At 39.9% G+C, this 268,999-nt stretch overlaps 4 protein-coding genes and 1 long non-coding RNA gene across 5 annotated transcripts; 3 read left to right on the plus strand and 2 right to left on the minus strand.

Annotated features, from left to right (window-relative positions):
- Window positions 1-42,409: 42,409 nt before the first annotated feature.
- Window positions 42,410-113,688, plus strand: SLC1A1 (solute carrier family 1 member 1). Its single transcript, XM_004440661.3, has 12 exons — window positions 42,410-42,912; window positions 74,998-75,138; window positions 91,195-91,287; window positions 92,981-93,095; window positions 94,240-94,282; window positions 95,679-95,777; window positions 98,490-98,674; window positions 99,862-99,969; window positions 101,931-102,053; window positions 102,441-102,635; window positions 109,068-109,202; window positions 111,488-113,688. Exons 1-12 carry the CDS (start codon window positions 42,822-42,824, stop codon window positions 111,732-111,734), a joined length of 1,575 nt encoding a protein of 524 aa, XP_004440718.1. The 5' UTR covers window positions 42,410-42,821; the 3' UTR covers window positions 111,735-113,688.
- A 12,583-nt stretch (window positions 113,689-126,271) lies between these two features.
- Window positions 126,272-183,728, minus strand: SPATA6L (spermatogenesis associated 6 like). The gene is made up of 13 exons (XM_087444545.1): window positions 179,875-183,728; window positions 179,240-179,377; window positions 176,631-176,679; window positions 173,543-173,584; window positions 157,526-157,650; window positions 144,750-144,827; window positions 142,008-142,247; window positions 139,721-139,823; window positions 136,912-136,946; window positions 135,959-136,155; window positions 133,499-133,592; window positions 132,411-132,513; window positions 126,272-128,265 (listed from the first exon to the last, which is right to left on the minus strand). The coding sequence occupies exons 1-12, from the start codon at window positions 180,142-180,144 to the stop codon at window positions 132,424-132,426; spliced, it is 1,461 nt and encodes a 486-aa protein (XP_087300671.1). The 5' UTR covers window positions 180,145-183,728; the 3' UTR covers window positions 126,272-128,265; window positions 132,411-132,423.
- On the plus strand, window positions 155,143-191,585 carry LOC147914383 (uncharacterized). Its single transcript, XR_015555432.1, has 2 exons — window positions 155,143-155,316; window positions 191,383-191,585. It is a non-coding gene; the product is annotated as an uncharacterized LOC147914383 (long non-coding RNA).
- A 2,582-nt stretch (window positions 191,586-194,167) lies between these two features.
- On the plus strand, window positions 194,168-212,199 carry CDC37L1 (cell division cycle 37 like 1, HSP90 cochaperone). Its single transcript, XM_004440664.2, has 7 exons — window positions 194,168-194,444; window positions 198,488-198,769; window positions 201,442-201,535; window positions 203,269-203,384; window positions 203,750-203,872; window positions 207,399-207,563; window positions 211,614-212,199. Exons 1-7 carry the CDS (start codon window positions 194,313-194,315, stop codon window positions 211,713-211,715), a joined length of 1,014 nt encoding a protein of 337 aa, XP_004440721.1. The 5' UTR covers window positions 194,168-194,312; the 3' UTR covers window positions 211,716-212,199.
- A 3,418-nt stretch (window positions 212,200-215,617) lies between these two features.
- AK3 (adenylate kinase 3) lies at window positions 215,618-231,941 on the minus strand. The gene is made up of 5 exons (XM_004440665.3): window positions 231,677-231,941; window positions 224,020-224,139; window positions 222,892-223,064; window positions 222,173-222,291; window positions 215,618-218,599 (listed from the first exon to the last, which is right to left on the minus strand). The coding sequence occupies exons 1-5, from the start codon at window positions 231,825-231,827 to the stop codon at window positions 218,479-218,481; spliced, it is 684 nt and encodes a 227-aa protein (XP_004440722.1). The 5' UTR covers window positions 231,828-231,941; the 3' UTR covers window positions 215,618-218,478.
- Window positions 231,942-268,999: the final 37,058 nt, after the last annotated feature.

Below are 268,999 nucleotides of genomic sequence, written 5' to 3' on the forward strand. Positions count from 1 at the left end.
AACTACAGCAAAGTGGCAGGGTACAAAATCAACTTACAAAAATTAGTTGCTTTTCTATACACTAAAAATGAATTAGCAGAAAGAGAAGTCAAGAATACAATCCCATTTACAATCGCGGCAAAAAGAATAAAATATCTAGGAATAAATTTAACCAAGGAGGTGAAAGACCTCTACACTGAAGACAAAAGACATTGAAAGAAATCAAAGATGACATAAAGAAATGGAAAGATATGCCATGCTCATGGATTGGAAGAATAAACATAATTAAAATGTCTATATTACCTAAAGCAATCTACAGATTTAATGCAATCCCAATCAGAATCCCAATGACATTCTTCATGGAAATAGAACAAAGAATCCTAAAATTTATATGGAACAACAGAAGACCCTGAATAGCAAAGGCAATCCTGAGAAAAAAGAACAAACCTGGAGGCATCACAATCCCTGGCTTCAAAACATACTACAAAGCTATAGTAATCAAAACAGAATGGTACTGGCACAAAAACAGACACACAGATCAATGGAACAGAACTGAAAGCCCAGAAATAAAACCACACATCTATGGACAGCTAATCTTCAACAAAGGAGCCAAGAACATACAATAGAGAAGGGAAAGTCTCTTCAATAAATGATGCTGGGAAAACTGGACAGCTACATGCAAAAGAATGAAAGTAGATCATTATCTTACACCATACACAAAAATTAACTCAAAATGGATTAAAGACTTGAAGATAAGACCTGATACCATAAAACACCTAGAGGAAAATATGGGCAGTACACTCTTTGACATCAGTCTTAGAAGCTTTTTTTTTTGTGAGGAAGATTAGCCCTGAGCTAACATCTGTTGCCAATCCTCCTCTTTTTGCTGAGGAAGCTTGGCCCTGGGCTAACATCCGTGCCCATCTTCCTCTACTTTATGTGGGATGCCACCATAGCCATGGCTTGACAAGCGGTGTGTCAGTCCGCGCCCGGGATCCGAACCTGCGAACCCTGGGCCGCTGAAGCAGAGTGCACCAACTTAACTGCTACCCCACGGGGCCAGCCCCTTAGCAGCATCTTTTTGAATAACATATCCACTCAGGCATGGGAAACAAAAAATAAACAAATGGGACTACACCAGATTAAAGAGCTTCTGCAAGGCAAAGGAAACCATGGACAAAATAAAAAGACAACCCACCAACTGGGAGAAAATATTTGCAAATCATATATCCAACAAGGGGTTAATCTCCAGAATATATAAACAACTCGTACAACTCAACAACAACAAAAACAAACAACCAGATCAAAAAATGAGCAGAGGATATGAACAGACATTTTTCCAAAGAAGATATACAGATGGCCAACAGGCACATGAAAAGATGTTCAACATCACTAATTATTAGGGAAATGCAAATCAAAACTACAATGAGATATCCCCTCATACGTGTCAGAATGGCTATAATTACCAAGACGAAAAACAACAAATGTTGGAGAGGATGTGGAGAAAAGGAAACCCTCATACATTGCTGGTGGGAATGCAAACTGGTGCAGCCACTATGGAAAACAGTATAGAGATTTCTCAAAAAACTGAAAATAGAAATACCATATGATCCAGCTATCCCACTACTGGGTATTTATCCAAAGAACTTAAAATCAACAATTCAAAGAGACTTAAGCACCCCTATGTTCATTGCAGCATTATTCACAATAGCCAAGACGTGGTAGCAACCCAAGTGCCCATGAACTAATGAATGGATAAAGAAGATGTGGTATATATATACAATGGAATACCACTCAGCCATAAAAAAGATAAAATCATCCCATGTGCAACAATATGGATGGACCTCGAGGGTATTATGTTAAGCAAAATAAGCCAGACAGAGAAAGACAAACACCGCATGATTTCACTCATATATGGAAGATAAACAAACACATGGACAAAGAGAACAGATTTGTGGTTACCAGAGGGGAAGGAGGTTGAGGGGTGGGCAAAAGGGGTAAAGGGGCACATATATATGGTGACAGATAAAAATTAGACGATTGGTGGTGAGCACAATGCAATCTATACAGAATACTCTAAATAATAATGTACACATTATGAACTCAAAAAAAAAAGTCTTGCCTTTGATCCCCAGAGCAGATTTAAAAACTTCTGAAGTCATCTAATTTCCCCTTTGAGATAGATTCCCCCACTACTGCTCCTAAACAGAGTAGACCAAGTGGATTCTAGAGCCTTCAATTGTTCACAGGCTTTACTGTTATTTATGACCACCAGAGAGAGAAATGCCACACACTCTCTCCCCACGTCCTGCTCCAAAGGTCCTTTATCTGAAATTTAAGACCCAACTAACTCTCCTTTCCTGCCTATCTCACACACATGACCCACACTCAGCCACGCTGGACTGTTTATTGGCAGTTTCTCAAACATGCCATGGTGCCTTCTGCCCTCTGCCTTTGCTCAGACAATTTCCTACCCCTAGACACCTCTTCACTCATCACTGTCAAAATACCATTCCTTCTTCAAGACTCTGGAAAAATAGACTTCTTAATGAAGCTTTTCCTGAACCTTTCCTTTTTGCTCTCAACCTGAGCTTGAACATCTATTATGGAACATATCACCTTCCATTGTGGATTACTTGGGCCTCCATAGAGCAGAATATTTGAACCCTCAAGGTCTGGAATCAGAATGACTGGGTTTCTCTCCTGGCTCTGTCTCTTTCTTGCTGTGTGACCTTGTGTGTGTTTCTTAACCTTTCCATGCTTCAGTTCCCTCATTGATAAAGTGGAGATAATAACAGTTCCCATGTCATAGCGTTATGAGTTAATCCATGTAAAATTCTTAGCACAGTGCCTGGCACATTGAAAGCATTTGATAAGGGGTAGTCATTTTTGTTTTAGTTAATTGTATACTTTTGCCCCCACCCCCTACCATTAAGCTATAAAGTAGTTGAGGGTAGAGCCTGGGTCTTAGTCATCACTTTATGCTTCATAGAACCTAGCAAAAAAAACTTTGCGCATAGTAAATAATCAGTATATGATATTTGAATGAAAATGAATCATCCGTAAAAATTTTATCTAAGAACTTCAGACGGCATTGTTGTTATCTATATTTTATGAACAGATGAGAGGCCGTGAAACAGTAAGATGGATGCTGTATGAGACTACAAATCATTCTGGGTCTTGACAAAACATCCTGATTGCAATTCTGTCCTAATCCCAGGATTTTTATTCCACCATGAAAGACAAGCCAAGAATTCCCATCTTCTCCAGTTTTTTTCAATTCCTGGTCTGTTAAATAGACGTTTATTTAGCAACTATTGGGTGCCAAACACTACAGTAAGGGGTGGGGATCAGAGCTGTCCTTCTTGGGCTTCTGCAAACCACCTGCCGTCTGGCATGGGAATTCAAGCTCAGGACCCAGGTCATATACACATTTTTATATTCCATGCACTTAAGCCCAATGCCAGATGTCAACTGATCTGTAGGATTTTCCTCTCTTGTGCCAAGAGTTGTATATTTATGTCAAATGGCAGAACAGTATGTCATAATTCATTATAAAATAATTCTAATAATATGTACAGAAAATTTACTAGACTGCTTCTGAACACCCAGCTCACTGAACTGACCCAAATAGGCCCCTTGCCACATAGAAATGCTAGATACAATGTAACAAAAATATTTTCCACATAACCAAGTTTGATAAGAAAAAAGGAATCCTCAGGGGCAAAGAATGGCATGAAATCAAGTCAGAGGAATAAATATGAGCTGAAACCAGGAGGAGGCCACAGGAGTTTCAGGTGGAGTTATGGAACCCCCTAGGGCAAGGGAGCTAGGTTTCTAATGCCTACAGAAATTAAAAAAAGAGAAAATGCAAGTTCAGGCCTGAAGGAGGGCAAGAATGGAACTGAGCTCCCTGCATAAACATACTATCTGCCTGGGGTTTTGAGATGGGTAAAAATGTCGCCTATAAAAATCAAAACTCTGAACCTACACCACACACAGGTTTGGGGCCTTAATTTATAAAACTTCCATTATGTGGACCCTCTAGCTGGTAATTTAACATAGGGTCATTCAACCCCAACTCCAGGAATCCAGCTAAAGCCAAGGCAAGATATTCTGTAGAATCATTTTCAAAGCCCATTTCCACTTGGTTGTTGCAAAGGCACTTCGGATTCAATGTGGAATCATCCCTGCTTACCAAACCTGGTCATCTGCCATTGCCCCTACTCATGTATGGCACCACTTCCCATTAAGGCACACAGGTCTAGGAATTGTCCTTGACACCCCACACCAATCCATCTCTAAGGCTCATTGATTTTACCTTCTAAATAGCTATCAGATCTGTCGATTTCTTTCCATTTCCAATACCCCATCCTAGTCTAAATCATTATCATCTCTCACCAGTCTCCCAACTGGTTTACCCTGCATCCATTCTATCAGGTAGAACCCTGTGGAATTGCCATCTTATAGGACAAAAACAGTCTGAAGTGGCAATTTCATAGGGTTCAACCTGATATTTCTTCCCATCCGATTTCCACGCTACAGCAAGAGTTACCTTTTCATAAAGCAAATTTGATAATGTTGCACCTGCCCCCTGCTTAAACCTTCCATGGCTTTCCCACTGCTATTAAGATAAAGATAAAGCTCCTAAGCATGGCCTATAATGCCATTTGATCCCTACCTTCCTCACCAGCTGCATAGTCCCCACTCTTCCTTTATCCGTCTGCACTGACCCACTGGATTTCTTCTAGTGCTTCACCCTTTCCATGTTTCCTCTCCCCACAGAGCTTTTTACACATGCTGTTCCCACTGCCTAGAATATTCCTCTAACCCCTCTTAAATTGTACAACTCCCTGCACTTCAGATCTTGAGAGCCTTGTGTGACATTTCTGGCCTCATCAAAGGCCTCATCACACATTCTTTTAATGCCAAGGTCATCTCCTTCATAGCAGTCGTCCTGATGACAATTTTACATTTATCTGTGTGCTTATTTGATTTATGTCTGCCACCCCCACTAGAACTGTAAGTTTCATGAGGCTAGGGACTAAGTCTGTTTTCACTGACCATTGAATCCCCAGCCCAATGCCAGGCACACTGTACGTGCTCAGCATGTTTTTGAGTAAATGAAACGCTAAAAACTATGGAATGGAGGAGTAAAGAGACTGGATGCAGAGTGATCAAGGTGGAGACTGATGCAATGGTCCTGCAGGAGAAGGTGAGGGCCTGAAACTAAGGCCTATTTTTCATGCATTACCTTGGCTAATCTTCAGAACAGTCCATCTTTTGCTTTAGGCATTTTATAACCAAGAAAACTAGAGATAGTTTTGCCCAGAGCCACATAATGGTAGATCTAAGATGCCTATCCAAGTTATCTGACTCCAAATCCAGTCCTCTTTCTATTAAAAAAAAGTGAGACAAGCAGAGGAAACAGCAAGGAGCCCTGGAGTGGGAGCCAGGAACTCCAACGCCTATAGGTGCTGGGTAGGTAATGTAAAGACTGAGGCAGGCTAGGGCTACGATAAGAGGAAGTGTTGGGAGCCACATCTAGCTGGAAGGTGCATGCCCATCTAATTCTAGCTCTAAATTATTGTTGTTACATGGGAACGGAGGACCAGTATTTTTAGGCTGTCCTATTTTTTAAGAGAAGTTCAAACCAGGACTTTTGTGTGAAATCATTCTGATTTTAAAAAACGATGCAGATCAAACAAAACATGTCTGCAGGAGGAATGTGGGCTGTGGGTACCAATTCGCAATCCCCAATGTAGATGAATGGGAGAGTAGCAGGAAAGATGCACTGTTGTCAGTATGCACTTTTTATACCTTGCAAGGAAAATACTTGGGTAGGGCCCTCATAAATAATCTTAGCAATAGTTATCCAACTTGAACTTTGATGGTTCCATGAAATTCAGAAGTTAGGATCAGTTAATCTATAACCGGCTTTATTGTTCCAAGGTCACTATGTTCTGTTAAAGCCAAGAAACGAAAACTGCAGAAGGATAAACATCTTCATTCCGTGATCCCCAAGTGAAGGCAATGAGCAAGGAACCTAAATAGCCACTGTTGGAGAATGTGTAGATTACTGACTAGGCTGTTCTCCTTCCAAAGAAAATATAGTCCAAAGATAAGCTGATAATGGCACTTAACTTAATTCAAAATCCAATTAGACATTGTAGTCACTTTCAATATGCCAGAGTACATGGGAAAGTTCATCTTTATCTCATTCTGGGTTCCTTTCCCTAGTGTTTTTCATTAAAGGAATAAAAGGATGTCACAAATTGCTCTTCCAAGAGAGAAGCTGTGATCAAATAAATATCTGCTTTTCAGTTTCAGTTCCTTTAACTCTGGAGACGCCTGGCATGTAGAAGAGCTTCACAGATTTTCTCAATTTGACCTTCTCCACCCAAAGACCAACTAAATACATGCCTCAGAAATCATTGGGATCTTTTTTCCTATAGTGTTTATTTACTCAGTTAAATCACTAGCAACTCAGTCGCCATGGTCTTCATGAAAGTTATGTTGTGAAGCATATTCTTGATTTAAAGTCCTAGAATTTCTCTTATACTCATCTGTAATTTGTGTGTGTGTGTGTGTGTGTGTGTGTGAGGAGGATCGGCCCTGAGCTAACATCTGCCAAACCTCCTCTTTTTTGCTGAGGAAGACTGGCCCTGGGCTAACATCCATGCCCATCTTCCTCCACTTTATATGGGACGCCGCCACAGCATGGCTTTTTGACAAGCGGTGCATTGGTGCGCGCCCAGGATCTGAACCGGCGAACCCTGGGCCGCCACAGCAGAGCGCGGGCAGTTAACCACTTGTGCCACCGGGCCAGCCCCTACTCATCTGTAATTTTTAAAAGCCATCAGAAGCCAACAGGAAAACTCAGCAACAACCTTCACTTATTCCTGGATCATGGAAAGAGGAATTATTTAATTGCTGTTCTGGATAGTTAGCATGTTTACATCACTCTTGCATTAGTGAGGCTAGGCTAACTACCAGAAGAAAGAGAACCCAGAAGTTATGGTGTATTAACAGAATAAAAATTTGTTTCTTATTTCCATCAGAGTTCAGTGCAGGTTGGGGGGGTAGGGGTATAAAGAATTCTGTTCCACGGAGTTAATCAGGGACTCAGGATCCTTCCATCATGTGGTTCCACCATCCTCTTAGTCCGAGGTTGGCAGACTTTCCATAAAGGGCCATACAGTAAACATTTTAGGCTTTGTGGACCATATGGTCTCTGTCACAACTATTCAACTCTGCTACTGTAGCACAAAAGCAGCCAGAGACAATATGTAAATGAATGGGCATGGCTGTATTCCAATAAAACTTTATTTACAAAAACAGGCAGTGGGCTATAGTTTGTTGACCTCTGCTCTAGGACTTTGTCCCTCTCTGCATTTAGACAGTGGATAGAGAAAAAGGAAGCACCATGGAAGAGGTAGAAGTAAAATTAATGCCTATCCCCAGATAACTGTCATAGGATTATATTAAACAATATTTGTAAAGTGCTTAGTGCAAAGGTCAGTATATGGGAGTTGCTCAATAAATGGCATTATCATCATTTTTAAAATACAAGAATAAAGTACCTTTGGCATTTGTAGGGTTAAGTGGTCCTATTTAACTGAGGGAAATCAGGAAAGGTTACAGTTGATTCTCAAAGGTAGGATAGGATTTTAACAACAGAAGTCGGGGAACAGCTTGAGCAAATGTGTAGCAGCTGGAAAGCACTGTAGGTTTAGTAAGTGCATGTAGTTCAGTTTTGCTGTAACACAGGGTCATATAGAGGAATTGTGGGACATAAGTCTGGAAAGGTAAGAAGGCTTTGAATACCAGGTTTAAAGTTCAAACGTTCAGTGCCAATAGGGAGCCACTGAAAGTTGCTGAGAAGTATACACACAAGTCATGTGTTCTGAAAATCTGTTTGTAAATTTGTTGTTTGAAACACAGACTATGTTTTCTAACATAGTATAAGCAATAGGAGTTAGAGTCCCAGATTGGTCTACAGAAGCTTGTTTCTGAGGTGTTTATAACCTGTAACTATCTGTGGAGGAGAATTGTTTTACCCAACCAACATGCTCAGAAAATTATTCGGCTATAGAGCTATATAAATGTTGCTCTAATTGTCTTAATCTAAAATAAGCTTTCCTAGGAAAAGTTCCTCAGTTAACATGTACAGCGATTTATAGCCAGCTATTGAAATTCCTGGAGGGGTATGCCATGATATAATACAGATTCAATTTTTTGCCAATTCATTTGGATACTGAGAAATGATTTGCATAAAGGTGGAACCATGAAGTCAGAAGTATGTTTAGCTGGGCCTTCATTTCTAGACCCCTAAAAAGAACTTACCTCTACTTGATGTAAACCCATTGGGCTTGTTTGTCAGAACCCATCTGTGTTGAAAGCATTGACTTTAGCTGCCTTCTGTGCAAGAATCCCTGCTTCTACCTGCTCTTGGAGAAATCTGTTTTGATATTCATGTAAGGTCTGCCTAAATTGCAATTGAGTGGAAGACCTCAAAATTGAGAGGACCCAAGACCAGTGCCTCATTTGGACATTTAATGTTAATAGTCATTTATTTCACTTATTCCACAAATATTTATGAGTATCTGCTATGTGCCAGATACTGCACTGGTGCTACAGGTAGTGGAGATAGTCCATGAGAGTCACACCTGAACCACTGTTTACATTACAATATTGTAATTTATTTTATGTGGTTATGTCTGGGTCAATGTGGTACATAGGAAAAGAGGCATCTAAAACTGTCTATGGAGTCAGAAAAAGCTTTTCAAAGAGATAATATCTGAGCTGAGATGTTAAAGATAAATAGAAGCCTTGGGGAATGTGAGGATAGCATCTCAGCTAGAGAAATCAGCAAATACCAAAAGCATTTGATTAAAGAGCATTGTGCATATTTAATGAATATTTGCTAAGGAGATGGATAGATGGATGTATGGATGAGTGGATGGACGGGTACATGGATGTGAAGAAGCCTTCCTACCCAGAGGTAAGACAGTCCTTCTTCCTTACAGATCTCCAGAGTGGCTTGAAATTTTATTCCAACTCCACCTCCGGCTCCCCAGAAGACATTCTAGCTTTTCTCTTAAGTTAAAAATTAAAAATCTTGCCAATGAGAGGTTTTCATCCTAATACAAAGTTTAAGCAAATGTGTTGCTGAATACAACACTCTCCCTACTGTGAGCCCAGTGCTGAGCTGTGTTGAGGTGAGAAGCCAAAGGAGATGTGATCCAGGCCACCAATAAATTATATTCTCACTAGAGAATCAAGATTTATATTCAAGAAATAAATCAGAACAAAGCCAGCAAGTACCAAATTGTTTGATTTGGACTAAAAGTTATGCAAGAATCTGAGTTGTTCACGATCAATACAGCTGAAGTTCAGAGTTTTGTCTCTCACAGACAATTCTCTAAAACACTTTGTGGAGATAAGTTTCTTTGCGCTGGTTGAGAGGGTTTGAATGTGGCCAACCTGAAGAATTTCTTGTTTCCTCCTTTCCATGATGGTATGCCTGGCCTGGCAGACACTTTCTTTGCTTGCTTATTTCCTTCTTCCTCTTTCCCCACCCCCTTCATTTTCCCTTCTCCCTACTATGTGTTTCATACTCGAATTACTACTGGTAGTGTAAATTAAATGAGATTATGAAACTCAATGGCAAGAGACAGACGGAAGAGAGGCTAGATAAAATTTCAGAATGACAAATGAAAAGGTACGAGTTTTCAGGAGCTGACTAGATTCTCATTTCTTCACTTGGAAGTGGAGAGGATGCCTCGGACTGCCAGACAAGTGTCCCTTTGCCTTCTCTGGGTTTCCTGACCCTTGTCACAAGACCCTCAAAAGTCATCCTCTTTCAAAAGTCCTTTGATATTAATTGTATATGATCCTGGATCTGCCTTAAGTATTTAAAGACAGATTTGCCATGCCACTGAAAAGCCTCCTATATTTAAATCTCTGCCAAGAAAGCTGAGACAATATCCTATAATGAAAATCTCCCCCCAAAAATTTTCTGTAGATTATAGTTATCTTAAGGATATTTGGTGTACATGTGAATACTTGAAAAAAGTTCATTTGTGACTCACAACACTGGTGCTGAATTTTTTTTACTATAGAAAAAGCCTTAGATATTTTGTATATCCTTGACCCAACAATGCATCTTATAAGAATTTAGGTATAAACATAGATATATTTATGAGGAGGCTCATCAAAGCTTTGTTTATAGTAATAAAAACTTGGAAACAACCATTGAAAAATGTTTAATCTATATTATGGGATACTATGCAAGGAAAATTATGTTATAGAAAAATATTAAAGACACGGGAAATATTCATAATATGTTAAGTTAAAAAGTTGGTTTCAAAATAATATAAACAGTATGATCTCATGTTAATAGGAAATATGATAAAAATTGTAACATCCTAATATTCACATTCTTCCTTCCTCTACCTCCAAAGCAAATTTAGTCTTCCTCCCGGGTTCACAGTACTGCTGCTGCCATAATCCCCAAACTACCTTCACCATCCCCATTAGTGACACTTTACCTTAAGAAGAGTTCTGTTTTTCTCAGACAAATTCTTTGAATTTTGTAATGTGTAATCAGAATAATGGAGAGAGAGATGGAACTAAAGAGGAAGAAAGAAAGAGGACTTCCATCTAAAGGGCAACTGAATCTATATAATAATTTGCTACGATAGAGAAAAGATGTCTTGAGCTAGGAAAGAGGAAGAGTTTTCTAGGGGATGTGGAATAGCATCAGGGTGTAGAACAGCATCAGAGTATAAGGAGATGGGATAGAAGAGGAAAGAGAGTAGTGAAAACTTTCTGTAGAAATCTATTTGAACCTCTTCATGGTTTTTAAAACTGGCAATAAAGAATTTGAGTTCTTTAAATATTAATTTTGCTGGCTGGACCCAAAACTGCATGAGGTGCTTGCATTTATTAGGGTTATATTTATATGCATATTCACAAGGTAAAAAAGACTGCAGGTATAGCCACCAAGATATTGATATGATTTGGATGAGATTGTTTTATTCTTTTTACATATCTATATTTTCCAAATTTTCTAGCTCTGTGTGTGTATGTATATGTAATTTTTTCCTTTAATCCTCAAACATCTCCATGAAGTAGGCACCATGATGACACCTAGATGAGGAAACTGAGGCATGGAGAGAGAGGTTTGGCAATTTACGCAAAGTCACACAGCCAGTAGTTGAGGAGTTAGGAAATGACCCTAAGCAATCTGACTCAGAACCAGTGCCCCAAACACTGACACTAACCATGGCTTCTTATTCTTTTTTACTTTATAAATTTATTTTCAAATGAAACATTTCCATTCCACAACAAAGTGAAATAATGAGACTGAAATCACAAACACTCAGATACCCATTGTGCCACCCTAATAAATCTGAACGTTTTGCCATATTTTCTTTAGATGTATAATGTTTTGAGAAAAATATTACAGATACAGCTACAATGTTTGTTTTAGTAATGAAGATTATATTAATTAAAAGCAATGAAGGGCCGGCCCTGTGGCTTAGCGGTTAAGTGCGCGCGCTCCGCTGCTGGCGGCCCGGGTTCGGATCCCGGGCGCGCACTGACGCACCGCTTCTCCGGCCATGCTGAGGCCGCGTCCCACATATAGCAACTAGAAGGTTGTGCAGCTATGACATACAACTATCTGCTGGGGCTTTGGGGGGAAAAATAAATAAATAAAATCTTTAAAAGCAATGAAAGGCCAGATAACAGACTGCATTTGTCCATGTCCCAGTGAAGTCCCCCCTCCCCATAATCAACAACAGGAAGCTCTGAGGGTACAGAGACCAATGCTCACATTCCTAAGGAGGGTAAAACGAGCCGAAGAAATTGTGAGATGGTGGCAGTGTGAAGTATTTTTTACCCTGATCCCAGTCCTATTTGAGAAGCAACTGGAATTTGGTGTTTATCATTTCCCTGCATGTTTTTTATAATCCTAATACATATGTACAATTTCATTAAATATAGCACTGGCTGGCCTGCTTTTAAGAATTATATACATAGGGTCATAATATTCAGTCAAAGTGTACACAATGGTCAATGTCACTCCCTCTCAACCTCAGCCTGTTGTCTCTTCAACATGCCTTAATTTTTTATCCCTTTGTCTCTCTGTGCGGCATTCTGAGTGAATTCTTCAGTACTACCTTCCAATTAATTAATTCTCCCTACAAGTATGAGAGTCTGTATTTCAAAGACTGTAATTTTTTCTGTTTTCCAAGATTTCTAATTCATCTTTTTTCATTTTAGATTTCATTTCTGTTACTTTTGTTCTACAATTTCTTATTTTCAATGAATTTTATGCCTTCCTTTTTCTCCTTAAATACCTTAAACATATATAGTTTAAAGTCTTTGTCAGATAAATTAGTAAAACTAAATTAATTAATAAATTAATCTCATCTATAATGAATTCATGTCTTTCTTACCAATAGATTCCTTTATATGTTTACAGTTATTAATTTGCAGGTTTATTTTAAATTGAATGGATTTTGATTTCATTTTCTTTTCTTTTTTTTTTTTTTGCTGAGGGAGATTTGCCCTGAGCAAACATCTGTTGCCAATCTTCCTCTTTTTGTATGTGGGGCGCCGCCATGGCATGGCCACTCAGAGACAAGTGGTGTAGGTCCGTGCCCGGGAACCAAACCTGAGCTGCTGAAGTGGAGCATGCCGCACTTAACCACTAGGCCACCAGGGCTGGCCTTCATTTTCTCTTTCTCCCTCTTTGCTGTCCCCATTCCAGAAGTTTTGAAGCTGCCTCCACCTGGTGCCCCAGACCCCAATCCATAATGCAACCTCATAAGGACAGTTTAGAGATGCCCTGGGGTGATAATTGGGATAATGCCAATCAAGTCACTGACTCAGCAGGCAGTTTGGTTCAGTTGCTGGGCAAACTGTTGAGCCTGTGTCCACCTTCCTCCCAAATCATGCATTTACCAGGATGCAGAGGCTGCAGGCAATTGTTCATAGCAGTTCCCCATCCCCCACACAATCTTCTTTAATGAGACATTGAGTCCCATTCCAGTACCTGGTTTCAAATAGCAATCTTGTGTCCAGTCCTCTAATTCCCATGGAACATTTTCAAGTCCCTGTTACCTGAAAGAGCCAAGCTCCCTACTGCGACTGTCTACTTCCAGATCCAGAGCCCAGCAAGCCTGTAACTCCAGCCCCACTCACCACTTAGATTGTTTGTTCATTTCTGATATACAGGGATACTTATCTTATGTTTTTAGTCCATTTATATTTTAAGGTGAACCATATAAAATATCTAAAATTTGACAGTTTTAACCTATGAGAACTGTAATCACAGAAGGTTCAATTTAATGTCTTTTTGTTTTCTTTTTTCATATTTTATCTGTCATATCTGCATTTTGCAGCAGAGGGGGTGTAACAAATATGAATTTACTTTCCCAGTGTGACCAGAAGCCTCTTCTCTCCTGTAAAAGGAAATTCTTATTCATAATGAGTTAGAAATTGACTACCAGAAAAATAAACAATGAAGATGCAGCGTTCTTAAAGTCAGAGAGAAGGATCAAAGGAAAGAACTGTCATCCAATTAAAGAGACTGAAATGGGAGGGAGCAATGATGGAGAAGAAAATAACCAGTGTTGAAAAGGAGGTAAGATGGGATTAAAGGACTCACTTTAATGTGATTCCTAAGTGTTTCTAGAACATAACCTCATAAGCACACTTGTGAAATATGTTTAGAGAAAATGCTTGTGAAATATGTTTCTAGAGGCCAGTTCAAGAAGTGAGTTTGAGGTCCAGGAAAAGGAATACTAAGCTTATATGGCAAGTGATTGCAGAGAAAGCAGATTTGACCTAAACTCTGGATTGCCCTGGGAACTCATTGGAAAGGTCCTTGTTTTTCCCAAGTGCAACAAGAAATAGCTTAGCTGGCCTAGGTTCAAAGAAGCCAAAATTATGTTAATCCGTCTCAGGTTGACACTCTATCATTCTGCTGTGTGTGTCCCTGTCTACTGTCTGGTGGTGGAGAGGTTTTATCCCAAGCTTCTCTACAATAGAATCAAGGGCACTTGACTCTCTAAAGCTGTGTGAGGTGCTGGTGATTCACCACAGAGGAGAAGCCCTGCAAAGGATTAAGGGGTATGACCATGGTCAAAAGAAGAGAAATCTCTTGTTCTGGTGGTTGATCATTGCAGTGATGACCAGGAAAAAGTCATGGGAGCCAATTGTTTGAAATGTGATCTTAGGTTTTTTCATTCAGTTCAGGATGTCCTTCCACCAATCAGCATGTCAAACATACAAAAGCTCTTCTTCAAAATAACATATACCACTTAGGTTAATTCACAAGAGCATCATAATAATTACTCTGCTTCACATACATAACAATCAAGACAGCTAAGCAACACCCTTTTCTTTCCCCATCAGAGGTGATATATAATGACATGCTAAGCTTTCCCTTAGACTTATTATTACCTTAATTATCTTCCAGTTTATACACTTTTCTTGAATGAACAGGAATGATGAGCTCTTGGCTGTGGTCTGTCATATGTGAATTATTAAGTCAGACTCCTCTAATTTCACTGTATATCTGTCTCTTCTTTCCAGCAACTTCAGATTCACCTGTATGAAACAAAACATCTGGTGGCTGGACATGACCTCACAAGTCTGGTATTCTGATTACCTTGTCAGTTATCATGAAGAAAGCAAGTCATTCCATCATTGGAAGTATGGCTTCCTCTCCCTTCAGATGAACACATAAGAAGAGCCAAAGCCCCTGGTGTATATGGAACCAGTGACATTTGCATTCCCTGCAGACACACACTCTCACTCTAACTAATCCAGGCTTTACGGCATCTGAGGATTGAAAAATTGTTTTCAGACTTGATTACAAAATTGCTTTAAAGATGTTATGCTTGGATAAGTTGTCTGAAAAGAACTGAGTGAAAATCTTCTTATGGGTTCAGTTTTAGCTCCTTCTTCCCCAACATGCCAAAACATCTTACAAGAAAGACGAGGGTTAAAAAATATATATAAGGCTATTTTTTGTTTATCCTATAGAATCTGTCCAATTGCCTTGGAGTTGCATCTCATGCATTTTATTTCATACATGCTAGTTGGTTGCATTTTGTTATTTTAATCATTATTCACCAACCCTGGGAAATACTAGAAAGAGGGAAATTCAAGTACAGTATTATGGTATAGTGTGGTGTGGGAGAAAGGGCACAGGGTTTGTTTCTTAGCCTCTCTGGACCTTAATTTACTCATCTGTTCAATCAGGAATGTAGTATTTATCTCACAAGAGCTGTGACAAAAGTATACAAAATCTTTGAGCTGTAAAGTACCAGAGCATTTTTCATCACTGTTTTAATTATAATAGAATCAGAGAGTGATGGAGCAGGAAGGGACCTTGGAAATAAACTAGTCTGGATTTAAGAGATGAGGAAACTGAGGACCAGAGGGACTAAATGACCCACTATGGATATAAACATGTTGGGGGCAACTCAAACTGAATGCAGGTATTTGAATCCTTTTAAGGTACTCTCCCTACTACAAGGGCCAAACAAATAAAAAGAGAGACAGGCTTGCTGCCAGTTAAGGAATCAGTGGAGAGTACTGGAGACTGGCGGGAATTGGAAGTGCATGTGCCCCATCCGGAGAGGACAGCTAATATTTGTTTCCGGTTAACTTTTACCACATCAGCATGTAGGCCCAGGACTGCCAGATCTTCTAATTTTTTCTAGAAAGACCAGAAATCTAGATTTTTTGATATGTGAAACCTCCTAATTTTAAAATGATATTTCAGTTTTTAAAATCGTGTTGTGTAGACCAAACAAAATATCTGAAGGTCAAAATTAGTCCATGGTTTACCAATTTGTAACCTCTGATCTACAGGGAAATGTCCAAATTCTTTCTCATAGTTTCAAAGGTGTTTCATGATCTGGTCCCTGCTTCCTTCTCCAACTCACTTCCTACCTGTCCTTGCCTTGTGCTTAGGCTCCAGCTGCACTGAACAGCTCGTGATTCGACAAACGCACCCACTGATTCTTGCAAACGTGCCCAGTGATGTCACTCTGCTACCCTTGCTCCTTGCTCATGTTGTACCTTATGCCTGCAGTGAACCTCTCTCCCATAACTCTTATATTTCTTTTAAGAGGGCTCATATCTTTTTTCCACGAGGAAACTGTCCCTTAACAGTCTGCTCCACCACCACAACACCACCCAGTGTGTTTATCTATTATATCCTTACAATATATTGCACACATTATTGCATTTTCCTCATAGTACTGCAAGTACTTGTTTTATATCTGTTGTTCCAACCAGAATCTCAGCTAATGTTGAATTGAAATTAAACTCTTAATTCTTACTCACATGTCACATTGATCTCCCTTTCTGAACCTCACTGTGCTTCTAGACTGGTCTTCAACTTTAAGTACTCCTGATCTGCTGGAAGAGATGCTGAAATTTTCTCTCCAATGGATGACTTCATGGAGGACACACTCCCCAGGGACCCAGGTGACTTTACCTCTTCTTTTGATGGGTGATTGTGGAAAGTAGTCAACCTCCTGAGCACAGCCCTCTGTTCAGCATGTGAGACCAGTCTATTCCATGTTCAGCTCCTGCTTTTCCTGGCTCCCTTTTACATTATTTTTCACTGTTTCTGTCATATTTGTTCTCCAAAGAAGCTAAACTTTCCCTAATTAGTATTGGTCACTAAAGCCAACTCCTTAGAGCTCTCATCTGATTCAGTCCAGTTTGGGATCTTGTACAGAACTACGATCGCTCACTGTGACAACGAGGGGTAAATGGAAGGGTGAAGTGGAGGGTGAATCAACTCTACCTGAATCATATGGATTAATGGGGGATGACTGATTGACCAAAGGAAAATCATGGTGCTATTAACTGAAGAAGGGTAAATGAATGCCAGACAGACAAAAGCACAGATGAGCATTGCATTACATCTCTTAATTACCAGTCTGAGATTTCTTCTACAGCTCCCTATCACCCCAGAGTGGCTACCTGAGTCCCTGCCTTGAGAATCTTGATGTTTAACCAGAATAAACTCTAATTTTGGATTATTTAACATAATAAAGCCTTTGAAGTACAGTTATAAAAATTTCTCTTTAAATTGGCAGAACCATGGACAGCGCCCAAGTTTGTGTCATAAATTCTTATCATTTGAAGCAGGAAGAAATCTTTGTAACATGTTAAAGCCCTCTGATTTTACAGATGAAAAAACTAAGCCCCCGAAAGTTTATATATGACTTTTCCAAGATTATAGAGAGCTGAAGGTCAAATCCAAGTCTTAAAATTCAATTCCAGATCCCCTTGCCCTATATACTCTGCTGTTTCCCAACACATTATGAGAACATGCGGAAAAGGGCAAAGGGACAAATTTAGGGAACAGTAGTGGACAGCTGCTATTTCTCCCTTTCCAGTGCATCTCCTCTTATTTTGGTAAATATATCTCCATTTCTATTTTGGTGCACTACCCTTTCCCTATCGCAGGGAATATATCTTGCTCTCCTGTGGTCAGTGGGTATGATGTGTCCTAGACTTCTCACTCCCATGATTTCAATATGAGTGAGGTTGCTCAAGAAAGAAAATATAGTTGGAGGTGATACATTCCACATTCCTTTGCTGGCATCCTGAAGTGGATCTTCCAAATTTGAAGAAACTTTGATTCCACATAACCTAGAATTGTGCATGTGTGAAGATATATATGTTTTATTTTATCCTCCTTAATATTTGTTATAGCTCTTCCTTATTCAACACCACTCACTTCTCCAAAACTATCAAGAATTAAGAAGTGTTTAGTGTTTTTCCACTTCACTAGGTAATTTATAACTTTTTCCAGAGTCCTGGACAGATAGTGTAAAGTAGAATTTAGCTCCAAGATAATAATCAATTTCTCATTCAAAAATAGAAATATAAAAAAGTATACTCATAATGAGCCTTAAACCTGCCTTTGTGACATATTCTAAAGTTATTCTTTCACATGGGTGAGCCCATAAATTGCTGAGTTTGGATTGACTTATGTTTCATTCACAGCTTGTGTGAGATTGCCTTCCATCTTATAGTCTTCAGTTACCCTGAGTTCATTTAAAATTTGTCACCACACACTTTGTAGACAACTAAATAGCATTATCCACAATTTATTGATGGAGAGATTACTAATAGAGTTTACAGAGCTTTATGTAACCTCAGAGAACAGAATGGGAGTGAAAGGACAAAGAAGGAAGGAAGCGTGAGGCATCTTGTGTGGTAAAAAGAGCATGGGTTGAGGGGGGCTGACCCAGTGGCATAGCGGTTAAGTGCGCACACTCTGCTTCGGCAGGCGGGGTCCGCGGGTTCGGATCCCAGGTGCGCACTGAAACACCGCTTGTTAAGCCATGCTGTGGTGGCATCCCATATAAAGGAGAGGAAGATGGGCACGGATGTTAGCCCAGGGCCAATCTTCCTCAGCAAAAAGAGGAGGATTGGCATCGGATGTTAGCTCAAGGCTGATCTTCCTCAAAAAAAAAAAAAAGAAAGAAAAAGAGCATGGGTTGAGGGTCAAACAGAATTGGGATACTAGGGTTCTAGTTCTAGCTCTGTCACTAACCAAGTTATCTCGGGTCGATCATATCATTTCCCTGGGTGGATGAAGTTGCCTCTAACTTCTAAGTTTCTTCCAACTTAACATTGTAAGATTTATTCAGTCATTTATGCAATTAAATTTTTTAAAGTCTATTCTTAATATCATCATAAAGGGATTAATAATAGGGCACTCAAAGATGATGTGTTGCTTGTTCCTTTCCAGATCCTGAAAAATATATATTTATAAGGAAATTGCACCCTCTGGTAGGAGGAAAGCAGATATTTAGCATTTAGCAGGACATAATTCACCTTTGACACCCTCTGTGACCTTGTTTCAAGTGGATTTGGGCACATACATCTTTGGGTCCTGTAATCACATAAGGGCTTTGAAATACAGAAACATCTAGTATAATTCTGGATTAAAAATCTAAGACCTGAGTTATGGCCCTGACTATAGCTCCTTCTGTATATATGACTTTGGTGTACTTGTTAGGACCCTGATAGACACAGAAACCCAACTGAAGGTCACTTAAACACAAAAGTCCTAGACCCCGTGGGAAGATTGAACCACCAAGCTGCAGGAGATCAGAAATGTACCTGAGCACCAGGAACAATCAAGGACTCAAGCTCAGCCAGGACTCATTTTTCACCTGGTCTCTGCTCCTCCCAGCTTGCTGGCTTTGTTCTCTTTTATTTCAGACTGCCTTTCTCTACTTGATAGGAAATACAGCCTCCCACAACTCTAGACTGTTATGTTTATTTATGCACTTAATCAGCTGTTGCTTTTGAGCGTGACTACATGGCAGGCGTTGTTCTAGGCACTAGAGACATAGTAGTGACAAGGAAAACATCTGCCCTCAGGGAGCTCATGTTCTCGTGGAGTGGGGAAAGTCACACAATAAACAAATGTACAAATAATATACCCGGTAGTGGTAACTGCTATGGAGAAAAGTAACCAGCATAAGGGGTTAGGGAGTGCTGAGTGATGGTAGCAGTGGTGGTGGTGTTTGTTATTTTATAAAAGTTGCCAGGGAAAGTCTTCTTATATTTGGTGATATTTGAACAAACGAAGAAGTTAGGGAGAAAGTAATAAGAATATCTGGTGAAACAGCAAATACAAAGATTCCTAAGTGGGAACATACTTGTGACATGTTCACAGACAAGCAAGGGACCAGTATGCTAGAGTAGACGTGGGGGAGAGGAAGAGTGCTAAGAGACAAGATCAGAAAACTAGCAATGGCCAGACCATATAGATCCAAGATCATTGTAAGAATGTGGGCATTTACTCTGGGAAGGAAAGTCATTGGAAGATATTGAGCTGAGAAGTGACAAGATCTGACTTATGTTTTAGTAGAACCACTCTGGCTGCTGCATGGAGATTAAAGTGTAAGAGGGCAAAGTGGAGGCAGGGAGACTATTTAGGAGGCTACTTCAATAATCTAGGTAAGAGATTATGTGGTAGAGGTGGTGGGAAGTGGTCATATACTGAATATATTTTGAAAGTAGCCAACATAATATGCTGAAGTATTAGATATGGAGGTAAAAGAGAAGGAGAGAACCAAAAACGGCCCAAAGTGGAGAAGAGAAGAAGTCTGAAGACTAAGCCCCAGAGCTCTCCAGCCTGTAGAGATTAGGAGCTGGGAACAGAGAACGCTGAGAAAGAATAGCCAGCAAAGTAGGAGAAGCAAAAGAGAGTGGTACCCCAGAAGCCACCTGGAGAAAATGGAGTAGGAGGAAGTGATTAACTGATTAAGTGATTAAGTGATGCTAAATGTTGCTGAATGGTAGAGAGAGATGAGACCTGAAAATTGACCACTGGATATGACCACAGGGAGGTCATAGGTGACCTTGACAAGAGCTGTTTTCAGTGGAATGATGGAGACAAACACTCTAAAAGCTTGTGCCACTGAAGAGATATTGAAGTCTCAGTCCCTGTTTTTAAAATCCTGAAGATAGACACTGATTAACCTGGTTCAGATCAAGTACTCATCTTTAGACCAATAAACTGTGACAGTGGGGAAAGGTAATTTGATGGATCAATGGTGGACTGATTAACAGTGGGGGATCTCAGGCTGTCATGTAAGAACATGAGTACCCTGGGATATACATGCAGATGGAGAAAGGAGGCAGAAAAGAGGAGGACTCAGAGGAAGAGGTCACCATGGATCTCCCCAACATTGGGTCTGTAACTTAATCTTCAATTATCAAATTAGGCTGAAAGTCCTAGTTTCACAGAATTGATGTCAAAATCAGATCAAATAAGAGAATGTGGTGAATGAACTCTGCACACACTGTAACTTCTATACAAGCATGATGAGTTACCATCATGTTGCCAAAATGGAGGTGCACACTCCTGTGGCACTTCTTCAGCCATCATGCCCTGGCCACACTGTGCCCCATGAAGAAGCTGTAGGCATATGTTTTTAAAACCAGTGTAGCTGTATATCCTGGCTATACCAACACAATTCTTTTTCCCAAGTTTAAACATTGGGAGCTCTTAGGAAAACATACTCTTAATATCTCTCAAAAGAGAAAGTAGAAAAAGCCATCCCAAGAGGAGCTTAAAGGAGCAGCAGTAAGGCTCAAAAGAAAAATAAGAACTCATTGGCAAGGAGGGAAAGGATAGAGGCAGATAAAGAAGTTTCCTTTTTTTTTTTAATCCCTCTACATATCTGCATACAGTGGGGATTTGTCCTTGTTCGTTCTTTCTAGTTCTGACAAGGCTTTTCAAATATGAAGTGTTTTAAAAATAAAAGAGATCTTGAAGAGCCCTAACCCCAAATGAGCCTCGTTACTCCACTGCTGTATGTTAGGTGCTTAAGGAGGCTTATTAATTCTTTGATATGAAATGAGCCCTATTTGAAGAAGGGTTTGAGGAAATTTCGTTCCTATCCTCAGAGAATTAAGAATTTTTAAGAACTGCTAAGACCTGTCTGACTTCTCTGGGAATTGTAGATGTCCTATCTTATTTTACCAGGTCAGGAATTCTCTGACAAGTCTTAGAACATGAATATGTTACTCTTTGTCTGTGATATCCTCATCTTCTAAAATGAACCACCAAATCAAGATAAAAGTCATTGGAGTTTTGAAACCTCAGACATGAGTTAGTATCAGATTGGGCTTTATTCTCTTTTGTGTTTACTTCATAATCATGCTTGTTTATATGTCATTCTTATATACTCCAGAGAGATGGATAAATTCCCATGATGTTTCTCTTTTTAATATAAATCATCTTTAACTCTTACATAGGGGATAGATTTCCACTTATAGACACTCAAAGAACTAATGTCACAGAGCCTTGAAGACAGAGTAAAATGAAGAATTAATATTGTTAAAATGTCCATACTACCCAAAGCCATCTATAGATTCAGTGCAATCCCTATCAAGATTCCAATGGAAATTTTTACAGATATAGAAAAAACAGTTATAAATTAATATAGAACCACAAAAGACCCTGAATAGTCAAAGTGGTCCTGAGAAAGAAGAACAATGCTGTAGGCATTGTACTTCCCAATTTCAAACTATATTACAAAAGTATAGTAATCAAAACAGTATGGTATTAGCATAAAACAGAGACATAGATCAATGGAACAGAATCTAGAGCCTAGAAATAAACCCACACATATATGGTCATCTAATATTTGACAAGGGAGTCAAGAATACTCAATGGAGAAAAGAGTCTCTTTAATAAATGGTGTTGGAAAAAGTGGATATTCACACGCAAAAGGATGCAAGTGGACCGCTATCTTATACCACTCACAAAAGTTAACTCTAAATGGATTAAAGATTTAAATATAAGACCTGAAACCATAGAACTTCTAGAAGAAAACATAGGGGAAAAGCTCCTTAACATTGGTCTTGGCAATGATTTTTTAGATATGACATCAAAGCATAAGCAACGAAAACAAAAATAAGCAAGTAGGACTACATCAAATTAAAATCTTCTGCACAGCAAAAGAAACAATCAACAAAATGAAAAGGCAGCCGACATAATGAGAGAAAATATGTGCAAACCACACATCTGATAAGGGGTTAATATCCAAAATAAGGAACTCATACAATTCAATAGCAAAAAAACAAATAATCTGATTTAAAATGGGCAGAGGTCCTGAATAGACATTTTTCCAAAGAAAATATTTAAGTGGGCAACAGGTACATGAAAAGGTGCTCAGCATTACTAACCACCAGGGAAATGCAAATCAAAACCACAATGAGATATCACCTCACACTTGTTAGAATGGCTATTATCCAAAAGACAAAAGATAACAAATGCTGGTGAGGATGTGAGAAAAGGGAACTCTTGTGCTCTATTGGTGGGAATGTAAATTGGTGCAGCCATTATGGAAAACAGTATAGAAGTTCATCAAAAAATTAAAAATAGAACTACCATACAATCCAGCAATCCCACTTTGGGACATATATCCGAAGGAAATGAAATCACTATCTGGAAGAGATATGTGTACCCCCAGGTTCGTTGCAGCATTATTTGTAACAGCCAAAACATAGAAACAACCTAAATGTCCACTGACGAATGATCCATGGATGAACAGATAAAGAAAATTTGGGGTATATACATATATGTGTGTGTATATAAATATATATATACACACACACACACACACACACAATGGGATCGTCAGCCATGAGAAAGAAGGAAATCCTGCCATTTGTGACAACACGGATGAACTTTGAGGGCATTATGCTAAGGGAAATAAGTCAGAGAAAGACAATTGCTGTATGATCTCACTTATATGTGGAATCTAAGAAAAACTGAACTCACAGAAACAGAGTAGACTGGTGGTTGCCAGGGGCTTTGGGGTTGGGGAGAAAGGGGTGAAGGTGGTCAAAGGGTACAAACTTCCAGTTTTAAGATGAATAAGTTCTGGGATGTAATGTACAGCATGGTGATTATAGTTAACAATACTATACTGTATATTTGAAAGTTGCTCAGGGAGTATATCTTAAAAGTTCTCACCACACACACACAAAATTATAACTATATGAGGCAATGGATGTGTTAACTAATCTTATTGTGGTAATCATTTTGCAACATATGCATATATCAAATCATTACATTGTACACCTTAAACTTACACAATGTCATATGTAAATTATATCTCAATAAAGCTGGGAAAAAAAACAGAGTAAAATGTTCTCCAGTTGGTATTGAAATTAGTAATTTTGTCTTTCTTGGCTATGGAATGTATTCCTCACACTTTGAAATGCCTCTCTCCTGTTTCCCCAACTCTCTCTCAGATTTTAACAGTGAATGTCATAGATGTTATTAGTATTTGAATTGTTTGTTGCCCCTCCTTCCAGGCCCCTCCTTCTGGGAGGTTATACGTCCCTGACTCACTGACTTCAGGCTTGGTCATGTGACTTGTCTTGGCCATTGAAATATGAGACAAAGTAATGTGTACACTTTTGGGTAAAGCTTTAAGAGCCATCACATGGCCGCCATCTTCTCTTTTCCCTGACCACAAGACCAGCACTGTCCCAACTAAAACTACTCTCTCAGCATGGGTCTTAAAATGAAGATGAATTGGAGCTGAGCTGAAACAGACCCACGATGGACATAAAACATGAACAATAAATAAATATTTGTTGTTATAAAGCTCTGAGATTTCAGGGCTCATTTGTTACTGCAGCATAACTTAACCTGATAAAGTGCTTTATAAATTATTTTACCTATTATGTTTATATAATATAAATATAATAATAATTGGTAAAAAAAGTATAATAAGGTCTCCAAATTTTATAGTCTCCTAATTTTCTGGTAGAGTTCAAAAGAATGAGAATAGCCACAAGAATCTGCCAAGCGAGTTGGTAAATTCATGTTACAAACCAAAATTCTCAGATTATTTTTGTCCATGGACCACACCGTTAGAATACATTTATTTTAGATCAATAAAAGGACTCCCCAGGGTTGGAGGAGTCTTGTCATTTTATAAGAGGAACTCTCAGAACACACCTACTAGACCAATCTACTCAAAGTGTGGTCTGTGAACATTTTTTTACCAGTCTTCAATGAGATAAGCCCAGAAATTAGGATTATGTGTTTACAAGCTCTTACATACTCTGGTTTCTCTTCAGAGCATATAAATCTTTCGCCTTTTACAAGCTCTTACAGCAATTTGACATTGCCAGAACATCCAAGCTCAAGACTGATTGAACTGTCTTGTTGGGTGAGATAATTGAACAGTGTGAGTATTTTTAGACTAGCATTGTGAGTCACATGTGGCACAAGCTACAAACAAGGATTGGTCTGCCACAGACCAGAGATAAAAGAAAATCTTGGTCTTCAATACAGATAGTTTGAAAACTACTGACCTAAAACCTGCTTGGAAGTCATCAGAAGAACCATTACACTTAGCATGATGGGAAATCTAATACAGGACATAAAACACACAGGAACACTATATGCAAAATTGAACTGCTCTCGGGAGAATCCATGTCCATACTAACAAGCTTCCTGATATTTTCTGTCCCACTGGAGATTTACAAAGACAAACGGAAGTAATAACATTTCTTAATTACCCATGGCGTGTGGAGCACTGTACAGTTCTCGGGTTACGAAATACTGTGTCACAGAACACAGAGTACATTTTCCCTTAGGAGCAATTTTACTAATGGTGAGAGAATCCTAGGCTACAAAAATTGACTTAATCTAAGAAGTAGCTGAACTGTATAATTTTCTATACTCAACTGACTTCTGGGTCTCTAAAACAAAAATTAAAATGATACTGTATCCATTTATGACAAAAACTCTGAATAAGATGGGTATAGAAGTTTTGAAAATACCTCAACATAATGAAGGCCATGTATGACAAACCCACAGCTAATATCATCCTTGATGGTGAAAAACTGAAAGCTGTACCTCTAAGAAAAGAGAACCAGACAAGGATGCCCACTTTCACCACTCCTATTTACATAGTATTGGAAGTCCTAGCCAGAGCAATCAGGCAATAAAAAGAAAGAAAAGGGATCCAAATTGGAAAGGAAGAAGTGAAACTGTCACTGTTTGCAGATGACATGATTTTACATATAGAAAACCCTAAAGAATCCACCAAAAAACTTAGAAATAATAAGTGAATACAGTAAAGCTGCAGGATACAAAATCAACATACCAAAATCAGCTGTGTTCCTATACACTAACAACAAAATAGCAGAAAGAGAAGTCCCATTTACGATTGCAACAAAAAGAATAAAATATCTAGGAATAAACTTAACCAAAGAGCTTAAAGACTTGTACACTGAAAACTATAAAACATTGTTGAAAGAAATTGAAGAAGACACAAAGAAATGGAAGGATATTCCATGCTCTTGGATTGGCAGAATTAACATAATTAAAATGTCCATACTTCCTAAAGCAATCTATAGATTCAATGCGATCCCTATCAAAGTTCCAACAACGTTTTTCACAGAAACAGAACAAAGAATCCTAAAATTTATATGGAACAACAAAACACCCCAAATAGCCAAAGGAATCCCAAGAAAAAAGAACAAAGCTGGAGGTATCACACTCCCTGATTTCAAAATATACTACAAAGCTGTAGTAACCAAAACAGCATGGTACTGGCACAAAAACAGACATACAGATCAGTGGAACAGAATCGAGAGCCCAGAAATAAGCCCCCACATCTATGAACAGCTAATTTTCAGCAAGGGAGCCAAGAACATACAATGGAGAAAGGAAAGTCTCTTCAATAAATGGTGTTGGGAAAACTGGACAGCCACATGCAAAAGAATAAAAGTAGACCATTATCTCACACCATACATAAAAATTAACTCAAAATGGATTGAATGTAAGACCTGAAACCATAAAACTCCTAGAAGATAACATAGGCAGTATGCTCTTTGACATTGGTCTTAGCAGTATCTTTTTGAATACCATGTGTCCTCAGGCAAAGGTGACAAAAGAAAAAATAAACAAGTGGGACTACATCAAACTAAAAAGCTTCTGCATGGCAAAGGAAACCATCAACAAAACAAAAAGACAACCTACCAGTTGGGAGAAGATATTTTCAAATCATATACCCCAACAAGGAGTTAATATCCAAAATATATAAAGAACTCATACAACTCAACAACAAAAAACCAAAGAACCCAATTAGAAAATGGGCAGAGGATCTGAACAGACATTTCCACAAAGAAGATGTACAGATGGCCAACAGGCACATGAAAAGATGTTCAACATCACTAATTATTAGGGAAATGCAAATCAAAACCACAATGAGGTATCACCTCATACCCATCAGAATGGCTATTATTAAAAAGACAAGAAATAACAAGTGTTGGAGAAGATGTCGAGAAAAGGGAAGCCTCATACACTGCTAGTGGGAATATAAACTAGTGCAGCCACTATGGAAAACAGTGTGGAGATTCCTCAAAAAATTAAGGATAGAACTACCATATGATCCAGCTATTCCACTTCTGAGTATTTATCCAAAGAACACAAAAACACTTAATTCGAAAATATATATGCACCCCTATGTTCACTGCAGCATTATTCACAATAGCCAAGACTTGGAAACAACCTAAATGCCCATCAACAAATGAATGGATAAAGAAGATGTAGTATATATACATACAATATAATACTACTCAGCCATAAAAAAGATGAAATCTTGCCATTTGTGACAACATGGATGGACCTTGAGGGTATTATGCCAAGTGAAATAAGTCAGACAGAGAAAGCCAAATACTGTATGATTTCACTTATATGTGGAAGATAAAACAACAACAACAACAAACAAACATATAAACACAGAGAAGAGATTGGTGGTTACCAGAGGGGAAGGGGGGTTGGGGATGGGCAGAAGGGGTAAGAGGGCACATTTATATGGTGATGGATGGCAACTAGACTTTTAGTGGTGAACATGAAGTAGTCGATAACGGAAGTCGAAATATAATGATGTACACCTGAAATTTATATAATGTTATAAATCAATGTTACCTCAATAAAAAATTAATTGAAAATAAATAGTATAAATTTAAAAAAATGAATGTAGTAATCTCCAGTGTAACCACTAAAGGAATAGTTAAAGAATGCATAACCAAGAAGTCAATTGGAATGATAAAAAGTACTTGATTAAGCCAAAAAGAAGCAAGTAATAAGAGAAAAAAAGGAGCATAAAACAGGTGGGACAAATATTAGTTTGATAAAACCCAAATATATTAGTAATTGCATTAAGTATAAATGAATTAAATACTCAATATAAAAACTAAGATTTTCAGACTGAAAATAAAATCAAAGCCAACTCCTGCTTTCAAGAGACACATTTTAAATAATAAGGACACAGAAATTTTTAGAAGTATAAAAAATTGTATATCAAGAAAACACTAATTAAAATAAAGATGGTATAACTATACTAATATTAGAAAAGAAAACTTTTAGATAGGAAGCATTACTAAAGATTGAGTGATATTTCATAAAAATAAAAGTGTCCTCTTGACCTTTCTGTAAGAGTCCATAAGGCTGAGTATATTTAATGATTCTTTATCTAGCCTGGCATCCTCTAAAGATGTCTCAATCTCTGCATATTCCTTTTTAACAGTGCTTAACTTCTCAACTAATATTCCTAAATCTGTGCAGCCAGTTTTTCTGTGAGCTGCTTTTCATGTCTTATATAGAGTTGACTTCTAACAGATTGAACAAGTCTGAATATAAATAAAAAAACTCACCAATAATCAGATGGCATGTGGACACACCACTGTCTTCCACTGGAGGCTGTGGAAAGTGAGTTGTGGACTCAGGTCATTGGGCAGCAGCTCCACCAGCATTTCACCCAGTGTCCCAAGGATCAGCACAAAGCCAAGCTCCACAGAGGACCACTGCCCCTGCATGGTACTAATCCACCACAGAGGTCTGCCCAGTAACCATGAATTACCAGAACCCCGGGAAACACCCCAACATTCCGCCGGAACCCAACCAGCAATAGGCAGTCTGGATTGGTCAGTTATATTGTTGGGGGAGGGAGGAGATTTGTAAATAAAATCAGCTTCTCTCCCCCCCCGCAAAAATATAGAAAATTATATATCATGAAAACTTTAATTAAAATAAACGTGGTATAACTATGCTAATATTAGAAAAGAAGACTTACATAGGAAGTATTACTAAGTAAGCGTGATATTTCATAAAAATAAGTGTCAATATATCACAAAATTATCTATTCTAAAGTTGTATGAACCTAACACTACAGCTTTGAAATACATATAGCAAAAATTGACAGCACTAAAAGAAGAAATAGACAAATTCATAGTTACAGAAGGACATTTTAACTTATATCTCTTAGTAACTTAAAGAATAAACAAGGAAAAAGATCAGTAAATATATAGAAGATCTGGATAACCTGATTAACAAACTTGATATAATTAACATATATAAAACACAGAATCAAACAATGGCAGAATACTATTTTCAGGGTATAGGGAACATTTACCAAAATTGACTATATGCTAGGCCATAAAACAAGTATCAACAAATTTCAAATATTAAAATCATTCAGAATATGTTTTATGAATCCAGCAGACCTGAGCTAGAAAATAACAAAACAGATATCTAGTGAATTCTTCCATTTAAGGGGGAAAAAAGGAACAAATCTTACACAAATTCTTCCAAAGAGAAAAAAAGAATGCATACTTCTTAGCCAAGTCCTGAAGCCTACAAAACTTTTATACCAAAATCTGACAAGGCATTACAAGAGAGTAAAAGAATATGCTAGCATGGCTCATGAACACAGAAGCAAAATTTATTTTTAAAATTAGCAAATTTAATCCAGAAAAACACATAAAAAGAATAATACACCATGACCAAGTTGGGCTTATACCAGGAATGCAAGAATTTAACATTCAAAATCTAATCACCGTAATTCACACTGACAAAAAAAGAGGGGAAAATCATATAATTATCTCTATAGATGCAAAAAGAAAAAACATTTGATATAATTCAACACTCATTTATTAAGAAAACTCTTAGCTAACTAGAAGGAACTCTCATAAGCTGATTAAAGAATAGCTCCACATCTTATTTAAGGTGCAATATTGAAAGCTTCCTCCTAATACTGGGAAGAACACATGGATGTCTGTTATCACTGCGTCTATTCAATAGTCTACCCAGGACAAGAAAGGGAAGGGAAGGAATGGAAAGGAAAGTACTAAAACTGTCATTATTTACAGATAACATATTTGTATGTATAGAAAATAAAAAATAATATGCAATTATTAGAGTTAAATGAATTTAGTAAGACTGCTAGAAAGAAGAGTAATATAACAAAGTAATATAACAAAATCCATTGTATTTTTAGATACCACTAACAATTGGAAAATTAAACATTTTTTAAAGATATCATTTACACTAGTAAAAACCTAGTGAAAGATGCATAAGACCTCTGCACAGAAAACTACAAAATATTATTTAGAAAAACTAAGGAAGATCTAAATAAATGAAGGAATATACCAGGTTCATGTATGAAAAGACTCAAAATCCATTAACCTGGTATATTGTAAAGGTGCCGTTTCTCCCCAGAATTGATCTATAGACACACAAAATCCCAGAAAGTTTTTCTGTGTACTCTCACAAACTGTCTAAACTTTATATGGAAATCCAAAGGATCATTAATAGGCAAAACAATCTTAAAAGAGGAAAAAGTTAGAGGACTTATAATATCAAATATCCGAGCTCATAAAGCCACAATAAGGGGCCGCCCCGTGGCTTAGCAGTTAAGTGCGCCCGCTCTGCTACTGGCGGCCCGGGTTCAGATCCGGAAGTGCACCGACGCACCGCTTGTCCAGCCATGCTGAGGTGGCGTCCCACATACAGTAACTAGAAGGATGTGCAACTATGACATACAACTATCTACTGGGGCTTTGGGGGAGAAAAAGGCGGGGGGGGGGAGGAGGAGGATTGGGAATAGATGTTAGCTCAGGGCTGATCTTCCTCACACAAAAAAATAAATAAATAAAGCTACAATAATTAAAACAGACTGGAGACTGGTGAAAAGATAGACAAATAGATCAATGGAAGAAAATAGAGTGTCCAGAAACAGATCCACACGTTTACATACACAAAAGTGACACTGTAGTGCAGTGGAGAAAGGATGATCTTTTCAATAAATGCTGTTGAATTAATTGGATATCCATATAGAAGAAAATGGATCTTGACCTCTGCCCCACACCCTTCAAAGTAATGAGTTCCAGATGGATTTTAGATCAAATGAGAGAAGAAAACAATAAAGCTTCAAGAATAAAACATATCTTCATGCACTTGGGGTACGCAAGTATTTCTTAAACAAAACCCTAAATGCACCAAACTTAACAGAAAAATTTTGATAAATTAGACTATGTTAAAATTCTAAAATTCAGGAAATCAGAAGAAATCATTAAAAGAGTAAAAAGGCAAGCCATAATCAGAAAAGATATTTGAAATGCATCTGTCCAGCAAAGGGCTCATATCAAGAAAAGAATAAAATTGAAAACCTAATAGAAAAGTGAGCAAAGACTTGAACAGACACTTCACAAAAGAGGAGATATCCAAATACTCATTAAATATATGAAAAGGTGCTCATTCTCATTAGTCATTTGGGAAATAGAAATTAAAGCCACAGTGAAATACCATTACATGCCGACCAGATTTGCCAAAATTAATTTTTTTTAAAATCTGACAATACTGTCATAGGTCAGGTTCCCAGGGAAATATACTCCGGCACTTTCAAATTTGCATGCAGGAGGTTTACTGAGGAATATTCGTGGAAACATCTATGAGGTGTGAGGGAAGCAAGATTGGGTAGAGAGGAAAATCCTATAATAAAGCTCTCAGTTATTCTTGCAAGGAACTCTCAAGTTGGGATGGCCCTTGGAAATTGCCTCTACCCCACCATTACCACCATTACTACCTCCACCACCACCAGTACCATCACCACCACCACAGATCAGTCATTGTATGTGGCTACTTTCAGGGGAAGACATGTGACCTTGGATGTGAAATCACTCTTTGCCTAAGGGAAATTCCCAGAGAGGGCTTCAGTAGACAGCTGTCATCCACCAACACTACCAGCAGCTAAGTGAGTGAGCCCTTTGGTCCCAAAGAAGGATCTAGGTAGAGCATCACAGAATACCCTACAAATATCAATTATTGTTAAGGATGGGGAACAACTGAACTCTCATACACTGCTGATGGGAGTGTAGTTTGGTACAGCCACTTTGGAAAACTATCTGGAAGTATCTAATAAAGCTTAACATATGTATACCCTATGACCCAGCATTTCCATACCTAGATATGTACCCAATACAAACATATGTGTACCCAAAGACAGGTACAAGAATGTTCATAGCAGGACTACAGTCATGAGTCACTTAACAATGGGGATATGATCTGAGAAATGCATTGTTAGGTAATTTTGTCGTTGTGAGAACATCGTAGAGTGTACTCACACAAACCTAGATGTTATAGCCTACTACACACCTAGGCGATATGGTACTTATCTTATGAGACCACCATTGTATACACTCTTCATCATTGACAAAAACGTCATTATGCGGCACATGACTGTATTTATAATAGTCAAAAACTAGAAACAACCCAAACGTCTGTCGACAATATAATGGATAAATAATTGTGGCATAGTCATACAATGAAAACTATTGCTGTACAAAACAGCATGGATGAATTTCACAAATGTAATGTGGAGTGAAAGAAGCTAGACCCAATAAAGTCTGGTGTCTGATTTTATATTTACCAAGTTCAAAGACAGGGAAAATTAATATATGTTAATAATAAGTAGCATAATAAGTCTGTACTTAAAGAGTCACTCTTGTGATGTGCCCAGAACAGAATAAATCGGACCCAATAGAAGTCCACATCTCCACCTCTAGCTCCTGAAAACTACCAGTAATTTGTACATGGAATTCCCCCAGCCAAGATAAAATATTTACATTCCATCTTCCCTAGGTTCCCCTTTACATTTAACTGGAGGAAGGAAGAAATAGAAGGAAGGGAGGGACATGCATATAACGCTCTTTTTTTTTTTTTTTTTGCTGAGGAAGGTTCGCCCTGAGCTAACATCTGTTGCCAAACTTGCTCTTTTTGCCTGAGGAAGATTCACCCTGAGCTAACATCTGTGCCAGTCCTCCTCTATTTTATATGTGGGTCACTGCCACAGCATGGCTGATGAGTGGTATAGGTACACACCCAGGATCCGAACCTGCGAACCCGGGCCATCGAAGTGGAGCATGCCAAACTTAACCACTAGGCCATGGGGCCGGCCCCAATGTGCTGTATCTTTTAGTCTTTCATATGTATTGTTTCTTTGCTTCTTCCAATAAAACTATAGATATTAATAACTTCATTTTACACCTTAAAAATCTTTTGTAAGCTGTAAGAGAAACAAAAAAGAAATGTTAAATACAGACTTTGCCCATATGAACTTATAATTGTTTATAAGCGTAAGTGGATTAGGAAGTGGGAGCCTGAGATACACATAAAACATCAAAATAATGGTATAAGAAAGTATGTGAAATTGTACCCAAATGATCACTGGAGCATAAACACTGGAGTTTAGAGAAGGAGATAGAGAGAGGATGTAGTCAGAGGCAGCTTTTTGGAGGGGATGAGCTTGAAAGATTTAGTTAGACAGAGCAGGTAAAGGCTGCTAGTTGCCTACCCTATATTCATTTTCCATTTCTTACTTAGCAAGTTTGAAAAAAACAACCAGATTTTATTTGAGGCAGCAATCTGCATAGTTGTCTCCATTTTCCAGCTTCTCTTACAGCTAGGTGTGACCAAGTAGCTAAGTGCTAGATGGCAAATCATAAGCAGAAGTGGTATATGGGACCTCCAGAAATATCCTAAAAAGTAACTGACTCAACTGAGCAGTGACCATTCTGTCTCTCCCCACTTCCTTCTTCCTGCACTCCGGCATATAAACATGATACCTGGCACTCCATCAGCCACTTTGGACCATGAGGCTGTTCACTAAGATAGCAGAGAGGAAGGAGCCTGGGACACTGAGGACCATAGAGCTTCCACACAAACACTAGGCTGCCTACCCTTGAACTTGTTTTCATAGATCCTGTGCATATCATAATATGTAGGTGATCCTAGTGCTAGCTAGCTTAGGCAGATAGAACTTTCTATTCACGTACTAAAAATAAGGTGTAGATTCAATGGTGTGCTGCTTATACTGGCTCAGAAGAGCTGATTGTTTAATTTTCAGGAATATCTGTGAGCTGGTTGTTAAACACTTCCATTTTTAAAAATAAAATTACATAAATGTAAAACTAAATAAATTATATCAAAAACAAAGGTAATAAATACTCAAAAACTCACTATTTCCTAATTATTTTTATGGCCTTTTACTATTATCTATGCCCTTAAGGTTATTTATATCTGTTCTATCTGTATGGTAGACATCCTTCACTATGGTGTGTTACTATACATCTCTTTCTAACTCCACATTCTGTGATTTCACACTGGTAGCTTGAAATTGGCCAGGTGGAAGTATTTCACCAGGAAATTCAGCAAATGTTAAAAATCAGGGCTTTTTTTTTTCTGGAGTGCTTGTTGGTAAACATTTATCAGCACACTACTGAGTGAGGTCAATGCTATTTCTTGTGGTATTATTTGTAACAGCAAAATATTGTTAACAAACCAAATGTCCATCAGGAGGGAGCTTGTTAAACAAACTATGGGTATATCCACACAGTGTAGTATTCTGTGGCAGTTCAAAGGAATAAGGAAGATTTCTTTATAATAATAGCTACACAAAGGAGTACTGAACAGAAAAAGAAAATGAGGAAGATCTCTGTATCATGGTATTGCGTGAGCACCAGGATAAATGAAAAAAATGAGGCACGGAACAGGGCTTGTAAAATGTTGCCTTTGTGTAATAAACGGGAGGAGAATATGAATATAAATATTTGTTTATATTTTCTAAAAAGAAGCAACTGAAGGATAAACCGAACACTAATAGATATCTACTAATTGTTATGTATGGTAGGAGGGAGAGGAGTAAAGGAAAAAAGGAGATGGAGATTAAAATGAGAATTCTCTGATTGTGCTGTTTCATAGTTTTGACTGAACTATGTAAACGTTTACATACTTTAAAAATTATTAAAGTTGTAAAAACCAATTTCTAAAATTAGAAAACAAATAGAAACCTATGATCCTAACTGTGTATCAAATTAATGGCATAACCACACAGGGAAAAGGATTATTTAAAGTGACTTTTAAACACAGTAATTTGACTATATATCCCTCATGGGATATATCCTGGGGACAAAAGAACCACAAAGAAATCTTAAGCTGCATTCAGTGGTCTTCTTATTAGAAGTAATATTGATACTAGTTTTTAAAAAACATTATATGTACATTATAGGATTAGGAAATAAATACTTGAATTAATACCTTTAAGAAGCAAGATTTTCAAAGTAAAGAGAAAAGCAAAATAAGAATAAAATCAAAGTTTAATCAAAACTCTATAATCTTAAATTGGAATTGGTTCACACCCATTAGGGTGGCTACTATTTAAATAAAGAAAATAACAAATGTTGATGAGGATGTGGAAGAATTGGAACCCTTGTGCCTTGCTGGTGAGAATGTAAAATGGTACAGCTGATGTGGAAAATGGCAGTATGGCAGTTTTTCAAAATATTAAACATAGAATTACCATATGATCCAGGAATTCCTCTTCCAGGTATATACATAAAAGAATTGAAAGCAGGAACTCAAACAGATATTTATACACTCATTTTCATACCAGCATTATTCACAATAGCCAAAAGATAGAAACAACCCAAGTGTTCATCAATCGATGACTGAATAAACAAAATGTGGTATATACATACAATGGAATATTATTCAGCTTTAAAAAGGAAGGAATTCAGACACATGCCACAACATGAATGACCGTTGAGGACGTTATGCTAAGTGAAGTAAACCAGTCACAAAAGGACAAATACAGAAAGTAGAATGGTGGTTGCCAGGAGCTAGAGGAAAAAGGGAGCAGGGAATTAGCATTTAATAGGTACAGAGTTTTAGTTTAAGAAGATGAAAAAGTCCTGGAGATGGATGGTGGTGATGGTTGCAGAACAATGTGAATGTACTTAATGCCACAAAACCATACACTAAAAAATTGTTAAAATGGTAAAATTTATTATATTTTACCATAATAAAAAAATTTGAATAAGAAGCATCAGTATGAACTCATTATTTATTTGTCTCTTACTATGAAATATATATTTCTGAATGCTGTCCACTAAAAAGGCCTAGAAACATTGACAACTTAGTAGCAACAAGCCGTCCCATTATCAAAATTGTAGTTTCTAAATACTGTTCTCCACTAAAAGGAACCCAGACCCTTTGGAGAAATGGTTGATTCCAATTCCAGGGCAAGAAATATACGATATGGTCAGGGGACATCTTGCTGAGCCAGAAAATAAGGACAATATTGAAGACAAACGGTCCTGTCAAAAAGACAGAGGAGATAAAATAAAAGGCCTCTCATTGGCCAAAGATGGGACAGTTTGAGCAAGGAAAAGAATCATGATTGTAACTGATTGAAACACATAAATCCATCCAAAACACATATAAATCCATGTGTTCATAATAATACTAATAAAAAACAAGAAAACAAAACCTCATTTGTCACCATTGGAGGTTGCTAGTGTACCGATTCATTATTGAGAAAACCAATAAAGGGGAAAAATTAAGCATGGATCCTGCCTTTTCTGTACAAACTCTATTTCAGGGTAACCAAATATAGTTGGTGAGGTGAGAATTCTTTTTATAGAAGAATTCCAGCAAATGTGTTCAGAAGGAATGACAGAATTAGAATGAATTAAGTAAAATGGTCTTAAGCACCCATCACTAACAGATGCCAAAACCATATCCAAAAGGTTGATGGTGAATTTATTACGGATGAATCAGGCTGACAATATCAGAATCCACTGTTTGATCTTAGCATTGCTAAATATAAAACCTCTTGCTCTAACCACCAGCTTAGAGAAAACAGTAGGAGTAAAGAAACAAATTAATTGCCACCGTGAAGAAGCAATCAGCCAAATCCAGAATGTGGGGAATTTTGTAGGACAAATGACCTAGTCCCTTCAACAAACAAATGAGATGAGGGGGATCTGTTGTAGAACAGAAGAGACTTTAAAAAATTAACAAACCAATGTAATGCATGGACTCACTTGGATCCTGGTGTCCAGAGCATTGCCCTCTGTGTCCCTGGTTGCAAGTTGCTCTGTGGGCCTTTATGGTTGAAATCTGCAGCTGTGAAGATGTATTTTGTCCTTTCTCTTGGCTTCATTAGAGACAAGGGGCATTTATCCACAGCCTCAGTCTCACCTCAGCTACTGCTAGTAACAAATAAGTGAGTGTCTGCATTGGGCTAGTTCACGTGGGTTCTACAGTCTGGGTTCCCCAGACTCTAAAGAGCATCATTTCATCCTGCCATGACCATCCCGTGGCTCTCAGCTCAGCATCCCTGGCACCAGGAACCGAGGGTGTTTGGAAAGTGAAATCTCAGAGCCTCTCTCTGCCTGACCACACTGCCCTGCCACATTCACATTGATGTGGCTGCATCCCAGGCTGGTAAGGGATAGCCTGGGAGGCAGCCTCCTAATGGGGAGTAGGGGACAGAGCTGCAAGCTTCTTTTCTCTAACATACACACCCTTCCTGGATGAAGCCTGAAGAGAGAAAACAGAACCAACTTCTCTCCTCCTCTCCCTTTCTTCTTCCCACCATTCCCTTCAGCAGAAAGTGGTGAGTTTTTCTTCTCATTCCTCTATGTCTTAACCTCCTGCTGCAACAGAGTGACAGCTGCTATAGGTAGAGGAGTGCCTTTCCTACACTGCAAAAGAATTCTGTGAGATGGGTCTTCCATGCTGGAATTTTGATATTCTAATGGAGAGAAGAAGGACTATGGAACATTCTTTCTCACGATAATAGTCTTTCCTGCTACATAATCCTATATATTGTGCAGAAGTGGAATGTTAATACATTTTTTTCTTTAAATTCCTTCTGTAACAAATCCTAATCTCCCAAGACAATGAACACCTTGGCCTAGTAGGGGAAAGAACATGTACTCAGAAAGGCAAAGGATACAAGCACATTAATAACTTTCATATTACTACCCTTATACGCACGCACATGAACACACATACACACAGACTTAATCAGAATTATAAAATGCATATTTTAAGTTTTAAATTTTTAGGTATACAAATAATAAATGACTACATCCTCATTGTTTAAAACAACCTACCCACTGTTTTATAACTTACTCTTGCCATTTCAGAACATAGTTGTGTGTATGTTTACCATTTTCCCATGTAATTCAAGATTCTGCTAAAATAGAATAGCTTTTAAATGCCTGAATGGTGTTCCATTGTCAAGTGCATTTTTACACAACCAATCTTTAGCCAATCCACTTTACTAGACAGTTAAGCTGTTTCCAACTGAGCTTGGATGAACCAGCCCTTTGGTATTTTTTTGGTATAAATTTCTAGAGGTAGAATGGTTGAGTTAAAGAACACAAACACTTTTGATTGAAGATATTACAAACTGCCTAATTATCCTCAGAAAGTCATAGCATTTTCTAGGTCCACCAGCAGTGTGTGACACAGCCCATTTCTCCATACCTTATCTCAGTTTACAATTTATAATGTTAAAGTTATACATTTTATAATTGTGAATTTTAAAATATTTTGTTTAAATTGTTCAGCTGGTAAACAAATTTTGATTTAAAATTTCATTTCTTTGAGTACTAGTGAGATTGAAAACTTTTTCATGTTTCAAATATGTATTGACTATTTTTATTTATTACTTTAAATGGTATCTTCAGATGAGGAGATTGAGATTCAGAGAGGTTAAATGACTTGTTCAAGGACACACAGCTTCTATGAGGCAGATAACTTTTTTTTTTCATATGGAAATGAAATGGAATTGTTCTTCAGTTTGTCAGAGTGAGCAATAAAGACCATGGGGTAAAGTTCTGTTGAGTCCAAGAGTTTTAGGACAGGACAGCTAGCTAATATATAAGTCTCTTCAGGCCGAATCATTACTTGGAGAATTATTGTGAAGATTTAAAGAATTACAGTTCTTTTACTCTTTAATTCATAATTCTGAAATAAATCAAATCGAGATCAAGATTGGAAGATAAAGAAGAGATTGCTAAAATGGGTGTCTGAATATGCTGACAGCATCCTTCTTACCATCCATCGGTCATGAATGGCTACACAGCTATAGAAGCTGGAGGAGACTCGTACCCCATGACCTCCTTCTTCCCATTAACAAAGCAACCAACAGTATATGTTTTAAGATGGTAAAATGCAACCAGCATACTATTTCTAGAGACGTTCAGAAGCTCATGCCTTACTTTTTGTTTCTGAATGCCTTTTTTCATTTCTATCCCAATTAATATATAAGGCCAGGCTGTCACCTAATAGGTTAACCTTGTGTGGCAAAGTCAAAGTCTGCTTTCTTTAATAACTAACAAGACAGTCCATGAGTCAACAATAAAAAAAAAAAAAAAAGAAAGAAAGAAAGAAACAATAACAATAAAGGAAACACCAGAGTTACTGAAATGTAATCTAGTAAGAATTGGCCAAAGGTTTATTTCAGCAGGATGAAGGCATTTGAGGGGGAAGAGAAAAGAGAAACGTTAACATCTATTGGAGGGGAAAAAATCCTAACAACTCTTTCTACTGGCCTTAAGGTCTTATCTCAGGCGAGTGAAGTTTTGTTCCAGAAACTAAGTGGTTAAGTTCCCCTCAGGTAGAACTTACAAGGGAAAGGCCTCTTAACTCTTGTCCAATTTGAGATCATTTGTGTCCACAACTTTCATAGGCCAAGAAAGCAAAAAAGAATAGACCTTAAGCACTAGGGGTCTCCAACCCCCCCCTCCCCAAAGTGATGCTTCCTATACCATTTCTTGTCTTACGCAGAGAAATTACATAGAATTAGGTGCCGGTAGCAGCAATGGAGAGAGAATTTGAGAATTCAACCACTGCCCCATAAAATGTATGCAGTTTCTACTTGAGCACAGCACTTTAGGACATCACAGACGCTCCTGGATATGGATGGATGGATTCTTGAAGCTCTTGCATGAAGTAAAATTCATGTAACTCAAGAGTAATTTTCCCATAACAATTCTGTATTTGTTCCTCATATAAGAGGTGGTGGTTTAATGCACAGAGTTTGTGCGTTTCGCTTGAGCACTAGTTCAATCCTTAATCCTCCTCTTACAAACGGAGGGAACTTAAGCAAGTTACTTAACCTCTTTTTGCCTCAGATTCCTCAGCTATAAAAGGAAGATGATGATAATATACAATATCTCATTTGATTCTTCCAAAAGCCCCATGAGGTAACAATAGTCCCTACCTCATTAAGTTGTTGTGAGGACCAAAGAAGTTAACATGTGTAAAGCGGTTAGAAAGGTGCCTGGCACATGATAAGTGCATTATAAGTGCTTGCTTGTTAATTATTTTTTATTACCAGCTAAAGTGGAATTGCCATGTAGCAACAACATAAACATAAACATAAGTTTATAATTCACTTGGCTCTGCTTTGAACTTTTGAGATTCTTGACTTTTATTTTAATTTAGGAGATTGTCATTATTTAAAAATGAGTGTATATATTTAGACTTTATTCATCTTTCTATATTGCACTATTTAAAACTTGCTTAATTTAAATAATCATAAAATGAGTATGCACTATATGGGCTTTACATATAAAAGTGCAATAGATTTAGGGTCCATTGCAATTCTAAAGGGCAATTACTTATTGATCAATATGCAAGGGTTTTTATGGGTCTGAAGTGGTTCAGAGTGTGTTCACAATAGGCAGGCAACAAGCGAGAGGGAGTTAGAAGGTGTCTTCCCAGGCTGACTTCAAGTAAAATGATGAGTGATGATACTTGTTGTGTGCCAGGCACTGTTCTAAGTCTTTTACACACATTGTATTCAATTCTGACAACACCCCATGAGATAAATACTATTAATGCCCCCATTTTACAGACGTAGAAACTGAGACACAAAAAATTTAAGCAACTTGCCCCAGGTCACCCAGGTGGTAAGTAGTGGTGCTAGGATTTAAACCTAAATATCTTGCCCCCAAAAGCCAGGTTAATTGTCTCACTATACCTCAAAAAGTTGTGATGTACAAAGTTCATCTTAGGTTCTTCTACTTTTTTCTCTCTTCAGGGCCTGTTTATTTCTTAAATAAAGCCCTACCTGCAACTGTAATGGGCATGGGTATGCATATGGTAAACACTTTGGAAAATACAGAAAGATAGAAAGCAAAAAGATTCAAACATGATATTATCACCCAAAGATGACCATTGTTAAAATTTTGGTGTACCTCCTTCTAGACTTTTTTCTAAGTACATGGTTTTGTTTTATATGTTTCTTTTACATAATTGTGATCAAATTGTATATACAATTTTAATCTTCTTTTTTCCCTCATAATATTATAACATGCTATCCCATTCTATTAGAAATTTCACAACCTTCTTTATATATGCTGCATAATGTACCGTTGCATAACACTTCCATAATATATTTACCATTTCCTTCACGTTGGACATCCGAGTATTTCTGGCTTTTTTACTGTGAGATGAATATCTTTGTCCCCTCTTTCTTGATAGTTTCCCTTCTTCTGACATTTCTTCAGATCTTCCTCAGGCACACAATGACTTAATATCCCTCTATCCTTTCTTATCTCAAAATTTACTTTCTGGAAAGGAGATGTTAAACTCTCTTCATACTAAAGTGTACATGATTCATAAAGCTTAATTTATTATCTCTTCAAGGATACTTATCAACCTTAAGCCAAAGGAATGAAGCTCTAATTTTCTGATGTTTAGTAATCAGAAAATCTTGTTGGGGAGATCCCCCGCCCTCCCCAATCTGAGAGTAGACTCCACAATAGCAAAAAGATTCAGGGCTTACTTAATGTTAGGAAAGCTGATGAGAAGGAAGTCTAGAGCTGCGGAGGTGGCGATGTGGTAAAGGCAAGGAAAGAGTTTGTATTAAGCGAGGGTGAAAAAACTGGGTAGAAGAATGGAAGAGAATTGACAAATTCACTTAGCAGTGCAGAGTATTTTTGGCACCACTTACCTAGTTTCTCCAACTCTCCTGCGTTTGCCTTTCCAATGCATTTGGCCTTATGGATGGGTCCGCCCACCTTCTCCTCAAAGCAGCTTGGTGGGTGGGGTTCTCAGTCCTAATTACTTTGCCAGATCTCACAGCTTTGGGGCCTTCAACGGCCACAGAGCCAGTGGCAAGGAGCGAAAGTAAAGTTCTAAGAGGGCCCATTCCAAGCCCTGTGTCCACAGACAATCCTACTGGAGCTTCACCTCCCGCGACTCAAAAGAGGAGAGTTAATAATGCCTATGTGTGTTGGGGAGGGGTGGGTTATTAGAGGCCTCGAGTGAAAGTTCACCAAAGTCCTGTTCTGGCCCCCAGCATTCTTTCTTTCCCTCCTAGAGGCTTCAGGCTTTCTAGACTGCTAGCAAATCCGAGGCTGCGATGAGGTGCAAAGGGGACTCAAGACAGAACTCAGTTTCCCCCAACTCTTCCCACTGGAAAGGGCACGCGTTCTCCGGTGCTGCACTGGGAATGGCTGGTATGGAGAAAGGGGAAGGGATGAGGTGTGCAGGATGAAGTCCAAGCCAAAGGGGCCAGTGGCTCCGCCCCTCTGGATTACGGAGTGGAGGAAACCTTAAATCGGGAAACGTAGCCTAACCAAAAAAAAAAAAAAAGAAAAACCCTAGAGACTGCAGCTGAAGGCCGGGGCGGGACGCAGGGTTCCCGGAGTAGCTGCCCCAGCTCCAGCCGCAGCGCTGGGCGCCCTCCCACGCCTGCTCCAAGGGGACTCCGGGCGCACCACGCACGCACCCACCCGCCTCTCTGGACCCGCTGCTCCTCCCTCCTTTCTTGCTGGTTGGCCCGGGCGCCGCAGAGCGCGGCGGCGGCAGGAGGAGCCGGGCGCGCCCGCCACGCACAGCCATCGAGCTAGCACGGGTGGCAAGCGCGGCACGCGATCTCAGGTGGCGGCGGCGGTGACAGCGGCAGCGGTAGTGACAGTGGGTGCTGCCGCAGCAAGCGCACACCATCTCCGTGGCGCGCCCGCATCCCGCCTCCACCGTGCCGCGGAGCCTCCGGCTGTCTCCAGGTCTCCTGACCCCCGCGCGCACAGCCGAGCTCCGCGCACAATAGCGGCCGCCGCAGCGGCAGCTCCAAACTCGGGCGCCCGCCATGGGGAAGCCAGCGAGGAAGGGATACGACTACAGGCGCTTCCTGAAGAATAACTGGCTGCTGCTCTCCACGGTGGCCGCCGTGGTGCTAGGTGAGCTGCGTGGTGGGCGGGCGACGCGCGCACCCTCACGCGTTCCCAGCGCCCAGGCCGCGTGTGTGGCGGGCGCGTGCGATTGTGGGCGAGGCGCTGGCGCACCCGGTGGCCGGGTCCCTCGGCACATCCTTGGCCTCAGAACCCATGCGGGGGCTTCCCCCCAAGGGTGTTGATTTCTGCGTGCGAAGAACAAAGGTCGGGGAGTCCCATTTGGATGCTCCAGGAGCTGCAGGTTGCTGCCTTACCCAAAATGATCAAACGGGCTTGAAAGGGGGAAAGGGAAGCAGGTAGCTCTAGGTTCTGGCCGTTTAGAAGTAAACATGGTTTAATTCTTTTTTTAATCCTGTCTGCTCCCACTACCCCTTTTTTTCCTGAACCACGCTGCCCGGACAGAGATTGAGTGTGGATTGTGGTTCTCGGATGGACTGGAAGATGCACCTTAGCCTCAGGGAGAGCCAGGCCCCCGGGGGGAGAGAGGGTGGACGTATTGCTGTCACTCACCCTGGGCAGTGCCTGGAAAGGTGCCTTCCCTTGCGGCGAGCGCCAACTGCCTGCGCTCGGGCTCTGAAAATCTGCTGGAGTCGTGCCTGAATTCAGGAGTGTGCAATTATGGCCCGCAGGAGGAAGAGAGCCAAGAGAAGTCAGATTTCTCGCTTTCCCATTCTGCTAGTCTGCAGAGATAGCTTCCCTGAGCTTCCTTGTTTCCATTATTTTTCTATTGAAAATCATTTTTGTCACATTTGCTCGTTTTTAAACAAGGGTGTATTTAAGTGATTCACTTAAATCACTGGACTTGACAGATCACTGGACTAGGTGGATATCTGAGCGCAGAGGTATGAGTTGTTCCTATTCAGATTCTGAATTTCTGTCCGGTTGTCTGTTTTACAGCTTGGGCTCCGGGATGCTCCTCTTTGGAGTTGGAGCCATGTCTGTCTCCTTTCGTCTATGAGCTTCCACAGGTGGGGACACCCAGCAGGTGAGCCTGCTGGAAGTCCCCACGTTCTGTTTGGAAACAGGAGCTGGGTGTGCTGCAAAGGGGAGAGGGGCAGCCTGTTCCTCTCCCAACCTCATGCACCTTCTTCTCCAGCTGCTGCTTCTGAATCTCAGAATATTTGATGTTGCCTGCTCCCCCTCTTGAGGCCTCCCCCATCAAAAAGAGCTTGTGGAAGTTGATGGGATCTTCAGGGTCAGATTTACTCCTCCAAAACCTTGTGCAAAGTAAAGTCAGGTTTCTAGTAAATAAATAACATCCTGGAATTGCCTTAACACGCCATTTGTGGGAGGAAAGAAGTGGAGAAGCAGGTGTTGACTGCTTAACTGTATTTCCCCCAAGAAGGGCCAGTTGGCTTAGGGTGTTTTCAAGGAAGGTTTATCCTAGCCTACTTCATTTAAATAACAGATGCCTCAAAGAGAGTGATTTGATTTCCTTGCAGCCAAATGATGAGATGGCCTTGTTTGTTTTCCTAGTGATAAGAGTCCAGAATTAATTATTAAATCCCCTTTTTAAGGACAGTTGCAGGGGTAACCCTAGGCTGGCATTTCCCTCCCACTTCCCTGTGGAAGTGGAATAATCCTGCCTTTTTGGCCGTGGGGTTCTCCAGAGATACTCACCTGTTAACCAAGTGTTGCACCCCAGTGTTGAGTGTACCGCTCCACTGGAGGCTGGTTTGGAAAGGATTTTGATCAGTTGTTCCCTGGCCTTTGGAACCTGTTGCATGAGTTACATGCCCATTTTGCAGACGTGGCCTTTGGGGTTAGATAAGCACTTTCCTCTGGTTTTCATGTGGTGAGCCCCAGGAGCTTGATTCAGATACTTTTCTCCAGAAAGGAAAACCACCATATAAAAATTGTAAGTGCCCAGCTGAAGTCTTCGTGGACATTTCCTCCTCCAGGAACAACACAGGGCAGTCCCCCAGTGTTTCAGCCCCTGGGCTGAGAAGTGTCAAGCCTAGGCCACCCCCATTGTGCCCATACAGGCATGTCCCAGGATCCTCCTCTTTTCCTTTTTCTCTGGTGCCCTGGGCCTGAGTGGAAATCATATCTCTGTTTGTGTAGTCTGTGCTGGCGCATTTGTTTAACCAGAAGTGAAATTCCAGCCAACTCTTAACAGTGTCGGATTCCATCCGTAGGCCTTACTAGGTCATGATAGTAAGTTTATTTTTATAACAATCTTAATTGATACAGAAAATCACAAGTGCTTTCATGTAGCCTCCTTTCTGGACCTTCCAGCATGTGGATCTGAAAGAAGAAAAAACTGTTAAATTTGTTAACTACCCTGACAGAATGTCATCTTCTGATCACAGCCATCGAAATGTTTGGACCTTGCTATAATTCAGCAGCCCTGACACTAAAATGTTTTGATTATTGAAATAAGGAGCAAGGGTTTTTATGAACCAGCTTAAAGCCTCTGATTTTTCAATACATAGCATGTGAGGGGAAGTGCAATTAAAAGTCATGGTTATTAGGTGTGCAAGTTAATTCTTTGCATGGACAAAGAGATGCTAAGAGCTAAACATTTTTGCAAATTCTTATTCATGAGATAAAGGGATTGAATAGTTAAGTGACCATGTTCATTAATTTCTGTGAGGCCCTACAAAGTCCTGGAAATAATATCTTGGATTTTCAGACGAGAAACCTTTGCTAAAATACCGTTAAGATCAATTTTCGTTGCTTTCATTACAGTTGTTATAGGCTTTATCCCTGCTTCTGTAGTATAGTAGAATGAGCACAGAACCTGGAGTCAAGAATCCTGGATTTGAATTCTGCCACTACCATTTAGACAAATCTCTTATTCTCTGGGATCCTCAAATCCCTCATCCGGGAAAGAGGGATATTAGTCATTACCTCATGTGTTATTAGGGTTGATTAAGATACTATGAAAATACCCAGTTGTGTGGCTGGCATGTAATAGGCACTCAATAAATGTTATTTTAAGGTAAATCTGAATAATTTGATTCTGTGGAAATTAATATTTTCTTGTGAATGTGTCATGGTCTTTCTCTGTTCTGCTTAGTGTCTGGCCTATGATTTAGAGTCCAAGGGGATTCAAGTGTTTTTGATGACATGTTCTGTATAGGTGAATACCAGCCTCCAGAGCATTATTCATTTTTTTAAAAGGATATGGAAAGGATTAATCATTTTGTTTTGTGCCCCATAGCCTGATTCTCCATTCGTTTAACAGACAGAAATTCTGAGGGAAGGATTTTTGTGCTGCAAGTGAGAATTCTCTCCAAGCAGAATCACTGCGTGTGAGAATTCTGTGTCAGAGCATTCTGATTCAAGTCACCCAGTAATGATCATATCGTGTATAGTGTTGGTAAAGCACTCGTGGAATCCTCACCCTGTTCACAGCATAAAGCTTGATCTTTCTGTCTGGACAGGTTGTGCCTTATTTTTCAGTGATCTGAAAAGTCTGATTTCCAGCTTACAGATTTTCAGGAAAGGAAATAGATGTTATTTACACGACGGAGCTGGCAAGCTTATTCATTCTGAATAATTTTCTTTGGAGCGCTGAGGAAGCGCTCCTTTATAGATTCAGAGTCCATTGTCTAAAATCGAAAAAAATTCTTTCAGGTTCTTAGTAGTACCCTTTCCCCAGCCTCGTATCTCCTGTGCTGGAGCTCTTGTAGTGTGTATCTGGCAGTGCTAATTTGAGTCGTGGCTTATGCTCTCTTGCTCTGTCTGTTTTTATGTGAAGCCCCTGAGGATGGGGGCCGGCCGCAGCTCAGGCTGGTTCCAGGCCCAGCACCTCACCTGCACGGAGCCTTGTACACAGCAATGTTCAGAATGTATTTTGTTATCGATGAAGCTCATTTGCTCTGGCAGGTCCCAGACCTGGTACTGCTGGGCCTCTAATCATTAGCTCAGCCTTGGAGTACACCTGCAGTAGCCAACACTTAAATCATTCCTTCACTCAACAAATATATATTAGGGACCTACTGTGTGCCAGGGACTATTCTAGAGGCAGGGCACACACAGCAGTGAACAAAACAATCAAAACCCCTGTCCTCATGGAATTTACATTCAAGTGGAGAGAGGTGGACAGTAAACAGAATAAATAGGTAAAATGCAATATAGAGTATATTAGATGGTGAGAGTGCTCTAGAGTAACATAAAGCAGGGAAGGGGCTAGGGGGTTGCAGTTTTAAATAGGGTAATAGGGAAGGCCCTGCTGAGAAGGTGACAACTGAATCAAGACAGGAAAGAGGTAAAGGAACATGTGCACAGATATCTGGGGAGTATCCTGGCTTGTTTGAGAAAGAGCATGGGGTGGAGTGAGGGAGGGGGTGATGAGGCAGGAGGCTAGGAGGGGGACAGAGCAGTAGGATGGTATAAGCTCTTATAAGGACTTGGACTTTTACTGGGCGATGAGAAACCATTAAAAGATTTTGAGCAGAGCAGTGACATGGTCTGGTTGTGTTTTAATCAGCTCTCCTGGCTGCTGTTTTGACCTAAGGCTGCGGAGGCAAGGATTGAAGCAGAGAGACCAGTTTAGGAGGCTAGTGCAGTTAATCTGCTGTGTATTTTACTTAATATACTTTCCTAACCTCATTTACATCATAGTGAAATCTTAGGAAATGCTTGTGAAAAATCAGTGAAATTTCTTTTTTCAACTATAAAATAGGCATTATTTATTTTGCCATTATATGGATGAGGAAACTGAGACTCAGAACAGTGGAGGATTTGCACAGGATCACTGAGATAATAACTGGCAACACCAGATCTTCCATTCCCTCCCTTCCTCTCCTTTGGGCTGCTTCTCCTCCTCTGTGTTGCTCCCCATCTCCCTGTCATATTTGGTCCTTGCTGACCCTCCTGGGAACCATGGCAGTCTGGTTGTGTGCCATGTTGCGGTGGGGAATGAGGATTCTATACCGAGCACTCTGGTCCATAGTTGCCCCTTTCTCCCCTGAAACTGAGAAGGGGCAGAAACGTGCCTCCACAGGACTCTCAGAATTGCTGTGGGTGCTGTTGAAGAAATACTGCTCCAGTGGGAGCCAGACTGATCAGCCAGGCTGGTCCCCAATCTGGGCTCAGACCCACCCTACACCTCTGACCAGGAGGCTGCCCTGCTATTCTTTCCACCTTCAAAGTCAGCCCTTTCTACCTTCTAACAGAGTGGCTTGGCATGACTGGAACAGAGGGTGTGATTGAGGGACATGGAAAAACAAAAAAAGCAAGGCTGCTGAAGAGGTCAGGGCCAGATCCTAGAAGGCCTGGAATGCCATGCTGATGAGTTCAGACGTGGTTCTGAGAATTAGGTTGGGCAATGATGCAGTCAGAGCTGCGCTCAGAAAAGATCGTTGAGGCGGATGTGGAAAATGGATCCGAGTAGGGTGATCTTGCAGGTAGGCAGACCACAAAGGGGATTACTGTCACGGTTTAGGTAGGGAGAGATGGGGCTTTGTCTGGGCAGCAGCAGTGGGAGTGGAAAAGAAAAAGAAGCTGCAAGGTGTTCAGCAGGTTAACCTGAGGGGGCGTGGCTGGATTTGGTCCAAGGGAGAAGGATGTGGCAATCTCCCTCAGGAGGGGGAGTCCTGGAAGGGGCACTGGCTCGGAAAAGAACTATTATGCTCTCCTACTGTACAGAACCAATAGCTACTTGATATTTATTACTCTATAAGTAGAATATATTCTAATTTTTCTGCCTCTCCCACCAACCCACGAGCTCTTGAGGGACAGAATTCCGTGCTGCCCCCGTCTCTCCACCCACAGCACCTGTCACAATGCCTGTTAGGCTTAATACTTTTGTTAATTTGTTGAGTCATTTATGACCCAGAGAGTTAGTAAGTCATTGTCCTTGTTTATTGAATGAATAAATGAGCCCAAAGCTTAGCTTAGGAATTCCATTTCCTTTGCCTACTTCAGCCTCCTCTGATCTGCATCAGTAACACAGTTTAAAAGTCTACATATATATCAAGCATGTTAATCTTTTCTTCCTCAAAACTAGATTATAGACCCCTTGAGAGCAAAGCACTCCCGTTACCCCTAGCAGGCAGTGGAAAAGGAAATGAGACCGTAAAGTAATGAGACTAACTCTTAAAAGCTATGTAGGGCCAGCCCTGGTGGAGTAGTGGTTATGTTTGGCACCCTCCGCTTTGGTGGCCTGGGTTCCGTTCCCGGCCCGGACCTATACCACTCGTGGCCATTCTGGGGCACCAACCCACTCACAGAATAGAGGAAGATTGGCAACAGATGTTAGCTCAGGGCGAATCTTGGTCAGCACACACACACACACAAAGCTATGTAAGAAAGTGTATCTGAGGGCTGGCCCTGTGGCTTGGTGGTTAAGTGCGCGCGCTGCAATGCTGGTGGCCCGGGTTCGGATCCCGGGTGCGTATCGAGGCACCACTTCTCCGTCCATCCTGAGGCCGAGTCCCACATGCAGCAACTAGAAGGATGTGCAGCTATGACATACAGCTATCTACTGGGGCTTTGGGGGGAAAAAATAAAATAAATAAAAATTTAAAAAAAAAAAAAAAAAAAAGAAAGTGTATCTGATACTTAAACTCTCTGGGCCTTTGTTTCTTAGAAAGAAAGAAAGAATAGGGGTTTGGATTAGCTGGAAGAGCAAAGACGGTTCCATTCATGTGCCAACTCCCATTTATAGGTGGTGGACTTTCTGGTGTGATGTGTTTGTTGACAAAATTGGAAACAAAAGTTCTGAAATTGATTATGGATGTCTGCCAAGGGCTCAGGATCAGGAAGTAGTGGCATGTGTGCTGCATATTTGTTGACTCTGGGTTAGGAATCTCTGAGTTTCCTTCTAGCTTTAATATCCTTTAACTCTATGATTGTAGTCATTCCTCGGGTCATTGGTAGTAGCCAGAGGAGCTCTTCCATAAGGGAGAGTTAAAGGTCATTACAGGAGGATGATCCAACCTTGACGTTGAGTTAATTGTTCTACCTTTGAACTGCTGGTCAGTGACTTGGGTATAATAATGTTAATTGTGTACGGGGCTATTACCCGAGTAACGTTCAATGACAGTATTAGATTATTCAGTACAGCATTAATATGAGGTCTAATAAATTTATGTTGTTTCTATATATGTATATATGTTTTGCACATATCTGCTTAGTTAAATACCTTAGCGAAGAGGTCCTTTAGCTAGCTTGGTGCAAGTTCTACGTATTGAAGAATTAGGAAAAGAATTTTGGGCTTTGAATGCCTAAGCCTGGTGCTTTCATTTTTGAAACCAAATCAGAATCCACCAGATTTGGGAAATCACTAAAAAGATTCTGATTTTTGGTTGTTCTATGTATGGTATGTACCTTGAGTTCATCAAACTAAAACCCCATACAAATTTATCCAAACACAAAATTATAAGATGAATCTTAAAAAAAAAGATTTTGTGTTAGACTCTGCACATCAATGTTGATATACACATTCTTAATGCCGTCTGTTGGGAGGACTTGGAATGTAAATTGCTAAAGTACAGAGAAGAGGGAAGGGGTGTGTGTGTACACGTGTCTATGTGTCTGTCTATTCAATTTTAGTACTCAGAAAAGAGAAAATCATTGACAGATATTCAATATCTTGTTGGATGTTGCTTAATCTGAAATTTTATTTGGTACTGTTTACTTAGTACTATTTTATTTAGTAAATAAAACTACAGAATGAAACTTACTCATCTGTCAAAAATTTGAGTTGCAGTCATAAGAAGTAAAGGAAGCTTCAAATGAAGACACATAGTATAGAAAATTGTGTGCTAAGTCAGAACGTGGTAGAGCTCATATGGTAGCTCAGATCGGTAAAAACCCTGGGTTAATCAGACAAGGTATAAATAAATGGGATTAGGAATTAGCTATTGGAGAGCATATGCATTGCTCATGTGAGCACTTGCTTGTAAAGAGAGAAAGCTTTCCACATTAATTACTTGTGAGAAATTGTGATTACCTTTAGCAGAGCTGAGACTGAAAATAACTGTTCTACAGGGAGTAAGTGACATGCTGGCCTAGTGCCAGGGAAGCTCTTCACCTGAGGAGCTGCACATCTCCCCAGTGTCAGTGTGTTGGAGATCTGGGGTCATGTATGCCGTGGGGACTTGAGCACTCTTGAAGAAAATGAACTCATTTTAGATGACATCTAGTGGCCCATTTAAACTCGCCTATAGCAGCGTCTATTAAAGTAGCAAGTGTTTTCAATGGCCTTTCCTATTTTGAATGTTAAACATACATCTAATAGAAGACAATATTGGAAACAGTTATTATTAAGCCAATAATTCACTTCTGAGCTATAGTTTAGCAGATCAATTTAGAAGGAGCTTATTCATTATACTTGCTGAGGAAACAGCCCCAAATGGCAACAAAGAGTCCTCTGTTGTAATTAGTAAGCTCCACAGTAACACCTCTGTTAATGGAAAGGAAGTGTTTCGGTGACTCACTCATTGCCAGAAATGTTACTACCCTGTATTTGAGAAATATCTGCCAACTGCCTGTTCCATTACCAGAGGTAGAATATTTTCTTTCCAGCAAATACTCCTGCACTTTCCGGATGAACCAACCTTGTCCCAGCTCAGAGACACTTCATGCTGTGTGTCCTGGGTGGTTCCTCTCCCAGGCCCAGCCTCACCTGTGTGAGCTCTGGACAGGGCTCCCCGCTCAGCCAGGATGGGGAGGACACTGTGCCTTGTTCTCCACCACAAGACTCAGAACCAGTACTGAGGAGATAAGACCCTCCTACTAATCCCTCCCCGGTCAGGCTGAGGTCTTTGTTCCCAGGGCCCTTCTTGGTCCCAGACTCCCTTGCTGTGTCCACATACTGGACACTTGTCACAGCAGATCTTCATGTGTCCAGGAAGGGTCCTGATACGAGCAGTTTGCAGAACTAGCACATGAACTAGCACATGATGCTAGTTCTGCATGTTGAAGCAAACTGGGGGCCTTTGGGACTGGAACTTTGATTCAGAAACCACCTCAGAGAGGGTCTGCACCGTTTATTCTTATAACTATACTGAGACAACTGTTTGGGTTCAGTGCTCTCAGGTGGTTAAAACTACATTTACTTACTCAACTAAGGAGGAAACCCTTAGAGGAAAGAGCTTAAGTGAGATTATGTAATTAAATTATTTTTCTAACACTGTTCTGTTGCTTGAGAGTTATCTGGTTAGTACTTATAATTCATTGATGGGTTAAGTCCACAAAATTGCACATCACCAGAAATACCTAACCACAGAACACCTAATTTCCAAGTCTCTTCCCATTACTGGAAAACAAACTGATTTTGCTCAATTTCTGTATGTCATATACTTAATTGTTTTCTGAGCCGCTTAACCACTTTACAGGTTTCATATAAGATTCCCCAAATTATGAGACAATGAGGGAGACACATTTTTCTCCTTTGACAAGTTCTTTTTCTTGTGGTTAACCAAGCCTAATAGCTAATATTTATTGAGGGCTTACTATGAGTTTTATGCACATTTATTTTCCATTTGACCCTCAGCACAATGAGGTAGGAAGTTTACCCATTTTACAGATAAAGATACTGAAACTTAACAAGGCTTAAATCACATGGCTGAGGTCACAGTCAGAGCTGGGATTTGTATCCAGGACTGTCTCACTGCAAAACTGACATTACCAACCATTAAGCAAGGCTACTTCCTTCCTAGCAAACCTTGGTACACCTAACTGACAGTTCAAATCATTGTTGCAGACTTCACTCTTGTATAGTAGCTGAATAAAGCCTGTGGAGCTCTATAGGCTCTATCAATAGAGCCTCCCGCTTGCTCCATCCCTTGGCCTTCTGTATCCTGTCCCTTAACTTGTGGCATTCCACAGTGTTTAGTCCTTTCTCCCGTTTTTCTATATAAACCTTCTATTTGAACTTGTATTCTAATTGAAGTTGTCTAATAGTTGCTTTCCCGGGAAGTGTTGTACTTTCCTGCCCTAATACTTTTGCTCATGTATTTCACCCACTATTATCCTACCCATCCTTGAAGATGGATCTAATTCCCACTTTGATCATATAGACATATCATATAGACAGTCGGAGAGAATCTCCCTTCTCTGTGCTCTTATAACCCTTAATTTATATTCCCAAATTATATTTCATTTGCACCACCACTCCCAATCCTGCCCTGTGGCAGACATCACTAATTGATTATAGCACTCTTTACCATGGACTTTTGTTATGCCTCAGAATCCCCAGAACTGTCGTCCAGGCAACTACTGTTAATCAAAGGGAATTGGCTTGTAAGATGGAAAGTATTGTCTGTTGCTGGCAAAATCTATTCATTTAGCACTCAATTAGAAACTCAACTTAAATTGAACAAGTATTGATATTACTGGTGAGAGATGCAGAGTTGAAGTCTGTGTTTCATCTTAGTCTGTTAGAGGCAGTACATGCACAAATATGACTGACGAGCCTAAATATGGTAAATACTGCAAGGAAGCTACAACATGCCTTGGGCCTTCAAAGAAGAGAGGTGGAATTGGGAAGGAGTTCCTGGAGGAGGCCAGGAATGGCCATGAGAAGGTGTGATAGGATTCCTGGGCTTGAAGATTGGAAAGATTACAAGTCCAGGTAGAGATAATAATGAGTACAGAGGCTTTTATCCTATTTTATGTCCAATTTCAGTATTGTCTGAAACTACTATTCAATATATGTGGTATGTTTCACAACTTCTCTTTCTCACCTCAGTTTCCTAAGGATAAAAACTGCTGTCTCATATGGGTCTGTCACACTCATAGCATCTAGCATTGCAGCTACTTCATAGGACATGCCCGAAAATATTTTTGACTGATTACAAAAGCTTCTTCATTGAAGAAGAGGTAAATCCTTGATGAGCCTATCCCATTGGTCCCCTAGTTACCCACTCAGTTGTATGGGTTTTTGCGTGAAGACCCTGGGGAACTCTTATCCAAGCCCAGGTCATCCCACATATACTTTACTCCTAGTTTGGGGGTCCCAGAAGAAGAGCAAGCCTCGTCACTAACAGTTCTGAAGCCGTTTTAGTGTGAGCTCAGCATGGCCCAGAAGCTCCCAGACTGGAGGGTGTCTCTCTACCCTGAGGAGGATCTGATCTTCTCAAAAAACCAGCACCAGAACCAGCCTGATTTCTGAAGAATTCTTTGGACTAATTAGAGAGAATGGAAGATCCATCTGGTTTCCCAAAGTTGGGCCACGGCATGGAGCTGGATCAGCCTTGGATGGTAGAGCCTTTTTGAATGTGGTATTTAGCAACTCCGCTGTCTTTTAGTGAATTTACTTCTAGGTTTTCACCCTCCATGCATCTTTTCACATCCTTGTCCAAATTCTGCCCATTTCTCTCCCTGTCTGGAGATTATTTCTATGATAAGAAATTAATTAGCCTGTCTGTGCTGCCTGTTCCAGTAGACCTTGAGCTTGAACTGCTTGGATAAACACTAGACGTGGTCATTAAAGAGTCTGAAGATGGGTTTTACTTTTTTATTAGCAAAAATTGTCAACCAGGAGATTTTACAGGTTTGCTTCATTTCTGGTTCCTCTTCACGGATTCCTTCCTTCACCTGGAGAATTCTCGGAGGTTTCCTAACATGGAGGAGATTCTGAGTTCCACAGAGTAATGGAAATTGAGATCTTGTTGCCAGTTCAGAAGCCACAAACCCTGAGCAACATGCCAAGATCTCCTCTGTAACTGATTTGCTACCTGCGTTGAATATTAGTATTTTCCAATAATCTCCTACTAGCTTGTTTATTTTGAAAAAAAATTGGAAATTAACATCTACGATTGCTTAAGTAGAAATGTCTGAGTAAAGTTTGGTTGCTTTTTTAACCTCAAGTGGGTAACCATAGAAGACTGGATTTATTGAATCTAAGATCTAGAACCCTGAGGTTACAGGAAGTGGTGCTCATCACTAAACTTTTATAGGCTTTGTGAATCCTGCTCAGTGCTCTGTGCTCCAGGGAAAAAGGTTGGCTGATCACAGTGGATGGGGTTTGCAGCTGTGACTTTTTGCTTTGATTCTCTCTCTTTCTTTCTCCCCTTTTACAGCCCCCTCCCTTGCCCCAGGGAACATCTGTTGTCCCTGAGGACAACACTGAGAAAGGGGGCTGAAGAGCCTCACAAACATAAAACATTCTGAGATTCCAAGAGTAAACAAAATCCTCAAGTGTTACTGTGAAAAGATTATAATCACCATGTTTGATTTTTTTGGTCTCTGGTGGTCACCTTAAATGCATTTATAGTCATTTCTAGACCTTCAATCTAATCCGTCGTTGTTCTCAAACGAGCCAATACATGTAGAGGTACTTTTTTAAAACTGTAAAGTGCCTGATAAATGTTTGTTATTTTTTCCCAGAAACAAAAAAAAAAAAAAAAGAGGGGGTGCAAATAGTAAAACTTGGTAAAATGTTATTCCTTGAAGACACTAGCATACAATGTCATCTTTGTGTCTTTTATAGGGCCTTCCTCTCATCCTGTGTGAAAAGGCGTCTGGGCCCCTTTTAGTGGCTATATGGCATGTTTAACAATCTACACATGAGTGTTCTTTCCTTTCACAAATAATAATCGTACAAGCTGGCCTGTCTTTGCCTTTTTTCTTCCAGTAAGGATTAAGAGAAGCATCCAAGGTATTTACAGACAGAGATACCTGACCCAACCTTTCAACACTTGGGACTACTTTCATTTAATTTAAGAAATGTCATAAAATTCTTCAAATACATCTTAACTCACTTGAAGATAAAAGTAAAATTTCTGCGTTCATTCTGAGAGTGGGAAGGAGAGGTCACAGAGTTACCACTGCACAGAAGTTAGAAGAGAAAGGTAAACAGTTGGCAGTCAGGCAGCGTGGTTAGGAATTATGGAGAATAGAGATCAAGGTGACACAAATTTTTGAAGCAGAGGTAAGGAACAGGCTGAGGAAAGTTGGGGAGTCCCAGTTACTTAGACTTAGCATTCTGGGTGCAGAGTTCACCAAACTGGGAATTCCAGGCTTGTGACAGGTCTAGAAAATCCAGGATGACTGGCCGCCTTCTTTCTCCCAGGGGTCGATCTCTTTCTTTGCTCTCAAATTGCTCCTGACTAAAACCCACTGTGAGAGAGATGATCTGATTTTGTTGACACATGGGAAGAAGACTTCCTAAGACTGTGTAATGAGCCAAGAAGGTGTTTACGGGAGTTATAAAACTGGTTATTATAAAGAGGTGTTGTTTCCAGACTTCTGGTGTTAAATCTGAGGAAAAGGTGTGTCCTTCAAGCAAAGGATTCCACGGCCTCTCCAAACTGTACAAGTCTGGATGAGGGGACTTGTAATTCCTTCAGTGACTTGGAGGCCAAATATTTGCCCAGGTACCAAGGAAGGGAGAGAGTGGAGTGTGACCACAAGATAGATAAGTGTTTCACAGGAACGCATAAAACAAGCTGATAGGTAGAATCATCAATGAGATTATCAGTTATGAACCATTTTAAGAGGAAAAAAAGAACTAGAATAAAGAGAGTTGACCACAGGTAGAAAAACAAGAGATTTTAGAATCCATGAGCCAAGTCATAGATATGTATCTCAGGAAATAACCCAACCACACATGTGTGGGACTGACACAACTGTGTGGGGGAGGGAGAGTCTGGTTGTTCCTAGATTGAAAGGTTCACTCACAGCTGGGCCTCTAAGCCAGTTGGATGTTCGCTGTAGAGACTGGATTCCTGTGGGCTGGTCCTACAACCAATCTTATCCTCACTTGAGCCCAACGGGCCCCAGAAGCCTGGAAAAAGTCCCAAGGTGTAGGAACCAGGCACACACTCTCATGGGTGTGCGACCATAGTCATTGTCAAAGGAAGACAATCTCATTAGTCAAGAGTTACTGGAGAGGCCATATTTATGATGCCCCTCTGGGTTTGATGGCCTTGGGACAATGTGGCAGAATTTGTATCCACATTCCGGTAGTCCAGTTTTCACACTGCTAATGGCATCCTCTCTAAGCTATTTCCTCCTGCCTTTTGTAATCAGGTTTGATGAGTAAAGAGTAGAAACTGCAGTGGCTTCCTGGGCACATGCGTTAAATAGGAATTATAATGCATTCCTGGTTCAGTTCAATGCAGCAGGTACTGGTCAAACAGTGGAGTGTCAGGCTCATTGTCTCATTGCCTGAGACAATGGGGGATCCAGAAGTGAGCATACAATGTTTATGCCTCAGGAGCTTGAGATGGAGGAGAGGGGCAGAGACAGAGGTCTGTTAGAGGGGATAATAGATGCAGATGAAGCTCAGCAGGGCCCAGAGAAGAGACTCATTCCACCTGGGGAAAGAGCCTGGGAAAGGCTTTCTGGAGGAGGTGACATTTTAACTATGTTTTGAGGGGTGAGTAGGAGTTCACTAGGCAAAGATAGTGACAGGGGGTTTTCCTCGGAGGGGGATCTGTGTGAACAAGGCACAAAAGCAAGGAGCATCTTTAAGAACTAGCAAGGAGTTCCTTGTGACTAGATATGTTGAAATTGCGGGTGGTGAGGGTGTGCAGGCCTATATCAGTTAGGGACCTGGCAGGAAACAGATGATCCACTTGCTCAAAAGTGTTTAACTGAACAGAATTTAATCACAGGATGATTTATAGAGTTAGGTAAGGTTAAGGGAACCGACAAGAGATGGTGAGGCACCCAGGGCTAATAACTATGGGAAGCCATTAGCTCCCCTATGCCTAAACGGGCAAGGGGAGGGGGACAGTGTTACCACAGTCCAGTGAGGGCTGTGGCTGTGGCAGAAGGGCCACATGAGAGGACCTGTATGGCCACAGAGGAACACAGCAACTGCAAGAACCATGGAAAGGCAGGGAGGGAGTGAGGGCAACAAATACCCCAACTTCTCTCTTTCCATCTTTAAGATCTACAGCTAGTACCTGTCCTTGGCTAAATCCAGCCAAAGCCAGAGGGCAAGGAACTCTGGGTTATATGCTTTGTAGAGATCAGCCTCCTGGGACACAAAGCAGGGCAAAGAAGGACAGAACATAAGTCTGAAGGGCAAATGGAGAATAACCATCACAGAGCCATATGGCATTGAGTGCCGTGCTAAATGGTTTTCTTGGAACACCATTGTCAAAAAAAAGTGTTGAAAAGACACAAGGCCTATGAATGATGGCAGAGAAGTTAGTGTGATGATATCTGGTGATATTGGTGGCTGCTGCTTATGGGCATTATGGGAAACAAGCAGTATAGTAGCTCCCGCAGCCTCTGTAACCACGTACCAGCATGACCATTCTCCTGCCTCACCCTGTCCCACAAGCCCATCCCCTTGGCCTCTATGTCAAGAAGGCCTTGCCCCCGCATCAACCAGCCTTTCTTCCATGCAAAGAGGGTAGGTGTGGTTGATGGAGGAGGCACCAGAATGTCAATGACACCTTCTCTATCCCCAGTTATAATTTAGGACTCTTCTAATTAGAAGTGACAGAAAATCGAGGTCAAAAAGGCTTAAGACAGAAGGATAGGGGGTGAGGCATAGAATTTATTGCTCAGATAGCTTAGGGGCTCAGAAATAGTAACTGGCTTCAGGTATAGCTGGATTCAGGGGTTCAAACAATATCATCCTAACCTGTTCTCTCTTTACATATAGTCTCTGCACTCCTGTGTTGTTTTCACTCTCAGGTAAAACTCCTGTTGGTGGCAAGATAGCTGCCAGCACAGCTGAAGGTTTCCTTTCCCTGTTCCACACCCAGCAGAAAAGAGAAAAGTTCAAATAAGACTCCTGGGCCCTAGACTGAGCCTCACTCAACCCTAATTGGGTCATATGGCCATTCTTCAATCACTGTTAGGACTAAGGGAATGCAATTATCTGATGGGCCAGAACAAAGTCACTCCCTCATCCCACCCTGTTCCCCCAACTTCTGAACTAGTTACAGGTTCAGCTTCACTTGAGACAGACTGAGAGTGGAGAGATATGCTGTTAACAGCACGGACAATGGATATTGGGTGCCAGTTGCAACAGATGTCCTGTCTTTTATCTGTTGTGTTCCTGAGCTATTTCCAGAATGCAATCAGTACATACTCATAGGTTAAATCTTATTGAATTCATTGTGTTACAGAAACATTTGAAGTTGTTTAGATATTCACCATATACTTTGAAATTGAATAAATTTAGACAGAAACCACATTAAAACCTTAGAAAGGGGAAGAAAAATTAAGCAAAGACCACACTTGAGTTTTTGCTTTAAACTCTTAAGAATTCTACAAAAAACAAAAATGATAATAACCTACAGCTAATATCATATTTAGTGGTGAAAGTCTGAATGCTTTCCCCTAAACTCAGGAATAAGGCAAGGATGTCCACTCTCACCACTCCTGTTCAATATCTCACTGGACACTGAACCAGTGCAATAAGGCAAGACAAAGAAATAAAATGCATAGATTGGAAAGAAAGAAATAAAACTGTTCCTATTTACAGATGACATGATTTTCTACCTAAGAAATCCCAAGGAATCTATGAAATAACTCCTAAAACTAACAAGTGACTTGGCAAGGTTGCAAGATACGAGATTAACATACTAAAATAATTTATTTCTATATGCTAACAATGTGCAATTGGAAAATATTATTTATAAAATCTCCAAAAAGTAAAAGATTAGGTATATATCTAACAAAATATATATAGAATCTTTAGGCTGAAAATTATAAAACACTGATGAAAGAAATTATAGACCTAAATAAATGGAGAGACATACCTGTTCATGGATTGGAAGATTCATCATAGTTATGATGTCACTTCTCCCCAAATTGATATATAGACTTAATGCAATTCTGATCAATATCCAAGCAGTATTTTGTGTAGATACATCAGACAAGATGGTTCTAAAATTTATATGCAAAGGCAGAGCAACTAGAATAACTAAAACAATTTTGAAAAAGAAGAAGAAAGTTGAAGGAATCCCACTGTCTTATTTTAAGAAGGTAATCACAACACTGTAGTATTGCTGAAGGGATATACGCATAGATCAATGAAACAGAACAGAGATTCCAGAAATAGACTCACACGAGTATTCTCAATTGATTTTGACACAGGTGCAAAAGCTATTCAAAGAAGAAAGGATAGTCTTTTCAGCAAATGATATTAGAACAACTGGACATCCATATGCAAAAAAAAAAAAGTGAACCTCCACCTAAACATCACATTTTATACAAAAATTAACTCAAAATGGATCATAGATCTAAAAGAAAAGTTAATACAAATTTTAGAAGAAAACGTGAGAGAAAAAAATCTTCATGACTTAGAATTAGGCAAAGACTTCTTAGACATAACACCAAAGCACAATTCATAAAAGAAAACATTGATAAATTGGACTTTATAAAAAATAAAAATTTTTCCTTTATGAAAGATATTGTTAAGAGAATGAACACATATCAAATCATCAAATTGTACATCTCAAATATATGTAATTTTAAATTGTCAGTTATATCTCAATAAAGCTAGAAAATAAAAGATAATGAACAGTCTACAGATTAGGAGAAAATAATTGCAGATCACCCATCCAGCATATCTGGACTTGTATTCAGAATATAGAAAGAACTTTCAAAAGTCAAAATAGTAAGAAAACAGCCCAGCTTTAAAAATGGGCAAAAGACTTGAACAGACATTTCACCAAAGAGGATATACCAATGGCAGATAAACACACAAAAAGATGTTCAGAATTATTAGCCGTTAGACAAATCCATATTAAAACCATGATGAGATGCCACTACATACCTATTAGAATGGCTAAAATAAAAAATACAATACCAAGTGCTGATGAAGATGTGGAGCAAGTAGTACTCTTATACATTGCTGGTGGGAATGGAAAATGGTACAGCCAGTCTGAAAAACAGTTTGGCGGTCTCTTATAAAGTTAGATATACCCTTGCCGTATACCCCAGCAATCCCACTCCTGGGTATATCTCCTATAAAAAGAAAAACTTACACAAAACTTGTACACAAATGTTTATAGCAGCTCTAATCATAATCACCCAAAACAGGAAACAAATCAAATATCCTTCAATGAGTGAATGAATAAACAAACTCCAGTCCATCTATAAAATGTCCATTCAGCAAGAAAAAGGAACATAGGAACATACTCTTGATATGCACAAAACTTGGGAAGAATCTCAAAGGCATTATAGTCAGTGAAAGAAGCCAGTCTCAAAAGGCTACATAAGTATGATTCTATTTACATGACGTTCTCAGAAAGACAAAACCATAATGATGGAGAACAAATTGGTGGTTGCCAGAGGTTAGGGGCAGGGTGTGTGTGTGTGTGTGTGTGTGTGTGTGTGTGTGTATGACTATAAAGGTATATAGCCTGAGGGACTTCTTTGGGGTGATGGAACTGTTCTATATCCATATCCTAATTTTGATAGTGATTGTAAGAACTTTAACACATGTTAAAAATCATAGGGCTATACATTAAAAAAGTCAATTTTACTTATGATAAATACACTTACACACACACCTACCTCAAGAGTCAGATTGGTGCAGACAAGTCCAGTGTTTGCAGGAAGAAGTCTATGTTTAATGATGCAGAATTCTTGCTTTCTGGTGTGTTCTCATTCCTGTGAAGAGCAGAGCCTCCAGGGGCCTGATGCTGCCCTAATTCCCACCGAGGATATCTGATCTAATTGTTTTGTGTACTGTTGGGTATGGAAAGTAAGGGAACTTCTTAACCCCACATCTGCAGGCCAGCCAGGGCCTACCTGGTTTTTTGGCCCATGGACACACAAGTCATATGGATCATGGAGGAGATTGAAAACACTTTCCAAACACTCTTGAGCTGAGTTTTCAAGTTGCTGAGATGGTATGCTCAGATAAAGTGGGAAAGCAGAGGCAGCAATACGCAAAGGCTCAGAGACTTGGGCACTGGGCAGAATTAAAACAGTGGGGCGAGGTGGGGCGGGGCTGGACCAAGGAGCTTGGATGCCACTCTGTGATGGGAAACATTGAAAGGGCTTTAAGCAGCAGAATGACTCAGCCAGATTTGCTTCTTGGAAAGATCACTCTGGCTTTGGTTTGGAGGATACATTGGAGGAGACAAGATCAGAAGCAGGGAGAGTGTTAGGAAGTTGATGAAATAGTCTTGGTGAGAAATGAGGTGGACCTGAACCAGGGCAGTGTCAATAAAGACAGAAAAGAGAGAGACAGATCTGAGAGTTGTTTAGCCAGTAGAATCAGCAGAACTTGGTGACTATTCAATGTTGTGAGCCTGGGACAGGGCACAAAGTCATCTAGAACGTCCCCAAAGTGTACCACTTTGGACCCAGACTGCTTTGGTATCTCAGCTGTATCACTTATTTCCTCTGGTGCTTTGGGCAAGTTACTTCACTTCCTTATACCTCAGTTTCTCACCTGAAAATGAAGTTCCCTCACAGAGTTGTCGTGAAGATCAGTTAGAGTTAATTATGCTTGGACCAGTACCTGATTATAGGCTACATAGCCCTTCACAGATGTTTGCATCGACAACACAAATTAGGGAGATAGGAAACTCTTTCAGGTATCTATTTCTGTGTAACTAATCATTCCCAAACTTAGTGGCTTAAAATAACAATCGTATTACTATCCCTCATGGTTCTGAGAGTTGACTGGGCTCAGCTAAGTAATTCTCACTTGCGGTCTCTTTTGTGATTGCACGGAGATAGTGGCTGGGGCTGAAATCAGCTAAAAGCCCATCACTCACTTGTCTGCTGCCTGGAAGAATCAAACAGCTGGGCCTCCCTCTCTCTCTCTCTCTCTCGCCCCCCCCCCCCATGTGGTCTCTCCAACATGACAGCTTCAGGGTAGCTAGACTCTTAAGTGGTGCCTCAGGGCTTCAATGTGAGTGTCCCAAGAAGAAAAAGCATCAGAAGCTGGCCCTCTCTAACCCAGCCTCTGACTCCACACAGCCTCACTTCTGCATTCTCTTTTATCAAGCCCATCACAAATGCCCACCCAGGTTCAAGGGAAGAGGACAGAGACTCCATCTCCTGACGGGAGAAATGTCAAATAATTCGTGAGCCGATTTTAAAACCACCAGAGTAACCCAGGAGGAAAAGTCAGAGGTCTTCTGGGAGAAGGAAGGATAAGTTTATTTTTCCCCTGTTGGGTCCCATGTTGAGGTATATATCCAGGTAGAGATTCCCTGAAGGCCATTGTATCTTAAGTCTGGCACTTGGGAGACGGAATAAGGCAGGAGATAGAGGTAGAAATTGAAGCTGTAAAACCAGATAGGATCACCCTGGGCGTGTGTGCAGCCCAAGAAGAGGGTGGAAGACAAACTCGGTGGGAAACACCAACATCAATATAGAGGGGAATGTCCAGAGGTGGGGAGATGGGGAGCTTACTCAGCCTGGCTGGGTTCCCCCAGATGTCCATCTGATTTTACGCTTTGGATGTTGCAGTTTGAGAATTCTTTCTCTAAATTCCAGCATCCTCTTGGCAAAAGAGTTATTTTTCCAGCGAGCCTGGACCCTTGGTTGCCCATTTCCAGCATCCTCTCCCATTATGCTGCTGATTGTTAGAATCCCCTGCCCTCCCCTCAAGGCCAGGCAGTCCATGCAGGGAGCACAGGGTTCTGATTGCTTCTGTCCTGTATGTTTCCAGTATGGGACAAGGAATTAGATCCTCCACCCTCCTCTCAGTCAAATGTTTTCCCTGAAGTAAGAGAGTACTTGAACAAGTTGTTAGGAAAGTTCCTTCTCTCCAGCCACCTCAAAATGTCCTTCTGAATTCAAGCCTCATCCCTGTAAGTGGCCTTCAGTTCCAGATCCTTTTAGAGAACCACATTGGTACAGCGGTTAACCTGGTTCCTCTTTTGTGAGTTGCCACAATGAAAGAGGAAATGACCTGCAATTCTATGAAAGACCCAGGTTCCAAATCAGGTGTGTCTGACTTCAGAGCTGAGCCCTTCACCCCAACTATCCCTCCAGAAGACACCAGTGTAGACTTACCCTGAACGGGCTGAACATTTGGACAGTTGAATACAATGCACACTAGCTGGTTCCTGACAGATTGAGCTCAAGTCTGGTGGGTTTAGTTTGAGCAAGCAGGTGAAATAAGACAGGGCTCGCAGTGGGGACATGGCAGAGTCAGAATGGCTTCACTTGACCTCCTCTTCTCTCTGGGAAACAAATGAATTAAAGAACTGGTTCATTCTCCTTTCAACCCAGCCTCTGAAATGAACCACACTTATCTTCTCTCCAAACCTTTCCCCACCCAAATCATGAATCTGGGATTCTCATTCTTTTCCTGCCTTCACTCTCTCCCGCTCTTTGATGATGCTCCTTTTCTGTCTTCCAGTGCTGTGTGGCTTCACTTTCCTGCAGGTGAACAGTCTCCTGACTGCTTTATCTCCTGTTCTAATCCATCCTACACACCTCAGCCAGGTTTATCTCCAATCTAGGCCCACCTTTATGCAAACATGTTCAATGGCTACTCATTATCTCTACAAATAGCCAGTCTTTGTATGTATTACTTTATAGTTTACATGGTTTATCTAGTTTAATCCTCGCAATTACCTGGTTTTACTGAAAGGACCTAAGGGTAGGGAAGTATAAATTCTCTTCCCTGGCATTCTGGGCCTTTCATGGAATATCCTGATTTTTGTTTCTGGTCTTAGTTCCCTAATTACACCTCAAACACCAGTGAAACTGTTGACTGAATACATTCTTGTTACCTCTTCATGAAGGAGCAGCACTTTGGATTCAGATAGACTTGGGTCTCGAGGCTGGCCATGTGACCTTGGGGAAGTTTCCTAGCCTTTCTTGTATTACTTTGTTTATCTGTAAATTAAAGGCTTGTTAGATTAGACAATTAAATAAAATAATGGATTATGAAAGTGCTTAGGACAGAGGCACTTGATGAATGTTAGTTTCTTCTTCCCCCAACCCCTTTGTTTTTGGGTGTTTCCCCCACTCTCCTTCCTCCTCAGTAGTCCCTGCCTGTTGAATTCCTGTTCTCACATCAAAGGCGCATCTGAACTTCTGCCATTCTTAATCCAGCCTAATGGAAATTTCAAGGTAGCCATGAACTCCTACAACTTTGGGGTGGCCTCTCCTGTAGACTAGCAATAAGTTCTCTTGCCTATTATCGTTGTGTATGTCCCATCCTGCCTACTAGAATGTAAGTTCTGGTGTCAGGAGCAACATCCTCTCTTTGGCCTCACCCCATAGCACTGCCTGTGGTGCTGTGCAAAGAAGTCACTCAGATAACACTTACAGGATTCACTCAAGACCACAGGATTCATGAGGTCATTGTGATCATTTCCTGATCACTGTGGTATTTGCTTTCCTCTGAACACGGCAGCTTTCCCTCTCGTGATTTATCGTGTTCCTATAGCATCTTCAGTGGGAAAACCAAAAAGAAAAATGACAGCTCAGGAAGAAATTGGCTTGCAGAGGTATTTGATGTGACCTCACAGCGTTTAACAATTGTTTTTAAGTTTAACATGTGAAAATTGAGTGGTTTCAAAGACCTAATTCTTAGTTTCTTTTTAAAAAATTCATAAGATGAGGCCACCCTGGACCCTCATTTCCATGTGACAGTGCTTGGCTGGAGCTGTTAGGACCACCACAGACCCCACAGGCCTGGTTCTCTCACTACTGCCCTGATCCCCTAGCCTTGGACATTTACAGTCTTTGATGTAAACTGTGAAAAATCACCAAAATGTGTTTAAGCTCTATATTTAGGAACAGTGGTTCCTCATTTTGATTTTAGGACAAGTGACCAAGTTGGTGTTATTTCCCAGAGTGGTGAAAAGGTTATTCTTCTATTAGATGTGTTTTTTAAATGTTGGTGCTCTCCATCTGCAGACATGTTTCATTTGTTTAGCATTTATGGTGATGGAGGCCCCCAAGCCCTGTTCCAACTCCGACCGCCTGTTGATGCAGTGTCTGGCTTCTTTGAGATGGAGGAGCCATCAGTCTCATTCTGTCCATCAGGGAAGAGTGAAAACGTCAGATCACTCTGCTTCCACAGTCGCCTTTCAGCACTGGTCCCTCTGTTCCCCAAGGGAGAAAGGCAGAAGCAACAAGGAAGGCCCACCTTCCCTGAAGGGAGAAGGAGGAAGAGGAAGAAAATTTCCTTACTTGACACTTAATCACATTTAATCCTTACCCAAAGTCTCTGAGTCAAGTACCATTCCTTCTTGACTGGTAACAAAAGGAAGGCACCAAAAGGCTATTGTCTACCCTCTGTCCCACACCTAGGAAATAAATGGTGAGCAGAGTTTGGGCCCAGTTGTAACTAACTTATGTCATGTTCTCCCTATTCTGTCCACGTTGGGATCTTCAGCCACTTCCCACCATGTTTCTAAGACTGGTGTTTGTATAAGTGTTTATTAGTTTGAAGACAATTAAGAGCTGAGCTGAAATAAACAAAACTTGAGCTTCTGCCTACTTAAATAAAAGTTTCTATTCAGCCCTCCACTGGGAGTGTGTCTTTAGGCCTACAAATTTTCTACCATAAATATTTATAATTTGAATGGTGTTTAAGGAAATAGGAACAAATAAGAATAATAAGATAAATATATTATAAAATAAGAATAATACACGACATTAGTTTGAATCAAAGTGCTTCTTATGTACATTTTTTTCATTTGATTGTCACAATATTCCTGAGGTACCTTCTTTGAAGTTTTTAGATGAAAGAACCAAAAAGCAAAGGCATTCAGTGATAGCTAAGTATGTAGTAGAAGTGGAATTAGAATCCAGATTCCTGACTCCTCTTTCCATTGTATGATCCTGCTTGGTTTTTACTTACACGAGGGTACAAGTTAATTTTGAAAGCTCGGTTCTTTCCACTTTTGCTGCTGCTGTCATCTGTTGTTGATTCAATCACAGATAACACTTACTGAGCCTTCCTACAGGTCAGGGACTCGGCTAAATCCCCCGCGTTCATTATTTCACTTAAGACTCACAACTAGCCATGTGACGTAGCTACTACTGTTACTCCTCTTTGATGAGGATACCGCACCTTAACAGAGTTAAGTAGTTTACTCAGGGTCACACAGCTAGTCACTGCTAGAGCAGACTCAACTCCAGATCTGGGTGACACATGGAAATTTCTGATGACTTGTATCTCACCTAGACTGTAAACCACATGAGGGCCAGGATGATGAGCATATCCTCTACAGAGCTTAGCAAAATGGTTGTATGCAGCAGGGACACAAGTCATTAATTAATGATAGCTGATTTTTTCTGGGCCACTAGTTTGATATTTTCTTTTCCTACAAGGATTTTCAGGTCATATTGTTCTCAGAATAATCCTACTTTTTTGTTGGTTATTTTGATTGATTTTTATACCCTGTAATTGGTAATTAGGCTCTCAGACATCTCCTTTGTGGGCTATGAACTACAATCTGTAATCACAACTTTTCTTTAAATTGATCATCTTCTCTTTGAACTATTAATAAACATGTCTGGCTTCACTTGGGTTTTCAAGTTGTTATTTCCAGATGGTGAGGCCTTCAGATCTGATAAGCTCATACATATCCTACTAAGTGGAAGTTTGAACAAAATGCCACATCTTTGGCAATCTTTATACTGTTAGTATGATAACTAATAGAAATGAAGTTTCCCTATGTTTTTGTCTTCACTCCCACCCCATGAAAAAGCTTTCAAATTGTTAACCAACCAAAATGGAAATGAATCACATTTTTTTGTGTGTGTGAGGAAGATCGGCCCTGAGCTAACATCTGCCAATCCTCCTGTTTTTTGCTGAGGATGACTGGCCCTGGGCTAACATCCATGCCCATCTTCCTCCACTTTACATGGGACGCCACCACAGCATGGCTTGACAAGCGATTCGTCGGTGTGTGCCCAGAGTGGAGCGCGAGCACTTAACAGCTTGTGCCACTGGCTGGCCCCCACATTTTTTTTTTTTTTTGTATTGTTACTTTACTTTATTTTTTTATAGTGGTAACATTGGTTTATAACATTGTATACATTTCAGGTGTACATCATTATACTTCTGTTTCTGCATAGATTACATCATGTTCACCACCCAAATACTAATTACAGTCCATCACCACACACATGTGCCTAATTATCCCTTTCACCCTCCTCCCTCCCCATTCCCCTGTGGTAACCACCAATCCAATCTCTGTCTCTATGTGTGTGTTTGTTGTTGTTTTTATCTACTGCTTAATGAGTGAGATCGTATGGTATTTGACCTTCTCCCTTTGACTTATTTCACTTAGCATAATACCCTCAATGTCCATCCATGTTCTCATAAATGGCTGGATTTTATCGTTTCTTATGGCTGAGTAGTATTCCATTGTGTATTATTATCATTTGCCTTTTTTTCTGTTTTTAAATCAATTTAGTTTATTTGATAGTATGTGTATGCTTTTTTTAAATTGAGATATAACTCACATAACATAAAATTTACCATTTTAAGGTGTTCAATGTAGTGGTTTTTAGTATATTCACTTTGTTGCGCAACCATTACCACTATCTAATTTCAGAACGTTTCCAATCACACTCCAAAAAGAAACCCTATACCATTAGCAGTCAGTCCCAATCTCTTACCCCCATTCTATGGCAACCACTACTCTACTTTCTGTCTCTATGAATTTGCTTATTGTGGACATTCATATAAATAGAATCATGTAATATGTGGCCTTTTTGTGCCTGGCTTCTTTAACTGAGCATAAAGTTTTCAAGGTTCATCCATGCTGTAGCATGTATCAGTGCTTCATTCTTTTTTGTAGCTGAATATAATGTTCCATTATACGGATATATCATATTTTGTTTATCCAATAAGTTGATAGATGTTTATTGTTTTTCACTTTTTGGCTATTATGAATAATATGGCTATGAACATTTTGTGTACAAGTTTTTATGTGAAGATATGTTTTCATTTCCCTTGAGTATATATACCTAGGAGTGGAATTGTTGGATCATATGATAATTCTGTGTTTAACCTTGAGGACTGACAAACAGTTTTCCACAGAGGCTGCACCATTTTACATTCCCACCAACAATGTAGAAGGGTTCCAGTTTCTCCACATCCTTGCCAACACACGTTATTTTCTGGCTTTTTTTTTTTTTTTTGAATAGCTATCCTAATAGTGTGAAGTGGTACCTCTTTGTGGTTTTGATTTACATTTCTCTAATGATTAATGATGTTGAACATCCTTTCATGTGCTTATCATCCATTGTATATCTTCTTTGGAGAAATGTCTATTCAGGTCCTTGCCCAATTTTAAAAATTGTGTTGTTTGTCCTTTTATTGTTGATGTATGATTTGCATATCTGCCTTTCTTGAGTCGATTGCAAAGCAAAATTTTTCAAGAAAATTTATATTTTGCTGCCATATTGTGAAGATTGGTGGTCTCTACCAGGCCCTATCTCATATTTACCTGTTAGTATTTGGAAGGTCACCAGAATTTATACTCAAAAATGAGGATTGGGGTGAGAAGGAAGCACTTTGTTTGCCAAGGGTTTTGCTATTGAGGTCATGCATTAATCATCCTGCCACCTTGAGGAAAGCCAGGGTCACCATCTACTGTAGTAAAAGGTGCTTTGGCGGCTGAGGGTGCGTGTGGTGGCAGAAGCTTGAGGGTTTATGGCATTTTTGTCCATGGTGGGATGGAAACATTGTTTTTGCTTGAGAATTAGGTTTTTTGTCTTTTGCTCATAAAGAAAAATTCTGGGGCAGATGAGCCCCCTCCCCCTCCCCATCCATCATTACAGCCTATTTCTTCTAGTCAAGATGAGTTTGCCTGTTTGCGGTGGCTTGGTCGGAAGCTTTATAATGGCTCCCTGAAGTCCGTTTTTCCTCATTCAGGCTCAGCTGTGACTTTATCACTGCACACCGTGTAGAAGTTCTGGACCCCAAAACCGAGGCAGAGTGGGGAAGGGGGAACTGCAGTTGAAGAAGATGGCTAAGTGAGAGACTAAGAGTTGGCAAGGGCAGTTATGTGTTCAGGGCCTTTACAAAGGGAGCAGCTCTACTTGCTCACATGTTGACTGAGGCCTTCCTCCATGTGCTGGGGCTTGAGTCTGGCAGCAGAGTCTTTCTGCTCTTCGAGATAGATATCACCATTGCTGGCATGGTCTTATGGATGCCCTTACCAGGCTTATTTACCTTTTTGCTACTCAAAGCATGGTCCCACTGACTGAATCTGCCTTTTAACAAAAACCCTGGGTGATCCATATGCACATCAAAGTTTAAGAAGCATATATTCAGGTTGTAGTCTCCCTGTTGCTGCACACCTCACATGGTTATTCAGTCTGTGTCTGTCTGAACAATCTTCCCCTTTCTTTTCACGGCTTCTCTGGGTTTGGCCTGATGTGATGTTGATGCCATCCTAGTTCTGGCTGCAGCTTCCTTTCATTGCTAGATGAAGAGAAACAACTGGCGCTTCCTTGAAGTGATCTCAGGCTTATAAACAGTTTCATGAAATCCTGAAATAGTTATCTGTTTGTGTTTACTCTTGAGTCTTCCTCAGCCTTCTCCCCTTCCTTCTCCACCTAGCTATCTTCCCACAGCTGCCACTTCCACTTTTCCTTGTTAGTCCTTACCCCACTCGGACTCCCCACTGTGCTGAGCTGCATCTGTGATTGGCCTTCTTTAGACCCCCTCTCCCCCCCAAAAAACAAAATAAATAATTCTGGAAATCAAAATAAAAGGAAAAAGTCACATATAATTAATTATACCAATGTATCCACTCCTTTTTCCCCCATTTTCCAGGTCCTACCCAGTCTTTGTTCTTATGCATGTGTGTTTTTTATAGTTATAAAAATTAATCCGGAGACAGTAGTTGAATTGCATTTGATTCAGATTTATGAAAACAGCATTGTTCCTGTTTTAGGGTATTTGTAGAAAAGAGATTAAAATCTTCTGTGGTTTTTAATCAAAGCCCCAGAATAGTTCTCTGGTACACAGATTGATTTTGGCTTGATGAAATAAGAATTATTGGGCCGGCCCCGTGGCTTAGCGGTTGAGTGCATGCGCTCCGCTGCTGGCAGCCCGGGTTCAGATCCCGGGCATGCACTGACGCACCGCTTCTCCGGCCATGCTGAGGTCGTGTCCCATGTACAGCAACTAGAAGGATGTGCAGCTATGACATACAACTATCTACTGGGGCTTTGGGGGGAAAAATAAATAAATAAAATTATTTTAAAAAATTATTGGCAAAGAAAAATAATTTTAATTATCACTGAAATAGTTATCTAACCATGCCATCATGCTGGGCGCTATGTTAAGCAAATTAACAATATGCCTTTTTGCTCTTCAGGAGCTAATTTAAGATGAATGTTGATAACCAGAAAATAAAAAGCATAGAATGAACAGAGTTATTAACAAATGACTATGTGCATACACTGAATAGATGGGAGGATGGTTTCTCTATCCTGTCCTTCCACTGAAATATATCTGTCCTCTTTTGTCATCTTTTTCTTTAGAGCTGATTAGCGCCAGCAATGCTCTTTACATGAACTTTGGTTCAAAAACAGATGCATCTGAGTCTGTAAAGCTTTTATTTTTAAACTCTTAAAAAGTGTATTTACTGTGCAAGCAATATTATCACAGCTCTACTGGAAATAGTAAGTGCAAAAATTCATCCACAATCTCACCAACTCAAATATATGCAAAGTGAAATTGTTTTCATTTTTCCATATTCTACTGCAGTTAATCATAATATAATGGGTAACAATTATTGAGTACATACTATATGTCAAATTCCATGCTAAACACTTCAAATGAATTGTCTTTTGTATATTATCTCTTGTAATTTTTAATGACTATATCATTATAGAGTTTTTTGGCAAATTTTTTTTTGTGTGTGTGAGGAAGATTAGCCCTGAGCTAACATCTGTTCCCAATCCTCCTCTTGTTGCTAAGGAAGATTGGCCCTGGGCTAACATCCGTGCCCATCTTCCTCTACTTTATATGGGACGCCACCACAGCATGGCTTGACAAGTGGTGCGTTGGTCCATGCCTGGGATCTGAACCTGTGAACCCTGGGCCGCCAAAGTGGAGCACGAGAACTTAATCGCTGTGCCACCGGGCCGGCCACCGGGATTATTTCTTGAACAATAATTTTTTATAAACTTAGTGGGGAAAAAATCACCTCATTACCTCCAAGATAGGGCTACTGGACTGGCAGTTGTTGTTTGAGACAACATGGCTCATGAAGAGGTGACATTTTGTGCATCTCTTCTTTTAAGCTTAAATTTTGAACATGAACTAGAAGAAGAAATCTCTAGCTGAGGTCTTAATTGTTTTCCTCCCTAGTTTCTCCCTTCCCTGTTTTACCAGTATACTTAACATTTAGCATAAAAACTGGAGAAAGCACAGCCAGCTCTCTAGGAGCTAATGAGCTCATCATATGATCTCATTTTAAAGTTGAGGACACCAAGGCTCAGAGATGATCATAGCATCTTGGGCATAAGAAGGGACCTTTGAAGGCAACTAATCCAACCTTTTTGCCCCATACCCCTGATCCCACCACTTGACAATGGGAGAGATTAAAGTTATGGCCCAAGTTACACACCTGATAAGTGGTGGAGCCACAACTGGAGCCTGCTTTTCTAACACCATGTTCTTCCCAAGCTACCTCAGTACTTGCTTGGGATCTTCTTGCCTGTGTGGGGGAAGGCAGTGGGAGAATGAGTTCCTGGTAATTTCTGGAGCTACAGAGGTCTAGGTAACAATTTTACCTTTGGGCTTCCTTGCTGGCCCTGCCGAAGCCTCCGTAGAGCTGTACCATTCTGGGAGGTTCTTGATCTTCATCTTCCCTGCTTCTGGGAGTGGACCTGACCTATGCACCCCGAGGTGGGCACTTATTCCCAGCAGCCTTTGGCTTTGGAGAACTCTCCATGCTCCTTAATCCAGTCCAAGGTTCTGACTCTGGAAAAGGGTAGGGAAGGATTGTGCCCTGTGAAATCCTGACCTCATCTTGGAACCTGGAAAATCTTCCAGTGATTTTTCTTATCCCGCATCTAATTTTTCCAAACTTGTTTGAGATCAAGATAAAGCACACCCATTTACAAGGTGTGACTCCTGGCTGACGTCATTCACCAGCCACTTCTTGTACTTGAGGGTCCTAAGATGACATCTCTAGCCCAGGCTGAATCTCCCAACTGCTTTTCCAGGTCTTAGTTGGTATTTATATTCTTCTTTTCCAAAAAAAAAGAAATATTGGAGTACAATTTGTGATAGTCCGAGAACAAGCTTGATAAAAAGCTTTCATTACTAAATACAGTAACCTTTTCATGGTGCTTGTCACCTTTGATTGCTTTCAAAGACTCCTTGTGGTGACTCTTTTATCTCTCCCATAAAAACCCATATCTGGCTAAAGGCTGAAAAATAGCAAGTACGTTTCTTTCTAACCACCCTGCATTCATTTGGGGTGGAGATGATTAGAGGCACAGTTAATCGCTAGTAATATAAACCCTAAGATCGGAGCACATGGGGTTCTTTTGCTCCTCAACAGAGTGCTTTTGTAGCTAGTTTTTGAGCACAGACACATCTCCTTTATTTTTACATACAGAGCTTTCTTTGACATACAAGCCAAAAATTTACTTGAAGCAACCTAAACAGTATGAGAGAGAATGTCTGTCTGTTTTTTAAACACTGAGCATTACAGAGTATACTTACGGCATAATATAGGTATGTTCCATATAGAACAGCTGAACGTAGGCAATTTATTAAGTAGGAAGTGAACACAACATGCTTTTTAAATTCACTTACAGTATTTTGGATCCTTGATGTTCTTACCATCCAAGAGTCTCTAATGCTAGGTTTTGACATATGAATCAAATAGGATTGATAATAGAGTTTTCTTTTGTCTTAGCTACGATTTAAGAAATTTTATGTGTATATGTTTGTTCCAAAAATAATTTAAAATGGCTGATCAGAAATACATTCAGTAATGTATGCACAAAATAAAGAATTAAGGCAAACGTAGAATATGTAAGAAAATAAAATTAAGCTAATGATAAAGTTACTACAGAAATGTATCTTGTGAGGTTCACCTATTTGGTCTACTACTATACATGAGAAGTACACATGAATTTAAATGAAAACTCTAGTATTAATTATCATTCACATCTCTTTTCATTGCCCTAGAGTTCTTAACTGTGCCCAAACAACACTAACTTTTCACCAACTGTTTATTTGAGTTTATGAATTAGCAAGTCCAGTGATATCTTCCTTGACTCTTCCTGACCTTTAGTCATTTCACTTCCAATTAGCGTGTCATCCATCAGAGGTTGATGAAGGCAAAAAGATGTGTGAGTCATGCCGGCTCATTTTATTTCTTGGTTAAAAAATAGAGGCTTGGAAAGGGGTGGGGGTAGGGGGTTGGAGTAGGGCAGTTAGATGTTATTAGGACAATTTGGAAGAGAATAAAGAAGAAATATTTAAAATTTGTGATTTTTAATTATCAAAATCATCACAAGTGAAGGAATTTATATAGACATCTTGTTAAGGCAAGCTTTCAGAGAATGTCTAACATTTCTTGATATTGAAGATTCCCTACACTTACAAAATTATAAGCCTCAATGTCCAAGGTACTCAGGATCAGAAACTTCATAGAAAGCCTCTTGATCAGACAAACTTGAACACATCATTATCTAGAAATAAATGAAAAGAATGCAAAGCATTAAAGAACACAGTTGTTCAACAATATGGCAAATATATCAAACCAATAGCTTCTATGTTGCTATTAAAACTATAAAAGTTGCATAAACAGAGAAAAGTATTTATCATAAAAAATTATCATGAATAGAATATTTATGATAAAAATATGAGAAAAATGAAAACTGGTATGTAAACTATAAAATATGTAAAATATCTAAGGTAGACAAAGAATAAAGGTGGTGCATAAAAACAGTATAGTTATAGTGGGTTGACTAAGATGATGAATTTCTTTTCTTTCTCACAGTATTTTTTGATGTTTTGTCATTATCAATATAATTGAGGAGAAGAAAAGAAATGAAAACAAAAGCTTTCACATGAAGAATATTTTTTACAGATTTTACTGAATAATGTTTACTTTCGACTCGTTAAAATGTGATTTATTTTTTAAGTGTAAAATTTACAGACTCATGGCAGATCATCTAAACTGTTCTTCTTGCCATTAAAATGTGCGTTTGGGGGGTATTTCTGTGTACAGAAATGTATACAGGCAAACTCAATGATCTTCTTCTCTTCTTCATTCAAATTCTTGTTTTTCTTAGGGATTGCCATGGGAGTCTTGATTCGAGAATACAGCAAACTCTCTAATCTGGAGAAATTCTACTTTGCTTTTCCTGGAGAAATTCTAATGAGGATGCTGAAACTCATCATTTTGCCGTTAATTATATCCAGCATGATTACAGGTACCTTGAGAAAACTGATGTTCTTTGTGATTATTTAAGGAGCCGTCACTTAAGTTGTTTTCTTCTAATTATGGAAAAAATCGAAATGCATTTGATGCATCACACGCATATAGACACTCCCTCCTCACTTGTAAAGTATATGTTTGCTTGAGTGGAAATATTTCATCATTCACAAAATGGCGTTGCTTTGTGGCATTGCTCTGCCTCTGGCACTGTCCACCACAGCTCGGATCTTCATTTGACCAGCCATATGCTGTCTGGTAAGGAAGACGCCATTTTCAAATATATTATAAATAAAACTCTATCCAGGACACAGAAGGGGAAAAAAAGGCATATTTGGTCACTGAAATGTCAGCCAGTGTCCTCAGGCGAAATGTAGTTGTCAGTTTGGATCATGTTTTCAGTAGTACACTCATTTGTTTCCCAACTGCAGCCATCCTGCCCTCTACCCTCTCAGCAGCTCCTTCAGGGTCCCTCTGTCCCCTTGCCTCACCCCTTTCCATTCCTCCACAGAACTCAGAACTTGCTACATACCTGCCCTGGAAATTTGCCCAGGAGACCAAGAGCCATATACTGTGGGAAAGGTTTAGTTATAGATTTGCACCATATTTTAAATGCCTACTATTTTAAAATCTGAACTTGTGACAGTTATATTTGGAAATGATTTTCCCCTTATTGATCATTATATTACAGGGTCCCTTTAAAAAGCAAGCTCCCTTATGTAGATAGAGATTAATTTGGTTTACAAAAATGTCATTTGTCTGGGTATGGTAAGCTTCCCGGTGCATTCCACAGTTTCCTGTATTAAGTTTCTTATCTTAATTCTGGCAGTAGGTAAAAATGTGGCATGACAATCACTGGTGTTGTTGGCTTGAAAATCAGGGTTGTATGTAACTGTGTAATTAGGAGTCTTGACTTGTGCTCTTCTAGAACATTTTTCTCCACTACCACTGAGGTGACCTGGGACTCATCTCTATAGAGTACTGGACCTTGGCTGGGTAAAGGGAGGGTGGGTGTCAGGATCTGCTCAATTCAGCATCTGCATTGCTTGAAGAGCTGTAGATGTGGCTATTGAACTTTTCAAGTGTCAAACTCCAATCAGACTAGAATCCCTTGGGAGCCTTGTTCTTAACTGGTGTTGGTGTTCTTGGCTTATTAGAAACCTAAAGAGAGCATTTAATTATTTTTATTTATGCATTTAATTATGTTTAGAAATGCCTGGCTTCTTTTAGGCTCTGCAGCCTGAGGGCCAAACCAGCAGACCAGTTGTTTCTACCGTATAATGTTTGTTTATTTGTTTAACTTTAAATTATTATCAACATTTAAAATTTGGAAGATTTCATGTAAGCATCCAGATTTCTGGCTTCCTCTGAAAAATATTAAGATCAGGAAACACTGGATCCATGTGCCCACACACCAGTAGTGGTCTGGAGCTGAAAGACAGCTACTCTGTTTAGTTGGAGCAAATGCATTTGAGGATACCACAGTCCCCACCACTCCCTATTGCCTAATACCTTATCCACTTAAGTCATTTACATTACCTGCTGGCCTCTGTAGGCATTGCCATTACAACCCCTTAGAATTTTCTCAAAGTCAAAAATTCTTAATCTTTTCTTACGGTCCTTTGAGAACGTGATGAAAGCTTTGGGCTCTCTCCCAAGAAAAATATTCACAATTGTACATATATACTGTATTTTGCATGCAAGTGCACAAAGTTCATAAACCAAGTGATGAGCGATACTATTTAAATCTTTGTCTATGGAGGAAGGTATGGAAGGGTGATCCAAATTAGGCAGCAAATCCAGAACTCATGCAGTAAACCAGGTTTTAGAGGAAAAGGTAAAAATACAGGAATGAATATACTAGTTGTATAATATTGGATGTTTGAAAATATGTACTGCACTTGGCAGTCAATAACTAGTGAGGTTTTTGTAGTCTGGCTGTTTTAGATGCTAGCTCAGCCTTGCAAATCATCTAGGGAAATAATTTGCAACCCTCAGCATTCCACTCACATAGCCCAGCTGCTTTTTGAAGCTATAGCACAGGTCTGGAAATTTCTACATTTTTCCTTTACCAACCCCCAGCAGTTAAACAGGAATTAGAGAGAGCAGAACCACTACCCATTCTTTTGACATGGAGCAATAAAATGGTCAAAGATTCAGGGGACATGAACAAAGCAGGATGGGAACAATGGAGCCATATTCGTGTTTTAAATTGTCAGATTAAAAGGCAATAAGTAATGAAACTGGTGTTGGCAATGTTGTGGGTAAATGGGCTCATTCATACATTTTGGTTACTGTATTAATTGGAACAAACTTTATGAGGGGGCAGTTTGGGACATGTTCTGATCTTTCCACTTAGTAATTCTACTTCCCCAAATTTATCATAAAGAAATAATCAGAGATATGTTCAAATATTTAGGTACAAGGATGTTCATGGTACCTTTTTTTATAATGGTGATAAATTACAAGCAATCTAAATGTAAGTTAGGATTCTATGCAACTATTAAAAACTTTGGTTTGGAAACATACATATTGACATGTGGAAATGTTCCTAATACAGTCTGCAGTAGGAGGATGAAACAAAGTACACAACAGGATGTTGTGTACTACCCAAATTTTATTAAAATTTATATACATTTTTAAAAGTTGGGATCAAAATCAAATGTTAACAGTGGTTAGATCTGGATGGTAAGAACACACGATTCATTGCACTTTCTTTACCTTTACAAGGGGAGCACATGTTATTTTTGTTTGATTGTTTGTTTTGTTTTTTCTTTTCTTTTTTAAGAATGGATTTTGATTTTAAGGGATAGATTCTGCTCTGTGCTCCTCTGACCTTGCCTCTGGTAGTTTCCCTGCTCCTCTCCTCCCCAGCTATGCTCCCTGTCCCTGCAGCTCAGCGCCACCTTTACCCTGCTGTGTGGTCCTTCCCCCAAACCCTGCAGTAGTTCTCAGCCTCCCCACCCAGCTCAGAGCCAAGAGGGTAAAGTGGAGGATGGCCATGGAAAATACACAGGAAGAGCAGTTTTCACGTTTCAAAAGCCTTAATAATCCGGTGTATCTATAGCTTATTTTATACATTTATTAGACCAAAGGGTGAAGCATATTGGAAGCTGAGAAAGTTGAATGAGTCCCCTAAGGATACACAAATTAGAGGTAGAGACAGCGAAATTTGAGTCCCCAGACTAATAATTTATGCTTCTGCGTAAAAGAAACTCTCTTGCAAAATTAGCAGGTAGGAAAAAAAAACGTCTGCCATCAAAGCCTCTGCTGACATAAAAATACTTACTTTATAGTTATTCTTTTTTAATGGGAAGAATCCCTCTTCATGTGATGATGAGGGTAAGATGTCGTGTTAGGGAAATTTGAATATAGACTGGCTGTTAGATGGTATCAAGAAATTGTTGATAATATTTTTAGAAGTGATAATGACATATAGTTATATAAGAAAATATCCTTTTTTTTTTAAGATGCGTATGGAATTATGTAGGAATGAAATGACATGATGTCTGGAATTTGCTTTCAAACAGGAAAAAAGAGAGAAGGCACAGTAGATATAATCTCAAGGCATTTCCAGAGACAGGCGATGTAGGCACTAACAGACAGAATCCCACCTGTAATTTATCTCCTGAGGGACACACTCATGCCATGCCGTGGAATATCTGTGCTTGGGCCCTGTGACATTTAGGTTTGTAAGCTGTATTTATATCAGAACACTAGGGAACTAGCAGGAGGAATGACTTACCAAACATGCCTGAGAATTGTGGCTGTGGAAAATCCTGGTCCAGGTATCACCAGCCAGTGAGTTTAAATTCAGGTCACATTTTCTTTAATACCCAAGTTTTGATGACTTGAGCCTCCTATGACCAGCACAGGAATGGAACAGCACCGCCACTCCTGCTCCCAGAGGTTCCCTGAGCATCTTTTGAGGATACTATCTTAGTTGTGCTCAGGATGAGGCCCCATCTCTTCCACTCCAGCCTCTTTGCCACCATTGCCTGGGCCAGAAGTGCTCCACCGGGCATAGTTGCCTCCCCTCGTGTCTCCTTTGGCTACGGACACCCATCTGATCCTGAGGAGCTCCCCACTTTGCTGCTGCATCCTAAAGTAAGAGCAAGAACTTAATTCTCCATAGCACAGCCAAGACTAGGCTGCTACTTAGGACAAACCTTTATGAAAGGCCAGGGGATGAGAGCAGGTGAAGCATCAACGGTGACATCCAGCTGCTCCCCAAAGGAGTTCTTCCAAGAGCCCCAGGGTCCCTTAAGAAGAGTGCACCTCTGCTTAGCTGTCGGCCCACCTCCAGGAGGCTAGGGTCAACTTATGCATCCATAGGAAGATGTTCCAAGCATTGTCGCACCCCATATGCCACCAACCAATACTAGGTTCTAAAAAGGAAAACTTTCGCCATCACACAGGTCTTCCTGTCCTGGCCCAGAAGCAACCTCTTCCTGGGATGATCACCATTGTGGAATATCCGCTTCAGAGGAAACCCCCCTCACAGCCACAAGGGGATGGTCTTGCCTTTGTGGGCCCCATCAGGAGACTCACAGTAGAACGGATACCATTATGCTGGTTTGTGGCATACCCACCCAACTTGAAGGACTTAGGGTCTGTCTAGGTTGGGCTGTGCCAAGTCGATGCCAGTTCCTGTGCACAGTTCCTTCTCCAGAGCAAGGTGGTCATCTTATTCCAGTCCTGTAGCATCTTATTTTGGATTTCCTATAAATACTGGCTCCTCAAGAAGCAACACCATTTTACAGCTCAGTGCATTCCAAGTTTATACCAAGGCAAGAAAGCTCCCTCCTTTCCCTCCACCCGAAGCCACTGAGTCCCTGGGTCCTAGTACTGATTCCACCTCCTGGACAAGTCATGTTACTAAACATAAGACTTTGGTAGAAAACACTTATATTCTGTTTATCAGTGACTTTCCAGTGTCCACAAAGCACAGATTGGGTATTGGATTTACATTTGTGGGAAGCTTCTCTAAAGATGAATTTAAGACTCCACCCTTACAAGATTAAAAAATAATTGCTCCAGACTTTTAAATAGTTGTCGCTCTAGCTGCTACATCAAGATTTCAAAATTTTCAGGGCTTGATCTCAACTCTGAGGAGAGAAGCTTTCCACTACTTTTTAACCAAGAAAAAGAATTTAAAGCTTTATAAAGGCTTAGCTATAAACGGTATTTATTAAACAACAGCCAGATGTAAAATACATATGTGAGTTGGTTTCCTTTCAAGCAGGGGTCTGCAAGCTATTCTTGTAAAGGACCGGATAGTGAATATTTTAGGCTTTTTGAGCCATGTGGTCTCTGTCCAACTACCCAACTGGTTGTCACAGAAGTGCAGCCATAGATAATATGTCTTGGGTGTGGCTGTGTGCCAATAAAACATGTATTTACAAAAGTCAGGAGGCCATCTGGCAACTGACCCCTGCCAAGGTGAAAGACAAGACTAGATTCGAACTCTCAAGATACAATCTAATTGAGGTGGAATCTCTGTGACAAAAGAAACCAACATACCAAGCAAATACTACTCACACCAAGCAATGAATATAAATGCCCTGAAGAGACACTGAAGAATGGAGGATGGGGCAGGATAAGTGAAGTCAGTCAGAGTTTTTGGAGACCCCTATTGTTAAATTCAGGCTTTGCAAGGATGACACACTTAGATCCTTTGGGCTGGGAAAGGCAGTTTTTTAAGACTATGTATTCATTTACTCATAAGCAGCTGTGTACCTGGATACCATCCCACATCCTCCAGTAGAAAAGACTGTGCCATGTGCCTCCCTGAAACAGGGTTCAGTTTAATTCAACAAACATTAATTAACCCCAGTTGTGTAAAAACAGACAAACAGAAAACCACCTATGAGAGGGTGAGGTTCCTGCCACCCACCTGGTCATGGATCCCAGGTCTTCTGCTAGCCAGATCCATGAGTCCTCGTGTTTGCAAGAAGGTAGAAGAGTTGAAGATGCATATATTACTTGGTTGTACAGCTTGCTATTAGGTCACTAAGAGCATTAATGTCAACTTCAGCTATGGGGGAAAGTATGCATGCTTTTGCTGAAACATTGATAGGTTTTGATACAGTTCCCTCTCTGTGAAAATTGCCATTTCAAGGTGGATTATAAACTTAAAACTCCACTCTGGGAAAGATAAGTTTGTAGCCTAAGACTATACAGACTGACAATGAAATTCTTGCTTCATTTGCAACATCTGGAACCACTGGGCTCTTCCTGCATTTTAAGTGCCTCCTGTCCTTTCCCCAGCCTTGTTGGGGAACCAAGAAAATAAGATGGCCTAAGCAACTTTGTACATGTGAATTAAACATTTCCCTAAGATAATCAAGAAATTTTGTGTTGAGTTAGAACATAGCTATTGCAGCCAGAGGACTTATTAATATTAACTTGATGTCTACAATGCCTTTTCTCCTAAGAAGGAAGGGACACATAGTGTATAAGGAATGGAGTTCCCACAGTGAACTTACCACTTGCCACCATAATAAGATGAAAAGCGGCAAGAGATAAATATGCCTGCTTCCATCTCTCTGATGCCCAGAGGATCAACCATGCATAAGCTTTCCTTCTGCCTACACCAGTGCTAGACTGGTTCACAGCTCTGTTCAACTATCAGTTAACCTGATTTTGTTTCTGAAAAAAAGGAGTGAGAAACCATGTAGGGATTCTAAGGAACCTCCTATGTGTTGAATGCATGGACCTGGGAGACCATTCATTCATTCCATCATTGATGTCCCAGGCTCCATGCTAGGCACACAAGATATAAAGATAAGTTCTATTCCAGCAAGAAAGAGAGAGTACGTTACAGTGCTGTGTGATAAGTGGGAATAAGGACAGCAGAGGGGACATTGGGGTGGAGTGTTGAAGAAAAGAATCAGATGAAGGGGGCAGGCATTCCAGGCAGAAGAAAATAGCAGATGGCATGGCAGCTTGTGAGGACATTGACTGGAATGCTGGAAACATGGGGAGAAGGGATGGGAATGGAGGGGTGAGCATGTGACTTCATGGGTTTGTGTGCCTTCCTAAGGGGTCTGGACTTGGGCCTGTAGGCATGGGGAAGCAAGTTACAGTGGTGGCTCCCACCTGTGCCATTCTCTACACAAGGACGGCCTGAGCAAGCTTCAGGTGGGGAAGTATTGTTAAAGAAAAAAAAAATTCAATGATAGTTATAAGGACAGTAAGGCAAACTTTCTTCAGGACCGTCACAATAGGTGTAGGGACACTGCAATGGATTTTGCAGTGGGGGAGAGAGATTGGGCTCCACTCTGAAGGAATACAGCATGAGTAAGTGGGAACTGATAGCCAAAAAGCAGGGTAGTGGGATCAGTGGATGGAAAATGACTAAGAGGAAAACATCAGGGGGAAGGGGGAATTCTGGCTAAAACGAGCTAACAGGATTCTTGCTGAAGACAGACCAGGGTGGTCAGACATCACCTGGGAGACGGTGGAGGATGAGAAACCTGATTAGATATCAAGAGTGATCAGATGTCAAAGGTTGGGAGTTCTGGTTCAACTGACTTAGCAGAGTTCTTGCTAAAACTATATTTTACCAGGAACTGCATAGATGGGCCTAGGAGAAGGTTCAGGAGCCTGACTAAAGTGTGGTCAAGCAAAAAAGCTTGGCAGTATCAATTATGGAGGGGCAGGAGAGTCTAGTGGCTAAGCGTGCAGACTAAGGAACCAGACTGCCCAGGTTGGAATCTTGGCTCTGCCATTTACTAGCTGTGAAAACTTGAACAAGTTACTTAAGTTGTCACCAACTGTAAAATAGGGAAGTATTAGTACTATGTCATGGTGCATTTAAAGTGTTATATAATTTTTTTATTTACTTTTTTTTGTCTGATAGTGTCAGAAGTTTCTAGCAAGTCCCTGAATTGGCATCAGAAACTACAGGGCCAGTATTAGAATTGAGCCATACATTTGCGAGTGCACACCATGCATTCATTCTGGAAATGAAAACAATATAAAAAGACTTACTCTGCCACTAGTTGATAAAGTTCACCAGCATACAAGTAGCTTCTACCCAGAAGCCTAAGCTACTAATTTTACAGGATAAGGAGAAGCAAAGAAAGAGCTCAATAATAATTAGGTCGTGGTAGAAAACCAGGGAAGTTTCACTGAGCTGTTAGCTATCCTGATGTCACAGCACGGACTTTGAAGAGAATGGCGGAGTTCCTCAGATCCTCTGAGGTGTGTTGAATGCTCTTATTGAACAATAAGCCTCCTATGAAAGCTCCTGGGGTCTTCTGAAAAATTGGTCCAAACTACAAATACCACCACAATCCATGGTATTAAAAAAAAAAAAAAAATAGAAAAAACCCAGCTCCCGGACTGCTGAAGAACTAGGAGACCAGCCCACTGCTTCTTGACACGTGTTTTGAACATCAAATGTGGACCGGCTGACAGAGGCTACAAAGTGAGAGCCTTCGGTTGGTTCTGTCTGAGGACCAGTTTATTTTGTTAACTTCACAGAATAGTCTGGGGAGTGATATAACCTATTTTAAGGAAATTCTTTGTATTAATGTCTCTAAGAAAAACAGATGTCATAGGTGAAGTGTGCACAGAAATATGTTTTGCATACTCCCTCTGCCTTTTCTCTTCCCTTTTAATATCCCAGGGGTATTTATCCAGACTGCAGAGATTTCCCTGTGCCCTGGATTAACAAAGTGAGATCCTATCCAGCCTTGTCTTCCTGGGAAATGATCTTGTTTATTTAATCTTCATAGCAACCCAATGAAGTTGTAAAGTGGGTGGGACCTTATCTTCATCTTTAGAGATGAGAAAACAGGAGGTTGAAGAGAGATTAGCTGCTTTCCCAAGATCACACAGATCAGAAGGGTAGCACCTGGACTGATGCAGAGTCTCGAGTTCCATTCTGGAACATTCTACTGCCTGGGGACCAGAGCCTGGGAAGAAGGGTCTGGAGCAGGCAGCCATACATAAGTAGGTTATTCATTCAGTCAACACATGTTTATCAAGCTCCTCCTATGCGCTCGGCACTGGGTGTATGTTGGTGAACAGGCAGATATCTAGGTCTCCTGCCCTTGAGCTTACAATCTAGAGATAAAGATTAAATGCTGAGCCCATTGATAAAAATTGTGAAACCTGTTATGAACAGAATGCCAAGTGAGGAAACCAGGGGAGCCTGATTCAGCCTGGAGACTTAGGGAAGGACTCTGAGGAAAGGACTTAAAAGTAGCCAAATGAAAGGTAGGGAAAATCAGTCCAGCAGAGGGAAGAGCCTGTGCAAAAGCCTTGAAGTGGGAGGAATTTCCGTCTGTTCTGGAAGAGCAGCAGGAGGAGGGCGACACCACGGGGAGGTGGCGCAGTTGGGGCTGGAAACAGGCAGGCACCCTCCCTGCAGGGTCTCGTTAGCCCAGGTAAGGACGGGGTAAGGACTGTCTGTTTTATCCTCAGTGTTTTATACCCTCATGCGAAATGGCCTGATTTAAGTTTTCAAAAGATCTCTGTAGTGACAATGTGATGAAGGAATACAGGATTATGGAAGGAGTGAGGGAATGAATGAGTTAACACTTGTTAAGTGTCTTCCATTTGCTCAGTACCACTTCCTATTGATCATTTCATTCAATAATAATGGAGGCTATAGTACAAATTAAGTTCTGGGCACTGTACTAGGCGTGTTACAGATATTATTTCTAATCCTCACAACAACCGTACACTCTGTTGTTCACTTTGCTCCTCACAATTACCCTTTAGGAGATAGAGACATTAAAACCTCCATTTTAGGGCCAGCCCTGGTAGCGTAGTGGTTAAGTTCGGCGTGCTCCACTTCGGCAGCCTGGGTTTGGTTCCCAGGCACAGACCCACACCACTCATCTGTCAGTGGCCACAAAAAAGGAAAAGCAAAGAGGAAGATTGGCAACAGATGTTAGCTCAGGGCAAATCTTCCTCAGCAAAAACAAACAAAGAAAACCCTACCATTTTATAGATGGGGAAACTGAGTCTGGGAGGAGAAGGCTGGGATTTGAGCCCAGTGTGTCCCCTTCAAAGGCCATGTTTGTTTCTCTCCATGCTGACAGAGAGACAGGATTCATCGAATAAGAGGGTTTTAACTCCTTTGCAACAGTGAGTTTCTTGGATGTTGTGTCCATTCACAGTTGTGAAGCACCATCAGATGCCAGACCAAAAAAACTTCCAATAACGGAGTTAATTCTGACACGTTAATGGCAAGGTAGAGAGAGATTGTCGCGAAAACTTTGTTCTCCAGTGGGTGGTAGCTTAATCGTAGAGCTCTCAGAGGAGTCTTTTGCCCTCGGTGTTTATTTTTAAAACATGCTATTGTTTAGCGCATGGCAACTGCTTCCTTTGTAGTGTTTTTATAAAAAGTTCTAATAGACTATTACTGCTTTGGCCAGGAGCCAGTACCCCAGCTCATCAGAGCCGCCTCCCGTGGTGAAAAAGCAAGCGTGGTTTCTTAAAATAAAGAGCTAGCAGGTGCCCCAACTTCTGAGGACAACCTTGGATTGTATCCTTGTTTCTAGGCCACACCCCAGCCCCAAATTGTGCCTGGTTTTAAAGGACAATTCTGGGCTCACTGGTAACTGGACGTGCAAAAGGAAAATCAACAATCAATGGCAGTGGTAAAAGATGGTAAAGCAGACTTTATTCGGGATCATTGAGATACCTGTAGGGACCACTGCAATGGGATTTTGCAGTGGAGAAGAGACATTGGGCTCAACTCTGAATACAGCATGGGCAAGTAGGAATTGATAGCCAAGGAGCAGGGTGTGGGTCAGAGGATGGAAAATGACTAAGAGGAAACATCAGGAGGAAGGGGGATTCTGGCTAAACCAAGCTAACAGTATTCTGGCTGAAGGCAGGCAAGGGTGATCAGACATCACCTGGGGGATTGTGGAAGATGAGGAACCTGATCAGATATCTGGGGTGATCAGATATCAAGGGTAGGGGGTTCTGGTTAAACTCCCTTAGCAGGGTTCTTACTAAAACTGGATTTTGCAGGAAGTGCACAGATGGGCCTAGGAGAAGGTTCAGGAGCCTGACTAAAGTGTGGTCAAGCAAAGAATCTTTGTCAGAATCCTGCTCATCTTGTCCTGGCCAATTCAGGTGCTACCTGCTGCAAGTTACTTCTGGTCACCTCAGCCTGGTGACAATTCTGGCTCCTCTGCAAGCCCATGGTACCTGTCCTCTGCACCAGTGCTTTGCAAAGCATCCAGTTTTTAAACTGGTTGGGAAAGATCCAGTTTTTAAAATTTCCAATCACAGATCAATAATCTTTGTAAGCTATAATAAAAATGAATTACTAAAAAAAGATATAAAGAACGAAGACATACAAAATGCCTGCCCTACTTTTTATTACATTTAACAGATGTAAAATTACTGTCCAATTGCTATAAACACTTTTAAACACTTATCTTTGATTTCTATGCAGATCCTGTTGCACCTGCTTTGTAATGCACAGTCCCCTCTCATTTGTCAGTTCCCAGAGGACAGGTATCAGCTCCCAGAAGAAATGAGTTCTGGGGGTGGGACTGTAAAGAGAGGCAGTCGTCTGGACCTTGCCAGACATGAGGCATGGCCTGAAAGCAGAGAATCCAGGTGGCTATTGAGAATAAAACCCCAGTACAAGCAAGATGATGTTTCACCTGTTTGGGACTAAGGTGGGTGTGCCATCTGACCTCCCCCCAGTAAGGGATGGGGGCCGTATTCTTTTTTTTTTTTTTTTGTGAGGAAGATCAGCCCAGAGCTAACATCTGTGCAAATCCTCCTCTTTTTGCTGAGGAAGACCAGCTCTGAGCTAACATCCATTGCCAATCCTCCTCCTTCTTTTTTTCTTCCCCAAAGCCCCCCAGTAGATAGTTGCACGTCATAGTTGCACATCCTTCTAGTTGCTGTATGTGGGACGCAGCCTCAGCATGGCCAGAGAAGCAGTGCGTCGGTGCGCACCCGGGATCTGAACCTGGGCCGCCAGTAGCGGAGCGTGCACACTTAACCGCTAAGCCACCAGGCCGGCCCCGTATTCTTAACCACTATGTCGTTCTGCCTCTATCCATGTGCTACAAAATCCTAGACCAGCACTGCCCAATAGAGTTTCCTGTGATGATTGAGATGTTCTCTGTTTGTGCTGGCCATTGCAGTAGCCACAAGCTACATGTAGCTATGTATCCCAGCTCCATCACTCACCAGTGTAGGGTCTCGGCATACTACTTTGCCTTTCTGAGCTACAGCTTTCTCCTCTGTAAAATGGGGATAATAGTGCCTACCTCATAGGGTCATAGTGAGAAGTCAGGGAGATGATGCACTTAACATGCAGTCGTTGCTCAATACACAGTGTCTATTGTCATCATTATCATAATTTTTATTATAATTATCATCCTCATTATTATTGGCAAGTGGATGTTTAGACCATCCAGACAGGCATTTTATATTTATATTAAGTTCAGTAATGTTCCTACGTTAGAGGTTTCCAAAGATGAGGCTATTTCCCTGCATAAGTTCCCTCCCTCTACAGTGGTCCCCACCCCATCCTCAACAACTTATTATAAATCAGCCAAGAGCCTGGATTTGAGGACCAGCCCTCCCCCTGATCAGTGATGACTGGAGAGGTAGAGGGGTAATTCTGGAGATGTAGAGAAGTACACTTGTGGATTTGAATACATTTCTGATATATCCAGAATTGTAGGATTGAGGTAGATTTGAGGAATGGGGAAGAAAGCTCTTTCTAAAAGTACAGTAATTCCCGCGTTATCCATGGTTTCACTTTCTGCAGTTTCAGTTACCCGAGGGCCAAAAATATTAAACGGAAAATTCCAGAAATAAACAATTTATAAGTTTTAAATTGCACGCCATTCTGAGTAGCGTGATGAAATCTCGCGCCATTCGGCCTGGGATGTGAATCATCCCTTTGTCCAGCATATCCACACTGTGTACACTACCCGCCCATTAGTCACTTAGTAGCCATCTTGGTTATCAGATCGACTGTCGTAGTATTGCAGCACTTGTGTTCAAGTAACCCTTATTTTACTTGATAGTGGCCCAAAGCATGAGAGTAGTGATGCTGGCAATTTGGATATGCCAAAGAGAAGCTGCAAAGTGCTTCCATTAAGTAAAAATGTGAAAGTTCATGACAATAAGGAAAGAAAAGAATCGTATGCTGAGGTTGCTAAGATCTACAGTAACTTTTATTACAGTACATTGTTATAATTGTTCTATTTTATTATTAGTTATTGTTGTGTCTCTTACTGTGCCTAATTTATAAATTAAACTTTATCATATGTATGTATGTAGAGGAAAAAAGATAGTATATATAGGGTTTGTTACTATCTGCGGTTTCAGGCATCCACTGGGGGTCTTGGAAGGTATTTCCTGTGGATAAGGGGGCATGACTTTAACTATAAGATAGTTGCTTTACTCCAGGAGAGAGTAGCTGGCTGACTGCTTTGGGGATGTATTTGTTTAAGATATTTCCACCAAGAATCTCATTATTATGAAGCCTTTAATTGCCAGCTGGGTCCTGGAATAGAAGCAGAGGCACCAGCCCATGGCCAAATCATTAAGACAAATTAAGACATATTAACATGTGCTGGAAACAATTACCCACATAGATTTAATTTGTTTCACTGCTGGAAGAAAATCCTGAGAGGGCATAAAACACATACCAGAGAACAGTTCTGCAGCCACCCTGTGAACCTGTCACTTGTCAGCACCTTAGGGGCTGGGAGCTGCTTAAATTGAACGTCTACCGAAGAACAACATATCTGAAAATACATCCTCTATTGAGTCAGAGTTACAAGTGCTTATACAGATTACTTGGAGTTCTGTTAAATTGGTGATTTTCTTGGTTCTTTTTTTTAACCTACCATTATTGTTATAAATAATTATTTTAATTGTTCATCAAAATAATGTACAGAGCTCTAAAATGGAATAGATACATTTTATAATCATATAATATACGTAGCAAACTTACATATTTGCATTGTTGTTTGCTCTTTTTTTTAAGAAACTGAACTAAATATGACATAGTTCATTCGTTTCTGATTTGTGGCCTTCAGTGTCTCTTGATTTTATTGTTGTTGTTACCACTGTTTCTTGCAGACTTATTATTTTTAATTGTCTTACCATCAGGAAAAGAAAGTCTTCTCAGCACACCAAACTGCATTTTTCTAAAAGAAAGAGAAGAGATTCTATCATCAAGGTTATTCTAAGATGTGACTGTTGCAGTATGCCCATCATGTGGTAATTGCACAGTCTTGCCCCAGAGGTTGGTGAATGGGCCCTTAACAACATCCTGGAGTGGCTGCTAAAGAGGCCAGAGCCCCTTCTCTCAAAATATTAACTTCCACAGGAGCAATCAACAGTCGGAGGAATGACGTGTTTAGAGTGAGAAATGACTGTTTCTGTCATCATAATGATGATAGCTTCCTTACAGACTTTTCCTGTACATCAGATATATACAATTATATCTGAGGAGCATAATCCCCCAGTCACTTAAAAAAAATGGATAGGCCTTTTATAGTGTGAGGAGTGAATATAAAAGCTACTTGTGCTTGCTGATAGCCTACCAGTTTACTACCTTTTCCTTGGTGTTGCCTCATGACGACCTCTTTATTTTCCCTGCTACCTTGTACTTTAGGCTTTGCAAATGGCACGTGTGTTGAAGACTCAAAAAGTTGTTTTCTGTAAGGATCATTTGACTCTCAATGTGATTCTCCTTTTGGAAACTGGGCAGGGTAGAGTCTGAAACCGCCTCATGACGGCTTGCTGAAAATGTTTTGGTTGCCTCTCAACTTGCCCCATGTCCCACAAAGAAGCAGTCCAGTTAGAGAGCCGGATCATTTGACTCCATTTATACAAGCAAGGGTTTCTAGCAAGGAGGGGTATATGACTTCTACCCCTACAGCTATCCTTAGCATTCTAGACAACCTTTCATGCCCAGGCAACATTCAATCATTTTATCGGCAGCGAAAGACCATTTGAAACTAGATCTAACAATGTGGCCATAAGTCTCCTAAATTGTAAATTTAAAAATTGGGAATTTTATTTATATCCTACCTAAAACAAAAATTTTAAGATGCCTCACAATCAAAGCCATACACAATAAGGCTGTTAACATAGAAGCAATTTGAAAATCATGAAAAGAAGAAGGAAATATGCTAGCCAGGATGGATAATGAAATTACTGTGATTTATTATTGAATTTGGCCCTGAGATTATCTAAAGATCCAGCAATAAGTAGATGATTAAGTACATTATGGTACAGCCACATGACAGAAGATTATTGTAGCCATTAAAATTATCCTCAGAGTGAATTCGTAACAATAAGAAAAAATGTTTATAATACAATATTAAGAAGAGAGAGGATTAAAAACTATAAAATTACCTCAGCTATGTTTACAAAAAATTGAGAAAAAAATATTGGAAGAAAATTCACCAGAATATTAGCTATGGCTGATGAAATAAAGTGATATTTGTTTTCATCTTCATATTTTTTCTCTGTTTCAGATAACTATAATGAACATATATTACTTTTATAATCACATGTAAAAGTTATCTTTTTAGTTGAGACTGACCTTCCTGCCAGAAAAGGCAGAAAGGGAAACAATCATGATTTATACGATGTTCATTATGTGATGAAAGAACTATCTCAATTCTTCAAAATAGACTTTTCCCTGATACTGAATTCCAAGAGGGGTTATCAGCTGTTGAGGGATGTAACATACAAATTTTTATAAAGTTTTTAGAGTAAATGCAGAAGAGGAACTCATCCTGACTGTGTCTCATGACCACCCCCAAGAAGCCAAAGGCATGGCACCCACTGGCCATGCGGGTTAGCTAGGGGAACTTGTGCCTCACTAGGCTTCCATCTCTTAATTCTGTGTTTGGAATTTTGAAGTGCTTCTTTTGTCCATTGCATCTCATCCAAACAAAATGTGGGAGACAAGGCCAGCAGATGCAGAGAACAGCTCTCAGCTCTTTATTTCACACCTTAAGAACTGAATCACCACCGGTCCTGGAAATCAGTCTTTTAAAAATAATGTAATTTGACTTCTCCCTCTCAGGTGTTGCTGCACTGGATTCCAATTTATCTGGAAAAATTGGTCTGCGTGCCATCGTCTATTATTTCTGTACCACTGTCCTTGCTGCAATTCTAGGTAAAATTTATTTCGGAATCCTTATTCCTCTGTTTAATTGTGACTTTTTGTTTAAAAGTAGTTGGGCTTTTTCAAATGCACATTTTTTTTTTTAATCTGAAAGTAGTATTGTCAAACTACCATGAAGGTTTTTGGCTTAAAGTCTACATAGTACCTTTTATTTGAAGAAAATATGGTACTGACTGAATTTTAGCCATGGTACTACTTATTAATGTCTCCAGTAAGAAACAGAAAAGAGTGACAGTTCTATGCCTTATCAGGATCATTGGGTAGAAGGAAGTGAAGCCAAGAGCTTATATAATCCTTAAACTGAATAATTAGTCTATAATAGTGGAGTTGAGTATAATTACAAAGTATTTCCAGAAAGATAGCATTTCAGTGCATTTCAAATTTCACATAGTACCAAGAGCTATCAGCTAATAGAGTCTTGCCAAGTATAAATCCCATTTGAAAAAGGAAGAAAGTTCTAATTAGGGAATATAGCTGCTTTTGTACTTTGGGCATTCTTTTCTGAAGAAAGTGTGGTCCATCCTTTGTGACCTAGCCTGACATTTTAAGAAGGACTCCCAGAGTAGGAAGAGAGGAAGAGAATGTACTTAGATATTGCAGCCAGCGTGACCCTTGCAGCTTTGCTTTAATGAATTGATAAGAGGTGGTGAGGATGTGGTGAGGTTTTAGTGGTATTATACCAGGGAATCTAGGAGGGCCTGAACCCTGCCCTAAACCAAAGCCACATCTCCTCACGAGTGTCCTGAGGGAGGCAGACACAAAGAAAAAAGCTGGGCCTGTATCTCTTCTGCAACCCTGAGAGGGAAGAGTGGACCACTCCCACTCATGGCCCTTCTGTTGCCCAGTGACTTCTCCCACTAGCAAAACCAACCCATTCAGCATCCTGAAGTCCTGCCCCCCGTGGATCGACATTTCTCCTTGAGAGAAGCCATAAAGGGCATTTTTTCTTCTTAACTCCCCTCCAGTCAAACAACCTTCAATGCCTTGGTCTCTTCTACAGCCTCTCACCTCTGCTTGGACACCTCAAGGGAAAGGAACCCATTACCTCCAGAGGCCAGAATGGCGCTTTCAGACGCTCTTCCTTTAGATGAACTTCCCTTCCTTTAGAAGAACTATCTCCCCGTAACTCCTGTCTATTTGTCCTCATTCTATCCTCTGAGAGTCACACAGAAAAAGACTTTTCCCAACCCTAACCCTTTTTTGGGTTACACAACAGCTTTCCAGATATTTGAATGTTTATGGTATGGAAAAAAGATAAAGCTTGTTCTGTATGACCTCGGGAAAGTAACCTGCATCTGTGGGTAAAAGTTACAGAAAGATATTCAACAAGTGTCCTGAGTTAGAAAATGAATCACCCTCACCCCAACCCCTGCCTAGGCTGATCTCATAAGCTAAAGAAAAGGAAAAAGAATATTCTTATCAGCAGGTGTTTCCAGAAGCAATACTGGAATGCAGCCTCTTCATTTTTTAAAAAAACACAGGAAGAGTTCCTTCTGCTTCATTTAAGTGGAAAAGTAATTAAAGCAGTGCTGAGGTCCCAGCTGAGGCTCAGCATTTTGGCTGGACCTTGGGATCCCCTCCCAGTATTGCCTGGAACCACCACGCCTGCTGGTTCTAAGAAGGATGCACCAGGGGTGCCAGGTGCCCTATCTTAATGCTCTGTGGGTGCTATTGTTGGCTACAGGTCTTGTGCTGGCGGTGAGCATCAAGCCTGGTGTCACCCAGAACATGGATGAAATTGACAGGACAGGCAGCAGCTCTGATGTCAGTACAGTAGATACCATGTTAGACCTGATCAGGTGAGTGTCTTGCCAGCAGGGTGGCTTCATAGGCTTGCAACCGATGTTGTTTCACAGAATGCCATTCTTAGTTTAATGCTCCGCTGTCACTATCTTGAAATTTTTAATAATTTTTTAATTATTGTGCATTTTCATTTTGCCTTGGACCCCACAAATTACATAGCCAGTCCTGCTTGCCAAGTCATGGTTCCAAGAGAGAATGGAAGGACCAGGCTCATCTGTCAGCATTTAGGATAGACAGAGATGCAAAAACTATTCGTGTTGCATTAACATCCTAGGCTGGGTTGGGTAGTCAGTTCTGAAGCGCACTTGAAGAAATACATTTTTTAATTCTACAGGAGAAACCCTCTTATCTGAAGCAATCAGGGTCAGAAATTGGTCAGTTAGTGAAAAATAACAATTAAAGTGGAGAATCATAAAAAATGATACAGATATGCATTCTATATTTTGTTTACACTTAACACTTAAATGCATTTATTTGCCAGTATTTTGATGTAGGGCCAAGATCTTTTCTTTAAGCGTGTCAGTTGATTATAATTTTATATCATTAGTTGCATATGCTGCCCTTATAAATGCATCATCTACAATTTCCAGATTCAGTTTCCACGAAGTGGAGCAACAAAACCCTTAGAAATTGCAAAGAAAGCTGAGGGCTGAATCCTTCCATTTTTTATTTCAGTTGTCTTCTAATACCTAATTTAACCATAAAAATTTTAGTCATTTGCCTTGATTACGTTTCCAGGCATTCAGCTTAGTTTTTATAGAAACCACACCTTCCTTCTCACACTCATATTTAATTTACATAATTTTAATTCAATGATTATAGTGATATTTGCAATTGGCTCAAAGATTTTGGGAACAAATGCAATGGACTCTTAGTAAGCATACATTCTTATAAGGAAAACAGAAATGTGCAGAATAGTAAAGTCTCTTAACTGTGAGTGTCCACATGCCAGTACAGTTTCCCCAAGGACAGCAAGCATATCGGTTGCTCAGTGGAGCAAGGAAGTATTATGTGAAGGAGAGACAAGAAGAGAAACCAGAGTACTAATTCTATATTATCCTCATTTCCACTAATGTATTGGGTATAACCAAAAACAACACTTTTGCCTTAACATAATACTGCTTTTCATGTCTCCAACAGGAATATGTTCCCTGAGAACCTTGTTCAAGCCTGTTTTCAGCAGGTAATAATTATGCTCCCCTCTCCCCATTACCAATTAAGATTTTTTTCCTGGTGTGACACAAGAAATGAAATTAGCCCATCAAAAATAGCAGGAAATGTACCTGTGAATGGAGGAATTTTAGGTGACTGCTCTGTTATGTATTTTTCTGGCCACAGTGAATTGCATATCTTAGCTTACACTGCTTTTCCATTATGCTTTTTTGTCCCCCAGAAGGGCTCAAATAGAGCGAGTCAGGAACTTCTCAAACAATGGGTGTTTTAAAATGTGACCTCTAGTATCTATTTTTGGAGAACCACATTATATTTGTGAAGAAACTGAGACTGCCTGCAGCTGCAATGCGATGAAAAAAGTAGCCCTCCATCTCCTCTCCTTTCCCTCTCATGTTGGGAAATCAGTGTCTAACCCACATGAGTGGTTAGTGCTCCTGGTATTTGGTCTTTTCCTTAATCATTACATCCCCATTGCTGGCACTCTACAGAGCAATGTAACCAAGCTGTGATTTTTTCTCTAGGAAAGTTTAACAATCTCTTCACTCCATTTCCTTCAAGTCTTTTCTCTCGTTTATCTATGCACTTTAAGACAGCTGAGTCTATCACAAACTGCTGAATTCATTTACATAAATTACATAAACAGAGACCTCTGTGTATACCAACAAAAATGGCAATTAAATTGCTCCCTGCCGATCTCCAAGAGGCACAGAACCACCTCTATTTCAGGGGTGCCTTTGCGGCTCAGCCACAGTGATCATTTGTAAGTGTCTTGGTGTGTGCGGCGCCTTGTTGGAGTGACATTTATGCCTGGTGTAATGGTATACTAGCTCTTTCTTAAACCTCTCTGCTGAAGCTCTGCAGAATCAAACAGGGCTGAAGGAAGGACAATCAACAGAAATCTCACTCACGGAATAGCCCTAAAGGGACGGCTGATTTTGGAACAACAATATAGTTCTTGATGTTTATTAAAGTCATGGTGACTACATTTATCAAAGTAATGAGGTGTTTCTTCCAGGTTAAAAATAATAGATGAATAAATAAATAAATAGAAAAAAAATAATTGATTGGATCCATATAGAGTCTGTCTGTTAAAGCACCTACAATAAAACCTATACTTTCTTTCACATTATTGCTCCATTAATTTGTCCCTTATTATGAAAGTGAGGGAACATTTTGACATCATTGAATGGTGTCTGTGGGAGTCACGGGTTTGGATTTCTTGATCCCACTTTTGGTTCCAAAGTTCATGGGAGGTACTGTCAAAACCTGGAGTCAACAGAGGCGTCAGAGGTAGAACCCTTCAGTGGCACTTGTGCCAAAGTAACGTACTTCTGTGATTCAGCCTCAGACACTTAAAAAACTTTCCTTTGTTTGTTTCTTTGTCCTTTCTGTCCTCTAACGTGCAGTATAAAACCACGCGTGAAGAAGTGAGTTCTTCCAGTGAACCAGGGATGAACGTGACGGAAGCATCTGTCACAGTCGTCATGACAACTGCTATTTCCAAGGTACCGTTTCCATCCTTGTTGCCTGTGCCCCTTCCCCAGTTGGCAGAGGCTGAGTCTTGAGCAAGCAGGTGATGGAAATACAGCTGATCCTTATTATTCGCTCATCCTGCATGTGTGAATTTCACCTACTCACCAAAATGTGTTTGTAACCCCAAAATCAACACTCATGACACTTTCATGTCATTTGCAGACACGCAAAAACCAGAGAAAAATTTAGGTCACCCAATAATACACACATTCCCAGCTGAAGCTGAACAACGATATGCTTTGCCTTCCTGTTTCAGCTTTCATATTGTAAAGAAGTATCCTTTTTGCAGTGTGTTTATGCCACATTTTTCACATTTTTGTGCTTTTTCTTGGTGATTTCACTGTTTAAAATGTCTCCCAAGCATAGCGCTGAAGTGCTATCTAATGCTTCTAAGCACAAGAAGGCTGTAATGTGCCTTGAGGAGAATATATGTGTGTTAGATAAGCTTCGTTCAGGCATGAGTTATAGTGTGTTAGTTGTGAGTTCAACATTAATGACTCAACAATATATATTAAATAAGGTGTCTTTGAACAGAAACACACATAAAGCAAGGTTATATATTGATTATTTGACAAAAATATTGTGACCATTGGTTCCCAGGAGCTTAATCCTATATTTCCCCTAGGAACAGTGATTAAATATTCACTAATTCAGTGTTGGCAGCCACTTTATAGAACATAACTACCGAGAATAATGAGAATCAACTGTATCGCATAGAGAAAAGAATGAGCCCTGTTGCCTCTACATCTCTGCCACTCCTTAGAGTTGAGTTGGGCACTTCTGGGAACCACTTTAGATTTGCAAGGCTACGTAAACACGGCATGCAGGCCCACAGGTCCTTATCCGAAACTCTCTGCCAGGATATGATTCAGAATCCAGAGTCTTTCAGACTTCAGAAGGGTCATGTGGTGTATACTGTATGTTATGCAACGTCCTTAAATGGGATTGGCAGCAACACTGTAGAATCAAGCACATCAATACTTCTGCAACAAAGTCATGAATATTCTGCCAAGTAAGAGAAATAGACTGTACGTAGCCTCATCTCAGTTCAGGATAGGTTTTGCCACCAAGAGTTTGCCATAAACTTATCAATAAAATCATTGGGCTTTGAGAGCTTTGGGGATTTCAGCATTGGAGATTAGAATGTGTGGGTCTGAAGTACTATATTTGTCGTCCTGTAGATTTCTCCTGAATGTTCTCTGCCTTCACATAAGAAGGAAAGATTTAAGGAAAAAAGAAATATTTAGTAGACTTAAGAACTGAAATTAAAATAGACCACAAGTGGCTCCCTGTTTGCTACTGCAGAAAGCCTTAACTCCCCTGAGTTCAGTGGCCCTCCAAGACCTGGCTCTTCCCCAGTTTCCCAGCTTACTTCTCAGTAGGCCCCTCTATTCTATCCAGATCCGCCTCCTCAATTCCTTCTCATTCCTGTCTTTCAGCGTGGTTCCACAAAGATTTTCTGTGCACCTTCCATGTGCCAGGCCCTGCTGGGCATTGGGATTACAATAGTGAAAATTGCCCACACATACAATAGTGGCATCTGCCCTTATGTGAAGAGTGATAAATATCACAATAGGGAAGAACAGGGTCCTCTGGGGCATTTGACAAGGAGGTTTAAATTAGTTTGGGGGCCACAAAGGATGAGTAGGAAATAACAGAGGCCGGGTGCATGATGACTTTTGCCTTTGCTTACCATTTTTCTGCAGTATGCTTTCAGCTCCTGGCTGCCTACTGCTCAGGCCTAGCTTTAACCTCACAGTCTTCATTCATGTCCCCAGTCTCCATAGGCCGCCTGTGACTCAGCCTGGCTGTGCAGTTAATTACACACCATCTTGCCTATCATTGGCTCGTGTTTCTCATGGTTAGTCTTCTCTCTCCAGCTGCACTTTAAGACCTTGTGTTGTAGCCAATGCTGTTAGCACATTCTAGGTGCTCGATAAATATGTGTTTGATCATATCAGGTCATAAGTAAGAAATGACTGATAACCCAGTGGCTTGTCAACATAATTCTTTATAAACCTGGTTTGCACCACTCAGATTACATTATCTCCCTATGAAATGCTGCACCACTCAGATGAAGTTTTCTCTCCATAAATCTCATGCTATTCTTACCCAGGATAAAGCAAAGAAATGGTTCGTAGTAATAGGTATCTGGTTAACTTTTATATCTCTAAAATCCTGTTGGTCATCCAGATTAGAGGCAGTAAAGAATATTCCTGTGCTTCATTATCAGGATAAAAAAGATAGGAAAATGTCCTAAAAAATGTTCGTACTGGTAAATATTTTGTGCTTCCTGCATTATTAATTCTTATCTTGTTTATGCAGACTCCAAATGTAGCTAGTAGTTAAAATAACACTGTAAAGTGCCTTGATTCTAAAGTTCTTATTAAAAATGTAAAACATCTCAGAATAGGACATCTTCAAAAGAAATATTCAAATATGGATTTGTTGAGAGAAAGAGGGGAGAAAAAAGCACTTTAAACTTCAGTGGCAGAGGGTAGGGCAGTAAAAGTTGATACGTACATAGGTGTTTTGGTTTTTTTTTAAATTATATTTCCCAGAGTATTGACTGGTAGATCACTAGTTTATTATATTTGGCTAGTGTACCTTCTCATGTCAGGACCTATACATTCTAACAGGATTATAATCATGCATCAATGTATTTTCTTGATTTTGATCCACAGAACAAAACAAAGGAATACGAAATCGTAGGCTCATATTCAGACAGCACAAATATCCTGGGCCTGATTGTCTTTTGCCTCGTCTTTGGACTTGTCATTGGGAAAATGGGAGAAAAGGGACAGATTCTGGTGGATTTCTTCAATGCTCTGAATGATGCAACCATGAAAATCGTTCATATCATTATGTGGTGAGCAAACGCTGGTTAATGCCATCTTGCTTCCTCTGACGACTGTCCCCTCAAAATTAGAATGAAGAGGCTTATGTTTCTCAGCTAACCTCACCCTAGAGCGGATGAACACTGAATCAAGACACTAGAGTGTTAAATAATTCCACATATTACGTAGGAGTTAGTTCACTAACAAAAGTCTAGACATCAGCTATGATTTTTGTACCAAAGCCCTTGATCATCTTGTACTCATCCAGCATTCTTGTAAGAAGTAGCTCTTAAAGGAGTGATTTGAAGGAGTTCCTTGCACATCAAAACACAAAGGGCTTTCCTTATTAGACCCCATGCAGAAATGATATTCAAAATATTTACAACTGGTACAGCCTGGGCACTAACCCATCCAAATGGAAGCTACCATTGGGTGAGCATACCAGTGGCACCACTTGAGTATCTGCCCTGTCCCTAAGATGCCAAAAAGTCCACCTTTCCTAGGAGACATTTACCTCAACTTATCTCCTATTGAGTTGGTTCAACATTATTTACTCCAAAGTGTAGACATTGACAGTGATGTAAAAGGTTCAGTTATTTCAGTCACTTAATCCCACTGAACCTCAGCTTCATCATCTGCAAAACAATGATAATAAAGTCTCCCCCTAGAGTTGGGAGAAGTACATTAAGTGAAATAATGCATGTAAACTACTTAACCAAATGCAAGGCATGCAATGAGAGCTCCATAAACAGAGCTATTACAACCACTTCCACTGCTAATTCTATTGCTCTGCTGCTGATACTATTACCTGGGAAACAAGATGACCAAAGCTAGAAAGAGCCAAGTGGCCATATTTGAGGGTCAAGCTAAAGTGAGATCTGCAGATTTGACAGTTGGCAGGATGTAAGTGTACTGGGAGCAAGGCGTGGGATTTGCATCAGTTTAACCACTCATTCTTGCCAAGTTTGTTCCATTTTGGTAGCTCAGGTGGGTAGAGGTGCTGAGAGCTCAGGTGCACACAGGTGCTGAAACCTGGAGCCAGTGTGGTTCACCAGGGCCTCAACCTGAGACCTTAGCTTCATTGTTTACTCTGTGCTCCTTCCAGCTGAGTGCACGTGCCAAGCCGAGGTGCATGCCCCAGCTTGTGTCTTCCCCAACAATCCCACCCTGAGAAAACTCCAGCTGATGAAAGCACATCTTTGTTGTGCTTACTTTCTAGTTACATGCCGCTTGGTATTTTGTTCCTGATTGCTGGGAAAATCATAGAAGTTGAAGACTGGGAAGTATTCCGCAAGCTGGGCCTTTACATGGTCACCGTCCTGAGTGGGTATGTCAGACTCAAGAGAAGAAAAAGAAACCTCATTTGAGCCAATGGATTGCTGCTGAGAGGCTGAGTTCCATTTGGTTAAAATCGGCTTCTCTCCCCTGTGCAGAGAAAGATGGGGTTCAGAGATAAGAGAGCAGGGGTAGGAGGGCTGCCCTTTAACAGCTGTACTGGAGGTGGATCACACTGTGCTAATTGCCACTTCTTGGCAGAACAGCCTGGACCAGGCTTTGTCACTGCCTTTATTAGTTGTGTTAAAATAATTTTTTAAAACAAGAGCAAAACCCACTGGTAGCCTCTCTTGGCTCTCTCCTGGCCTTCACTTCCTCAAGAATATTAACTAACCAAGCAAGTAAGATTAGCCCCCATTTACCCTGAGCATGAAAGAAATTAGGCAGAGCCTGAATGAAATCAGACTCAAGCAAGTAGGAGCTGATTGGTTCCAACCCTGTTGGTGGGGCTGATAACCATCGTCATGCCCTGCATCATGAGAGTGTCAGAGAGACCTGGGAAAATCTTCAGGCTAGTAGGAATTGTGTAACACAGGAAGGCAGTAGGAGACAAATTATTTGCATATTTATTACAGCTCAGTTATTGGTTCCTTGAGGGGAGATGTGGTGGGATAGGTTATGAATGGTGCCCCTGGATATCTATGGATATCCCCTGGATGGCCCCCCCCCACTCCTGTGGGCAGGATACATCACATGTTCTAAGAACTGTGAACTAAGGGAATGAGTAAACATCATCAATTTGACTCCCACATGTCAATGCCCCAAATACCCAACTTGAATAGTCAGCTCACCTATTGAAACTTGATTGCATTGGGGAGTTTCCACTGCACAGCATTTGGTTCTCAATCTTTGTTTACCAAAAGCACAGCACTGACGGCCGATGGGGAAGCCTGTCTCCTGCAGTGTGAGGGCCAGAGTCAAATCCTGGGGTCCCAGTGGTAAGGGAGGAAGGACCATCTACTTTACTAGAGGTCAGGGGCTGTGTCCAGGCAGTGATGTGGCTGAGGTTTATTATGCTGAGCCATTTCATAATGGGGTTCTGCTGGTTTCTGTTCTCTCACCCTATCTAGGAAAACTAGATAACTAAAAGACAGAAAACTGAAAGTCTGTTCCTCATAGTTCTTAGCCACAAGCTCTCTATCCAGAAGACCTTCTTTCCAGACCGTCAGGATCTGTATTTTCAATGACCATTTCTTATTATTTCAGCTTCACATAACTGATCTGTAAACTCTAAGTTGCTACTTACATGGCATCTGCTGAATCAGTCTCATTTCTTAAGCCCTCTGTTTTGTGTAATCTGTATATTTGCATGTGAAATAAGGAATAGTTTTGGAAAGCAGGAATAACAAAGAAAAGAGGGTCAGTCCTGAAGTATGACTGTGGAAGAGCAGGGACTTCTTCCTCCTTACTGCACCCTGACTCCCCTCTTAGGCAGTGGGCACCGTCCAGCAAGACAGCAGCATGGTCCAAGGAACAGAGGGGCTGAGTGTTGTGAGAAGGGCTATAATAGAGATTTGTATGAGGCCACAGAGTCACCAAGGAGGGAAGGGTCAGCTCAGTCTAGGAAGGCTGCCCAGAGGAAGGGGAAGTTTTGCTGAGTCTTAGAGGAGGAGTATGAATTCAGCAGTAGAAGGAAGTGAAAGCATTTCAGCATGTATAGCAGGAATAGCATGTACAGGGCTTGGCAGCATAACACAACTGTCCTGTGAGGTCTGAAATGTGGATTCAGCTACTGGCTTTGCCACTAACTTTGACAAGACACTTCATTTGCTGAGTGAGTCTCCTTATCCTCATATGTGGAATGGAGACATATTCCTGCTCTACTTCTCGTTGTCTCATTGAGTCATTATGAAAAGTGAATGATAACATCATGAATAAAAAAGCTATTTGAAAAAAAGATTAATATGAATAGGTGGTATCAGTTATGAACTTGTTTCTTTCTCTCGTTTACAGGCTTGCAATCCACTCCATTGTAGTCCTCCCATTGATATATTTCATAGTCGTACGAAAGAACCCTTTCCGATTCATCATGGGAATGGCTCAGGCTCTCCTGACAGCTCTCATGATCTCTTCCAGGTAAATAGAAGAGGGGTGTCTGGAAGAAGTCTGGGCCAGGCCTTATCACCTCTCACCTCACTTGATAAAGTGCTGCCTACAGCTTGTGGTTTTTGTAGCTGCCTTTAATTGGAGAACTGACCTCCATATTCTATGCCCATGTCCTTGAACATATTTCTTCACCCTATTGGATATTCCCTGCCTTCTTGGCATGGCCTGCAGCCCAGGAAGGGGCCGTGGTGTAACTCGGAACAGTGGCAAGCACAGTACCTCTGATTCCTGGACCTCCCAAAAGTGCCAGCATGCTTTGGGCTCTGGCCTTAGTTTTTGGAACAGAGGTGTCTCTTCAGGCAAGGATTGAGGACCAGCATTCCTAGACATAAGTTCCTTTCTCTTCTTATCACACAGTTCAGCAACACTGCCTGTCACTATCCAATGTGCTGAAGAAAATAACCATATAGACAAGAGGATCACTAGATTTGTGTTACCTGTTGGGGCTACAATCAACATGGATGGGGGCGCACTCTACGAAGCAGTGGCAGCTGTGTTTATTGCACAGTTGAATGACTTGGACTTGAACATGGGGAAGATCATCACTATCAGGTGGGGCATGGTGTCACATTCATTTTCATCTCTGTTACTGGAATTGCCTCAAGTAAAAACCATCTGTGAAGGGAGATCAAGCATGTCCAGCAATGGATTGATTTTCTAGGTCTACAAAGTCCCTTTCCAAGATTAAAGACAACTATATTACAAGTAGTGGGATTGTGGTATGCAAGATTTCTGCTTCAGGGTCTGGATAGCCACAGGCATTACTCTGTTCTCAGTTCAGTTTACCTAGGCACAGAGTAGATACCAAGGATTCAAGGTTGAATAAGGGCTGGTCCCTGCTTTCAGGGGGTTCCCAATAGGTAGGAGATACAAGGGCTATAATAGAGGTTTGAATGGGGGCCACAGAGGGCACCAAAGAAGGAAGGGTTGGCTCTACTTACAAGGTGAGGAAAGGCTTCCTGGAGGAGGGGAAAGTTTAGCTAAGTCTTAGAAGAGGAATAAGAATTCAGTAGGAGAAGAAGGAAGCTAAGAGCATTTTGGATAAAAGGAATAGCATGTACAGGGGCTTGTGATGTAACCATGGCCTAGTTACAGAGCACAGATTATTTGGTATGGCTGGCATAAAGAGTACAATGTGGAGAACATAAAGTAATGAGGGGCCGGCCTGGTGGTGTAGTGGTTAAGTTTGTGTGCTCCGCTTCAGCAGCCCGGGGTTCACAGGTTTGGATCCCAGGCGTGGAGGGACGCACCGCTTGTCAAGCCATCCTGTGGCAGTGTCCCATATAATGCAGAGGAAGATGGGCACGTATGTTAGCCTAGGGCCAATCTTCCTCAGCAAAAAGAGGAGGATTGGCATCGGATGTTAGCTCACGGCTAATCTTCCTCACAAAAAAAAGACAAAGAAATGAGGGGCAGGGATCATATCATGAAAGGCTTTGTGTGAGGAGTTCATGAAAAGGTCTTAGACAATCTTTCATATTATGGACAGATTTTCATTTTAGAAAGGTAACTGGCAATATGGTGGATGGACTGGATGGGAGCAGGAACCAAAAGCTAGAAGACCAAGTAAGGGCACTGGCAAAGAGATATCCCATAATTGTTTATTCATATCCTTTTTTTTTTTTTTGTGAGGCGATCAGCCCTGTGCTAACATCTGCCAATCCTCCTCTTTTTTTTTTTGCTGAGGAAGACTGGCCCTGGGCTAACATCCGTGCCCATCTTCCTCCACCTTATATGGGATGCTGCCACAGCATGGCTTGCCAAACAGTGTGTCGGTGCACGCCCGGGATCCGAACTGGCGAACCCCGGGCTGCCGCAGTGGAGAGCGTGCACCCAACCACTTGCACCACCGAGCTGGCCCCTATTCATATCCTTTTTTTGGCAAATGTTGCAATAAAACTTTATATTACTGATGGCAGTGTAAACTGATTCAACCCTTTTGGAAATTAATTTGGAAACTCGTTAAAAGTGACACACAATTTTTCAAATGCAATGATCCTTCCTCTGGGATTTTATACTTCAAATTTATACTAAATAAGACAAATGCTTTTATGTAAAAAACATCTTCAATATAGTAGTAAGTATAGTAGTGAAAAAATTGAAGCAATTTGTATGTTCATCAACCAAGAACTTACTGATTAAAAGCTAGTATATTCAATCACTTGAATATTTTATAGACCATTTAAAAGATATGTATGCAGGTCTTATATCAAAATAGAGGATATATTTCATTTAGTTCTGATTTGATTTATCCTAGTAGCACCTTTAAGAGTGTATTGTGTTTTATCTTATTTTTTTATTAGAAAAATAGAGAAAATGCCAAATAAGGAAGTAAACATAACCCATAATCCACTAATTTCTAAAATTATCATAGAAAGTATAAAGTGAATTGTGACGTTCTTCCTGACGTTAGGGAGGATCACATGATATACATTGGTTAAAATCATCAGGGTACAAAATTGCATATGTTCCAATTATATGACAATAGATAAAGCTTTATGTGTGTAGATATAGGCATATGAAAAAAATGAGTAAAATATCTACAGTGGGTACTGAGATGATGTTGATTTCCAAACTTTCTTCAATGTGATTATAATGACTGTATGAAATTGAATACATTCAATGAAACAACTGCCTCCAGTAGACAGCTAAAGATTGACATAAGAATTAAAGCAATATTACTCAACTAAAAAAAAAAAAAACCCAGAAGACCAATAAGGAGACTACTGCAGAAGTCCAGGTAAGGTATGAAAAGGCCTACATCAAGTCACTGACACAAGATATGGAGAAGAGGTAATGAATTCAAGAGGCATCAGTTGGATTCAGAGTGAGTGACAAGGAACGGCTAGGATAACCCCCAGGATTGGTGGATGGTTCTGGATTGGTGAATGGTGCTTACTAGAACAGAGACTAGTGTAACAGAAGCAAGTATAGGTGGGAAGATAAAGCATTTATACTTTTTGACACTTTGAATTTGAAATGCCTTTAAGATACCCAGGTGGAAATACGCAGTGAGAAATGTAGATACAGAAGTCAGGATCATTAGCTTGATGGTGGTCATCAAGCACTTGTGTCATGAGTCAGTTATGTGTGTTTGAATCTGAGCTTCACCATGATTAGCTGTGATCTTGGCCAAGTTACTTGAATTCTCTAAGCTTCTGTTTTCTCACCTGTAAAATGAGGATAATAATACTACCTACATTTTATGCAAGTAGTGATAATTAAGTCAGATGATGTATATAAAATGCTTAGAACATACTGAGGCATACTGAATGCCTACATACTGAGCCCTCAGCAAATGTTGCGAATGGATGATATTACGTAGGGAGAGTTTATAGAAAAGAGAAAATGACTAAGGACTGAGCCCTAAAAAATCCTAATATTAGAGGCAGGCAGAGAGGGGGGAACCCAAGAAGAAAAATGAGAAGGAACAGAAAGGTGGGAAGAGAGCCATGAAACCATGGTGTCATGGAAACCCAGAGAAGAGAGATTTTCAAGGGTGAAATGGTCAACGGAGTCAAATACTAGAGATTTCTAGTCAAATGAAGACTGAAATTGTCTGCTCAAGTATATGGTGAAAACGTCATTAGTGAATTTTGGCACAGTTGTTTATCTGGAACAGCACTGTTCATTATGGTAGCCACTAGCCACATGTGATATCTACCAAATTGGACAGAGCAGACAGAAGGTTCTATCATTGTAGAGATAGGTTCTGTCATTGCAGAAAGTTCCACTGGGCAGCGCTGCTTTGAAATGATGGATTGGGATTAGAGTTAACCTGGAGACTTTAGTTCAGTTTAGAGTGGAAGTTTAAAACTAAACTGGGTCCCTAGACCTAAACAAGGTTGAATCTGAACCTTTCAGAGTTAATTCACTCTTGGATCCCTAGCACTTGGCATAGGCATAAATCCAGGCATCAAGTAGGTTCATTAACTAACTGTTCTAATGCAGTACATTTTTAAATCTTCCCCAACTCTAAATCATAAAGTACTTATTGCAGTTTGCTTAAAATTAACTGAAGACGAGAACAAACTAGACAATTTGGCACATCAGCTGGGAAACTGTACTGATGCCGCGTGATCTGGGAAGTGCCAGTGGCTGAAGAAGCCCATGCCGACAGAGCTTGAGTCAAGTCCTGCAGCTTGCACAGCAGCGAGTATGTTAAAATTGAAACCTTGAGTCATACCTGAGAAAGTTCCACAACCACCCGTGGTTCAGAAGTTGTTACTTTTATACTTCCAAGTGCTTTTTCCCCGCTCCCTCACCCCAGCCTCTGGAACCCAGTCTGCACGGAACTGACTTCCAAGGAGTGGTTGTAGGAGGTGCCACTTCTTTCGGGTATTTGCCACTCTGTGAGGAATTCCCTCCCTCTGCCCCAGCCATAAGTTTCCTATATCTTTCTAACCTTTAAAAAAAAAAAAAAAAAACCTGACTGCTAGAGGAATAAGCTTTGGGCCTAGTGGCTAAATAATCAATTCACATAAAAACCTCTCCCCCTGCTCTGGTGTATTCTTAAATCAGACTTGCTGATAAGTACTGGCCCAGAACCAATAACAACAACTGTGAGGCCCAGAGTAATCATTGACTTAAAATAAAAAATCCTCTCTGGCTCTACCTGGGAGAGAGTGAAATAATAAACATCATTTTTAACTTTACGAGTTACAGTTGTGGCTCATGTGGTTTGTAGTTAAAGAGGTTTTTGGACCCATAGTTTCTCTCTTTCTGTGGTTCTTTTGAACTGGACATCAAAGAAACATAGGCACCATCCACCCAAAACAGACCCTTTTGTGGTTTTGTCATACTTTCACTTATCAAAGGTTACAAATGATTGAAAATGGGATAAATTTTCTTAAGACAAAAGATAATTACAGGATTTGGGGCCTAGAAAGAGCTTAGAGGAAAAAAGTAGCAGTAATAGTGATAGTTGTTATTGTTTTTGTAGAGGAGAATACTAGCAGCAGTCATAGCAGTAGTAGCGCTAGTAGCAGCTGCTGAAGTAGCAGAAATGGCATCAGATTTTAAGCATCTACTATATCCAGGTGCTGTACCGGATGCCTTACATGTATTACCTCATTTAATCTGCCCAGCAGTCCTGCAAAGTAGTCTACTATCCCCATTTCATGGGTGAGAAATTGAAATTCAGGGAGGTAACTTGCATAAGAACGTGCTGTTAGTAAAACAGCAGAGCCAGGTCTGTCTGACTCTAAAATCTGTGCTCACTCTAGTTCATAGCCCAGTCCCCAACCTGTCTAGAGAGCTGAGCTACACCAGATCTCAGTGCTAGGGAAGAACTTTCTAGCAATTATTATTGTTTTCTTCTGTGAAAACCCTCTAAAGTCAAAGTAGAATATATTTAAGCAAAAGGAATAGGTTTTTATATTTTTCTCCCCCATCTGAAGATTTATAGTTCTGAGTTTCAGACCAAAGCCACTCAGATGGCTGAAGTTTAGTAAGCAAGGTTGAGGGTCAAAGACAGAGTTTTCTTTGGCTAAATGGATTCTGAGTTTCAAGCCCCGTCTCAGGCTATGTTAACCATGACCTGTGGGGGCTTCCAAGCGAGATCAGTGGGTATGGGCACAAATCACTTCTGACAAAGAAAGCCCACTGATGCTTGCAGTTTAAACTTTTTCAACCAGCATTGAAATAAACTTAGATTTTTTCAAAGAGTACTTAAATCAGAACAGATCTAAAGGATTATGGAGGCTTGAAACTTTTAGAGGAATTGGGACGGCTCAGAAATCTCTAATTTACTGTAAATTGGTGGCCACAACCACTGAAGGAAAACACACTTGTCATAGAACTCTGGCCTGTGTTTGACCATCACCCCTCAAATGCCATCTGTAACACATTACTAGACAGATGAATGAGTAGTGGAATCAGCTTAGTAAGAACTCTGAGGCATTTTGAGCCCACAAGAATATGGATTTGTGGATAGAATCAGGGATTCTTCTAGTTTAAATTCACAGTTTCTACATCTTCACCTTTCAACCCAGTGGCATCCTTGGCCCAAGGATAAAAACACGTGTCTAAAAAGTATGGTGGATATCCCCTCAACTTCATTCAAATCCAGGGACTTTTTGGGGCCTATTAAACCTTTGTTTCCTCTAAAATGACCAGATTTAAATAAGGAAGATGTTGCTGATGAAAAACTGCACATTTCCAAACAGAAAAATCTCTAGTGCCACATTTTTCCTGCCCAAGAGGGATCTTTTTAAATACATAGTAATGAAGTTCATTTGGCTGCCTCTCCTGCATTCCAGATCTCTCTTCCTTTTGCACAAAGTGCATCCACTGGCAAAAAAAAAAAAAAAAAGTCAGGATTAAACGCTTGTACCTTGGACAGGAGTAATAGCTATTTCTCAATTCAGTGCCCTAAAGCACAGATACCCGAGAGGTCGAGTCTTGTCATGTCAAGAAAGTGTGTAAAACCTGCTTGACTATTGCCTCATTCCTTTGCCTTCACCTGAAATACCCTTGCCCGTTCACCCCTCCCGCTGTCCCCCTACCATCCTTCAAGGCAATATAAATTCCTGGCACATTTTAGATAGTCAATAAATGATTGGGTGGGTGAGTAGATGGAAGAAGGGAGGAAGGAAGTAGGTAGAGAGGCACTTGGCACTTGTTTAGGATGGGTGGATGCATAGATGGGCAGATAAAGCCTTCCATAAATACCCCAGTTGGTAAACTGTTGCCTCCCTCTTGAATATCTCTTGCTCGTTTTTTGTGTACCCCTCATTCAGTTCTTCTCCACTTCCCTGCGTTAGAATGATTGGCCATATCTCCCCCTAGAAGGAGATCATACTCCCTCAGGCTCCCACTGCTCTCTAATGAGGCAGAGCTAGTGCTCAGCAGACAACAGATTGTGATTGGCCAATGTGGGGACACAGCAATAACAGGCATCAGGATTAACTGTTTTGGGCCAGGGGCCTTGAAGAGAGTAATGGGTGTTTTAACTCCTTTTGTGCTGGTTTGTTTTGACTACAGTATCATGGCCACAGCTGCCAGCATCGGAGCTGCTGGTGTGCCCCAGGCTGGCCTGGTGACCATGGTGATGGTGCTGAGTGCCGTGGGCCTGCCTGCTGAGGATGTCACCCTGATCGTCGCCGTCGACTGGCTCCTGTGAGTTGGAATAAAACCACTGCCACAGCCGGATGGGAGGGCAGGCTTCCCAGCCAGGCAGAATCTGTGGTCTGTCATCTTTCTCTCCTCAGATTGCCTAATGAGCCATCTGTTGCTGCTTTAATTTCCCTCTGACCAGGCCATCTGATAACGTGCTTAAAAATTAACTTCTCATAACTTTGAGCAGTGATTTTAAAAAGCCAGTCATCTCCATTAGCTCATTACACCTGGTAATGCTCAAGGTTAGAAGCTGGGTGTGGGACAAGATAAACATAAAATAATAAGGTGAAGAAGCTGGGCAAGGTCTCAGACATTCCAAACCCCAGAGGCCACCCTAGCCTCTCCCAGCCCTGGATCAGCATCATAGCTTCAGAACCACCTGGTTCAAAATCAGCCCATCTTCCCAAGATCTTCATTACCATCAGGGGCAGTGGCACAAGCAAAGGCCTTGGGGTAAGACTAACTTGGGGCTGAATCCCTGTTCAGTGTCTTACTGGCTGCTTGACCTTGAGCAAATTCCTTAACATGTCTGAGTTCCAGTTGCATTAGCTGTGAGATGAGAAAGATTCCGTCTACTTCATTGGGTCGCTGTAAGGACTGAGTGGGCTAATGTGAGAGGAGTGTCTACAACAGTGTCTCGCAGGCAGTATGTGCTCAATAGATGGCAAGTTTTATTGCTATGGTTAGAATGAGTTGGACCATTCAGGCCTCAACCAACAACTCACTCTCTCTCTCTCTCTCTCACACACACACACGCGCGCGTGCACAGCTAAGGAACACACCAAACATCTGGGTAAGAACGTGCCTTTTGTGACCCTCAGGGTTAAAGTTAGAATAAGCCTGGTTCCCAGCTTTATCCTTGATACCCATTTTGTGCGTTGGTCTTCCAGCGTCTAGGTCTGGCTCTGTCCTCTGGCCGTCAGGGGTAAGTGGAGCTCCATATTGAGCCTTCACTCAGAACCTGCCTGGGCTTACTGGGGAGTACAGGGCTATGTAGTTTGCAAGCAGCAGCTGAGCTGGTGGAAAGGGAAGCAGAAACACCCCGTGTGGGTTTGAAGATATAGTCACGCCCCACAAGGCAGAAGCTCCTGCACCTGGAAAGCTGTGCCATGTGGGGCCCCCTCAGCAGCTAGCTGGTTCTACAGGGCCCAGCTAAGGTGGCACCTTTCTTGCCAAGATACCGTACTATTGAGGCAAGTGCTTTGACTTTTCTTTCTAGGGGAGATGGTGGATTTGCACTTCTCTCTGTTCCCTGGTTCTTCCTGGAACCAGTAACCTTCACTTCCAATGTACCAGAGAAGTCAAAGGTCCATTCTGATCCATGGGATAGAAAGACACTAGATGGTCCATACCAGGGTATCCATGGCCTTGTCATAAATAACAGAAGGGCGTCTAGAATGGACATGTATAAGCACTGTTGGCCTTTTCTGCCCTGCAGGTGTGGATTCACAAGAATATTCATGTACACAGTTCCTACCAACAATGCTCCAGTATCGAAAAGGATACTCCCCTCCCCGGTATGCCTTCTCTGCACATCTTCCTGCTGCCAGTCTCTTCTCCAGCCTGTCTGGGAGTTAAGACTGGCTGAGGGTGCCTCAAGGAGAAAGCCATGCCTAGGTTGACCTGTGTTTTCTGACCCTGTGCTCTGCGGCATCCCTGCTGGCTTGCTCATAGAGGGGCCAGGTGTGGTAAAGAAACAAGGACACCAGACACCCACACAGAACACTTGGACACACGTGCTCATGCATACACACGTACACACACTCTCTCTCTCCCCTCCTCTCTCTCTCTCTCTCTCTCCCCCCCCCCTCCCCCCTCTCCCCCTCTCCCTCTCCCCCCGACTTGGCACATACTCTACCCACAAAACATCCAGGTTCTCTCACCTCAGCCAAAAGAGAGCCCAGAAATGCCCACAAGACAGGTTAGGGGTGAAAGACTTACTGAATTTTGACCCTCAGCTCCTCAAAAATATCTGTGAAGACTCTTCACATTTCTTTGGGAGGAGAGGAAGGGATTTAGGGAGATTGGCACTGGATTTAGGGGAGTCTTTGTGACTTATTAGCAGCATAGACCCAGAGGAGCCCATTTGCTCATTCTGTACCTTTATAAACAACCTTCTGTGCCAGGCCTATGAGGAGAGGAGCCTCTGGTGGGCCAGCCATGAGGAGAACACTTTCTGCATTTGCTTAATTTGTAACTGAATGTTTCAGGTCCTTTCCTCTCTCTAGTGGTGAAGGAGAATGAAATCTAGGCCTCATGTCTGGCTCACCCTCTCTCTTCCCCAGGGACAGGTTCAGGACCGTGGTGAATGTCCTCGGTGATGCATTCGGGACAGGCGTCGTGGAGAAGCTCTCTAAGAAGGAGCTGGAGCAGATGGATGTTTCATCTGAAGTCAATATCATGAACCCCTTTGCCTTGGAATCTACAATACTCGATAATGAAGACTCAGACACCAAAAAGTCTTATGTCAATGGAGGCTTTGCCGTGGACAAGTCTGACACCATCTCATTCACCCAGACCTCACAGTTCTAGAGCCCCTGGCTTCAGATGACTGGGAATGAGGAAGGACATCTCCATGAGTCATCTCTTAGCAACTTCAAACATTAAATAAGGAAAAGTAAAACATTAATGGCCACTGATTTGCTATACAGATCTCCAGATTATTTCTATATTTGGATTCACAGCTTTTGCTCTCCGGGTTCTGGGATTTGGGGATGGGATAAGATGAAAGAAAATTGATTAAAAGGAAAGCTGTATTATCTAGAATTTTAAATTTCTATGAGAGACAAAGTTTGGAAGTATATAAAGTAGTAACTGTTGGAATTAGGTAATGGATGTGGAAGAGAAATATTGCTTTCTCATGCACAGACCAGTGTTTTGGGTTTTTTAAAAAATATTCTGTCAGTCAATACAAATTTTTACTCAGGCTTTCTATTGGCATGGATTTCCTTTGACCTCTCACATTTTTATAGATTATAATGCATCTAAACAGCCCACCCCACCAGTTAATGTGCCAAGTTGTCCATTTTGAACTCATCTCTAGCCAATTTCAAAGAAACTGCGTTGAAAGAAAACAGACCAGCACGGTTCTGCAATAACAGTTTTAAGATGGGTGTGGGGTTTTGGGGGAAGGGAGGAGGGTTCGTTTTTCAATGTACTGTATAGGGACACTGTTAACTATTAATCTAGTGTTCAGTATAGAGCTAGGTATATATATATATGTATATATTTATTATTTTCATATAATTTTCCAGACAGAGATCAGAATTGAACTGTCAATGTGAGATAAAGAACTCTCCTTCTACTTGAATAATAACTATAATTTTGATCCAGATCTGCTTTGGGGCTTGTCAGAACTCCTCTCTCAGGAGCACTAGAGTGAGAAATCATGTTGTTCAATCTTTTCACATCTGTATATCAACCCCAAAGCAGAGACATACTATGGTGATACGCCAAGGTGGCACAGCCATTCATTTACAACTTCCAGATTCTACTGCTGGAAGGGAATACATATCAGCTCTATATAAGATTTTATGTACAAAGTGTCACTCACTCACATAAGGCTGGATGTGTTTTTATCCAACTGGAAGGCTTCATTCTTCCAAGGTTATTTATACGCACTTACAAATGACAGTACTTTGGTCTTTTGCACCCATCAGGGCCCAAACAACAGTGGCAAGCTACCAGCTAAGTTGTATTTTAATATGGGTTTGATGGGTTGAACAAGCCACTTTGGCCAGAAAGCACTATCCCTACCCTGGACTCTTGCAGAGTAAATCCCACGACATGAGACATTGGTATCAGTGGTTCAGGGAAATTCTTCCATTGTATGAAACTTGTTTCCTCCTCCAGGGAGGATAGTTCTAACTAGTAGTCTAGTACTCTTGGCCCTGCTCATTAAAATCCATTGCCTGTCATTCTGCTTATTTATGAAGATAGATAGCTTATTAAAGTCTATGCTTTGGCTCTCATCTTGTAAATAATCCTTAACATAAACTTGTATTTACACTGAGATCCAAAATAGTTGTGTTTCTGCAGTATTGAGTAGCCAATTTAAGCCTGTGCTTTTATATTTAAGAAACCAGAGATTGTGCCAAAGATCATGGAAAGTAAATAAATGCCCAATATTGACCACCTGCACCTGAGATCTACAAGAGAATCATACTGAATTGTCATGTAAACATCATAAATATGGACCAGTGATTCAATGTGAGGTTTAAAATGCAAATATTGGTGTTGTTTATGGGACGGAAATATAAATATAAATTCAAGTGAATCAGTAATTTATCTTGGGCTGAATGGTTCTACCCCCTTAGCCAGTTGCTCTGATATGAGGCACGAGAGTTGGCAGAGCTGTTCATGAACTGCAGGTCATCCTTATTTTGGCGTGAGTTTGTAACCACCTGTTAACACACTGTGCTATTAACTCATAAAAGAGAACAATGTTCCTGCATTGCAGTCTCAATAAACATTTCCGGCATTCTTTCTTCCCCGCCTTCTTCTTCCTTTATCTCTTCTTTTATCTCACTTGGATGGGTGTGGGAAGGTGGAGACGTGGTCAGTGGATTCAGATTGTACATGGATTATCATTTTGAAAACTGTGTTTACACCCAAGAATGAAAAAGCAGAGCTTGAAGAAAACTAATCTGATTTGTCATGTTAATCAGTGGGGATTATAAGGCTGAAATACAGTACCATTATGAACAGTTTGCCCATATTTTATGACTGAGATGAAAGGGAAGGTAGAATTTGGTTAGACATTACAATAATGGGAGATAGTCTTATCTCAATATGATGGTGACTTGGTTTCAGTGAAGGACCAATCCTACCCTCTGAAATGTGACTACAAACTTGAATGGCTGTAGTCAGCTCTTGAAAGGGATGGCACAGTCCTGCCTGGAACCTGAGTCATGATGGAGTTCTGCTGGTGGACTCATACTCTGTGATAGACAACAAAGGAATGGACAGCTCCCTATGCCCCCCTGAGAGAGGATAGTATCTCATAAAAATGCTTATCACCACCTGGCCATACTAATTCAGGATAGTTTCCTCTTTTGGCAACATGATAGACTACCCCACCTCACACCTTAGAAAGAGAGATTTGTTTGGAAGAGTTAGTGCATCTGAGTAGGGCCTCCATATGATTTTGATCTTGCCCCAAGTATACTCATGTACAGAGGAATAGTGTTTTCAGCTCTAGTGAATGACTTTATTTTTCAACAAATCTTTGTGACCCCACTGGGTACAACGCCATTGATTAAAAACACATCCCATTCTTAGAATAGCATGAGAAGACTGTGTTTGGTTTATAATCATGCAGTGGGCCAGCAACAGTGTTGGCTTTGCAGGTGTTTAAGAATCTTCCTTCCTGGAACAGAAAGAAGAAACGGTCATGCAGAGCCTTGGAAGAATGCTAGAAAGTTCTGTGCAACAGGATTGATATTCTCTATTCCCTAAATGCCCAGCAAGGGACCACAGAGCACAGTGAGTGGGCATACATCTCTGATCTCTATCAGATTTGTGACTCTTGCCATTAATCTAAGCCTTGGTTTCCCCTTCTATGAAATAGGAATAACAAATCTTGCCTTGTGAGGCTGCTTTAAGTATTAAATGAGAAAGTATATGTGATGCATTTAGCAGAGACCTTGCCATATAATATGTTTAATAAAAAATGCTAATGCCTCTCCTCCTCCCAAAAAACCCTGCACCCTCACCTCCCATTTACATGGGTGCTCCATAGAGATGCAACTGCAATCACTATTTGAGTGTTTTAGGACCCTTGTAACTGACATAATTAAGGATTGTAAGCTCTCATCACTTGGTGTTAGCTGGGTTATTAGAGCAAATGGTAAATCCAACCTAGTGAGACTTCATAAACAACTCCCATTCTATAAAGGAGAAACCCCTGTCTGAAAATGGGACACTTTCATTTAAATAGTATAAGACTTAGAATGTTTTCTCCTGAAAAGTATCATGTGGGAACTAAGCAAAAACAAGTGTGCACAATCTTTTTTCTGTGGTCCGAGCCATGAGAGCGGTTTCAGAAGCTCGGGCTGTGTGAGTGAGGCTGAGATGCACATTCATGTAGCCCCTCTTCATATGTCCTGAAATTAGAGGATAACATGAAGTTCACTTTTGCTATCTTGGCCCATAAATGTCATATAACTGTCCCTACCTGCTGGAAGTAGACTTTGTTCTGGGCCCTACATGGGGCCCTACATACCTCCTATGCTAGGAAATGTGCCTCCCTCCCCTGCAATCTTATACTTTTTAAGTGAAAGCTATATAATATAAACAACTAGAAGTAGGCCTGTTAAATTAGCTTTGGGAAAAATATATTCATCTGTATATATTGAATTAGGTGACTGCACCTAAGGGTATAGCCAGCCCTGGTGGTCTAGAGGTTAAGATTCAGTGCTCTCACCACCAAGGCCTCGGTTCATTTCCTGGTTAGAGAACCACACCACCTGTCTGTCGGTTGTCATACAGTGGTGGCTGCGTGTTGCTGTGATGCTGAAAGCTATGCCACCGGCATTTCAAGTAACAGCAGGGTCACCCATGGTAGACAGGTTTCAGTGGAGCTTCCAGATCAAGACAGATTAGGAAGGAGGACCTGGCCACCCACTTCTGAAAAAATTGGTCATGAAAACCCTACGAATAGCAGCAGAGCATTATCTGATACAGCCCCAGAAGGTGAGAGGATGGCGCAAAAAGACCTGGCAGGGTTCCGCCCTGCAGTACACACAGTCGCTAGGAGTTGGAATCCACTCGATGGCACTAACAACCACAAAAAAACCTAAGTCTGAAATTATTGACCATGGATGGAGATGGTCAATGTCCTATCAAATGTGCCCAGATGACTGGGGACATTTCTCAATTGCCTTGGCTAGATAATGCCACAAAACTCCTAAGCAAGCAATAGTGTCTAACCACACAATTGATGTCCCATTTCTTCTCTCACTAGGAAAAAGCAGTGCCATGCGTGATTTGGAAGATGTCTCTCCAGGATTATGGAGACAATTGAGGTGTCATCTACAAATCTCACCTTATCTGCCAATTTTAAGATATCACAAAGTTCAGAAGAGTTATTAGTAAACCTCCAAAGCCAAGATAAAATCAATATCCCTTTTGATATTCTGGTTGGAGAAAAGGAGAAAGCAGTGGCCTCGTCTAGAGAAGTTCCACTGATTTCTAGAAGGCGTCGCCAGCCTGGCTGGGGATCTCTGGCCTCATGAGAGCAGAACCGGGATATTACCTAGAGAGACGCTTACTCCATAAAAGTGCTGTTTATTCGAAAGATGGAGGCAAAGGAAACCCGAAACTAAATGCAGAATCAACTAAACTCCTAAGCAGCAGTGTTTGGATCCCAGCCCCACTCCCACCCACCCTACGCCATTTTCCCTCAGAGAAGCTGCCTTTGCCTGACAGACTGGAGGCGCTGGTAGCTGCAGTTCCCCTATGACTCAGGAAAGCTATCAGCAGGGTTGCGAGGATGTCACATTCTCTTTCCTCACTTGAGGGCATTTGAGGGAATGCAAAGCAGGGTTGCATCATCTGGGTATTTCAGAGTCAAAGGGTAGGCTGCCAGGGGAAGAAATAAGGAGTTTGGAGATCTGGTACTAGCCAGGCTCTGCTTTATCTTGTCCAGGCCCTGTAGAAAGGTCTGTTTCCCAAGGTGAGGATAAGACTGACTGAAATGAATAGACTGGTCCCAGGAGGGTAGTAGCAGGAGAAAACTCCATCATCGCACAGGTGCTTCCTTTTATGGACACACCTTCACAAAGTGGTGAAGGCAGGCACATTTTAAAGATGACTTTGAGCTTCTTCCAAGCACTCAAATGTAACTTTCATTTAAGGAGTCCTCATGTTGAGTTTCCAAGGTAATCAGTTTAGATGGCAATAATAATAAGAGTCCAGCAGAAAGGTCTGTCTGAGCTGAAGACTTGGGACAGAAAAAAAAAAAAGTTTCTCCAAACTGAATCCGAGGATAATGAAATGTCCAGGTCTTTAGGAAACTGGGTGAGTCTGACAAGTGTCAGAGAAGCGCTACTGTGTAACTCATAGTTATGTTATGAATAAAAGCAATACCATTAGCAACAGCAGAACCCTTACTGATCCTTCCCCAACACTTGCTCTTGTCTTCCCAGCATGCCAAACTGGCTTTAATTTCCAGGGTTTACAAACTAATCCTCCATTTCCTAATTTAGCCAGAAAGGTTAAGACAAGAATGTGTCAACTTCACATTAAGCACACACAAACTCAATGCTCCTTGCTCAGTCAGGAGGGGCCAGTTAAGTTAGAAAAACAAGCCACCTGCAGTTGATGAGAAAATTAGAAGTACAAACAACAAGGCAGACTCAGGCTGCAAGGACATTGAATCTGCTTCCCTGGAACTAAGGAAAAGTTTGCTCCTATATGATTCCAGGCAGGCAGCCACCTACCCTATTCTCTGGCATCATCACCTTTCATAGAGATGCTGCTTTAAGGCAAATAAAGATTCAGTTTCATTTAAGATATTGATCTAACCCTTAACTGCTGCAGACCCTGAGGAGTTTGCTCCCTGCCAGAACCAGTGCAGGAGAGGATAGGATATCATGACTCCAGAAGAAAATCAACAACAACGCAGAAGAAACTCATTTTTATTTGCTTGACAAATGTTTGCATAGCAGCTACTATGTAGCCAGCACTGTTCTTAACACTTAGCAGATATTATCTTGTTAATCTCAACAACATCATGAAGTAGGTACTATTATTATCCCCTTTCTACAGATGAGGAAACTGGTACAAAAGGTTAAATCACTTGCCCAAGATCACATGATAGGTGGCACAGCAATCTGGCTTCAGTGTCAATGTTCTTTACCAGGTGTTGAAAGCCAGAGAAGGCCAGGAGTGCTAAAATATTAATTCTAACAAGTCTGGAGTGGCCTGAAATTTTCAAGACAAATAACAACCATTGTTAACACTTACCAAGTGTTAACTACATGCCTGGCACTGTACTAAATATTTTACATGCTTAATCTCATTTATTCTTCTCAAAACTCCTTTCAGGCAGATATTATTACCCTCAATTTCCCAGATGAGGAAACCGTGGCTTAGAGAGGTTAAGTAACTTGCCCAAGTTCACACAGCTGGGACTCAAACCTTCAAAATGCCTAAAAATTCCATGCAAATGCAAACCAAAAGAAAGCAGGAGTAATCAAAAACCTCCCAACAAAGAAAAGTCGAGGTCCAGATGGCTTCACTGGTGAATTCTACCAAATATTAAAGAAGAATTAATAGCAATCCTTCTCCAACTCTTCCAAAAAATAGAAGAGGAGGAAACACTTTCATACTCATTTTACAAGGCCAGCATCACCCTGAAACCAAAGCCAGACAAGGACATTACAAGAAAAGAAAACTGTTTACAAGCCAATATCCCTGATGAGCACAGTTGCAAAAATCCTCAACAAAATATTAGCAAACCAAATTCAACAACACATTAAAAGGATCATACAGGATTTATTCCATGATCAAGCAGGATTTATTCCTAATGCCCACTCCCACCACTTTTATTCAACATAGTACTGGAAGTCGTAGTCAGAGCAATTAGGCAAGAAAAGGAAATAAAAAGCATCCAAATCAGAAAGGAAGAAGTAAAATTGTCTCTGTTTGCAGAAGACAGGATATTACATATAGAAAATCCTAAAGACTCCACCAAAAAACTGTTAGAACTAATAAACGAATTCAATAAAGTTGCAGAACACAAAATCAATATACAAAAATAAGTTGTGTTTCTATACACTAACAACAAACTATTGAAAAAAGAAATTAAGAAACAAACCCATTTACAATAGCATCAAAAAGAATAAAATACTTAGGAATAAATTTAACCAAGGAAGTAAAAGTTTTGTACACTGAAAACTATAAAACATTGATGAAAGAAACTGAAGAAGATATAAATAAATGGAAAGATATCCCATGTTCACAGATTGGAAGAATTAATATCGTTAAAATGTCCATATAACCCAAAGCTATCTACATATCCAATGCAATTTCTATAAAAATTCCAATGGCATTTTCCATAGAAATAGAAATAACAATCTTAAAATTTGTATGGAAACACAAAAGACCCCAAATAAGTCAAAGCAATCTTGAAAAAGAAGACCAAGCTGGAGGCATCACACTTCCTGATTTCAAACTATATTACAAAGCTATAGTAAACAAAACAGTATAGTATTGGCATAAAAACAGACACATAGATCAATGGAACAGAATAGGGAGCCCCAAAATACATCCATGCACATATGGTCAATTAATTTCCAACAAAGGAGTCTAGAATATACAACGGGGAAAGAATAGTCTCTTCAATAAATGGTGTGGGGAAAACTAGACATTCACATGCAAAAGAATGAAACTGGACCCCTATCTTACACCATACATAAAAATCAACTCAAAATGGATTAGAGTCTTGAATATAAGACTTGAAACCGTAAAACTCCTAGAAGAAAACATAGGGGCAAAGCTCCTTGACATAGGTCTTGGCAATGATTTTTTTGGATGTGACACCAAAGCAAAAGTTACAAAAGCAAAAATAAACAAATGGGACTACATCAAATTAAAAAGCTTCTGCTCGGCAAAGGAAACCATCAACAAAACGAAAAGGCAACCTAAAGAATAGGAGAAAATATTTGCAAACCATCTATCTGTAAGGAGTTAATATTCAAAATGTATAAGTAACTCATACAACTCAATAGCAAGAAAACAAATAACCCAATTTTAAAATGGGAAAAAGACCTGAATAGACATATTTCCAAAGAAGATATTCAAATGACCAACAGGCACATGAAAAGATGCTCAACATCACTAATCATCAGAGAAATGCAAATCAAAACCACAATGAGATATCACCTCACATGTGTTAGTATGTCTATTATCAAAAAGACAAGACATAAGAAATGCTGGTGAGGATGTGGAGAAAAGGGAATCCTTGTACACTGTTGGTGGGAATGTAAACTGGTACAGCAACTATGGGGAAAACAGTATCGAGGTTTCTCAAGAAATTAAAAACAGAACTACCATGTGATCCAGCAATCCCCCTTCTGGATATACATCCAAAGGAAACGAAATCACCATCATGAAGAGATATCTGTACTCCCATGTTCATTGCAGCATTATTCACAATAGCCAGATGCAGAAACCATCTAAATGTCCATTAATGGATGAATGAATAAAATAAATGTGGCATATACATACAATGGAATATCATTCAGTCTTAAAAAAAAGAAGGAAATCCTGCCGCTTGTGACAACATGGATGAACTTGGAGGACATTGGAGGACATTATGCTAAGTGAAATAAGCCAGACAAAGAAAGACAAATACTGCATGGTATCACTTATATGTAGAATCTAAAAAAGTGTCAAACTCATAGAAACAGAGAGTAGGATGGTGGTTGCCAGGGACCAGGCAGGGTGAGAGAAATAAAAAAAGGCTGGTAAAAGGGTACAAACTTTCATCCATAAGATGAATAAGGTCTGAGGATTTAATGTAAAACATGGTGACTATAGTTGATAATAATTGAAATTTGTATTGTATAATTGAATTTTCTAAGAGAGTAGAACTTAAGAGTTCTCACCAAAAAAAGGGTAAATATGTGAGGTGGTGGATGTGTTAATTAACTCGATGGTGGGAACCCTTGCACAATGTACACCTATCTCAAATTATCACGTTGTACACTTTAAATATATCACAATTTTCTTTGTCTATTATACCTCAATAAAGCTGAAAAAATGCCTAAAAAAGTAAAAGACAATGCATGATAGTATCTGATAATCACCTCTTTAAAAGTTGTTCATCTTTTCTAATCATCTGTCATTTCATTTGTTATAATCAAATTTTTTGCCTGTCCTCATTTTCCCATTCCAGCAAAGATTAGTTTAAAATGTATCTGTTATTATCTCCCACATCATCTAGTTGCCCACCCTCACTTCCTTTATAGTTGATACAATATCATCGTATCCTTCCCTCATATCACTTTTGAATTTTTAATTCAAAACTTAGTTCTTCCAAGAAGCCTTTCTATTCCAAAACCAGGGATAGGAAGGTGTCAGAATAAAAATTGGAACCTTATTTCTCTTTTCCTTTCTTGCTAACTTTTGGGGGCTTATTATTAGTCTTCATGCTCTGCCTCCCTTTCCTCCCCACTCACTAACACCTTAATCTCCTGCAGTCCGGCTTCTAACCCCACCACTCTCCTGAAACGCCAACATAAACCAATGCCCTGCTTGTAAAATCCAACAGGCATTTTCTCAGTCGTCAATTTTTACTCTTTTGCAATATTTGTCACTGTCAATTAGCTTGTTTTCCACTAAGTTCCCTTCCCTTGGCTTCTAAACCATTGCAGAGTTCTGCCCCCACCCTCTTCCCCATTCTTCAGTTACCTTTGTAACCTTCTCCTCTTGCTGCTCCCTTTCTGTGGGCCTCATCTCTGCCCAATGCTCAGCCTGTGCCAAACACACAGGGGCCCCTCAAATATTTGTGGAATGAGTGAAAAAATTCCATTTCCTTCTGGTCCCTCTCTCTACACTCTCTCCACCAGAAATTCATCCATTATTATGGCTTCAAGTACCACACTATGCAGATGATTACCAAAATGTGTATCCACAAAACCTATAGCTGCTCTTGGTTTCTCCTGCCCTGACCTCCCAACCAAACTTCACACTCACATTTCCGACTTCTATTAGACATTTCCCATTGGCCATTCCAGCATTTTTCTAAACAGAACTTATCCAAAATCCACCCTGTAAATTTTTTCTGTAGTCTCTCTTTCCTAAATTGGGTATTGTGTTTTCAAAACCATTATTTCCACTGCAAGCTAGGATCATAACAATTTCATCCCTCTTTGGCTCCAAAAGGTTTGAGGTTACAAGGCAGGTCTGCAGAGGTTCATTCATTTATTCGAATCCCTCCACTTTGGTGGGAGCTTCAGTGGGAGCCCTGAGTGACAGTGCTGCCTCTTTGTGAAGTGGTGGCCCAAGACTTAGCCTCTGTTCAGACATGAATAACTGGACATGATGCATCCCTGCCTTTTCTCTTCCTATGTCATTTTTGAATAAACAACATGTATTTTGATAATTCTCTAAATTCTATTCACAACAATGTGACCTTCACAATAGGAACTAGATTCAGAAGGAAAAACCAGAAAAAACACCAACTAAAACCAAGAGAAGGCCCTCATTTCCTCTGAGCACCCACCCAGCCTCCCAGCACCCCACCCCCAGTAATTCTGAGTGTTCCCTAGTCTGGCCTTACTGCCAAAAGGACACCATGAAAAAAAATCCCTCCCCAAAAGGTTTCACTTGGCCTCCTATTTTGTTCTCTTAGTCCTGAGTTCATCTTGCCTCATGTCATGAAGAATGTAAATCTACAAAATGAAGGACACTGTGTCCTTGTAACTGCAGGGTAATTATTCTCTCAATCCATGCTTCATTCCTGATGATTAAATAGTTCACCTTCACTTTGCAACTCAGCCCAGGCCAGCTGACTTAACTGTTTCTTCCTTAAAGGAGCCAGACTCCCTCGCACCACTCCCCCGCCCCCACCATCAAAGCACCATTAAAATAAGTTGCCTGGTGATTTCATCCTACCCTCGATGTTTAATGAGCCCCTTTCTTCTCTATGACACTCCCACTCTGTCCAGGCCCTATTACCCTATTACCCTATCAACAGCTTTGTCATAGTCTCCCTGCAGCCAGCCTCTAGCCACTACCAAACCACCCTGAACAAGATCATCACATTAATAGTCTGCTTTCCCATCCCCCAAATTGAATGGCTTCTTATCATCTACAGCACAAAGTCTAAAAGGCCAGGCCTAATATGTAAGACACTTCAGAAGATATCTCTAGAAGATATTCCCTTCTTCTCCATACAGATATCCTTTATTAGACTCTAATTTCCTCAATTCTCCCAAACCTCTTCTCCACCTAGTCTTCCTATACCTTAATGTCAAAAATCAATTCTTGGCCCTCAGCCCCAAGACCACATATTTCTTACCTCATGGAACCTAGAGAAGTAATAGTACCTTGGTAATTAATCATATGTTGCCTTACATTATTAAGTTAATCAATATGAGACTTGATTATAACACAATGAAATTGAGTTCCACAAACTTCACTCTAAATCAATATCATTTCATACCATTAAATAAGAGTCAAAACTGGTGGCTGTGGATAAGATTCAGCTTCAGCTTTATGTGGCCATAGAGCCTTTGTTATTTTAGATTTGAATTTGAAGAATCTGAACATCTTGTGGCAGGGGAGGGGGTAGAATTACACTCTCCATTTCATCTCAGTGCCCATCCCTCACCATTATTTCAAACCCCACTGCTTCTGACAGTCACAGATCCTGCCTGGTCCTGAAGGCATTTGAGTTTGCAACAACTTTTGATAGGCACGCTTGAAACATCTCCTTGCCCTAGTAAGTCTGGAAACTCCAGGAGGGCACAGGTTGTATCTTACACTCCTTAGCATGACTTGTCCCTTACCCCACAGGGCCCAGCACAATACTGAGCACATAGTAGAAGCTTAAGAAATACAAGTTGAATGAATCCATTCAAGGCTGTGGAATCAATTTAGTTAATTGTCAGGGCTGAGAGACTGGATGTCTCAATGAACAAAGGATGTCAACATTCACCTGCGTTGAACTTCCCTTATGCAATGACAAATGAGCCTTCATGAGGATGAGTTCTCACCACGAATCCAGCGCTGCCAGCAATGACACCTATTACATATAGTCTTGTTCCTGGAAATCATCCCACTAAAACAGGTGTGATCAGTTCAAGATACCAATTTAAATGAGTGTCAGTTCCTAGAAGAAAAGGAACAGGGATATTTATTTTGGGGTGGGGGTGAACAGCTTCTGAAAAATGTTATTTACAAACATGATATTCCAATGATAGGAAATAAGAACAGAAAGCATCTCTCGTTGGCCTACACAAGAAGTGGTTAACCTGGTTCCAACTTCTGTCAAGAGAACTTAGTTGCCCTGTCACTCTACTGAAATGCTCTGAGTTCATTTTTTTCAAACTCCTTAGGTTGAATTATCCAACATGCACCAGCCTCAGGGATAATCAGGTGACAACCAAGTGGCAGAAAGTGGAAGACAGAACATGAGGTTTGGAGACAAGACCAGGGTTTGGAAATTGGCTCTGACACTCAACTTTTTTGAGCCTCAGTGTCCTTAGAGAAAAAGTACTTCCCTCAAATAATTGAGTGAGATGAGAATAATAACAGCTGACACTTACTAAGTGGTTATTTTATGCCAGGCACTGACTTAATGTGCTTTAAATGTGTTAACTCATCTACTCACAGCAACATTATGAAGTTGATACTATTATTGCCTCCATTTTACACAGAAGGACACTAAGGCACAAAGAGGTTGTTATTTGCTCAAGTCACTCAGCCAGGAAATGGCAGAACCAGGACTCAAATCTAGGTGCTCTCACTCCAGAACCCTCAGTCCTAACACCTACACTCTCATGCCCTTGTGAAGCGCTTGATACAGTTGCCTGGCAAACTGAGGCACTAAACACGGTGAAATGAAAAAATGAGAGAAAGAGAGGGAGCAAGAAGAAGGAAAAAACCTTTACTCCACTTCTTGACTTGGATTTCAGGTCTCCCAAAGTTATACAGTGAGGTTTTTAAAAGACTGTAGCTCTCCCAAGCCCCTCAACGTTGCCCTGTCCTGGCCTCCTCTGTGGAAGAACCTGGAATAAATCACTCCCCACACTCACTCAGGCTAAGCAGGATGTGCAGTAACATACCTTGGCTGGTTCAAAAGCATCCTCAGACGATCACAAACGAAAGGCCCAAGATCCACAATGGATATTTCAACTCTCTTACCTTAGAGCAAATTCTTCGCCTGGCCAGAGGTCTTCCTTCTCCCTCTTCATTTTAAAATCCTAATCCTGGTGACTCAGCAGCCTAGCAGCCCCCAAATCCCTTCGCCATTTCTGGGGCAGGCCATGATGGCCCTCAGTGCTGCCATCTCAGAGTTCCTGGTGCCAAGATAAAGATTAGCCACCCCTGCCATGTGACCCTCCCATACATACAGAGCAAACCCAGCCATACATTATATTGTATTCTGTCTGTCCTGTTGGCCCATGTGTCTGTCCTACTGGAGAGGAGGCAAAGCTATGCTACCACAGAGCCACAGAGAGCAAATGAGCCCCAGCAGGTGATTCTTATGGGTAGATGAGGAGGGTTGATATTACACTATGGGCTACATGGTACTTTTAAAACAAAGATAAAAAGGAAAGAAAAATATATACTTACAAGAGTGCTGGAGGATCACTCTAAAAAATACATTATCCTGAAGGGAAAATTTCAGAGGGGGAGCTCCTCTGCTGAAGAAGTTCTGACAACCCCGCCATCCTGAGAAGGACCCATTTGCACCAGGGAAAAGCTCTAGTCCTAGGCATGACCCTATTTGTCGAATTTTCTAGTTCTGTTCATCAGAGGGAAGCACAAGCTCTTTCCTCTGATGAACAAAGCAACTATTGCTGTCCCTAGACCCGTGCGGAGGAGCCAAGGGAGCAGACCCAAAGAGCCAGAGGACTGCAGCTCTTATTGTCAGCAGGGTTCCCGTTACATGGGAAGAGGAGGGGCTTCTCTCCAAGATTTGCACATTCCCAAGGAGTGCTGGGATGGGTCCCCTATTCAGAGAAGGAAAGTAGTCCCATCAGGCAGTGCTAGTAGATTCATTGGTCACACATGGACTAGGGGGCATGTCCTTTCCTCAGCTCCCTCAGAGAGGCCAGAAGACTCCTTTAATGGAACTCATCCAGTAGAGCCATGGCTATTATTAAGAGTGGCCAAGCATTCAGGGGCTAGGCTGAACTTGCACACATAACCCATCCATCCTCTCCAATTATACATTTAAAACCAACCACCTTCTTTTATGTTAAACATATCACGTACACTCTCATTTTTTTAAATCTTATTTATATTCAGGGTCTATAGGCTTCAGCTAACTTTGGGTCAGTCAGGTGACCACAGAGAAATGGTCTCATTGTATGGTGGCTTTTGCTTGGAGGGCCCAGGCTCCACAAAGGAGATTTTCCCAGGAGCCACCGCAAACTCAGACCCTGCAAAACATGCGTGTAAAATAGGGTCCAGGCTTTCGCAGATCTGCAGCTGTGAAAGTCCAGAAAGGAATAATAAACTGACACAAGACAGGTGGGAATTTTTATTGTTTAATGACACAGATCTTCTCAAAGTAATCCAAACCACAATACATCATAAAATTATTCACGTTATTATATAATCCCAAAGCAAAATACCTCATCTGCAATCCCGGCCCCAATATAATTCCTCAAAACTGAAATAATTCCTTGCGAAATAATAAGGTAAAATAGGAATAATTTAAACAATAGAGTTAGCAGATCAGAAAGGGAGAAAAAGGCAGATCTGTGAAAAAAACTAAAAAGACTTTAAATAAGAACGAGCATTTAAGATCTTATCCCTAAACTGAATTAAGATCAACCATGCCAAAAAAAACTGAATAGTGAATGTTACAGTGTGTATTTGAACTATAACTGACGTGGAATACCAACTCATTAGAACGGATTTCCTTCAGCTGCTTATATCCTTCTTTGTAAGGGGCCCTTTTCTGAGAATTGTACCATAGTCTTAATGTAATACAGTATTTTTTATTTTTGATGACTACTTAGATGTCAACATAACAAATTAACAACTATAGTTTCAGACACACTGAGAACATATAAGCAGGTGTAACTTAACCATGTTGTCTGTTTTCCAAAAGTGGAAGGCTTATTGCAATATATACCTTTACTTGGCTGAAATTCTGAGAAAAGGATAAATGAGTTTTGTTTTACTGCTTTTGTTTTTGGAGGGTTTTTTCTGCTTTAACTTTTAATTTTGTTTTTCTAATATACCTAATGAACCAATTCCTGTGGTCATAATGAGAAAAGAAAACTTGACTCTCACTGAATCTTGTAAAAACCAAAAGGGTTTTAGGGTGTGTAGAGGAAAGCACTCAGGTTATAGTATGAAGGAAAGATGAAGGTTTCCATTCTCAGGCCCCTCTTCTCTGGTCTCTGAAGACAAAGGTGCCTCCAGTCCCCCTCATCCCATCCCCATGCTCTTCACCCTCCCTGAAGCCATGTGAACATTTCATAAATGCACCCTTCTAACTAACTTTAAATCTGGTTTTGGCAGTCATATTTGCAGAGCCTATTTACTTAAAGTAGTTCTTTCAGAGAAATATTTGAGGAAGGTTTTGTTCCTCATATAAATTTATTAAGAACTGCTGGGAAAAAGGAGGGGTAGGTGACACAAGGAGTAGTTGAAACTACAGTGCAAAGAAATGAGCCTCCTCCTACAAATGTATAATAGAAATGGAACCTTGAAAGCAAGATCTGAATTCTCCAGATGTAATTACTCTCTCTTCCTAGGTTTTCAGTGGATTTCATGTAAATCAAGCCTAACACTAAAGAACAAACAAACAAATAACAGACAAAACTCAGATTTACCAAAAAGAGAAAATCAGGTTGACAGTCTTTTCCTGGAGGATTTATCAGGTTATTCATCTAAATAGCAGCTTCCTTTAGCTCATGAAAGATGTAAGTTGATTTAGAAAGACAGACAGTTGGGGCGGAGTGGGATTGAGGCATGGGGGATGGGAAAGAACTTGTCAAGAACACATCCACTGCCCAAAATGAGGAACACCTGACATTTTCGTTGGCATTCTAAGTGCTCTTCAAATGAAAAAGCACCTACCACTCAACTATTGTTATTTTCTATTCCAAGCTCAAAACAAACACACAAGCAAACTAAAACACAAATTTTCCAGCTTGACAAGAAAATATGAGCCCCAAACACCAAACTCTTTAATCAATGACTCTTACCTGGGTACAAAAGACTGAGTACAGGGTTTGATTTAAAGGGGATTAGATACTGGTAACTCGACACACATAACAAAAATTGTTGTCCATTTCTCTAAGGATGTGTCAGATGATTCGATGAGGGATTTCTTCCTGATGCTCCTCCAGCTTTCATTCCCTTTCCCCTGTGAAATGTGAAACTTCACATACTACACGTGGTACTGAGAAAAAGAGCATTAATCAACACAACCAAGGAGAAGATTTCACTCTGTCCTCATCCTGGCATGTAGCTCTACCTTGTGCTCACTGGATTTCTGAGCCCCTTCTGCATTCCCAGAGCAGAATGAGGCAACCTTAGGTTAGCATGACAATGCAGCTGTGTAACCTTGGACAAGTTACCTGACCTCTTTGTATAATACCAGGATGATAATAAGCAAAGGATCCGCCTCTGAGTGTTACTGTGAGGAGTTAGTACAGTCCTTGGCACACAGTAAATGTGTAGAAACTTCTAGGTGTCCTTGAGCTGAACTGTTAAAAACATCCAAATCAATTCTATTCTACGGAAAAATTTTTTTTGAGCATGGAGGGAGTCAGTATGGGATTGGGGGGTGTTCCAAGCCCCCCATCCTCAAGGCACTCGAAGCCTACTGCAGAGATTCTCAATCGTAAATGCGCATTAGAATCTCCTGAAGAACTTTTATAAAATTACTGATGCCAGGCACCACCCGCAGAGATTCCAATTAAATTAGTCTAGAGTGGGGCCTGGGCATCAGTGTTTTTCACCGCCCACCCCAGGTGATTCTAATGCTTACTGAGGACTGCTGACCCAGGAATGCGCCTTGTGATTTGGGTGCATGGTCACTGCTTGTGTGGTCTGTTGGACTCTGAAAGGACCAGGAGCTCCTGGGATGAAGGGAATGCGTCATTATCCATCGCATCAATCCCCACAGGCCACCAAATGCCAAATCCCTCAGAAGCTGGTGACCAAATCAGAGAGGGAGAGCCCTCAAGGTTAGAGCTTGGAATCTGTAGGCTGGTGTGCTTTTTGCTTTGGTTGTAACAGAAACGAAGGGGCCCTTGCGGGAAGAAGTAAAATGGCTCCTGCCTGCCTAGCAGAGACAGGTGAGGTTGGAAGCCATACCAGCCACTACCTCCCCAGCTGGAGGCCTAATGAGCTATGACAGAATCAGAAACTAGCACTTCAATTAATTTCTGTCCTGTATTTTTTTCTTTTCCTGGTTTATTTCCTTTTTGCTAGTCTTTAATTTTAGAGAAGTTTTGTGCTACAATTCTTGTCTGTGTCTAAGGAAATCCAGGCCTGAGTGTCTTGTCCACTCTCCAGCTGGGAACATTACAAGTGGACTAGCTCCCACTGAAGACCAGCCACAGTGGTAGAAGCTGTGATCACAGGGAGCTGCCCACAGGGATGGAGAAATCAGTGGGCCAGAGTTGGTGCCATTTGGTCAGTGTCCCCTCCCTTCACAGAGACTTCCCTTCCAGTCCTCTGTCCCCTTCTTGGGAGGGTTTTCATAAGGAAAACCAACTACAATACAAGGCTGAAGGAAAGGAGTAGTAAGTGGAGGCAAGAGGAGAAACAGAAAGCAGAGGGCCTGACTCTACCTGAGGGACCAGGAGCTTTCACAGAAGAGGGCCTTGTAAGCCCATCTGTGAACATGGAATCTCAGTGAGTCCATACCAGACATGGGCAGTCAGCTCACACACTTAGGAAGGGCCACAACACAGCGGCAATCACGCCTTCCAGGAGAACTAGGGATAATCTCGGGGGGGGGGGGGGTGTTTATGGGAGTTTTTTGTAGTAAAATTCACATAACATAATTCACCATCTTCAAGTGTACAAGGGATAATCTATTTTATACCAAAATTACCAAATCCCAAACCATCCTGAATAAAGAGAAATCGATGTATTCTAACTTCTTCTACCCATTTCTTCCACCCACTCCCTGGTCAGACAACTGAACTCACTGTTTTTGGTCCAAGAATCCCTGACCTTTTTGTGTTAAGAATCTACTTTTTCATTTCCCCCGAATCTTCAGATCACTACAAATCAGGAGAGGAAAGCGGATGGACAGTGAAAGAGCAGAAGTGGAAAAGAGAAGAGACAAGAACTGGTGCTGAAAGCAGGAGCAAGTCCTTGAGAAAAGGGGACAGGGAAGGGGACATGTGGTGGAGACCCACTGGGTCCTCTGCCCAGTGCTCCTCTCTGGGCCTATCTTCCCGACCACAGGGGTGATTCAGCTGTCTTGCTTTAGCTGCCTGACCTTGCTTGTTTGGATATTCCCTGGATTCACTGAGACATTCAGCATCTTTCTAATAAATGCCCTGTTTGCTTAAGATGAGCCAAAATCACCTGGGTTTTTTTAGTGCCATAAAAACCTTCATTAACACAGCCCTCCAGGCCCTGGCCTCACCAGGACTCCAGGACTCAAGAAGGGGAGGTAGGAGGAGGATGGTATGGAGAGCTTCCAGACAAGGCCTACGAGTAGATTCCAAACCATTGGATGGGACTCGTGTTATGTAGGAAACCCATTTTCTAAGACAGAATTTACTAATTTTTTTTTCTTACCTCTCTATCCTCTCACACCAGTGTCCACATATCAGCTGGTTTAGGGCTTTACGTAACTTGATGTTACCCATGTTGAAATTCAGTGCAATTGGCATTTGGTAATTATGTGGGCCCTGTTCCCTAAGTGGTAATTATGTGGGCTATGTTCCGTATAACCACGTAATAATGCGTAGATGACTGTTTTGGCAACTGGAGATTAAGCGGCCCGGAATCCATCCTTTAATCTACCAAGCAGAACATTCTAAGGTAGAAGCCTGCAAAATGGGCAATTACTGAGCTGTCCTCCACATTCCTGTGTGCTGAAGGTGGGAGTCCTGGCCAGCCCTGGGGCAAGGCGATTTATGCCCCAAAGCATGAATGACCCTCAAACCAGACTTTCAAGAGCCTGACTACAGTGGAAACCTAGTATGTCATTCCACATTCTTTCATTGTTTAAAAAGACTCATAATTATTTTGATGTTGCTAGAATGAGGGACTACACAACACAACACCATAGGATCCTTGTGGCAGACATTCAAGGACAATGTCTACAAACTCTGTGTGGGTTCCAACGGGCTCTGCTCTGTCTTTCTCCTCAGGGCTCTCCTATCACATGCTCCAGGTTTGAAGAAGCAACAGAATGTAATGGTTAAAAGCACGGTCATTGAACCTAGACTACTCATGTTCATATTCCTACTGTGCCATCACATTCCTAGCCATGTCACCTTGAGCAAGACCCCTAGCATCCCTTTGCCTCAGTTTCCCTATCTGTAAAATGAACTAATGATAGTACTTACTTCATAGCGTTGTGAGAATTAAATATTAACTCATTTAATACAAGTGAATTATCTGGACCAGTTTCTGACACTCAGGAAGTACTTAGTAAGGAACAGCTATTATTATTCTGGGCTTGAGTTAGGAAGGAAAAAGAAGAGAATACCTGGGAAATTATGATACGCCACAATATAGCCAAATACTTGCCACATATCTGAATTCTAGAGTTGCCTCATGACCTCATTCAACATTCACTCATAAACAACATTTACTGAGCACCAACCACAGTGGCGAGTCATCTGATGGAAGGACAGCAGGAGGGTGCTGGGGGGCAGTTAGATTCTGGTTCAGGGCCCACACCTAGTATGTGTGGTCGAATTCACCTGAGTTAAATGCAATTCCATGGTAGTGCACTAACTGCTGGCTGGAAAATAGGGAGCAGGACAGCCAGAGTTCCTGACCTCGTGAAGGTTTCATTCAAGTAGAGGGGGCAGCCTTTAAACAATCAACCCATACAAAAATATAACAACAAACTGTGTCATACTTTACAAGAGAAAAGTGCAGGGTGCTAAAAAGTATACCTCAGAGTGGGAGGGAGGGTCATGGAAAGTCATGAGACCTGAAGGATAAACAGAAGTGACTGAACAGGGTCAGGAGGAAGTATTCCAGACAGAGAGCAACACAGGCAAAGTCCCCAAGGCAGGAAAGAGATTGTGTTCAAGGAACTGAAAGAGGGGCCATTAGATTAGGAGTGAGAGAGAGAGAGAAAGAGAGAGAGAGAGAGAGAGAGAGAGAGAGTTGTACAAGATGAGACAGGATTCCTGGCAGATACACGTATGTGCTGTCGTTATTATACCACATGAAGGAAGAACGTGGTTCTTAGATCTCCTCCACGTCTCCTGTGCACCACATTTTCTAGTTACTTCATATTGACAGTAGGAAATTGAAATTGTTTTAGTAAATCAAAAAGAAGGACTTAAGCTGCTTACTTACATAAGACAGCAGCTCAAAAATATCTCTGTTCATGCACTGGGTATTTCTTCAGATGGTAGCTGGGTCTTTCAAGGATATAATTTACTTCAGAGATAGAATCTTTCTATAACAAAAATAAATCCAGCAATTACATTACTCATAATGTAATATATATCAACGATATCCAGATGTGTAGTTTTGCATGTAAAAGGTCTGTGAATCCCATATATGCTGTATATGTGGGGTTCACCATATATGCGTGTACATACATTCACCTCCCTCCTTCTTTCTCTTTTTCTTCATTTTAAAGAGATTCCCTTACTTGAAAAGACTAGGAATTAAAAAGCACAGCCAATGACTTTGCTGAGAGGAAGTAAAGTAATTCACTGCCCCCATGGTCAGGGAAATCAATATTTATTTATAAGTGTCATCGTATAAATCTAGGATACGTCAGCATTTAAATAAGTCAAGATGACCAATTCAACTACATAGTATGGTTAAATCCAACCACTGTGGGCATGTTAACCTTTCATTTAAATTCTTTTGAAATGGTAACAGGTCACTTAGCTAACGGCTGTACACTGCAGTAGAAAAAGTCCTGGGTCAATCTGTCTATAGGTCAGAAACACTCCCCACCCCCTTAAAAGTCAAACAGCCAAAAACACCTTATTAACTTTTAGTAAAAACATAATTCCATGTTATGGCCTTACATGGACCACACACACTTTGCTGGATTCTTCTCTGCATTGGGACTCCTGTGCACAGTGGAAGGGAATGTGCTACAGGCCAGTTAGACTGTCTTCTCTCAGTCCTTTGAAAGGACCACACTCCCTTCTGCTGCAGGACCTCCACTTGATCATGCTGTGCTCCCAATTAGCTGCTACTCATCACTCATGGTCAAGCTCCATTGTCTCTTCTTCAGGGAAGCTTGCCCTGACTCCCAAGCACGTCAATACTCCCTTCCATACACTCTCAGGACACCATGTACCCCACAATTTTACATTTCTTTCTGTGGTTACTTGATTAATGTCTGTCACCCCCACAGACTGGAAGTCCCAGTTCCCATATTATTTTGTCAGCAAAGACATAGTTTTATCAGAAGCCCTAACCTCGTCTGGGTGCTGCTGAGCTCTGTGGGATGTCAGAAGACTGCATACCCTTTCATGGATCTTCTTCCATGTAGACTGAGAATTAGGATGGAACCTGCACAACAGATTAAACAGGGTGGAGTATTATGCGGCTACTAAAATGGATACTTAGAGTACCTAACAGTAGGGGTTGATATATATAACTGAATAGTAAGAGAAAACCAGCAACACGCAAAATGGTATATGTAGTGTGGTTTCAGTGTCTTTACTGAACCTACCCATAGCAAAAACATTGAGGAATAAAAACAACCAAGCTGTTCAGAACGGTTTGTGTTTGGGTGTGTGGCTGTGAGTGATTCTTTCCTTCTATGTACTTTACTGTGTATTTCAGACATTTCTCCAAAGAATAAATCCTGCTTTAACATTTAAAAATTTAATCCCAAAAGTTTTAATTCAAAATTTAATCCTAATTATTTTCCACCACAAGGATTTCATTTTATATCTCATTTACCTTAGGCCATCCAGACCCAAACTTAACCACAGGTCTTACAGTGTCTTTCAGTTCCTCAACATAAAGTGTTTTCTCCCTTCCACTGGCATCTGCAACAATGCTCCCTCTGCCTAGAATGCTGGACACCCCCATCTTCATCCCCACTTGTGTTAACTCCTACCCACCCGTCAGAGCTCAGTTCAATTACTGATCTCTCAGGAAAGTCCTCCCTGAACCCCCTCCCGTCGAGGAATTCGGCTTCCCTGTTATGTGCACTTAGAGTCCATTTACCCCTCATTCATAGCACTTCCCCCAGTAGACATTCTGTCACACTTTCATTAACGTCTGTGTCTAGTCCTAAACTGAAATTGGGACTGAGACTCTGGTTAATAGCTCATCCCTGGGCCCAGCAAGTATTGAATACCACAGCAGGCATTTAATAAATACTTCTTGAATGACTGAATTCATCCATTCCTTCATTCATTAATTTTGGGGAGCGGAGTGAGTACCAAATCCTAAATTCTGAGGCAGAATTAGCAATTCGATCATGAAAAGCACAAATATTGAAAATGCCTAATGAATTTGAGCAATTTGGATAAAACTGTTCTCTTTAGTGTACAATAAACATTGGAAATGACAGGAACATTTGGGAGTCAATCCAGTTGTTATTCTGGCCACCACACTAGTGAACCCGTGTGGCTGCCCCTCTGTTTGGTTTGGGACCCACATCCAGGCCACCTATGCCAACTCTCTCTGTAACAAGCACATCTCACTGGTTTCCAGGGAGACAAGACCACAACTCTGACTGGATCTACACAAATCCATTACCAACCCAGGAAAACAACGCACAGCAAATGAAAGCACCACCTAAAGCACGGCCCATGTTTAAGAAAAGACAGGCGTGTCATTTCTATACTCCTCTAAGAATTTTTAAGAGGAAGGAATAGAAATATTTTGAAGCTACAAATAGCATTTAAAAATAGCCATCAGCTAGACACTGTAAGTGCTTTTTCATAGGTCTTGAGTAGCCAGCGGCAAAACGATTCCTACATTTGTTACCAATATTATTATATACTGTCAATATCACATTTGAAGCTCTTTGAGAACGATGAGTCAACACATCGGAGCAGACTGTGCCTTTATTACAGCTTTCACCATCTCCAGATGGTGGAGACGGGGAACAGGCTCGAGAGAGTTCCTCCCTCCTTTGGGACTATCATTTCTCACCCTTTTAAAAGGATTCTCCACTTCCTCTATTAAAACCCTGGGCTGATTCACTCCAAAATTTGTCTCCCAACTCATCCCTGCAACCTCGGCCCTCACTGATTTCAGTACTAAGCTAGCAGAAACTCAAAAGGTGTTTCTCATGCGCCCCTGTGATCTGGGCACAGGGAGACTGGTCCCAATGGCTGATGTAAAAAGAACAGTTAGTGACGTGGGGGCAAAGTGCTGGTGGCACCTAGTGTTCCAGGGGCCACCTCTGTTCTCATGCTGAAGTTGACAAAGAATGGATTCATCCCCCAAGGATACAAAGGGATATCCTTCATTCAAAGCATCTTAAAAATATTATCTTCAGTGCTGCTTCCCTGGAGTTAAGGTGACCAACTGTCCTGGTTTGCCTGGGAATAACGGGTTCCCCAGAATGCAGGATTGTCAGGGTTAAAATCAGGCACAGGCACTTTTATACCTGTGAAATCAAAAGCTTGAGTTTTTAAATTTATGACACATAAAAATGGATAGATAAATAGTATTGATGTCAAGTTAGCCATCTGTCCCATTTCCAACAAACATCCTGAGATATGCTTTCTAGAAGCAAGAGAAAATGCTCAACTCTTACTTTTGGGAATATTTTTAAAGGAATGATAATTTTTCATATCAAAGGGTCACCAGCTGAATATTTCTAAAGAAGCAAACTGATGAAGTGACCTGGCTTTACTCCTGCCAGACGACAATACACCCTTGAAGCAAAGAGATGGGCACTTGCCACTGACCTTTCTCGGAGGAGGGGCTGATCCCGAAGAGGGCTGGGAGATCTGGAGTGCTGGGAGGTAGCAAATGAAGTTTCCCGGTGGAAATCGGCATCCCCTTGGTTACTGTAACTGGGTGAGGGCTTTCCAAACTTACTTGAACCTAAAGGTGATGGTGATTCATTCCTTAAAACAATCCGTTCATCTGGCTCTTTGATAACCTGGGTGACAATGTGCGTTATTCTTTAGTTGTCATTTTGTTTCTATTTGCTTAATTTAGAACTGGGGGTGAGGTAGGATGAGGAATAAGACTGGGGACAAAATGACAAGACTACCTGCCCCAGGGATCTCCTGCAATGCACAAGGGGTGGGAGTAGAGAAGACCAGAGACAAGGTCAAGGAAAGATACCCAAAATTCTGTACGTTGGGCATGTATTAACAAGCCCAAAAAACGTATGCTCTTAACTTTGAATTGTGAGGACTGGGGTATTGAGTTTGGGAGAGAGAGAATTTTTAAACAAAATATTTAAATGCTATGGCATAAGAAGCACAGTATACTCGTTTTTTTTGGCACACATCTATTCTCAAGTTGAAACATAAAAGTTTGCACCTTTACCTTGACAAACCAATCAAACTTCAAGAACAAGTGATTTACCACCTCTATGTATAAAGGTATTCGATTAGAGAAAAAGCAAAAAAAACTCCCTACTGATACGGTAGGTATTGGGCCTACATGCACCCTCATTGGTGATTCATCCTACAAACGAAAAGAGCTTATATGAGGGAAACAAACCAATCAAAGCAAAGCAAAGTACACAATGGAGCCTGGGAACCTCTTAAACTCTAGTTAAACTAAAGCAATTCCATAAGCAGCACTAGCTGGAAATACACTTTCCACCTCTCATTGGACAAAGCACAATAATTGACATTAGATAGCTGGAAATAAATCATTTTATAAATGCTACTTCTAAAATTACCTTTACGTTAGCTGCAAGGCTGTCAAGAGAAGAAGCTAGAAGAAAGAGGAACAGGTGTTTCAATGACTCATTATTACCAGTTATCCCTAAAACTGCTGTTAACATTTATTCTACAGCAGTACAAAAATATTACACAATGAATGAATTATTAAAGAACTTAAATGCTCCTTTGTAAATTACACTATCACTTTTAAGTCTTCCTTGAGTCACAGCAATTCTATCTATGAGTTTTTCTGTCCTCTTGAAGTCAACAATGAGGTTATATTATTGATGACAGCACATATCGATATGAGAAGGGTAAAAGAGAATCTAAAGTGAAGCAGTAAGTTCAGAAACCCTTAAGTAGCCTGGAAAACTCATATATGCCCAGGTGTCCAGAGCCTAAAAGAAAGCCATGTGGCTCTAATATAAAATTCATATACTCTGCCTCTTCTACCATTTCCTTAATGTTTGGTTTTCATGGAATCTGATTTATGTAGGAACTCTTAAATTCTTGTATACTTGCCCAAGGTAGACACAAATGTTAAGTTGAGACAATGAATATATAAGAGCTTAGAGAAACACAATACAGCAAAAATGTAAATCATCATGATTACTCTAATCATAATAAGTAAGTAGACCTAATGCCAGAGAATGGTAAGAATGACTAGGAAGTGAAGTAGTAAATACACATAGACAAAACCAAGACTACATTGGATTTTTCCAGGTTGAGAAAAAAATGCGTTTGAAATGAGTATTTGCAAGGCTATGCTAAGGCCACCATGGCTTCCCCCAGTGTGACCCGGGCTTAAGCAGTGACAAAGGGCTTTTCCCAGACTGCTGATTCCCCTGTGCCACTGGCAGTAAGAAGGAAGATATGAAAAGAGATTTGTACAGCCTGGTAATTGTCATATCCTCTGGGCGTGCACGGATGTGTGTATCCATCTTGTCCCAGATGCTCTCTTCTCCCAGCTGAGCAGAGAATGAGCGATGCTAATGCTCTTTTCAGCCATGGCCACAAATCTGCCTCATGGCCTCGTAACCCCCTGGCCACTGGTTTTGGGCACTTCTTTTCACAGGGGGCTTGCCTTTGTTCCCTTGCTTCTCAAAGTGCAGTCTGTGGACCAGCAGCATCAGTATCACCTGGAAGCTTGTTAGAGAAGAAGGAGCCCAGGCCCCACCCCAGCCCTACTGATTCCGAATCTGCACCTTAACAAGATCCCCAGGTGATTCAAATGCACATTCAAATTGGAGAAGCACTGCTTTATTCTACCTTAGGCCTGGATGAATGAGCTGACAGGTGACCTAAGCAAAGGTCTGGCTTGGAAGCTACAGGGATTCCAAGGATCTGAGCCCAGAGGTCTGAACGTCTTCTCTAAATGTAGGTATGCCCAAAACTCGGTGTGTGACCTGGACATACTCTGTAACCTCTCTGGAACCTTAATTCTCCACCTGCCAGGATTAAAAAAGACAAAGGCCGAGACCCATGTGATGTATCAGTCCCATCATAACTGAGCCAGCGTTAAACCCAACTTGTTCTCCCCAGGAAAGGACATGTGCTGTCTTGATTTCACAGTAATAGGGAAGACAGTGCTGCTTTTATAGGTTACACGGGTGATTTTCAAGCCAAAAGACTTAAATTAAATGTCAGAGGTGATAAAGCACTTTCTACTTCAAACCCTGTACTCTGCCCTTAGTTGGCTGCTGTCGAACAGTCACCACAATCTGAGAACACTGGCTTGAGTTACCATAAGAGACCGTGCAGCCCCTTAAAAGTATAAACTTTTAAGCCTAAGACAACCCTGTTGTCAGGAATGGTAAGGTCCAGTCCCACCAGGAGTCAAGAGAATGGGCCACCACCATCCCTTTCTAGCCTAAGAAATTTTATTAAGTTCAGGAATGGCTGAACTTCACTGCCATGACCTTCAGCATTGACATGGTTCATGTATTTTAATCATAAGGTAAAGGCCTCCAAGGGATGCCTTAACCCAGTGACTCTCAGTGTGTGGTCCAGGGACCTCTCCAGGGGTCCCCAAGACCTTTCAGGAGATCTGCAAGGTCAAAACTATTCTCCTAATAACACTAAGACATGAGTTGCCTTTTTCACTCTCATTCTCCCACAACTTACAATGGGGTTTTCAAAAAGTTACATAACATGTCATGACATCACCACCCTGATAGCTAATGGAATGTGTGCTTATGTATTCTTGTATTTTACAAATTTCTCAGTTTTAATTTCTAATACACTAAATATTAACAGACACCAGCCACATAAACAAAAGCTCTTTGGGGTCCTCCATAATATTTAAGGATGCAAAAAGGTCCTGACACCTAAACGTCTGAGATCCCTGCCTAACTGCTTCAGAGAGAGTTGGCTCCCCTCCTCACTGACATGGAATCTTGTAAAGCAAATGTTCCGTCTCCTGATCTCCACCATTCCCCTGCTCTTTCCCATCCGAGAAAGGGCGAGTCTTATTTATTAGCTATCAGTGGTGCCTTTGCAAGGAGCTCACACCAGGACAAACTGCTCCCTGCTTTTCCAACCCAGCCAGGGAACAACTACAACCAGGATACACTCGGTGATCACACTACTCAGAGCAGTCTCCTTCAGTAGCTAGGAGACTCGGAAATGACAGCTTCTCGGCTGACTCCGCTCGTGGAAACTCCTGCCCTAGACCTGCCCTGGGAACTCCACAGCTGGAGGGCACCTAGGAATTAGGCCCCAAGTTTCCAAAGTAACCTGTGATTCCTCAGAACAAAAGAAGATTTAGAGGGAGGATGTAGTCGTTCCCAAAGGAAGATGCACAGAAGTAACAAGACACTCGAGTACCTCTTCTCACTGGAAACGGAAAGTTTGAAAACTTAGATTTTCTTCTAGACTTCCGGGAATGATGCTCTGAAATATTCTCACCAAAGGGCTTTGCGCTGTCCACCTGAAAGTAAAGGAAAGAAAGAAGACTTGAATCCACCGTGGTTTGTATTACCCTCTCCTCATTACCTGATATGCCTTTCTCCCCTTCAAGCACGGGTGAGGCAGGTGAGAAAAGAGAAGGCTGGCAACAAATTAAATCACAGTCTCCAAGTATGTTCACTGTAATACCCAGTAGGGGAACCTGTCTGTCCCTATCTTCACTGAGGCTACAACAGGAAGATACGGGCTAAATGTTAGCATAAAAAGCTAACGTTGGACACAAATTATATTCTAATCACTGGTAAGGATTCAGCCCAAGAAAGTGAAGTTTATTTCACAGTCTTTTAAAAGAGGGCAGTGTTTCATGTTCCTAAACAGTCTGAGCAGTGCTGGCCTAGATGGAGTCCTCCCTGAAGACAAGGGATTATCACAAGGTAACACTTCAGCCTTCCACATTCCCTTCCAGTCTAACTGTCTATATCCCTGAAAAAAAAGAATAGTGGTGACTGTATTATTTTACTTAAGGTGACCATATTTCCCTAAACTGACCTGCAAACAGGTCGAAATAGTTGAAATAGGGACTCTTCCAGAATATCTATGACATAGAGTTGCTGGATGTTTTTTACCTTGTATATTTCTGGGTTGTTTTTGTTTTTGTTTTTTTAATTTTAAGAAGGCATGTTATAACATTACTCTTCATTCTACTTCAAGTAACATATTCACTAGAATTTACAGTCTTGCAGGTCCTCTAAATTTTAATGCTTCTACTTAAAGAAATACCAGATATCATCAGGAAATCTGGCTAAATAAAAGAGTTAATATGTATAAAACACTTAGAAAAGAGCTTGATACAGTAAAAGCCGTACAAGAATTTATTAAATAAAAATATCAAGCAAGTTTTAATTCCCTAAAAAATCTACCCAAGATTTTAAGGTTATTTAGCCCATAATGGCATAGACTAAAGTTGTATTTTACAAAAATTTATATCAAATGGAATAAATCAGACTGTCCAATAAATTCAATTCAACAATATTTTAATGAAGCCACGCTTAAGGATTGCTAGACATGTTTTACTTAAGGTGACCATAAACATGTTTAAAGATGTTGCTAGATTTTTGCCAGACATTTGTACCCAGGTCACCATGAAGAAAACAGCTCTTTTGTAGTTTCTAGCCAAGCATCTCTGTTCTACCTACAAACCAACTCTATATACGGCCATCTCAACAGCACCTTGACTTTGGGATTTGCCATGCTTCATTTCTTGTGTCTAATACTCAAACATCATCCCTAGTGACTTTGAGTTAAATTATCAACTTGGCAATAATATCAATCGTTAACATTCTGGAGAATGAGTCATGAACTAGGACATGGAATGTTGTTCATGAAGAACATGAAATAATATAGGAAATGCTTTTAATGTAATATTAACTGCAAATATCAAGAAACTAATCTGTATACACAGTATAATTACAACTTTGTGGGAAAAAATAAAGCCTTATAAATACAAAAAAGGTGAAAAAAGGCATCAAATTAAATAAAACAATTTTATTATGCTGGTGAGCCTATGGGTAATTTTTTTCTTGAACTTTTCTATATTTTCCATTACTTTTATAGTAGTCAAAAAAATTTAAGGAGACTAAGAGAACCAGTGTGATTAAATTTGCCCACTACTTCCTGAGGGCTAAATCTAAGATAACTTTAATTAAGGGCTTTGAGTACGGCACATCATTGCTTCTCCCTGTAGACACATTTTTTTCTGCTCTTTGAAGTATTGGCCACTGAGCAACAAACTCATTAAGAAAACTCAAGGAGTTTTCTTTAAAACTGATGAAGCTTTAGTTTTAGATTGGTACAGAGTATATGCCAGCCTTTGTTATGTGTCTCCTACCCCTCTCAGTTCGCTGATTCTTCTGGATAGTGGCGGGTTATCATATGCAGACATTATACTCTATTAATAATTTTCAAAAATTAAAAATAGGGATGGCTGACATATACGGAGCAAGTCCTCTGTATAAGACATCTTTATAGGAATTTCCTAACAATGACTCTAGGAAATGAACATAATTTAATCATTGTTATTATTCAATCTGAATTCCCTCTTTATTCAATATCACCCATTTGTTTTTATGGCCCAATCTTCCAATATTCCACACTCAGTCACACCCTCACCATTCCAAAGGACTCTGAAAAGTAATTTTAGGCTCACATGTCTAACCACAAATGGAGGTTTGCTTTGTCTGGAGATTTTGAAATTATTTCCAAAGTTCAGTTGAGCTGGCTGGTCCTGGAAGAAACGCCTGGTGGAATATGGAGAGGGCGCACGGGATTGCATGCTTTGGGGGAGTCTGTCGAGATTACTCTCCTTTGGCTTCACCTTTATATCACTCAAGGGGAATTTTGGTCCATATGAAGTAGATAAGGGCTTTCTAGACTTATACCTTTCTTCCTAAAACAAAACAAAAAAAAAGAAACAATATTATTAAAAATGAAAAGGAAGAAAAAAAGAATAAAATTCAACTAGAATATAACTATTTAATTGAACTTTGTTTAACTAAGATAGAAGATTGAACATCTCAGATTTATAAAACGTGAACTTAAGGAAGGACATGTCTCTACTTAATTTATCTTCAGTTCAAATTAACATCACTAGTATTTATTACTTGCTAGTATAATATATTTCAACTAATAACTGTGAGATTTATTTGTATTAGAAGAAGGTTGGAAAGTATCTGACAACCCTCGTCATAGGTAGACAATTGATAGATATAAACAGAGATAGAGCGAGAGAGAGAATTTGGCATACGCTCAGATCCAGTAATTTAACTTCAAGGAATTTATTATAAGGAAATAATTATGGCTATGTGTATAGTTACAAAAATTCTCATAACAGTTCAAAAACTGGAAACCAACTATATTGGTGAGTAAGCAATTTCCTCTCAGCTCCAAACCCAGCTTTCTGTACTCAGCTTCACGACACTGGGGCTGGCACTCTGCAAACCCCCTTCCTGCTCTTCCAACTGTTCTGCTAGGCTCCACCACTAGAAGGCACTAGAGGGAGACTGCAAGACTGGAGGAGGAAGACGGTACTGGTGACTTCCAGTTTTGCATTCTATTCCTGTCAGCGTCACTCCACCAATCATTCTTCACCTTGGCAGCAGCAAATTGTTCCAGTTTATAGTTTCTTCCCACAATACTCCCTGAACTAGCCTCATTGTGCCCCCCTCAGACACACCAGCACCAGCTGGCCAGAGCCCCCAGCTCAGAAATTTGAGTGTAGCCCCATGGGATCCTTCCTCCAAGTTCCTAAGGAACCAGCAATGAGCAGTGTCCCTCCTTAGAGGTCTGAGTCCCAGCTCATCAGAGTCCCACCTCTGAATTCCTAAGGAAGCACCCAGGAAAGCAGCCCCTCCATAGGGGCCTGGGTCCCCTTTCTATGGGGTCTCTCCCTCAAATTCTATGCTCTTGATGACCCAACCTCTTCCCTTTGTTCCCCCAGCCCTAGGGGTGGAAGCTGCTTCCTGCAGTTACTACCTCCATCACATCAGTGTTCCCCTTTCCTTTCAATCTTCTAACCCCTGCCTAGCCTTTTTTTTTTTACATTCATCTTTCTGTTAACATAACAGGGTGGTTTGTTTTCCTGACTGGACCTTGACTGATATATCAGTTTACTATCCAATAACAGGAAAATGATTGGCTAAACAAATCATGGTATTTCTGTATGATGGAATACTATGAAGCCATGAAAAACTGCCTGGCATAAGAATACTTAAGGACATAAGAACATGTTCATGATATAGTAAGTGAAAAAGTAAGGTACAAAATAATACACAGTGTAGTATGATCCCAGTATTTTAAAATTAAAAAAGTGTGTGTGGGTGTCTTTACAGAAGAATATCCTCAAAAAAATTAGTAATGCTCATCTCTAGATAGTAAGAATGACAGGTACATTTTATTTTGTCCTTTTTGCTTATCTATATTTTCTAACTTTCTAAAATTAATGAGATACTTTTGTTATCAGAAAAAACAATAAAAGCTATTATTTAAAAAAAATACTACTTAGAGGAAGACCTATATTAACAGGTTAAAACAAGATTAAAATGGTGGAGTAGAAGAAAAAGAATGATAAACTGAAAAATCACCGTGCACACATATCAAACAGATTAGAGAAAATAGTGGATAAATAAGGAAAAACTGAAAGCAGAAAATGCCTTCCTTAAAAGTAATCACTGGTCTCCCATTATACGAGTTCTGATGCACAGAGGATTGGTAGATTTGCACAGATTAGTGACCGTTTGCATTCAGTACCCCTTAACCCACAGCCTACATTTTCAAGGTATTTTCCAGGACACCAGGTGGGATTTGAGATGACAAGTATTTGAAGAAGCTTTACAAATTACAATAATTCATTCTCTACTTTGTTTTAGAAAGGATTTTAAATGGTTACAAAATTATGTACAATAAGGTAAAAGAAACACATAAAGAAATCAGGGTAAAAGGGAAATTAGGGCTGACCAAGAGAGTGAAATGAGGTAGGACTCATGGATGCCCCAAGACCCTTCATGATTACCAAAGATGGCCCACAAATACAACTCTGAGCTTCAGCCTCAGCAAAAAAAAGAAGGAAACACTATTGTTCACAAGATTAAGAGTCAAGTCATACAACAACAACATTGAAAAAGCTAACTAGCCTGCTTACTAGTGATTTTAGCTTTTGTGTCACTCTATTCCATCAACTATATTATAACGAATACATGCCCAACATACATACTCTAATGTGATAGGCTGAACAAATAGTTTGAATACAGAAATTCAAACCTAGCAATAAGTCTCCAGGTTTCTATTCATCCAGTTGCATCTAAACTTGGTAAACCAAGTTTGAGCTGAAATTCTTTAAATTTTTGGAGAAGATTCCAGACATTTCTATCACTGGCTTCTTGATTATACTTACAAGAAATCTGTTTCTGTGCAGAAACACACATTCTCTGATGGCTGTCCTTGTAGAAAACTCTATTTTGGGAGCAATGCCCTAAAAATAAAACAGCATAAAAGAAGCAAATAAAATTATTGGAAACAGGTTCTTTGCCCATCCCACCCCAACTTGAAATCTTGCAAGAACTTAATTGCTTTTTTGTGTGGTTGGCATAATCCACACACATAATCTAAAATATATACGTAATAAATATCTATCCTATAGAATATTAGTCAGCCTTAAAAAAGATGGAAATCTTGCCATTTTAAGACAACATAGAAAAACCTAGAGGACATTATGCTAAGTGAAATAAGCCAGACACAGAATGACAAATACTATATGTCTCACTTACATGCGGAATCTAAAATAGTTAAACACATAGAAGCAGAGAGTAGAATGGTAGTTGCCAGGGGCTGGAGGATGGGGGAAATGAGGAGATGTTGGTCAAAGGGTACAAATTTTCAGTTATGGAAGATGGATAATTCTGGAGATCTAATGTACAGCCATGTGACTACAGTTAACAATAGTGTATTGTATATTTGAAATTTTCTAAGAGGGTAGGTCTTAAGTGTTCTCACACAGAAAAGAAAAGAAAATGGTAACTAGTAACAATGTTAAGTGATGGATATGTTAATTGCTTGATTGTGGCGATTATCTCACAATGTATATGTATATCAAAATATCAAGTTGTATACCTTAAACGTATACAATTTTTATTTGTCAAGTATACACCAATAAAGCTGAAAAAATAAAATATAATATATGCATAATAAGCATAGCTAAACACCTATGTAATATGTCTTATGTGCTAGGCCCTGACCTAAGTGCTTTGCATATATTAACTCATCTCATCCTCACAACAACCCCATGAGGTAGGTCCTAATAGTACCTCTGCTTTGTAAATGAGTAAACTAAGACACAGAGGGTTTAAGTAACTTGTCCAGCCAGTAACGACAGAGCTGGTAATTGAACCCACTCATTCTGCTCCAGTGTCCTTGTGGTTAGCTACTCTACTTAAAACACTGGACCATGGTATTGAATGAGATTACGTAGGGGGATGGATGGATAGAGGTTCTCCTTCCCTATCTACTTGCTTTGAAAAACTTCCTTTATATCTTGTACCAAATACTTATGTTCACTAGATCTATTCCCAAACTCTTCATTTTGTTTCATTGATTGATACTTCTATTTTTTCTAGTAGCATATTGTCTAAAATATTGTGATTGATATATATATATATGTAGGATAGGAAATATATATATATAATCTCTCCTATCCTATTTAATTGTCATAATCCTATAAGGAAGATACAATTATTATCATCATCCTATTTTATAAATAATAAAACTGAGAAATGGACAAAAACTGGAAACAACCCAAATGTTCTTCATAGTGAACAGATAAACCGCGGTATATCCATGTAACGCAATCCACCCATTAATAACAAGGAATAAACTACTGATACACACAACTACATGGATGAACCTCAAAGGCATTGTTCTGAGTGAAAGAAGCCAGTCTCAAAAGGTTACAGACTGTATGAATCCATTTATGTGACATTCTCAAATAGGCAGAACTATAGTGATGGAGAACAGACCAGTGGTAAGGGTTAAGGGGAGGATGTGCCTATAAAGGGATAACATGAGGGAGATTTGGGGGTGATGGAACTGTTCTATATCCTGATCATGGTGGTGGTTTCACAAATCTATACATATGTTAAAATTCATAGAACTGCGCATCAAAAAAAGTCAATTTTACTGTATAGTCATTTAAAAAATATAATTATTTTTCTAAAAAATCCTGAGGCTTAGAGAGATCTAAAGCAATTTTCCCAAGGTCACATGGCTTGTAAATGGCAAAACAGGGACAAGACCTGGATCTGACTGAGTTACACTGTCTCCCATTGACCCCACTGACTCACCTGCAGCCCCTCTGAGCACAACCCTCTGCTCTCCTTCCCCCAGAGACCACCACCTGGCCAGGTATTCCTTGTCCTGGGGGTGCCTTCCTTTTCTTCTTTTCCCATCCAAATCCTACCTGTCTCTCAAAGCCTGGCCTCACCCTAACTCCTCCAGGCATGCCCACAGTGACTTCTCCCTCTACCTCTTACAGTTCATATTCCTTTATATAACATACTCTGAGTACTTCCAAGAAGGATTTGCATCAGCTAAAGCCCCAGAGGGAAAGGAAACTGACATGTACTACATGTTTACTACACGTACCTGGTGCTGGTAGGGGCTTTAACATGTGTGATCTCATTTCATCGTCACACAACCCGTGGTAGAAAACTATACCCCCATTTTACATGTGAGGGAACAGGCTCAGAGAGACTAAATAGTCTGTCCAATGTCACACACCTGAGAATCGAGAAGAGCCAGATTTGAAACTTTCTTGGACAGCAAAGCCCAACTCTTTCCAGTACCACATGCTATCTATCCAGGGGTCCCTGTGGATCAACTAGTCAGCTTGTTTCCTGTGCATTCATTCATTCCTATGCACATTCACTCCTGTGCATTCATCTTGTCTACGGAACAAGTCCTTACAGGCACAACCTACATCCTCAGCTCCATTTTTTCTTTTGTTTTTTTGTCTCTAGAATGTACAGTATGCCCATAAAAGTGCTAGGCCTGGACTGGTGACTCAAGATTTCCGGGCTTATAAACACAAGAGCCTAGTTGCTGCACAGAGTCAGATAATACAGAGGGGCATTTGATAAAGAATGTACAATGATGTGACCAGCACAGCCTCACCTCTGGTTATCAAGATTGCCCACATGAGGAAGAGGGTAGCGGGAGTTCCAGGGTCCACGGCACTACTGGTAGAATCACAAGACCTGAGGTGTATGCCAAGCCCCAGGTCCCCTGTGGCCCAGAGCCTGAACAAGTTACCTGAGCCTGAACAAGTCATCTCCTAAGTCACAGACTAGTCTTCTCATTGCCTCACAGGGAGACAGTATTAACCCTGGAATGACAGTATAGCCATACATCACTTAACAATGAGGATATATTCTGAGAAATGCCTTACTAGGTGATTTCGTCATTGTGTGAACATCATAGAATATACTTACACAAACCTAGTTGGTATAGCCTACTACACACCTAGGCTATATGGTACTAATCTTACGCGACCACCATTGTATATGCAGTCTGCCATTGACTAAAAAGTTGTTATGTGGCACATGACTGTAATGTATCCAAAGTCACAGTCATTGAGTGACAATGAATTGATTGAACCCAGACAATCTGAGTCCACACTTAACCACTATACATGCAGCTGCCTAACAGATTTTCAAATTCCTGATCTACTTTGCCTAGAGAGGAGGAGGAGGGTCCCCTGCCAGTAAGGAATCCACACTCTGCATCACCTTCTTGTTCACCTATATGACCTCCACTCCTGGCAATGACTTAGAGACAATAAGGAAGAACATGTTTTCTTTTTCACACGAGTACTGATTTTAGCATAATAGTTGAGGGTTGAAATTTACAGGCTCTATCTGGTGCAACCTCCTTAGCAATGGCATGATGGTGATGATGGTGAGGTCAATAAATGGATTTAACGCTAGGATTTTTCTAGAATCATTGCACTAAAGAAAAAAGAAAATTATTAACTAAAAGTTAATAATTAAAAAAAATATATTTTTTCTGCTTACTTTACAAATTAAGCCTTCACCCAGCAAGAAAACAGATTATATTAAAAAAAAAAAAAATTCTTGACCTTAGCAGGAAAAGTGGTGGGCGGGGGGGAGCTGTTAGGATACCAAGTGAAATAAAACAAAATATGGAAATACAAAGAAAAAGTTACATTTTAGTGGAGGAATAAATCTAATTCTTAATGAATTAATAAATTAAGAGAAAATAAACGAAAGTGAATGATTTGCCTGACCTACACATGTAACTCATTCGCACGTCCTACAGTATTTATGAAAAGAAATTGGACACTGGGATGAAATAAACAAGAGAGAATTAGCATCGTGCAGGGACTAAGAGTGCAAACTTTGAAGTCCAACAGGCCAGCATGAGAATCCCTGCTCCATCACTCACCAGCTCTGAGACTCCAAGCACATTTCTTTTTTTTTTTCCCGAGGAAGATCGGCCCTGAGCTAACATCTGCCAATCCTCCTCTTTTTTTTTTTTTTTGCTGAGGAAGACTGGCCCTGGGCTAACATCCATGCCCATCTTCCTCCACTTTATATGGGACGCCACCACAGCATGGCTTGACAAGCGGTGCATCGGTGTGCACCCGGGATCTGAACCGGCGAATGCCGGGCTGCCACAGCGGAGCACGCGCACTTAACCACTTGCGCCACGGAGCTGGCCCCCTCCAAGCACATTTCTTTTTTTTTTTTTTTTTTTTTAATTTTTGTTTATTGCAGTAACATTGGTTTATAACATTGTAAAAATTTCAGGTGTACATCATTGTACTTCTATTTCTGCATGGACTACATCATGTTCACCACCAAAATACTAATTACAACCCATCACCACACACATGTACCGAATTATCCCTTTCACCCTCCTCCCTCCCCTTCCCTCTGGTAACCCCCACTCCAATCTCTGTCCCTATGTGTTTGTTTATTGTTGTTCTTATCTACTACTTAATGAAGGAAATCATACGGTATTTGACCTTCTCCCTCTGACTTATTTCACTTTGCATTATACCCTCAATGTCCATCCATGTTGTCACAAATGGCTGGATTTCGTCGTTTCTTATGGCTGAGTAGTATTCCATTGTGTATATATACCACAGCTTCTTTATCCATTCGTCCCTTGATGGGCACTTAGGTTGCTTCCAAGTCTTGGCTATTGTGAATAAGGCTGCAATGAACACAGGGGTGCATGTACCTTTGCAAATTGGTGTTTTCAAGTTCTTTGGATAAATACCCAACAGTGGAATAGCTGGATCATATGGTAGTTCTATCGTTGATTTTTGAGGAATCTCCATACTGTTTTCCATAGTGGCTGCACCAGTTTGCACTCCCACCAGCAGTGTATGAGAGTTCCCTTCTCTCCACAACCTCTCCAACACATGTTGTTTCCTGTCTTGTTAATTATAGCCATTCTGACAGGCGTGAGGTGATATCTCATTGTAGTTTTGATTTGCATTTCCCTGATAGTTAGTGATTTTGAACATCTTTTCATGTGTCTGTTGGCCATCTGTATATCTTCTTTGGAGAAATGTCTGTTCAGGTCTTTTGCCCATTTTTTAATTGGGTTGGTAGTTTTGTTGTTGAGATGCATGAGTTCTTTATATATTTTGGAGATTAAGCCCTTATCAGATGTATGGTTTGCAAATATCTTCTCCCAATTGTTAGGTTGTCTTTCGTTTTGTTGATGGTTTCCTTTCCTGTGCAGAAGCTTTTAGTTTGATGTAGTCCCATTTGTTTATTTTTTCTATTGTTTCTCTTGCCTGGTCAGATGTGGTGTTTGAAAATGTGTTGCTAAGACTGATGTCAAAGAGCGTACTGCCTATGTTTTCTTCTAGAAGTTTCACAGTTTCAGGTCTTACATTCAATCCATTTGGAGTTAATTTTTGTGTATGGTGTAAGGTAAGGGTCTACTTTCATTTTTTTGCATGTGGCTGTCCGGTTTTCCGAACACCATTTGTTGAAGAGACTTTCTTTTACCCATTGTATGTTCTTGGCTCCTTTGTGGAAGATTAGCTGTCCATAGATGTGTGGGTTTATTTCTGGGCTTTCGATTCTATTCCATTGATATGTGTGTCTTTTTTTGTGCCAGTACCATGCTGTTTTGGTTACTATAGCTTTGTAGTATATTTTGAAATCAGGGAGTGTGATACCTCCAGCTTTGTTCTTTTTTCTCAGGATTCCTTTAGCTATTCGGGGTCTTTTGTTGTTCCATATAAATTTTAGGATTCTTTGTTCTATTTCTGTGAAAAATGTTTTTGGAACTTTGATAGGGATTGCATTGAATCTATAGATGGCTTTAGGAAGTATGGACATCTTAACTATGTTAATTCTTCCAATCCAAGAGCACGGAATATCTTTCCATTTCTTTGTGTCCTCTTCAATTTCTTTCAGCAATGTTTTATAGTTTTCGTGTACAGATCTTTCACCTCTTTGGTTAAGTTTATTCCTAGGTATTTTATTCTTTTGTTGCAATTGTAAATGGGATGGTATTCTTAATTTCTCTTTCTGCTACTTCGTTGTTAGTGTACAGAAATGCAACTGATTTTGTATGTTGATTTTGTATCCTGCAACTTTACCATATTCGTTTATTACTTCTAAAAGTTTTCTGGTGGATTCTTTAGGGTTTTCTATATATAAAATCATGTCATCTGCAAATAGTGACAGTTTCACTTCTTCCTTTCCAATTTGGATCCCTTTTATTTCTTTCTCTTGCCTGATTGCTCTGGCTAGGACTTCCAATACTATGTTAAATAGGAGTGGTGACAGTGGGCATCCTTGTCTGGTTCCTGTTCTTAGAGGGATAGCTTTCAGTTTTTCACCATTGAGGATGATATTAGCTGTGGGTTTCTCATATATGGTCTTTATTATGTTGAGGTACTTTCCTTCTATACCCATTTTATTCAGAGTTTTTATCATAAATGGATGCTGTATCTTGTCAAATGCTTTCTCTGCATCTATTGAGATGATCATGTGATTTTTATTCTTCATTTTATTAATGTGGTGTATTACATTGATTGATTTGCGAATGTTGAACCATCCCTGCATACCTGGAATAAATTCCACTTGATCATGGCGTATAATCTTTTTAACGTATTGTTGTATGCGATTTGCTAGTATTTTGTTGAGGATTTTTGCATGTATGTTCATTAGTACTATTGGCCTCTAATTTTCTTTTTTGTGTTGTCCTTGTCTGGTTTTGGTATCAGGGTAATGTCAGCTTCGTAGAATGAGTTAGGGAGCTTCCCTCCCCTCCTCAATTTTTTGGAAGAGTTTGAGAAGGACTGGTATTAAGTTTTTTTGAATGCTTGGTAAAATTCACCAGCCAAGCCGTCTGGTCCTGTACTTTTGTTTTTAGGGAGGTTTTTGATTACTGTTTCGATCTCCTTACTGGTGATCGGTCTATTCAAATTCTCTACTTCTTCTTGATCCAGTTTTGGAAGGTTGTATGATTCTAAGAATTTATCCATTTCTTCCAGATTGTCGAATTGGTTGGCATATAGTTTTTCATAGTATTCTCTTATAATCTTTTGTATTTCTGAGGTGTCTGTTGTAACCTCTCCTCTTTCATTTCTGATTTTACTTATTTGTGCCTTCTCTTTTTTTTTTGGTGAGTTAAGTTAAAGGTTTGTCATTTTTGTTTATCTTTTCAAAGAACCAGCTCTTGGTTTTATTAATTTTTTCTATTGTTTTTTTGGTCTCTATTTCATTTATTTCTGCTCTGATTTTTATTATTTCCCTTCTTCTACTGATTTTGGGCTTTGTTTGTTCTTCTTTTTCCAGTTCCTTTAGGTGCATTGTTAGATTGTTTATTTGAGATTTTTCTTGTTTGTTGAGATAGGCCTGTATTGCTATAAACTTCCCTCTTAGAACTGCTTTTGCTGTATCCCATAAATTCTGGCATGTCGTATTTTCATTTTCATTTGTCTCCAGGTATTTTTGATTTCTTCTTTGATTTCTTCGTTAACCCAATCGTTGTTCAGTAGCATTTTGTTTAATCTCCATGTATTTGTGGCTTTTCTGATTTTCTTCCTATAGTTGATTTCTAGTTTCATACCGTTGTGGTCAGAAAAGATGGTTGGTATTATTTCAATCTTCTTAAATTTATGGAGACTTGTTTTGTGGCCTAATATGTGATCAATCCTGGAGAATGTTCCATGTGCATTTGAAAAGAACGTGTATTCTTCGGTTTTTGGATGGAATGCTCTGTATATATCTACTAGGTCCATCTGTTCTAGTGTGTCGTTTAAGGCCAATGTTTCCTTATTGATCTTCTGTTTGGATGATCTATCCGTTGGTGTAAGTGGAGTGTTAAAGTCCCCTACTATTATTGTGTTACTGTCTATTTCTGTTTTTATGTCTGTTAATAATTGCTTTATATATTTAGGTGCACCTACATTGGAGTGCGTAGATATTTACAAGTGTTATATCCTCTTGTTGGATTGTTCCCTTGATCATTATGTAATGCCCTTCTTTGTCTCGTTTTACAGTTTTTGTTTTAAAGTCTATTTTGTCTGATATGAGTACTGCTACCCCTGCTTTCTTTTCATTGCCATTTGCGTGGAGTATCTTTTTCCATCCCTTCACTTTCAGTTTGTGAGTGTCTTTAGGTCTGAAGTGTGTCTCTTGTATGCAGCATATATATGGGTCTTGTTTTTTATCCAGTCAGCCACCCTATGCCTTTTAATTGGAGCATTTAGTCCATTGACGTTTAAAGTAGCTATTGATAAGTATGTACTTACTGCCATTTTTAACTTTTTTTTTTTTCCCTCAGTGTTTTAGTAGTCCTTCTCTGTTCCTGACTTCTTCTATACAGTATTGGTGGTCACTTTAGTTTGACCTCTGTCTGAAAGCTGGACTCTTTAACTACCCTCCTCCCTCCTTTTGTTTTTGATATCATATCCAACTTCTTTTTGTGCATTTGTATCCATTACGTTCTAATCGTGGAAATAGATAATTTTTCCTATTTGTGGTCTTCTCTTTTCCCCTTAAATCAGTCCCTTTAACATTTCTTGTAACACTGGTTTCTTGGTGACAAACTCCTTTAATTTTTGCTTGTCTGGGAAATTTTTGATCTCTCCTTCCATTTTGAACGATAACCTTGCTGGGTAGAGTATTGTTGGCTGTAAGTTTTTGCCTTTTAGCAGTTTAGATTTATCGTGCCTTTCTCTTCTAGCCTGTAAGGTTTCTGCTGAGAAGTCAGCTGATAGCCTTATGGGGTTTCCTTTGTATGTAACTTGACATTCTCTTGTGGCTTTTAGGATTCTCTCTTTATCTTTAATTCTGGACATTTTGATTATGATGTGTCTTGGTGTGGGCCTCTTTGGGTTTATCTTGTTTGGGGCTCTCTGTGCCTCCTGTACCTGGATGTCTGTTTCCTTCCTTAGGTTAGGAAGTTTTCATCTATTATTTCTTGAAATAGATTCTCTGCCCCCTTGTCTCGCTCTTCTCCTTCCGGGACACCTATAACACGGATGTTAGTGCGCTTGATGTTGTCCCAGAGGTCCCTTAGACTGTCCTCACTCTTTTTAATTCTTTTCTCTTTTACCTGTTCACCTTGGGTAATTTCTTCTAGTCTTTCTTCCAGCTCACAGATCCGTTCTTCTGTATCCTCTACTCTGCTTTTGAGTCCCTCTAATGAATTTTTCATTTCCAGTATTGTATTCTTCATTTCTGATTGGTTCTTTTTATATCTTCCATTTCTTTGTTGACATTCTCACTGAGTTCATCTATTCTTCTCCCCAGATCAGTTAGCATCCTTAACACTCTTAGTTTGAACTCTCTGTCGGGTAGGTTGCTCATTTCTGTTTCACTTAGTTCCTTTTCTGGGGTTTTGTCCTGTTCCCTTACTTGGAATGTATTCTTTTGCCTCCTCATTTTGCCTCTTTCCCTGTGCTTGTGTCTATGTATTAGGTAGGTCAGCTCGTCTCCTGCTCTTGGATAGGTGACCTTATGTAAGTGATGGCTTAGGAGGCTTCCAGTGTGCTTCCCTCAGTTCTCAATGTTCCAGGGTGACCCCTATGTGGGCTACGTGTGTGCTTCTATTGTGGCCTGTTAGCTCTCCCTATAGGCGCCCAGGAGGCTGAGTTATGCTCCTGGCCAGCTGTTGTAATGCTCAGCTGCTTGTAGTTGTTGTGGGCCCTTCAGTCTCTTTATCAGGTGTGAGAGCCCCAGCACAGTTGGCTGCAAGTTCTAATACCACATCTGTGTTGCAGTATTTCTTTTAAGTGAGTAGGCCCCAGCGTGGCAGGTTGTTAGGCTCAGGGCCTTAGAATTGCTGTAAACCTCTAGCCTATTAGGTCTCTTGTCAGCTCTCTGAGGATTGCAGCTGGGTGGGGCTGGCCTCAGGCACAGGAGCACCCAATTGTTTCAGGCTTTGGAAGGTGGGGCAAACCTCCTATGTGGGTCTTTGAGAAGCACAAGTCTTCTGCAGCTGACAAGCCCTGCCGCCCACAGGTCCACACACACAGTCAACACAGTCCTGCCCCGTGTGAGCGCCCCGACCTCCCCAAGCGGACCCAGTCTCTCCACGGCGGGAGCCCCACACACTCCGCCACCACCCCACACTCTCCACCCGCTCCTTGTGCACACCCTGCCCCGCTCAAGTCAGCTCAGTTGCCAGGCTGCAGAAAATCCAGTCACCAATCTATGCAGGCCCACACGTTGCCTGAGGGTTTGTTGTTAGGTGGGGCCAGTCTCTAGGGTGGGCTGCCTGCCCTGGCTGAGCTGGATTAAATCGGTGCTCTAGCGGGTGGAGCAGACCCTGGGCTAGCAGGTCTCAGGGAAAACTCCAATGGTGTCTGTGTCAGCACGCTCACACCAGGCCACAACAATGGCCGCCGCCAATGTCCCAGTCCCTGGAGAGGTCTCACCCCTCACCGAGATGCACTCAGGGCCTATTAGGTGAGTCTCTTGTCACCAAAGCAGTGTGCACCTTTCTTTCTGGTGATTTTAGGATGCTTTCTGGAACGGGTGAGTTTGTGCGCGGGCCCTTTAAGAGCCAGTTTTAGTTTCTTTGTGAACCGGGTTTTCTGGGGGTGCTACCCAATGCTTTAGTAGCAGCAAAGTCAGATATTATGCCGCTGGTCTCGATTGTGCTGGGTCCACACAATGCCCACAGCGGGGGTGCTCCCCGGCTCAGGGCCCCGCGCCTCCAGGGAGGCTGCGTACCTGTGAGCTGCTCCCGGCGGCCATGAAGCTGGCGGCTTGTGAAGGCGGCGTTTTTCCTCTCCGGAAGGGAGTCTCTGCCTCTTCCACCCCAGTTAGGATTGTCCGTTGTTGCAGGAGTTCCTCTTATCCAGTTTTCAGCTCTGTCTCAGGGGTAATTTTTCCACGAGTAGTTGTAAATTGGCTGTGTCCACGGGAGGAGGTGAGTTCAGAGTCTGCCTATGCCGCCATCTTGACTCCCTCCCAGCCAAGCACATTTCTTAAACTCTCTATGCCAGCTTCCCCTTCGGTAAAATGCAGAAAAGAATAGTAGCCGTCTTGCAGGGTTAAGGAGGATTGAAGAAGATAATCCAGGTAACGAACTCAGCACAGTGCCGGGCATCTAGTGAGTGCGCAATGAACGTCGGCTACTGTTAAAACTTCGGCAAATGGTTTTATTTTGCTTTATAGAACATTTGAGAGAAACTGAGCTCCTCTATCTTTTTACAGATTGTTTAAAATATACTTCAATTAACTTCATTGTAAGAATTGGTACTTTAACGCGTGAGGATCTTTCCCAGCAGTTTTAAAGCCCTTTCTCTGATGATCACCTGTATTTATGAATAATTATAAACACAACTTCCTATAGGCTCTTCTCCCTACTTATGCCCATAACAGAGATAACATCAGAGAAAATATAAGAAAGTGTTTCTCCTTGTCTTGATACTTAGCTGGATACCAGCCCAGTGTTTGTAGATGGCTTTTATTTAATAGAAAACTCAGGCAAACTAAAGTTAATATAAAGAGCATCCCACACCTTATTCTCATCAGTTTTTATCCCCTTTCAGCTTCTGAAGAGCAATATCCCAATAACTCAAAATAATAAAGGCGAGGATATCACAAGTACCATAGATATAAGTGAATCTCTCTGAGGAAAAAAAAATGGTGTCAGTGATATTCACCAAACCCTCAAAGATTATGGAGGGCTTAAAGTTATGGCTCTAGGAATTCCGATTAGGACAACTTTTGATGAATGTCTCCTGTCTGAAGTATTAGAACTAGAAGTTGTGTCATTAGAAACTTCCTAGAAACACGGGTCCTGCATGTTACATATTCTGCACAGTACTCTCAACAAAATGGAGACAATAACACTTTATTAACTTATAATAATTGTAATTTATGGGGCAATAACAGAAATGCTGAGTATTAAATATGCTTTTTATAATTCACAAAGATGTGGCCCTTAAGACGGAGGTCATCCAAGTGACACACAAGGTGAGAAAATTGTCAGAGTTGCTGCAGAGTTAGAAATCATCACAGATAACATCAAAATGAACATTTTGCATTTGGTTTCAGATAATGCCCCCAAAACAGTTAGATTATCAACTGAATAACTGACGTGTCTTTGCAGATCCTTCAATAATATCAGTCTGTGAACTTCTGTCAGTTTTCCCTCCTTTAAGTGGAGACCATAATACCTGCCTTGGCTGACTTGAGAATTGTTACGAGGAAAATAAGATTTCATACGAAAAATCAAAACGGCAGAATAAATGAGAAGTAGCATTATTACTATTACTTCTCTTTTTTTACCGTTATTATTAGTAAAATAATAGCTATGATTAAATAAATTGATATCAAATCTTTCTGTTAACTTGCATTATGAGGAGGTAAAAAAAAAAAAAAAAGCAACCTTTTTATAACTATGTGACAGTGTGACTATGGCAATGATTTAGCCTGATTAGGTAAGACTCTCACTGCTCACATCAACAGTGGAAATTAGTATAATTTGGTACTCGGATTCTGATTCTGATTCCGGGGCATCTAAACAGGGGTGCTAAAACAGAACAACAGGAGTACTAACCAAGAGGAAGCGATGTGCCCAAGAGCAAGCCCTGCCAGGAATAAAATGTTCAGGTCCCAAGAATTTCTCTCCCAACAGAAGCCCAGCTGGGCTCAGATCACTTACCGGAAAACCTGCAACCGTCTTCATGAGCACCTCCCTACACATCCCAGGGTGTGAAGGTGTCAGCTTGGGCTCAGGGAACAGAAAATCCCGTGTGTTTTCTTCATAGTAGGCCAACTCTGCCCATACTTGAAAGAATGGAGAAAAGGCATAAGTACATTTATGTTCTGAAAATGATGTATCGACATCCCTGAGTTGAACAAAACCAAAGCTTAGATGGGTGACGGCAGAGATGGCACTCAGATAAAAATAGACATTTTGACCACAGCACCTGTAATTCAAGAGATGGATGACTTCTACTACTTTTTATCTCATGGATAATTTTTAAAAGCCCTCCCAAGTCATAACAGAGAAGAAAGACTATTTAAAGAATTGCTCCACAAAACAAACAGGAAAATTTCTTTCCTTCCATCCATCCATCCATCCATCCATCCATCCATCCATCCATTCTTTCCTTCAACAACTGTCTTCTAAGGACATACTGTGGGCCAGGTCCTAGGGATGGAACAGGAACAAGGCAGACAAGGCCCCGTTCGTGCAAAGGTTACAGTGTAGACTAGGGTTCAATGTGGAGTGATACAGGGATGTGTCAGTGTTCCAAAGGCCCAGAGAACAGCCAGAGCTGTGGTTCTCAGCAGTGCTGGTACTAACCCCAGAGACATTTCGGAAATTTGTGGGGATATTTCATGGGCAGGAGCCAAAGGTGCTAGAGGGTCCTGCAATGCTCATGACACTCCTACACGACTTTCTAATGTCCTACCCGATATTCTTTCAGGTGAGAAACCCTTTTATAATGGTCTGAGCCTGGGACCTAACTGTTACATATAAACACAAAGCACTTTTCACATGATTTTAAAATACACTGAATTTTCAGGAATGCCGGTACCAATTAAGTTAAGGAACAACTGTGCTTTGTTTAGATCTTTACCAAGACCCTTCTGGCATTTTGAAAATCATGTCACATCTAAATACTTCATGTTGTTCAACATTTACATATTGATATATATATTTATTTTAAATCACTTTACTTTTATTTCTCCATTATATTACAGCTGGAATATTATATTGATTTTTGCAATGATTTGTGTAAGTTGGTTATATTAACTATGAATATTATTTCAGTATGGTAAGAGAGATGCTACAAAATACTCATTCCCGAAAGAAGATCTTGAGTCTAATAGGATTGAGAATCACTGAGCTGAAGGATGGAGAAGCTGCCATCTGAGCCCTCCTTGTCTACACAGCAGGTCTTACACAAGTAGCTTGCATTGAGAGTGGCCTCTGTGCAGAGCACCAAGACAAAAGTCACTGTAGTCAATGAGGCAGCTTCACTGTTTGGTGACTGTCATTTTGTTTGTGACAAGAATTCTGATGAGGGCATTTTTGGTACCTCAACTATAGAAAATAATTGATTTTACATCAAATAATGGATTTTACATCAAAAGATGAATTAATTTCTTCCAACTTATTTCATTTAATATGAATGTTTTGGTTCTAATAAGGAAAAGATGAAAGCACAAAAGAAAGTATTCCATATTTTTCATCATGACATCATTTCTTTCCACTCTTCCCCTCTCAGACTCTCCAGCCACAAAGGACTGATGATGGTCCTTCCCTCCTCTGCTATGTACTTCCTCAGCTTATGACCATTCCTTCCAAAATGTCCTTTCTTCCTTCTCATCCTGTTGAGATTGTATTCATCATAACAGGTCCAAAACAGAACTCTTGATTTTTTCCCCACAAATCAGCTTTCCCCTAGCCTTCTCATCAGAGGAACCAGCACCAGTTGCTCAAGTCAAAAATCTAGGATTTATCCTTGATTCCACTCCTTCTTTTACTCCTTACATCAATCCATTAGCAAGTCCTACTGACTCTACTTTCAAAATAAAGCCAAAATCTGTCCCCTTCTCTCCATCTTTATAGCTACCACCCTGGCCCAAGCCCCCACCACCTCTCCTGGACTACTGCCATGGCCTCCTAGCTGGTCTACCCGTTTCCATTCTTCCTGCACTCAAACCTATTCTCCACATATGTGATGTTATAAATACATCAGACTGTGCTTGTCACCTGCTTAAAACTTTCCAATAGGCTTCCCATCACATTAGAATAAAATCTAAGCATTTTCAAGACTCTATAATGAGGCCTCTAATCACCTCTCCTACTTCACTTATTACCTCTCTCCTCCTTGATCATTCCATGTCATCCCTGCTGCCCTTCTTGCTTTTCCCTCAAACACATCAAGTTCGCCTCGACCTTAGAGGTTTGTCCCACTGTTCTCCCTGTGATGTTCATTCCCCAGATCTCTGCATGGCTGGCTCCCTCCTATAGAATGCTGGGCCTTGGTTTAAATGTCATCTCATCAGAAAGGCAGCAACCCAACCTAAAGGAGCCTGCCACTTTTTCATCACCCTGTTTTACTTTCAGTCTAATAATTACCTCTAACTGATATTTTTGTTCATGTATATATGATCTGCTTCCACGAATGCTCTGTGAAAGTAGTGACTCTGTCTGTTCTGTTCTTTATTATATTTCTGGGAGGGCTGTCCCTAGAAAGGTGTGAGCTCAGGGCAGTTCAACTAGTACATGGCCCGGCCAAGCCAATCTCACCTGAAAAGGGGCCATACTGTCTGCATCTTTCTTAGGCCCCTTGAGATGTCATTAAAGGCAGACATTTTAAAATTGAGTTTCAATGATGTTCAGAAAAGAATGATAAAGGGCAGCATTTTACACCCTGCCCCTCAGCCTGTGGAACAATGCCTGGTACATAGGGGTACTTGATAAGTGTTTCTTAGATGAATGAATGTGAACATTAAAACAAGATAACTTACTTAAGTGCCTGCTTACATTAGCCATTCAATAACCATTAGTTACCCTCTTTGAGACTCAGTTGCCACAACTGTAAAAAACGGGAGACAGACTAAATGTCTCTAAAATCTTTTCTCTTACCATTAATTTATTTTCAATAATTTCTTTTCACTCATACATTCAAGAAATATGCATTGAGAACCTACTACATGCCAGGAGTTCTAGACACCGGATGTATACTAGTGAACAAGGTGGATACAATTCCTGCCCTCCTGGAGAGTAGAATCTACAAGTGCTAAACACTTATACACAGAAACGTACCATTTAAATTGATGGTAAAGAGAAGGTGGGGAGGCAGGTGGGAAGGTTAGTGGAATTCTAAGACCAATCTACTTCATTTACTAGTCTCATCCTGGCCTCCCTTTCTATCAATGCTCCTTTTACAATGCTCCCCATGAAGGGCATGACCTCCCCATCTTTACTGGCCCAGAGAGATTTCCTCTATTCAGAGATCTCAGAAGTACAGTTTGAAAATGGGAAGTGATGTGACAATTTCCTTACCCATCACTAGCAACAAAATATAACTTTCTACTGAAGCCTATAGTACAGTGGTTAAGAACTCAGTTTCTAAGTTCAGACAGAGCTGGGTTCAAACCCCTGCTCTAGCATTTACCAGCTATGTGACCTTGAGCAAATTACATAACCTCCTTATGTAAGTTTCCTCTTCAGGAAAATATAAAAGTCATAATAGTACCTGCCCCTTAGGGCTATTGTGAGGACAAATGACAAACACATATGAAGTGCATACCATAGTGTCTGCCACTGCCTGCCATTATCATGACAGCTCTGTGACACCAGCCCAGCAGTGGTCTCAGCCCCATTCTGGTCTCTATGAATGTCATGTGTTTTCAACCATATGCTCCTACTGGGAACAAACACCTTGATGCATGGTATGATGCTCTACACAGTGGGCGTTTCTTTTTTCCTTTCATGTTTTCGGCTAGTTCTTGTCACTGTATCCAAAATGATACTGCTAAATTACTATTCCTATATTAAGAAGAATCCAGATGAAAATAAGAGATCAGAGAATTGGAGGCAAACTCATCCACTATCTTTGGAATCACAGGAATAAGAGACTGAAATAGGGTTAGAGAAATAGAAGGCTGTGAAGATTCTCAATTCTGTCTCTCTGGTTTAGTCATTTTCTAGAGATTTAAACTGCCACCCAGTGTGAAAATGTCACCACACCAAGGGGATATTACAGCAAGAGCCTAGGTTATAAATAACAAATAAAAATATACACAAACTGAGCAGGTCTCACAGGCCAAGTGAAATGTCTGAAAGAACTCAGTGTTCTTAATAGGCTAATGGTGCAGGCAGGGACATCACCAATGCCATCAATGAAAAACTTCTCCCCAAAAAAGGAAACAAATGAAACTTCAAGAGAAATAATAATTTTAATAATATTGGTTCGAGAAGTATCTAACATTCATAGAGCATATCAGAATTGACAGCTTGCTTCGCAATATGGGGTCTCATTTGATTCCTCTTTATAGATAAGGAGGACACTGAGGCTCTGAGAGTTGAAGACACTTGTCATGATGCCACATGGCAAAGAAGGAATTCAAAACCAGATCACCTGAGGAAGGAGTTCTGTCCTTGCTGATGCCCAGTAAACATCACTCTGAGGTATAAAATCAATGTCTGATTCAGGGAACGGGTGGCCACTAAAAGTAGCATTTTACAGCTGGACTGAATATACATGAGTTATCCCAAAGTAGAGGTTTTTATTTAAAAGGTCAATAAAAAGAAAGCACCAAGCTCACCATCAATCAGGATTATGCTGCCCCCCAGTGTCCAACTGCTTTTTCCCACCTTTGCAAAATGAAAAACCAGTCTTTATTGCTTCTAAGCCAAATCATTGGACCTCTTCGTTCATTACAAGAAAAGCTGTACACAAATGTGAGGTATTTGTATCATTAACTTAATGATCATAATATGTCTTTTAACTATAATAAGTGTGTTTGAAAGTAATGCAAAAAAATATCAAACAATAAAGTAATATCTACAGCAAAATGAAAAGGTAACAATTCAGCCAATGAAGAATTGGTCCCTGAGAACCTAAATGTGCCCCATGTGACCCCACAGTGCAGTACACATGAGACTTTAAGCAAATCATTTTTCCTTAATCATCTGGTATCAAGACCCAGCAGATCATGAGGGCTCACCGTCACCACTCTGTGCCTGGTGCCCCGGGGTGATACCAGGAAGTGGCACAGTGTAGGGCATGTTCTGAGTACACCTTCAATAAACATATGTTGGAGAAATTAATGCACCAATCTGTAATGCATCTGAAGCTGAACAAAATTAATTATTTTGAGAAATTCAAATTTAATTCCACTAAAATTACAATCTGAAGTTGAAGGACTGTAGACAAAATGAAAACAAGTATAATAAAGCCTCCATTTTGCATCTGATTAACTTCTACGTTATAACCAGTATGCATGCACCTAGCTTCAATATTCTCTAATCTTCACGGTTTTGAACTATTCTTGCAACCTTCTCACAGATGGATTTCTGATCATGTGAAAAACATACGGCAGTCTAAGATACATTAAATTTTAAAAAGCAAGTTGCAGAATATGTATATTCAACCTATATATACTAAGTATACATGTGCTAAATACTAGATATATTTAGTATATATGTATATGTGTATATATACGTATATATGTACATATTTTAGGGTTGGTTGAATAAACTAAGTGCATTATACATACTAAATGCATTTTAAAAGGTCTAAAAAGATACATAATTTATTAATAGTAATTATTGTTGGGGTTGTTGACGAATGTGGCTTTTGACTTTTCGTTTTATATAATTTTGTGTTAGCTAAAATTTTTACAGTGAGAATATTTAGGCATTGGATAATTTTTTAAAAATTCATGTAAAATTAAATAAGACCCAAATGGGTCTATTCTATTTTATTCTTCTATTTTATTAGTATTCTATTCTATTTTATTAGTATAATAAAATGTAACTTGCCAGTTAGCAGTGATACATGTTTGAACATAAAACTGGGTCAAATAAGAAAAAAAAACTTATGGAAAAAAAACTAAATGCCCTGATTTTAGCCTGTCATTTTTAGGCTGAAAAAGATTCAGTTAGAATTTCAGAAAAGCAGGTAGGAGACATCTCTGATCTTCCCTCTGTTCTGCCTTCCTAAGAAAGCACTGACATACACAAGAGTGTCTATGCCTACATCCACTGAGAGTGGGGTCCTTGACTGTTTTCAGGGCCTGCCTCTACCAACAAACCAAGAGGCAGAAAAAGAACCAGACTCTGGGTCCACTCCACTCCTCTGGGGCCCTTGACCTGCTCCAGGAACAGCCCCAGCAGGCAGGGCTATGATCCCCATAAAAGCCTCCACAGCCACCTCTGCTTTAGCTGAGGCGTCTGCCAGGCTCATCTTCCTTCTCCCATGCTTTCTTAAGAAAAAGAAAAATTCATAAAATAAAATATCAAAATAAGGCAACAAAACAGGGGAAATACATACGTATTGAGCATAACTGATTAAAAACTTTGGTAAAAATATCAGGAATTTGTACTAAAATGCAAGGTTAACATCCAGACATCATTCCACAAGTAATCAAAGGACACTGACAGTCATGTTATACAGAAGGAAAGAAAGAAAACAAATCATAACACAGGAAAATGAAAATGTTTAAGAAGTAAATTTTAGAGTGACATCAGCAACACAGTAGAGTGAGCTGTTCCCTTTATCTCTCCCCACTTTGAACTACAACTAAATGGACATTCATTGATCAATAGAGGATACCCACACAGCACAACAGGATGCCTGAGAGACGCACACAGCTATCCATCTGAAGGTGAATGGAGTGGGCCTCCAGGAAGTAGAGGAGATAAGTGAGCACTCCCCGATCCCTCCCCAGCAGTCCTGTGCACATGCACAAATGCTTTCCCAGCCTGGAGCACCCATAGTACAGCTGCAGTCCCACAAGTGGGAACACACCTTGGCACGACTGTAGGAAGAGGCAGAAGCAGCCCTGAGCCCATGCACAAACACTTTCCCAGCCAGCGGCAGAGCCCACCAGGCCACTGCAGTCCCAACAAGTGGACCAGACTGGGACCCCACAAAGAAGCCCCACCCACCAAGCACAGTGGCCAGCATGACCACAAGAAGAGGTGGTGGCAGCACTGAGCCCGCCCACGAATGCTTTCCTGGCTGATGGGACTGCCCACCATACCCCCACAAGTTGCAGCAGATGAGCTGGGATCAGAAACACAGCTCCTGCTTTCCCCTAGCGGTAGCAGGTGGAATCTGTGACCTGATACTACCACAGATGCACCGGCAAAGGATTAGTTCATCAAACACCATGAGACACTGTGACCAGAAACCAGGCAAGGAAAGGGTTAATGAAAATCTGATCCATAACTAAACATAGTCTGTCAAATGTTTTCCAGACAAGGAGGAAACTAAATATGCTGTTTATCAGAAGTTAATGTCCTTGTTTTCACAGGTGTTGCCATCCTAGAGCAAAACTTACATGGTTGCAGCAGGACCCCTGCAAATTGCTCCAGCTCTAAACGGCATGTTGCATTGAACCTGTTATGTAATGGCACTGAACTTGTTATGTAATGGCCTGCACATGCCCGCTGACCAGGCCCAGTTGTTACACAGCTGTAACATATCCTCTGCACTCTGGTATATAAAACCTCCACCTGCATTAAGCTCAGGGAGTCACTGCTTTGGGAGCTACCCCAGTGTTCTCCATTGCTTGTGCAAGCAATAAATCTTTTTCTTCATCCACTTCAGCCTTGGTTGATCAGCCTCGGTTGTACTTTTCGGCTCTGCACTCACCAAGAGATGAACCCATTGAGTCCAGTTTCAAAGCTACAGCAACAATTCAGAGTAGTAGGAAAATGACAACTCTCCAGAAACCAACCCTGAAGTTACAGAAATTTACAATCTAAATGACACAGAATTTGAAATAGCTGTCATAAAGAAACTCAACAAGTTACAAGAAAATTCAGAAAGACAGTTCAATGAGCTCAGGAATAAAATTAATAATAAGAAATACCTCACCAAAGAGATTGAACTACAAAAATAAAAAAAAACAAGGAGAAATCCTGGATGAGAAGAACACAATTGATGAGATAATAAATAATCTAGAGGGGCCAGCCTGGTGGCATAGCAGCTAGGTGCACATGCTCTGCTTCGGTAGCCCGGGGTTCGCAGGTTTGGATCCCAGGTGAGCACTGACACAGCACTTGTCAAGCTATGCTGTGGCGGCATCCCATATAGAGTAGAGGAAGATGGGCACAGATTAGCCCCAGGCCAATCTTCCTCAGCAAAAAGAGAAGGATTGGCATTGGATGTTAGCTCAGGGCTAATCTTTCTCACAAAAAAGAAAAATAATCTAGAATCCCTTAAAAACAGAGCTGAAGTTATAGAGGGAAGAACTAGTGCTTTAGAGAATAGAAATATACAAGTGCTTTAGGTGGAGGAGGAGAGAGAACTAAGATTGTTAAAAAGGAAGGAATTCTTTGAGAAATATCTGACTCAATTAGGAAAAGCAACATAAGGATTCCAGAGGGAGAAGAGGGGGAGAAAAGAGCACAGAGTTTGTTCAAAGAAATAATAGCTGAGTACTTCCCAAACATGGAGAAGGAACCAGACATACAAAGACATGAAGCCAATAGAACTCCTAATTACATCAATGCTAAAAGAGCTTCTCCAAAGCATATAATAGTAAAACTGGCAAAAATCAATGACAAAGAAAACTACTAAGGGCAGCAAGGTAGAAGAAAATAACCTACAAAGGAACCCTTATCAGGCTTTCAGTGGATTTCTCAGCAGAAACCTTACAGGCTAGGAGAGAATGGAATGATATATTCAAAATACTGAAAGACAGGGGTGGCCTGGTGGCATAGTGGTTAAGTTCACATACTCTGCTTTGGTGGCCCGGCATTTCCAGGTTCAGATCCCTGGCATGGACCTATGCACCACTCATCAAACCATCCTGTTGCAGCGTCCCATAGACAAAGTAGAGGCAAATGGGCACAGATGTTAGCACATGGCTAATCCTCCTCAGCAAAAAGAAGACTAGCAACAGATGTTAGCTTAGGGCCAATCTTCCTCACACACACACACAAAAAAAATACTGAAAGACAAAAATTTTCAGCCAAGAATACCCTATCCAGCAAAGCTATCTTTCAGATATGATGGAGATATAAAAGCTTTCCCAGATAAAAGTTGAGGGAGTTCATCACCACTAGAGCTCCCTGACAAGAAATGATCAAGGATGCCCTCATACTTGAAACAAAAAGGCAAAGGTATACAAAGCTTTGACCAAGGAAATAAATAGACAGACAAAAATCAGAAAACTGCAGCTCTTTTTCAGAACAGGGTAGCAAATACTCAATTATAACTTAAAAACTAAAGGGAAGGGAAGCATCAAAAGTAACTATAAACACTTCAACTTAGTCAAAAACTCACAACACTGAACAGAATAATTTGTGACAACAATAACTCAGAAGGGGAAGAGAAAAGAGATGGAAACTGCTTAGGCTAATGGAGATAAGAAGCTATCAGAAAATGGACTATCTCATCTACAAGATCTTTTATACAAACTTCACAGTAACCGCTAAACAAAAATCAGAGCAGAGCCAAAATTTATAGAAAACCACCAAAATGAAATGGCAGTCAGAAATACAAAGGAACAAAAATAATGGAAATATAGAACAACCAGAAAACAAGAGATAAATGTCAGTATTAAGCCCTCATATATCAATAAACACTCTAAATGTAAACAGACTGAATTCTCCAATCAAAAGACACAGAGTAGCTGGATGGATTAAAAAACAAGACCCAACAATATGCTGCCTCCAGGAAACACATCTCAGCTCTAAAGACAAACATAGGCTCAGAGCGAAGGGATGGAAGATGATGCTCCAAGCAAATGGCAAACAAAAGAAAGCAGGTGTTCCCATGCTTATATCAGACCAGGCAGACTTCAAGATAAAAAAGGGAATGAGAGACAAAGAGGGGAAGTATATAATGACAAAAAGGACTTTCCACCTAGAGGACATAACACTTATGAATATATATGCACCTAACAGAGGAGCACCAAAGTATATAAAGCAACTATTAACAGACCTAAAGGGAGAAATTAACAGCAACACAATAATAGCAGGAGACCTCAACACCCCACTTATATCAATGGATAGATCATCCAGACAGAAAGTCAACAAGGAAATAGTAGATTTAAATGAAATGCTTGAGCAGATGGACTTAATAGATACACAGCGAGAATTCCATCCAAAAACAGCAGGATACACATTCTTCTCATGTGCATATGGAACATTCTCAAAGACAGACCATATATGTTGGCAAATAAGGCAAGCCAAATAAATTAGGGAGATTGAAATCATAACAAGCATCTTTTCTCACCACAATGCTATGAAACTAGAAATCAACTACAAGAATAAAGCTGGGAAAGTGACAAATATGTGGAGACTAAACAACATGCTACTGAACAACCAATTGATCACTGAAGAAATAAAAGGAGAAATCAAAAAATATCTGGAAACAAATGAAAATGAAAATACACAATACCAACTCATACGGGATGCAGCAAAGGTGGTCCTAAGAGGGAAATTCATAGCAATACAGGCCCACCTTAACAAATAAGAGAAATCTCAAATAAGCAATCTTAAACTACACCTAAAAGAACCAGAAAAAGAAGAACAACCAAAGCCCAAAGTCAGCAGAAGAAGGGAAGTAATAAAAATTAGAGCAGAAATAAATGAAATAGAGACTAACAAAACAGTAGAAATGATCAATGAAACTAAAAGCTAGTTCTTTGAGAAGATAAACAAAATTGACAAACCCTTAGCCAGACTCAGTAAGAAAAAAAAGAGAGAAGGCTCAAATAAATAAAATTAGAAATGAAAGAGGAGAAATTACAATGGATACTGCAGAAATACAAATGATTATAAGAGAATACTATGAAAAACCATATGCCCACAAATTGTATAACCTAGAAGAAATGGATAAATTCTTAGACTCATACAACGTCCCAAAATGGAATCAAGTAAAGAGATCAAAACAGTAATCAAAAACCTCCCAAAAAACAAAAGTCCAGGACCAGATGGCTTCTCTGGAGAATTCTACCAAACATTCAAAGAAGATTTAATACCTATCCTTCTCAAAATATTCCAAAAAATGATGAAGATGGAGCACTTCCTAACATATTTTATGAGGCCAACATCACCAGGATCCCAAAGTCAGACAAGGACGGCACAAAGAACGAAAATTACAGGCCAATATTGCTGATGAACATACATGCAAAAATCCTCAACAAAATATTGTCAAACTGAATATAGCAATACATTAAAAGGATCATACACCACAATCAAGTGAGATTTATACCAGGGACGCAGGGATGTTCAACATCCACAAATCAATCAATGTGATACACCACGTTAACAAAATGAGGAATAAAAATCACATGATCATTGTAATAGATGCACAGAAAGCATTTGACAAGATCCAACATCCATTTATGATAAAAACTCTCAAGAAAATGGGTATAGAAGGAAAGTAACTCAACATAATAAAGGCCATATATGACAAACCCACAGCCAACATAATGGTGAAAAACTAAAAGCCATTCCTCTGAGAACAGGAATGAGACAATGGTGCCTACTCTTGCCACTCCTATTCAACATAGTACTGAAGGTCTTGGCCAGAGCAGTTAGGCAAGAAAAAGAAAAAAAAGGAATCCAAATTGCAAAGGAAGAAACGAAACTCTCGCTGTTTGTAGATGACATGATTCTATATAGAGAAAATCCTAAAGAATCCATCAGAAAACTATTAGAAATAATCAACAACTACAGCAAAGTTGCAGGGTACAAAATCAACGTTCAAAAATCAGTTGCTTTTCTATACACTAATTATGAACTACCAAAAAGAGAAATCAAGAATACAATCCCATTTACAATCGCAACAAAAAGAATAAAATATCCAGGAATAAACTTAACCAAATAGGTGAAAGACCTATACACTGAAAACTATAAGACATTATTGAAAGAAATTGAAGAAGATATAAAGAAATGGAAAGGTATTCCATGCTCATGGATTGGAAAAATAAACATAGTTAAAATATCCATATTACCTAAAGATTCAGTGCAATCCCAATCAGAATCCCCAATGACACTCTTCATGGAAATAGAACAAAGAATCCTAAAATTTATATGGAACAACAAAAGACCTCAAATAGCCAAAACAATCCTGAGAAAAAAGAACAAAGCTGGAGGCATCACAATCCCTCACTTCAAAATATACTACAAAGCTATAGTAATCAAAACAGCATGGTACTGCCACAAAAACAGACACACAGATCAATGGAACAGAATTGAAAGCACAGAAATAAAACCACACATCTATGAACAGCTAATCTTTGACAAAGGAGCCAAGAACCTACAATGGAGAAAGGAAAGTCTCTTCAATAAATGGTGATGGGAAAACTGGACAGCTACATGCAAAAGAATGAAAGTAGACCATTATCTTACACCATACACAAAAATTAACTCAAAATGGATTAAAGACTTGAATTTAAGACCTGACACCACAAAACTCTTGGAAGAAAATATAGGCAGTACATTCTTCAACATCAGTTTTAGCAGCATCTTGTCGAATACCATGTCTACTCAGGCAAGGGAAACAAAAGAAAAAATTACCAAATAGGACTACATCAGACTAAAAAGCTTCTTCAAGGCAAAGGAAACCAGAAACATAAACGAAAAGACAACTCACCAACTGGGAGAAAATATTCGCAAATCATATATCCGACAACGGGTTAATTTCCAAAATATATAAAGAAATCATACAACTCAACAACAAAAAAACAAACAACGTGATCAAAAAATGGGCAGAGGATATGAACAGACACTTTTCCAAAGAAGATATACAGATTGCCAACAGACACATGAAAAGATGTTCAACATCACTAATTATTAGGGAAATGCAAATCAAAACTAAAATGTGATATCACCTTACACCTGTCAGAATGGCTATAATTAACAAGACAAAAATTAACAAACGTTGGAGAGGATGTGGAGAAAAGGGAACCCTTATATATTGCTCCTGGGAATGCAAACCGGTGCAGCAACTATGGAAAACAGTACGGAGATTTCTCCAAAATTAAAAATAGAAATACCATGAGACCCAGCTATCTCACTACTGGGTATTTATCCAAAGAAGAAATCAATAATTCCAAGAGATTTATGCACCCCTATGTTTGTTGCAGCATTATTCCCAATAGCAAAGACGTGGAAACAACCCAAGTGCCCATCAAGTGATGAATGGATAAAGAAGATGTGGTATATATATACAATGGGATACTACTCAGCCATAAAAAAAGACAAAATCGTCCCATTTGCAACAATAATATTGATGGACCTTGAGGGTATGATGTTAAGCGAAATAAGCCAGACAGAGAAAGACAAATACTGCATGATTTCACTCATTTGTGGAAGATAAACAAACACAGGGATAAAGAGAACAGATTAGTGATTACCAGGTGGAAGGGGGCTCAGGGGTGGGCAAAAGGGGGTTAGGGGCACATATGTATGGTGACGGATAAAAATTAGACTGCGGGTGGTGAACACGATGCAGTTTATACAGAAATTGATAAATAATAATGAACACCTTAAATTACACCATGTTATAAACCATTATGATCTCAAAATAATTGAAAAAATTTTTAAATAAATAGGCCAAAAAAAAGAAGTAAATTTTATATTTAAGGTTGTCACAATTATACCTAAAAAGAAGGGGCCAGAAGATATAGTAAAATATATTTTAAAGAAATTATTACACACTTTGTAAACACAATCAATCCAAATGATAATACCCAACATTAGCTAGGATCTGGGAATGGGCAGGCTAGCCACTGTTGAATGCAGTAGAAATAATGGAAACTTATCAGTTTCCTGGGGATCATTTTACTCCCAGGTTACAAGAGGGGTTCAATCTAGTAATTCTACTCTTTAAAAATATACCAAGAGAAAAAATACTTTTTATAAATACGTGAAAGACAAAGAAAACCTAAATGCTAAACAATATCAACTTAAGAATAATTATAACACTATGGAAAAATACATAGCTATTGAAAATGACAAATAAGTAAACCACAGGTAATAATGTAGAGTGAAAGAGCAAAACCCAAAATATTATGTACACACTATTTATAGACCTATAAAAACACATAAGTAAATTAATGAAATTCTTCATAGCTATTAAAAATAATGACATAGATCTATGCTTCCAGAAATGACAACAAAACAGCGATATAAAATGGGGGAAGCTGATAATAGAGGAAAATGTATATGACACCATTTATGTAAAAATTCCATATCTATGTGTTCTTCTATCCACAGAGAAATATCAAGAAACATGTTCACCAAAATTATATAAATAAAAGTTGTCTCATCATTTGGAGATGCTTTTTATAACAAGTAAAAACTGTGAAGCTATTTTCATTTTGGGGAATGGAAAAGGCAAAAACATATAACAGCAAAGATCAGAAGAGAATTAGAAGTGTTTCTGACTTTTAAGTACTCTTTCTCTTTCTCTGTTTCTCCCTCCCTCCCTCTCTCTCTCTCTCACACACACACACACACACTCACGCAAATGACTCTAAAATCACCAATGATCTGCCACATTGAGAAACTATGCATGAGAATTGGTGCCACCAGGTGGCAGTTCCTACTCTCTCTCACTACCTCAGGTCTCGTGCCATTCAAGACACACCACAAAGCAAAGGCACCATAGAACAGTTTCTTCCTAAAGTCCCATGATTCTAGCACAGCAGTCACAAATTTTTTCTGCAAAGGGCCAGACAGTAAATATTTTAGGCTTTGCAGGCCATGTGGTCATAGCTACTCAACTCTGTCACTGCAGTCAACTCTGTCACTGTCACTGCACAAGCAGCCATAAATAATACCTAAATAAATGAGCGTGGCAGTGTTCCAATAAAACTTCATGGACGAAGAAATTTGAATTTCGTATGATTTTCACATCACTATTCATCTTTTTAAAATTTTTTTCCAACCATTTAAGAATGTAAGAACCAAAGACAGTTTGGCAGTTCCTTAAAAAGTTAAACATGGAGTTAATACAGGACTCAGCAATTCCACTACTAGGTATACACTCAAGAGAACTGAAAACACATACTCACACAACAACTTATACATGAATGTTTACAGCAGTGTTATACATACTATCAAAAAAGTGGAAATAACCCAAATGTCCACCAACCAATGAATGGATAAACCAGGGTGCGGGTATATCCATATAAAAGAATATTATTCAGCCACAAAAAAGAATGAAGTACTGATACACACTACAACATGGATGAACTTTGAAAACAAGCTAAGTGAAAGAAGCCAGGCACAAAAGGCCACATATTGTCTGATTCCATTCATATTAAATGTCCAGAATAGGCAAATCGATAGAAACAGAAAGTAGATTAGTGGTGGCCAGGAGGTGTGGGGAGGAGAGAATGATAAGTGACTGCTAATGAGTATGGGGTTTCTTTTGGGGTAATAAAAATGTTCTGGAATTAGATAGTGGTGATGGTTGCACAACCTTGTGAACATACTAAAACAACTGAATTGTATACTTGAAAATGGTGAATTTTATAGTACATGAATTCAATCTCAATTTTAAAAAATGTAGAAATTTAGCTCATGGGCCATATAAAAACAGTCTGAAGGCTGGATTTGGCCTGGGGGCTGTAGTTGTCAACCCTGTTCTAGCATCTAACAGAAAAGATGGCTTTGGATTTTACACACACATACATACACACACACACACACTCCACAAATTAGAACACAGCCAAAGGCAAAAACTTTGAAGCTGAGCCAAGACTGAAAACATTATTTGATGGTAATTAGATAAAGTTATGAAAAAATGGAAAGTCAAAGAGCCTGTTTAAGTAATGCTCACTGCCACCAAACCCATAAAGTTACTCTTTGGAAAGTGGACACAATTCAACAGACTGGTGGGGAAAAAAAGTGAGTGTTATATAAAGCACAACTTTTAAATACCAGTCCCTATTCTGTCGTGCCAAAATCCTTTTTAAATTAAATTAAGCTAATTTGGAAATGCATTTACTGGCACATTACCTGGAGGCACTCGCTGTATTAATTCAAACCTGGTTAGGAAGGCTAAAAAGGAAAAAATGAGAGTTTAATACTTTAGAAAATTGCCAGAGTTTTTTGTTAATTGCTAAGTTTAAAACTGCCATAACATCCTATTTACATTATTAATAATAAGTGTCATACCGACAATGACACAGATATTTCTAGACTCAATAAACCGAGGGCATGGAGTAAGAGAAGCTGAGTTATAAAAACAGCATTTCGTCCCCTTAAAGTATTGACAAAACAGATGCAATATTTTCTCTCTTAAAAATATATTCATAAATCACTGAAATAACAATAAATTTTTCATTCAAAAATTCAAAATACAATCGTTATCCATTAACCCATAAAAGTTTATTTTGCTTAAAACAGTAAGCTATGTGACTATAAAAATTAGACATAAAATATAACATTTTTTATATTTCTTAAGTCTAAAATGTATTTAGAAATAGTGAGCCCATGTACAATGTCCATTAGAACAAGAATAAAATTCAAATATTAAAAGTAATTTAAAACATAAATGATATAACAAAAAATCAATAAAGATAATTCTCACAAAATATTAGAAGTGAAAACATTTTAAAATAGACAATAAGGGGCCGGCCCAGTGGTATAGCAGCTAAGTTTGTGCACTGTGCTTTGGGGTCCCAGAGTTCACAGGTTTGGATCCTGGGCATGGACCAACACACCATTTGTCAAGCCATGCTGTGGCGGCATCCCATATAAAGTAGAGGAAGATGGGCACAAATGTTAGCCCAGGGCCAATCTTCCTCAGCAAAAAAAAAGAGGAGGATTGGCAACGGATGTTAGCTCAGGGCTAATCTTCCTCACACAAAAAAAACAGAAAATAATGGTGATTATAGTTAATAATACTGTATTATACACTTGAAAGTTGCTAAGAGAATAGATCTTAAATGTCCTCACCACAAAATAGAAATGGTAATGATGTGAGGGGATGGAGGTGTTAGCTAATCTTATGGTGGTAATCATTTTGCAAATCCACATGTTGTTCACCTTAAACTTATACAATGTTATATGTCAATTATATCTTTAAAAAGCTGTAAAAATATATAGTAAAAGTAAAATTCTCCCTTTGTAGACCTATGAATGGTCTATATGAATGCATGAGGACAGAATTTTAAATGTTAAGAAATTTAAAAGTCAAGACAGCCCATAATTTTAGGTTTTCCAAGTGAAACAAGGGAATATATCCTCACCAACCATCACCCCAATGGTAATGTTAAGCACTTAATTTGTCTTAGGCTCTAAATTCCTTACACTCAATTAATTCTCATCACATCTCATGTTCATGGATTGGAAGATTTAACACTGTTAATAAGGTAACATTCCCCAAATTGATCTACACGTTCAATGCAATCCCTATCAACATCCCGGCTGGCTTCTTTGCAGAAACTGACGAGCTGATCCTAAAATTCATATGGAAAACCAAGGGAACCCAAATAGCAAAAACAGTCTTGAAAAAAAAGAACTAACTTGGAGGACTCACATTTCCTGATTTTGAAACTTACTACAAAGCCATAATAACCAAAATTGTGTGGTACTGGCATAATGATAAATATATGGATCAATGGAACAGCACTGAAAGCCCAAAAATAAACCCTCACATGTACAGTCAATTCATTTTCAGCAAAGGTGCCAAGACTATTCAGTGTGGGGAAAATATTCTTATCAACAAATGGTGCTGGGACAAGTGGATATGCAGATACAAAAGAATGCAGTTGGACTCCTACCTCATGCTATTTACAAAAATCAACTCAATATATATCATAGACCAAAATCTAAGAGCTAACACTATAAAACTCTTAGAAGAAAACATAGACATAAATCTTTGTGACTTGAGTTGGGCAATGGTTTCTTAGTTATGACATCAAAAGTACAAGTAACAAAAGAAAAATAGGTAAAATAGAATTCATCAAATCTCAAAACTTTTGTGTTTCAAAGAACACCATCAAGGCAGTGATAAAATAATCCAAGGAATGGGATAAAATATTTGCCAATCATACATGTGATATGGGACTTGTATCTACAATATGTAAAGAACTTACAACTCAATAATAAAAAGACAACCCAATTAAAATATAAGCAAAGGATCTGACTAGACATTTCTCCACTAAGATATACAAATGGCCAATAAGCACATGAAAAAATGCTCTACATCATTAGCTATCAGGAAATGCAAATCAAAACCATACCCACGAGGATGGCTACCAATCAAAAGGACAGATAATAAGTGTGGGCCAGGATGTGGAGAAATGGAACCTTCATACATTGCTAGTGGAAAGTAAAATGATGCAGCTGCTTTGATAAACAGTCTGAAAGTTTCTCAAAATATTAAAAAGAGTTACCATACAACCCAGCAATTCCACTCCTATGTATGTACCCAAGAGAAATGAAAACCTATGTCCACAAAAAAACTTGTACACAAATATTCATAGCAGCATTATTCATCATTGCCCAAAACTGAAAACAATCCAAATGTCCACCAACTAATAAATGGATAAATAAAATGTGGTATATCCATACAATGGAACATTATTTGGCCATAAAAAGAAATGAAGTACTGACATGCACCAGAGCAAGGATGAACCCTGAAAACATGATGCTAAGTGAAAGAAGCCAGTCACAAAGGACCACATGTACAATTTCATTTATATGAAATATCCAGAATAAGCAAATCTATAGAAACAGAAAGATTAGTTAGTAGTAGCCTAGGACTGGGAGGGATAAGAAAGAATGGGTATAGGATTTCTTTCTGTGGTGATGAAAATGTTCTAAAATTGATTATGGTGATGATACACAACTATAAATATACAAAAACCAAAATAAATAAATGAACAAACAGAATTGTACCATCCAGTAAATCTCATCTATATCTAGAAAAGGGTTTGTATTAGAATCAAAAGCATGATTCAAATTGTACATAGACTCTCTTGAATATAAATATGGATCAAACATGGAAGTATTATAACTTAGACAATAGCAGAATTTTATATCTGTGAATTACATACACACAATAGTCTCTCTCTCTTTTTTTTCTGAGAGTACCTACTTTCTAAAATGTCTACTACAGCTCCAGGATCGATTGCATTTTCAAATACCTGCAAGAAAAAAATGGAGAAAAGAAATTTCCAAAGTTTTATTAATATATACTTACAGAAACTATAGATTATATTCTTCCAAATAATTAACACATGTCAAATCCAGCCATATATTATTTAGGTTTCAACAGAAGTACCTTTAAAAGGTATGTGGTTAAAAGTTCAACAAATGATTACAGAATAAACGAATGAGAATTAACACACCACCACCAAGGACAAGGAAAATTTGAGTCAACTGCATCTACCATGTGCTCAAAATGTCATTAGCATGACCTAGCCCTAGTTTGTTGCTAAAAGCACATCTGGCATCAACCGCAGAAACTTGTTTGGGAACCTAGAAAAACATTCTGCATCCCACAGATACTCATTAAATGTTAACTGAATGAATGACTTCTCCTTCCAAGCAATTGGTTGTGCTAAAAAGGAACATAAACAAAAATGCCACGTGTAACACAAAAGAACAGCTAAGTGCTAGTAGCTACACTCCCACAGAATCCAAAAATAACCAGAGAGAGGGAGAACCTCATAAGTTTTAAGTGCATCATGAAGCACAAGAAAAACACCGTGATACCTCTCTAGCCACTGCCAAATCTGCTTATTTTGTCCCTGAGATAAAAGGGCACAGGATAGGACTAAAATAAAAGGCATACCACACCCCTCTCCACAAACTCTAGAACTCTGTAAGAAACAAAAAGTTTTCATCAGAGTTTGATTTCAGGCATTCAAGTTCTGATTTCAAAGGAGTTTAAACTTAAGTGTGCTTAAAATCTGCTCTTGATCCCACGTAAGGCCTGCTTTAACTACAAAACTGGAGGCTTGTCCCCTGTAATACATTTTTGCCTTACTTGCTTTATCATGCAAATGTAGGTGAGGGGGTTTTTTTCCCCTAAATTATTACAGTAATTGCATCCCTTCACTTCATCCACATCTAAGGATTTTCTCAAGTGTGATCTTGGGGAGTAAACGATCAACATGAATTGCTTAAACACAATGGCTCATACATTCCTTATGTGTAATTTCTTGTTTATCCAAATGCTTTAGAACATTCAATCCTGAATTACACAGAAGGTCCAAGGAGGAGAAAATGTTTTTGCTAGCCGCTGCAAGTATTTGCAGCTAGAGAATGGAACAGATACAAGAAAGCTGGAGACAAACTGAAGAAAGCTAGAATATGAACCCAAACAACTCACACAAGAAGGCAATTTTTCAAAATATTAAATAATTGCATTTTACAAAATGAAAAACGGTCCATGATATGTGTTTGACTAGTAACCTCAAATGCACAGCTTTGCAACAGAGCAGCAGTGGCATCTAGACTGTGACTCTGAGGCTCACCTTCCTCTTCTACAAGTCAAGGAGGTTGGACAAGATGATCTCCAAGGTCATTCACAGATTTATTATTCTGTGCTTCTACAATTTTGTATCCTTGAGCCTCTTATAAAAAGATTTTTAAAATTTTATACAAAAGAAAACTGAAAATTGATAAAATCAGGAAATCCTTAGGGAAAAAATAGACTAGATTTTCACCACCCACTTTTTACCACTACCAACATCTAAATGGTAAAAGTAGGCTCCTTTGGATTCTCACCGTATGTTCCAAGGTAGTATCCATTTATTCCTCTCCTCTCTTTCCAAAGAGTTTGGTAGACTCTATTTAAATTAACAGGCTGGGATTTATAAAAATATTACATACAGCCTTAGCCCGTTAGAACATCAACCATGTCCTCTCCCATTCTCAGGTTGAAACACGTCATTTTCTGGGCACCACCATCCAGACCTTTAAAAGTGATAGTCTCTACCCTGGAGCCTTCCCATACTCATCCTCTCCCCAAAAGAACCACTTCAGTGATCTTGTTTAGGGTAAAATCATTAGACTTCTCAAGGTTAAAACTGATTCTATCTCCAAATTCCAAAACAAAAACTTCAAAGGATTGTCAGTGATTGTGTAGTAATGAAATTAACATTCTAAACTAAAGTGGGAAGAAGGTTGGTAACGTTTTGACTATTTACATCATGTTCCTATTCATTGGAATGGAATCTGGCCTTTATCACTGTAGCTAAACAAACCAGGTATGACCTAAGGAAACTCAGTAAATCTGAAGAGCCTCCTTGTTTTGTTACAGGATTTCAGATACAGGATTTAACTAATTTGGTTATAATTTTTCGTTATTTTTCTGAGTCTAAAAAAGTTTGTTTATAAGGTCTGCTAGTTTATCCATCATCCTTGTCAGAAATGTAATGCAACTGCCTCTAATACCTCCAAGGATATTCAGAAAATGCTCTCTGCTCCAGTTAGAAAATGCCATGGGAGTTCCAAGAATAGAAAACATCGACCAGGGTATTTAGCAGTAGCTTGACAGAACTTGGCTCAGACCTGAGCTACAAAAGCAATTCCTCCATCTACCGCTTTGCACTGTGCTGAGGTGCCTTCAAGTAATTTTTTAAAAGGAAATTTACAAAATAACTTCATAAGAACTGTGTTCTTTATATGAACCATTAAATGATCTTCAGACAGCAAAATCTGAATTTCTCTATTTAGCAACAAGACAGTCAGGATCACCTTTTCAAACCTCATGTTCTGCTGAATCATAATAGGGAACACAGAGGGAAAGCACTCTGTCTCCAGGTACTGATTCAGGAGGTAAACAGCAAGGTACACATCTTGCTTGCCAGGAAGGAACACTCCAGGACAAGAAATCTTAAAAATGGGAAAAAAAGAAAAATAGAGAACAAGTTTGTTTTGTTTTGTTTTTTTAAACAGGGCTCTATTTTCCCTAACCTCACACAGACAATGTGAAATTTCCCCCACCTCCGCACCCTCTCACCTGTACCTCCAACACCACCGCCCTCCCCTCTCCTCTGCTTTCTCAAACTGGAAATTCCAATTTCCTCCCACGTCTCCGCCAGGTGTCACAATCATCCTCTCGATGGCTCGTCTCCCCGCCCCTAAAGGATGGCAGTGCGGAAGCGGAAGAGACTGCAGGGCCGGGAAGCCTCTCTTTAGGCCGGCGGCGTCCTGGGCTCCGGGCCGCGCGCCGCGATGCCGAGCCCCCGGAGGAACGCCGAGGGACGCCCGCTGGGCGCCTCCGTTTCGAGCAGCAGCAGCAGCCCCGGCAGCCCGGCCCATGGCGGCGGCGGCGGCAGGTTCGAGTTCCAGTCCCTGCTCAGCAGCCGGGCGCCGGGCACGGACCCTACCTGCGCCCGGCTCCGCGCGTCCGAGAGCCCCGTGCACCGCCGCGGCTCCTTTCCCCTGGCTGGGACCGGCCCTTCGCAGGCGCCCTCGCCTCCGCTGCCCGAGGAGGACCGCATGGACCTGAACCCGTCCTTCCTGGGCATCGCCCTGCGCTCCCTGCTGGCCATCGACTTGTGGCTGTCCAAGAAGCTGGGAGTGTGCGCGGGGGAGAACTCGTCCTGGGGCAGCGTGCGGCCCCTGATGAAGCTGCTGGAGATCTCCGGACACGGCATCCCCTGGCTGCTGGGCACCCTCTACTGTCTGTTCAGAAGCGACAGCTGGGCCGGGCGCGAGGTGCTGATGAACCTGCTCTTCGCCCTGCTGTTGGACCTGCTGCTGGTGGCCCTGATCAAGGGGCTGGTCCGTAGGCGCCGCCCGGCCCACAACCAAATGGACATGTTTGTCACCCTCTCGGTGGACAAGTACTCCTTCCCCTCGGGCCATGCCACCAGGGCTGCCCTGATGTCGCGGTTCATCCTGAACCACCTTGTGCTGGCCATTCCACTGAGGGTGCTGATAGTACTGTGGGCCTTGATCTTGGGCCTCTCCAGGGTCATGCTGGGGCGGCACAATGTCACCGACGTAGCTTTTGGCTTTTTCCTGGGCTACACGCAGTACAGCATCGTGGACTATTGCTGGCTCTCACCGGACAATGCCCGGGTCCTCTTTGTACTGTGGAAACAACAATGACACCATCCCGTTCGTTATGGCATCAGGAGATCTGAAGGTTTTCACATGCCGTGATACTGACATAAACCAGCAGCCACACCGCTTGTCCCTCTTAGGACCTTTCAGGCTTCCTTTGGGATTTCAGGCGTCCTACCATCTTGATGGGTTGCTAGGCTGGAGCACGTGCTGGCCATTACTGATCACAGCCATTTTACGGAAAGCAAAAAAATCCCTCTATTATATATTTATTCAACAACTGTTTATACTTCCAGGACAACGGCAAAGAAACCAAGCTGGTGATTATAATGTTGCTGTTTTTTAAAAGTTGACATCAGTAAAACTTGTGTTTTGTAGTAATCCTGTAAATCAATGTATCACTTCTAAATTGAACTTTGAAAACGAAACATGATCTTCATTCTGTAAATATCCATGCAGATAAGCCACATACTAATATTACCTAGTTCTTTTCCTGAGGTAGATTTTAAGCAGTATTTTAAGAGTCTAAGACACTGGTTTTTCTAGTGTATTCCCTGAAGATCTGTTGCCACAGTTGGGAAGATATTCTCTTAACCCCGATTTTCTTGGTAAGCGTTTTTAGTTTATTGTCTCTTCCATCTTTGTGGATTGGGTAGTGAGAAGAGAGATTATAGTACATATCTTTCTCTCCTTTCCCTCTAAATCCTCAAAAGATCTTTAAATAGATATTTCTTTGCCACTAGTCTCTAATAATGTCTTTTAGCATTCAGAGAACAAGCCAAGCACTTACTTGAAGAAGAAACACTTAAAGGTGGGTATACCTATAGTCCCCATAGAAAAGGAAAGATGGAACTCTGGCCTCATGCTTAATTCTGTTGACAACCAATAGCATGGCATGACAGACGGCATAAAAGCTAAGTTGCTGAGGAGGTCAGAGGACATGAGAGTTTGGGGGTATGTCATCCTGTCAATGGACCAGTATGGCAGGAGATGGGGCCCGCTGCCCATCATCTCTACTGAATAAAGAATAATGGTCCTCTATTGAGGTGGTAAAATGGGAAAATAACGTAATTCTTTGCAATGCAAAAGCATAAGCTTTCTCATACATACCACAAGGATGACCTTGTATATCATAGGTTTTCATATGGAATTCTGTTTCCCTGTATACAGCACACTTTAGGTAACAGTATTTAACTTGAAATTGATCAGGGGGAATCTGCTGCTATACCAGGCACAAGGTATAACTAACTCCTAAATTTCTGTTTACATTTACCTTTACATTTAAAATAGTTTATGCATGGTGCCTCCCCAAATCACAAGACCAAAGACCACCAAATGCAGGGTGGACTCTATTCATTATTCTTTGCCAGGAAAGACCGAAAAGGGTATGTGTTTAAATGCTGCTCGACCTGAAAATAAGAACCTTTAAATTACCATGGAACTGGTGTCTTCAGATAATCTTAATGACCAATTATTTCGGCATTTATAAATAGAAAGGATTATGGGTTTTGACCTGCCATATAGAGGTGCACATAGGAATCTGGAGAATGGCTGTTACAAGTAGGCTCTGATTGGGTGGAAGCATGAACTTCCTGAGAGTGAGGCACACTGAAAGAGAAACAGCTACTCCTTAAAATAAAATCATTTACATTCCCATAACATCCTGGACACAGACTACCTCTTCACTTGCTGAGTCAGTCAAACTGTGAAGGTCTAATTGGTTTGTTTTATTTTTAGCCTTAGAAAGAGCCTTTATTTTAATTGCAGCAATATTCAGGACAAATATTTGGAAGCAATGATATTTCCTCTTGCAATGTCCACAAGGCTGAATATTGGGGGCTCAAAATTAGGCTTAGAGAAGATAAGCTTCTGGTTCCTGGTTCTACTTCTGGAATCCCCTGTCTTAGTTGCTGGGACCTGAGTTTGCTGCCTTTTAAAGCACAGATCAATTCACCTGATGTTTTTGGAGAACCCTAAGTACTGTAGAGTAGAAAACTGATTTCACTATTAATTGTACACTGAGGAATGCCTTTTAAAAATCAAAATAAAATTAACCAGTAATGTTGAACGAAGTGAGATGAAAACTTGTTTAATTTTTGCCTTGATAAGGAGGAAGACTGATTTATTATTACTCAGCTTGTCAAGAATTCCTTCATCTTGCTGCAGAATTTTGAGAGCTCACAACTGATACAGCACAATTGGTATAGTCTGGTCCTGTTTGCTGTCAACAAAGTGGGGCAAATCCAGGAAATCTTGACCTTTGTTTCAGAGCTGCATGTCTGATGAAACCACAGCATTTGTCACTTGTACAAGGCTAACCAGATTTTCCGGGACTGTGACCTGTCGGCATTGTGCTTGTAATCATGGCCAGGACAGAAACCTCTATAGGTTGGAGGCAAAGCTGCATGACAATCTGTCATAACTACAAATGGAAGGGTTGAAAAAATGGAAGCTGAAATAAGAGGAATGACTGACCCCAAACAGGAACAGTGGAGTCACTCTGCCACAGCACCTCACTTAAGCAGAATTCAGTAGATGATTATAACAGTCGTTGATTGATTGATTTCCCTTTTGGAATTAGCAAATCAGAGCCATCTCTAGAGGAAGTAGTTTAGGAAATATTTGATTGGTTCATAGAGGTGGCAAATTATCAGGAAGCGAGGGGGCTTTTTGAATTTCCTCCCTGGTTATTTAAAGGCTGGGTTTTTAAATTCTTTCACAAATCTTTACCTTGGAAAACAAAAATAAAATCCTTCTTGGACTTAAGGCAGGGTTATTTTAAAAGAACAGAAAATTTCAGGATAAAGCCAACAAACAAGTCGGCTTTAGGGGGCGAGGGTGAGCTGAACTAAAGGTTAGGAAGTCAGGGAAGATGAATGTAGAGAATCTTAATGACAGGTACAATATGTCCCAAAAGGTAATGATGTACGTGTGGGGAGGTGGGGAGGAGGTGGTGAAAACGTCCCGGGACCATTTAAGAAGCCTAGGCAAGGAGTCTGATTTGGGGAAAGGAACGGAGGTTCGCCGATCTCTCTTACCGCCCGGATCTGCAGCTCCACCACCACCTCCAGAGGCATCGTTCCCTGCGTGGGCGAAAGAACTGGATGAAAAGATCCTTTTGTGCTGAGCCTTGGACCGGTTTTTCTTAGTTTAGCTCAATCCCTCGGGCAAATGTTCCCAGCAGCTTCTCGAGCCCCCCACCCCCTCGAACCCCCATCCGTCCTCCCCAGCCCGGGTCCCTCCCACTGGGACCGGTCTCACACTACCGGAGCTGGAGCCAAGGCTTCCAGAAGGCGGAAGCGTCGCGTTGCCATGGACACTCAAACGCGCAACCTTCCACCCTGGAACTCGAGCGAGGCCCCCGGCGCAGGCGTGCGCTCCCCCTATGCTCCGCCTGGAACGCGCGGTCCCGATGTCGGCTTCCCAGGGTGTGCGCTCTCGGGACAGAATGACCCGGTACTGTCGTTTCGGCCGGATTGCTAGATGCTAAGAGCCCTAGTCTCCTTTCCACCAACTCTCTTTATGGCCCCCGATCAGTATGTTAAAATGTTTAGTGTGCCAATTCTAAAAGTGGAATGTGATCATAGCTCCGTTATAATTTAAGTACTACCCATTTTTAGTAGCTATACGAGTCCCAACCCCTGGAATTTCTGTAACAATTCCAATTGTAATAGAGGAGCCTTTCCCTAAAGATACTCTCTTGCTTATTAAGTGTTATGTTCTCATGTTTGGTTCGGAAAACATGGCCATTGTTAATAATAAGAAATTAAACATGTGCTAATTAGAAATACAAAGATAACTTTTAAAGAGTTTTAACAGTTAGGTATCCCATGTTAGCCACAATAGAAACATTTGTCAGTCTCTCTTTTCTGGGGTTTAGTTAACCTAATGCAAGCAGTGAATTACATTATCTCCCAATGGGTAGTTAACTGTAGTTGCCAAAGCCAGGGTTACACTATAAAAACCATCAGAGGTGGCAGGCACAGCAAGACTTCTTAACCAGTAAGGGAAATTGCATTTTTTTTCTCCATCACTGTATTTAATAGACAAAAATGAAGGAAGGGAGAGGGAGTGGCTGCTTCCAAGCAATCAGAAAAATCTGGGAAGGCCAATGCTGTCTCTGAAAAAAAAATTCTTGAATTGTGATGAGTCATTTATTACTAATATTTTGCATTAGAGATACATGCAGTTGCAGAAATACAAGTGCAGGAAGATGTCCTGAGACAAGAATTAGATATTCCTTTCAGTAATTGTAGTTCCTTTCCTTGGAAAGGAAAAACTCAGTATGATGAAGGAGGGTATATTGTGTCCTTATACAGTCCCTGGTGCCCTGTCTGTCTGCATTCCAAGAGACACGCAGGTGGGCGCTTGGCTCCCTACAGTATCCAGAGAACTGAGAGTGCCGGCTCACAACAGCTTGCTGGCACTAGTATGGGGATATATGGGAACAGGACCTTCGTTGACCCTCACAGGTAAGTGACCAACACCAATGCTAAGACATCAAGGAGAGTAACAACCAAAGCAGATGAATAAATAAGTGGTCAGAGACATATCGGAAGGGAGGAATCAATCTTTATTGAGCACCTGCAGAGTGCTTGGCACATTGCATATGCTAATTCATTTCCTCCCCACGATAACTCTTTGAGGAAGATATTATTATGCCTATTTTATAGATGCAGAATCTGAGGCCAGAGAGCCTTTTGCCCAAGGCCACACAGCTAAAGGGAAGCAGCCACACTTGAATACAGGTGTGCCCTACCACATCACTGCCCCTGCCAACATAGACATCCTGTTGATCCCTAGACACAGAGTCTCATCCTATGCTCTTCTTAGCCTTACCTGGACTCTCCTTGCTTACCTGAACTCTATTTGATGTAACTGACTCTCCTTGTTTGGCACCTAGTGCCCAGCCCTCTTCTGGTTTCCCTCTAATTCTCTGGACGTTCTTTGTCTCTGTTCATCTTCCTCTACCTAGCTAAGCAATGTTTCTAGGTTCTTTCCTTTCCTCACTCTAACTCTTTACCTAGGGTATCATCCAGTGTAGGTATGGATTAGAACATGTACACAGATTTACATATCCCACCCAGGTCTCTCTCATGCTTTCCCTGACAAGGTGGGATCTCACTATTACAAATATATGTTATCTCCTCTTTGTAACAACTGCCACAATAGCAGTTTTACGTTTGCTCCTGTGATTGTTGATTACTATTTGTCTCTATAAACTGTAAACTCTGTATGGCTCAGAGTTTGTATCCTAATACCTAGCATAGCAGATGCTCAATAAATATCTTTGAATAAATGTTAAACGCAGAGATGGTCAAGCCAGTCTGTAGGATGTAATGTACATGGGTAAGGGGAGGTCCCACCACATCAGGGCAAACTAAACACGCAAAATGAGAAAGGACCAGGCACAGCTACTTCTGCTAGTCTGCCAGTGAGGATATTAAATGAATTGATAGGGAATATTTACACTCTGTTAATTTCCCCCACCATGGTCACCTAAGGCTCTCAGCTGTCAAGGAGATGTGGAAGTTGCTACATATACAATGCCTCTGGCCCACCTTGCACAGCAGTTAACCATTGAGGCTGCCACCTCCGCTGGAGGCCAAGCAGAGCTGTTCAAGGGTTGGGCTGTCACCACTTCCAGAGATTCGCTTTATTACCTATGTAGCGACCTCTTGGTGGCAGAAAACAAATCCCATTGAAAAACTCTTATTCCCAGAGTGTTTCTGCAGTGCAGGCTGGTCAGCAGTAATATCAGCATTGTTGAAATGATGTATCAGCATATTCTGCTCACATCCTGGCCACCTCCAAGAAAATGGCACATGCCCCAAATGGGAATTTTCCAAAGAGTTAATTATAATTAGCAAAGAACAAAAGAATGACAGATAATTATGGCTGAGATTTTCCTTTTAACTAAAAAAATTAATTATAGGACACCAAATTGTAAACATTTCTTTTCAAATAATGTAGGAAGCAGTATTCATATGAGGGAAGGAAACTATAAAAAAAAAGGAGGCACTAATGGCAGGAGTGTGAGGAAACACATTATGTATTGGTAGGAGTGTAAACACACATAATGTATTAATTTTCTATGGCTACTGTAACAAATTACCGCAAACGTAATGGCTTGAAACAAGACAAATTTATTATTTCCTAGTTTTGCGGATCAGAAAGCCAACACAGATCTCACTGGGCTAAAAGCAAGGCTGCTGCATTCCTTGCCTTTTCCGTTTCTTTGCTTCTCCAGCTTCTAAAGGCTGCCCACATTCCTTGGCTTATAGCTCCCCTCCATCTTCAAAGCCAGCAGCATTAAGTCAAGTCCTTCTCATCCTGCCATCTCTCTGGTTCTCTCTTCTACTTTTAAGGACCTTTGTGATGACATCAGGCCCACTTGGATAATCCGGGATAATTTCCCTATTTTAAGATCAGCTGATTAGTGACCTTAATTCCATCTGCAATGTTAATTTTCCTTTGCCATGGAAGGTAACATATTAGTAGGTTCCAGGGATTAGGACATGAATATCTTTGAGGTCCCTTATTCTGCTTACCACATGTAACTTCTCTGGAGAGTACTTCGTTACTATCAAAATTTTTCATTTGACTCAGCAATTCCACTGCTAGGTATGGGTATACTTTCACAAGTACACAAAAACATATGCTGCATTATTTGTAGTTAAAAAAATACTGGAAACCACCTACATGTTTATTAAGTAGGGTCATTAAATCAATTATGGTTATGCCTCAAGATGGAATACTATGTAGCACGGAAAAAGAACAAAGCAGAGCTCTAAGTCCTAGCAATAAATACTCTCAATTATAGGACTAAAGAAAAAAAACAAGCATGGAACAAAAAATGTGTGAAGTGTGCTGCCATTTGGAAGAGATAAGGAATATATGTACATATATGCTTAGAATATTCCTGAAGGGATACATTAGAAACTGCTAATAGTGGATGACTCTGGAGAGAGGACCTAGAGTAGAGAGATAGAGAAGAAATGTACTTTTCATTGACTATCCTTAGGTACTTTTTGAATATTTTTGCCAAGTATGTGCATTATGTAGTCCAAAAAGGAAAACAAACTAAAACAAGTAGAAAACATAAAACACAGAAAGGATAAATCTGGGAAGATAGTGAGGACCAGGAATTGGCTTCTTCGGCTTTTGAGGCTGCATCCTATATACTGCATGCCATGAAAATATCCATACAAGTGTGTCTCCTACTTCTGCTTCCAGTGCAGGGTATCTTATCCTATGATCCCTGGCTGTCTCAGAGGTCCTAAAGCCCCTAAAGTGATAGGCAGCCTTTCATGCATGTGCATATGTGTATTTTCCTGGGAAGAGAGCTTGTAGTTTTCATCAGAGTCTGGAATGGGTAGAGTTAGTCAAACCAGGTTTTAGAACCACTGTCCTGCTCTCTATCCTGCCATCAGTTCCCTCCGATAGCAAAAAGAAGGGTCACCCAAGTTATCTGACAATGTGGCAGGTAAGGAAAGAGGGACTCTTCTCTCCATCACATTCATTCCCACTTATTAGAGCCAGCTGTCTCCCCAAGGGCACTATTATTATTCAATAATAGGTGAAAAAGACCTTCAAAGTCCTATTCTAGGCCATTAGTTTATGTCTGGACTCAGACTCATTTGGTTGGCCCTACAATCTTTTGAGCCAGTGAATTATTCATTAGCAAATGTGAATAACACGAGCAGATTGAGTTTCCAAAGTGAAGTTGTTCATTAGCATTTGTGACAAATGCCTGAAAAGAAAAAAAAAAAACCAAGTACATGAAACAATCTGGATTATTTCAGCAGTAACGCATTTCCAGATCACTGATTTTTTTAAGTGTAGACTCATCCTCAAGACCCAAGAAATAATTATGTTTTATATTTGGCCTTCTCCAAAGTCTTTCTCTGAAATGTTCAACAGTTTAGTTTTCTCACAGTCTGACATACAGAGGAGAAAAGTTTACCTCTCTTACTTTTACTACGAATGTATAAAAGAGCTCAGTGAACTGTGCTGGGCTCTTGCCATGGCTCTCATAAACTGCATAAAGATAAAGTTTATGACTTTAAAAAAGTTAATGTTAAAATCATATCCTTTAGGGGAACTTTAAAAGGATCAGGCTGTCACCATATGAACGCACTGATCAGTCAACATCACTAAAGGTGATGTCACATGTCTTCTTATGTGATTCATAGGAAGCATCTATGAAGCACTTTTGCCAAGAAAGTTGAAGTTGAATTTAACCAAGCCACTAGAGCTGCACTGTCTAATAAGGTAGCCACATATGGCTATTTAAATTTAAATTAACTAAAACTAAATAAAATTTAAAATTTAGTTCCTTACTTGCACTAGTCACATTTAAAATGCTCAATAGCCACGTTACTAATGGCTACTGTATTGGATAGTGCAAGTAGAATCTTTCTGTCATCACAGAAACTTCTATTGAGCAGTGTTGCTCTAGAGCTAACTTCACTTAAAGAAAATATGGAGGATGAGAAACACGTTAATGACACCACAAGAAAGCAAAGAGACATATCTAGAATGTGGGACATTCTATAAGGATAACTGACCCAGTTAGTCTGCAACAAGCCAATGACATTTAAAAAAAAAAAAAAAGGAAGGGGGAGGGGAAATGCTCTAGATTAAAAGATACTTAAGAGACCTGACAACCAAATGTAATATGTGGACTCCGTTTGGACTCTGATTCAAACAAACCAACTTAAATAGAATATTTGAGACTATACAGGAAATTGGATTATTGTTTGGGTATTAGATAATAGCAAGCAATTAATTTTGATAGGTATGATAATGTCCTTGTGTTTATGTAAGGTAAATATCAACATTGCTTAGAGATGCCTATTAAGGTATGTAGTAGAAATGACTTAATTTCTAAGATTTTGTTTTCAAATACTCTAGCAAATGAATAAAAGACATGGCTAAAGCAAATGTGGCAAAATGTTGATAACGGTTGATCTGGGTGATGGATGTTGGGTTTGCTCTAATTCAATATTTTGGTGTATTTAAACATATTCATAATAACAATTGAAAAATCTATAACACATACTTAAAAAAGAAAAGCAACCATATCCTTACGTGGACCTCCTTCTGTCTTAAAATAGCCCATCAAGGGCATTCTTGGTGGCATCACTATGAAATTCCCTTCAATAGAAGTCTTACATACACTTAAATAAAAAATATGGTGGATCTATTCACCTCAAATGCAGATGAGATAAGAAAATTATTCTGGTGTGTAATACTTTACAAGTAATTCAGAGGGAAACACACTTACGGAAAAAAGAAGCACTGTTTTATAAGAATAGTGGTCTTTGCATGAATATTTAAAACAGAAGCTGGCACTTTGAGTATTTCTTTCAACATACGTACTTCTTGAGAATTTTCCTCAAGTATCAAGAATGCTTCCAAGGAAGGAATTAAATTGCAATTGAACAGCTTTTAACAATCTTGAAGTCATTTGGGATCTGGACCCACACATGGGATCTATTTCACAAACTTTAAAAATTAGAGTTCATGCGTCAGACTCATATGTTACTCTTTGGCTTCTACTTTGACTCATTGGCATTTGTAGGCTCAATACTTAATGATACCATGCAAACCCTTCCACAGGGACTGTCCTGGGGCATTTTGGACTACATAGTCCATATCCTTCCATTTTAAAGTAATTTCTCTTCAGGAAAAACTAATTTGTTCCTTTGACTTTCAGCTGGCTAGTTTTATGTCCATGGGAATAGTAGGCTAAGTATGACTCAAAGCAATTTCCAAGGAACTATATTTATTATCCAATATAAGAAAGGAGAAAAGAGCATGATTTAGTTCCAAAACTTGTAAAAAAGTGTCCACTGTACCTTCGCACAGGATTTAGGCCCCAAAGTCCACAATGGCTAAGATGAGGCTACTTCCGGTGTCATTATATCTACCCTTTCTTCTCCTACCAAAATATACCTCTTCCCATTCTCTTTTCATCCTCTTCTGTCTTTATTTAATCCTACACTTTTCCTTTTATTCTTGTTTCCATTCATTCATTCCCTATTCATCTATTCAACATGTATTTATTGAGTACCTACTATGTGCCAGGTACGGTTCTGGGCAATGGAGGTACGAGAGTGAACAAGAAGCAGTCTATGCCGTTGTGGACCTTACATTCTAGTGGGGGGAGAAATATAATAAATAAGTGAACATAAGATAATAACAGTATGATAAATGCTAGGAAGGAAATGTCCAGGGGGGTGAGATAGAAGGTTACAGGTTGGAGAGGGATTAAGAATCTAATTTGAACCCAGTGGACAAGTCAGCCTCTCTAAAGGTATAACATTTGATCTAAGATCTAAAAAAGAAAAGCATGACCACTAGCAAGACTTTTAAAGAGCTAAGAGAAAAGATATTCGGGCAAAGGGAGCAACAAATGTAAAGGGCCATGAGTCAGGAAAGAAATTGGTATGTTGAGGGACTGAAAGGAGGCCAATGAGCATACTAAGAAGAGAGACCTGGGCTGGGGGTGGAGGAGGTTAAGAGATGACACTCAAGAGTTAGGCTGGCACTAAATAGCACAGGAACTTCAACAGTTATGGCAGACAATGTGACTGCCTACCTAACAGCCATAAGCTCTTCTTCCTTGCTAATGGAACCCTAGTTTTGCTTGGGTGGCAATGCATCTAGCTCCAGAGAATGAATCATAATTTATTTAAGCCAGTTCTGGCCAATGAGATATACAGGGAAGTCACTGGAAGTTTCTGAGAAACATTTTTATTTCTGATACGAGAGCCACAATAAATAAAGTTGTTTTTGCCTCCTCTCCCTTCCAACTTTAGCTGCTGTCATGTTTTGATGCGATGTCAAGCGCTGTGGCAGCCATCCTGCAACTGTGACAAGCCTGAAGATGAAAGTCAACAGACTGAGGATGGTGGAAAGGATAGAAAGAACTTGAATCCTTGATGACATCACCAAACTACTAAACCAATCCTGAGACCACCTATCTTCATCCTTTTTTTAAATAGAGAAGAAATGTCCTTACTGTTTAAGTCTCTGTTAGCTGGGGTTTCAGTTATTTGTGTTGAAAGCATATAATTGATACAGTGGGGTGTGACAAGATCTAACATCTGTTTTTTAAAAAATTTCTTTGGCAACTATGTGAAGAGATTGTATGGCATAAAAATGGAACAGAGACATTGAAGACTACTGCAGAAGTCCTGAGGAAGGGTCATGGTGTCCTGGGCTAGGGAGGAAGCAGTCAAGCTGGAGAGAAGTAGGCAGTTTCAAGATGTATTTGCAGGTAAAAATAACACGACTTGCTGTTGGTTCAGATATGGGAGGTGAAAGATGGGAGGTGTTAAGGCTGACCTCTTTTGGACTTGATGGTGGTGCCATTTATTCACATGGAGAAGATAGGAAAAAGAAGTTTAGGGAAAGGGTGGAATAAGAGTTCTTTTTTGGGCATGTTAAATTTAAGATGTGCATGAGCCATTCAAAGAGAGATGTCAAGCCAGCAGGTAGACATATGAGTCTGAAGTACTGAGGTTAGGTCAGGGCTTGGATTTCAGTTTGGGAGTTGTCAATACACAGATGTTACTTTTATTTATTTATTTTTTGTGAGGAGATCAGCCCTGTGCTAACACCTGCCAATCCTCCTCTTTTTTTTTGCTGAGGAAGACTGGCCCTGGGCTAACATCCGTGCCCATCTGCCTCCACTTTATATGGGAGGCCGCCACAGCATGGCTTGCCAAGCAGTGCGTTGGTGCACGCCCTGGATCTGAACTGGCAAATCCCGGGCAACTGCAGCGGAGCACGTGCACTTAACCGCTTGTGCCACCTTGCCGGCCCCCCACAGATGTTATTTAAAGCTATAGAACAGATAAGTTCCTTCCCACTGGCCAAAATTTGAGGAACTATAAAATCAGAGGTCAGTTAGAAGGGGAGGAGACTGCCAAAGAGACTGAGGGCAAGTAGTGCGAGAGGTGGGAGGAAAACCAATAACAACCTTTAACATTTATATAGAGCTTACTTTATGCCAGCCACTGCTCAAAGCACTTTGGGCCGGCATGGAAGCAAAGAGAAAAAAGTGTTTTCCTTTTCTTCCTCCCTTTCTGTTTTCTCCTATGGCTTTCATCCTTAAACACAAAAGGTTTAGGCACAGTACTTCTCAACTTTTATTTGTAATTAACTATTAAGATATAGCATATATTCATTGGAAAATATTCAAACAGCATAATACAGGAAAGCTAAAAGTGGAAGTAAAGATGCTCAGAAACTTTCCTCCCCAGCCTTACCCACCAGAGGTAATCGTTAACAATTCTTGTTTACCCTCCAGGAATTTTCTATACACGTGTGCACATGCGCGTGCGCGCGCGCACACGCACAGACTTTTTACACAAATTGGATCCTTGTCTTTCTCGATAGATATAGATACATACACATATATCTAATTCTGCAACTTGCTTTTTTTTTTACTGAGCACATTTTGGAGATATTTCTATATCAACATATTTATATTTCCTTTATTCTTTTTAATGACTGGTAATATCCTATTGTATTAATATACCATAATTTAAGTTTCTCTATTGATGGGGAATTCGATTTTTTTTCTTGCCCCCCCCACCACACACACATACAAATGCTGCAATAAACATCTTTGTAGATAAATCATTGGATATTGGTGCAAAAATAACTGTTGGATAATTTCCTGGTAGTAAAATTGCTAAATCAAAGCACCTAAACCTCTGATATTGTCAAATTACCCCTCCCAAAAGGTTACACAAATGACATTCTCTCTAACAGCATTTTGTCACGTCTTGTCAACACTCGCTATTAACAAACTTCCTAAATTTGCCCATCTACTAGATTGAAAAAATGGCGTCTCCTTGTTTTTATTTGGGTCTCTTTAATTACGAGTAGGGCAGCAACGCCTGATTGTTAAACGTGCGCATTTTGAAATCAGACTCCCTGGGCTGGTCCTAGCTCTTAAAATGTGTGACCTTGGCATTTTGGGTCTATTTCTTCTTCTCAAAAAAAGGGGAAAATGAGAGCACAAATCTTTAGGATTAAACGAGATACGCAAAAATACAGGAAGCCCTCCCTAATACGTTCTCTGTTAGTGATACTCGTCTTAATTTTTTAAAGCCATGCTCGCCCCAGTACTACATGGGCGTATTCCTCCCAGCCAAGTCTCGCAGAACTCTCGTTGCTTGCAACTCGAAATGAAAGAAAAATTGGCTTTGCTTTTCAAAATTCTCCCCTCTTCTCCGCCCACCCCCGCTTCAGAACTACAGTGTACTGGTTTACGTATCAATGAATAGGAATGAGTTGCAGTTAAACAACATGCAAAGCGGACGACACTCGGTCCGACCCACTGTTTACAGCATAGGGAACACCAAACAACAAGTACTTAATACTACATGATCCGCGGCGCCGTTAAGAGTAAATACACAGCGCTCAAAGACTTCAGAGAAGAGAGCTTTAACTAAGAAAGCGTTCTAGACCCACCCCCTACACGCAGGCCTGAGGACACACGTCCACCGCCCCGCCCTCAAACCCGGAAGTGACGTACCAAGTCGAGTCCGTCTCTTTTTCCGCCGTCCGCCGGTGGGGCGGCCCAGGCTAGCGTGTGGCGTGCGTCGGCGTCGCGGTCAGCAGAGGGATTCTGGGTAACGGCCCCGGCCCCCTGGGGCGGCTGGCTCCGCGCAGCAAGTTCCACTCTCGCCAAGTCCGTTGGCAGTGGCAGTTGTAGGGTCGGGGGCAGCCGGACATGGAGCAGCCGTGGCCGCCGCCAGGACCTTGGAGCCTCCCTCGGGTCGAGAGGGAGGCTGAGGAAGAGAGTGACTTGGACGTGTCCCCCGGTTCTCCCCGCTGCCCGCAGCTGCCAGGCGGCGGCGCCCAGGTGAGAGGGGGCCCGTGTTCTGCGGGGGGATGGGGAGGTGCTGTCGCCAGGCCCCCAGAGTCCCCTGTCTCCGCGACCCTCTTCTGTGCCCTATTCTGCGCCCCCACCTCACCCCCGGGGACCAGGAGCCTGATGCCATCCCATGGCTATTGTAGCATCTTCTGGGGGCTTCGAAGAGGGGCTGGCCATATCTTCCCAACCTCCACTTCCACGCACACCTTTTTCACCTTGGCTAATTCCTCCTCACCCTTGGAAGACGGTCCTTCTCCCGCCCCCCACACCTCTCCTGACAGCACCCAGATTTGGGGCGGCTCACGCTGTAACATTGACCCTTTGTCCTCTTGTGCGTGCGTTTATCCGAGCACTTTATTCTGTTGAAGGCGCTAATACTTGTGCACAGTTGGTAGTTAGGAACGGTGAATGGTTACATTTCAACAGTTCACTGAGCTCCTGACTTATAAAGATTTCAGATCCGATTTCACTGACTTCTGACATTTGAGCACATTCTGTAAACCTCGCTTTTGATGCTGGCGTAAATCTTTCCCATCTGCCTGGCCGTTTTTCTCTTACGGTTATATTTTTCGGTTTGCTTCACATCATTCTCCAGGAAAAACATATAGGCACACGTTTGCCTTTTCCTTCAGACTTCTTCCTCAGATTCCTGATGCCACTTGTGGTTTTCAGCCCAGCCTTCCTTCTTCTGAAACTTATTCAAATGTGATGCCATTTAGGATTTTTCTGGGTCCTATCTTAGGGAGTGCTTTCGTACTTATATCACTTTGTCCTGGTTTTTCTCCTAACCCGAGTGTATTTTGGAAGTGTATTTCAGGATCACAGACTAAACACTAATATGTTCAATGAAACGGATTATGGGTGTCTGCCTTCCAGGCTTTTTGCAAAATGGGGTCCCTAAGAGCTTAATTGAATTAATACAGTTTTTCTCTAGACTCATCTTGCTGCCTGTTAATGAAGATGAGTGATTTAAATCGTTTGCCAGTAAGTGTAGGGTCATCGATCCTATGCCCAGCTCACAGCGTTAGTTGGCTTCACACAGAGAAAAATGCTGTTTCATAACCAGACTGTACTTCGGCCAGCCAGCCACTGGGAAAGTGCAAGACATTTTTTAGGAGGACAGAATGAGAGTTGACAGGTTAGTAGTCACCCACTAATTATGGATAGCTAGTGTCATCTTTATATACAAAATGTGTTATATAAGCACATAATGAAGGTGTGAGAAAAAAAGAATAAACAGCAGCTGCCATCATCAATTTTGAAGGCGTATGGAGAGAATAGAAAGATCTCAAGAATTTCAGTGCATTGTGGTTGAATCACAAAAGTAATCTAAGAGAAATTCTGAATTTAAAAAAATATATATTAACTTTTTGCTTGTGTGCTTGGAATTATACGCTTATTTAGTTGAAAGGGATTTTGGAAGTGAATAGGCTTATCTCCTTCATTAAAAGTGATTTCCCTGAGACCATATAGCCAGTTAGTGGCAGAATTAAAACTAGAACTCACTTCTGACCCCTGGATACAGTGTTTTTTCCCGATACGTACTACACTGCCTATCCTGTGATGTAATGTAAAGCTTTATATGGCTGAAACTACTTTCGAATGGTGTTAAACTTTGCAAGGTGATTACTAATCCTGAATTAGTTCATGTGTTTATAACAAGCCTACCTATTTATCTTGTTGACTTTAGGACTTAAGTTTTTGGATTAGAATATTTGAAAGAATAAAATGTTTAGTTCAATTTGTAAACATTTTATAATCTTTTAAAAAACAGCTTTGGTTTAACTTTACCAAATAGGGAGAATCTAGACATCTTAATGTCATATGTGATGTATAGTTCTGAGATCCACTTAAATGTAAAGGCAGTTTGGAATTTAGAGATCCTGTTTGAGAATTTTTTATGTAAAGTTGCATTAGTAGACCTAATGCTAACAGTTGCTATTTATGTTCATGAAAATGTAATTATGTTTAATGTCCCTCTAAAACCTCAGTATGTTTACAGATAAAATATGATCTTTTATTTAATTATCTCAATACATGTTGGATAGTTTGCTCAAATGGGCAAAGGTCTGTATAGTCTGTGGAGAAGAATTTAAACTTAAATAATTTTTAGAATTTGGAAATAAGATTTCTGTGGTTAATCTGAGGAATCAATATTTGCTCACACATAATTTGAAAATGCAAGATATTTCCATTTGTCCATATTGTCTTTCTTAGTATATCTTTGTCTTTTCTTGCAAAATAATAAATTTTATAGATTTATTTTTCTCATTTTCCTGGCCCCTTGTTAAGCACAGTTAGTCTACAGTTATTCTTGTTCTTATTCTAAGAGCAAAAAATAAAAATAAATATTTTATTTGGTTAGGGCCATGGGGTACCTGGGCTCCAAACCTGCTAAGTGAGTAAATAAAACATCTGAATAGCAACAATGTCCACATTTGCCCCAATAGAAATCTAAGTTTGCCTGAAGACGCAACTAGGAAGAAGGGGCCTTAAATGCTGCTAGCCTCAGAATTCTTCTACCACTAGTGTGTTCCGAGAAGTGGAGAAACATTTATTCATCTAAGACTTATTGTATTTTCGCCTCTCAAGAAGCTGATAGTTGAGTAAGCAAAAGCACAATGTTGTGTGAAAACACCACTGTAGAAGTATGCATAACTTGGGTGGAAAGGGAAGGGATAAGAGAAAACTTAGGGAAGTGATGCCCAAATCTGGAATAGAGATAGGAGTTTGGGGGTAGGGGGATAGAAAGAATAAGCAAACAAATGGAAGAGTCACTACAAGTGAGTCTAGGGAGATAATAGAAGGTGCGATCATGAAGGACCATGCCGTGCCACAGAGTTTGCACTTTATCCCAAGGCTCTAAGAATGAGTAAGATTATCAGATTTGTTTTTTAGAGAGATCACTCCAAGTCTAGTAGAGTGGAGAATGGCTTGACATGAGAAAGGCTGTATTTATATAATTAAGGTGTGAAATTATAAGGGCTTGAATAGTGATGCAGATAAGAGAACAGACTGGAGTAAAATTCTTCTGAATACTAAGTTTGAAATTAATCTACATTTTGGCTAAGAAATCATAAAAAATGTGCCTTCAGCTTTTGTTTTATAGAGCTGAGGAATATAAGGAATTAAACACCCATCATAGTGCCTTACATGTAGTGGTTCAGTAAATATTAAACCTAATTACTACTGCTTCTGAGTGGAACAGAGTCACCAGCGTGGACTGGTTGTTTTTTTTTTTTTTTAAAGATTTTATTTATTTATTTTTTTCCCCCCCAAAGCCCCAGTAGATAGTTGCATGTCATAGCTGCACATCCTTCTAGTTGCTGTATGTGGGACACGGCCTCAGCATGGCCGGAGAAGCAGTACGTGGGTGCGCGCCCGGGATCCGAACCCGGGCCACCAGCAGTGGAGCACGCGCACTTAACCGCTAGGCCACGGGGTCGGCTCTTTTTTTTTTTTATTTGCCTATTTTGATTAGGATTAAGTTAAAGAGTGTCTGTCTGATATAGTCAGTTATGAATAGAAATTTACAATAAGAACTTCTCAGATCACCAAGGATTGGGATAATACAGAAAGAAAATAGAAACCAAGAAATGGTTACTTCTAAATAAAAGGTTCTTTGCAGTGAAGAACTTGCAGAACAAAACTGTAAAGATCTGGTTTTCAGCATGTTGGGTGGTAAATTGATGAACTAAATTTAAGCTTTTGTTCTCATCATTCTGCTCTTTCAGGATTATGAAGACTATAAATCAAATGTTTGTTATGCACCAGCTGTATGCAGGACTCTGTGCTAAGTGCCAGGCTTTTTGTTGCTGTTAGTTGTCGGGGGAGGGGCACAGATTACCAGAGAAAAGAGTCTGATGAAACAAGGCCTATAATATAAAAATGTAACTGCCTACAAAGAAGGCAGGATACCTATGTACCAAAAACATTGTATAGAAATCCTTGACTAAAAGGAAAATTGAACTGTGCTGCACAAACATACCCATTGCCTTCTTCATTTCTTACAAGTATTGTTTTTCATCCAGATGTATAGCCATGGAATTGAACTGGCTTGCCAAAAGCAGAAGGAGTTTGTGAAGAGCTCTGTGGCGTGCAAATGGAATCTTGCTGAAGCTCAGCAGAAACTTGGTAGCTTAGCACTGCATAACTCTGAGTCCTTGGATCAGGAACATGCCAAAGCACAAACAGCAGTATCAGAACTGAGGCAACGGGAAGAAGAATGGCGACAGAAAGAAGAGGCTCTAGTACAAAGAGAGAGAATGTGTCTGTGGAACGTGGATGCCATTAGCAAGGATGTTTTTAATAAGGTATGACCTTTTATTGGACCATAAGAAGAAAAAACTGAAGTATTTGTACAAACCAGTTGTATATATTTGATAGCAAAGACGCAGACTCCTGTAAAACAATATTCAGTTTTGACAGTTTATGAAAAGTACTTGTTACAGAAACCTGTATCCCCACTTGTGTCTAACATGGGTAGTTCTTAATACAAATACATGGCTGCAGCATAACACACTGGATGTAAGTGTGGGCTGTGGTATCAGACTGCCTCAAATCTCAGCTTTGTCAGTGCTGCCTTTGTGACCTTGGGCAAGTCACTTAACATCTCTAAGCCTCAGTTTCCTCAACGATATAGGGTGGATATGAAGATTAAATAAGGTAATGTCTTAAAAGCATGTAGGATGGGACTCGGCACACAGTAAAGCTCAGACATTATGAGAGCTTTCTGTTGTTGCTGTCCTGTTAGCTTGCTATCACTTTTGTAACACTAATGTATAGTTACTGGATTTATTAAATAAAGCCTTTCAGTGTTATTTAGCATTATGTATTTAGTAAACCTCAGATAGTAATGTGGGATGAGTGTTACAAGCATTATTACTGAAAGTACTAGTACAGTAGTACAGTCCTTTTGCCAAGTTAGTCGTTTACTAAGATCAGTGTTCTGTTTCTCACTGGATTATATAGGCCTTATTCTTTGACTTTTCTATCTGGAGAAAAAAAGGGCAATGAAATCCAGTCATTTTCTACTAGTGTGTAAAGCAGTACTTCTTTCTTATTTGTATTAAACTTAACTCTCAAGCTTCAGGGATAGACTGCTCATTCTTATCTAAATCCGCATTCATTCTATCTTTAACCATCATTGTTCTCTAGACTTCTCAGTCGATAACACTACTTGTTTCTGTCCTGGCATCCACTCTCAACCCACTCTCTTAAGCACTCTTATTAATTTCCTTCCCCTGGACCAGCTCTAGTTCTACAGCAACAAGTAATACACATAGGTAAATGTACACCACCAGCCCTATCACTACTTTATTCTTTAATTGAGAAAAATTGTGAGTACGACATGCTTATTGTAAAAAACAAAAGAAAAAACCAATACCTAAGTATGTAAAATAGAATTGAAAGGCTTCCTTCATTTCCAGTTCCATTTCCCAGAGATAACCACTGTTAACAGTGAGTTGTATCTTTCTAGACTTTTTCTGTGCCTGTATCAATGTATATTTATATATTTTTCCTCTCCTACAATGATCTTTCTTTATCTGAATGATTCACTATGTCTGTATATATTGTTCTAAGGGGCGTCTTAAGTATCATTTTATTTCTGGTTTGTATTTATACCCCATAACTATTTAAAATAATTTTTTTCTTCCAGAGGGAATGGTCATAGTAATGTTTCTTTGTTTTATAAAGTTAATGTCTGTTAACACAGTGGTCATAAAGAAGATATTTTTCATTTGTCTCTACTTTTGTTTTTTTAAACTTAGGTTCTAACATAGCCTACATTTATACCACAAATTAATTAGGACTATCTTTATGTTCCAGTCATTTGCTCAAAATTGTACATTGGTTTTTGTCTGGGAGCTTGAGACTTGAGAGGACTGGTCTAGATCTGCACTGTCCAACTGGATAGCCACTAGCCAGCCACATGTACTATTGAGCGCTTGAAATGTGACTAGTCTGAATTGAGACGTGCTATAAGTGTAAAATACACACCAGATTCCGATTACTTAGTACCAAAAAAAAGTAAAATATTTCATTAATAGTTTTTTTGTATTGCTTACATGTTAAAATGATAATATGTTGGGTTAAATAAATGTTATTAATTTCATCTGTTTCTTTTTGCTTTTTAATGTGGCTAATAGAAAACTTTAAATTACATTTGTGAGTTGGATTATATTTCTGTTGGACATTGCTGGTCTAGATAGCAGAAAATGTTAAAGGAAAAAGTGCTTTTATTTTTAAATATATAAAACTTTTGTGTGCTTCCTGATTGTAACCTGGCAGAGAGCTAGTTTGCGAATTACATTTTTGGCAATGATCATCTCAAGGTTTAAATGTGATTACAGGATGTTCTGAGAAACTGTTCTACCAGTTTTTCTGGCTAGATAAAAACTTGATCTTGGTCTGTTTTATGACTTACTTAACTGAAAATAAGGACTTTCTTAATAGAAATTTGTACTTTATTTCAGAATCAAACAGTTTGGCCTCTCCTAAGAAAAGTTTACAACAAGTCTATTTTAGGTTTATGACTTATCAAAGAAGTTATAGTAAATATACTTTATTCTGTATATGCTTTAAATTTCTGAGTTTATTTCCAGCAAGAACTCCAAAGATTAGGCTAGAGTTGCAAATATTTAATGGAAGTGAATAATGCAAAATGTAAATTATGTATGTAAAGGATCTTTCAATACTTATCTTTGATAGGGAAATTCAGTTTAACAAAAAGTTAATTCATTTGTTTTTCTGTATGATTTCTAAAATCTGTAATTTCCCACAAATATCATTTTTAAACAAAACTAATGAAACTCCAATACAAGAAAATTTTAATTTTTTAATAGTTTAACAGATGAATTTAATGATATAATATCAGTATAATACTAATAGTGTCTATAGGAAGGATTGCTAGGCATTCAGTATTTGAGAAAGAAGATTCAGTTAGAATATAAAATCTGGTTTTAACTTCAAAATTTTTTCTTAGAGTTTTATTAATCAAGATAAAAGAAAAGAAATAGAAGATGAAGATAAATCAAAATCATTTATGCAGAAATATGAGCAAAAAATCAGACATTTTGGTAAGTCTGCTACTTGAATTTCCTTCTTCTGTAATGTTTGGTACCATAAATATGTGTACAAAAAGTGGATTTATAAAATGGGGACCAAAAAGAAGATAGATAAGTGACAAACTGTAGTTGTCTAGCTACTTCTGGCACAGTGTACAGCTCTTGTTTTAGGCTTTTTTTTTTTTTTATCATAAATAAAATAGACTGAGAGAGTAAACCAAATTGTGAAGAGAAGCAAAATTCAATCTATTATTATATAATACTACCCTCTAAGACACAGTGGTCGTTTATTCCATAGCCTCTTTCCATTTCCTGACTAGTCTTTGCTTTTGTCTTTTCCTCTTTGCTTCCTTGGTATCTGTTTATCTTATGATTATAAGATTAGCATTAATTTTTTTAGTTTTGGATATATTGCTATATAATTCATGCAGATCCTTGAACTGTTATTCATATAAATATAGTAATAGAAATATGTATACAAAGAACTGAAAAATAGTTTTCTCTATTGGGGAGAAGCGGTGGGATAGGAGTTGATGTAGTAAAGACTTCCCAAAGGAAGTAACCTCTGAGCTAGAACACATAGGAGTTTTCCATGTAGATACTCGAGGCAAGGCAACAGCAACAGCATGTGTAAGGGCAGAGTTGGGAAACAGCGTGCTGTGTTCTAAGGATTATAAGCAGTGTGGTACTGCTGGGGTGAAAATGCTGCTGGAAAGTGTTAGGAGTTAAGGTTCAAGGCATGTTTTTTAATCCCAAGGAATATGTATTTAGTAAACATAGTTTTTGTAGTATGTTAATAAGCTTTTTAAATGGCATTTTGAAATCTTTTTCCTATTGGTGTTTTTCCCCCCAAATATTTAGAATATCATTCATCCTTCAGTTATTTCAAGACAATGGATACTACTTTAGATTTTTTCCCCTTTTTTTAATGCAGTTTATTCATAAAATATTCATCTTTCTCATACTTTGCTGGTTCCATGATTACTTGCGTGGTATTGACTTTTTGACCAAATTTCTTACTAATTTGGATAAAGATGAAGATACACTTTAAATAGTATTTGGGTTGGTTTGATATTTTGAAGCAAAATGGCAGCAGTTTTCAAATAGGCTTAACTAATTTTTGGAAGATTTTGTTTTCTATGTATATATAAACATAACTAAATGGTTAACATGACTAAAATGTTTAAAGTATATTTACTATTATAACACTGACTGGATTGCTTTCCCATGCTGTCAACTTTTTACCATATTATCTTAGACTTTTTTTTTAATAGAGATGTGATTTTTCTGAATCTTCTATTAAGTTTTTGTTTGCTTAGCATAGTTTCTTGAGGTTTTGCTTTCTTTTCCATCTTTTTAATAGAAAAATTTATATTCTATGAATAAAGAATATTGAATCTCTTGAAATCATCTGTACTCAGTTTAGCCTAAGATGACCAGCCATCTCAATTTGCCTGGAACTTTGGGCATTCCCCAGATGCAGGATTTTTTGGCTTTAAACCTGTCACCCTACTTTAGCCTGACTTATCATCTAAAATAAAACTTCCTGTGAATTTTGGAGGCTATTTCCAATTTACTGGGTATTGCTTTAAAAGAGTTTTATCCCTCTTCATTTGCTCTTTTACTATAATGTATTGCTGTAGTGATATGAATTGTCTTTAAAGAGAATCATTTTAAAATACCATTTCTTTGCTTATAAGAAGAAAATATTTGACATTCATGGTTTAATTCTTTTTTTTTTACAGGTATGTTGAGTCGATGGGATGATAGTCAGAGATTTTTGTCTGACCATCCATACCTTGTATGTGAAGAAACTGCTAAATATCTTATTTTATGGTGTTTTCATCTAGAAGCTGAACAGGTATCATGTGAACCTTGAATTTCTGGGAACCTTATAGGAATTCTGATTTACTTTCTTGGTTTTTTGTTTTGTTTTTTACATTACTTTAAATGAAAGTAGGAAGGTCATTAAATGGAATTATAATTTTTTTGTTTTCAGATCTACTTGAGTTTACTGTGGGAATTTTTTTTTAGCTATTTCAGTTAGCATAAGGAAACTTTTTCCCAGTGTGCCTTCCCTGTCCCCCATCTCTCATTCCCATATAATATAAACCTTTTTCTTTTTTAACCTATTAGAAAATCATGTTTTAAAAATCCAAATAATAATCACAATATGAAATATATTTCCAGAGGTATTTTTTGTAATTTTAATCTATCTATTTTCAGAAAAGGGCTCTAATGGAACAAATAGCACATCAAGCTGTTGTAATGCAGTTTATTATGGAAATGGCCAAAAACTGTAATGTGGATCCAAGAGGGTGTTTTCGTTTATTTTTCCAGAAAGCCAAAGTAAGTTGCTACATGGTATTGTTAAATGTGAACGTTAGGCCTTAGCTGAGATCTCTTTGGTCCATACATATCGAAGGAAGCCATCCAACAAGGATGCCACAGGCTAAATTCTGTGGATTTTATAGTGGAAAGAAAAATTATACTGCTGATTTCATGCTAATTTAGACTTAAGGGAGCAATATAAGAGGCTATACTATAGCACGTATGTGAAATTGAGACCCGTTCAAATGAGTGTGTGTATTCAGGAAAATTAGAATGTTCTATTATTTATGCATTCAATAAATATTGATTACCTACTAATGCAAAGCACAGTGACTTAAGATGCTGAGGATACAGTGTTGAACGAAACAGATACAGTATCCTCCATGTGTAGAACTCACAATTTAATGAGAAATCAGACTTTTGTATTGAAAAAAAAAGGAAACAACCTAAAAACTCAGCAGTTAGAGGAATGGTTAAAAAAAAAAAACCTGTGGTACACAGAATATTGTGCAGCCATTAAAATTAGATTTTTGAAGAATTTTTAATGATCTGAGAAAATGCTGATAGGTAGTTATATATACAGGATGACGGCCATGTTAAAGCTAGATATGTCTAGAAAGATTACCATTTCACACTCACTAGATTAGTAATAATTTAAAAGTTGTATAAGAAGTAGAGCAAGAAGAATTTGCATTCACTGCTTGTGGAAGTATAAATTGGTACAACCATTTTGGAAAATTTCCTAGTAAAGCTGAACAAGTGCTAACACCCAGAAATTCTCTTTAAGTATATACCCTAGAGAATAGATTTCTCAACATGTGGTCCGGGGACACCCAAGGGTCTTCAAAACCCTCGCAGGAGGCCCTGAGTCAAAACTATTTTCCTAATAATACCAAGATGTTATTTGCCATTTTCACACTCATTCTCTTATGAGTGTACAATAGAGACTGATACAGAAGCAGATGTGTGAATCCAGCTATCTTGTCTTAAGCCAGTCTTCTCACTAAATTTCTTTGTTTTGGAAATAAAGTTTTTAAAATAAAAATGTTATAAATATTAACATGTAATGAGTTTGTTATTATATTTTAGTTAATATTTTTAAAATTCCTTGGTTTTAATTTCGAACACAGTAAATATTGATAGACATAGTCCACATAAACAGGAGCTCTTTAGGTTCATCAGGAATTTTCAAGACAGTGAGGGAGTCCTGAGACCATCAAGTTTGAGAACTGCTGCCCTTAGAGAAACTCTTACACATGTGCACTAGATACTGTAATATTCATAATAGAATTGTTCATAATAGCAAAAAGCCTGGGAACAACCCAAATGTCTATTATCAGTAGAAGGAATAAATTATGGTATATTCATTTGGTAAAATACTAACCAGCAATTAGCATGGATAAAAAAACAAGAGAGTGAAAAAAACAAGTCACAGAATGATAGATCCAGTATCATTTAAGAAACATTTTATATTTTTTATAAAGTTCAAAACCAAGCAGAACTAAACAATATATTGTTGAGGGGATACTACATATATAAGTGGACAAACTAAAGAGGCAAAGGAGTGAATAAGACGAAAGTCATGATAATGGTAACCTCAGAGATAGAGGGAATGCTCTTGGGAACTGTTCTAAGGTACTAGTGATGATCTATTTCCTAATTTCTGTGGGTACGTAGTGGGTTTTTGCCCAATAAACTGTACATGTATATTTTACATGTTCTTCTGCATATATGATACATTTTAGCATACACAATTAGAAGTTAGAAGGAAATACTATATACCAAAAGTTTAACTTTGATTGTTCTGGGTGGTGGAATTGTAAGTGATTTCCATTTTCTTTTTAATATACTACAATGAACATATTTCCTTTTATAAACAGAAAAAAATTGTTTTGACATTTACAAAATATGTCAGGGTGGCAATAGCCCTACCTTAAATCCTCCAAACTCTTCTAAAGTGCAACCTAAATAGGAAATTTTCCCAAAACAGTCGAGTTTTAGTGAGTAAACAATTGATTTGGTATTTTAGGTAGGCTTCTGATAACTATTCTAAATTTTCATTTGACACATAGGCATAATAAAAACCATACTTTCTTCTTCATCTTACACTGATGGATATGTTTGAACTAGTGCTTAATAGGATAATGGAACATAGCCAAACTATATATATTCTTTGAAATTTACTTTGACAAAATAGAACTGAAAGGCCCTGAAGTCTTTAATCTTAACATTGGTTCTTAATAATATTTTTAAATTAAGGAATAACTTTCAGCACTTTACATGGATTAACTCATTAAATCCTCATAACATTTTATGAGGATTATTACTTCTATTTTATAAGTGAAGAAATTAGCATTGAGAAATTAAGCAAGGGACCCACCCATAGGTTACTGAAACAAAATTCAGTCTAGGCCTTAGACATGCAGTAAGGTCAGCACTTGTGCCACTTGATTCCTTTAACAGTTTGTTGCATAACCATTTCAGGAGGATTACTTTTGGATATGAAGACTGACATTCCATATGTCCACATAAGTACCACATAATGACTAAAGTGAAATGCTATCATATAATTAAGGAAATGCTTCTTAAATTCATAAAAAGATAGAATGGCAACACAGAACACAGTCTGCATTATGTGTATAAATATTGATGCTAATAACTAATCCACAGGTTTTAATCTGGTTACACAACGTGAACTACATTAAAGAAAAAATAGCATTTCAGACAAATGTGCCCAAGATATTAAGGAATGAGATCTTGACAAAATCTCTTCCACCACTTGAATGTAAAGCCTAAGTTTTGTTAGTGTAGGATATGCACTGTCATTCTTGACCTGCAAAGGAAGCATTTATAAATGGAGGCTACTGCCAACAGGGTGTTTGGTATCAAGAATTTTGTTTATATTATATATCTTGGAGGTAGTTCCCCTCCCTCTATATAACTCATTGTACTTCATTCCATAATGTTGAAAAGAAGGTACTTGCTTAACTAAAACACTAGGATATTTCCGTAATGAAGTTGAATGTTGAGTTTTATTTGGTTTTCATGGCTTTTACAAATAGGGAGTATAGGGTTAGAGAATTACTAGAAATAGGTAATAGTGCCCTCTCATTAATTGATGGAGAATTAAAAGGTTTTAAGTATATCCCTTGGTGGTTGTTTGGCAATGGGAAGAGGATAGAATGAATATGACAAGTTAAATGAGGACTATTTTGGATCCTGTCAAGAATACAGATAAATCAAGAGAAATACACAGAAAGCCTACTTCTTTTGTTATATTTGTGTGTGTTTATTTATAAAGAGGGGTTGTTTCTTACCAATTTGCTTTATTTTGCTGAAGCAGAGAGAAGTGGAACAAACCAACCATAATATTCCTAGAAAACAGGCAATTTTCACAAATCTGACAGGAATCTTGGTGGTTTCTACATTTAAACTACTCACCTCATCTTTACTTCCTTCTCTTCAGACCTGATACATGCTTGTCAGAATTTATCGTGTGGTCTGGAAGTTTTGAAAAACACAGTCTTTGTTTTTTGTTTTCTAGGCAGAGGAAGAGGGTTATTTTGAAGCATTCAAAAATGAACTTGAAGCTTTCAAGTCAAGAGTCAGACTTTATTCTCAATCACCAAGTTTTCAGCCTATGACAGTTCAGAATCACGTTCCCCATTCTGGTATTGAATCTATAGGTTTATTAGAATCCTTACCACAGGTAAGTTGGAAAACCAAATATTTATTTTATAAATGTGTTAGTTCACATGAATTTTGTTCTTTTGGACTACTCTTTCTTCTTATATGTAATATATGTTAAATATTCTTGCCTCAGAAGATAACTTAGTTTGATATTAAATCTCTTCCATCTCTTAGGTATTTAGAGGGACACCAAATTCCACTCCTTTAAGTATAGAAGAGATGAATTATACTGAAGCATTCTTAAGGGCAGGTGTTACCTGTTGATCTTCTCAATCATAAACTTCTCAAGATGCCTCCTGAGGAACATCTCATTCTGAGTAGAACTATATTATTAAGAATTTATTAGGATGAATTAGCTTCAAAGCATACATCCAAGTGGCAACCAAGGTGATCTGTTACATGAGTTTATTTAGTATTATCTTGTTAAATGTTGGTGTTGCCCTACCAGAGGTAACATTTTTAATACACATTAATGTAGCTTATGCTAAGCTGCTCTTTCTGGCAACATTGGCCTACTATTTGAGCCTCTTCCAAGTCTGCTATTAGATCAAGATAAAACCATGTAACTAGCATGAAAGAATTTATCTCAAAAGAAGAGGAAGTTAGACCACTGGCCTGCCTCATACTACTTAGGATTACAATTTTAAGTTATCATTAGAAAGTTGCTGCCCGTTTTGATTTTATTAGCATTTTAATTGAGCCCAGCCCCAAGATTTTAAGACCAGCTTTAGCCAGTTTAGTCTGTTGCCTACACAATGAAAAGGGATGTCTCATTCAGAAGGCAGTGTGAGGAGAGCCCTGTATTTATTTTTTTTATTTTTTAATTTTTTAAAATTATTTTTATTTATTTTTTATTTATTTATTTTTTTTGTGAGGAATATTAGCCCTGAGCTAACATCTGTTGCCAATCCTCCTCTTTTTGCTGAGGAAGACCGGCCCTGGCCTAACATCGGTGCCCATCTTCCTCCACTTTATATGGGATGCCACCACAGCATGGCTTGACAAGCGGTGCGTCGGTGCACGCCCGGGATCCGAACCTGCGAACCCCAGGCCGCCGCAGTGGAGCACGCGCACTTAACCGCTATGCCACTGGGCTGGCCCCCCGTATTTATTTTTAAATCTCATAAAGTGGTAGGAATTGAGATTTTCAGTATCTTGACATTAGGTCTGTGTAATTTCAGTATTCCATTTACATGTATTGTAAGCCAAAGGGACAGTTTAAAGAAAGCAATTTATCATACTCAACTAGCCAAAAATCTCAAGGATGGAAATAATCAAGGCCTGATTTTTTTAATTAGTAATGCTACTTCTTAGTTAGACATGCAAGCAATATTCCCCCTTCATTTGTCCTACAGATTATCTCTTAATGCTGTTTAAATATAGTAATGATTTTCTCTTCAGTTCCTTGAGAGATAGCCCACGGTGAAGCAGTCTTTCTGAGGGGATTTTATGACTAAGTCACTGTCAAGTCCAATATTTAAACCTCCTAAAATTAAGATGTCACATGATGAATGCAAAGGGAAAAAGAGACTTTTGAAGGATGTCATTGATTCTAAATATAAGAGGGAAAAGATACACATTAATATATAATAAGAGGCCTATATTATCACAAAGTTGCTTCTGGTTTGAGAGAAGTAAATTCTCATTATACAAATCAGATAGCAACTGAGTTCTGCTGCTAGGTATCCCTTGCAGTCATTTTGGCAGGAGGCCTGAGATTATACAATTTGGACACTGAATTGCTGGTGTTACCAGGGCTGTTTATACTTAATTTATCTGAGCTAACAGACCAGTTCCTCCTGGTGGAGAAATTGTGCCTCCTGGTCTAGTCCTGAGGCAGAGGAGGGCTGGATAAGATTTCGGCTAGATATGTAGGGCTGTCAACTGGTTGAGGGAAATAGGATAAGATGAGAGGCAATCTGAGGGACTAAGTTATCAACTCAGAGGAGATTTGGAAGAAAAGTTTAGCATAATAATGACATCCTATTTTTTAAAATTTATATTTAATTTTTTTTTTTTTTTTTGTGAGGTGAGCTAACATCTGATGCCAATCCTCCTCTTTTTTGCTGAGGAAGATTGACCCTGGGCTAACATCCGTGCCCATCTTCCTCTACTTTATATGGGACGCTGCCTGTCAGCATGGCCTGACAAGCGGTGCGTCGGTGCATGCCCAGGATCGGAACCTGCGAACCCTGGGCCACCGAAGCGGAGTGCACGCACTTAACCACTGCGCCACCAGGCCGGCCCCATGACATCCTATTTTTATTATATCAGTTTATAGATTGCAAAACACTTTCACATGTTGTATCATTTAATCTTCTCAAAAACCCTGTGATTCATTTTCATTCATTTTATGGATGAATAAACTGAGCTCATTGAGGTTAATTTGCCTGAAGTCAGTACAGTAAGTCATGGAGCTAATATTCTAATCCTGGATTTCTATCCTACGTCACTGTTCATTCACCTATACCACAGACTGTTGTTGAATCATATACTAGAAATAGGACAAGACACTCAGTCATGTGCTCTTGGGAAGAATTGATCACTGTGACAGGAGATGTGTTGAGGATGGTACTAGATGAGAATATGGGGTGATCAGGGGAATTTAAATGTAGATTAGGTTAGGTATATTGGTTGCTTTTCTTTTTTTTTTTTTTTAAGTCTCTCCATGATGATGTCTTACAGTTCTTAGGGAAATGGATAGATGAGTTCTGGAGACTCTCCTTAGCCAACTCTAATACTCAAAATTCTCTCGTGGAAAACTGGAGCCTAGTCTTAATAGAGTAATTGTAAGTTCTGTTCTTAAGGCCTTTGGAACTGGGCCTGGATTGTTAGAAAAGGTCTTAGCACTTTGTTTCTTTTGTTTTTTTAATTGACAACAATCTTGTGAAATGAGGCAAGTACTATTATCCGTAGTTTTGAGAGAACTAAACCAAACCTCCTAGGATAGAGATAAAAATAACAGTTACCTGAGTTTTATCCTATAGACTAGCTTTTAATTTTGTTAAATTGTGATAAATTATTTTCAACTGAGGTCCAATGTTATTTTAGTGTCCCAGACCTCAGTTTGGGAATAATCCAACTTCTAGCTAGCTTTTTGACTTTTACAATAGAGGAATCACAAAGTATTGTACTTTATTAAGTGGATCTTTTGAAAACCCTGCCTCCCTATGAGAAGGGCAGGTTTAAGGCATCTATCCCGTTTGGACTATTTTCCTCATTGGTGTTTATTAAATAAAATAAACAAATGAAACTAGGTGGTACAGTAGTAAAACTCTTACATAGCTAGCAGATATTCAGAACAACTGAATAGACAAAATTGAATTCTTGGGGAAGAATTTTCTAAAGTCTTGGGTTTTAAGGGCTTATGTCCCTATTCATGGTGCTTTAACAAATAATGGTTTTATTTTTGCATTTATTGAATAAGGTTTTCTGTTCCTAGTTTTATAAATAAATAGAACATTTATGAGTTCTTCTGTTTAAAATTAAAACCTAAATTAAACTGTTCTGGGTCTAAGTACCTCTCAAAAGATTAACAGTTTCTCACTTGATTTTAACCTTTGAGAAACCAGAATAGCCTCTAAAAATAGCTATAATTTTTACTCATAACTGGATTTTTTCCCTTGTACAAGCGTTTTGCATTTTTAGTATATACTGTTGTAATTAGATAGTGATCTTAAAAATACATTGCTGGCTTACTGCCATATTCATCTCTTAAATTATCAATAGCTATGTACATATAATCACAGGAATGATGTAGCTTGTATGATTAAATAGTTAAAATTATACAGTTTGTTAAAAGGAGAAAAAAGGTAGTGTTTATTACATTTCTATTTTTCACATATATCATTCTGTCTTTATCACATCTTTTTGGATTAAGTGGTAATAGTCTATTTTTTTCTTTTTTTATCTTCTTGAGTTTCAACCCAAGCCTAATTTCAAAGTCCATCTTCTTTCCTACTCTACTATACTGCAGAGAATGGAGAGAATGTGAAACTGAATATGTAGTTGCATATACTAGCATAAAACTGGTTATTATGCATTGTTTCTTCCCTGTCCTTTTTTCCAGAATCCAGATTATCTTCAGTATTCTATCAGTACAGCTCTCTGCAGTTTAAACTCAGTGGTACATAAAGAAGAAGATGAACCCAAAATGATGGACACTGTATAATTTGGTTAAGACTGCTGAGGCCAAGTGCTATTTTGTTACAAGAAAGGAAGAACTTGGCTATTTTCTTGACACTTTTATGGGTGCTGCACTTTATTTTGTTCTGTTTTTGATGGGAGGGAAAAAAAAGTACTGAAACGTTTTGTAACATTTTTTTTATGTGCTGCTAGGTTTTTTTGTTTTGTTTTCCTGAAGAGAGGAGTGGTACCATATGTTGCAGGACGTCAAACTGGACTTTTTTTTTTGCTACTAAATTTGCCTTTAATCTTATTGTTCTCAATTTTGGAATCAAAGTATGAAAATCTGCACAAATGCAATGTTTACAAGAACTGGTTGATTCTAGGAGGCATCTGCTACAGTCTCTTTTTATATAGATATGTACATGTCCTACTCTAAAAATGATTAAAGATAAAAATGTACTTGTATCCTACTGCTAATTTAGCTGTCAAATGTGGTGTTTCATCATATTAAAAGCAATAAATCAGTAGTTGATAATCTACTTTACTAAATAAGCTGGGTGGTACAAATAAAAACAGTCTTTCCCCTTAAAATAACATTATATTTGTATTTTCGGCACCATCAGTTAAATCCTTGACTAATATCAATTTTTATATAAACACTAAACACTAATTTTATATAAACACTAAATTTACTCCCTAAGTAGTCTCAAAACTATTCCTTAGAAGTTGATTTTACCCTGTTGACTTTTTAATATTAAGGGTTGTAGTGATATAAAAAGTGATAAAGCTAATATACATTTTTTTTTTAATAAGATAAGCTTCAAGCTCACTCTTAATTTCTTTAATTGATGTAATCGGGGGTCTCTCAGGGAGCAAGTTTTAAAAGAATTCTAATGGCCTATAAGAACAAACAGGAAGAAGGATCTGATTTTTTAAATTACGGTTATTGTTTGTTTCACTCTGATGTAGCCCAAGGACTTTTTAAAAGGCAAGAGAAATCTTATAGAGCTAACTGCCTTGAGCTGGCGACTACTTATTTCTAAGAACTTGGTGATCCTTATTGGTAATGATGGCTTTACTACGTCATTCCTCTCTTTAGCTCAGTTACCATAGAATGCTTCTGAGCTTTACCACTTCCTACATAATTCACCTCAAATATGTCATGATATTTGATGACTCATTTTATTTGGAGTTAGATGACTGCTACTTATGCTATCTTTATTTGAGGATTAATCATCTGACTTACAGGAACATGAACTTGGATTTGTATTGGGTTTAGTCTTTGGCTCAGTCCCATTGAGACTAGTAGCCAACATTTGGAAATGGCTAGCTGGGACTGGGAATACATTTCTCAATTTGAGAAAGCAAATAATGCTGAGGGACCCATATGGTGATCACACCTGTGACCTTGGCCTCATTTGCACACTTGTCTTAAACTAACTGAGGTGATAAGTCACTTAGTACCCATAGAAATGGACTGGAATTATTGAATCATACTTCTGTAACATCACAATCTTCCTGGTTTTCAGAATTAAACTTTGTGCTTTTGATATAAATATATACTCTATAATAAAATGTTTGACTAATTTATATGATAGTAGTCATCAGCCTGTAATTTTTTTTTTTACCAATGACCTAGTTATAGAAGTATTTTTCCCTTTTTTGTTTGTTCTGGAGCAAGCTCTTGTTTTTCCCTTCCTATCACATAGAGAGTGGACATAGGAGTAAAATCCCCAGTTTCACAGAAATGTTACTTGAACCATTACTTCCATTCCTCAGTTTCAGTTTTCCCCCAAGATTTGCCTCTAAGCACCCAAATTGTTTCTTTTTTTTTTTTTATAATTTTTATTTATTTCCCCCCAAAGCCCCAGGAGATAGTTGTATGTCATAGCTGCACATCCTTCTAGTTGCTGTATGTGGGATGCGGCCTCAGCATGGCCGGAGAAGCAGTGCGTCGGTGCATGCCCAGGATCAGAACCTGGGCCACCAGCAGCGGAGCGCGCGCACTTAACAGCTAAGCCACGGGGCCGCCCCTAAGCACCCAAATTGTTTTGAATGTCATTTTGCCTTCCTTCTTTAAGTTAGAGGTATTAATGACTGAAGACTAGAAGGAGAGAAATTATCAATGAACTGAGTAAACTATTCTGAAGGGTCTTTTTGTTTTCTAAAAAAGGAATTACTAAAGAGCTATTTAAATTTTGGCTATATATATTTTCTAACTTTCAAAAGGAAGTCTTCTATGTTTTGAATGTGAAAGTGTGATTGGATTTATTTCGGAAACCAGCGACTGATGCCATAATTTACACTTAAAGACTATGACTTTTACGTATTTAGCAGTACTTTAGTACTAAGAACAGTAAATTGATACCCTTTTTACTTTTCTTTATTGTGCTTTAGTACTAAGAACTAACTCCTCTTAAGAGAAATGTCCTCTTTTCTGTTTCTTAACAAGAGTATGCTAAGCAAAGGGACAATTATATTTCAGGTTGGACAATTTTCTCAAAACAAATTACACAACATATGGAAAGTCCAAACAGATGTATGCAACATCTTTGACATCCAAGTATCCATCAAAGATTCTTGTTTCACTTGATAAAATTAATCTTCTAATAAAAGATTTTTTAAAAACCAAATAGCTAAATGGTGGTGGAGATAATACTGATTGAAAATTATTCTCTAGGAGAGACAGATGGGTAACATTCTCATCCAATTATACCATTAGTTGGCTCTTTCAAATTTTGCCTAATGAGCTCACAATCTCCTACAACTTCTCTTCAGGAAAATTGGGTCTTCTTTCAGACTAGTATTCGTATTACTCTTCTAAAGGTGAATTAGGGCCGGCCCCGTGGCTTAGTGGTTAAGTGCGCACGCTCCGCTGCTGGCCGTCTGGGTTTGGATCCCGGGCGCGCACCAACGCACCACTTCCCGGCCACGCTGGGGCCGCGTCCCACATACAGCAACTAGAAGGATGTGCAGCTGTGACATACAACTATCTACTGGGGCTTTGGGGGGGAAAAACATAAATAAATAAAATCTTTAAAAAAAAAAAGGTGAATTAACTGTTGCCCAAAGAACAGGAATCTAGTAAGTAGACTGACTTACAGGATGAAAAAATTGATTGTGGGTTTAGGCCAAGTAATCTACAAGTTAACCTTGAGGTATTTTCAGAGAAAAATAAAAAGATGTCAATTTACTGTCCTCAAAGTCATGTATTTCAGTTCTTAAATTGATGTGGGACAGAAATGTACTGGTCTGGGTTGAGATCAGGCTTTTCAATTTTGGACTATGCATTTTAATAAGTTCCTAAAATTCTATGCATCCATTTTCCATCTGTAATGGACATGTATGTACTATTTCACAGGTCTTCTGAGAAGCTGATTCATTTCTTTGCTTGCTTACTATGTAAGCTAATAGAGAGGAGGGGATACAAAGATGAATAAAAGTTATAAATTGCTTACCATCTAATAATGAAGTCAAAACCATTCTCATAAGCCTTGAAGAATTAGACTTGAAGTTTGATCTTTTCTAACTATGAAAATGACAAAAATACCCACATCTTTCACCTGTTTCTTAAAACAGCATGATTCTTCACGCTATTTACTCTTTAAACACTTCAGAATCCTTTAGTTAAATGTGACACATCACCAGATAGATTTACACTTTGGTAAAATGCTTCTAAAGTAGCAATCTGGCATGACAGTTTAACTTTACTCAGTGCTATATATACAGAAAAACACATGATCATTAGCGAGCTTAAAAAAAAAAAGCAAATAGAGCACGGTATGGACTCTACAAAGCACACTGACTTTTACCAGAAGCAAAATTTTTAAACTATAACTTTTACAAAGTCAAAATCTTGAACTGCAAAGATAGGAAAGCTATTTCTGTGGTTTACCAGTGTCTGGGAATATTTTCTTTTGTCAATGAGAAGACACAACTTATAAACATGTTTTAAAATATAAATTTATTCTTGCTGTTGGTTACAAGTATTACAACAATTTAATATAATCTGAGGTTTGTAATTACCATGATTTGTTAACATAGGTAAGTTTTGTCACAATCTATGCGTGTCCAAAATATTTTATTTTGCTGGAATGCCACTGTAAATAGCTGGGGGGAAAGTAGCTATGGGCTGGAGTTTAGAAATCTGAGCCAGTATTTAACCTATTTCAAATGTAATTGAGAAAATTTCTGGATGGTATTGCCAGTGTGCATTTCCCACAGCACACACTGCTTATGAAATGTGTACCAAAATAACTATGGCACTCCAGAAAATAGGGTAATAAGTTGAAGTACTGTTCTCATTAGCCTTTAACTAAGGCATAGTAGCTTCTAGCCATGGCATTCAGCTCCAGACATGTTTCCGTGTGGCACATAAATCATAATGATGGTCATTACAGCATTTTTATGTTTTGGTAGCAGGATGTACTCCTCAGCAATGATTATTCTTCATGAGAACTGTCTATGACAGCAACTCAGCATAAAACAAGTTCTTTTTGTTTGCTTTAAGAAAGAAAAAAGGTGCAGTCGTTTCCCAAAGTAATGGACGTACGTGCAAAACCTTGGGTTAAGTGTTTTGGGGGTGGAGAGGGAATGGTCACAGGGATGTACTTAGTCTTCACAGCCATGTTCTTCTACCCCTCTTTTTGATTTGCAAATCTCCTAAGGTGTCAAGAAGGCCAGTGTGACTGCAATACTATAGCAGGAGATCAAGTATAGCATAAAATAAAACCAGTGTATGTACTGTTTTAAGACAATTATTAGGAAACAGTCACTAATTCAGAAGCCAGTGAGACATCCAAGCAGCAGAACAGAAGGTGGGAAAGAGTGGGCCCTGTGAAGTACCAAAGACAGAGTAATATCCATAGTTCAAAAATTTAATTTTATTCTTATATTTTTTTTGTGTGTGAGGAAGATCAGCCCTGTGCTAACATCTGCCAATCCTCCTCTTTTTGCTGAGGAAGACCGGCCCTAGGCTAACATCTGTGCCCATCTTCCTCCACTTTATATGGGATGCTGCCACAGCATGGCTTGACAAGCGGTGCATCTGTGTGCGCCGGGATTCGAACCCTGGGCCGCCGCAGCGGAGCACGCGCACTTAACCACTACGCCCCCGGGCCAGCCCTAATTTTATTCTAATACATTAATTCTAATATATGCCAATAACCTAGTGATAAATCATAAATTTAGTTCACAAAATTTTTAGAAAGCACGTAATATTAACATTCAAATAAGACAAAGTTTTGTACAGAATGAAATGTTTACTGTAATCTTTTTTTAAAGCTGTGACCTACTCTGGAAGATCAACACTGAATTTTAAAAAATCAAAAAAAAGGAAAGTAAGGTTTTTTTCCCACAAATACATAAGAACCACTTGCTGGCAGTTGTATTTTAAGTGCCTGGAATAAAATGGGCCAAACTTTCAAAGGCAGTTAATAACAGCTTGTACAAGGACTTGTTTCATTTGATTTAGCACCAAGTAAAGTAAGAGTAAATACGCCACTGAAGATATAGCGGGTTTCTCCTCCACTTCTCATACTGCCACACTCTTCCTTCAGGCCACAGCACATAAGCAGGCATCCTTGTTGCCCCACTAAGTAATCAAATCATTTTGATTTTAAAATGGCTGCTCAAATTACATTCACTGGCCGAGTTCTTTCCCCTTAAGATAGGATGGCACGGAGCCCTACCAGGTTTCAACTTTGATTAGGAATAAAGAACTCTTCCTTCAGCAAACTCAGTTTCCTGGTCTTTTTTAACCTGTCGTGTAAATCCTTTTAATTGCTACACCTGTTTACTAGTTATGATTGTTATTTATGTCAAAGGAATTTTCCCTAGGCAAACCTTATTAATTTCTATTTCCTAATGACACAGCATGCTTACTTTGCCTAGTGCCACAGGTTTTCTTTCATTCTTTTTTTTGTACTTTAATTTCTTACTCATCAAGGCAGATCATACGTTCTGATCAAAAAGAGAAATTGGTGAGTAGAACCTAAAGGACTCATTTCTTAACCTGAGTAACATCTGAAAACATAAGACTAATTATATTTCCCATTGAAAATTCAATTTTGGTGCTTTTCAAGAACTTATAATGTCAGTTTCTAACAGAAATCATATCCCTCAGTAAATAGGTATTTTCAAAAGCAAACAAGTCATAGGAAACTAATATTTTCCTATATATTAACTGATACATTTTTATGGTGAATTGAAAATTCTGAGTAAACTGAAGATATGTTTAACAACAAAATAAACAGCATATATGGCTAGCTTGTAAGTTTCTTAGTGTAAAGGCAGCAGTGAGTTTGCACCCTGCAACTGATCTGTAAATCCAGTTGCTTTTTTTCTGGAATTTTATAAACACAGTGTCTCAAAAAATCGTGTATCACAGTGCTAGAGATGTCTTTTGGCATCAGTCTACACAAAAGCCTCTGATCAGATACTTCCCCAAATGATATGGAGTTTTTTCTTTTTTTTTTTTACTTTTCCAGAAAAAAAAGGAAACTCTTCTGAACAAACATTAAATTACTACGAACTGCTCTTTTAATCATGCTCTAAATTTTCAAAAGTTTAGACATCTCTGATGTTTCTGAACTGCACACCCATAGAAGATAACTGGATAAAACACACTAGATGATTTCAAAAGATGAATCTTGGTATCTTACGCATTTGGCACATCCTTAATTTCCAGAATAAAATCAGTAGAAATGAAATTAATATAATGAAATTAATATAATTTTCAAAGGATTCATACATGAGTCTTAGGAAAAGGAGCTTCTGCCCATCTTACTAGTTATATGCACTTTTCCTCATGGAGTAACTGATGCTTTCTGGTTTATTTGTGGAACTTTTGTTTGTAGGAAAGCATATACATGGGGCCAGATCTTGTTGGTTTCTGTTCCAGAGAATGTTTCCAACACCCCTTTTTTCCTAAAGATGAAACAAAAACAAACAAAAAAACGGTCTGAGTCTTCCTAATGAGCTTTTTGAAAGTGACTCTTAAAAGATGATAATGTGGATTTAGGAGTCTTAATAAGTATAGGTCTGTGTGATCAAGAGAGAAAGGCACTTGGCTGGGCATTGGAAAACCTAGATTTTAGTTTCAGTTGTGCCCTCTGGCTTACAGAAACGTCACTTAGAAAATAAGAGCACCTATCGTTTATTGAGCATGGGGTAAGTGCTTTAATATAATGATAGTTCATTTAATCCTTTCTGAAGCTCAAGTTTCCTTATTTTACTGATAAAACTGTGTGTCAGAGATGTAAAGAAACAGCCCAAATCACCAAACTGGTAGTATGTTTCCAAACACAGGGCCTGCCAGACACCAGGACACCCCTTGGCTTTCTGTCTAACCCATTTGCAGAACAGCTGTCTAATACTTGATTGTGCTTCCTTCTTTTCGCCTAAGTTCATTTTTTCTTCTATGGTATCCTTCTGAATTTTAGGGGGATAAAAAAGTATTTTTATTGTGTTTCTCCATTTGTCCCCAGGCAGATTTGTCTGGCTTGTCACCAGACCAGTAGTCAGAGTCCGCTTACTCCAGTTTCCTGGAGGTAAGATGGTGAAGAGGATCAGAATCCTGGGGTTGCTTTTTAAAACACACAGCTTCCCTCCAGAAATTCTGGCATTCCTCTTGTTACCCTCCTCTGACCCACTCATATACACACTGGGTTAAAGGCTGCATAAGAGCAGCTGAAGAACTCTGCTTTACTGCTTTCTAAGAACAGGATCAGTCACACCTCCGCAGCCCTTTCTCTAGACTTGCAGAGGTTTCACTGGGGACAAAAGCACTCCTTTCTTGATACCGCATAAAATTTGGAACAGTTAAGACTAACTTAAAAAACTCCCACTGTTTCTTGGTAAGAAACATCTGCTAAGCAGAGACATGATGCTAATACAGTATTCTTTGCACATTAGAAGCCCTCCTGCTTCTAAATTCACAGACATCTTGTAAAGCTTTGAAGAGAACAAGCTTCTTAGCTGCTGTAAGCCTCTTGAAAAGCCACTGTAAAATCAAGCCAATGTCACAAGTGGGTTAATTACTAAGGGCACAACTACAGGCACCTATTCAATCCTAACTAAAGCTATACCTTGGACAAACATTTGTCATTTTAATTTCTATGTAATAAAACGGAACCAGCTTCAACTATTGGTCCTCTAAAGAGTAAGCGCATTGTGTTGTTTGTAAACACAGACCTAATTACTCTATAAATCTTCCACAGCTCCAAGAGTTTTAAAAACAACAATATAACTGTCAGTATTTCAAAATAACAATGCTGACTATCACTAAAGTTGTTGCAAATACCACTTGCAATTTTTGGTTCAGTCCAGTCCTAGTTCTGTGTGTGGGAGCTTACAAGGAAAAGCTTCAATTAATGGCAAGAGGCAGCAAAAGCCACAAGCATCAGACAGATTAGGGTATCTCCTAAGATGGGGACCCGGGTTACACACTTCATCTCTGCAGCCCTCCCCAAGTTCCCTCCCCTCATTTTACAGAACTAATCCCCACAGCCACTGTACCGCCACTGCATTCAGTGATTTACCTCTATTAATAGCCTTGCAGTGTTGTTGTCAGCCCAGCAACAACGCGTTCTCCCTTCTTCTGGTTACTTTTGAGTGAATAACAAACGCTTTTGGGAAAACAACCTCTTCACCAAACTCCATCTATGAGATTCAGGTGGGATTGTCCCCATTTCCCAGCTTCAAGGATGGACATGAGAGCTAATCAGTGCCAACTCCAGGACTTTTGCTGGCAAAGAGGCTCTCTTTCCTGCTGGGGTAGCTAAACTGGTAAGGAGGTAAGCTGGAGTGATGAGGGGCTCACAAAGGGAGAGCCCACCAGAGATTGAAGCCAACACAGGAAAATGGAGCAGAGCCTGACTGAGGTCTAATGACACTGTTTGAACACCTGGACCCAGCCATCTACCTTTGGACATCTTAGTTACATGACCAATAAATTTTCCTTTTGCTTAACCTAGTGTGAATTACGTTCCTGATTGATATAAGCACGTTGGATGATAAATATTATTTACCCAGCTCTCTGCCTCACCCACATATGGCAGGTGAGTTTCTTGGGGCTTGGCAGGGACTAGGTCTAATTATCTGTGTGTAGACTAAGAGCCTAGTGCAGTGTCAAAAGAGTAAATAATAACAGCTAACACTCAGTGATTTAATAGTGCCAGGGCTACTGTCAGTCTTTACATGGATTCTGTCACTTAATTCCCTTAACAACCCTATAAAGTAGGTACTATTTAATATTGCTTTGATTTTACACATGAAGAATTTGTGGCACAGAGGTTAAAAGCCCAAGGCCACAGCACTGGTAATCTGCAGAGTCAGGCTCATTATACAAATCACAAAATTACAGTAACAGCTACTGTGTGGAAAGTGAATCGCCAACCCCTTGTAATTTTGCCCTCCAGAAATAACTATTAAAACAATTTGGCGACTATTGCTTTAGATTTCACTGCATGCTTACCCTATAACAACAACAATAATAATATTTAATAATTATAAAATGCTTACTATGTGTCACACACAATTCTAAGAGGTACACATATCAATTCATCTTTCCACGCTCTATTCTCATACAGAGGAGAAAACAGAAGTTAAGGCCAAGTTACTGGATGGTGAGCGGGGATTTGAAATTAGGCAGTCTGGCTCCAGAGTCTGTGCTCTAACCACAACACTGTCCTGTCCTGACGCTGAATCATTATTCAGTAAGTGAATGAATGAAAGGAAAGGGGATGCAATCAGTCCTCTATAAGGAGAGGAAGACTGAGTAAGGAAACTGGATCGTTTCTTAGCCTGCGTCAAAAATTAATTCAGCATGGTTCCCATATCTGTTGTGGAATATGAATTCCCTGAACAGCAGATAAAACTATGTTAGAATATAAGCTTTTAAAGACTGTTAGCCAAATAAATGATCTGAGGGTTAGCTGCCATTTGAGAGTCTTCTGTGCTACAGTGTCCTCTATTGTCACAGGTAGAGTTTGGGTGAGACTAACCCACTCCCAGCTCCGGGTGTGGACCAATCAGTGTAATCCTTCCCATCCCAGTGACTGGTTCAGGAATGGGCCGTAACCCAGGCCTAAAACAGTAGAGTACAAGGCATTCCCTGACCACAGAGGCTGTTTAATTCAACCTGCGTGATGCTCAGGGCTTTTGTTCACCAGGGGAAAGGTGACCCCTCAGCCCTTCATGAAAGATGATGCCCTGGCTGTTCCTGGCAACTGTCTGCAACTATGCAGGGAGCCTGAGGACAAGCCAACACAAAGTTGAGAGAATAAAAAAAGCAAAACTCCGATCAACCCTAGGGGCAAGTGAAGCCCAACCTACCTTCTGGACTGCTCTGTTACATAAGCTAATACATTTCCTTTACTATGTAAACCAATTTGAACTGGATCTTCTGGTATTCTAGCATTTCGGCTGCAAAGCATGTGTAAGCAAAAACTGACTTAGTGCTTCATCATGTAAGAGAAGTTCTAAAAAGCGAAAACTCACTGGTAGTATTCCAGGACCGGCTTTGTTTGGGCTTCGTAAGCCTTCAGTCTCTTGACAACCGTCTCTGGTCTGTCATCCTCGCGCTGAATGAGAGGCTCACCAGTCAGATCATCAATACCCTAAACAAGAATTAAAAGAGATTGGTATCAAATATCACATTTTTGAAGGATATTTTTATAAGCAGATGATTTTTAAACATACATCTTTTTTCAAGCACCAAGCATAAAAATGTGCTTTTAAATAAACGGAATCAAATTCAAACCCAGATCATTGCAATACAGCGCCATGAGACCCCAGGATAATTGCTACAGTGTCAGTCACCTCCTCCTTAAAGATTTTCTAAGCAGCCTCTAAATAATTTCACATATATACAAAAAGATTCACCTACACACGTGGAATCTCAACTGCAAGCCCTAAATGAGCCAAGGTGTTGCTAATCCCTATTACCCCAGCTCCCAACACACTCACTGGCACACAGTAGGAAGTCAATAAATGCTTCTGAAGGAATAACAAACCCCCGCTGCTCCTGGGGACACCTTTACCACCAACCTGAGTGGACCAGACCAGTCAACTACACCAAGGAATCTGAGAATATACCCTCAGGAGTTTTGGACTGGCGGAGGATTTCCAAGGTCTTAAAACCTATGTCTCTGCGGGCAAGAGGACTCAAGACAGTGTGCTATGTGGAAGGCCATGTCAGCTCCACCACAACTACTCACCACAGTTTTGGGAGGGTTGAATTCCATGTTGTAGACTCGGCCGCTGGCTGGATGAATCCAGCGAGCAGTGAGGCGGTGCTTAATGACCTCAAAGGGCACATTCAGATTAATGACTGTGTCTATCTGATAAGCTTTATCCAGGGCTTCTGCCTGTGGAAGTGTCCTTGGAAAACCTTTACAAATGAAAAAAAAGAAAAAAAGGAAGGAAGGGAGGGAGGAGGGAAGAAGGAAGAGAATTAGGTAATGTTAAGCAATCTGAACAAAAGCAGTAACACCAGGCAGGCTGATTACACCTGTAGGGCAACTGTGATGGTTAGTTTTACGTGTCAACTTGGCGAGACCATGCGTGCCCCAATATTTGGTCAAACACTATTCTGGGTTTGTCTGTGAGGGTGTTTTTGGATGCGATTAACATTTAAATCAGTAGACAGTAGAGCAAATTGTTCTCCCTAATATGGGTGGGCCTCATCTAATCTATTGAAGGCTTGGACAGAAGGAAAGGGCGGACCCTCCCTGCCAAATAAAGGGGGATTCCTCCTGCCTGACTGCCTTTGAGCTGAGACTTGGCGTTTTCCTGCCTTCAGACTCAAATTGAAACATCAGCTCTTCCTGGATCTCGAGCTTATCGGCCTTCAGACTGGAACTACATCACCCATCAGTTCTCCAGATCTCCAGCTTGTTGACTACCCCTGAAGATCTTGGGAATGGTAGCCTCCATAATCATGTGAGCCAATTCCTCACAATAAATACCTCTCTCTTTAAAAACTAAAAATCAACCCATCCTCAAGGATTCCGTCACACCTCTGGCAGGGGAAAGTTTACAGCTGATTGTAAGTTACTCTCCAGCCTTCCTTCTTCCTTTTGCGGGGATCCTCCCTCATCATAAAATATTCTCAAAGGAGGGGGAAGGAACTAAAGTCACATCTGAAGAGAGCTTAGAAATCATGCAGTCCGCTTCCCTCTTTCCATTTGGATAAAGAAGCAGGCCCAGAGAAGATGACTGGCCCAAGGCCTCAGGGTGGTGAGTGGCAGCCCACCATCCATGATGTCTGTCTGTACCCATGAAATGCTCCTTCTGCTTGCACTCATCATTTGGGGCAGCTGAAATGCTCGAGACACTTCACTTACCATCCAATAGCCAGCTGTTTTGGGTGAGATTTTTCAGCTCATGAAGGGCCAGCCGGGTCATGACATCATCTGGGATGAGCTTCCCTTGGTCAATGAAAGTCTTGGCTAACACACCAATTTCTACAGCAGAGGCGGGGTGGGGGGGGAAGCAAATCAGCAAGTGCATTTGCTCTATCCCACTCCAGGCCCCTAGGAAACTGGCTGCCTAAAGAAGATCTCCGGACAACACCTTCATATGAAAATGTGCATCATCAACTTTCGGGATAAAAAACAGAGGTTACAAAATAATCTATGCCTATCTGAAATTCTCCATTATGTAAAAATATATAAATTTAAATGTATAGACAGAAAAAATAATGGAAAGCTACAGACCAATATGTTAACAGTAGCTATCTCTGTGTGATAGAACCGTAAGTGATTTTTTTACATATTTGCATGTTCTGTTTCTTTAAATTTTCTATCAGAAAAAAATATATAGAATAACTGAAATTATTGTCTTTGTAAATAAGAATTTGAAATAGTCATTATTTTTAAGTGGCTCAGTTTAAGTGCCTATCATGTTACCGTAGAGATTTTTCTAAACCTCTAAAATATATGCTGCTGTCGCAATTCAATTTTTGACCAGTTAGCACTGTGATCATATTATATTTTTATTAATAAAACACCCTGGAAGGGGGTGGCCCAGTGGCATAGCGGTTAAGTTCAAGCGCTCTGCTTCGGCGGCTCGAGGTTCTCAGGTTCAGATGCCGGGCATGGGTCTACGCACCACTTATCAAGCCATGCTGTGGCAGGTATCCCACATATAAAGTAGAGGAAGATGGGCATAGATGTTAGCCCAGGGCCAATCTTCCTCAGCCAAAAAAAGAGGAGGATTGGCAGCAGATGTTAGCTCAGGGCTAGTCTTCCTAACCAAAAAGAAAAAAGAAAACACCCTGGAAAAGAATTTATGAACAATTTAAAAACATTACCCACAAGTATTTGTCATCCTTATGCAACAGTATTTTAATTTCCTCCTCATCTCTCACCAAACTATTTATATACATTCAGAATTGTAATACCATTGGAATCTGTGTATCTATACTTTTGTGTTCTTTTTTCACTTAGCATTATTTTGCAGATACTTTTCAGTGATTTTATATAGTCATTTTTGGTAACTATATAACACTCCACTAATATATATCCACGTTTGATACATAAAAATACACTCTATCACACCAGTACTGTTAGACATTTAAATTATTTAAACTAGTTTTAGTTTTTCCCTACCACTGCTGCTTTTAAAGATCTTAACACCCTTTCTTTTTTCTTTTTCTTTCTTTTTTTTGTCTTCTGAATTATTTCTCAAGGATAAATTCCCAGGAGTCAGATTAAAGAGTCAAAGTATATGACTGTTTTCATAATTCTCGGCATGAATTGCCATACTGACTTCAGAACAGATTCTAAACTGTCAAATTCATGAAACTTTAGATTTTAACTAAGCACATTAACTGCATAGAAATTGGCTGCCATTTGACAGGTGTACTGCCGGGGTTTACAAACTGAATCTGGAAGAGGCCCTGGGTTCTGAGAGTGCTCAGGACTCATTAAAATACCCTGTTGGAAAGGTCCAAACACTTAGTACGTGTGCACCTCTCTGCTGTCAGGCTTCAGATCAGTGATCTGGGGAAGCTGAGCTCAACCTCAACAACAGTGTTTGGGAAACACGTAAAAGCTTGCGATTCTCCAGGGCTGAGTCCCTAAAACTGGTATTGGTCCCTCCTCTCACCTCTCACTCTTTAGGCTAAACCCTCTTCTAAACCATCAACTAATGGCAACAAATGGATTGAGATGATGGGATTAACTAATAAAGTACTTAATTTCATCAGTATAAGAAAAGCCTTAAGAAATGATGTTCTTGCCACTTCTGTTCAACATTATACAAGAGATTGTAGCCAGGGCAATTAGTCCAAAAGAGAAATAAAAGGCAGCCAGAAAGCAAGAAGTAAAACTATCCCTATTTGCAGATGACATGATCTTGTATATAGAAAATCCACTAAGGAATCCACTAAAAAACTATCAGAACTAATAAATGAGTTCAGCAAAGTTACAGGGTACAAGATCAATATACAAAAATCTAACAATGAACAACCTGAAAATAAAATTAAGAAAACAATTCCATTTACAATTGCATCAAAAAGAATAAAAAACTTAGCAATATACTTTTTTTAAAAAGTGCAAAACTGGTTATCTGAAAACTACAACATTACTGAAAGAAATTAAAGAAGAGCTAACTAAATGGAAAGACATCTCATATTCATGGATTAGAAAAGTTAATATTAAAATGGCAACACTCCCTGAAAATGATCTACAGCTTCAATGCAATCCTATCAAAATTCCAGCTGGTGTCTTTGCAGAGACTGACAAACTGATCATAAAATCCATATGCAAATGCAAGGGGCCCAGAATAGCCAAAACAATCTTAAAAAAGAACAAAGTTGAAGGACACACACTTCGAATTTCAAAACAGCAATCAAGACACCATGATACTGGCATAAGCCTGAACATAACAGATTAATGGAAAAGAATGGAGAGTCCAGAAATAATCCCTCACATTTACAGTCAATTGATTACTGACAAAGATGCCAAGACAATGCAGTGGGAGAAAAAACAGTCTTTTCAGGGGCTGGCCCAGTGGCGTAATGGTTGGGTTTGCATGCTCCACTTCGGCAGCCCAGGGTTTACAGGTTCGGATCCCAGGTGTGGACCTACACACTGTTCATCAGGCCATGCTGTGGTGGCGTCCCACATACAAAATAGAGGAAGATTGGCACAGATGTTAGCTCGGGGACCATCCTCCTCAAGCAAAAAGAGAAAGACTGGCAACACATGTAAGCTCACCCCCCAAAAAAAAAAAAAGTCTTTTCAACAAATGGTGCTGAGACAACTGAAAATCCACATACAAAAGAATAAAGTTGGACCTCTGCCTCACACTGCATATAAAAATTAATTCAATATGTATCATAGACCTAAATGTAAGAGCTAAAACGACAAAACTCTTAAAAAAAAACATAGGTGTAAATCCTCGTGACTTTGCATTAGGCAATGAAATGGTTTCTTACATCTGAAACCAAAAGCACAAGCAACAAAGGAGAAAATAGATTAACTAGACTTCATTAAAATTAAAAACCTTTATGCTTCAAAGAACACCATCATGAGAGTGAAGACAATCCACTGAATGGGAGAAAATTTTTGTAAAGTGTATATCTGATAAGGAACTTGTATCTAGAATATCTAAAGAATTCTTACAACCCAACAAATCAAAAGATAAACCCATTTTTAAAAAATGGACAAAGGATCTAAATATAAAAAAGCAGATACACAAGTGGCCAATAAGCACATGAAAAGATGCTCAACACCATTAGATATTAGGGAAATACAAACAGAAACCATGAGATACCACTTCACACTCACTAGGATGCCTATAATCAAAAAGACAGATAATAACAAGTGTTGGCAAGAATGTTGAGAAATTGAAACTCTCACATATTGCTGGTAGGATTATATAAGGTATAACCAAGTTGGGAAACAGTGTGGCAGTTTTTCAAGAGGTTAAACTGAGTTACCATATGACCTAGCAATTCCACTCCTAGGTATATACCCAAGAGAAATAAAAACATCTGTCTGTACAAAAACTTATATATGCATGTTCATAGTAATATTATTCACAGTAGCCAAAAAGCAGAAACAACCCAAATGTCCATCAAGTGATGAATGGATTAAAAAATGTAGTATATCCATACAAAATTATATTAATCAGCCATAAAAAGAAATGAAGCACTGACACATCACAAAGTGTATGAACTTGAAAACATTATGCTAAGCAAAAGAAGCCAGACACAAAAGACCACATATTGTATCATTCCATTTATATGAAATGTCCAGAACACGCAAATTTAGAGAGAGAGAAGGAAGATCAGTGGTTGCCTAGGGCTGGGAGTGCTGGGAAAAACGGGGAGTGACTGCTAATGGAAATAGTGTTTCTTTTTGGGGTGATAAAAATGTTCTAAAATTGATTGTGTTGCACAATCAAATGGTTGCACAACTCTTGAATGTACTAAAATCCACTGAAATGTAAATCTTAAATGGGTAAATTATATGCTATGTGAATTAAAATCTCAATAAAGCTGTTAGGAAATAAAAAATGGAGCGCCCCTTAGGGAAAGCAATATTGTTAAAGGTACAGAACAGTATGTACAGTTTGCTACCATTTGTGTAATAAAGAAAAAAAACAGAGGGAAGAACAGGTAAACATTTGGTTGTATGTGCATGAAATATCTCTGGAAGGATCCTTCCACCAACTGTCCTTTTATATTTTTTGGATTTCCAAATCATGTAAATGTCTTGCCTATTACAAATCAAATATTTAACCATTACAAAAATAATTTTCTCTACTGTCTGTATCATTCTAGTTAGGCATATTTATGCTGCACGGGTGCACGTTTTGTCAGACATACAGAATCTTGGGAGCTGACAGAGGCTTTGAAGATTATCTACTGAGTTCAACCCCTCGAACTGAAAGAGAACAAATGAGATTCAAAAGGGTTAGCCAAGGGTTATGTCTTTGAAAAACACTACGCTGCAGGGCAGTTTCTCAAACTTTGGGCAATAATATGGAAACCTTACAGTTTCTGCCACAGTTGAACTATAATTTACTATATACTGTTCTTTAAAATGACTCAGCTTTTTAAATTAATAAACTATAATGTTTATGAAATTAAAGGTTTGGTATGCTAGTCATTATTTTTCAAATACACTTAAAATAAATAGATAAAAAAATTTTGTCTACCTAAAATTATCTCATGAGCCTCAACTTGGGAAACACTGCATAATAAAAGGGAAATTTAATTGGCACACAAGGACACCTGGGTTTTTCACCCTTGTCTCTCAGTAACTGCTGTTTATTATTGAGCAGGTTCTTTAACCTCTCCTGAACTCGGTTTCCTCATCTTTAAATGAGAGGGGTGGACTATCGTCTAAGGGTGAGACTCAAGTTCCCTGACTCCAGGGTCCAGTGGTGGTCATTGGGGAACCCAGGTTTGCCACCGTCAACAGGTTGCCTCGTGTTTCCAGTGTCCTTATCACATCTGCTGGAATGATTTTAAACTTCAGCTATAAAATACAGCCATGGGTTATAAAACATGGCATCCTCATAAAATGGTGGTTGGACAGTAAACTGGCACCATCCTTCTGTAGCACTATAATGATGGAACTATTACTTATAGAAATTCCATTCGAGGGAGTTTGAAGGAAATAAGCAGAGATGCTGCCACATGTTCATGTACAAAGATAGTCATAATGGTATTTATTATAGCAAAGAATAGTTAACAACATAAATGTTCAATAATAGGAAAACATTCTAATTAATAATTGTGCAATCTTGATGAAATTAAATATCATTTTAAAACTACTTACAATATGTGAAGGAAAAAGGGTATCTAAGCCATCACTTAGAATACAACAATTTGCAAATACACACAGATGCAAGAGAGAAAAAAGAAAAAGAAAAAAAAAAGAATATAAGAGAAAGCACCAAAGGGTTAATTATCATCGTCTCGGGGTGGTGAAATTACAGAGGATTTTAATTTCCTTTTTTATGTCTACATGACATGTTTTTCTTCCTTTATAATAAATATAGTTTACTTTTAGTATCAAAAAATATTAAGCAGTATTTTTTAAATAAAAGATTACATGTCTCTTTTGCCTCCGATCCTGTGGGAAATATCTAATCCATTCACAAATATTTATTGAAAATACATCCATAGTCCTGAGATACAGAACATCTGTAATAAGAACCTCAAGACACCTCCCAAAGCTCCGGTTTCCATTTTCCTTGTTCAAGAATTGCCCATAAAGACTCCAGAATGAGCAAGCTGAACCTCGTCCCCAGCAATCCTCTCCTCCCTCCCTCTAGCGCCTCTTTTCATGTTGTGGAGCCAGAAAGAGGGCAGCAGGCATGTCATGGGATGTTAAGGATAAACAAAGAGCGCTGTTTCTTAATTTTAAAAAAACTTTACTTAATTGGCTTTAAATTTAATTTTTAAAAATGTCCTGTGTTTTCACAAATTAATGTATCTTTAACTCTTTGCTGAAGGTGTTCTTTAACCACACAGTTATGCCTCACTGCTCAGTTATTTTTCAGAGAATCCCTTTAGGATTCTTTACTCCCTTCCACTTTGGATAACTTTACCCCAGCTGGGTGCAGTACTGGAGACTGTTTTTGTTACCTAACTACTTCAATATGTTGCAACAAGAACACTTAGCCAGCGAGCCAAACAATTTAACCTTTTGAAGAAGTTTAATTAACTACAAAATACTTATATGACTTTTTAAAAGATGAATGTTAGAAGAAAAAAATAAAAGTAGTAATTCACAAGACTCGGTGCTAAACCAAAGAACTCCAAGAAACTAACTAAAAACACTGGAGTGATTCTTTTTTTCATTTAAATGTCAGTATTTTGAAACAAACAAAAAAACCCCACCTGGAAATAACATATATGTCCACCAACTGGGGATCGGTTAAAAAAAAAAAATCATAGTAGATTCAGCACATAGATGCCTATAGACGCATCAAAAAAGTTAAACGGATTTCTATGTTTTCATGTGGAAAGATATCCCAGATATAAAGTGAGAACACACTTAGTGCAAAATACATACATAGCATGATTACATGTTGCTTTGTTGCTTAATATAAAGGATATACATATATGTGTTGTACACAAATACACATTTCTAAAAGAAAAAACATCACACTGTTACCCTCTTAAGATTGTGAGGAAGGGAATGAAAGCGGGTTTTACTTTTCACTTCACGTACTTCCCTTCTGTTTCCAATCCTTTTTTACCTTGTGCAGGCATTACTTCCATAATTTTTTAAAAGGCGTTTCAAAATGAGTTCTGTTTTGGAAAATAAATGTTAACACTTTTGAGATAAAAAAAACCTCACTGTGTTGACTTTTTGAAAACAGCTTTCTTAAGATATAATTTACATAACATAAAATCCACCCATTGTAAAGTGTACAGTTTGTTGACTGGATTTTGTGCTGAGTTGTAAGAATTTACTTGGCATGAGAAACAACAATGTTTCAGATAACCACGCACAAGAATAGCTTTCGTGTTTAAGAAATCTCTGGGGGTATAAAGATCTAAGCCAATTTTGTGACTGCAACGAGGGTAAATAATATTCGTCCTTCAGATATGGGGGAAAGGTCAGAACCAGAAAATCCCATAGAGTTTAATCCAAAAAAAAAAAAAAAGTCAAAAGAGAAAGAGCACACAGTTCTCCAGGCTCAAGGGCACGTGGAGACCACAGCTGGATGGACCCTCAGGGGCAGCTGCGACTGGGGTCGGTCATGCTCTCAGAGCCAAGTGGTGTCCTTTAATCTTTGACCTTCGAACTTGTCCTAACTTCCCAGTTTTTCCCCCCAATAACCCGCCTGAAGTTGTCCACAAGGCCAGAGGTTTCGGGGAGCTGTAGCTCAGCGGCCCGAGGTCCCTCCCCGGGATGGGGAAGGGAGATGCCGCACCTGCTTCCCGGGACCCGCATCCCGCCGCCCCGGCCCCTCTGCCCGCAAATCCCGACCTGGGATACAGCGCGCGCCCACCCCTCCACGTGCTCCCACCTGTGCCCCGAAGCATGTTGTCTCGGAGCAGGTCCCCGCTGGAGAGGTGCTTCAGCTCGAAGTGTTGGGTGATGCGCGACGACACGGTGCCCTTGCCCGAGCCCGGCGCCCCCATGATCACGGCGCGCAGTAGGCGCGCGGACACCCCCATGGCCGCAGGGAGAGGCCCGCGCCGACGCTGGGGCTTCGGCCTGGCTGCGCGCTCACCCCGCTCGGCGGCCCGGAGCCGGCCGGCTGGCAGCGCTGCGAACACACGGCGGCCCGCGCCCGAGCGCTCCCGGAAGTGAGGCGACGGTCACCCGTGCCGCCCCGCCCGCGCCCGGCCGGGCAGCTGCGCCCGCCCCTCGGCAACCCGGGCGCCACCCTCCCCCGCGCCCGGCCCAGCCCAGCCCAGCCCAGCCCGCGCAAGCCGCGCCCCCTCGGCGACCCCGCACCCCCTCGGCCGCCGGGCGCGCGCCGGCGCTCCTCCCCGCTTCCTCCCCATCCGCCTGCTCCTCTCTGCGCCCTACGGCTGCCCCTCTGCACCCCCTTTGCTCTCCGCCGCCCCCAGGCCTCCTCGGCGACCCCCGCGCCATGTCAGTCGCGGCAGGATAGACTGCGCCCCTCCCTGCCCCTCCCAACCCTTGCGCCCTTTTGCCACCACCTGTGCCCCTCCGCTCTCCTGGGTCACCAGACACTCCTCGCCCCATCGCCTGAGCCCGCATTTTCCTCCCCTCTCTTCCGCCTTCCCCTCCTTTGCTGCTGAGCGACCTCTCCTCCAACTCCCTTGCTTTCACGCTGGTTTTTAAGGTCTATCTGTGTAGAATCACAGCGGGTGACAATGAGCTGAAAGGGCCTTCTTCCTCATTTCACAGGAAAGGAAATCCAGCTGAAATCAAGTGAGGTGCTCCAACTCACCCAGCTATTGAGGGGTGTCTCTTACCTCCCAGGATCACACTTGCAGATTCAAAAGTAGCTGTTCCTTTTATTCAGCAGAGCCTAAAAGTAGTGGCTCTGCCTCAGGTTCCCTTATTTCCCCTCGGCAATGCGTTGATCCCATAAATGTTTATCCAGTGCCTACTGTGTGCCAGATACTGTTCCAAGGGGCCTCTGGGAGGCTATGGTGAACAAGACAAAATTTCTACTCCTTGGAGTTTAAAGTCTGGTGGTAGAGGCAGATCATAACAAGGAAACGAATAAATGAGCAAGATAATTTGAGATACTAATGTGAACAAAATAAAATCGAATGTGTGAAGGTGTGGAGGGAGGCTGTTTTAGATGGGGTGGGCAGTCAGTAAAGCTTGGAAAAATGGCATTTCCTCTGAGTACTGAATGAGAAGATGGAAGGAGAAGGACACAGACAAGGTGGAAAGGCCCTAAAACTGAATGTTTGGCATGTTCTGGGAATAGAAACACAAGACAAACATTTGGTACCTTTTCCTCTGTAAAATGGGCATGAAAGATTAGTATGGAGTTGTTAAAATAATGTGTGTAAAGTACAATGCCAGAGACAGGGTAAGTGCTCAATGAAGGTCATCTATTATTAGTATCATTTCTTTGTGCTAGGACAATATGTTAAGGCTGAAAGAAGGCTATGTGAGAATAAACAGTACCATCCTCCTCAGAGGTTGCCAAAACCTGCTTTCGATTTCAAAGATAGAAATTATTTCAGAGAGAGATGGTAAGGGAGAGCTTGCTCCGTGGTGAATCTGAGCTGGATGAATGGATTTAATAAGTAGACAGTGCCATGCTTAGAAAGAAATGTAATAGTCATACATATTCATTACTAAGAAAGAAAGAATGAAAATAAATGAATTAAACATTCCATTCATATAGTTAGAAAAAGGACATCAGAATAACACAAGGAAAGCAAAGGAAGGGATTAAATAAAGGAAAAGAACATAAATCAACGGATTAGAAAACCTAAGAAACAGAAGTCACAAAAGAATGAAAAGGCCTGGACAAGCACAAGTTACAAAACACTGGAAAACCTGAAGGTATGGAGAAAGTACTTCTAATCTCCAAAGCTGGGAACATTTGAACTTGTAGTCACAAAAGAGACCTGAAAGAAAATCCCGGGGAAATTTGGCTTAGAAAGAAATGTTCATACAAACAAACAAAAAGTTAGCTGAGGAATCATGCTGTCATTGGGGAGGAAAAGCTGAGTGTTGTGGTTACATCAACAGGCCCCACAAAGCACTAGCTAACTGCAGCTTTGTTCAAGTTTGTTGATTACGAATGAGTGACTTACTGCCAAACTGTGGGAAATCTCCTGGCAACTCTGCCTCGCACAGTCATTTCACCATACACAGGTATTTGTGTGGGTTGGTCCTTCACTGTTTACCTTGCCCCAATGGTAAAGACACTGAGTTCCAAATAATACAACAGAAAGTGTGAGTCAAGAAGAGATTTAAGAAGTACTTGTATGTTGAGGCTTGCCCTCTAGGAATCCTGAAGAGGGCAGGATCTGAAGATGCCTGAGATAGAAGACCGTGTGGACAGAGGCCCAGCTGTGCAAGTCATTCCAGCCATTCCAGCTGAGCTGCCAGTTGTAGCCACATGAGTGAACCCAGGGGTAGGTGGATTAGACAGTGGAGAAAGAATTTTTCCCTGAGCAACTAGAATAGAATTGTCATTAACTGAAATTGGGAAGACTGTAGGAGATATAGGTTTGGGGAGAATATTAGAGTTGTGTTGGGGTAAGTTAAGTTGGAGATGCCTTGGGAAATCCAGAGGGAGTTGTCAAGAAAGCAGTTAGATGTACAAATTTTGAGTACATAGGTGAGGTCCAGGCTGGAGATAAAAAAATTGGGAGTTGTTGGTATATTTAAATTCATGAGATAGTATAAACTCACTTAGGGAGTGAGTTCAGATGAGAGGAGAAGTAGTCTGAAATCTGAGTTCTGGGGTTCTCCAACATTTGGAGGATGAGGAGGAAACAATGAAGGAGGCTGAGAGGGGAGGCAAGATAGTTAAGAAGAAAAATGGGTGAGTGTAGTGTCTTGGAAGTCAATGGAATGTGTTTCAAGAAGGAAGGAATGATTAAATGAGTCAAATTCTGCTGATAAGACTGAGAAGTGACTGAAAATTATTTCTAATTGTAAAAAAAAAAAAACCCACAACCCTATAAAATAGATTATTTTTCCTTTACAATGTATAGATGAAAAAATCTGAGGATAGTTTTGCCCAAAATCCCATAGCTATTCAGCAACTGAATTAGTGATTTCAAAAAATGCTAGATAAAATACAGAAAATGCTTTCTCTGAGGGGAAACTTCTGGGAGCAGAATTCAAATTGTCCAGAACAAGGATATTAGGGGGAAAAGAAAGAGAGTATCTAGACAAAAGTGGGTGAACAGAACAGAGGAGGCAGAAGTCAGAAAATACAAGGCCATATTTTTTTTAACACCTTGCAAAAGCAACAGAAGAGGGAGGCTTAGAGCTAAGATAGTTTTATTATAACGTTCATTTAAAGGATAAATAAGCAAGAATATCTGGGAAAGCCCTGAAAAAGAAGAAAATGAGGAAAGGCTAGCCCTACTAGTTATTAAAACATTATAAAGTCCATATAAAAAGAAGATTATATTGGCACATGAATACATAGATCAATAAAACAGAATAGAATATCCAAAAATAAACCTAATTGCATCTGGAAATTTAATATGTGATAAAGGTGGCATCTCAAATCAATGGAAGAAAAACACCGTCTTCATAAATAGTGTGGAGATAAATGGATAGCCAGTGGAGAATGATACAATCATATCTGTTTCCCCACACAACATGAATTCCAAATGGATCAGAGATTTAAATTTTTGAAAGAAATAAAACTATATAAATAGTAGAAGAAAATAGGAGCAGATTCCTGTATAAGGAAGGAATTGGGGAAACTTTTCTAACTCAAAATTTAGAAGCAGTAAAGGAAGAGACTGAAATTTGGACTGTACAACAGCAGCAACAAAAAAATTTTTGCCTAGCAAAATAAGAAGACAAATTACAAACTGAGAAAAATATTTCTGACTTAGATAAAAGATTAATGTCCAATAGTGTGTTCTGGAGGGGAGGGTGAGAAGGAACCCTGATTCCTAGCACTTGCCAATTCCTATGGTGTAAGTACTCCCACGATAGCAGATTTTAAGTTGCCAAGATGACATCAACTGTACCAATGTGACATCAACTGGCTCACAAAATTCCTGAAAATTTAACAATCAGCACCTGTAAGCCAGCACTGGCCAGTTCCAGCGCACCACTGTAAATATCCCCTATATACAACGGGCTTCACAAGATGGAGAAGAAAAGGAAAAGCACCCTGTGGAAAATAGGCAAGAGATACAAACGCAGTTCACAAAAACAGAAATGAAAATAAAGAACCCTTAAGTATATGAAAAGATGTTCAGTCATACTTATAATAAAATATATGCAAATTAAAACTACAGTGAAATACTGTTTGGCAAAAATCTAAAAGTTTGACAACATAATGTCTTGACAAGGTAGTCAGGAAACAGGCACTTTTATATTTTGCTGGTGGGAATGTAAAAATGGTACAATACATGGGGAGGGAAATTTGGCAAGACCTAGCAAAATTTCATGTACATTTACCTGTTGATGGAGAAATCTCACTTCTAGGAATCTAGCCTGAAGATACACTGGCAAAAATACAAAAAGACATATACATAAGGTATTCAATGAACACTATTTGTAATAGCAAAGACTAGAAACAACACCAATGTCCATCCATCACAAAATGGTTGAATAAACTAGGGTCCAGTCATTAGTATACTGGAATACTATACAGCTGTAAAAACAAATGAGAACTATCTCTATATACTGCCATGATATGATCTCTAGTGAAAAAAGCAACATGACAAAACTGAAGGTAATGTACTACCATTTAACTAAAGGAGGAGGAGGATGTGAATATATCTTTATATTTAAAAAAAATAGAAAGATAAAATAAAAGCAAAGTTAAAAACAAACAAAAAAACCATCCTGATTAGGGGAGAGAGGGAGTGTAGCAGAGGGACAAGGATGGAGGTCAGACTTCTCTGATTATACGTTGGTTTATAGATTTGATTTTGCTAATTATGCAACAAGATTTAATCTTTAAAAAAGTTTTCAAAAGCAAGCCCTAAAAGTCAAAGACAAAATGAAACAAACGAACCTGGTTGTATAATGACCTGGTTCTATTTTTGTCAATTGCTACTGTTCTTTGAATAGCCTGCATAAATCTGAGTAGCTTCCTTTGGTACTGAGGTAACTCATGTTCTGAAGTTTTCGATGGAATTTTCCATACCAAACTCACATATCTAACTTTGGCATTTCTGCCAGGTGACAAATACTATAACCTTGACCATGGGACATACTTTCTTGCCTATTTTCTCCTAGCCTGAGGCATTGCTTGTCCTTTGAGACAAAACTACTTCCTTTGTAGCACTGGCTTTCCTTCAGAAGTGAGCCATTGTGTTATTCTAATAACGCCCCTTCAATTTTGAAGCTGTGGTCCATCCAGGGCATTTCTGTCCCAGGACCCAGGGGTAAGGTAATCATATACCTATGAGGGTAACTCTGCTCCTTGAAATTCAAGAGTTTTCTGGATCACAGGATTTGGAGTTGCACACAGCTAAGTTTGACTCTCACAAACTGAGGGACCTTGAGCAAAATAAGTAACATCTCTTAGCTTCAATCACCTCGTTTATAAACGGAGAAGGGTAATAGCAATCTTATGGGGTATTTGTGAAATTTAAATAAGATTATGTATGTAAAATGCCAGGCATATACTAGGTGTTCCTTCTCTTCCTCTGGTTCTGCTTTCTTCCTTTTTTTTCCCACCTTCTTTTCATTCAATCTTCCCTCCACCTCTTTCCTTCATTAAACAAAATGAATTAGACTAGGAAACTTTTAAGGTTCTTCTCAAACCCCAAGATCCTTGAAAATATTGATGGAATGGAATGCATTTAGATGGGAGCTTGGCTGCTAAGATTAGAAATTCAAAGATGGGTATAGTAGAAATGTGGGTTTAGAGGTCATTAGTGATTTTAAGCGAAGAGGAGTTTAGAATCTAAGAAAGCAGATTGGTGGAACTATTTTAGAGTCTCAAAATATTATAAATTCTGAAGATTTGTCGGGAGGAGGAGAAAGTAGGCAAGTGAAGGAAGGAGGGAGGGAAAAAGAAAAATAGGAAAATTAAGGAGGAGATTAAAATAAGAAGGGCAGATAACAACAAGTGTTGGTGAAGATGTGGAGAAATTCAGAATTCTCATACATTGCTGGTGGAAATGTAAAATGGTACAGTCATTTTGGAAAACAGTCTGGCAATTTCTCCAACGATTAAACATAGAGTTACCACATAACCCAATTTCACTCCTAAGTATATACTCAAGGGAGTTGAAAACACACGTCCACACAAAAACTTGTACGTGAATGTTTATAGCAGTACTGTTCATAATAGCCAAAAGGTGGAAACAACTCAAATGTCCTTCAACAGATGAATGGATAAAGAAATGTAGTATATCCATACAAGGGAATTTTACTTGGTCATAAAAAGGAATAAAGTACTGATGTATGCTATAATATGGATGAACATTGAAAACACACTATGGTAAGTGAAAGAAGCCAATCACAAATGACCACATATTATATGATTCCATTCATAATGTAAATCCAGAATAGGGAAACCTATTTCCTGTCTAGAGACAGAAAGTATACTAGTGGGCTGGGGAATACGGCAGGTAGGGGAATAGGCTGATAATAGCTAACGGGTACAGAGTTTCTTTTTGAGGTATGACAATGTTCTAAAATGGACTGTGGTGACTGTTGCACACATCTTTGAATATACTAAAAACCATTGAACTGTACACTTTGAGTGAATTGTTGGTGTGTGAAATATATCTCAATAAAGCAGTTTAAAAAATCAATGTAATTCACCATATTAACAGATTAAGAAGAAAAACCACATGATCATCTCACTAGATGCAGAAAGATCGTTTTACAAAATTCAACACCGATTTATGATTGAAAACTAGGAATAGAAGGGAACCACCTGAATCTGATCAATGGCATCTATATAAAAATACTTCTGCACAGAAAGGAAACCATCAACAAAAGGAAAAGGCAACCTAGTCAATGGGATAAAATATTTAGAAATCATATATCTGATAAGGGCCTAATATCCAAAATATGTAAAGAACTCTTACAACTCAATGGCAAAAAAAAACCAAACAATCCAATTAAAAAATGGGGAGAAGATCTGAATAGACATTTTTCCAAAGAAAACATACAGATGGCCAACAGGTACATGAAAAGTTGCTCAATATCACTAATTATTAGGGAAATGCAAATCAAAGCCACAATGAGATATAACCTCAGATCTGTTAAAATAGCTATTATCAAAAAGACAAGAAATAACAAGTGTTGGCGAGGATGTGGAGAAAAGGGAATCCTTATGCACTGTTTGTGGGAATGTAAATTGGTGCAGCTACTATGGAAAACAGTATGGAGGTTCCTCAAAAAATGAAAAATAGGGCCGGCCCCGTGGCTTAGCAGTTAAGCGCACGCACTCTGCTGCTGGCAGCCTGGGTTCGGATCCCGGGCGCGCACCGACGCACTGCTTCTCTGGCCATACTGAGACCGCATCCCACATACAGCAGCTAGAAGGGTGTGCAGCTGTGGCATACAACTATCTACTGGGGCTTTGGGGGAAAAATAAATAAATAAAATTTAAAAAACAAAATGAAAAATAGAACTACTATATGATCCAGCAATTCCGTGTCTGGGTATTTATCCAAAGAAAACAAAAACACTAACTCAAAAAGATATCTGCACCCCCATGTTTATTGTAGCATTATTTACAATAGCCAAAATGTGGAAGCAACCTAAGTGTCCACTGATGGATGAATGGATAAAGAAATTGTGGTATATACATACAGTGGAATATTATTCAGTCGTAAAAAAGAATGAAATCTTGCCATTTGCAACAACATGGATGGACCTCGAGGGCATTATGCTAAGTGAAATAAGTCAGACAGAGAAAGACAAATACTGTATGATCTTTCTCATATGTGGAATCTAAAAAATAACAATAACAACAACAAAACCCAAGCTCATAGATACAGAGAACAGATTGGTGATGGTTGCCTGGGGGTGAGGGGGAGGGGAAGCAGAGGAGGGAGAGAAATGGGTGAACAGGATTAAAAGGTAAAGAAAAAAAATAATAAAGTTGCCTTCCTGATTGAAAATAAAAAGTAGATGCACTGGTTAACTCAAGAGTGTTCCATCCATATAATGAAATTCCATGTAGCAGCATTCAGAAGGAGGGAGGAGGAAAACAGAAGGAGGAAGACTTTTTATACTGATACTAAATGCTTTCCAAGATGTAAGCAAAAATAAATAAATAAATTTTAAAAAATTAAAAAATAAAATCTATCGGAGTGATGCAACTCTAAAACATTAACATAATACCTATACATATAGACATGTGGGAAACTGTTGAAATGAGAAAATGTAGGACATTAAAAATATATATATATGGGCCAGCCCCAATGGCCTAGTGGTTAAGCTCGGCGCACTTTGCTTTGGCAGCCTGGGTTTGGTTCCCAGGTGCAGACCTACACCACTTTTCTTTCAGTGGCCATGTTGTGGCAGTGGCTCACATACAAAAAAGAGGAAGATCGGCAACAGATGCTGGCTCAGAGCAAATCTTCCTCAGCAAAAATAAAATTAAAAAAAAATATATATATATGTTCTTTGCATGCACATGTGGACTATTTACAATGACCACGTTATAAGCCACAGCAGGATTCAACAAAGTGCCGAAGAGCTAATAGCATTCCAAACAAAACAAAACACAAAACATAAAGTTAACATCATACTTAATGGTGAGTGTATTCTCCCAAATGTGGGGAAGAAGACAAAGATGTGTGCTCTCATCATGTCTCTTTAACATTGTTCTGAAGGTCCTAGTCAGTGCATTAAGGCAAGGAAGATTGGAAAGGAACAAACAAAACTATCTTATTCACAAATGAGCATGTATGTAGAAAATCCTAAGGAATCTACAAAAAAGCTACTAGAATTAATGAGTTCTAGTTGCAGGATTCAAGGTCAAATACAAAGAAACAACGGTATTTCTATATACTAGCAACAGACAATTGCAAATAAGTTTTTTAAATGCCATTTGTATTAATATTAAAATAATAAAATATTTAGGGGTAAATCTAACAAATTGAATGCGAGAACTGAATACTGAAAACTACAAAACATTTCTGAGAAAAACTACAGAAGACCTAAATAAATGGAGAGACATAACATGTTTATGGCATCAAAACACTCAATACTGGTACAATGTTAATCCTCCCCCAAATCATCTATAGATTTAACATAGTCTCAATCACAATCTTAGCAGGGTTTTTTTGTTTTGTTTTGATAGAAATTGACAAACTGATTCTAAAATTTGTAGAGAGATACAAAGAACCTAACCAATCTTGAGAAAACAAAATAATGTTGAGAAGAAGAGCAAAAGTGGAGAACTTTACCCGATTTTAAGATTTACTATGGGGCTGGCCTGGTGGCACAAGCGGTTAAGTACACGCACTCCGCTTCAGTGACCCAGGGTTGGCAGGTTCAGATCTCGGGTGCGCACCAACACACTGCTTTTCAAGCCATGCTGTGCCAGGTCCCATATAAAGCAGAGGAAGATGGGCACGGATGTTAGCTTAGGGCTGATCTTCCTCACAAAAAAAATAAATAAAGAAAGAAAACAAACAAAAAAAGATTTACTGTAAGACTACAGTGATTAAGACACCATAGAGTTGATGTAACTATACATATACGGATCAATGGAAAGAATACAGTCCAGAAATAGACTCATCTGTAGGGTCAATTCATTTTTTATAAAGGAGAAAATGATAGTCTTTTTAGTACTATTCCTGGAATAATAGGATATCCATGTGGAAAAACATGAGCTCAATTCTTACCTCACACCATACACCATAATTAACTCAAAATGGATCTTAGACCTCAATGTAAAAGTTAAAAATTATAAAACTTCTAAAAGAAACCTAGAAGAAAAGCTTTGTGACTTTTGTTTAGGTAAAAATTTCTTAGGACACAAAAAATATGAACCATAAAAGAAAAACATCATAAATTGGACTTTAGCAAGAATAAAAAAAGACAGTGTTTAAAAAATGTAAAGGCAAGACACAGACTGGGAGAAAAATCTTTGCAAAATATGTATCTAATAAAGGGCTTGTATCTAGGATATGTAAAGACCTCTTACCACTCAATAATAATTGAGTTTACACAACCTGATAACAAAATAGGCAAAAAATTTGAATAAATACTTCATCAAAGAAGATATATGATTAACAAATAGGCACTTTAAAGATGCTTAACACTGCTGATCATCAGGAAAATGTAAAATAAAACTACAATGAGATACCAGAATAGCTAAAATTAAAAAAAACAAAAACAAAAACAGGTAACACCAAATATTGATGAGGATGTGGGGCAACTACAACTCTCATACATTGCTGATGTGAATACAAAATGGTACAGCTGCTCTGGAAAACAGTTTGGCAGTTTCTTGTAAAGTTAAATGCATACCAACCATAAAACTAAGCAATCTCTCTCCTAGTATTTACTCAAGAGAAATGCAAACATATGTCCTCCATTAGTCTGCTCTGCTTGCCGTAACAAAATGCCATAGGACTGAGTGGCTTGAATTTTTATTGTTTCAGGGCTCTGGAGGCTGGAAGTCCAAGATCAAGGCATCATCAGGGTTGGTGTCTGGTGAGAGCTCTCTTCCTGGCTTGCAGATGGCCACTTTCTTACTGTTTTCTCACATGGCCTTTTTTGTGTATGTACATGCCACCCTAATGGGTGTGCTGTGTTGATTTTTTTTTCCTTTTCACAGATTATCTTTAATTCATGTCATTTCAAAATAAAGTTAAAATATCCAAAATGACTGAGTTCCTTGTCCACAGCTTCAGAAGCCCAAAATTAAAAACCCAATATAATGATAGTAACCAATCTCAATTCTTTTTTTTTTTCTTCTTATTTTTGGGCTTTACTCTTTTTTTTAAACAATTTTATTGACGTGATTCACATACCATTTAAAGTGTTCACTTATTTAAAGCGTATAATTCAAGGTTTTTATTATATTTACAGGGTCGTGCAACCGTCAGGACAATCTAATTTTAGAACATTTCATCCCTCCATAAAGAAATCCTGTACCCATTAGCAGTCAACTTGAAACACTTTTCAAGTGTCTTTATTACTGCCCTTGGCTGGTTTTCGAAAGGCTCAGCCTAGGGGGGCGTCTTCCGCCCTAGCTTCAGTCTCCCCACAACTGCTCGTATGGCTGGTGCGCACATTGTCTGATACATATCTTTGAACTTGCCCTTCTTTGTTTTCTTCTCTCTGCATTTAGGAATACAGTGGATGTCTCCACAACATCCAGCGCCCTCTCCCCAACTTATGTAGCAGCACGCATAGTTGGAGCTCCAGATCCTGGAGAAGGGAGGTTCTAACTAAACTGCACTTGAAATCGTTACTCTTTCTGTACTTTTAGGTAACTGAGCCAATAAATTTCTTTTATTCTTTTCCTTTTTTAGGGAGGCCCATGAGCTTGCATTTTTTTTTCCTAAACAAGGTGTATTTCTTTTCTTCTTTAAATTATTTTATTGAGGTCATAATGGTTTATAACATTGTGTAATTTCAGGCGTACATTATTATTTATCAGTTTCTGTATAGACTGCATCATGCTCACCACCACTAGTCTAATTTTTGTCTGTCAACATATATATGTGCCCCTTTATCCCTTTTGCCCAGCCCCAACCTCCTTCCCATCTGGTAACCACTAATCTGCTCTCTTTATCCATGTGTTTATCTCCCACGTATGAATGAAATGATGCAGTGTTTGTCTTTCTCTGTCTGGCTTATTTTTCTTAACATAATACCCTCAAGGTCTATCCATGTTGTTGCAAATGGGATCATTTTGTCTTTTTTATGGCTGAGTAGTATTCCATTGTAGATATATACCACATCTTCCTTATCCATTCATCCATAGAAGGGCACTTGGGTTGCTTCCACGTCTTGGCTATTGTGAATAATGCTGCAATGAACATAGGGGTGCATAAGTCTCTTTGAATTGTTGATTTCAAGTTCTTTGGATAAATACCCAGTAGTGGGATAGCTGGATTGTATGGTATTTCTATTTTTAATTTCTTGAGAAATCTCCATACTGTTTTCCATAGTGGCTGCATCAGTTTGCATTCCCACCAGCAGTGTGTGAGGGTTCCCTTCTCTCCAAATCATCTCCAACATTTGTTATTTTTTGTGTTGGTGATTATAGCCATTCTAATGGGTGTAAGGTGTTATCTCATTGTAGTTTTGATTTGCATTTCCCTGATGATTAGTGATGTTGAACATCTTTTCATGTGCCTGTTGGCCATCTGTATATCTTCTTTGGAAAAATGTCTGCTCATTTTTTGATTTGGTTGTTTGGTTGTTGTTGTTGTTGAGTTGTATGAGTTCTTTATATATTCTGGGAATTAACCCCTTGTTGGATACATGATTCACAAATATTTTCTCCAAGTTGGCGGTTTGTCTTTTGTTTTTTTTCTTGGATTCCTTTGCCTTGCAGAAGCTCTTTAGTCTGGTGTAGTCCCATTTGTTTATTTTTTTCTTTTGTTTCCCATGCCTGAGTAGACATGGTATTCAAAAAGTGCTGCTATGACCAATGTCGAAGAGCGTACTGCCTGTATTTTCTTCTAGGAGTTTTATGGTTTCAGGTCTTACATTCAAGTCTTTAATCCATATTGAGTTACTTTTTGTGTATGGTGTAAGATAATGGTCTACTTTCATTCTTTTGCATGTAGCTGTCCAGTTTTCCCAAAACCATTTATTTAAGAGACTTTCCTTTCTCCATGTATGTTCTTGGCTCCTTTGTTGAAGATTAGCTGTCCATATATGTGTAGTTTTATTTCTGGGCTTTCAGTTCTGTTCCATGGATCTATGTGTCTGTTTTTGTGCCAGTACCATGCTATTTTGATTGCTGTAGCTTTGTAGTATATTTTGAAGCGATGCCTCCAGTTTTGTTCTTTTTTCTCAGGATTACTTTGGCTATTCAGGGTCTTTTGTTGTTCCACACAAATTTTAGGATTCTTTGTTCTATTTCCATGAAGAATGTCATCGGGATTCTGATTGGGATTGCATTGAATCTGTAGATTGCTTTAGGTAATATGGACATTTTAGTTATGTTTGTTCTTCCAATTCACGAGCATGGAGTATCTTTCCATTTCTTTATGTCATCTTTGATTTCTTTCAATAATATCTTTTGTTTTCAGTGTATAGGTCTTTCACGTCTTGGTTAAATTTATTCCTAGATATTTTATTCTTTTTGCCGTGATTGTAAATGGGATTGTATTCTTGACTTTTCTTTCTGCTAATTCATTATTAGTGTATAGAAATGCAACTGATTTTTTTAAGCTGATTTTGTACCCTCCAACTTTGCTGTAGTTGTTGATTATTTCTAATAGTTTTCTGGTGGATTCTTTAGGGTTTTCTATATATAGAATCCTGTTGTCCACAAATAGTTGAGAGTTTCACTGCTTCCTTTTCAATTTGGATACCTTTTATTTGTTTTTCTTCCCTAATTGCTATGGCCAAAACCTCCAGTACTACGTTGAATAGGAGTGCCAGGAGTGGGCAACCTTGTCTTGTTCCCGTCCTCAGAGGGATGGCTTTCAGTTTTTCACCATTGAGTATGATGTTGGCTGTGGGTTTCTCATACATGGCCTTTATTATGTTGAGGTACTTTCCTTCTATACCCATGTTATTGAGAGTTTTTATCATAAATGGCTGCTGGATCTTGTCAAATGCTGTCTCTGCATCTATTGAGATGATCATGTGATTTTTATTCCTCATTTTGTTAATGTGGTCTATCACATTGATTGATTTGCAGATGTTGAACCTTCCCTTCATCCCTGGTATAAATCCCATTTGATCGTGGTGTATGATCCTTTTAATGTATTGCTGTATTCAGTTTGTCAATATTTTGTTGAGGATTTTTGCATCTATGTTCATAAGCGACATTGGCCTGTAATTTTCCTTTTTTGTGTTGTCCTTGTCTGGTTTTGGGATCACAGTAATGTTGGCCTCATAGAGTGAGTTAAGAAGTATTCCATTTTCTTCATTTTTTTTGGAATAGTTTGAGAAGGATGGATATTAAATCTTCTTTGAATGTTTGGTAGAATTCTCCAGAGAAGCCATCTGGTCCTGGACTTTTGTTTCTTGGGAGGTTTTTGATTACTGTTTCAATCTCTTTACTTGTGTTTGGTCTATTCAGATTCTCTATTTCTTCTTGATTCAGTTTTGGGGGGTTGTATGAGTCTAAGAATTTATCCATTTCTTCTAGGTTATCCAACTTGTTGGCATATAGTTTTTCATAGTATTCTCTTATAATCCTTTGTATTTCTATGGTATCCATTGTAATTTCTCCTCTTTCATTTCTAATTTTATTTATTTGAGCCTTCTCTCTTTCTTAGTGAGTCTGGCTGAAGGTTTGTCAATTTTATTTACCTTCTCAAAGAACCAGCTCTTAGTTTCATTGATCCTTTCTTCTGTTTTTTTAGTCTTTATTTCATTTATTTCTGTTCTAATTTTTATTATTTCTCTCCTTCTGCCGACTTTGGGCTTCATTTGTTCTTTTTCTAATTCTGTTAGGAGTAGTTTAAAATTACTTATTTGAGATTTTTCTTGTTTGTTGAGGTGGGCCTGTGTTGGTATGAATTTCTCTCTTAGAACCACTTTTGCTGCATCCCATAAGAGTTAGTATGATGTACCAACTTTTTCCATTTTCATTTGTCTCCAGGTATGTTTAGATTTCTCCTTTGATTTCTTCATTGATCCAGTGGTAGTTCAGTAGCATGTTGTTTAGTCTCCACATATCTGTGACTTTTCCAGCATTCTTCTTATAGTTGATTTCTAGTTTCATAGCATTGTGCTTGGAAAAGATGGTTGATATGATTTAAATCTTCTTAAATTTATTGAGGCTTGCCTTCTTTCTCAACATATGGTCTATCTTTGAGAATATTCCATGTGCATTTTTGAAGAATGTGTGTTCTGCTGTTTTGGGATGGAACGTTCTATATATATTAAGTCTATCTGTTCAAGTGTTTCATTTAAATCCACTATTTCCTTGTTGACTTTCTGTCTGGAGGATCTATCCATTGATATAAGTGGGGTCTTGAGGTTCCCTGCTATTAATGTATTGCTGTTAATTTCTCCCTTTAGGTCTGTTAATAGTTGCTTTATATACTTTGGTGCTCCTGTCTTGGGTGCATATATATTCATAAGTGTTATGTCCTCTTGGTGGAATGTCCCTTTTATCATTATATACTTCCCCTCTTTGTCTCTCATTCCCTTTTTTATCTTGAAGTCTACTTTGTCTGATATAACTACGGCAACACCTGCTTTCTTTTGCTTGCCATTTGCTTGGAGTATCATCTTCCAGCCCTTCACTCCGAGCCTGCGTTTGTCTTTAGAGCTGAGATGTGTTCCTGGAGGCAGCATATTGTTGGATCTTGTTTTTTAATCTATACAGTCACTCTGTGTCTTTTGACTGGAGAACTCAATCCATTTACATTTAGAGTGATTATTGATATATGAGGGCTTAATACTGCCATTTTATCTCTTGTTTTCCAATTGTTCTATATTTCCCTTGTTTCTCTTCCCTTGTATTTCTGACTGCTACTTCAGTTTGGTGGTTTTCTGTGATGGTTTTCTATTTATGATTTGTGTCTCTGTTCTGATTTTTTGTTTAGTGGTTACCATGAGGTTTGTATAAAAGATCTTGTAGATGAGATAGTCCATTTTCTGATAGCCTCTTATCTCCATTAGCCTAAGCAGTTTCCATCCCTTTCTTCTTCCCCTTCTAAGTTATTGTTGTCACAAATTATTCTGTTTTGTGTTGTGAGTTTGTGATTAAAATGAACTGTTTATCGTTATTCTTTACACTTCCCTTCCCTTTATCTTTTATGTTATAGTTAATTGTTTACTAACCTGTTCTGATAGAGAGCTGCAGTTTTCTGATTTTGTCTGTCTATTTATTTCCTTGCTCAAGGCCTTGTAAACCTTTGCCTTTTTGTTTCAAGTATAAGGGCATCTTTGATCATTTCTTGTAAGGGAAATCTAGTGGCGATGAACTCCCTCAGCTTTTGTTTATCTGGGAAAGCTTTTATTTCTCCATTGTATCTGAAGGATAGTTTCACTGGATAGAGTATTTTGTCTTTCAGTACTTTGACTATATCATTCCAATCTCTCCTAGCCTGTAAGGTTTCTGCTGAGAAATCCACTGAAAGCCTGATAGGGGTTCCTTTGTAGATTATTCTCTTCTGCCTTCTTGTCCTTAATATTTTTTCTTTGTCATTGACTTTTGTCAGTTTTACTAATATATGCCTTGTAGAAGGTCTTTTTGCATTGATGTAATTAGGAGTTCTATTGGCTTCATATACTTGTAAGTCCAGTTCCTTCCCCAGGTTTGGGAAGTTCTCAGCTATTATTTCTTAGAAAAAGCTCTCTGCTCCTTTCTCCCTCTCTTCTCACTCTAGAATTCCTATAATTCTTATGTTGCATTTCCTAATTGAGTTGGATATTTCTTGAAGAGTTTCTTTTTTTTTTTAAGTCTTAGTTCTCTCTGTTCCTCTACCTGAAGCATTACTGTATTTCTGTCCTCTAAATTACTAATTCTGTCCTCCACAATGTCAGCTTGCTTTTTAAGGTTTCTAGATTGTTTTTTGTCTCATTCATTGGGTTCTTCAGCTCCAGAATTTCTGTTTGGTTTTTTTGGTAGAGTTTCAATCTCTTTGGTGAAGAATTCCTTCTGCTCATTAATTTTATTCCTGAGCTCAATGAACAGTCTTTCTGAGTTTTCTTGTAACTTGCTGAGTTCTTTTATAACAACTATTTTGAGTTCTCTGTCATTTAGATTGTAAATTTCTGTGAGTTCAGGATTGGTTTCTGGAGACTTGTCATTTTCCTTCTGCTCTGGAGTGTTGATGTAGTTCTTCATGGTGTCTGATGAAGTGATCCTTTGCTGGAGCATAGTGGTAGTATCAGGTCGCAGATTTCACCTGCCACCTCCTGGGGGGGGCGGGCAGGAGCTGTGTTTTCTGAACTGGCTGCGTCTGCTGGAAGTTGTGCCAATCGGGCTCATCTGCATTTGCTCACTGGCTGCAGCCACTTGGCAGGTCACACATGCATGCGCAGGTGCTTTGGTGTGGAACCACTGCACTGGGGACTGGCAGAGCTGGTGCCCTAGGCAGGAGAGTGGGGAGGGGTGCTTTCTTTCATGCACGGTCCTGCTCTGAGCTCATGGGCAGTTCACCTGGGTTGTGGGGGTGCCCACGCAGTGGCTGAGCCATGCCGCTCAGTGTGGAGCATTCCCATAGGCTGGGCTGCACTCTAAAAGTGAAAGTGTTCACATGCGGGCCTGCCTGCTCCCCTGCCTCCTCTTACAGTTGTGCGCTGGCTGCTGCATGAGGACCTGCGACTTAGATCACTGCTGCTAGGGAGGGGGAAGGGATCCACTCACCTCTTTCCACTCCTTCCCAGGAATCCAGTACCCCCACCCTCAGATGTATGGCTGTGGGGGTCTCTCACATGTCCTGTTGTGCTTTGTATGGAATCCTCTGTGGGTTAATGAATATCCATTTGGTTGTAGCTTAAGGGGAAGAGACTAAGGAACGGCTCAGTCCGCCATGATGTTGACATCATTCTCTTTTTTTTTTGTTAAATGAGGAAAGTGGATTTTTCTCAGCTTTTTTTTTCAACTTTATTGAGGTATAATTGATAACATCATCTTTTTATTATTCATGTTGATCAATTCATTTTTTGTTTCAATTAGTATCTACCGAGGGTCAGGAATGGTTCTAGGGATATGGCAGTGAACACAATAAAGCCACTACACTCACGGAGTTTTCCTTCTAGTGGGTGGGAGGGGAAGAGGATAGCAATGAGTGCTGTGAAAAAAATAAAGCCAAACAATAATAATAGTAATAAAGCAAAGGAAAATTTAAATCTGCAGATAATTCTTTTAAATATAAACATCTCTTTTTTTTTTTTTTTTTGTGAGGAGATCAGCCCTCTGCTAACATCCGCCAATCCTCCTCTTTTTTTGCTGAGGAAGACGGCCCTGGGCTAACATCTGTGCCCATCTTCCTCCACTTTATATGGGACACTGCCACAGCATGGCTTGCCAAGCAGTGCGTCGGTGCACGCCCGGGATCAGAACCAGCGAACCCCGGGCCGCCGCAGCGGAGCGCGCGCACGCAACCGCTTGCGCCACCGGGCCGGCCCCTAAACATCTCTTTTCAGTCAATATTTGCAACCTCCACCTCATCAAATATTCCCTACAGCAGCATGAGGTGATAAAGAATGAAGTGCAAATTGGAAGAGCTGAGTCTTAGTCCTGGTTCCATCACTAATTGGCTCTGGAGACCTGGGCAAGTACTTAACCTTTTTGATCCTCACTCTTCTTCACAGTAAAATGGAGATCACACCCGTCTCAGAGCGGGTGGTGAGGCTCTTAGCCATGAGGGCGCGCTTTATCATTATGGGAATGTAAGGCTCTGTCTACAAATAATCTGTTAAGGCAATTCCTGTAATTTGAAATTGAAATTCTTTCTCTTTACCAGCCCTCCATATTGGCTCAAGATTTTAAAGATTGCTATTAAAAGGCAAATGTGTTAGCACATTAAGATACTATCACCTAGTGGATAACTTTTTAAAAGTTAATTACTCAAACTAGTCCCAGCAGATAGCAGAACTGTGATGCTCTGGGGCACAGTGAGGATTTGGATGTAATAGGAAGGGCTTCAAGAACAGCCTGGTTCCTGGCTGTTGGTGCTTTTAAAGAAAACCCCTGTACAGAAAGGTGGGCAAAGGGACTCTCAAGACAAACCCAGGCATCTTTGCAGTTTTGCCTTGGGCTTGTAGTTCAGTTGTCCAGAGAACAACACGGAATATGTGGATAAACAGGTAAAGAATCGTTCCCAGCAAGCACTAATTGATGAGCAAAAAGGAAAAGGATTAACTCTGTTAGAATCTAATCTGTCCTAAATATTTCGCGAGTTTCCTCCAGGAAAGGCCCACAGTGATGAATGGAGCCCTGCAGTGGGATAAGAAATTATTACAGGTCAGGTGGAGAAGTCTAAGCAGCTGTGAAGATCCCATGCCCAGACTGAAATCAAATTGAGGGAAGAGAGAGTGACGCAAATAAAACCAGGAGGAAAGTCATAGAGGAACTGATAGAGGGAACTTGAAACAGACAAAACCTGGTTATGCCTGAGGCTCTGACTCCCCATCCTGGATGAAGGCTGCCCCTCAGTGGCGTGTGCAGTTCCTGAGACCACAAAAGGAGGCGCCATTCCTGTATTACTCTTCTTGCTCCAACACCACCCCTCTCTCCCCCACCCCGTAATGAAGCTCCTAGTGATAGGACTTATCACTTATATTTCATTTTACGTTTTTTTTTTTTTCAAGAAGACTGGCCCTGCGCTAACATTAGTTGCCAATCTTCCTCTTTTTCTTTTTTCTCCCTGAAGCCCAAATACATAGTTATATATCATAGTTGTAGAGTTGTAGCTCTTCTTGTGGGACACCACCTCAGCATGGCTTGATGAGTGGTAAATAGGTCCGTGCCCAGGATCTGAACCCGTGAACCCTGGGCCGCTGAAGCGGAATGTGTGAACTTAATGGTTACACCACTGGGCCGGCCATTCATTTTACAGTTTTGAGAGCACTTTCTCATTTGATACTTACAACAACTAGGTAATGATTTGGGGCTGGTCCTATTATCTCCATTTTACAGACAGAAGACTAAGAGGCAGCCAGTTTAAGTGACTTACACAGTGTCAGACAATAAGGTAGCATAGCTAGTCTTTTGACCCCTGACCCAGTGCTCTTCTCACTCGGCTGTCTAGAATAAAGCAAGATTGTCAGGTACAACTGAGAAATGGACAAAGACCCAAGAACTCCCTGACAAAGGGAAAGAAGACCCACTCTAGTAGACATTCCACACAGAGAATGGCCTTGGGAACACTGCTGCTCTTAGGAGGGTTGGAGGTCAAGATGAGCCTGATCCTAGGTTTCAAACATATAATTAAATTTAGCTTTGTTGGGTCATTCTCTGGTCAGGGCCGTGAGTTGAACTTGGTCAAGGGGAAGGAAGGGTATAAGCAGGAGTTGGTTGGGCACCTGCCACTTTTCCAGCTCAGTCCCTCTCTTCTCATGGACATGAAGACACCCAAAGTAACCCCTCAGTGGCTACAAGTTGGGAACCATCTAAAATGGTTGCTCTTAACAAAGGCCGAGAAGACCTGGCATATTGTCAGAGATCCAGGGTACCTAGGCAGCCTCTGCTTGCAAGGAGGCTAGTGTAGAGACACAAGAATCTCTGAATCAGTGTAAAAATTTGGCTAGAGATTGTTTGCCCATATCAGTGTATTAGTTAGCGATTCTTATAATAATGCTTTGTAACAATAACATGCATATCTCAGTGACGTGCAACAAAAAACATTTATTTTCTTGCACAAGTCTATGGATTGGCTGGGCCCTTCTGGATTGAGGCTTCAGGTCCAGTCCAGGTCTGCTCCCTGTTCTTTGTCATTCCAGGCCCAGTGGCTAACAAGGGTGTGGTTAGTAAACAGCTAAGCACAAAAGAGCAAGCTAAACCTGGCAAGCACATTTAAGCCTCTGTGTCATGTTCACTTATACTGCATTGGCGAGAGCAAAGTCATGGATGCCAAACAGGGAAATGTACTCTGTACTAGTGGGAGGTACTGCAAAGTCATTTAGTAAAGGACATGGATATAAAATTCTAAAGTATGGAGGGAATGAAGCATTGGGAGCAAGGGTCCCATGTACCACAATCAGTTTGTATTCTGGCAATAAACATTATTATGAATAATATAAAAAATAAAACAATAGCTAACATTTATTGAGTTTTATTATGTGCTAGGCACCTTTTTTAAGGACCTTGCATATATTAACTCATCTCATCCTCACAACAACTCTGAGATAGATACTACTATGATCCATATTTTACAGGTGAAACAACCAAGGTAAAGCAGGATTGAGGAAGAATTAAGATCACACAGTAAACAGCAGAGGAGGGCACTGACAATTACATTAGAAAGAAACACTATTCATTTCCTTTTTCCCTTTTGTGTCTCTCCTACTCTTCCCTGACCCTCCCCAGCCCTGTCCCTCCCTCGGTGTGCCTTGTCTTGGAAGACGATGACACCTGGTCACCCAAGCCAGAACCCTTAGCATCATCCTTGAGGCCCCTTCTCACTTGCCCCCTGCCCAGTGTATCAGTCATTAGGTTCTATGGTCTGTTCCTCCTTGAGTCCTCCCATCTCTGCTCTTTCCTCTTCATTTTCTGCCATTGCCTCCACTCAGAGCTCTGCCATTTCTTTCCCAAAGGATCCCCTGCCTTTAATCCTGCACCCTTAGCATTGCTGCTAGAGGGATTGTCCCCAAATTGCAGATCTGGTCAAGTCATTCTCCTGCTTAAAAAGTTTCCACGTTCCCCAGAGCTTTTAGGATAAAGTTAGCTTAGCATTCCAGACCCTTCATTTTCTGACACTCTGCCACCCTTCGCTCTAGCTTCCTACACCACCTGCAGGTCCTCTGCAGTTTCATGCCCTCTTGCCTTTGCATTTGCCATACCCTCTGTTGAGGATCCCCTGGCCCCTTCTTCATCTCGTCAACTCCTATTTGTCTAGAGTCTTACCTTCTGGTAAGCCTTCTCCAATTTATTCCCTAGTCTGATTAAATGTCTCTACTCTGTGTCTCCAGCAGACCCTGTCCAAACTTTGTGGTATTTACCAGATTACTTTGCAATAACGGATTCCACTGTTTGCTTCTCCATCATTAGTTTTTCTCAAAATATGATTCGCGGATTCCCTGCTTCAGAATCACCTGGGAAGTCTGTTTAAAACAAAGGCTCCTGGGACTTATCCCAGATGCACCAACTCAGAATCTTTACAGGGCAAAGACCAGGAATCTGCATTTAAAAACTTCCCCCAGTGATTCTGACTTGTGCCGAATTTAAGAACCACCACACTAGACAGGGCAGAGGTCATGTACCTCTAGCATCTAGCATAGTGTGTGGCACAAAGTAAGCACGCAGTGAACGTGTTCTGAATGAATCAGTGAAACGTCAAGGATTAACACTGAAATACAATAAGGTGAGTATTCGGCTGCCGCGCTTCCAGATGCCAGCAGACAGCGCTGTGTCAACATAAATGCTTTTACGAGAGGGGGAGGAGAAAGACAGGAAGTTTTGTTTTACTGGAATTCAAGACTCAAATGCTGCATAATTGAATTAACTTTTTCCTACTCAGTTTGTCCACCATTGTCCCACTTGCATGAATAAATTGATTTCTTAAGGCACGAAGACTGACAAGAAAAACAAGTGGAAGGAGGCTGGTCACAGGAGAGCTGAGCAGGTAATGACAGAGATGGGAAGGATATTCTGATTACTCCTATTTCCATCCTCGGTGGTGGAAAGCTGCTCCCAGGGAACACTAAGTGTTGTGAATTACCCAAAGCATTCAAAAGAATATGGCATTTCAGTGAGAGGGTGGAGCCATCCTGTAATTTCTGTTAGTCATCCAATGTTTTCTTTACGCACTGTCAAATGCCTATGTGACTAACTGTTTAAAATCGTTTCCCTCACAAACCAAAGTCTGAAAGCCTGAGTCTTCCTCCTGAGCTGAGTACTTATTCTCCTGAGGTACTGGAAGTGAGCCTCAGAGTGTAAAGGCTGGGGGCCCCATAGACAACACTTCCTCCCCCTTCCAGCCTCCCCTGTCGCCCCCCAGGGGCATCCATGTGCAAATAACTGATAAGGCTGGCATGGGGCACTGGGAAGACTATCAGGCAAGGCCAGAGCTAGAGGCTGAGCTGTTTTCCTCCCAAGGCGGAGCTTTCAGCCAGAGGGCCTCAGGAGGGAACAAGGTAGAGGGGCTTCCCAGCTCTAGGCAAAGGGAGCAGAGAGTGGTAGACACAAAGAAGGAGCAGCCGAAACCCCTGATCTCAGCATAGCCTCAATCTTACTGGGAAGGCACAATTTAAAGGCATCTCACAAACTAAGGATAATACATGGTAGAAATAACTATCAAGTTCTGAATGGACCAGTATAAACTAGATGGAAGTGCTTAAAAGTAATGAGAGAAGATCGAGTTCCCCTTTCTATTTCTTTTTATTCCTTGAACAATCAGGCTCAAAAGTCATTAGGTGGGGGCCTAGGAAGACTGGGACTTCATGGCTTCCTCCTGGTCACAGCAGCAGGCAAGGGCAAAGTCCCAGGTCCCCGACATGTGGTTTGGTTGTCCTCATGAGGAGTCAGCCCACAGCTGCCTCTGGATGGGGTCAGTGGCTAGGAGCTTGGGGAGCATCAAGCAGGAGTGTGTCAGGTGGCAGATGTTTCTGTCTTTGTCCAGTGCCCCTCCCCCAACCTGGGAAGAAGGGCTGCTCTGGGTCTGAGGGTGCTGTCCTTGGAAGCAGGAGAGCCGAGCCTGCCCCAGCTGCTCATAGCACCAATGGTCCCTAGCCAGATGGAGCACTCAGCATTTTGCACTTTCTGGGCAGCCTGAGTGATAACGGCAGCAGCACCAGAAGTAATATCTGTTTCCATGAAGTCGAGGGCCTCACCCTGGTGGCTGAGGTGAGAGTAGCCAGCTGGGGATAGGTTCTAGGGGCCACACAACACATGTCATGGCCAGGGAGGCAGATCTGGTTCATGCTGTCCAGGGAGGGCTGCCTGGAGGAGGGCGGGGAGCCATCCAGCTAGAGGCCCTACCCCCATGGGACAGGCCCCGGTCAACAATGCTGGACTGCACAGGATGCCAGGAGTCAGCCTCAGGACAGCTGTTGACCGGAGAGGGGCAGGGAGAGCACATCCTCAGATCAGAGAGGGGCAGATCTACGTTCTCCTGATCGACAGGGAATTGTAGGTGGAGAACACTTTCTCCTGAAGGGGATCCCACCCTTGGAAGGATGGGAGGGAGGAGCTCCCCTTCTTTTTATTACACAGGCAGTCTAGAGAGGGTGACCCTGTTAGATGGGAGAATCCTTGGGAGAAATCCCCTTCTCTCTGTGGAAATTAATAAAAGAAACCTTAACTAAATTGGAGTAGGGAAGGCCTGTAAGGGGAGCTCTCACACCCTATCACACATCCTCAATTACACCAAATAGGAAGAGATGGAGGGCTTGCATCTTGGACAGGAAGTAAAATTACTACTGAAGGAAGATTTCTCCCCCCACTGGGAATGCGTAGTCAATGAGAAATGCCACAATGCAGTCAATGAGAAGCTGTTGTCTCCCTGAACTGATACTTTCGCCCCTCCTTACGCCCCTTTCTCTCTATAAAGACAGCTCCCCTTCCTTGTTTGTTGGATTTACTTATGGTTTGCCATAGCATGCACAATCTGAATTGTAATTCCTTTTGCTATTCTTGAATAAACTTATTTTGAGGCTTTTCAAGTCAACATCTCTGTCCCTCCTGCTCAAGCCAGGGGAGGGTTAGGAGTGGGTGCTGCTGGGGAAGAGCTTTGGCCAGACCCTTCCTGACCTGGGGGCTGTGGAAGATAAACTCAGCAGGCTAAGATCAAAGCTGCTCCGGGCTTGGTCCCCAGCTGGGATGAGGATGAGCCACTGGCTGCTCAGAGGGTTGGATTCTCTCTGGGTGAGCTGGCTTTATGGGTAGGGGTCACAGGAACTGCGCCCTGGAGGCTGTTACTATTGTTGTGATCCCAGCACTTGTTCCTCCTCCTTCTTAGATGCTTGGTTAGGTCCAACATGGAACTCTTCATTTCAATCCTCAAATCCACTCTTCTCTCATATTCCTCATCTCAGAACCGTCACCACCATCTACCCAACTGTTTGAACCAGAAAGCTGGACATGATCTTTGATTCAGCCCTTTCCTTACTCCCTTCATATCAAATCCATTAGCAAGCCCCATCATTTCTACTTCTTAAATATATCTGTAAAAAGACCACTTTCCTCTCTCTCCACTGCCACCACAATAATCCAAACCATCATCATCTGCTGCCCAGGCAATGGCAGGAGCCTCTTTATTGGTCTCTTTACTTCCTCTTTCTGCCCTCCCTGCCCCCCACCCCCCACCTACACATCACCCAGCAACCCTGGACTGTCCCTGTGATTCTTGGACGTAGCACCCTGGTCATTTCCTTCAGAGCACTTGGCACAAGTTATATGTTTATTTTGTTGTTCACTTTATTGTCTGTCTCCCCCACTAGATTGTGGCACCATGAGGCAGGGAATCTTGTCTGCTAAGTGCATCATTGTATCCTTCCTGCCTAGCACAGTGCCAGGCAAAGAGTAGATAAATGAGTAGCTTTTAGATGGATGGCATTAGGCCAAAGAGTTTAGATTTGAGTCAATAAACACTGAGGAGCTATCACACATTTCAGAAAAAGGACTGATGAAACATGAGAACACATTAGGGGGAATAATGGAGGCAGCTGGTTGGACATTAGAGTCCTCCTTACTAACAGCTTCCCAGCTGATGGGGCCTCAGATAGTGGCATAAAATTCAAGAGGAAGGGATGGAATCCTAGAGAGAGTTTAGAGGAAGAATGTCTATCTTTGTGAATATGTTGGGAAGAAGAGAGAAAGGCATCGATGTTGTAAATCAGGTGAAACAGAAAAATAACATTATTTCGTCTCTTAAAAAAAAAGACTAGCCCGACTAGGAAAACCTCAGATTTAAGTGGAAGATGAGTTCAGTTTTTAAATATGTTGAGTTTGAAATGACTATAAATATTTCCTCTGGGCCACTGCAAACAGGCAAACTAGAAAACTTCTTTGACATTTTGGTCAGCCGTGAAATAGTCATGGGGTTTATTATTCCCGATTTCCTTATCTGTAAAGTAAAGAAATTGAAATAAATTCTATAATTCTAGCAGAAAGGAGCTAGTTAAAGTTTTAAAATTCTAAATCCTGTTAAACAAATCTTAAGGACATAGCCAAATAATTTTGGGCTATAGTTTTGTTACATCAAACATGACCATTAATAGATATGCCATTATCTAATGAAGATGCAAAGATTTTATTGTATGAGTACCTGTCATAGCTGATTTAATTTCTACTTATGAATGTTTTTCCCATGTTTTCCAAATTTTCTGTGATGGCATGTAGTATTTTTATAAATCAGGGAAAAAAATAGGATACTTTTTTTTTTAACAAAGACTCACTGTGTCAACTTCTGAATGAATATCTTTGGGGTAAGCGCTTGCCTTTACACACCAAACATATGTAAGTGCAGAAGTTACTAAACGTTCCCAGAAATCACTGGAAATTTCCTTCCAAGAAGTACACACATGTTGATGTTTCTTGGAATTCCCTGCAGCTAGTTTCCCTTCTCTGGTTTCAGACTGCCTTGGTCCCAAAAAAATCACTGGGCTGGAATTATACAATAAACCCATTGTTCTAATACTTCTCCCTGAAGGCAAAATTCAGGGATTTGTCCTTTTTTTGTTATTATAGTCCCAGACCTAACTGTTAGTTATTCTTCTTGGTGTGGTTTTGATCTCTTAGAGGATTGTCACATCAAAAGTGTCTTTTATGGTTTGTTTTACTGTGGTAGGACTTCCATTCCAGCAGCAACTAGCTTGGGGAGGTTGTGGGGAGAAGGGCAGAGGGAGGGGAGTAGAGAACAGTACATCCCAAATTCAGAGTCCTCTTGGTTATTACACTGAAGAACAGTCCAGAGGTGAGTGATTGGAAAGGAGAATGGTCTGGAAATAATGACATTGAGGAATAGTGCAAAAAACTGGGTATATTTCACCAGGAGGAGAAGGCAGTACGTTAGGACTTTGTAGTAAGAGGGATTAAATTTACTCACACAACCAATGCATTACAATAAAAGGGAGAAAGAAGTCAACTTGATATGTAAAGAGGAAGTTTTAAACAATTAGAGTTATTGGGAAATGGAGCATGCTGCTTCATGGGCCATAAGCTGTCTATCCACGGGGGTTTTCAAGGAGATCCTGGAGGCTACTCTCTGGGAATGGTACGGGGAGCTGTGTGTTGGATAGAACATTGGACTTGGTCATCTCTAAGATCCCTTTAAACTCTGAAAACTAGTGATTCCATGAATAATTAATTACTTAATTGGCCTGTAAACTGACATTGATTCTGCGTCGATACACACTGATTTTTCAGTTATGGAGTAATCATTTGGTACCTCTGTGCTGTTTCAGAGATAAAATTTTGCAGTCTCTTCTACCACATTGAAACCTCAGTTCTCCATAATATACAGCCACAATAAAGACTCTTTGATATGTTAGTCAGGATAGGCTAGGTTATGTGACACTAACAAGCAACACCCAAATCTCAGTAGTTTAAAACAATACAGGTTTATTTCTCACTCAGGCTACATGTCCATTGTGGATCAACTGCTGCATCATATTTGTCCCCACTCCAGGACCCAGGCTAATGGAGCAGCTACCAATTGGAAAAATGTCGGTTGCCATGGCAAAGGGAAAGAGGAGCTTCAGCTTGAAAGTGATACATGTAACTTTTCCTCACATTTCACCGGCCAAAGCAAAATGCATGATCACACCTAAAATCAGGTGGGCAGGGAGATGCATGTGCCTTATTTTCATGGGCAAAGAAAAATGGTTTACAATAAAAAGAGCATACAGTTTATAATTTTTAAAAACTTAGATGTGAATAGAACTTTGAAAATGCTTCAGTGGGCTTGGAAACAGTTTGTTCTTTGTTCTTTTATGCAGTTTCAATATTCTTGCAGTTAGAGGACAGAAGGCTATAGGCCCCAGAGTAAGATGTAGTTCTAACTTAATGGTTAAGGAAAGACAACTTTCTGACATGAAAACTAACAAGAATCCATATATCATGGATGGGGTCAGTTTTCTGATACAGAGCTTTGCAACAGGTATGGACTCCAAGTGTGTGGAGATATTAAAGGCCACATTCTTGGGGTGGCTGGGCAGAGTTTTGGGGTGATAAAACCCCTGAGCTTATTGTCGTTGGTCATGACCAGCCTCACTCTTCTACTCCTGAGTGCTATTTTTAATAATAATTACAAATATTATTATTTTATATGTGTGGTTGAGAAACACTGGCCAGCATAATGGTTTTTATACTCTGTTCTGGGGACCGATGCTGGTCTATGAGCAAGTCTTCACCAGCCCAGAGAAAATGAGAAAAATAAGGAATATTTAATCAGAGCAAGGGACTGAATGTTTATGTTCCCCTCATATGTTGAAATCCTGATCTCAATGTGATGGTATTTGGAGGTGGTGGCTTTGGAAGGTAATTAGGTCCTAAGGGTGGAGCACACAGGAATGGGATCAGTGCCCTTGTAAGAAGACGCCAGAGAGCTAGCTAGCTCTTTTTCTGCCATGTGAGGACACAGCTAAAAGATGGTCATCTGGAAACCAGGAGGAGTGTACTCACCAAGAACCCAACCATACTGGCATCCTAATCTCGGACTTCCAGTTTCCAGAACTGTGAGAAATAAATGTTTGTTGTTTAAGCCACACAGTCTATGGTAATTTGTTAAAACAGCCCGAACTGACTAAGACAGCAAGGTTTGCATAAATATAACTGTTTTCGATTCAAACGGCTGTACTTTGTTTTGAAATTATGTCCTTACTGTTTTTGAGAGAAAATAAAATTTTTTGGTAAATTAAAAATACACTGAAGTACTGTTTATCACCTATCAGATTAGCAAAAATTTTAAAGTTTAACAATACAATCTTTTGGTGAGGCTGTGGAGAGACAAACACTTTCTTGTGTTGCAGGTGGGAATGAAAAATGGTATGATTCATACGAAAGGGAATTTGGCAATATCTAGAAAAATTACATACATATTTACACTTTGACCCAGCCATCCCACTTTTAGAAGTATATCCCAAAGTTATATTGGCAAAAAATGATAATATATATGAGCTGAGCTATTAATTGCTACAGTGTTGTAATAGCCAAACACTGGAAATGCCCATTTTGTAGTGGACATTTGAATAAGCTATGGCCCATCCACACAAAGGCAACTGTAAAGAGAAATGAGAAATAACTCTATGTACTGCTATGGAGTGATTACTACCACATATTTGTCAGTTGAAAACCTACATGAAGAAAATGGTATGTGGTATGCTACTGCTTATCTAAGAAAGCTGAAGAAAGAGAGAATAAAATTATAGATTTATGCTTATGTTTTAAAAAGTAAGGCTAAGGGGCTGTCCCGGTGGCGTAGTGGTTAAGTTTGCGTGCTCTGCTTCGGTAGCCCAGGGTTTGCGGGTTCAGATCCTGAGTATGGACCTGCACATCACTCATCAAGCCATGCTGTGGCGGTGTCCCGTATACAAAATAGAGGAAGATGGGCACAAATGTTAGCTCAGGGCCAATCTTCCTCAGCAAAAAGAGGAAGATTGGCACAGATGTTAGCTCAGGGCAAATCTTCCTCACACACACACACAAAACAAGTAAGGCTAAACCAAAAACAAAAACAAGAAAACAGTCCTCTATAGGAGGAAAGAAAGGACAAGGTAGAGAGGATAGAGATAGTAGCTGTATTTCTCTCTATATACAAAGTGTTTTAAATATGATTTGTTTTGTAAATTTTACATAATTATTAAACACAGTTAAATTTTAAAAAATAAATCCCTAAAAACTGGAAGCAAAATGAAATAAATAAGTCTAGCTCTATTTTGAGTAGACGGCATAACCACACAGAGAAGAACATTTCAAGTACTTTTAAAACACAGTAATTTCACTATATATCCCTTGTGGAGTATACCCTAAGGACAAAAAAATATTGTAAACTCTCTTCTGTAATCAAGTTGGCAGTGGTAGTGTTAGTGTTGTTGTTTTGAGACTATTTTTTGTGTCTTGTGGCATAAAGCAAATGAGTGATTATGTTGGGGTCCTTGAGAACCAAGCTTTTTGCTATGGGAGTAAAGAGATACAAATAGAAGAACAATGAAGTTAATTTAAATACCTTGAATCCTGAATTTGAATTGGAAGTACCACTATGAACTCACAGTATATTTTATCTTAAAGAAGAAAAAGTAGTTCCAAGCTCTGTCTACTGAAAAAGCCTAGAAACAAGGACAAAGTAGCAAAGAGTGCCCAGATTATGGCCTCTAATTACCACTTCCCACTAAAAGAAATTAAAGCTTCTTGGAAAAATGGCTGATTCCAGATTAGGGACAGAACACATACAAGTTGAGCCTGGAACATCATGTCATCCAAGCAAGCAAGAAAGTTTTCAGGGAATACTTAAGTCATGCAAAAAGGCTCAGCAACCAAGTTGAAGAGTCTCTTCCTGGAGAGAGGAGATAATTTGAACATTGTTAAGAACATGAACTGCAATGGATTGAAACACATCAAATATGTTTAAATTCATGAGCTCATAAAGGCTCACACACCCCCAAATCCCCAATAGACACCTTTGCAGAACTCGTTATTTTCAAAACTGGTAGATAAAGGAAAAGGAACAAACGGAGATCTTACCTTTCCTCTAGGAACGGCACCTCAGGTAACCAAATAGTTGACAGGAAGTTTCTCTTTATGGAAGTATTCTAGTTAATAAATGAAGAAGAAATAATTGAATGAGAATATTACCATTTTGCACCCTGTAATGAATTAATGGAGGCATCAATGGCTGCCAACACACAAAAAGAAGAGACATCTAGACATTATATGCTTTTTGAGAAAAGTGCACATCTTACCTATAAAGTATGCCTCCCCCTCTGCCCCCCCCAAAAATTGAAGCTGGATCTTATGAATCCTCTGGATCAGAGACTCTCAACAATTTTGCCCCCAGGAGACATTTGGCAATGTCTGGAGATATTCTAGTTGTCACAACTGGGAGAGGGAGTGCAACTAGCATCTAGTGGTTAGAGCCCAGGATGACTGCTAAACATCCTACACCACATAGGACAGCTCCCCACAATGAAGAATTATTTGGCCCAAAATGTCAATAGTGCTGAGCCTGAGAAATCCCACTTCAGATCAAATAATCAATTTATACACAATTATATATACAGTGAACAGAGAAATATGTCAAATGACATCATAGGGATGTAATCAACAAAATCCAGATCATGGGAAACTCTGCAAGACAGTCAAACCAGTTCCTTCGGCAAATAAATTGCAAGGAAGAGAGAAGGAGACAGTGACCAGATATTTGACAATATTAAGGAATTACCTTTTTAGGTCTTATAATGGTATTATGGTTATGTTTAAAAGAAGGTACTTATCTTTTTGAAATATATTCTGAAATATTTACAGATGAAACGTTATGATGTCTATTTCTTTCAAAATAATTTAAGATGGATATGGGTAGATGGATGTGGGTCTAGATGAAATAAGATTGGTCATGAGTCAATAATTGTTGAATTGGGTAGATAAGTACATGAGGATTCACTCTCTGAATGAATGGTTTATTTTATAAAATGATAGTGATAACAGATGGCAGTTTTTAAAATGTCCTTTACTTTACAATAAAAGGGTGGCATCTTTTTGTCAGTATATTAGTTATCTGTTGCTGAGTAACAAATTATTCCAAAACTTTGCAGGCTCAAACTGTATTGTCTCATACAGTTTCTGAGTGTCAGGAATCTGAGAGGAGCTTAACCAGGTGGTTCTGGCTCAGTATCTTTCACAAGGTTGCAGTCAAGATATTGGCTGGGGCTGCACTCACCTGAAGGCTTGACTGAGCCTGGCTTTCAAGATGGCTCACTCACATGGCAGTTGACTGGAGGCCTCACTTCCTTGTCACATGTCCTCTCTACAGGGCTGCTGGAGTGTCCTAATGGCATGGCAGCTAGCTTCTCTCACAGCAAGAAATCCAAGAGAAAGAACAAGCAGAAGGCTGCAGTGCCTTTTGTGACCTATTCTTAGAAATCATACTGTCACTTCTGCCATATTTTATTCATTAGAAGTGAGTCACTAAGTCCAGCCATACTCAAGGGAAGGGAAATTAAGATCCACCTATTATACACCTAAGCAAGTACTGAAGAATTTGTGGACATATTCTAAACCACTACAATTTGTCTCCATTTTTTTTCTTTTAATTTTACTGGTCTAAAACATCCTAAAGTGATAGAAACTCTTGTCTCAGAAACCTGTCCTAATATAAAAAGACTGCAGAGTCAGTTTTCAATATATTGAGGGACTGTACCTACATTTTACTCATGAGGTTAAGGTGCCTCCTTACTTATTACCAGAAGAGTCAATCTAAATGGAACCCTAATGGTAGATAATAGTAAATTATTTTTAAAGGTGAAAATCATATATTGAAGCAATTTGAAAGAAACATAGAAGGATGGAAGTTTTCAGTTAAGAAAGTACTGCAGGGTAAATTCATTTGTAGTATCACTAAAAATTCTCAGTGAGCTTAAAAGAGAGCAAATAAACAGGATTGCTACAAACAAATGAACAAAGGCCAGCTCTTAGCTTCTCATCCCCCAAATATCCCCAGACTTATCATAATCAGAAACAGTCACAGTAGGCTGGATATAATCCTGTAGTTTCCTTTACAGGAAGCCATGTCTTGTACAAAATGCATGATACAAGCTAAACAAGGACATTGTTTGCATCTCCCAGGCATTCACACTGGTCTTGTCACAACTCTCAGAAGCCCCGTATCTTCCTGTTTGTATGTCTGTCTCCTCTGTTGTATCAGAGAATCTCAGAGTAGTTCCTGGACCCCATGCAGCATGATCACATGGGGAGCTTATTTAAAGACACATTTCTAGAGTCGACCCCACACCTAGCAAATCAGAAAATCTTAGACTGCAGCCCAGGAATATGCATCTTTAATAAGATCCTCCAGGTGAATTTTTTGTGTGATAAAGCTCAAGAACCACTGGATTGGGCTGTGAACATCCTGTGAAGTGTCTGAGTCTTGCTCATCTCAGAATTCTTAGTCCCTCACCCTGTATCCTTGTATCTTTCTTGGCACTGCCAACCCTACAACTCTAGTAGGTATTAAATGTTTATGGAATTAAATTGAGTTGGAAAAAATATCCACATATTATGAAGTTTTAACCCCACAAAGTCATGAAGAGATTCTATGTGATGAGACTCTTTAGCCTTCTACGGGTTTGGTGAAGTAGTCATGTATTGTTTTTGCATGTCTAGCATCTGTCATCTCTTGTGATAACAGCACTTTGATTTTCCTTAGAGGAGCCACTCCTCTCTCATGCTCCATTCTTGTAGTTTGAGAGGCACTGATACTACTTTCTCTACAAAGAAGGTGAGCATGCGACCCAGGTTTGGCCAATCAGAGCACCATATTCCCCCAGACTACAGCGATGGGTTCAGAAATGGATACGTGACCCAAGCAGGGGTAAGGAGACCTCTACCCCAGATCTGCTGGTGCTGTTGGGAAAGATGTGGCTTCTTCATGCTGGGTTTGCTAAGCTGGTGGAACATGAGTTTGGATTTTCTAACGATCATCTTTGCCTCCACCGAATCTACTTTCTGTCTTTATAGATTTTCCTATTTTGGACACTTCATATAAATGGAATCATATAAAATATGTGGATTTTTGTGTGTGTGGATGGCTTCCTTCACTTAGCATAATGTTTTCAAGGTTCATCCATGATGTAGCATGTATCAGTGCTTCATTCCTTTTTCTCGCCAAAAAATATTCCACTGTATGGATATATTCCATTTTGTTTATCCATTCATCAGTTAATGGATATTTAGATTTCCATTTTAATGGATCAATAAATTCCTTTCTATGGTTAAGTATTTTTAAAATAGTGAAAGAGTTGTAATACAGATGGTTTTGAATCAAATATTGGAACACGTGATTTGATGAGTGGTGAGCGTGATTTGATGGACAGTAAATAAAATATGGGAACTTAAGACAGTCCTAGAAAATGAAGAAAGTATCATTTATGTAACAATGTGTATTAGACTTCATTTCACATTTGATGTTTCATAATTATAAATCATAATGTTTCATAATTATGACATGATGGCTTCAAGATTAGCAACTGGTGCCTTAAAAATTCTGCTCTGTTTATCACCTGCTAATCATCCACTTCTCTTTCACTTTCAGAGTCAATGAAGATAGTTTATGGTTGTCTGTGAAACAAGACTCAGATTCCTCACCCTCCTCTCCTGAAGGCTCTAAAAGAAGCACACATACTTTTTCAAATTTTATGAATGTTTTTACTGCTAACAACTATACAGAGATTAAATATCATAATCAATGTTCTCCAAGGATCATAAGAAATCTTTAAAAGCATTAGTTATAGTTGTCCCTGGTCATAATCTAAATATAAATGGGACTCAGGCTACTGTCTTCTAGTTCAATATCCCAATCTTTTTAAATGTGCTCTTGGGAGAGGGGGATCTGTTTGTCATAGAGGAGCTGGATTATATGACCTGTGTCCCTTGGAACTCTGAAAGTCTATAATCTTCATCAACTCCTCTGTTAACACCTTTCACAAGACGTTTAATCAGGTGTAGGAGAAAGAGCACAGACTTTGGAAGCCAGACAGACCTGGGTTTGAAACACAGTGTATTAATTTTCTGTAGCTGTGTAATAAATTGCCGCAAACTTAGTGGCATGAACACACACTAATTATCTCACAGTTTCTCTGGGTCTGGAGTTCAGGCATGGCTCAGCTGGGTTCTGTGCTTTAGGGCCTCACAAGGTTCTAATCAAGGGGTTAGCCAGGACTGGGTTCTCATCCAGAGGTTCAACTTCTAAGTTGAGTGACTAACTATTTGGATGTGTAGATTTACGTATTTCATCAAATTTGGGAAATTTTTGTCTGCTATTTCTTCAGACATTCTTTCTGCCCCCTTCCTTTCTCTCTTCTCCTTTTGGGGACTCCCATTATGTGTATGTTGGTACACCTGATGGCATCCCATACATCTTTTTTTTTTTTTTTTTAAGCTTCTCAAAGTGTGGTCCTTAGGTTAGAAGCATCAACATCCCCTGGGAAGTTTTCAGAAATGTACATTCTCAGGCCCTACCCCAGAGGCACTGAAGAAACTCTGGGGATGAGGCCCAGAAATCTGTGTTTTAACAAGCCCTCAGGCAATTCTGATGCATGCTAAAGTTGGAGCGCCACTGTTTTAGACAGTTTGAGTTTGTTGATTTAGGCTAGCCATGTATCTTTCAATTAATTGATTAAGCAATTAATTATAGTCACACACTGAACTCCTACTAAGTGCTAAGCAGTGGGATACAATGATAAGACACTACTTCCACACTAAATGATAGGACACAGTCCTTGCACTCACTGGATCACAAAGTGTTGTTAGGAAGGCTGCCACATAAACAAGTTATGAAAGGATATATATGCAAAAATGTAGTTGTGAATAGTTATTCTGGGAGCCCAAAGGAGGAGCACTGGACACAGAAATTCATCCTAAAACTGGAGTAGTATAAGCATTAGTTCTAGGCTGAGGTGAGAAAAAGCCCATAGAACCATAACGGTTTGAACAAAGGAGATGATGAGATAACAGAGTAGGTAGAAGTGTGGTGTTGAGCAACTTTCTCTACAGACTGGGAAGAATCCATTTCTACTCTGGCCCCTAAATCCAATGCCCTGTTGCTGAGCCAAGTACCTTTTTATCCTTATTAAAATGGAAGTATTTCAGGAAGTGATTACAAGGCAAGGTATATGTCATTTATCATTTAGTGTGAAAGAAGAATCTATGAGCGGATGAAAAATTTGTTATGGACAATTTCAAATATAAACAAAAGTAGAGAGAAGTGTATCATAAACTCATATGTATTTATAATCCAACTTTTCAGCTAGTTGGTGTGAGGACCAAATGAGATCATGTATGTGCCTTAGGCATAGCCTTACTCTCAGTAGGCTTTCAATAATGGCTTGTGCACCAGTCAGAGTTCAATCAAAACAGCAGAACCACTCACTAGACGTTAATTATAGGGATTTGACCTTATGCAACTGTTTGGGCTGGTTTCACAGTCTATGTGAGGCTGTTGTCTTTGTGCCTGGTGATGGAGCCCAGAGTCAGCAGGATGAGCTGGAACCTGCATCAATCTCGCACTGCCTCCAGGCCTCCAACTTCTAAGCTGAAGATGGTGTCTTTATCATGGAGGTAAATGTGCAGCTGGATCAGCAGGTGGAGTTGCTCAAGTAGGATCAGGCGGGAGCTGGAGGAACTATGGGCCTGGCTGCTGTCCCATGACAATAAGGTCTGCTTCAGATAAGTATGTGAGCTGCAAGAGAGCCTGGTACCCTGCAGTGACCTTTCGAACATAAAAAATGTGGCTGTGACATCACTTTTGCCTTCCAAATCTCATGCAAGATGTTTCCTGTGGCCTGCTACCCAGAATTATGCACAGAAGGGAATTCAGGGATATCTAGTTTCAGTTATCTATTACTGTGTAACAAACTACCCCCAAACCCAAAGCTTAAAACAGTAACAATCATTTATTTAGCTCAGGAAAACCAGTTTGGGCAGGGCTCAGTGAGAACCGCTCATCTGTGCTCTATTATGGTGTCAGCTAGGGTGGCTCCAAAGACTGGTCAAAGGCTGGCTGGAGACCGGAATCATCTGAAGGCTTACTCACTCCCACGTCTGGTGTTTGGTGCTAGCTGCCACCTGGAACAGCTGGCACTCTCTCTCTGTGTGGTCTCTCTGGCATGGCAGCTTCATGGCAGCCAGACTTCTTATTGGAGGTTCAGGATTCCAAAGATATATGCCAAGAGAGAGGGGGAGAGGGAGAGAGGGAGAGAAGCAGAAAGGGAGAGAGAGAGAGAGAGGGAGAGAGAGAGAGGGAGAAAGAGAGTGCACGCGCGTGTGCTGGAGAGATGGAATTTCTGTTCTGGTTCTGCCTTTTATTAGCTATGTCACTTTAAACTTTAAGCAGGTCATTTATTCTCTCTTAACTTCAGTTCTCAAATTTTAAAAATCAGGACTTTTTTAGGGGTGGCCCAGAAGAAGACCGTGATGCAATAATTTGAGTGAAAGTAGTTTATTTGGGGATTAATCCCAGCAAATATCAGAAGGGGGCTGGGAAGGATACATGGAAAGGAAGGAAGCCAGTAAAAACTACTCAGTCAAGCAAGTTACCCCTGTGGGCAACTGAACTTAAAACCTCTAGGGAACCCTGGGGAAACACTGTAGAATCTGTCTCAGAGCTATCTCACCCAAGGGTTGAGGGAGCTGGGCTATTTATACATCAGAGATTGGTTGAGGACTCTGTGGGGACATTAATGCCCCAGGACCTTTGGCCTGCTGAGTTCCATGCAGGTCGGAAAAACCCTCAGGCAAAGAGATACAGGTGCTGTT

The sequence above is a fragment of the Ceratotherium simum genome, chromosome 20, assembly GCF_057802395.1.
Source record: "Ceratotherium simum simum isolate JZ-2026a chromosome 20, ASM5780239v1, whole genome shotgun sequence".
Taxonomy (NCBI): domain Eukaryota; kingdom Metazoa; phylum Chordata; class Mammalia; order Perissodactyla; family Rhinocerotidae; genus Ceratotherium; species Ceratotherium simum.

Excerpts from the sequence above, each read along its gene's own strand:
- AK3 (XM_004440665.3), bottom strand. The coding sequence starts at position 231,827 with ATGGGGGTGTCCGCGCGCCTACTGCGCGCCGTGATCATGGGGGCGCCG. Across the intron at positions 222,292-222,891 it reads TCAACCCTCCCAAAACTGTG|GGTATTGATGATCTGACTGG; the intron begins GTGAGTAGTTGT and ends ATTCTTGTTTAG. Across the intron at positions 218,600-222,172 it reads CCGGTCCTGGAATACTACCA|GAAAAAAGGGGTGTTGGAAA; the intron begins GTGAGTTTTCGC and ends TTTCATCTTTAG.
- SPATA6L (XM_087444545.1), bottom strand. The coding sequence starts at position 180,144 with ATGCCGTGTCCGGAGATCTCCAGCAGCTTCATCAGGGGCCGCACGCTG. Across the intron at positions 144,828-157,525 it reads AGACGGTTGCAGGTTTTCCG|GGCATTGCTCCCAAAATAGA; the intron begins GTAAGTGATCTG and ends TTTTATTTTTAG. Across the intron at positions 132,514-133,498 it reads CTCAGCAGCACCCAGACGAG|AAAGATTCTATCTCTGAAGT; the intron begins GTTAGGGCTTCT and ends TTTTTGTTATAG.
- SLC1A1 (XM_004440661.3), top strand. The coding sequence starts at position 42,822 with ATGGGGAAGCCAGCGAGGAAGGGATACGACTACAGGCGCTTCCTGAAG. Across the intron at positions 95,778-98,489 it reads TGACAACTGCTATTTCCAAG|AACAAAACAAAGGAATACGA; the intron begins GTACCGTTTCCA and ends TTTGATCCACAG. Across the intron at positions 99,970-101,930 it reads ATGGTCACCGTCCTGAGTGG|GCTTGCAATCCACTCCATTG; the intron begins GTATGTCAGACT and ends TCTCGTTTACAG.
- CDC37L1 (XM_004440664.2), top strand. The coding sequence starts at position 194,313 with ATGGAGCAGCCGTGGCCGCCGCCAGGACCTTGGAGCCTCCCTCGGGTC. Across the intron at positions 198,770-201,441 it reads GCAAGGATGTTTTTAATAAG|AGTTTTATTAATCAAGATAA; the intron begins GTATGACCTTTT and ends ATTTTTTCTTAG. Across the intron at positions 203,385-203,749 it reads TTCATCTAGAAGCTGAACAG|AAAAGGGCTCTAATGGAACA; the intron begins GTATCATGTGAA and ends ATCTATTTTCAG.